General features: G+C 35.1%; 1 long non-coding RNA gene and 1 pseudogene across 1 annotated transcript; one reads left to right on the forward strand and one right to left on the reverse strand.

Annotated features, from left to right (window-relative positions):
• The first annotated feature begins 86,143 nt into the window (after positions 1-86,143).
• On the forward strand, positions 86,144-216,883 carry LOC137205036 (uncharacterized). The gene is made up of 3 exons (XR_010933967.1): positions 86,144-86,275; positions 185,945-186,075; positions 216,754-216,883. It is a non-coding gene; the product is annotated as an uncharacterized lncRNA (long non-coding RNA).
• Positions 177,431-177,898, reverse strand: LOC137205035 (small ribosomal subunit protein uS19 pseudogene; annotated as a pseudogene).
• Positions 216,884-288,358: the final 71,475 nt, after the last annotated feature.

Consider the following 288,358-nt stretch of genomic DNA (forward strand, 5'->3'; position numbering starts at 1 on the left):
CATGTAAAAAAAAAAAAAAACCACACCACCAGACACGGACCTGCCCACCAGAAGGACAAGATCCAGCCTCATCACCGGAACACACGCACTAGTTCCCTCCATCAGGAAGCCTACACAACCCATGGAACCAACCTTATCTACTGGGGGAAGACACCAAAAACAATGGGAACTACGAACCTGTGGCCTGCAAAACGGAGACCCCAAACACAGTAAGTTAAGCAAAATGAGAAGACAGAGAAACACACAGAAGATGAAGGAGCAAGGTAAAAACCCACCACACCTAACAAATGAAGAGAAAATAGGCTGTCTACCTGAAAAAGAATTCAGAATAATGACAGTAAAGATGATCTAAAATCTTGGAAATAGAATGGAGAAAATACAAGAAACTTTTAACAAGGAGCTAGAAGAAATAAAGAGCAAAAAACCAACGAAGAACAACACAATAAATGAAATTTAAAGTTCTCTAGAAGGAATCAATAGCAGAATAACTAAGGCAGAAGAATGTATAAGTGACCTGGAAGATAAAATAGTGGAAATAACTACTGCAGAGCAGAATAAAGAAAAAAGAATGAAAAGAATTGAGGACAGTCTCAGAGACCTCTGGGACAACATCAAACACACCAACATTCGAATTATAGGGGTTCCAGAAAAGAAGAGAAAAAGAAAGGGACTGAGAAAATATTTGAAGAGATTATAGTTGAAAACTTCCCGAATATAGGAAAGGAAGGAGTTAATCAAGTCCGGGAACCATAGAGAGTCCCATACAGGAAAAAACCAAGGAGAAACACGCCAAGACACATATTAATCACACTATGAAAAATTAAATACAAAGAAAAAAATATTAAAAGCAGCAAGGGAAAACCAACAAATAACATACAAGGAAATACCCATAAGGTCAACAGCTGATCTTTCAGCAGAAACTCTGCAAGCCAGAAGGGAGTAGCAGGACATATTTAAAGTGATGAAAGGGAAACACCTACAACCAAGAATACTCTACCCAGCAACGGTCTCATTCAGATTTAATGGATAAATTAAAACCTTTACAGACAAGCAAAAGCTAAGAGAATTCAGCACCACCAAACTAGCTTTAAAACAAATGCTAAAGAAACTTCTCTAGGCAGGAAACACAAGAGAAGGAAAAGACCTACATTAACAAACCCAAAACAATTAAGAAAATGGTAATAGGAACACACATATTGATAATTACCTTAAATGTAAATGGATTAAATGCTCCAACCAAAAGACATAGACTGGCTGAATGGATACAAAAACAAGACCCATACATATGCTATCTACAAGAGACCCACTTTAGACCTAGGGACACATAGAGACTGAAAGTGAGGGGATGGAAAAAGATATTCCATGCAAATGGAAATCAAAAGAAAGCTGGAGCAACAATTCTCATATCAGACAAAATAGACTTGAAAACAAAGACTGTTACAAGAGACAAAGAAGGACACTACATAATGATCAAGGGATCAACCCAAGAAGAAGATATAACAATTGTAAATATTTATGCACCCAATATAGGAGCACCTCAATATATAAGGCAAATAATAACAGCCATAAAAGGTGAAATCGACAATAATACATACATAATAGGGGACTTTAACACCCCACTTTCACCAATGGACAGATCATCCAAAATGGAAATAAATAAGGAAACACAAGCAATAAATGACACATTAAACAAGATGGACTTAATTGATATTTATAGGACATTCCATCCAAAAACAATAGAATACACATTCTTCTCAAGTGCTCATGGAACATTCTCCAGGATAGATCATATCTTGAGTCACAAATCAAGCCTTGGTAAATTTAGGAAACTGGAAATTGTATCAAGTATCTTTTCTGACCACAACACTATGATACTAGATATCAGTTACAGGAAAAAATCTGTAAAAAATACAAACACATGGAGGCTAACCAATACACTACTTAATAACCAAGAGATCACTGAGGAAATCAAAGAGGAAATAAAAAAAATACCTAGAAAAAAATGACAATGAAAACACGACAACCCAAAACCTATGGGATGCCGCAAAAGCAGTTCTAAGAGGGAAGTTTATAGCAATACAATCCTACCTTAAGAAACAAGAAACATCGCAAATAAACAACCTAACCTTGCACCTAAAGCAATTAGAGAAAGAAGAACAAAAAAAACCCCAAAATTAGAAGAAGGAAAGAAATCATAAAGATCAGATCAGAAATAAATGAAAAAGAAATGAAAACAATAGCAAAGTCAATAAAACTAAAAGCTGGTTCTTTGAGAAAGGAAACAAAATTGATAAGCCATTAGCCAGACTCATCAGGAAAAAAAGGGAGAAGATTCAAATCAATAGAATTAGAAATGAAAAAGGAGAAGTAACAACTGACACTGCAGAAATACAAAGGATCATGAAAGATTACTACAAGTCAATAAAATGGACAACCTGGAAGAAATGGACAACTTCTTGGAAAAGCATAACCTTCCGAGACTGAACCAGGAAGAAACAGAAAATATGAACAGACCAATCACAAGCACTGAAATTGAAACTGTGATAAAAAATCTTCCAACAAACAAAAGACCAGGACCAGATGGCTTCACAGACGAATTCTATCAAACATTTAGAGAAGAGCTAACACCTATCCTTCTCAAACTCCTCCAAGATATAGCAGAGGGAGGAACACTCCCAAACTCATTCTACAAGGCCAACATCACCCTGCTATCAAAACCAGACAAAGATGTCACAAAGAAAGAAAACTACAGGCCACTAACACTGATGAACATAGATGCAAAAATCGTCAACAAAATACTAGCAAACACAATCCAACAGCACATTAAAAGGATCATATACCACGATCAAGTGGGGTTTATCCCAGGAATGCAAGGATTCTTCAATATACACAAATCAATCAATGTGATACACCATATTAACAAATTGAAGAGTAAAAACCATATGATCATTTCAATAGATGCATAAAAAGCTTTCAACAAAATTCAACACCCATTTATGATAAAAACCCTCCAGAAAGTTGGCATAGAGGGAACTTACCTCAACATAATAAAGGCCACATATGACAAACCCACAGCCAACATCGTCCTCAATGGTGAAAAACTGAAACCATTTCCACTAAGATCAGGAACAAGACAAGGTTGCCCGCTCTCACCACTATTATTCAACATTGTATTGGAAGTTTTAGCCACATCAATCAGAGAAGAAAAAGAAATAAAAGGAATCCAAATCAGAAAAGAAGAAGTTAAGCTGTCCCTGTTTGCAGATGACATGATACTATACATAGAGAATCCTAAAGATGCTACCAGAAAACTACTAGAGTTAATCAATGAATTTGGTAAAGCAGCAGGATACAAAATTAATGGACACAAATCTCTTGCATTCCTATACACTAATGATGAAATATCTGAAAGTTAATTTAAGGAAACACTCCTATTTACCGTTGCAAAAAAAAGAATAAAATACCTAGGAATAAACCTACCTAAGGAGACAAAAGACCTGTATGCAGAAAACTATAAGACGCTGATGAAAGAAATTAAAGATGATACAAATAGGTGGAGAGATATACCATGTTCTTGGATTGGAAGAATCAACACTGTGAAAATGACTCTACTACCCAAAGCCATCTGCAGATTCAATGCAATCCCTATCAACTACCACTGACATGTTTTCACAGAAGTAGAACAAAAAGTTTCACAATTTGTATGCAAACAAAAAGACCCCAAATAGCCAAAGCAATCTTGAGAAAGGAAAATGGAGCTGGAGGAATCAGGCTCCCTGACTTCAGACTATACTACAAAGCTACAGTAATCAAGGCAGTATGGTACTGGCACAAAAACAGAAATATAGATCAATGGAACAGTATAGAAAGCCCAGAGATAAACCCACGCACACATGGTCACCTTATCTTTGATAAAGGAGGCAAGAACATACAGTGGAGAAAAGACACCCTCTTCAATAAGTGGTGCTTGGAAAACTGGACAGCTACATGTAAAAAAATGAAATTAGAACACTCCCTAACACCACACACAAAAATAAACTCAAAATGGATTAAATACCTAAATGTAAGCCTAGACACTATCAAAGTCTTAGAGGAAAACATAGGCAGAACACTCTATGACAAAAATCACAGCAAGATCCTTTTTGACCCACCTCCTAGAGAAATGGAAATAAAAACAAAAATAAACAACTGGGCCCTAATGAAACTTAAAAGCTTTTGCATAGCAAAGGAAACCATAAGCAAGATGAAAAGACAGCCCTCAGAATGGGAGAAAGTATTTGCAAATGAAGCAACTGACAAAGGAGTAATCTCCAAAATTTACAAGCAGCTCGTGCAGCTCAATGTCAAAAAAACAAAGAACCCAATCTAAAAATGGGCAGAAGACCTAAATAGACATTTCTCTAAAGAAGATATACAGATTGCCAACAAACACCTGAAAGAATGCTCAACAGCATTAATCATTAGAGAAATGCAAATCAAAACTACAATGAGATATCATCTCACACCAGTCAGAATGGCCATAATCAAAAAATCTACAAACAGTAAATGCTGGAGAGGGTGTGGAGAAAAGGGAACCTTCTTGCACTGTTGGTGGGAATGTAAATTGATACAGCCACTATGGAGAACAGTATGGAGGTTCCTTAAAAAACTAAAAATAGAACTACCATATGACCCAGCAATCCCACTACTGGGCATATACCCTGAGAAAACCATAATTCAGAAAGAGTCATGTACCTCAATGTTCATTGCAACTGTATTTACAATAGCCAGGACATGGAAGCAACCTAAGTGTCCATAATCAGATGAATGGATAAAGAAGATGTGGCACATATATACAATGGAATATTACTCAGCCATAAAAAGGAACAAAATTGAGTTATTTGTAGTGAGGAGGATAGACCTAGAGTCTGTCATACAGAGTGAAGTAAGTCAGAAAGAGAAAAACAGATACCGTATGCTAACACATATGTATGGAATCTAAAGAAAAAAAAAAAGAAGTCATGAAGAACCTATGGGCAGGATGGGAATAAAGACGCAGACTTACTAGAGAATGGACTTGAGGACACGGGGATGGGGCAGGGTAAACTGGGACAAAGTGAGAGAGTGGCATGGACATATATACACTACCAAATGTAAAACTGATAGTGGGAAGCAGCCGCGTAGCACAGGGAGATCAGATTGCTGCTTTTTGAACACGTAGAGGGGTGGGATTGGGAGGATGAGAGGGAGGGAGACACAAGATGGAAGAGATATGGGGATATATGTATATGTATAGCTGATTCACTTTGCTATAAAGCAGAAACTAACACATCATTGTAAAGCAATTATACTCCAATAAAGATGTTTATAAAAAAGTAATAATGAATATTCTGTGCATAAACTGAGCCTGACCTGTCTGCCTACGTCAGAAACCAGGAAATGCTACACACCATGCCAAAAATCCAAAGTTAACCTATTCCAGTAAAGAAATATCACATTGGGGAAATTAAAGTTGGTGTTTGTCTTTGTTGTTTGTGAAGAGAAGGAGAAGGGTGAAGGAAGGACCATAAGGACGACTTCTATGAGTCCATCATTTAAGATGTCACCCTTAGAATGAAAAGTTTCAGAAAATTTGGTCTACTCTGTCCAATAATAGCATTTCAGAGTTTTAGTTTAGAATAATTTAGTTAATAGTCTATTGGTTTCAACTGACACTGACTTGGGATAGCTCAAATATAAGGAAATTTGATAAAAGTATCCTGAGGCAATCAGAGACAATAAAAGGGTATTTTTGGTGAATAAGAAATTGGAACTGGAAAGCTAACAGGGACCAAAGAGTATTTTCTACTAACCTTATCTGATTCTGCTTTACATTTCTGATCTATGTTTTCTTCATATAATTTTTTTAATATGTCCATGCAAATTTATATCATTACACCCATACCACTGTGAAGTCTGAAACCAATCCCAAAATCTTTTGGGTTGCCCATTTGGGAGAAGATGTATATCTCTGTATCAGTCATTTATAACCAAGAGCGTATTGTCGCATCATACAAACATTGGCAGGAGACTAATTTCCATGGTGGAAGAGTCTTTTCTCATTGAAAAAAGTCATAAAATTGATAAACTTATCTTCCTATATGCATAAAAAGATATTATGTGCTCAAATCTAATATTAGAGCACAGATAGCTCTATTATGATCAGGGTGGTAATGACCGCTCTGCAGTAGATTTATTGCAAGCAAATCAAGATGAGAATGTGTGTACCTTTTCACTCTCATGTCCAGAACAACAAACACAACAAAAATCCCACATTTGAATAGAACTTCACAAATTTAAGTACCCACACACACATTTTCTTATTTTTCATGTCTAAAATTATTACCTTAAGTACTCATACATTGATGTGATTCATTTTACTTACTTTTCCACTCATATGAAAATAACTTACTTTCTGGAATACTATAATGAATAAAAAAACTGTAAAAGTCACTAGCACAAAATAGTTAAAATTAACCATTTGCAAAGAAGGCTATCTTCCTAGGCAAATAAAAACAAAGCAGAGACTGTCCAAAATATAATTAAGGAAAATAAAATATTGTCTAAGGAAAGTATGATTATTTCAAAAAGAGCAACGGTGTAGAGAGTTTTATTTTATTTTGCGGTACGCGGGCCTCTCACTGTTGTGGCCTCTCCCGTTGCGGAGCACAGGCTCCGGACGCGCAGGCTCAGCGGCCATGGCTCACGGGCCCAGTCGCTCTGCAGCATGTGGGATCTTCCCAGACCGGGGCACGAACCCGTGTCCCCTGCATCGGCAGGTGGACTCTCAACCACTGCGCCACCAGGGAAGCCCGAGAGTTTTATTAATATAGCTAAGAAAAGACTAAAACATGTGATCTTCATGAATATACATAAATGAAGTCTAGATTTGAATTGTGATATTTTCTCCAAGGTTCTACTGCCTTCTGATTCCATTTCTGGTCACTCTCTCTTGATCAACCCTTTCTTCTATATATTAAAAGAAAACATAGGAAATCAAATAAGAAGGTAAGTTACTTTCCCATTATCATATGCCAATGGCAAATATGCATCAAGGGAGGGGACTCTAGCCTGTGTTTTCTAATTCTTTTCAGGAACAAAGAATGTGAGGTGAGACTTATAAAGGAGAAAGGCTATACAATATCACATAATTTAAGGAAAAACGTGTGTGTGTGTGTGTGTGTGTGTGTGTCTAAAATGAAAGAAGCAATATGTTTTCCCTTTAGAGACAGTTAGAATCATAGATTGAATGGGTGACAGGTCACAAAAGAGTAGAAAAATTTCCCTTCAACCCCTGCCAGCACTTCACTTCCACATGTTCTTCCCCACCTACACTGACCAACCCAAATTGTCGAACCAACACCTTCTAACCCACAGCCCCAAACTTGCTGCCCTATATCTTATCTCTCAGTTAACAAAACCTATATTTCCCCTTACTTTCAGCTAATTTGAACAGTGAACAATTCTCACAACAAAACTGAACATTAATTGCTCTTCCTCAGTCTATTTCCTCAAATCTTTAAGCTTCCTGTTCCCCATGAAATGTTCATTTTAAAGCTATTCTCACATGTGTTATCTTTTAATAAGAATTGAGCTAATGAGATTTAAATGTGCTGTTGTGCCTTCCTCAGTTTTGGTGTCATGCCTGCGTCAGGATTAAACATGTAATTCTACTTTGAAAAGGAAGAATGATGTATCAGAGACTCACTGTCATTTCTTTCCTTTTGGGGCTCCCAAGCGTACACTGCCATATGAATCCTGCTTCCATCTTGCATTCTGCTTATGTCAAGGTGAAGCTTGGGCTTTAGTAATAATGGTCCTCAGTTAAGAGCCTTCTACTTTTTTCCCTTCACTTTCTAGGGTGCTTTTGAATGCACAGGTAAGAAAGTGGTGTTGTCAAATTAAGACATACATGTACATGTGTATTATGCTGCTAATGGCACAGATATTTGAATATTTGGGTAATTTTTAATAGGAAATTTAGAATTACAAGGACCACTTAGTATTTTGCAATGAGCAAATTTGTTAATTTGAGAGGCACCTTAAAACAAAGGGAAGAAGCCCTCATGAAGAGATTGTCTTTTATGTCTTTAAGAAATCACCTAAGAAAGAGGCTATTTTAATTTAAACCAAATGTAACAAATCTTTGTTGTGTGTGTGGGCACATACATGAGTGTGTATAAAAATAGATTCCCTGCATCTAATCTCCCTCTTCTCTTTGAAGAAGATAATTAGCTTTTTACAATGAAAATGTTTTATTTGTCTGAAGCTAATTCCTCTTAATTCTCCTTTACCTATTTATTTTTACTTCCTTTCCCACTCCTTTCTCCGCCCTCTTAAAATTTTTGCAGACTAATCTGTGAAAATATTCTTCTTTCATTTGTGTGGAATCTAGGAATATGTAGTCCAGGTAGAGAGTAAAGTTAAAAAATAAAGAAAAATTATTAAGCTGTATTTCTTTTTCTTTAAAATCTTGGTTGAAGAAAATTAAACATACAACTCTGATTAGAGAAAAAACTAAGAGATTTTAGAGCCTTTAAAGTTTAGTTTAGCAAACATAAACATATGAATTTTGTTATGAAAATAGTTTAATAGTTCTGATAAATAAGTTAATATTTGTTTAAAGTCTATATCATCTTCCAGTTTTATTATATAAAATTAATCCTCATACAATATTTATCTGAAACTAATCTTAATATCACATAATTTGATACATTTAAATTTCTACCATGGTTGTCTGAGTCAAATAAGTTATCATTATTTCTGCAACCATTAAAAATTCCAAATATATAAAATTGTTTTTAACTAAATTGAATTTTAATAATAAATGCTTCAAAGTGTTTAATCTCATTTCTTATGATGTCATAAATTATAAAGGTTTAATGTGTAGTGTAAATTATAATTTTCATATTCTTAGTCAAATTTAATAACTTACACTAACATTAAATTGTATTTATTAGTAAATAATATTGGGATAATTGGATAAATTCAAAGTAGGAAAAAAAGACAACATATTATTCACTAAATTGAGTTTAGATTTTTCCTTATTCGTATGCATTGCAGAAGAACTAAAATGCATCAGCATATATACATACATTTATATATCAGTAAATGTAACACAGAGTAACCTTTCTTGAAGAAAAACAGTTAAGACATTTGAATTTTCTACTGTCTAGTTTATCTGGGTGGGCAGGAACAAAAGCTGGTTGTTTTGATTAATGATGATACTACAATAAATATTTGAGATTATACTAAGCATAGCAATTATAGATACAAGAATATATACAAAATAATGAATATTATCTGCCATTTTCTTAAGGCAGAAATCATCATATTTTATTAAGATAGAGTACTGAATAGAAAATATGCATTGGTTTATTTTATATATCGATAATGTTAATTATGTTTTAAAACTAACATTAATGTTTAATTTTCTTATTTATACAAATAATTATATATCTGTATATGTCTTATCGTACACATATATAATGTTACATATAGACTGTGAATGTAAATATAAATGTGAATAATAAAAATGAATGAAAATAATGAAATATGTTAAACATTCTGATAACTCTGACTCTATGTTAATAGATTTATTCGTAAGGGAAAACTGTATAGTTCCATTCCTGCAAAATATTACTAGATAAATACAAAAAAGTAAAATTGAACTTTTTAAAATAAAATGACCAAGTTATTCTCTGCCCAGAAAAAAAGGGTTTTATTTTCGTCACAAAAATATTCTAACTCTCAATGCTTCTAGCACATTCTTGAACTAAATAATGTTTTTCAATGTCCTCATTTTGAGGAGTACTATTTAAATTACTAAAATCATTGCCCCTTATGGCTGTCCCTATTTTTTCCTTTGAAAAATATGGCTTATCTGTGTCTTACATTCCCTGTCAAGTGTTTTTTATTTGTTTGTTCACATTTTTTTTTGTCTTTCCCAAATTCAGGCACCAAATGAAGAATAACAAATATCTGTAGGTTTCCTGGAATGACCAACAGGTACCAAAATGATTGCCTCCTTTTCCTTATGAAAGAAAGATTATAAAATCAATCAGGTATGTTTGGCATTTCAATTTTTATAGTGCACTGTGTATAAGTAAGATATATTAATATAAATAAGTTTTAATGACTGCATACTCCTTAGTTCAAAAAGAATTAATGTTCAAGCACAAAGACTGATAGAATACTTGTCTACCAGCTGATTTATGTTTCTAAATTGTATGCACTAGTCACTCAGGGACAATCAGTAACCCCTGTGGTATGTCTCATGGTATAAATCAAAAGGTCCTAGACAACTGCCAATGTCCTCACCATGTATCATGTGTCCTCACTACCAGGTAATCATTGACTACCTGTTTATAAACTAATTGCGTGCTATCCCTCAAGAGAGGTTTCCATTCTCTTTCATTCTAATAATGCTGGCTAACATAATTCATTACCTAGAACACTTTCATTTTATCCCCAAAGCATAGATAAATTATCTACAATCTTAAATCAGCATTCATAAGACTACTTCACTCAAAATTTCTGAGGATGTTTCTGGCATATGTTCCATCTGCTAAACTTATAAGCCTAGTAAAAGTATGATAAGATCCAAAGGTCTATTTAAATATTGAAAGGTGGATTTTAAATGTTCACCTTCTTCAAATGACAATAAAAATGTTCTTACCATTGTCTATTTTCTGGATGCCTTATTTTCATCGTATTGTCTTTATATTTCCAACTTGGGGTATACTAAATTACTTATTCAGTAACCAAAGTCCTCATTTTACAAGGTCAATAATCGAAGTGCTTTGTAAGACACTATCCATCATCCAGAAACACCACATCCTCATTGTCTTTAGTCATCAATGAAAATAGAAGAATAACTGATATATTTAAAATAAAGCTTGAAAATTACCTAAAGAATTATGACTGCCACGATATAGGGACATACCCTTAACTTTAATGCCTTTCAGATCTTCAGCAAAAGAAATCAGAGGCTATGACATATGAACCAATCACAACTCACCCTGTGAGACTAGACTTACACCTCCCATAACTGATTATATAATTTTTTACAGGTATAAATGGTACATTAGTCTGCTCAGGCTGCCATAACAAAATGTCACACAATGAGTAGTTTAAGCAGCAGAAATTTATTTCTCAACATTTTAGAGGCTGGGAAGTATAAGAACAAAGGTGCTGGTTGATTTGATTTCTGGTGATGGACCTCTCCCTGGCTTGCAAACAGGCACTTTCTCACTGTATCCTCACATAGCAGGGAGAGAGACAGAGAGAGAGCTCTCTGTTGTCTTCCCTTACAAGGATACTAACCCTATTGGCCCCATCCTGTGATCTCATTTAAGTTTAATTACCTCTTTATAGCCCTTAGCTCCAAATACAGTCACATTGAGGGTTAGGGTTTTTGTTTAAAAAAATAAAATCTATAAATTTTGGAGGGACACAATTTAATCCATAGCAAATGGTCAAATACTTAGAGGTTTAAGGCAGTACACTCACCTTTATAACTAATAGGTCCAAGTGGCTTCTTTCAGGGATAAACCACAGGAATCCCTACACAACCTTTAATCTGGAGACCTGGTTTTACTGAAAATGATACCAACATAAAATTGCTCTTGAATTTTGTTGAAAGGACCTTATCAGGTACTATTAACTACAAATACAGCAATTAAATTACAACGGTTGGATGCCTGGGCCTGCATTTGCCCACTGAAAATAAATGATCTCATTCCCATGACCTGGAGGTCTTTACAACTCAGCATAATTGGGATCTCTCAAGATACTCCAGAGAAAATGGCATCATGATGGAGACAGGTTTCCCAAGAAACTTGCATCTAGCAGGAGACTTCCATATGTAAGCAACTTCTATCCAAAAATTTCATGGACAAAGACCCCCAAATGTCAGGAGTCAATGACTGCCATCCCTTTCTTTGTCTCTTTCTATAATTTATTTTCAGAGCCAACTTTTTTCCTCTGTTAGTATAAGATTCTAGACTGCTAATTATCAAAAATGGAAATGAAGATTTTTTTCCTTTAATTCCATGCATTAGTTTTTAAGAGATAATCTTTGATATAACAATACCTGACTAGTAACGATAAAAAGAGAAAAGAAAACTTTGAGACCTTGCCCCATGCCACTTTCTGAGTCATCCATTTCAGGCAATTCAGATGGAGCTTGACATTTGTTTCCCTGATTAGGACTATGGAAGATTGGTGCATGGGAAAGGATCCATTTATGATTTTACATTTCATATTCCTTAGCATCACAGTCCCATGCTACATCCTTTCCGGTCTTAAATGTCTCTATACAGCTGATAACTTGGATCAATGATTGAAGTCCCCAAAGAGAACAAAAAGTCACATGAAAAACTAACGACTGTTCTCATTACTCAAGCATCTCCTGTGATCACAGAACTTGCTTGTTCCATAGATTCAGAAACCACAGAGAGTAGTTAAGTATCTAGTTTCTGAGATCTGGCTTAAGCATATTGACCATGAGACCCATGCTGGACAAAAGATCACCATGAAATACCTTGAAGGCCTAAACTAAGTATTTCACTGTAACATTTACGAGACTTTGGCTGTTTCTGCCTGCCCCACTTGATAAACCCAAACTGTCCAAGCAATGTTGCTAAACCACATGACTCCAATCATGCTGCCCATATATCCTGTTCCAAAATCAATGCAAACTAAGCTGTCTCCCGAAAAAGGCTATCTCTTGGCCTTTAAATAAATACACTTAAAATAGGTAAAATTCTATTTTTAAATTATTTTGTGCTTTTTATTGCCAAATTACACACTTCAAGGCTAACAAGGCTTTTTGTTGTTGTTGTTTACTTAAAACTTACAAAAGCAACAGTTAGAGTAACAGTGTGCCTGCACTTGCTTCAGTAAATGAAACAAGATCTAATGGAAAGGTAGGGGATCCAAAGGTGTTTGGGCAAGATTTTTATAATTCTCATGGTCAAGATCTGAGACTATGAGTATCATTTCATCTATTACCATAAATTATTCTCTGTGCATACTAATATGATGGATCTACTATCTTATTTGCCTCATTTAGCATGTTTCTACTGATTACATCATACATGCAAGCATTGATCTAAGCTCTTGGGATTCAACAGTCAACAAAATAGGTAAAAGTCATTGCCTTCCTGAAAATTACAATCTACTAGGATAACATACAAGTAACACGAAAAATATGGGCAACAACATAGATCCAGATGCCCATGGGAATCCTAGTATATGATTATTTTCATTGAGTTCCATCCAATTTAACATATTTTACAAGATTTTATTTCAATTTTATATGTTCTTTATTCCTTAATGTTTTTGGAAATAATTTTAGATTCAGAGGAGGTGGCAAAGTTAGCTTGTAAAGGGGCTGTGTACACTTTACCAGTTTTCTCTAATGGCTACAACTTACATAACTATAGTATAATAACAATATGAAGAATATCATTCTGGTACAATGTATGTGCATAGTTCTATGTCATTTAATCACATGGGTAGATCAGTGTAACCACCTCTGCAATGAACACAGGAAGATTCCTTCACCACAAAGATCTCTCTCTGCTACCCCTTTATATTCATATGTACCCCCCAGGATAATCTATATTCATAAGTCCTCCCTTCCTCAGGAATCACAAATCTGTTTTCCATTATTATAATTTCATAATTCAAGAATGCTATATAAATAGAAACATGCAGTTTTGACTTTTTGAAATTGGCTTTTTTCACTCAGCATAATGTCCTTGAGAGCCATGCAAACTGTTGTGTGTATCAACAGTTCATTACTTTTTTATTGTTATTTGGTGGTATGAATGTATCACGGTTTGTTTAACCACTCACTTACTGAGGCATAGTTTAATTGTTTCCAAGTTTTGGTTATTAGAATAAAGCTGATATGAAAATTCATGTAGACACTTTTCAGTGGACATAAGTTTTCAATTCTCTAGGATAAATACAATTGCTGAGTCTTATGGTAGTTTCATTTTTATTTTTATAAGAAAGTGCCAGACTGTTTTCCAGAGTGGCTGTACCATTTTACATTTCTACCAGGCTTATTCAGAGATTCAGTTTCTGTGTGTACTACTGTTATTGTTATTAAATTTTAGCTCTTCTATTCAGTGTGTACTGCTATCACATCACAGCCTTAATTTGGATTTTTCTGATGTCTAATTATGGTGATACCTTTTCATGTGCTTATTTGCCAATCTTAGATGCTAATCAGTGAAATGGCAATGTCTCTTCAAGTCTTCCTCATTCACTAGTTGGATTTTTTTTTACAGTTGACTTCTGAGAATTCTTGATATGTATTCTTTGTCAAATATGTGGTTTGCAATAATTTCTCCCAGTCTGTAGCTTGTCTTTTTATTCTATTAACTGGAAATTTCACAGAGGAAAAGTTTAAAATTTTGATAACATCCAATTTATCAATTTTTCTTTTTATGGTTTATGTGTTTAGTGTCAAGTTTAAAAATTCTTCACTCAGTTCTAGGTCCCAAAGATTTGTGCCTATGTTATCTAAAAGTTTATAATTTTTCTATGTTGATCTTGTGTACTCTGACCTTGCTGAACTCATTTATTAATTTTAGGAGATTTTTTTATGAGTAAATTTCTTAGGGTTTTCTACATAGACCATCACGTCATGTACAAATAGCAACAGTTTTATTTCTTCCCTTCTGATCTGCGTGCCTTTTATTTTCTTTTCTTACCTTATTATCTTGGCTAAAACTTCCCGGATAGAACAGAAAAGATGAGAATGGCATCCATACCTTGCTCACAAACTTAGGAGAAAAGTGTTCAGTTTATCACTATTCAGTCCTACATGATTAGGTGTAGAGGTATTTTTTAAGCTTTTCTTAAAAATCAAGTTGAGGAAGTCCCGTCTATTTCTAGTTTTCTGATAGATTTTTTTTTTATTAATGAGTGCTATTAAATTTTGTCAAATACTTACTCTGCATCAATTGATTTGATCGTGTAGTTTTTCTTTTTTAGACTGTTAATGTGTAGATTACCTTGATTGATTTTCAAATATTGAGCCATCCTTGAATCTCTGAAATACACATATTGTATTTTTTACAAATTGAAGGTTTGCGGCAACCCTGCGTTCAACAAGTCTGTTGGTGCCATTTTTCCAACAGCATTTGCTCGCTTCCTGTCTTTGTATCACATTTTGGTAAGTCTCAAAATATTTCAAATTTTTTCATTGTTATTATATTTGTTACTGTGATCTGTGATCAGCGATCTTTGCTGTAACTTTTTTTGTTTGTTTTTTGATGTAACTTTGATGTAATTGTTTTGGGGCGCCATGAACTGCTGCCATATAAGATGGTGAACTTAATCAATGCTCTCTCTTCTTCTACGTAGGCCACCCTCTTCCCTGAGACACAACAATATTGAAATTAACCCAATTAATAACCTATAATGGCCTCTAAATGTTCAAGAGAAAGAAAGAGTTACATGTCTCTGTCTTTAAATCAAAAACTATAAATGATTAGCTTAGGGAGGAAGACAAGTCAAAAGCTGAGACAGGCTGAAACAGTTAGCCACGTTGTGATTGCAAAGGAAAACTTCTTGAGGGAAATTAACAGTGCTACTCCAGTAAACACATGAATGATAAGAAAGCAAAACAGCGTTATTAGTGATATGGAGAAGGTTTTGGTGTTCTGGATAGAAGACCAAACCAGCCACAACATTCCCTTAAGCCAAAGCCTAATCCAGAGCAAGGCCCTAACTGTCTTCAATTCCATGAAGGCTGAGAGAGGTGAGGAAGCTGCAGGAGAAAATGTGAAGCTCACAGAGTTTGTTTCATGAGGTTTAAGGAAAGAAGCCATCTCTACAACACAAGAGTGCAAGGTGAAGCAGCAAGAGCTGATACAGAAGTTGCAGTAAGTTATCCAGAAGATCTAGCTAAAATAATTAATGAAGGTGGCTACACTAAACAACAAGTTTTCTTTATTTTTTTCCACAAAGCAGAGCAGAAACTGTATTTGTTGATCAAGGAATGGGGAAGGGAGAGCTCATACTCTAAAGACTACCTGTCCTCAGGGGGAAACAGGAAACTTTTACAGGGTACGAGGTGGGTGGGTGTGCCATCAAAATTTGGGGTAAGGGGCAGCAATTTCCAGAAACAGATAGAACATGTGTAGTCTATTGGGCTCCTTTGCACAAGGCATTAATTGTGCCTAGCAAAGTGCAACCCCCACCCCACCAACTTTGGGCAGAAATCTTAGCACGGTAATGAGGCAAAGACAACTTTTGGAGACTTTTGGTTCTCATCACAATAGAATTTCAGTGTAGACAAAACAGCCTTCTATTGGAAGATGCCATCTATAGCTAGAGAAGAGAAGTCAATATCTGGCTTCAAAGTACATGCTAACTTTCTTGTTAGGGCCTAATGCAGCTGGTGCCTTTAAGCTGAAGCCAGTGCTCACTTACCCTTGTGAAAAATCTTAGAATTATACTAAGTCTACTCTGCCTTTGTTCTAGAAATGTAACAACAAAGCCCACATGACAGCACATCTGTTAACAATATGGTTTACTGAATATTTTAAGCCCACTGTTAAGATCTACTACTGTGGAGAAAAAAGGATTTCTTTCAAAATTTTACTGCTCATTGACAATGCACCTGGTGACCCAAGAGCTAGCTCTATGGCAGCTACAGCCTTACAAACTGTATTTCTTAAATAATAAGTCTTCCTTGCTCCTTTTAAAATGTTCTTCCATAGCTCTCATCAACTTCTAACACAGTAAAAATTACGTTGATAACATAATTTATCATGAATTTGATTCTGAAAGAGCTCTTTAAAAGAAAGATCACAAAATTAAAAGATATATTTATTGACCAATTGGTTGTATTATATTGAAGAATCTATAAAATAGTTCTATTAAAAACTTATTGGAAGAACCAAGACGGGGACCGGGTGAGGCACATGGCAAATATAAATATGGTGCTCAGGTTACAGGTGATACTTGAGCAAAGATTTGAAGGTGAAGATGTGAGTTATGTAGATATCTGGGAAAAGAGTGTTCCAGGTAGAGGAAGTGGTGATTGCAGAGCCCCTATGGCCTGATGTGTTTGAAGAGCAGCAGAGGGTTAGTGTGGATGGAACTGGAAAAGAAACAGTAGGGGGGATTAGAAAAAAATGAGATTAGATAGGTAATGCAGTCATGGTGGTAGATCAAATTTTGTAGGGCCCAATGGGCCATTTTAAGGACTTTGTTTTTTTCACTTTGGAGGATTTTGAACAGAGTTGTGTAATGATCTGACTTATGTTTTAATTGAGACATTCTGTTTCTGTTTTTAAAATAGATTGTAGAACTGTCAGAGCAGGCAGATAGCTAGATATGAGCAGAGAAGTAGGGTGGGCACAGGCCATGTGGCAGGAAACCATACATCTTGTGAACAATGGGGGTCTGTGGGCAGACAAAGAGAAGGAGGAAATGCTGGACTGACAGGAAACCACACATTTTGGGGTGACAAGGGTCCTAGAGGCAGATAAAGAAAGGTGGGGAAAGGTGGGACTCTCCAGCATCCAAATGTAAACTTTTGCTCATTATGCCCTCATTACAATAAAATTAGCCTTGCAGATAAGAAGTACCCATCATGCACCAATGCCATGACACTTCCAATCAAGACCAAATAAGGGATAATCAACAAGGACTCAATATATAGCACAGGGAACTATACTCAATATTTTGTAATAACCTGCAAGGGAAAAGAATGTGAAAAAGTATACATATGTATATGAGTATGAATATATATATGAATATATTTATAAATCAATTGTGCTGTATACCTGAAACTAACACAATATTGTAAATCAACTATACTTCTAAGATTTTTACTACTTAAATAAGGACAAAAATCCTTCCTCTTCTCAGGAAGGTGGAGCTGGAATGAAAATCAGGAACTATGACCCCAAATTCCTTCCTCCTCAATGAATATTCCACTCATTCATTTTCACACCCAATATAACCAGCTTGCCAAAGAAACTCAGAGCAGCTACTCACCTGAGTCTGCCCGCTCTCCCCTTGAGAGCACACTATGGCTTAACAAATCCTCGCTTTGCTCTCGCTACCTCCATGTCTTGTCTCTGAATTTTTTCTCAGCAATATAAGAACCTACTCTCTGGTAACAGAATGACAAATTAGCAGTTGATTACTCTAATCCAGGCAAGAGGATGACGGAGGTGAAATTTGAAAATTATAGGCTCCAGTGGACACAAGCCAGAGCCTAGAACAAATGCTTTCTTCAGAAACTAGGTCTGGGTCACAAGTCTTGTTTAGACTCTCAATCCTTAATGGTGAATTCCTCTCAGAGATTCTCATCTTTCCTGTTCTCTTATGAAATTCAGCCTCAGTTGAATCCCCCCTTCCCCAGCCCATTAGATTATATTTAATGTGTACATTTCAAGAGTAATTGTCAAATTCAAATCCTTTATATCTTACTCTAGCAAACCCCAAATTCTTTGTTATAGTAGTAGTATCAGTTTAGCAGTTTGGATACAGGAATAATGAGGATTAAAATAAAAGAGCTTAATGTTCAATATTGCTATAACAGGTACCTTTCCTATCATAGCTTCAACTCTTTCCTCTTGCCTTTCCATCCCATTATTTATCTTCCTATGTCACAAAAGATACTCATACCATGTCATGAAAGATGCACTTCTGTTTGACCATAAGGACTTATTAATATTATAAATTATTTTACATAAGTGACAATAGCCTTTATTTTATGAGAACCATAAGAACACAGTTTTTGAAAGGCACATGGTTATAGCACAGGCATTTAAAATTTTTATAACCAGCTACTGAAGTTCTGTCTCAATGGGGTATAAAAATGATAATATTTGCATTTATACAAACCACTGTCCTACAATTGGACCATATATAATCCACATTCACATAAAATCATCCTGAGTGGATTAAATAATTTTCTGACCAGTCCAATTTAACTTTGTAATTTTTTACCTGATCCAAAGCATTCCTCTTCTCTGTTGTTGGTAAAATGTGTGCCTTGGGAGAGATAAAATGGGGGGAAAATGGAGGTCTGATTTTCTACTCCTCCTCTATTTCTTCCTTGGCATTGCCCTATAGAATGGGGATATGGAAGTCAGATAGGGGAGACAAGGGTCCAGTTGGGCAAGTTACCACACCAGTGCTGGGACAAGATCCTTGCATGGCTTTGGCTTGGTTCTGTTTCATTACCATGGTCTTCATCAATGTGGGAAGGAATGAGTATGTGTTTGGGATACTACTCCACTCCACAGCCATCCTATCTTTTAATAAGATCTCTCTCATAGAGAGTGGCTATGTCTCCCATTGGTCCTATATCTCCACTTCTCTTTCCTGGTGAGGCATAACCTCACTTGAACCAGTGGCCCCTTAAACAGTTCCATTTTCTTCTTCTTCCTCTTATGATCCTCTATTCCACTAGATTCTTTTCTATTTGGACCCCACATTATAGTCTCTTTTCACCTTGCTGGTTATGTGTCACTCCAACATTCATGGCTCTGGAGAGTCTGCAGTTCAATCAGGTAGCCTCCCCTTTTGTAGGCATTCTGCATCATAAGTTTTATCCTCTTGGAGACTTCCCATTTGTCCCTTCCCCCACATTATTAAATTTGTTTTAGACAAAGAAAATAGTTCTTACTATAAATACTTCATTTCCTTCAAAATAAGTGGTTTTCTCCTTCTGTTATCTCCTTCTTTCCACTCCTCATTCTTCTTATAAAGGCAGAAGTAGAAGGGGTTGCTACGGTGTCTGGGATTTGCAGGGATGGTTCTGACATCTCATAGTAAGTCTTGGGAGGAGGTTTCCAGGAACATCTGTTATCTCTATTTAAAATTAGTGTGCATTTAACATGGTAACAAGTAAAGTCCACTTGGTTTGGTAAATTTATATGCAAGTATTACTTTTTAATTTTGTATGGATCTATATGAAATTATGGCTATTTGCATTTGTCTCTAAAAACAATTAAAACTTTTTAAAGGGAGATTAATTAAAATAATTAAATTTACTAACATTTCAGCTAACTTGAAGACAGTTTCTATAAAAAATTGGAAACATAAAACTTAGAGTATGGAAGTTGAATGTATATTTTAGGTTCAACATCATTTGACAAGAAAAAGTTCAATATCCAGAAGTCTTCCTGTTTGTGTAAGATTGGCATGTATCAGGCAATGTCAAGCAGTAAAGTAATGAGCAGGTTTCAAAAAATGTATAAATAATGCAGGTTCACTCTCACTGCACAGGGTTTTTTGGTTACCTGTATCATTTTGCAATTAGGAAAAATGTGATTCTGGAATAAAATAAAGCTCAATGAAAACAAAGTGTTCAAATTGCAGTTAGTATTTTGAAAATTTGCTCTACATTTAATCAATACAGTCAAATAATCACCAATAGTATGTATAAAGCACTGGGGTAAAAGTAATTGGGCTTTGGCATTAGATCTAAGTTTTATCCTAACTCTTGTCAATTACTAACTGGCCTTTAAAGAGTTAAAGTCATTCCCATGGCCCATTCTTCTAACTGTAACAGTGAGACAATAATGTTTGCCTTGCAGAAAGATTGTAAGAATTGCAGATAAAATAAGTAAGGAATATGGTACGGAATATCAATTTCCCGCAAATGTTAGTACTGTTATCATTAGCAGGTTAGACTAAAAACAGAGAAGTATTCAGTGGGAGATATGGAGGGTACCTCTTATTAGTAACTAGCAATGAAGGTATAGCCAGAGAGGCTATACTCAATATTAATTGAGTATAATTACTCAATATTATTGAGTAATTATACTTCCCTCAATAATAATATTAATTAATATTAATCTTACTGATCTGGTTTAACCAAGGTGTACTCTTGTAACTAAGCAGGACCCTATGGGGCCTTCCCAGGACAGACTCCCACTCCCCATGTCCTCCATCTGCCTCTTGCTTATAGAGAAACTTTAGCCTCCTAGGCCTTCCCTGAGTTCAAAGAACAAACTTAATCAGAGAAGTGAGAAAAAATGCAGAAGCAAAGGACAACAGTCAAGCAAGACAAAATAATAATAGTTTAGCCATTAAACAAAGTCAAGGGCCTTTAGTTCCTTCTCAAGGGCTGTAGAGAATATTCTGAGATGTATCATTTGAGCTGTTTTGCAGATACTGAAACCCCCACCAGGTGGAAGAAGTTATCAAAAACTGTATGCTGCCCATAAGCACAGAGATTCCAGACTGGTTGGAACCAGAGGTTGATGATGTTGACTCCCAATTACCTCACCACCAACCAATCAGAAGAATGTCCACAAGCTGATCACACACCCCACAACCTCTACCCCATCTTTAAAAACCCTTTCCTGAAAGCCATCGGGGAGTTCAGGCCTTTTGAGCATTAGCTGCTCCGTACTCCTTGCTTAGCACCCTTAGCAGCAATAAATGCTGCAGTTTCCTTCACCCCAACCTGGTGTCAGTAGATTGGCTTTACTGAGTGAGGGCGAGGAACCCAAGTTCTGTTTGGTAACACTACTATTAGTGTAAATTACCATCCTCGCCTAAAAAGTACAGCATGTTCTCATTACTTCCCAAAGTATATTTCTACTATCAAGTTAGCAGCATTTCCATTTTTGCAGACTACTACTCTTTAACAGTTTTTTAAACACATTTTCGAGGCAGCTTGAATGACAGGGACTTAAAAATGGTAGTGACTAACGCATCATCTAAGAACACAGCTGTTGGTTTCACCCCCAAGTTACTCTGCAAATGGTTGAACTGTCATTCCTTCCCAGACAAAGGTTAAATTTAGGGCATCTCCTTGAGTGAAATAAGGAAGAATACTGATGCTATTCAAGAATTTTATCAACTACTAGTCTCTCACCCTTTTGGTGGGTTTAAATGAAACAAACGCATCATAGAGTGAAATTATTTGGACAGATGTCAGAATAAACCTAAAGAAAAAACACAGCCCACTGTGAAGGACTTCTCAGTTACCAAAGGAGTGCACAGGAGGTGTGCAGACAAATCCTATTAGTGGGTAATGGGATTTATTCGCGTGTCCAGACACCAGTTTGAAAATGTGATTCTGCTCAAGACATAAGCAGAAGAGTTCTTAAATGGGACAAAATTTTGTCTTCAGGAAAAATGGAATATATTTCACTAAAGTCAATCTGATTCCTTCTTTAATAAATCGCTTGAAGGAAAGAGAAAGTCTTTGCTGATACAGGAAATGCTGAAGCCTCTTGAGCTTAGTCCTTTGAAATAAGGTCTACAGTAAGCAGTAGGCAAGAGAACAACAGTTAGGGAGATGCAGGCTCAGAAACACTAGGGATTTCTGGCTAAGTGGCATCACTTATTCTTCCTAAGTAAGGCCTAGAATATGAATAGTAGAGGACTTTAAAGTATTGCATATTTTGTACTACATAGTGCAATATTTACAAGATACATCAAAATCTACTCATCACCCCAAATAAAGCCACATGACTGTTAATCTATTTTTCTCATTGCTCATATGTTTTAGATAAATAATTGTTTATCTAAAAAAAATACAATAGCTAGAATTACGCTGTCTTAGAACAGGGACTGGAAAACTTTTTCTTTGAAAAACCATATAGTAAACATCTTCAGCCTTGTCGGCCAAAAGATCTCTATCACTACTACTCCACTCTGCTAATGCAGCACAAAAGTAGCCATAAACAATCCAGGAATGAATGGCCATGGCTGGATTTGGCCAGAAGGTTGTAGTTTGCTAATCCTTGATGCTAGTCATTCAGCATCTTTATCAATATAGTTCTAACATCTATTCCAGTTCCTGGCATGTGATATGGATTAATAAAAATAAATTATTAAAAAGCAATTCATTTATGTTTCTGGTAGTTTATCCTCTCTGTAATCTTATGATTATTACCTCTCCTTTAATATGATTCCAGTTAGTTCTGAGACCTGAACTTTCCAAAAAATTTAATCTCAAAATATGTAATAGACACAGCATCATTTCTGTGGTATCACTGCCCCCCCACAATATAACATGAATCTAATCATGAAGGAATGTTAGAATAACTCAAATTGTGGGACCTTCTACAAAAATGTTAAGGTGAAGAAAGACAAAGGCAGGCTGAACTAATGTTCCAAAATAGAAGAGACTAAAGCAACATGACAAACAAACGTGATGAGTAGTCCTGGAATAGATCCTGGATGAGGGAAAAAAAAAAAGAAAAGCTATATATGGCATTTATTGGACAAATTAAAAAAATGGAATATACACTGTGGATTAAATAATAGCATTAAATCAATGTTAAAGTTCATTAATGGGGTTATGAAAAAGAATGACCTTGTTCTTAGGTAATACACCTTGAAGTATTTAGTGATGGGGGTTGGGATAAGGATGTTTCCGTTTCACTCTCAGTGGTTCAGACAAAACAGTATACATACATATAAACTGAAAAAGAGAATAATAAAGCAAATGGGGGCAAATAAAGCTAAAGGATATGTCAAAGTTCCTTGTAAAAAGTTATTTTCAAAATACTATTGCCTAACCCTTCCTGCTCTCCAGATTTTGACACACTGAAATAGCAAACATCAAGATATTTTCACAGATGATTTTTAGCTCTACCTAATACCTTTGTTTTGAGCAGATGAATGGATAAAAATAATAGACACTTGGTAAAGCAATGAATGATTCAACATTTGCAGAGACTTCTAAAAATAACACGTTGGTAAGTTTTTCTTCTAGGAAAATCATTGTAAGGAAATTCTAATAACTAAAACTATCCTGATTTTAAGCCTTGAAAAATCCAGCCAAGGAAATTCTAAGTAATTATCAAAATACCCAATCAGTAGGAAATACTTAAAATACTTCCTTTAGCTCTTTTTAATTGGATTATGTTTTGCCTGTAAACCAGATTAACAAGAACAAGAACACAGTGTTTGAGCTGAATGCTGAGTAAGGGCACAACAAAATAATTTGGTGAACTCAGAATACAAGTTTCCAAAATGAGACTGAAGGGAAGTTTTCAGATAGATGGGGCCTGAAAGAATGAAGCAAACAATGAGAAGTTTGAATTTCTGAGGGTCCAGGTAGAAGTTGGTTAGAAAGGCAAATGTTTTTCTGGATGGATACCCTGCTGGGTTAAAAGAATATCCCTTCTTGGGACTTCCTTGGTGATCCAGTGGCAAGGAATCCGCCTTACAATGCGGGGTGCCGCGGGGCAGCTAAGCTCTCCTGTCACAATTACTGAGCCCACGGGCTCTGGAGCCTGCGCGCCACAGCTAGAGAGAAGCCCCTGCACCAGGACGAAGAGCCCGCATGCCTCAATGAAGATCCTGAGTGCCGCAACTAGGACACAACGCAGACAAAAATACATAAATAAATAATAAATGAATCTTCAAAAAAAAAAAAAGAATATCCCTTCTCTGGTCACTTTTAGAAGTTTTTTGTGTTCATTCTACATGGCTTTGTCTTTTGACAGGTTTAATTTTCATGTTTTCTGTTTATCATCTTTAATTATTATAAATGTATAACCTCTAAAGCTCTACATGCTGATTTATACTAAGATCTTCCAACTTAGAATACTGAATAGTTATGGAAAATCTTGAATTATTTTAAACTACTTTAAAAAACTCTATTGAAAGATAATTAAGTTTAAAAAAAGTTATAGATATTTAACTTGATGAGTTTGAAGTACACACCTGTGAAATCATCACCACAACCAAGGCCATTAATTTATCCATCACTTCTACAAATTTCCTCATGACCTCTTTAATTATTAATTTATTTTATATCATTTTGTGTGTGTGGTAAGCACACTTACAAGCTCTACCTTGTTAGCAAATTTTTAGGTATACAGTACAGTATTGTTACATACAGACCCTATGTTGTACATTAGATTTCCAGAGCTTGTTCATCCTGCATTACTGAAACTTTGTACCCTTTGAACTGACTTCTGTTTGTAAGTTTAAACGTAAGTCCAGACCAATCACAGAAACCATGGGTTCCAAGTCTAACTATTTATAAAACAGGGGAAACAGAATGAACCTCGAAGAACATCACTAGGTTTAAATGAAAAATATCCATGGGTTATATAAAAGAACTTAACTTGTAAAAACATACTCATTGTTATTATTTCTACTTTTTGAATCATGGGATGACCTGAGACTTACAGTTCATTATATAATGTCATTTCAGCAAGCCTGAAAACAGATCAACTTCTCTAGTTATATTTTTTAAGGAGCCAGTACATTCTATTGCTATGAACATACCTGAAAACAGCAAAGTTATACGATTAGCTATATAGATAAAGCAATTCCAAAGTGCCTAGTAAAACAATTCCTTGAAAATTAAAGTATCCTCAAATTGTGATTTTCCAGAAATTGTGTTGATATATTTACTGCTTTGAGGCAATATCAACTATTTTGATCTGAAATTGGCCAACTGACCTCCATAAATTGCCATTTATCTTACTCCAGACCTTGCAACATTTCTTCCTCTACAAACTCCTTTCAAATTATAGATATTGTTGTCACAGTGGAAGGTCATTTTAAATCTGTTTGTTGGTTCAAATAATGCTTAAAATCAGTAGCATTTCCTGTGTATCTCCACACTCTGCTTGATTCAGAGGGTAAAGTGGTCGCATTCTACAAAATATAGAATTTTTGCTCCTGAAAGTCATCTTTATCAAAAGAAATAGCACTAGGACCTTATTTATTTTTGTTTTGAGGCTTTACTTTGATTGATTTATATCATCCCAATACCTGTTTCTGACTGATGTTTCTTGAATATGAAATATATTGATATAATTATGGAACCATTTGGTGTAAAGGATTTTTTTAAAGATCTTTTTGAATCCTTTTAGTAGCCTTTTTCTTTTTTAACAAAAGCAAGTAGTCTGTGAAAACCAGAAAAAGTCATCTGTTAAATGTCAATTACAAGTATATTTTTATACACACAAGCACATACACACACACACACACACGCACACACACCCCCTTACATGTAACTGTTTGTAGGGAGTCATATTTTCAGTGATTCCTGCTCTCTATTCCAATTCCAAAGGCATTTTGATCCTGGCTGTTTGAAACATGCTATTTACAGCACTTGGGCTCTAACCCACAATTTGTCATTTTCACCAGTAACAGCAAGTATAGAATTACAATGGTTATTCCCCCTTAATAAATTGCACCAAATTATTTGTTTTAAATTATATATTCTTTTCTCCAGGATCAGAAATACACATAGATATGAAGTGATATTTCATCATTATATAATTGCTTCTATACATTGTACTGAGGAATTCGTGTGTGTGTGTATATATATATATATATATGTATGTATATGTATATTCTATACATTTGTACTGAAGAATCCATATATATCTTTATATATATATAAAATACCTTTTTTGATTACTTAATCACAGCTACTTTTCATCTCAAAAAATCTGAAAAGAGTTTAACAGATATATTAATTTGCCTTGGACTTTGTTTTAAATTCTTGCATTTTTTTTAATTTTAATTTTTTAATTTTTGGCTGCGTTGGGTCTTTGTTGCTGCATGTGGGTTTTCTCTAGTTGTGGCGAGTGGGGGCTACTCTTTGTTGTGGTGCACGGGCTTCTCATTGCGGTGGCTTCTCTTTTTCAGGAGCACGGGTCCTAGGTACACAGGCTTCAGCAGTTGCAGCATGTAGGCTCTAGGGCACGCAAGCTTCAGTAGTTGTGGCTCATGGGCTCAGTAGTTGTGGCGCATGGTCTTAGTTGCTCTACAGCATGTGGGATCCTCCCGGACAAGGGATCGAACCCATGTCCCCTGCATTGGCAGGAAGATTCTTAACCACTGTACCACCAGGGAAGTCCAAATTCTTGTATTTTTAATGAAACTATTCGTCATCTGATTTTATAATTAATTTGTTTCAAAGTGTAACATTTCATTTTTTATAACAAACATAAACATTTATACAGGCATATTTTTGCACACAAAAAATTATGAGACAGTATTATCTAGGTTTAGTAATATTATAATTCCTCTTTTTATATGCAATTTTGTGGCTTTTCTGTTTCATTCATCAACATTTGTAGCTTTTTCAACAGGTTTCCAAGTCGGTAAATAAGATTTTCCAATATCACTGGTAGTTTTCAGTTTGATGGGTATGTCATAGGCTTGGTCAGGCTCCTGCTGCCAGTTTCGTTTGTTGATTTTTTGTTTTGGTTTTGTTTTTCTCTTGACCATGGCAAGTTTTATCCTTTCTATTATACTAATGTAGAGTGAAAACTGGAGAGGAAAGGACATTTTGCAGGTCTGAAGCCAATTTGCAAAGATTTGACTTGCAATGTACACCTAGGCACTGGGCAGGTACCCAGTAATAATTAGTAGTATAATATCACAATATACAAAGTACATTTTCATAAGTATAAAGGTCTACTCTTTCAATCAAATCTCTCTATGTATGCATATCCTTTTCCATTGTGCTAATCGTGTTACCAAACTGAACTTAGGTCCAATTGCCCAACATGCAGCAAAGCTACTGACATGGGGTTGTGGTGAAGGAAAGTATAGTGTTTATTGCAGGGCTCCAGGCAAAGAGCACAGGCAGCTCGTACTCAGAAGACCCACACTCCCAGATTGCTTTCAGTGAAGGGTTTTAAAGACCGTGGGAGGGAGAGGGTCACAGGGTGTGTGATTAGCTAGTACACAATTCCCTGATTCTTTGATGGTGAAGTAACAGGGTGATGTTTCGGGAATCTCAGTCATCAACCTCCTGGTTCCAACTGGTCTGGAGTCTACATGCCTGCCCTCAGGGTCAGTAGTTTCCGTCTGGTGGGAGTCTGGCTTCTGTAAAAACAACTTAGGTATGTGTGTCAGACTTTGTTATCCATGTCCTTCAGGGAGAAACTAATGGTCCTGTGACTTTGTTATATGGCTGATCTATTGTTTAAATTGTTACCAGTTCTCCTGCCAGACTGCTATTCTCTGTCTCTGCATGTTCTTACTCATCTGATTATTAACCCTTGAGCTAGAATTTTTGAAACTCAGGGAAGGTTCAGGAGACTGAAGTTTTTCTTTAAACAAGAGGTGAGGAACAAAAAGTGGTCTGTTATTGAGAAAAGCCTGTCAGGGGATTGCTTGGTTTCAACCCCTCATTTTCTTTGTTACTCCTCAATCCTGAGGGAAACAGGGGATGTAGAAGAAAATGAATAAAGTTTTGGATAGAGAAGTTAATCATAAACTCAGCAAGGGAACTTGGTCTCATTAGTTTTGGTGATTTGGGGTGATTTATTTATCTATATTTCTATATATCTATGAATCTATATCTATATTTATCTATCTATATATTTAACCAGATGAGAGCATTTAATTCCCCCCCTTGCTAACTAGGCAGCTGGAGTGAACCAGGAGTATATCTGTGCATGTACGCCTTTGGGGGTGGGTTGATGGATTTCTAAATCAATCACTCATCTAGTACCTGGGGAATTGATACAGATAATCAAAAGCAAACACTTTGGTGTCAGGGCTATCAGCAAAAAGTCTAATAAGGGTGTATATATAAAATTCATGTAAGTTCCTGTGAGATAATGGAAAAAAATATATATATCTATATATATATCTGCCCCCCCGTTCCTGGCACAGAACTTCTTAAATCCTTTGTAATTTCCTAAGTGATAAGAGCACTAGAAACATCTTTTGTTTTAATATTTGATCATTGACCCCAGTTCCTGATACAGGACTCCTAAAACCCTTATAATTTCCTGGTTAATAGGAGTGTCTTTTGTTCTAATGAGACAATTCTGGGTGGGTTCCTGGATGGCTCCTAGATGAGGGCTGACCCCTGGAAAGACCAAGCCATAATTAGAAGCTTGGGATTTTCAACCCTACCCTTCATTCTCTTGAGAATGAAGAGAAGGGCTAAAAAATGGAGTTAATAATCAATTATGCCCATGTGATGAAGCCTCCAGAGAATTCCAAATTTTCAGAGTTTGGAGAGTTTCCCTCCTTCTATTCCTCACCCTGTGTATCTCTTCATCTTGCTGTTTGTCTGTATCCTTCATCATATCCTTTAATAAACTGGTAAACATAAGTAAGTGCTTCCTTGAGTTCTGTAAGTCGCTCTAGTAAATTAATTGAACCAAAGGAAGGGGTCATTGGAACCTCTGATATGTAGCTGATTGTTCAGAAGCACAGGTGATACTCTGTCTGGGCTTGCAATGGGTCTCTGAAGTGGGGGTTAGAGGGCAGTTTTGTGATACTGAGCATTTAACCTGTGGGATATGACATCATCTCTAGGTAGTGTCAGAATTGAATTAAATTGTAGGACACCCAGCTGGTGTCACAGAGAATTGCTTGTTGGGGGAAAACCTTCACACATTTGGTGACAAGAAGTGTCAGAAGTGAAGTGAAATAAAGGAGACTCACAAGAAAAACAACACAGGAAAGACCTGGGTTTTTCTACACAGAAGGAGGAAAACTGAGTTTTTCCTTTATCATTCCCTATAGTGCCATAAACATAGCATAAAATGGGGCTTTGCCTATAAACTAAATTATTATAAGTTATATCTTAATTCTAAAATGATTAATTTTATGATCTTAGGTATTATACTGATAATGACCACATTAGGAATATATAAATGATAGTACAATTTGGAAAAAGGAGGAAATGTAAATATTTGCTGTACATTTAGTAGCTTGGTGTTTTCTTGTTCCTTATGAGATTAATTGCAATCACAATAAACATGTGTTTGGTTTATAAAAAAGGTCATTCCTTTTCAAGGATTTTTTTTTTTAATTTTAGGGAAAGTTGAATATATTTCAAAACAAGATATGTTAATAGTGTTAATGGTCTATAAATCATGTTCAATTGATTGTCTTCATCCTCTAAATTTAACTTTCAAATCCTCTTATCATTTGATGCCACATGTAGAAAGTTGTGTTTAACTGATTTTCTGAATCTTTTAAAAGATCTCTGTTTCTTTACATTGCTATTGGATACATTAACTGAAGCTGAAAATATTAAGAGGAAACTTAACTTGCTTAATTTTAAAATATGGCTAAAAATAAATCAGAAGAAAAACATGTAGCTTCTGTTGATCGTTTAAGCTTCTGGCAGTATGACGCATACTTAGGATTAGCATAACAATATTAGCTAAGGGCAATGGAACAGAGGAGTTTTCCTTTTCAAGTCCTTTATTTGAATTTAAATCAGATCCCCAGTGAGTTATCTCTCAGTATTACCAGTAAACTATTTCTGGACACAGAACACAAAATGAGAAGTGAGTCCTTTTTCTTTGCTAACTGTCTCACTAAAACCAGCACAGATAGTGGTGTGCTGGATTGAAATAATGACAGTTACAAACTTTAAGTAACAATAAATAGTATAGATGCTATTTACAGTTTATTTTCATTTTATAAATTTATTTATTTTATTTTTGGCTGTGTTGGGTCTTCGTTGCTGTGCGCGGGCTTTTCTCTGCTTGCAGTGAGCAGGGGCTACTCTTTGTCACCGTGCGCGGGCTTCTCATTGTGGTGGCTTCTCTTGTTGAGAAGCATGGGCTGTAGGCGCGCGGGCTTCAGTAGTTGTGCCACGTGGGCTCTAGAGCGCAGGCCCAGTAGCTGTGGCACACGGGCTTAGTTGCTCCGCGGCATGTAAGATCTTCCCGGACCAGGGCTCAAACCTGTGTCCTCTGCATTGGCAGGCAGATTCTTAACCACTGTGCACCAGGGAAGCCCTACAGTTTATTTTCTATCAGAAGAATTTAAGGTTATTTAATTGCTTAAACATGTGTATTGAATGCCAATCAAAAATCACCTGCAGTGACAGGTTTCAGGGTAATTGCAGTCAGAGACACAAAGTGCCTGCCCATAAGGAGTTCTTAGTCCAGTAAGTGAGGTAACATTTACCTGCCCACATGGAAATTCTACATGTTCTGTTAAAACACAATCACACCTTGAATTTTTGGCTGTAAGAATACAATTAGAACAAGATAGCATTTGATTACTATTAATCCAATAATTCATTAAAAGAGAACTAGTTAAGGCTCATGAGCTAATAATAGAATCTGCTAAAGAGAAAGAAGGAGAAAATCTGAGGTGTGGGTCTTTTCTGATCCTGCAGGGGAATGGTATTTGGAGGGAGGTCAACCTATAGGGGAAACTAGACCAGATCATCAAAGAAAGAAAACTGAAAACAAAACAAATCAAACAAAAACTTTGTCTATTGAATAATTTCCAGAGAATAGGCCTTGAGAACATGCCCTAGGGTATTCCCAAGAATATGGAAATATCTACCTCACCATTTATTTTTATCTAATTCTACATGTGACCTTGAGTGATCTGTGTTCTTTGTGATTGGCTCCATTTTCTGAAACATGGAGATATTATTCATTCAATAAACACTAATTACTTTATTTGTGTCAAGCAGATTTTTTTTTCTAGATTTGGAAAAGAAAGATAAAAGACATGATCCCTGTTTTCCAGTATCTTAAAGTTTTGTGGACAGTTAACATTCCTCTGCTGGCCTACTTCTCATGAATGACTTGCAGACACATTTATAGACTACTTTATGAAACAAACAAGCAAATAAACAAAACTATGTTACCAGGCAGCAACAGATCTACACCCAAGAAATCAGGTAATACCGAAGGGTAAAAATAGATTACAATCATTTTTCTAAATTAACCATTAAATCTAAGGATACAGATTATTAGTTTTAATTGTACTTTATCAGGGATTTATGTTTAAAAATTAACATTGTTAACAGCTGTGAAGAACATTACAGTAGACATTTTAACTGAGTTACTGAAATATTATTAGAATTTATGAATAAACTATAATCCTCATCTATCCAAAAAAAGAGTGTTCAGTTGAGTATATAAAAGCAATGTTTGCCCTGGCACTCTAGGAGAGGTTACTGCAGAGAGGTTACTACTGTGAAACTCTGTTGCTTTGATTATGTGTTAAACTACTACTTACTTGGAATGTTTACACCATTTATTGTGAGAACTCTCACTTCAAGAAACAATTGAGTGTAAGAAACTATGCCTAGCTCCCTAACGTCAGTGACTGGCCAAAAAAACTCATCCCCTACTCTCCATACCTCACCAAAAACAAATGCATGAAAACTAAAGTTTTGACAAACATACAATTTCAAATCCTTGGAGTTGAATATAAACGTGTATTTGAAAATGTCTATTTCATTTGTGGGAGAAATGTTTAAGTAGTATTAGGTTTTCTTCATCTGCAACAACTTCACATATACACAAACACAAGAATATAAACTAAACACTCATAATCATATGTATGTAATGAGTACACATATATATGTACATAATATAATATTCATTATACACAACCATTATATATAATTTAAACATATCCATATGCATATAGAAAAAGATATGTGGTACATAATTAATATGTAACAAAGCCTGCTGTTTACTTTCCATGAGTTAGCTCATTTAATGCTTATAATGAAAGTATGAGTCATTAAGTCAGTCATTAAGTCAATAAGTATATTATTCTTATTCTTTGGATGATACTGATAATGGAAATGAGGGACAGATAAATTAAGTCAGTTGCCCATAAGAACATAGTTTAAAAAAGGAAGCATCGGGCTTCCCTGGTGGCACAGTGGTTGAGAGTTCGCCTGCCGATGCAGGGGACACGGGTTCGTGCCCTGGTCCGGGAAGATCCCACATGCCGCGGAGCGGCTGGGCTTGTGAGCCATGGCCGCTGAGCCTGCGCGTCCGGAGCCTGTGCTCCGCAGCGGGAGAGGCCACAACAGTGAGAGGCCCGCGTACCGCAAAAAAAAAAAAAAAAAAGGAAGCATCAAGATTCTTTGCTGTTAGAGATTACACTTTTAGCCTATATTTATACTAAAGTGTTTTCCCTGTCTACCTTCTTTTATTTATGCATGTACCAGTATAAAATACATATATAATGGGTGATGAAGGTAGGAGATTTTGATAAGGAGAATTTATAAGATATAGTTTATCTCTATATTATACATAGAGGTATATGATACCCACATTATCAATAATAAAGTGATGAGTATTGTAACTGAGGATTACAAATCACTTTATAAATGTATGAGTCTTCAAAAACTCTTCCTTTTCCATGAATACAATGAGATAGTGATTCAATTATCTTCTTCTTTAACTCTGTTTAGTGAATGACAGTCACTCCTTCATTGTTGAACCATGTTCCTTTCTTGCCATTAACTGGAGTGTACTGTAGGGTTGTTCCTCCTCTAATTCATTCAGTCTCTCTGTCCTTCACTAGCTCAGACCTTGAACTTCTCTTATTCTATACTTACTGATTTCAAATGCTTATCACTTTCCTTCAGTCTCTTCTCTGTCAATATGATCTTCATGACCTTTTGATTCACTGGTCTGTAGATAACAGCGACATTTATTTGTCATCACTAACAAGCCAAAATGTCTAAAAGAAAATTTATTGTGCCTCATGATGGAACTGTCTTCTTAGGCAATAGCTTTATTTTTATCATTAGTACTATAATCTTTGTCCTCAAATTTCTAAATCTTGGGGTTAATTTTCCTTCTTTTTTCCATCCTTCATAACACTCTACCATTCCTCTTCATTTTCTCAGCCATTCTTCTTATGTCACACTGAAAATTCATCGCCTTCTACCTTGTCTTCCTGGCTTCCAATAATTTTGTTTCTTGTAGCTTATTGCTGATCTTGCACTTTCTTAATGGATTGATATCCCCAAAAGCTTTTCACATAATATCAATTCCTTTTTATAGGAAATTTACTATGGGGCTCTATTATTCCCCAGGGGAACAACAATTGATTTTTCATGTAATACTTAAGGCATTCCATAGTGCCACTTTAATTTTATTAACTCTCTTAAGTCAAGTCCTCTAAATGAGACAAGCCACCTTCAGAACCGTGCTAATTCTCACTTCTTTGTTTTTTCCCTTATAAGAAATGCTCCCATGTCTAATTCACGCTGTATTCCATAGTTTCTTCAACACACAGTAAAGACTCACCTTGATTTATGCTACTCTATGACCACCTTTCTCTGCTTTCAATTCCTTCAGCATTTGTAAATAAAGTTGGGTAACTTTATACATTTCTTCAACATATAGCTTTGGAATTAAACTCCAAATGTTTCCTTGTGTCATACAGGACTTGAATATATACAAAGATTCTAATTTTCTTTAGGACTATAACTGTTTTTTCTATGTGTCTTGGGAATTTCTCTCTTCAGAATTTACAAGAGATCTAGATTACGAAAGGTATTTAAAAATTCACTATAATTATTGCTGCTAATAACCTTCCATTTACATTTTGATTCAGTGAGGACTGTTTCCCCTTAAACTGACATTACTATTTTGTATTTCCTCTGCTTTTTTGTTTGTTTGATTTGTTTTTAATTAGTTGCTGATTTATAACTAGAACAAAGGGAAAAGAAGGGAAAGCCTATAAAACTCAACTCCAAATCTATTAGGTACTTGTTGGTATTTCTAATGGAAATATTCTGAGAACGTAAGTGCCTTGTTAAAATAGGGAATAAATATGCTTGTAGAATTATATTGAAATAAAATTAGTTATAATAGTTCCTTATAAATGTTCAATGCCAGCTAGATTTTTCATGGGAGCTGTTAGATTAAAATAAAGATATGGATATTTTGTGTATTTATTTCCTCAAGTTTTTCCTTATAGCATTTATGTCTTCTTCATACAGCAAGTACATGCCTATTTGCTTTCCAAGACTGAGAAGATTGTAATAAATAAGCATCTGGTTAGTTGTCGTTTACTGATATGGAAGAAAGAAAGAGAGTTATTATTCTCCCCATTTATCATGCCTGCTGGTTTTTAACCTCCCTTCTGTCTTCTCCCTGGTATTTCTCCTTCCTTCCCAGGTACTTTGGAAAAAGAATATATAGCTATTGTTTCCTAGTATACCTCCAGCTCCCTTGAACTACTATCACTAGTAAAAAGAAATTACACAAATCTGACTTAACGATGGTCATTTGTTTTAGAGATACTTTTTCAGGAACAAAAGAAAAATGAAGATATATATACATACATATCTATATCTATATCTGGAGTTATATATAAAAGTCAAACTATATCAGTTTATATCCTGGTTTTGTCTCTTAAAATTGTGCAATTTAACTCATCCGTGTCTCAGTTTATTCCTCTATCAAATAGGTACCATAATAGGACTTAGCATATAGTGTTCTTGGAGCATTAGATAATATGATCCATGTAAAGAATTTAAGATAGTGATGGGCATATGTAAGTATGGTTAATGTTGTGATGCCACTGTTTTAATTGTTATTAATTTGTTAAGGGATTGATATACAATGAACAACCAAAATTGATATCATTTCCCCAACTCTTTCTAAATCACTTATGAGATTTCTTTCAAGTTATGAGGTTGAGAAAATTTTAAATGAGTAATTGCAGTTACCTTAGTCCTACCAGGAAAGCAGAACAGAGCTGCTGCAGTCACAAGGTAAACACATCTCTCAAATCTACTCCCCTATTTCTTTGTTATATTATCTGTAAACCTTATTCCTAATTGCACATCCTCTCAGTCTCATATAAGAGTGTGCAACTAAAGTGATGCACACACAGCATGAATTCATACACAGATGTTCCAGCTATGTTGATGGTAGCAAACATATGTTGCCTATTCCATGTGGGATGTTCAGGCCCGCTTTGCTTTGCACCGAGGGAGTAATTGGGTTCAGTGGGAAGCATGACTTACTGAGATGCTGTACTTTTTCAGGTGAGAATGCAAATAAGCTTTAAATAAAAAGAAATCACTGTATCTGATGGCAGAAAAGTTAGAGGGAGGAGAATGCCCAGGAATCATAGTCAGGTAGGATGACAAGAGACAATTAGAAATAAACAAATAAAGGCAAAAGGAAGGGGTAAGAACACCGAAGCCTGACTAAAGAAAATACTTACATGACTTCAGAATTAATCCTGGCATCTTTGGCAAGTATTATGAAATGGTGGCCCACTGATTTATTAGAAAATTAGAGTATGGCATTCAGATCAGTGATCTGGCTATGAACAGTTTTCTGATCACTGGTCCAAATACAGGAATTTGCAAAAGTCAAAAATTAAGTAAGTATATGAGGAAAGAAGATTTTAACAAGGGTACTGTTAAGCCAGAGCTATGAGTAGATAGATAACTACTGATATCCAGTGTCATCCTTAAAAGCAGCTGAATACTAACAAGGGGAATCCCTACCAGGACCCAGCCCTCCCATAATTATGCAATACCTTGCCCATTACTTAATCAGAGGTATCTCTAAGATATTGGATTCCTGAATATAGATTTAGCATATTAACTCTGAAATTTATTTGGTAGGTGTTTCTAAAAGGAGTGACCCAATTTATACTGTAGAAGAAAATTATGTAAATTCTTTGAAGCTATGGCTAATCACCACACCTGTGCATCATTCCTGGATGAGTGTTAGTTAAGGGTATTTATAAAGCAAAACATATCACCATTGAATCTGAAAGAAAGTTGCTGGTTTCAGTATTTTCCTAAAGAGGGCCTTTAAAATTTTCCTTCATGTTCTATTTGACTGATAGGAAGCAAATACAAGAGTTTTGAAAAGTTAATACATTATTGTTGGAAGTCCATGATATGCAAGTGTGAATATGCAAATGAGGAGTTTACTCTAGCTTAGATTAAGGTAACAATGGCATTTTGCATTAAATTGAATATACTACCATATGTCTCAACTGCCATTGGCAGTATATGTATAAAGAATGCTATAAAACAAGCCCATTGCCTGTTCTTTTTTTTTCCACATCTTTATAGGAGTATAAATGCATTACAATGTTATGTTAGTTTCTTCTGTACAACAGAGTGAATCAGCTATATGTATACATATATCCCCATATTCCCTCCCTCTTGAGTCTCCCTCCCACCCTCCCTATCCCACTCCTCTAGGTGGTCACAAAGCACCGAGCTGATCTCCCTGTGCTATGCAGCAGCATCCCACTAGCTATCTATTTTACATTTGGTAGTGTATATATGTCAATGCCACTCTCTCACTTCATCCCAGCTTCCCCTTCCCCACCCCCGTGCCCTCAAGTCCATTCTCTAGTAAGTCTGCATCTTTATTACCATCTTGCCTCTAGGTTCTTCATGACCTTTTTTTTTTTTTTTTTAGATTCCACATATATGTGTTAGCATACGGTATTTGTTTTTCTCTTTCTGTCTTACTTCACTCTGTATGACAGATTCTAGGTCCATGCACCTCATTATAAATAACTCAGTTAAGTCCCTTTTTATGGCTGAGTAATATTCAATTGTATATACGTGCCACATCTTCTTTATCCATTCATCTGTTGATAAATATTAGGTTGCTTCCATGTCCTGGCTATTGTAAATAGTACTGCAATGAACATTGCGGTACATGACTCTTTTTGAATTATGGTTTTCTCAGTAGTGGGATTGCTGGGTCATATGTAGCTCTATTTTTAGTTTTTTAAGGAACCCCATACTGTTCTCCATAGCGGCTGTATAGCCTAAAAGCTAAGAAGAGTTTTTACATTTTTTAAATGGTTGAAAAAAGATCAAAAGAACATAGTTTGTGACTAAGGAAAATTATAGGAAATTCACATTTCTGCTCACAAATAAAATTTTATTTGAACATAGCCACGCTCATTCCTTCAAGTATCATCAGTGGCTGCTTTCCCACTACAATGACAGAGTTGATTGGTTTCCACAAAAACCTTATGGCCTATTCAGAAAAAGCTTACTAACCCCTATTATAATGCAAACTAGGACAGCACATTGCTCCTTCCTTAGCAGGCTTAATGGTCCAAGACTTGATTCTGATAGACACTAAGGGTGAGAGGATTATAGACTAGAGCAGCCAGGTGATTGGATTGATAGAAAAACCACAAACTTATGTGTGAAGTGCCATGGCACCCACCGTTCAGGATCTTTGCTTCCTATCTATGTTTATGTCAGAACAGCCAGACATGTCTATGATTCACTGTGAGCCCTCTAAGGCTTCTTTTGATTTCATTTTTTCTCATTTTTAACTTCATGAAAATTAAGAGTTAAAAGGTAAATCTATGTATTTTCTAACAGAATATTTGTATTTATTTAAGGATAGGAAAATAAGAGTGTGTCAACCCCTCTGATGAGCAGAGGTCATCCATCATACTCCTGTTACAACGATAGTACATTAGTGCCAGGGTAAAGATATAGGGCAAGACTACATCATCCCCCAGGTGCCTTCAGTCACTTACCCTTGACCTGTGGAAAAGCTGCTTTGAAGAAAAGGTAAAAGTTCATGAAGAAAGGTTATATTTATGTGCTGCAGTTACCCAATTAGTGGGGCACAGTGCTGAGCTTAAGAAACAATTATAAGAAATAAACAGACTTACCTACCCATAAGTCCCTTCTAAAAAAGGAATGATGGAGTAATTGATCACAAGAGTCACAAGAAAGGGAAGTGTCAAAAGATTATAACATGTTTACAGCAGCAACTTTAAGAGAACTCAGGGAATGGGAGATGTAATCTTTTGGATATGGGGTTAAGATTAAGTTAAGGCTGGCTTCATGAGATGTATTTTTTTGGTTTTTTTGGTTTGAATGTTTTTAATCCCAAAACATGAGTTGTTTCCAACTTTTTTATGTTGTTCATTCATAAAGATCTGAAATACAAGAGGAGGAAGCAAATTTATGCCCAGCATATGTTCCTGAGCAGTGGTGTGCTGATAATGGCATCTAGTGGCAGTCATTTGGGCCTGATATGGTTCCTCTCGTAATTTGTTCAATGGCAAGTCCTCACACAGATTATTTTCTAAAAACCTAAGCGCCTCTTAGAAAGTGACAGTACTGTCTGATCCAGCAAGCATTCACTAACAGTCACTTGAGTTCTTTTGGTGCTATTGAATAAAATACTTCATTTTTTTTCATTCTACCCATTGGTCAGTTACAAGTATTTTAAAGGCCTTGTCAGAATTTAGAGTCTTTCTTTAACTTTCCTTGATGTGCAGTAGAGGATAAATGATTCTGCTTTCAACTAGCCAGCATTTTGCTTGATTTTGTCATATTGACAGCAAAGGGCTTACTCTGAAGCAAACATAAAATGAACACTGTCTTGTTAAATATACCTAAAATTTAAAAGAAGAGCTCAAAAGAATTCTTTTGAATGAGTACTGTCTACTGTTATGCTAACTATATCATTATATTTACCTCTATCCAAAGCTTAGTGACGCATTGTATAGTACTAGGCAATAGAAATAAAAATGGGAAAAAAAAATTAAAAGGTGTTTGCTTATAAATTAAAATCCCTAAGAAGATGAAAACATCTACCCTGTCAAATTAGCAAGTATGTGTTCATCTTCTTTGTAGCTAATACTTAGGCCTAAGAATTATAACTTCCTAAAACGTAAATAAAAGTAAACATGCGTTATGATCATAGTCAGCAATGCTATGTGATATATTTGAAAGTTGCTAAAAGAATAGATCCTGAAAGTTCTTATCACAAGAAAAAAAATTGTGCAACTATATGAGGTGATGGATTAACTAAACCTACTGTGGTAATCATTTCATAATATAAGTCAAGTCATTACGCCACACACCTTAAATTTTTACAGTGCAATATGCCAATTATATCTCAATAAAATTGGAGGAAGAAAAGCAAACACTCAACATATGAAAATCAGTAAAGGAAATTTCTTACATAGGGACTGGGAAATTTTATTGAAAAACATATAAATATATTTCTTTCTTATATTTTAACATGATATTTGATACATTTATGTAACATGTATGCAAGTTTATCAAGAATAATGATATAGTGAACTCCCAGGAGCTCACTGCCAAGTCCAACAAAAACATCACCAAGTAACTGCCTTCTACCTGAATATTTTCATTCAGGTTAACAACAATACCCATTAACAACAATACCCATAACCATACTGAAAATAAAAGTTTGAAAAGGACGATTTACTGAATTTCCCATCATAAAATATGAGGGAATGGCCTTTTAAACTTCTCAAAATTACTGATAATTTAAATATCAGGGATTATGTTATACAATAAAATAAAATATAATTCAAAAAGCTGTAATCTGAGTGGCTGCAGAATGAAAATATAAATCCTGAAAGTAAGGTTAGTAGGTTACACTCTGGGTAAGGTTGATAACATTAATTATAGAATAATTTGATTAATGTTGAGTTTGCAGTGTTCTTAGTTTGCATAAACTTTGTAGTTTGTTAGAGATAGTGCAAAGTTGATTTTCAAAGAGTAATCTGTTATTTAAGATCACATTCTCAGTAATTTTTATTTGGCTTTATTAACTCTTTATTTGCCTTATATATATCAGTGCTACTGCAGAGGGCAGAGATATCTATAAAGAATTTCAAGTCAGTTTTGTTAAAATATTTTCAGAGAAATCATTCAATAACTTCTTCTGTAGGATTAAAAATTTAATGGTTTACTTTTGAGGCTGCATATTTTTACACATATTTTTATGCAGAAAGTAATAAATTTATATTATTAGTCAAATAATAATAATGTGCTGTCCTTGCCATATGGAGATTATTATATTACTGACCTGCTGAAAGAAGGGTGATAGATTTGGGCTGAGTTTGATATTCTAGTAAACACTCCTAGTTGAGATGTGTGGTACATGGATTTCATAAGGATGAACCATAAGGTAGTTAGGAGATGACTCTAAACATTGAGTCAGACTTTTGCCAGATAAACATGTTACTCTCAAATTAGGGTCTACATGTTATGGCAAAAATCTCTCCTGCTCCAAGGAATATTTGAAGATTTAATAAGGGGACTTTGTCATTGAGATAGTCTCAAGAGTTACTGAATATAATGACATTGGAGCTGACAATCATGTTACTAACTCATTTCTTTACATTGAATTATTCTCAATATACTATTTAAATTTCTTTAGGAGTATGTTTTTATTCCAATAGCAAGCACAGAGTATTACTTTATTATCTACCATCTGAGATAGTTTAATACTATACAAAACTGCATATGGTATACCTGATTAGTAGTCAATTTCAGGTTTCCTAAAAATTGTACAGACATAATAAAAATATTGGGGCAAACAATTCAAGATTGAAAATATTGTATTCCTAAATTAATGATTATCTTTTCTATATAGATTAAATCAACCAAAACAAAACAAACAAAAGAAATTCTTACCATTTCTACTTATCTGTGGAATTTTTCTTTTCAAAGTTCCTTTTTGAAGTAATTACTTCTTTTTTCCAGCTATCCATTGTACATCACCCCTTGGATCTCCCTTTGAAGGTCCCTGGCCATTATACAATGAATTTGTCCACATTTTAAATCACTGCCTGTACGCTTCAAACATGCTCCATTTTTTCTCCTCTATCCAGCTACCAAAACTAGAAACCCAGAAGTCAACCCAGGTCCCTGCATCTCTACATCCCTCACATCCAGTTGTTCAGCAATTCTAGCCATTTCCACATACTAATATCCCTCAAACATAGCCTTCCTCTCCTCTCCCACTAAATATGTCTTACTTCCAGACCTTGTTTTTCTTATTCCTCTTTAATTTTCCATCAATTCATTCTGCACACTCTTGACTTCCTGATTTTTCTAAAACATCTTTTTACATTAGTTACATTATATAGCTCCTTCAATCACTCCCTGTAGTCTTAGGTAAAATCCACTTTTTAGCAGGACATACAAGAACTGTGCCTACCTTCCCAGCCTCCCTGTCACTCCTCTACACTGTATACATTTTCATTATTTTTTTTCATTCTGTGCTCTGCTTTCTACTGCCACAATGGTCATCTCATTGTTTACTGATGAACTTCTAATTAATTCTGCTAGAGATTCAGCTTTATCATCACCTCCCCCAAAACTGCTTCCCTGGTTCTCAATCATACTAGCTGTACTTCTCCATGGCATTGATCACAGTCAGTTATAACCGTCTGTGTACCATCCCCACTGCCCCACAGTTGACTGAGCATCTTGAAGACTGGTACTGTGACTTTAGCATCTATCCCAATGACCAGTATAATTTTCACTTAATGAATATTTAAGGAATCATTAAATGAATGAACCCTATTTATCTGTCAATAACTACACTATGACTCTAGCAGCTATCTCATTTAGTTCCAGAATTCTATGGAAGATCCCCAAAGCTAGCTTTATTCATCAAAGCATAAAAAATAGTGTGGTATATTTAGATTTCAATAGTGTATTGAGTTCATGAGATAAAATCACTTCAGAAAAATTTATTTGGAATAGTGATTCATATACAAACAAGGATTTCTTTATGTCACTATTTAGCTACAGTTGGAGAGAACTGAATTACATTTACTATGTCAAAGGGACTTACATTAACAGCATTACTGCTTCAAAACATTGGATAGTAGTTCTAAAGACCACTGAAATTTTCTTTGTATTATTTAAACATTTAACTTAGTGCTTTGATGGTCAGGTTTTTTAGCAAGTTAAACACCAAGAGATAAGAGAGAATGTGCACCCCAAGTGCTGCTAGAAATAAGGGCAAAACAAAAAAACAACAACAACAAATAGAAATAAGAAAACTTCTAAAAAGTATTTGAGTTGCTAAGGTAAACCGTCCACCAACATGAACTCCAGTCAATTAAATGGCATCTTTACAGTATACCAAAAAATACTTGTAAAAAGCTATTATGCTTTAATATGAAAGCATATTGTAGCAATATGTTTACTTCTATTTTTACTCAAGCTAATTTAACTGTAGTCTATATTTGTGAAAACATAGAAAAACATGGTTAGAATTCTGGTTCTATCACATACGAGTTGTATTAACTTCTATAAGCTACCTGTGTCTCATTTGTAAAATATAGAAAGTAATAATATATAAAGAAAAGTTGTGAAAATTAAATGAGATAATCTATGTGAACTAAGCACAGTGTATAGTATATAGTAAGCATTTATGTTAACTGTTTACTATAAACATAAGTAAGACCTATATGATAGGCAATATATAAATCTATGACTTAAAATTAGAAACAAAAAAAAGAAAATGTATTTTTAGTTGACATATATTAGTTTGAGTACATAGTGAAATCAAATAAATCCGCTTATTCAATAGTTTAAAATAATCCACATTATTGTGTTTTATTCTTTCCAATATTTTGTTTGGCATTATGTAGCCCTTTCCCTCCAACACTTTCTAAAATATCAGAGGGCTTAGTCTTGGAAAATTATTCAAAGTAAAATCTTAAGAGTTTTTTTTCATTGTGGTTTTCAATGACATTTATTTGCATATTTAATAAGGAAATTAACTGCATGACTTTCAAATATAATATGAATAATTAGCATTTCTTAGGAAAAAATATATTTGTTTTCTTTCAAAGTTTTATCATTTGTATTGACCATTTATAATAGCTATGTTATATAAGTATAAAAATGCCACAGAGAAGTCTTTTTAACTCTTTTCTTATATCAAAGTCATTATAATGAAAGATAAAAGAATAAAAATATTCCACATAAATCAGTCCACAAAATCTTTAAATCCAAATTTAGCCATTCCCAAAGAGAAATTGTTTAAGTATTACTTTTAAAAGAAAAACTAATTAAATAGGTTCATATTAAGTTTGAAATGTACAACTCTTGTATGCTTTCCATTTCAAGTCTTGACAATTATTTCACTGTTGCTTCTAAATCAGGAAATAGATGCCAGTAAGCTGAACTATTGTTATGCTTACAGCTGCAGCTGCACCATCTCAAAAATAGTTGTGAAAAAAAAAACAAAAAAAAAACCACTGTAGAATTATTTGGAAAAGGTATGGAAGTCATCTTAAATTTCTAAGAAATCTCAGTCAAACCACTTGTAAAGGTACATTTTCCTTTAGATGACAATAATGTAGTTGGGTTATCATGGGTACATGGGCATGTTATAGCTAGTTAATTTTTGTTGTTACTTTTAATCTTTTCTTATCATTAGAGATAGTAAAATAATCACTTATGCCTTTTATTTGTTTGCTTGTTTGTTTCTGACTTTAAGTTTAAAATGCATGTGTGTGTGTGTATGTGTATTTTATAAAAACCATTGTTGTTACAGAACAATTCATATCTTAATGGGTAATAAAGAAAACACCAATGCTTAAGCATGTTAGAATAAGGGAAGAAAAAGATTTGCATATATACTTAAGGTTATGAGTCAGTCAATCAAATAAGAAATTTTCATCAGATTTTTACTAGATATAAGGCATTTGCTAGGCACTTTGTGGGACTGACAAAAGTATAGAGCTCATACTTCCTTCAAGGAGCCCCAATATTTTCACAATATGGAGACAGTAAAAGAATAAAGATGATAGTAAAATGAGAAGTTAACATACTTATTTTCTAAATAATCTAGTCTAAATAATTCTGGCTGATTCAAATCCAGTATTTTATGTGAAATACTGGCAATTGGAGGTCCTGAGATTGTTTATGTAAATATAAAAATGCATTTAAGATATCTTAAATATCTTAACTATAGTAAAGGTCTCTTTCTCTCTCTCTTATTTTAGTTTGTACCTCTTAATCTCCCTCAACTATTTCTCTCATCCTCCACTCCCATCCCCTCTGACAACAACCAGTTTGTTTTCTGTTATCTATGACTCTGTTTTGTTATGTTTGTTTTATTTTTTAGATTCCACATATAAGTGATATCATACGGTATTTTTCTTCATCTGTCTGACTTATTTCACTTAGCATAATACCCTCTAGGTCCATCCATGTTGTTGCAAATGGAAAAATTTCATTCATTTTTATGACTGAGTAATATTTCACTATATATATAAACCATATCTTCTTCATTCATTATTATACTAAGGTATCATATATCGCAGAATTAAGAAGTGACAAGTTAAGTACTTCAGAAAAGAAGGCCTACAAAGTGAATGTGCGAGTACATTACAAGTGAGTAGAAAATTTGTAATTAATGTTTTATGAAGAGGAATCATAAATAAGTGAAAAGTTAAGATTGGGTTAAATATTGAAAGTTTTGATTTCCTTTTTCAAGAAAAGAATTTAGGGACCAAGAGATGAAAGTTCTAATCTAAGCACTGTCACTACTTTCTCATCTATGATCTTCTTTTCTTATATGTAAAATGAAGGGATTTATGTAAAGTTCCTTTTGTCATTAATATTCTGATCCTTTCATTGACACGTTGTGGAGAACAGCACATCCTTTAACTTGTCCTAAACCAGGTGGCTTCATTAATTTTACCATAGCTCTTAATGTGGTCAACAGATTTTTTTCATCCATCAGAAACATTGTTCATTTGTGAACCTCACAAAAAATTACCTGTAGGTGAGGCACTGTGGATAGAAGGCATCACACCTAAATAGAAATCTGTAAACTGTCCCTTCCCTATGAGATACTGGGAGATATTTTCCCTAACTGCCCTCCACACAAATCTCCTGCTTATATGTTTCTTTGTTAACTCCTAATTAGTTGAGGCTGAGGCTTCATTTGAGTGAAATAGGAGCTGAATTTTCACTGCCTCAGTAAAGTAGTTGAGTATAATTTTCTTAAGTTTAAATGGGTTTCCAGTTATATTTTAATATAACCTGTAAGTTAAAAGGCTAAGTGATTTTTGTAAAATGATTTTCATAATAATTATTATTTGGTTATTACTTGTGCACTAGAATCTTGACTGAAATGGGTGGATGCCTCAGTTTACAGATCTATGTATACTTAGAAAAGAAGTTCAGCTTAGGATTTTATGTCAAAACCAAAATACCCTCATTCAGAAATAAGAACATTGTGCATGTGCCTGCTTCTAGCCTTACTGTTATTTGGAGAGCATTCAATTACCATGCTCAAACTTTCAGTAAATAAATTCATATCAATGGACTTCTCTACAATGCTGGACGCCTGCTTTACTTTTCACACACACACACACACACACACACACACACGTTTTTGTTCACATGACTCTGTAGCTTTCACTATAAACTGAGCACATTTTCTTGTATTGCCAGCTTCTCAATTATTACTGGCATTCTGTACCCTTGACGATAGACAAAGCAACGTAAACTTCTTTTCACATGAAGAATCACATGACATTATACTTAAAAACATCATCCCATTATGGATCACTGAAATACTAGCAGTGTAGTATCTTTTGTAGTCTATTAGTAAGAGCAGTACCGTTATAACATTTCATAGCCAATGCTATGGTGGCCACGCCGGTATTTCAGGTTTAATAAAAAAGATTATTCAACATTAAGAAAACAAACAGCCCGTTTAAAAAATGAGCTGCGGATTTTAAAAGACACTTCACTAAAGAAGATATACACGTGATAAATAAACAAATGATCCACAACATATGTCATCAGGGAAATGCAAATTAAAACAGCAATGAGATATAACTGCACTCCTATTAGAATGGCCGAAATCTAGAACACTGACATCACCAAATTCTGGTGAGGCTGTGGAGCAATAGGAATTCTCATACACTGCTGGTGGGAATGCAAAATGTTGCAGACACTTTGGAAGACAATTTGACATTTCTTATAAAACCAAACATACTCTTAACCATATGAGGAAGCAATTGTGCTACTTGGTATTTACCCAAAGGAGTTGAAGACTTATGTCTACACAAAAACCTGCACATGGATGTTTATAGCTGCTTTACTCATAAGTGCCAAACCTTGGAAGCAACCAAGATGCCCTGAAGTAGGTAAATGGATAAATAAGCTGTGGTACATGCAGACAATGGAATATTATTCAGTGATAAAAAGAAATGAGCTATCAAATCCATGAAAACACATAGAGGAAACTTCAATGCATATTACTAAGTTAAAGAAGTCAATCCGAAAATGTTATATACTGTATGATTCCAACTATATGACATGGAAAAGGCAAAACTATGGAGATAGTAAAAAAAAAAAAAACCAGTGGTTGCATGAGGTTGATGGTAGAGGGATGAATAGGCAGAGCACAGAGGATTTTCAGAGCAGTGAAAACACTCTATGTGATATCATAATGATAGCTATGTCATTATACCTTTGTTCAAACCCATAGAAAGTACAACACCAATACCGAAATGTACTGTAAACTACGGACTTTGGGTGATTATGATGTGTCAGTGTAGGTTCATCCTTGGTGAAAGTGTACCATTGTGTTAAGTGACATTGACAATGGGAGAGGCTATGCAATATGGAGTACATGGGAAAGCTCTACACTTCCTTTTTAATTTTTTTGTAAACCTAAAACTGTTCTAAAAATATAAAGTTTATCATTTTCACTTTTTATAAACTGTGTGAATCATTCGTTACTCTACTCTTTTTTTATTCTATATCTAAGTTTTTATATGTTTAGTAGCATTTTTGTCAATCTCCAGTTCCATGATACTTTTATCTCAGAGAAAGAACTAAAACATGTAACATAGCACTTATTCACCACATAGTATATACCAGTTTTTTATTTGTTTACCAATTATACATACACATAAAGGGAAGAAAACATTGAGATTTAGATTTAGAAAGTGTTAAAGTAAGTATTCAAATAGTTCTGTACATTGTAAATCCAAAGTTCCTTCCCATTTGGCCATACTCGTGCCCTTTCAACTGTTTGTAATGCAGTTGGCTTTAATGAGAATGGTGCTGTGTTTAAAGAATAATTAATACTTTTTTTGCAATTGCAATTTTGCTTGCAATTTTTTGCTAAATTTCACTGTAGGGCTCACCAAAGACACTTCTCTATCTTGAGAGAAACTTCTGTAATGACTACCTAGTGCTTTCTAGACCACAATGGAGTGACAAAAGTAGTTTGTCTACATCTAGGCAGAGCAGTTTGTCAATGATAAAGAGAAGCCTTGACTGCCACTTTCTCTTCTCTCACCCCCACTCCATTCTTCTCCATGATAGACAAAGACTTGAAAGTTCACCTTCTACCCCCAGGAAGGGTTAGCCTTGATTCCGGCCTTTCCCTAACTGTATTCCTCAGATTTATTCTTAAGCATAAAGCAGCTTTGAAAAATAAAAATGCTACAGGATGAATCATATTCGGAAAACATTGCCCTAGTGAAGATAAACAAATTTCTTTACAGCAGGACTGGTCGATGCCTACATACGCTGATATGCATTATGATTATCCAAAAGGAGGAAATAGTAGTTTTTCTCAGGTTATTTGATTATGGAAATTTGACTTATCTGAATACCTGATTTGGCAAATCCAGTTTGAGAAACACAGCCACAGCTAGTTATCAACTATTTATACTTTAGCATAAAGGAAGGATGGGAGAATAGGATTTGATAAGAGTAAATTTAACTTAATGTCAATGAGATTCCAAATAGAAATGCTAGTTTTGGCTACAAATTTACTTAGAGCTCATTCTGCAGCAGGTCACTAGCACAGATGTGGCTGATGGTCAAAGTAGTAGAAGGAAAGAGAGATTCTCTGGTTTTGCGTGTGTGCTGACAGTATAAGTGCAGTTGTTAATTTTCACCACAAGATTGTAAGAACAGCTACATAAATACTTTAGCCAACATAACCTGCAATGCAAGAGCACAGTAATAGGTGTCTTTAGTGCAACAGACAGCAAACAATCAGGTAATAGAATAATCTTACCTAAATGTGTTAATAAGCAACTGAAAACAAAAACAAAAACAGATTCAGTTGAGTAATTTCTTATTGAACCAGTTTTTTTTTAATGTCAAAGTCACTTACAAAATCACTCCCTCTTAGTAAGCTAGGAAATTAGGAAGTTAGTAAGCAGCTTGAGGAGAATTATCCCATTAGCACATATATACTTATTTTCTGTGTCAGTAAAGAGATGTAATAATGCTGGAGTTTATTTCCACGTGCATATGCTCTCTGTCCCCAATTAAGTTGTGAACTTAAGGTGATGCCTACTTGTCTATTATTTTTGAACTTTTTCATTGCTACATTGCTTTTTACAGTTTGAGCATTCAATGCATTTGGTCAACTTGATGTTCAGGCAAATAAGACAATCAGTCTTTTAAAGCCGTATTTAATCAGCAGGATCTTTCTAGATTGAAGGAGTTCAGGTGTCTTCTTAAGTACCTATTTTGATATCTGGATTAACTTAAATTGTAGAGTGAATCAAGAGATTACTTCACGAGACTCACTCATTGCCTTTCCCACTGACATCACATTTTCTAAATAAACGCTCCAATATGAAAAATCTAGGAGTGATAAAGTGTCTGCTCACACACAGAACCAGAGATCTTACCACTGACAGAGTGAGCTGTTGAAACCTTTCTTTACACTGCTGATTTTCTGTTCAAAAGTCATATAATACTTAGATGTGATTTTCTTTGTAACACCATAGTAGATTTCAGAATTATCTCAAAATAAGGAAAACCCAATAAAATGTCTGTTTCTCTTTGACCTGATTCTTCAGTCACATAGCTACAGGAACAGGTAATTATCACTCAGTTACAGAAGAAAAATTCTAATTTTGTTTTTTACCCTGCAAAAGGTGTACATTAATTTTATTTAATGAAGATCTAAGACACTTTTCTGAGTCTGTAAAGTCTAAAAATACCTAGTCAAACGCCGGGCCCTCGGAGCCTTTGTGGGTGAGTTGCACTCTCTTTACCTCAGTCAGGCAGTTGTTGCTTTTCCTTCTCTTCTTTATTAACAGTACTAATGGACTTTGAAAGATCTGCATTTCATCGGCAGTATTATTCTGCCTCATTTTCTTAATGCTATCCTATGGGTTTTGCCAACTTCCTTTTTTATCTACTCCTTCAGCCTAAATTAAATTCAAACAAGCATACATCCTTCTCTATGAATATTATAAAATCTAGAAACTAAACTCTTCTGTGAACATAGTAAATAATACTTTTGAAGGTAATATTTAAGTGCATTTTAAAGCAAAGTCATTGCACTTTGTAATGGAACTAGATAATTAAACAAAATAAATTGCTAAAGATAACATTAAGAAGTTAGCCTCAGGAAAACTTGGAAAAGCAAGACAACTGAACTAAGGTTTTCTTTTCCTCCTCATTATTTCAGGTGAAGTGCTTAGGTATGCCATTCCTCGTCTCATAAAGACTGTTTTGTCAGGTTTCTGACTAGTTGTCCCTGCTTGTTAGGTTGCTTAGCAAGCAAGATCCTCAGGCATAGAAAACAGAGAGGGCTGTAGAACAGATATCATGACCTATTTCTACCCAATATCCTTCTCATCTCACCTACTATTCAAGTATCCTGAGAATTCTGAGAAAAAGTGAAAAGCGGGCCTCAAGGCTGCTGTTACTTCTCTGAACTACAGATTTTCCTCTCAGGAAACCTAACTGCATAACTAAAGTCCACTTGGTAGGTACATGGAACTAGAGCTAGTTCCCAAACAAGAGGCTGTTTTCCTTCATGTGGCTCCCTTAGGGCATGGACACACTTGAGTTTGTTTTCCCTTTGTCCCAGATGGGAAAGAGGGCCTGAGTAACCAAGGCAACCGACTTTGACTCAAGGTATGAAAAATAAAAAAGAAGTTGGTTGTTCCCACTGGACTGCCTTTTTAGATAGCTGGCAAATAACCTTGGCTTTTGGCATTTCCCTCACCTTCTGTGAGGCCAGGACTTAATCAAAGGCACCTTCACATTCTAACCTGACTTTCTCTGCTTCTTCTCTCTATCCCTCACTTGTAAACAAACAAAAGACTGCAGTCCATATTGGCCTTTCTTTACACTATATCTCAAAAATTTATTAAAAATAAGCCATAAAAATAACTTACACCTTTGCCACCTATTCTTCCAAAACCTAGTGTTTTGGCTCCCCTTTTCTAACTGCGTAAGAAAGACGGGGTAGGTGTGTTAAGGAAAGGAATACCTAGGGCTACCTCATAACTACCAGAATCCAGGCAACTGGAAATAAGGAATATAGATATTTCAGGATCAACATAATATTCTTTGCTATAATTCACTGTCTTTCATCTAATTATTTCCCCTTTACTTTTAAGATAAGGTAGCCAGTTTTGTGCTTTCATGTTCGGTACCTACAGAGAGAGATTACAGTTTCAGTAAAAAGAGGTAAGAATTCTGAGCTATGACTAAATTATCTATCAAACTGATGGACTAGTTTGCTCTTCACAGAACCACAAGCTAGGATAGATATGAAGCCATATACAAAGATAAAACTAGGAGGCAGAAAATTTGGTGGCTTCTGAACATTATCTCTTTGATCCATCTTGGTCTCTTTTTGCTCCTGGCAGCCCTTGCAACCATCTCTACTCTTGGGCCAGGGTGAGGCAACCCCTCCCAGAATTCCTGATGGCATTGTTCTCTTCACTGTTATATTTCAAACCTTATATCAGATCTAATTTTCTTCGTATTTTGGAGACCTCCTTGGATAAAGAGGCACTTGAAACCACTTCTCAGAGAGTCCTTCAGTGTATAGCTTATATTTTCTCCAACTCTTTTTTTTCCCCCCAAACTTCCAATCTGGGGGAACCTTTTTCTATTATGAGGAAGAGGAAGAAAATGATGAATACCATTCTAAATATGTTTTTTTTTGTCCTATATCTAGGTTAATACTGTTAAGCTTTCCAGTAAGAGAATGCAGATTTTGATGGTTGAGATTCCTGTTTCTGCCAAGATAGTTACTTCTCCCTTAAAGGAAAAGTTTCGGTGTAAGCAGGGAATATGGTGAGATGGTGATAACTTAATAAACTACTGATATATTACAATTGCTTTTGTTGGTTGGTACTGGTTGATTATGTGATAAAAGTGTTAAGGCAGTAAAGAGCAGTAAAGGGCAGTGGTTAGAAGCACAGAGAAGACTCTTGACTATCAGAAAGTTCATTATCTTAATATTCAGGATTGGGGTGAGCACTGACATATATAAATTACTCAGCACAGCATGTGACACATAGAGGGAGCGTCTACTAACAATTATTAATAGTGACACAGAAATGATCAGTTTCAAAATAAAGCATGACTTCTGTTGCTGTTTGTACTTCAGTAAAAGTGTACCTTGTCTATCAGAATAATGCAAACAATTAACACATGCTGTATTAATGTCTCTTCTAAAACTTTCTCTGTGAGAGGGATTGACTCAGCTAATTGAATACTGATAATCTCATCACAGGAGATCCTCATTTAATACTTCTGTGGAGAAATGTTTCTATGAACCATTCATGGGGAAAAATAATATGTATTTGTTTTTTGAGCATGGGAGAGAAAGTGCATACAGATTTCTCTCCATATTTTCAATGTTCTCTGACCTCCCTCTGTGCTCCTGCTGAGTAAAATCTTATGCATTTTTCTAGCCAAGAGAGGACTGAGTGAGGGCAAATCTTACTAGATCCTTTCCTTAAATCTCAAGATTCTAGATTTGGAGAGGAGCAGGATGTGGGAATGAGGAAGAAGACAGAGAGAATGAGTCATCTAGCTAATGTGTTCCAGATGGTGCAAAGGAATTAGTGGATTGTATTCAGTTCACATCATCTTGGAGAGGTAGAGGAAAAAAAGTCTACCTATTCTTATCACAAGGACTTAAGATATTGTCTATTCTGACTCCCCATTTATTACCTGTGGGATCGTAGGAACGTTTCATATTCACTCATGCTTTGGTTTCCTTATATTTAAAAGAATAGCATCCCATCTTAGGGTTTGTTGTGAGACTTATAAGAGTTACTAAATGACAAGTATTTGGAACAGTGCTTGACACACAGTAAACCCTCAATACATGTAAGCTAGCATTATTCTTATCATTGGACATGCATGTGATATCAATTTTCAATAACTGTCAATGCAATCCTACCATGAAAAAATTTAGATTTATATATTTTATATCACATATTACCTTAGATATTAGGTTTCCTTAGTTTTTTGCATCCAAATTATTAATATTTTTAATTATTATTTTTAAGGCAGGAGGGGAGCTTTGATAGATATCTATTACCTTCTAAAATACATACAAAACCCCAAAACAGCCATTAGAGGTTTTATGAATAAAATTATTGAAGGTATCTTTGTAAGGTTCTATTAATATTTTAATATATTAATATATTTAAAAATTGTCCCTCAGTAATATAACAACTCACCTACCTGGCATTCAGTAATTTTCCAAACATATATTATAGATATACAGACAAAGTACATGGAGTATGAACAAGAAAACTTTTGAAGAGTCATAACTCATGTCACACAATATATGAAAAAAGGCTCAAGCAGTAAATATACTCAGGTTCTTATTCGCAGCTATGGAATCTTGTTTTCCATGAACTCCTAACAGCTTTTTCTGGGTTGCCAGTAGAATAGAAGCAAAGTAAAATTAAATTAAATTTTTAAACTGTAAAATAACATAAAACTTGATTGAATTAAACTAAATTGAAATACAGACTAACAGTTTCAGGGAGAGCAGTAAAATATGCCAGCCAGGCATCAGAGGAAAATACAAAAAATATCCACAAAATCAAAACATAAGAACTACAAATACAGCACAGTGTAAGGTCATTTAACATAACGGCAAACAGCCTTACATAACTCAATATGCCCTGGGGGCATTACTGTATTAGATCACAAGACAATAATTTAAATTCTGACTGAATCATCAATGACAGTTTAAATGGTTTTCAATGTGCTCTCTTTATACATACAGGAAGGTATAATAAATTTCAAAAGTATATGACAAAAATGCCTATGATTTTTAAGTGCCTTTGTTTTAAGAGTTAGAAAAAAATCATAAAACAAATTATTCAAAATGACTCATTCACAGAAGGTTTGCATTTTGTTTCAGAGACTGCCACAAGCTAGTGAAGTTCTGTGCCTTCACAGGTTCTCACAGACAAACTGACTTGGGGAAGCAAAGAAGAGAAGGGAAGACTGAACAAGGCAATTCTTACAGTGAACCAGGAGCCTCAGCAACATGTCCTCTGTCCTACCCTAGAATTGTGTAATAAGTTAATCTTTGAAAATTAAACACATTGTATTCTCCATGTTCTATTTTTTACAACATTTTATAATTAATGGTACAGTTGGTATAATATAATACATTTCTTACTGCCACTTATTTTAAATAAATGTACTAACATTGTATTTTTTTAATTTGTATTTTTTTTCTTTTGCTTGTTCACTGTGGAATATCCCAATTTTATTAAGGGAAGACTGTTCTCTTAAGAGCTGTCATCCCACAGAAGCCATAGCAGCTTAGTCAAGAAGAGACCAGAACTATTGGTTCTATATTCTGCTCCATTAAGCAAGGCAAGACTGTAAAATCATAATGAGACACTCAGCTGTATAATTTATTCAGTGAAAAGAATATTATGGTTATATTTATCCATTTCAACCACATTACAATATAATTATCATCCCCTTCCAATGTTTACTTTACAAAACTGTCTTTCGTAAAATATATGTTAGTAATATTTCTCATTCATGCCTCCCTCGATATAGTAGTAGGTTGTTTAAAAACTTAAGCAGAAATATAAAATGTTCCTCATTTTATAAATTTATTTTGTATTTAATTGAAACCAGATGCTAAAGACAATATCTCAGTAATGCAAAATGACACGAAACAGTTTATTATTTGTAAATATATGTATAACATGTTTAAGAAACTACAAAAACAGAACAAAACTTACCTACAGATATTTATTTGATTGCTAAGATAGTGAGTAGAACTTTGATTTCTTTTTTCCCCTTTAAATGCTATTTCTTAAATTGCCTGAAAATACTGCCTCACGAAAGCGCTCTGGCTAATACTGTAATTTAGAAGAGCATTGAAATGTGCCCTCAGCTAGGAAAGTCACAGGTTCTTGGTTCTCCTGTTACTTGTGCAATAGGGAGTTTATAATGGAAATGACAACAGACCATTAACTATAGCACTGCTTGAGGGCACTGATATAAATATCATTACAGAATAAAAACCTCTGCAAGAATTTAATGTAGTAGGATTAGCAAATAAACTATTAGAGCTGAAGATTAAATTGTGATAGACCAAATAAAGTAAATTTCCTGCTATATTCTTAATTTCATTTGTTTCCCAGAGTGGCAATGAGTCTTTCTTATTTGGAAAATGCCTCACAAGTGAACCTTATGGCTAGAGAATGCAGCCAGGAGGTGTAGGAAGAAACCTAAGGTTACTGTTGGCAAAGGATGGGAAAGGAGAATTGGGGTCAATGTGTTTCAACTAGGCTCACAATCCTTAAATGGGTTAGAGAAGCTGGAATATCAGAGCCATTAATTGTTGTGCATATCCACAAACGTAGGCAATATATAATGAATATTCTAATCTTTTGTACTTCAGGACCTTGTCAGACCTCATAGCAAATACTTCAGGCTTTGAAATCTCCTGTGATAGTCATAAAGAGCTCAAAATGACAAAGATTTGAATAGACATTTACAAGTAATACCTACTTGATGCATAAGAATATAGTTATATAAGTCTATGTGAATATGCTCATATATTCCCTCCAAGGAAATATATTTCTTATCTATTTTTGGCTTCCCCTATACATTGATTTTGTTTCTATGGATGTCATGACCCATGTAAGCAATGATATTTTTATCTTACTATTTGCAGATAAAAATTAAAATTGCATCCATGCTTACACTCATCTTTATATGTGTTCATTGCATTAGAGACTTTATTAGCTTTTGTTTATATTCATACTATTGTTTCATGTGCTAAATTTCTACCTACGTCTAAATTATGCTATAATTCAGTTATCTCTGTGAACACATTAATTTTAGAGATATAAATTATGTTAATTTATACATATATTTATTCTTTTTGTCATTCATTTTATTCAGATATTCCAAGTTCTGCACACACTATGGCTTTGAAAGAAAGTCCCAGGTCAGCTCTGCTTTTTTCAGACAACACAGACTATGAATCAGGAAGAAAGAATGGCACTAGCCTACTAGAACTTCTGCAGGAAAATTACCTGCTTCTCAGGATCATCCCCTTTCAGAGCAGAAGGTAAAAGCAGTGGAAGGTTCTTGCACAGCAACACCATACTGAGATCTGAACTGATGAATGAAATAAAATATATACACCCAGAGCACTACTTGGTTTTACATCTTTTTTCTTTTTCTCAAAAAGATATGAAAGGAAATAAAAATTCAGAGGCTAAAGCCTCTCACCAAAAGCCTAGAATAGTGACAAAGAACTGCAATAGGAAAGCTCAGAAGGAAAGATGGATATCATTGTTTAAAAAAAAAAAAGAAAAAATAAGAAAAAAATGGTTTATGATGGTAAGGGATTGCTGGACCAATGAGAACTGATCAACAAACAAAATCGAACAAAATTCATGCAGGAATAATCTTGGTGCCTAATGTCAGGCTGGTGGTGGGGATAAGAAACCAGTGATGGATTCAAGACTGATAATAAGGTGTCACACTAAGGCTCCACCTTGTGAAGAATACCAGGAAGTTAGTTTGTGAGCAGTGCAGCAGGAACAAGAGAAGTTCTAGCTCCCAACCAGCAGCAAGAAGCATGGCTTCCACAAAAAAACATTTGGGAGTAGTATGTGTTTTGATTTTATGTTGGGACAATGCTTTTGAGGAAATTTAATCCCTTTCCTTGTGATTTAAAGAGCATATTTCGGCTAAAATAAATATCTTAGATCATCAAGGACTCATTTATATGTTAACTTAATAATATAATCTCAATATGCCCATTATTGTCTTACAAAAATTTTGAGCATTTACATTTTTATTAAATTAAAAAAAATGATATAGTGCTTGTTATGTGCCAAGCATTGTTCTAAGGACTTTACAAAAATGTTAACGCATTTAATTCTTGTAGCAGTGATATGAGGTTGATACTATTAATATCCTCATTTTACTGATGAATAGCCTGAGGCCCAGGTCCCCACTAATAAGATGTAGAGCTGAAATAAAACCCAGGCAACTTGATTCTGTATACCTAATAAGTCATTTGTGATGGCTTCTGTCAAAAAGCACTTGAGTATACATTTATGAGATGGCCTTTATATTTCTGGAATACTTAGGAGTGGGGTTAGGCATTTTGCAGAGTGGTATAAGGCCAGAACTAGGAGAATTTGGAATATGTGCAATTGTTTTTTAACTTTAGCATCTCAAGTATTCAGTGATGTAAGAAATTAAATCTACTGTATGCTCTGAAAGCATACTCCCTATCTAGTTATATACGGTCAGTTAGATGGTAAAAAATATATAATAACAATAATAATAGCAATTAAAGCACTTAATTGTAGATGAAGGTGCTGCAGCAGTCCCTAAGTTTTCATGAAGTAAGTCTGAAAGTAATATCTGTTTTTTTATTACACTGTACTATTTTATTATGCTTATTTATAAACTATCATATATTTTCTGGCATAGATATACGTGTGGAAACGTATATACAGGTGTACAGATAGGACAACTGCATGAAGTATGTCTCTATGTGTAGGAAGAGGGGTTCTGTTTCTCTCATTGCTTTGCTATGCTTTTATTTTTTGTAGTTTAATATTTCATAATGTCATGCAATTATTATAAATGTATACTGGAATATTTCATTTCTATTTTTAGTGTTTTGAATTCTATGTTCTGATATAGAGCCAAGCTTATTTAGACATCTTGCGAAAAATTTAGGTAGCACAAACCACCTTTTAAAGAAAATCATTGTAATTAAAATTATCTACAAACAAAAGAGTTTATAGTCAAGATCTTGGAAGGAGGAACAGTCACATATTTGGAGACTATACATTGAGGTATTATGCAGAATAGGCTAGGCCATGAAACTGTAACAAATTAGTCCCTAAATATCATTAGTTTAATCTTATAAACGTTTATTGCTCATTCAAGCAAGATAGAGGTCCAGTGGCCTTCCTTCATCTTATAGCTATACGCTCTGGAACACCTGACCTCTGATATTGCTGTGACCTGGTAATAGAGTGGTAGAGAGAGCACATCATTTCTTAATGTTCTCACACTGGAAGTGAAAAACATTGTTCATGCTCTAAGTCCACTGACTAGAACTAGTCACAAGACATCAACTTAATTTCAAAGGAATATGGGAAATATAGGGAAGCACATGGAAATACTGAAAGATTGAGGAATTATTGTTCTCTCTCTGCTACAAAATAATATTGAAAGGCATGAGAGTCAATATGTAAGAACTAGTAGAAAACTAAAAAAGAACTTTAAAAAAATTGAAATATAGTCGATTTACATCATATTAGTTTCACATGTACAACACAGCAACTCAATAACTTTATAGATTGTACTCCATTTAAAGTCACCACAAAATAATGGCTATATTTCCATGTGCTGTGCAATACATCCATGTAGCCTATCCATTTTATACATAGTAGTCTGTATCTCTCAATCCCCTACCCCCACCCCACCTCTCCTCCTCACTCTCTCCCCACTGGTAACCACCAGTCTGTTCTCTATACCTGTGTGTCTGTTTCTGTTTTACTGTATTCATTAATTTATTTTACTTTTTAGATTCCACATATAAGTGATGACATACAGTATTTGTCTTTTTCGGTTTGATTTGTTTCTCTAAGCATAATACCTTCTAGGCCCATCCATGTTGCTGCAAATGGCAGAATTTCATTCTTTTTTTTACAGTTGAATAATATTCCATTGCACAGGTATATGCCATATCTTCTTTATCCATTCATCATCATTGTTGGACACTTAGGTTGCTTTTATATCTTGACTATCATACGAACATTGGAGTGCATCTATCTTTTCTGAGTAATTTTTTCATTTTCTTGGGATATATACCCAGGAATGAAATTGCTGGATGTCATGGTAATTCTATTTTCAGCCTTTTGAGTATCCTACATACTGTTTCCATTCTGGCTGAACCAATTTACAATCCCATCAACAGTTACTAAGGTTCCCTTTTCTCCACATCCTTACCAGCATTTATTATTTGTAGACTTTTTGATGATAGCCATTCTGATAGGTGTGAGGTGATATCTCATTGCAATTTTATTTACACTTCTCTGATGATTAGAAATGTTGAGCATCTTTTCATGTGACTATTGGCCACCTATATATGTTCTTTGAAAAAATGTCTTTTCAGGTCTTCTGCCTATTTTTAATCAGGTTGCTTGTTTTTTTTGATATTAAGTTGTATGAGCTGTTCATATATTTTGGATATTAACCCTTATCAGTCATAACATTTGCAAATATTTTCTCCCATTTAGTAGGGTTTTTTTGTTGTTGTTGTTGATGGTTTCCTTTGCTGTGCAGAAGCTTTTACATTGAATTAGGCCCCATTTGTTTATTTTTGCTTTTATTTCTTTTGTCTTAGGAGACAGATTCAAAAAGATATTATTACAATTTATGTCAAAGAGTGTTCTGCCTATGTTTTCTTCTAGGGGTTTTAAGGTTTCAGGTCTTACATTTAGGTCTTTCACCATCTGAAGTTTATTTTTGTTTATAGTGTGAGAAAATGTTCTAGTTTCATTCTTTTACATGTAGCTGTCCAATTTTTCCAGCACCACTTATTGAAAATACTATCTTTTCTCCATTGTATATTCTTGCCTCCTTTCTTGTAGATTAATTGACCATAAATGCCTGGGTTTATTTCCGGGCTACTTTGTCTCTATTCTGGTCCACTGATACACATGTCTCTTTTTCTGCCAGTATCATGCTGTTTTGATTACTGTAGTTTTGTAGTATAGTCTAGAGTCACGGAGTGTTATACCTAGAGCTGTGTTCTTTTTTTTTTTCAAGATTGCTCTGGTGAGAAAATATTTCATTATTTTTAAAGACATAGTACCTTATAATGATGCTACTTGCTTAAATATTTACAAAATGAAAGTTCATGAAGACCAATGGGCTAATTTATGTGTCAACCATATTTTGGCAAAAATCAGATAAGTGAAATTCATGAGGGCGGGCAACTAGACAAATAGGCATACTAAAAGGAGCAGATATAAAGCAGGGTACTGAAAATATTAGAATGTGAGCAGAGAGTAATTTACTCAAGCAATGATTAAAATTATTGTTGAGTCAGCTGCTCAGCTACCAAATTAGAAATTTCCTTTAATTTAGAAATTATTATTGATAGAGAAATGTGAAAAGCTGAAACTAGGTTTGCTATGACATATCAAACGTAGCAAGGCAAGAGGGAAAACATATAGTACTACTATAATCAAGGCCCCACTGCTCTCCTTGAAGTAACTCTATTTTGATAAAAAGAAAAAATAATTAAATGAAAATAAATGATCTCTCTCTTTTTTAACTTTCAAAAGTAGGTCAATCTCAACCAATAAACTAATGCACTAAGTCCAAGATGATTGAGAAGCCACCTCTGGACTATTATTAGGAGTACTGATTTTTACCATAAAATAGATGTGAACACTGAAGTCAGGAAGGATTCAGTATGATGACACAGCTAGGCATACATCTTAAGTCTATCAATTAGATATGTATACATGGACATAATGCTTAAATACACTGACCCTCATTAGAACACTATGGAGATTCCTCAAAAGTTAATAATAGAACTACAATATGATCTAGCAATTCCATTCCTGGGTACTTATCTGAGGAAAACAAAATTGCTAATTAGAAAAGATATACACACCCCAATGTTCATTGCAGCATTATTTGCAATAGCCAAGATATGGATGCAACAGCCAAGATATGGAAGCAACATAAGTGCCCATCAATAGATGAATGGATGAGAAAGATGTGGTATATATGTACAATGGAATATTACTCAGCCATAAAAAGAATAAAATCTTGTCATTTGCAACAACATGGATTGGCCTAGAGGGTATTATGCTAAGTGAAATGAGCCTGACAGAGAAAGGCAAATACTGCATATTTTTCTTCATATGTAAAATGTAAAAAACAAACAAAAAATGAACAAATATAACAAAATAGAAGCAGATTCATAGATACAGAGAATAAGCAACTAGTTGCCAGAGGTCACGGGGCGGGGGGATTAATGAAATAGGTGAAGGGGATTAAGAAGTACAAACTTCCAGTTATAAAGTAAATAAGTCACAGAGATGTAATTTATAGCACAGATAATATAGTCAATAATATTATAATAGATTTGTATGGTATGTAATCTATAAAAATATCAAATCCCTATGCTGTATACCTGAAACTGTACTTTCGGTTATACTTCAATTTAAAAAAAAAATGATTTACATAAACTCTCTGATGTGCTACTAGTTCCTTTTGATTTTGGTGCCCAACATATTATGGTTTTATTCTTGTTGCTATTCTGTCTTTTCAGTGGAATATTAACAGAAGAAGAGAAAATTATGTACATTTAATCAGTCAAGGCTCTTTCTCTAAACAAAGTAAATATAAATATATATAAATATAAATATATATGCATATGTATTTTCACACAATCAGAAAGTCAACTGAAGATGCAAATTGTCATCAGTGAAATATATATAATAACTATTATATTTAACTTTCTAATATTTTCTGGAAACTCTATTCAAAATACCTCACTTAATCTCTACAACCCTTAAAACTAGTTACTATTTTATTTTCACATCCAGATAAGGAAACTGAAGTCATGTGTATTTGAAGTCAAGTAAATTTAAATAATTAACCAGGATCATACAATTTGTCAATAACTGAGCTATATCTGGACATGCATTTATCTGATTTTAAATTCAATGCCTTCAGTTACACTATCTTAGGATTTAATAATGTATAAGAATGCAAGAATGAAAGCACAGATCTTTTTCGAGTGAATAATTTTGTTTCAGACTAAAATGGTCATACACATATATGAAAACTTAATTTGTGGGGGAACAAAGATAAGCCTTCTCAGAATTACTCTATCAAGTGTAAATATTGTGTTATGGTGACATATTATTCTTGAATATGCATAATAAGGCTATGTGTCTCTCAGTCCAGTACTGAAAATATTCCGATAATAAAACTCAGTGATTCCAAAGTTTTCCTGTATCTTTTCAAGATGTCACAGTGTCCTGATTATCCAAAACCAGACAAAAATAGAATGCCTAAAATAATCTTTGTGAACAAAATGTTTTTCTTTACTTTCAGTTATTGAACTTTGTTGGTAGTGGAGAAAGTTAAGTATTAAGAAAGTAAGGTCAGTAGCCAGTGCTGCCCTATGCATTTACACATCATTGGACTTTCACGTAATAAATGTTTTCTTTTCCAATCCACTAGTGTAATGCTGTGGAAACAAGCTATAAGTACAAAGAAGAAAAATATTTTTGTTAAATTAAAGTTATTCAGATTTTTAGATTCAATTCTGTATAGATTGAAAATTTAGGTGAAACGTTGCTAACAAAAGTTCACTAAGATCAACTTACTCTTTCCTGTTTGATCAAACTCTTTCCTAAAGCAGTTGGAGAAGAGAAACGTTTTTAATAAAAACAATGTAAGCTAATACCTGCAAGCTGCTGAAATTGTGTGATTTCATCATAAACTCACTATAGAATGATTCAAGAAATAGTTATTTATTCAAAGATAAAATTTGCCCTAAAAAGTAATAACAAACTAAAGTTTCAGCTGCAAATATGTAAAAGTACTGGTAGAAATCATGAAGAACAATTCTAATAAGCAGACTTACAGCAATGCATTTAATCTCTCTAGCACATCTCTCTCATTCTGAATTCCATTCCTTTCCCTTTACCTGCATTAACTGCTACTCAACTCTACTGAAACCAAACCCTTCCTTCAAGTCCAAGTCAAAATTCTACTGCCTTCTCTGAATAAGTCAGTCTGATAAATGTTCTCCCCTCTTTCAAGCACCTTTGGTATTTATTGTCTTTATTACTTAGGATATTTTATATTTTCTGCCTTAGGTAGTTGTTGTTTATGTATGTCTTACAGCTCCAGTTAGGGTACATGCTCCTGGAAGACAAGGTCTGCCTGCCCATTGGTGCAATGCTCACTACCAACCCCACACATCCACAAAGAACCATGTGCATTATTAATCAGAAAGCCGGGCAAATAATAAGCACTTAGTAATTTTTCTTCGAAGAACATAATTTAATTATACATTAAAAAATAAACGTTATACTTTTTGACAGATGTGGTAAACGTGTGTAGGAAACAAGGGAGATGCAGTAGGTTTTGGAGAGGTTCTTTTAAGTAAAAATTTTATCTTCTAGAATAATTAGCAATTAAAAAAGTCCCTTTGATTCCTATTCTAATGTTGTGTGTGTGTGTGTGTGTGTGTGTGTGTGTGTGTGTGCATGTGGTTGTGTGTGTGGTATCTGGCGTTTGAGTTCTTAAAACAGAAAATATGGATACAACAATTTAGTATATTCAAGGAATTTCTGCTAGATATAGAATGAATAGTGTCAGATCTAGAACATTTTGGACATACAGCAATGCACCCTTGTGGGAAGGAACAGACACCTTGAAGAATAAATGAAGTGAGCTTAGCAGAACCCCACTAACATCCTTTCACTTAGAGGTATGTGGACAGAAGGCACTGGTGCATCAAATCAAGAGGAACAAATCAAAACAAAATCAAAAGGAACATCTAGATTCATAAGCAACCCTAGCAAGAGACTCAGATACAAGAGATTACACTCCTTAGGGAATCTAAACCTGCAATTGCTCCTGGTTTATAATCTTCAGAGACAACCATAGGTACTGCTAAAGATGTTTTTTAATGCTGACTACCATGTCCATAAACAGTGGAAACAACAATCTACCAAAGCAAGCAAACCATGCCAAACACAGTGGGGGGAAAACCAAGGACAGAAGAAGACACTTTCTATTCAAATTAAATTGAGCTTCAGCCACCTTACCTTTCTCTTCAAGTTACTGGATATATGAAGCAGATACGTGTGCTACAGAAAACCTAAAATTCTTCCTCCTCATTTTTCTGGATCTGAAAGATACAAACAAATTTAATTTCAAATATGAACACCAGGAAATTAAAATAAAATAAGTAATAAGGAAAAAGAGCTCATGAGCTATATAAAAAATACAATATTTTAACAGAAGGAAACCACTCTGAAAGACAATTGTAAGCGTTATAATAAGAAACAACTTTTAGAAAATGTCTTATTTAAGTTCTCAACACAATTTAATAAAATTTATGCAAGACTAATAATTTTCTAATTAGGAAATAGAAAAGATAGCATATGACTATATGACTGCTTAAACAGAAACCACAGATGAGATTATATCATCAGATTTGACATTTAGTAAAATGAAATTTAAAAAAAATAGCAATATTAAGAAATTATCTCAGAAGTCAGAGGGGAAAAGAAAGCAATACTGATTACGATGACCCAACCCAGAAGGAGGGAATGATGCTGACAGGTTATACAACAGTGCATTGATAATAACTTTTAAAATCTTCCTGTGCTAAAGACTTGAATTTGCACATAGGGAGAGTTCACAGAGGATCAAGCGACATTAATTAAAAGATACCAGAACTTAGGCATACATTTCTGAAAGTGTTGAACTCTTATTTAAATAACTCCAAAAATAATCTCTATAAAAAACATTTTGTAAAAAAGAAATAATATCTACAAAAGGGGAAAATATCTGGCCAACTTAAAACTCTCTGAAATAAGAATGCCAAAAGACAATGAAGATTGTGATAAAAGCTCCCTAGACAAAGCCAATCTATTTTTGATGTAGACAAGCAAAAAAATAAATAAAAATAAAATTTCAAAGTTGTTCTTAGGTAAACAATGTCTCATAAAATACGCTATCCAGATGTATTTCCTAGGAAAAGATCAGCACTCAAAGACACACTCCAAATAACAGAGATAAATTAAATCCTAGAATCCTAGAAATGGGACTCTGTATACTAAAAGAACCAGTAATATTCCAGGTAACCAATAAAACACAGAGAGAAATAGATGGAATTACTTTAACATGATAATAAAACTTTATCAAAATATCCAAATAATTATTATAGAAATTTATTTTTTGAAATAATAATATTAATATGGGTGATATCAAGTTATAATTCTGTTTATATAAGCCAAATCTCAACAGAGCATAATAGAGCACAAAACTGTTGCATCTTTAGCAAACACAGAATATAAATAGACCTAAAATATAACACTAAATCAAGATACAGACTGTAAAATCAGATTATTGAAAGATACTTAAGATGTGAAAAATGCTTAAAATAAATTAAGGACAAAATCAATTTCTAGAATGGTAGGAGCACATAATTACCAAATACATGCACACACATGTTTAAATACTTATAAAAATGTTAGTACCCATTTACTTTGACTGGTAGGAATACTATTGTTTAATATTTTCTTTTTTATACTTTTGCATATTTCACAATTTTCAAAATAAATACATATTCCTTTTATAGTAAGTTTTGTTTGTTTGTTTGTTTTGTTTTGTTTTGTTTCTTTGCGGTATGCGGGCCTCTCACTGTTGTGGCCTCTCCCGTTGCGGAGCACAGGCTCTGGACGCGCAGGCTCAGCGGCCATGGCTCACCGGCCCAGCCGCTCCACGGCATGTGGGATCTTCCCAGACCAGGGCATGAACCCGTGTCCCCTGCATCGGGATCTTCCGGGGCACGAACCCATGTCCCCTGCATCGGCAGGCGTACTCTCAACCACTGCGCCACCAGGGAAGCCCATATAATCAGAAGTTTTAATAAAAACAAGTTATTCATTTTTTAAGGAACCTCCATACTGTTCTCCATAGTGGCTGTATCAATTTACATTCCCACCAACAGTGTAGGAGGGTTCCCTTTTCTCCACACCCTCTCCAGCATTTATTGTTTCTAGATTTTCTGATGATGACCATTCTGACCGGTGTGAGGTGATACCTCATTGTAGTTTTGATTTGCATTTCTCTAATGATTAGTGATGTTGAGCATCCTTTCATGTGTTTGTTGGCAATCTGTATATATTCTTTGGAGAAATGTCTATTTAGGTCTTCTGCCCATTTTTGGACTGGGTTGTTTGTTTTTTAGATATTGAGCTGCATGAGCTGCTTGCATATTTTAGAGATTAATCCTTTGTCGGTTGCTTCATTTGCAAATATTTTCTCCCATTCTGAAGGTTCCTTTAAAAACTAAAAACAGAACTACCATATGACCCAGCAATCCCACTACTGGGCATATACCCTAAGAAAACCATAACTCAAAAAAAGCCATGTACCACAATGTTCATTGCAGCCCTATTTACAACAGCCAGGACATGGAAGCAACCTAAGTGTCTATCGACAGATGAATGGATAAAGAAGATGTGGCACATATATACAATGGAATATTACTCAGCCATAAAAAGAAATGAAATTGAGTTATTTGTAGTGAGGTGGATGGACCTAGAATCTGTCATACAGAGTGAAGTAAGTCAGAAAGAGAAAAACAAATACCATATGCTAACACATATATATGCAATCTAAAAAAAAAATGGTTCTGAAGAACCTAGGGGCAGGACAGGAATAAAGACGCAGATGCAGAGAATGGACTTGAGGACACGGGGAGGTGGAAGGGTAAGCTGGGACGAAGTGAGAGAGTGGCATTGACATATATACACTACCAAATGTAAAATAGATAGCTAGTGGGAAGCAGCCGCATAGCACAGGGAGATCAGCTCTCGGTGCTTTGTGACCACCTAGAGGGGTGAGATAGGGAGGGTGGGAGGGAGACGTAAGAGGAAGGGGATATGGGGAGATAAGTATATGGATAGCTGATTCACTTTGTTATAAAGCAGAAACTAACACAACAATGTGAAGTAATTATACTCCAATAAAGACATTAAAAAAAAAAAGGAATGAAATTCTGGCACATGCTACACCATGGATGAACCCTGAAAACATTATGCTAAGTAAAATAAGTCAAAAAGGCAAACATTGTAGAATTGCACTACTATTAGATACATAGAATAGTCACAGATATAAAGTAGAATAGTGGTTACCAGAGGCTGGGAAGGGAGGGTGTGGCGAGTTATTGTTTAATGGTTACACAGTTTCAGTTTTGGATGATGGAAAAGTTCTGGAAATGAATAGGGGTGATGGTTGCACAATGATGTGAATGTACTTAATGCCAATGAATTGTAGATTTAAAATGTTTAATTTTACAAAATGCATACTTTACCACAATACAATAACAATAAAAAGTTATTACAGTAATATAGATAAAATCATATTACTTTAAAATATTTCATAATTTTTTTTCAGTCTCCTTAATGGGTAGAAATCAGATTATTACTCTTAGTCTAATGGACACACATTTTCTATAAATGGATCTGTAAGTGGTTGTTTCAGCTGGGCCCAAGTGGTTACTGGCCCAGTGGAGCCTGGTACCAGACACTAAAGTTTATTTACATTGGTGAATACAGTAGTAGGTTTTAGTTGTGTTTTTCTGTTCGCTTGCTTTGTTAAGCTAAAAGAGCAAGAAATTAAGCACAAGAAACAAATAATAACATCCAAAGAAATGGTGAATGGGGGATACCATGCTGGCTCCTAGGAGAATGGGGTGGAGGTAGGATCCTATGCTTGTTTTGAGGCTTGTTAGATTCAGCATAAACAGTGCAACCTGTTTACAGCTAGAAAGAAGACAAAATACACCACGGCATTAAAGAGAAAGACTACACCTTTGCTAATTCTTCCCCTGGTTCTGGGGCAGCTTTGGCACCCAAAGGCTTTGGGACCACAGGAGAAGATCACTGTGACAAGTGCAAAAGCAGGAGTGTATGACAGAACCACACTGACTCCATTTTCTTATCTACATCTTAGGCCAGCCTTCTTATCCCCTCCCCTTTTCACTTATCCCCTCTCCTTTTCACATGACTGAGCTTTAGCTTAACTCACAAGGAATGTGTCCAAGCCAGATAAGCTCCTTATCAACCTTTACCCTTCCCATCACCTGATATGAAATCTAGAAGAATGCCTTTTCCTGATGCAGATGGTCAATGGTCAAGAGACCTCCAGGGAGAGGAAAATACCCCAGTTTCTATCAGTGTGGATGTGTTAATAAATGTTAATAAATAGGAGCTCAAGACACATCCCTAATACATAGTTATTGCAGATATGCTGCTGACCTGCCTGACCTGCCCAGCTGTGCAGTTAGTTACTTAGGGAAACTCAGTCTGAGCATTCACATGTTATTTCATCTTGATTTTTTGTAAGCGTAACTGGATAGAAAGGGCCTGTGCATAGTCATATAGGCTCTTATTAAAATTAAATGAAATGTTTTCTAAGAAATGCAATAAGCTCCTAAGACTATATCTATAGAAATCTGAGAAACATTTATAAGAAATGGAGGAGATAGGAAATATCTGAAGGATGTCAAAATAACAAAAAGGTGTTATATCTATGGCCAAAAACCCAATGGCTGCTTAGAAGAGTGATTTTTTATTGATTATGTTTACTCCTTATATCCTATACCAAAAAAATCTTTTAGGAGCACTTGAAATGGGCACTTGACATCAAATGAGGCCACCATGCTTATAAAAATGAAACTATAGAAACACAAAGAAATTCTGTGAGAGAAGATACTTAGTTTTGAGCAATTATAGATACCTTTAACTTCTGATGTTATGGTGTGCAACTTTTGGGTACTTTTCCTTTCATGGGTAAACCCAGAGACAATATTTAAAATAGGACAATTTTAGTTATCTTTTAATTTGACTGACTCATTTTATACTTCTTTATCCACTGACTATCTAAAAGAAAATCAAAACTATTGGGAAGTTTCTTACTTGGAAAGAATAGATGCATTGTAATTTATAAAAGGAAGTTTTCTTCCTCCATGACAATCACATCCCATTGTTCCTAACATTTATAATCATGTGTGCTTCTGTACAAAACTCTTGAAAAATACTGCTTTGCTTGTGTTATTTAAAGCTGCCAATTTGCCCAAGCTTATTAAAATCAAGGCTAAATCTTTGCAGTGAGCAAAGTCTTAAAGTTTTAGTTGCATTGTCATAGGCCTAAGAATAAATTAAAATGTAAAACTTGAACTTGGGAGACATTTAAATGATCAAACTAAAGAATTAATACAGGATAAACCTAATCTTAGCAGCACAGGAATGAGGCTTTACTAGCAAGTCTCTTTCAAGAATCAATAAATGTTAGTGAACAACATTAAATGTGCTTAACAGCCCAACCATTAATACACTTAACCTGGTTTTCTCGAAAGAGGAGATTTGGCCACCTTGGATAGAAGCAGCCTGATGCATTAAAATGTAAATTAAATGTCTCTTTCCAAGACATTCTTTTTAAACTACATAATCCATTAGTATCAAACCTGCTTTTTCAAAATTAGAACAAATCACTTATTTTGCATAAGGTACAATTTCAGTATAAAAATATTAGTACCAAAATGTCTGGATAGGCCATCCAGACTTAAGCAATCTCTTTGCAATAATATCCCTTGGTAAAAAGAAACTTTATTCATAATTAGTTATTTTTACAGACAGCCTTATTGTATAGAGACAGAACTAAAGATAACTCTTTTCTGATTTTTCCTTTAATTTATAACAGACACAATATTGAATGAAGGTGGTCTAAATGACTCAAAATGCACTGCATACTTAAAAATGTTTTAAGGGAATCTAGTGTTTTCATATGTTCATTTAGATTTTGAAAACTTTATTCTATATATGCTTTGACTTTATATTGTAACTATTATGACAAAATTTTGTGTAATTTAAAAAATATGTTTGTTATTGTATATTATTAATATTTTATGCATTTTGGTCTCTTTTTTCATTAGAGTATAATCTCCTTGAGGTCAGAATATCTATTTGCCCCACCCCATAACACAAACAAAAAGTCAACCATAGGCAACAAGGTTTATTCCAGGCAATTGTACTGGTTCATCAACTCTCCTTGACTAGCTAAGGCTGCTTTGTTCTGTTTACCTGGTTCTAATGATCCTTGTTATCTATATTCAGTTTAATCTTTACTTTTGGCCACCTTTCTGTGATGCCATCACTACTTTGCTCATTGGACTTCAATTGCACACTGAGCTCTTGGTTCTATTAACACATCCCACCCCATTTACATCTTTTACAGTCTACATGGTGAAGTTTTCTCTCTCAGGCTCCGAACGTGATCATAACCCAACCCAAGTTAGTCCTTGGCTCAGCCCCCAGGAGAGAGGGGATCAAATATAGTTGTCCACAATGAGTACTCTAATAACTGTTGTTCACTTATTGATCTTTGATCTTAAAGAAACATTTTTAAATAGTGGCAAAATTAAGAGAAAGACACACAGTATTTTACATACACAGCTATTCTAGAAATTGGCTGAAACATAACCTGTATACTTCACCATGGGTTAGATAAGTCATACAGGTTTTTTCTTATCCTGAAGCCTAGTCACGCACTTTATTATTATCCCCATTACAGAAATAGAGAAAACAAGTCAATTAGTTAAGGGCTGTACATTATACTGATTGAATTACAGAGTGAACATTAAGGGACTCTAACAGAAATAAAGTAATTTACCAAGGCTATATTATGTAAACCTAATTATTATTTTAAATTAATAATTCAACAAATAACTATTCAACATCTCTTATGTGTTAAAATACTGTTCCAGCAATGAAATAAACAGAAAAATCTGAGCTATCATGAAGCTTATATTCTAGTAATGGGAGATTATGAAACAAAATTTAAGCAAAATAGAAAACAATATATTAGCTGTTGATTTCATAAGTGCAGTAGAGAAAAGTAAAGAAGACAGACAACGTTGTTGATGAGAACACTTCGCTGAGAGAGAGAGAGTCAAGCAACGACTTATAGCATATGATGGAGCCAGCAGTGGAGATACGTGGAGAGGTTTCATTCCAGACACAGGAAACAACACATGCAAAGGCCTATGAGAAACACATGTCTGCTGTGTTTAAGGGGTGGAAAGGTGGCCACTGAGACCGGTATAGAGCAAGTCACTGGGAAAGTAATAGGAGATAAAGTCAGAGAATCACGGGTGCCAGATTATACTGATTTGTATATGCAATTTAAAGGAATGTATTTTTTACTCTTAGTGAGCCAGGACTGAGCAGAAGAGTGAAATGGTGTAATTTACATTCTTTTTTTAAGATTTTTTTGATGTGGACCAATTTTAAAATCTTTATTGAATTTGTTACAACATTGCTTCTGTTTTATGTTTTGATATTTTGACTGCAAGGCATGTGGGATCTTAGCTCCCCAACCAGGGATCAAACCCACACCCCCTTCATTGGAAGGTGAAGTCTTAACCACTGGACCACCAGGGAAGTCCCTACATTTTCATAAGATCACTTTAGCTGCTGTGTTTAGAAGAGCCTAAAGAGTGTGGGACAAGGGCTGAAGAAGAAATATCAGTTTATAAGTTGTTTCACAAATCCTGGTTTGGAAATGATAGTAGCTTATGCAATAGTCTTGGTAGTAGTAGCAGTGTAAGGAGGTAAGATTTTGTATATATTTAGACAATGGAACAGATAAGATGTGTGTACATATTTGTGAAGGAAAGAAGTCAAGAATGATTTTAAGATTTTTGGACCAAGTAACTAAATAGATGGGAAAACTGCAGAGGAAAAGGTTTGGGGGTGATTATGAGCTCACTATTGAATGTTAGGTTTGAGATGGCTGTTAGACATCTGAGTAGAGACACCTAATAGGTAATTGATATGGACGTTGGGAATTCAAAGGAGGGACTGATATAGATAATACACTTGGGAACTGTCAGCATATAGATAATATCTGAAGTTATATTACTGGATGGAATCACTTCAGGAGTGAGGGTCGGTTAAAATAAAGAATAGGTTTTCTCACTGAGCCTCATTAAGAAAAGATTGAAATGTTGAGAAATTTGGTTCAGATGTGGAAACTAATGATGCTAAATACATGCCAAGAGTGTATGAAAATATTTCTTACTTACCTACAGCTTTATGGGGACAGCAGAAAGTCCTCCCAAGCTGGTTCAAAATGGCTTGAGAGAGCAAGGAAGTGTGACTGGCTTGGAGTGTTTATCGTGGTTGGGGGCTCAGAGTGAGGTTTCATGTGTAGTTTAAAACTCCTGACGTCACCAAAGAAGGGAGCACCGAGGCCTTCCTATAAGTTTTTCAGATGTGAGGCTGATGGAAAAAAGGGAGGGATGAGACTGAAAAGATGTCAGCAGTCAAATATCCAGAAATGGACTCAGACTTCTTATTTTAGGTAACTAGAGGTTACTTTTGAGTTAGGAAGTATCTCAAGAGAAGTAGAAAAAAAGATGCTTTGAACAAGATTGAGTTATCAGCTGGGCAAAATACTGGTAATAAGTCAAGTAATACAAGTCTTTGAATAACTACTGGATTATGGAGGTCTTTATGTCCTTAGAAAAAATAGCTTCAGAAGAGTGTGGGAAGAAAGTCTTAGAGTTATCTCAAGTAAGCATGAAAAAGGAGAAATTGGAGGCTGAGAAATTAGGCATTTATCTATCCAAATTTTATCAGGAAGGAAAGAGGAAGGAGAAAAATGGGAAGAGGAGGTGGAGATTAAGTGGAGTTAAGAGAAGCTTGTACTTTTAAGTGTTGATGCCTAATATCACCACTTCAGTCACCTTCACATGAACCTCAGATTGCCCCAGCCAAATAAGCATCAATAATTAGAAGCACTTATTTAGAACTTCTGACTCAATATTGCAAACTTAACACACAGTTTTAGCTACTTCATCTCCCTGAATTGCATTTAAATAAAATAAAGCTATTACAGTTCTGAGAATTAGAGGGCAACAATTGATTTTTCATTATCATATGGTATTTTATTAAAGAATGAGAAAGAGTGCAGGAAGATACAGACCAGAACATGCTTAGCAGAGTACAGAATGACAGCAAGTTTAGTGGATACTGAGAATAATAATAAGTTCAGGATAAATTAATCAAAAGATGAATTCATAAAAGTGAGAATCTCCTACACATTTGACCCTGCCAAATTACAACATGGCAAGTTGTTTTATTGGTCCTCATCTTCCCCTGTCCAAGGATATGTCTACTCTCTAGTCTAAAAAATCAGTAAATCTAAGAAGGAGTAGGGCATCTGATATGGCTTCCAAAATGAAGCTCTTTTTATTTCTACATTAGTATGGATCCCAGAATGTCCATCTGCTTCTCATAATTATACCTGAAAGCGAGTCTCGCTAGTCAGAAAGACCTTCCCACATACTCAATTCACCCAAGTAAATCTTCTAATACTGAAAAGAGACGTGTTGTGGAAACATAATGCCACACACACTAGCTACCCATCATAATTCTAGTCCTAAATTCACCATTTGCATAAGAATCATCAGGCATTTGAGGAAAATTAATAGTGTAAAGAATCCAGTTGAAGAAAGAGAACTTACCCTAAAGGAAGCAAATTATAATTAATGTATTTAGAGTTATTCATAATGAAAAAGAGGGATTTAAGAACAAGAAAGAGTTCTGGAAAAATAAAAAATAATTCCCCCCAAAATTGAAAAAAAGCTTAAAAGATAAATTTAAATATAAATAATGGAAGAAAAATCCTAAAATATAAAATAGAAGAAAAGTTATGAATTGAAGTTAAACATGTTTTCAGAGTTAAGGGCTCAATAAGATAAATGAAAACACTTCCATTCTGACATGTGACTTGTGCAATTTCAAAATATTTGAGAAAATTAGAAGCTACAAAAACTTTGAGAGGGAAGAAAATCAGCTTATTGTATAAAGGTATAAAAATCAGACTATCCTCAAACATTTTATCAGTCACACTAGATGTCAGAGAAAAATGGAGCAATGATTTCACTATTCATAGGAAAATAGATTTTATCCAAACTATAAAATTATCAAACATAAAGTAAAGGCATCTTCAATTGTTCAAATGTTCAAGAATTAGATTTTATTTTTTTATTTTTGTGTAAGGTGGAGTAAGAAAACAAAAATAAAAAGGGAGAAGACTGCCTTAAATGATAAAGCCAATTTTCCATAACTAACTTGATAATTATATGAATATGAGATAAAATATTGAAGTGCTGAGAGCCTCAACTTTAGTGTTCCACTGCCTGCCGCACCACTTACTAGTTCTGTGGTCTGTGTCAAGTCATTTTACCTTTCTGTGCCTCAGTTTTATCATTTGTAAAATGGGAAATAATTGGACCAACCTCATAGGGTTGTTGCAATGATTAAATAAGTTAATATGTGTGAAATACTAAGAAGAGTGTTTTGGATATAGTAAGTATTATGTTACCCATAACTATTATTGTCATTGCTATTATCTCAGTAATAAAGAGAACACAAAATATCAGGCTATAGATTGGCCATCAAAAATTTAGGCAAATGAAAGTATATTATTAAGTGTGTAAAGGAATTTATAGGGAATGGATAAAAGGAGAAAGAATCAAAACTGAAAGTGTGGTGAAAAACTCATAAGATTTAATCACATGATGAAATAGACATTATATTTTTGATATATGTGTAATCTTTCTGTAATACAGAGAATATGTGAATGAGTGGAAAAAGGAGGACTGGGCTAACTTGTGTGCCTGACTGATTGGAAACTACAGGTTGAATAAAGAACTTGTGTCAAGATATGTGCTAAAAAGGTCAAGTCTAGGAAACTTCGCAGTTCCTCACAAGTAAGATGTTTCCAATGGACACGTTGCTGGTGCAAGCAGGATGTGGATCAGGTGATGAGCTTCCTTCCTGGTTACAGCAGGTTCTGGCTTCAACGTACTCTATCTGCTAACACAGCAACTCTTCAGGAGAAAGCAGTTGCTGATATAATAGGATTCATCCTGTTCTGAGGAGTTCGAGTTGTTTCAAACTGAGGCACCTGGCTGTGAGCTTCACACTATAGGAGTTGCCTCAGTCAGTTAACCAAAAGTTTATGGACCTAGCTCTTCCCAGTCTCCATAGAAGCAACATGGCAAAGACTGGGAAAATTTCTCACAGTTAGAAGTTCAAGGCAGAGAATCAAAAATTTTTAATCATAACATATGGAACACTGTTAGTTTTTTATTACTTAGACATTTCACAGAAAATTTATATTTTTCAGGAATAAATACAAATTTTATTAAGATTGAAAATATAAAAGTGATGGTATAGAAGAAAGAATTAGGCAGGTTAAAAGACAAAAGAGAGAGAGAGAGTCCTTATTTCAACCAACTGGAATGAACACTTCTCTTAAGAATCAGCATTGCTTTGGTGTTTACTCAGGCAGAGAAAGCCAACTACACAGCAGGGACGAAAACCCAGATTACTTGACCATCTTCACCTTATGAAACTCCAGGGGAAGAGGAAAGGAATTAACAATGATGTTAGAACATTAAGCATGTTTACAGAATTTGTTGCCACTCTAGCAATAATCCATACACAGATATGCACAAAAAACCCACTGTAAGCCAACAAACTGAATTAATATTATCAGTTGACTCATCAAGAAACCACCCACACTCAAGTATATTTATAACCTGCACTATTTATTTATCTATTTCTGTTCAAAAGAATTTTGAGGAATCAAATACTCAAGATGGTCTTGAGGTAAAATTGCTAGTTAACGAGCTGTGCTGAATAGTTTCTTCAGCCACAGTTATAAACTACTTCAGACATGCTGGCTGTTTCAAATGAGCCACGCAATGGTGAAATGAAGATAGAAAAAGACACTTTTGAACAAGATTTGGGGGACTCTGTTAATGTGCTAAATGACATTATGCACGGTTTCCTGATGAGACCATTTCAACATTTCCTAATTTCTACCACAATTTAACAGTTACAGCAGACCTAGTTTCCCTGAAATTTGTTGTGAGGTTAGTAATGAATTAATTCTACCTGCACTAGATAGAGGATTAAAGAACTCATTTTGACTTGAAATAGCTGCAACTCCTATTATGTCTCACCATCAACATTTTTGTCTGCCCAAGAAATCTTGGTGAATTATTTTCACCCCTCTCAGGGGATTAAAGTTAAAGAATAAAATTAACAATATCTCAATACACCAAATATTTGTACCTATGTCCTTAGATGATTTTTAAACCATGTTTCACTAGTGAATATTTGACATTCTATTTAACATTTTTGAATAAAGTGTAATATCTACAAGTTTTACTAATATTTTAATTTATTCCCACACCATTTGCACTAGAGTAGTTGTAGATAATGGTGTACTAGAAAATATTCCATAATGTTAATAATTCCAGATAAAACTAAATATTAGTATCTCAGTAATACAGTATATGATTAATACCTTGAAAAAAATTATCTTTTAATAGAAACTACTGAAATACATGCTTTGATCCTTTATATTCTCTCCTTCAGATAATTTTTAAAAATTATAGAAATGTAACATGAAGTTTACACACTGGAAGTTGTCATTTGTTGCAAATTCATGATTTGCAAACCATTTCATAAAGTCCTCTTATATGTGTGTTTCAGTCTGCACAGTTATTCTACATATCATTTTTTAAAAGTAGATCACAGCAAACTTAAATTCTGTTACTGTGAACTTAAACAAGTGCTTCTCAAACATTGTGACAAATCCCTAACAATATGAGGAGGTGAAACAGTTGTGTTTGCAGCCCCTTGTTAATGAAACTGATTTTAAAGTATTTAAGGAAATCCTATAGCATTAAATGTGCTATTAATACTGATTCATTAGTTACATTTAGTATATGTTTTGTTTTATATCTTATTGATTTTATAGTTAGGAGTCTCATTGATACCTTCGTGGTTGGCACAATACTCAATGATTGATGACCTACCTCAATAGTTTATGTATTTTCATGTCTACAGTTTAAACTATTTTTTCCTGATCCATGAGACAGATAAAAATAAAATTTTAAATAATTACATTTTTAAAGGAAATAAAACAAAAATGGTGTCTGTAGCAAAAATAAATTTCAATATTTTTGCATTATCTTTTGGGTGGCCATATGATTTATTATTCATTACTGTTATCATTCATATTAATTCTGAGTGAAAGAAATAACTAATAACAATTAAACCTGGAAAACAAGCTTAAATTGGGACTTTCCAGGGCAAAGGGGACTAATGATCATCCTAGGTATCAGGGAACTCCTTGTGGCAAGAAGTAGAACACAGCATAGTTATCTATTGGCAAACAAAGTATTTTCTTCATTAAGAACTAGATACGGAGCTTCTTTATGAAATTCTATGATTTTGATGTGATTGAAAGTTCAAACCAAAATGAAATTTAAATGAAAAACAGTAGCTTTAAGATAAAAACACTGTTCTTCAAAATATTGGCCTTGTTGGCTCCACAAGGTTGGAAGGAACCAGAAGGAACCACAATTACCAAACCAATTGTGGTATAGTACATTTATACTATGCAATACTAAACATCAATAAAAAGGAATAAACTCTTGACATATGTGACAACACAGATAAATTTCAAAAGAACTATACTAAGTGTAGAAGCCAGAGTATATAATCTATCTCTCCCTCTCTCTCTATATATATTTTCCAGAACTTTATATATATATATGTATATATACATGTATATATATAAATAAAATAAACTTTATAATAACACAAGTGGATTAGTGGTTGCTTGGGCATAAAAGTGGGGTGGACGTTTGGGGGAGGGTCAAAAAGACGATGCAGATACTTTTGTGGTGATAGATAAAGCATTATCATGATTATAAGGATGACTTCATGGGTCATATGCTTATAAAATCATATCCTTTACAATAGTTATTGTTGTATATCAATTATAATAAAGCCATAAAAGAGTAAAAAAGATTAAATACAAATTCTTGAAACACATTTACAAATAACACTAATAAAAAATAAAAGGTGTGAAGATGTCACTAATCAAGGAGTGTTCAAATTAACTCATATATACAGACAAATGTCATTGAATTAAGCATACATATTCTGGAGAAATAGCAAAGAATAGCATAAAACCAAACATATTATTTGGAGATATAAGCCCCAAATTAGCTGAGGTCTAAGAATATTACTTAGGTCAAGAAGAAACTTTCTTTTTCTTTCTCCTTTTTTTTTTTTTAAATAAATGATTTTTTTTTGAGCAGTTTAAAATTTACAGAAAAATTGAGGGGAAGGTACAGAAATTTCCCATGTATCCCCTGTACCCACACATACATAGCCTTCTCTGTATTAACATCTCCCACTGGAGTAACACATATATTACAACTGATGAACCTACATCAACAGATCTTAAATACCCAAAGTCCACAGTTTACATTCCATTTCACTCTTGGTGCTGTACATTATATGAGTTTGGACAAATGTATGACATGTATCCATTATTATGGTATCATACAGATATTTTTACTGCCCTATAAATCCTCTCTGCTTTGTCTATTCATCCTTTTCTCTGCCTCCAGCCCCTGGAAACCACTGATCTATTTATTGTCTCCATAGTTGTACCATTCCACAATGTTACATAAACAATTGTTTATCTATTCACTCACTGAAGAACCTCTTGGTTGCTTCCAAGTTTTGGCAATTATAAATGAAGCTACTATAAACATCCATGTGCAGGTTTTTTGTATGGACATGTTTCCAACTCCTTTGGGTAAATACCAAGGAGTGTGATTGCTGGATCATATGGTAAAAGTATGTTTAGTTTTGTAAGAAACTGTCAAACAGTCTTCTAAAGTGGCTGCAACATTTTGAATTTCCACCAGTCATGAGTGAGTTCTGGTTGCTGCACATCCTTGTCAGCATTTGGTATTGTCAGTGTTCTGGATTTTGACCATTCTAATAGGTGTGTAATGGTATCATAGTGTTGCTTTAATTTGCATTTCCTTGTTGACATATGACATGGAACATCTTTTAATATGCTTATTTGCCATCTGTATAGCTTCTTTGTTGAGGAGTCTGTTAAGATCTTTGGCCAAGTTTTTAATCATGTTGTTTCCTTACCATTGAGTTTTTAGAGAGTTTTTAAATTTTAATGAAGTGCAGCTTATCAAGTATCTGTTTCCTGGATTGTGTCTTTGCTGTTGTATATAAAAAGGCATAGGCATATTCATGGTAATGTTGGTTTACTCATGTTTTCTGCCAAGAATTTTATAGTTTTGCATTTTACATTTAAGTCTATTGTCCATTTTGAGTTGATTTCTATGAAGGCTATAAAGTCTGTGTCTAGATCGTTTTTTTTTTGCATGTGAAGGCTCAGTTATTCCAGCACTATTTATTGAGTGGACTATCTTTTTGGTTGTATTGCCTTTGCTCCTTTGGCAAAGATCTGTTGATTATATTTATGTGGGTCCATTTCACAGCTCTCTATTTTGTTCCGTTATCTATGTGTCCATTTTTTTCACTAACACCTCAGTTTCTTGATTATTGTGGTTTTATAGTAAATTTTGAAGTAGGGTAGTGTCAGTCTTCTTTCTTTGTTCTCCTTCAATATCATGTGAGTATTCTGGGCTTTTGGCCTCTCCATATAAATTTTAGGATCAGCTTGTTGATATCCACAAAAAACTTTTTGTGATTTTAACTGGAATTACACTGAATCTACAGTTCAAACTGAAAGGGACAGGTATCTTGGCAATAATGAGTTGTTCTATCCATAAACATGGAATATCTCTCTATTTATTCAGTTTGATTTTGTTCATCAGAGTTAGTAGTTTTCCACATATAAATCTTGCACATACTTTGTTAGATTTATACATACTGTTTCATTTTGGGGAGTGCCAATGTAAATGTGTTGTGTTTTAAATTTCAGATTCCACTTATTTATTGCTGGAATACAGGAAAGCAAATGATTATTGTATATTAACTGTGTATCCTACAACCTTGCTATAATTGCTTATTAGTTCCAGGAATTTGTTTGCTTATTCTTTCAGAATTTTACATAGACCATTATGTCATTGGCAAACAAAGACAGTTTTATTTATTCCTTCCTAATCTGTGTATCTTCTTTCCTCATTTTATTGCATTAGCTAGAATTTCCAGTATGATGTTGAAAAGGAGTGATAGGAGGGGATATCCTTGTCTTGTACTAGATCTCAGTGGGAAAATTTTGAGTTTTTTGCTATTAAATATAATGTTAGCTGTGGACTTTTTGTATATATTATCTATCAAGCTAAGGAAGTTCCCCTCTGTTCTTTGTTTACTGAGGGTTTTGTTATTAATAGGTGTTGGAATTTGGTAAATTCTTTTTCTGTTTCTATTGATAGGATAATATAATTTTAAACATTTTCCCTTTTTCTTATTTTTTTATATTTTGTTGACCATAAAGGAAAAAAATTGCTCATTTGCAAACAATAAAAAAATGCAAGAAAGTGTAAGGGAAAAACAAATCTCAAAGTCATACAAACTCCAGATAGTAACTATCTGTTTTCTACGGCCATACACATATACAAACATATTGTAGTTATCTATTTTTTCATGTAGACCATAGGTATATTTTCAGCAAATAAAATTAATCTGAAATTATTTTAATAGCTGTATGTTGCTTTTAGTATTGCATCAATTTCATTTTCTTGTGTGTTCTATTTGCACATACTAAGATACTGCCCTCAATTTAAAATATGCTTTCATGAACATTCCTGTACCTACATCTTTTTATGTTTCATTTGTACACACGTTTTCAACAAATGAATGTATACTCTCCCTTAATTAATGCCCACTATCTCTTTGCCTGAGCAACTGCAACAACCTAACCACTCTCTGCTTTTACTCCTGGCTCTACCCCTGTCTTACTGCTGGCCATCATGACTCAGACACCATACTGCAGTCAGAGTGATCTTTTAAATGCACAAATCAGATAATATCACTTACGGGTTAAACCCCTTCAAAATGCTCTCAGTTTAACTAGAATAAAATGCAAACATCTTTCCATGACCTAAAATGCCCGACATGATCTGATTTCAGCTTACTTCACTAATTTTATTTTTTTCCACTCTCCTCTTCCTTATTGTTTATCTATCTATCTATCTATCTACTTATCTATCTATCTATCTATTTTCTTGCAGGAGCAGAGACATTTTTTTCCCCCTTCTTTCAAGAACAGAAAGAATGGCAGATCATTTCACTTGCAGGACTGTACATGCTTTTTCTTGTGTTTAGTGAACTTCATGTCTTTTCATGGTATGCCCATTACTGTCCTTTAGGTTTCAGATCAAATATCCATCCCACTCCCTTCCCTAGACACTGTTACAGCTCTACACATCATTATTTTTTATCTTTATCAAAGTACTTATCAACACTTGAACTTATCTTGCCTTATCTCACAACCTAACCCCCACTGTCCTGTAAGCTCCTTAATGTCAAGGATTCAGTCTGTCTTTACTCCTGTGTCCCCAGCACTTAGAGAAGTGCTTAACACATAGTAGGTTCCCAGGGAATATTGGTCAGTTTTCTAATAAACATTGATAAATCTGTAATTCTTTTCTTCTGAAGTTTTTTTTTTTAATGGATATCATATTTATATAACAGTTCCCTACCAGCCAGTCTAGTCTGGATACAGACACTTCATCAGTCAGCTTAACAGAGTGTATAAAGAATAGTAAACCAGGTCTTAGAGAACTAGAAAGACAAAAAGGAGTCATTAAGGTATAACAGAAGGAAGCGGCTGGGGGACAAAGAAATAAGGTTGGAATTGATAACATTTAAAATCTTGGAAGAAAAGTTTTGTGAATTTGGAACTTAGACTTCTGAAGAAGGGGTGATGCTAAGTTGGGGCTACCTAAGAGATGACACAGTATATGGAAACCCTGAAAACTGAAATCAGGTGCTGCTACAGAAATTAGCTCACTGTTGCTGCAAGAAGTTGTGAGATGGAGACAGGAGTAGGAAACAGACAGAAGTAGCATGTTCTTCCTCCTGCAGCCTTACTCTACTTACTTCTATTGGAAAAAGAAACCTAATAGGAGCCAGCCATTGAAAGAGAAATGTGGTTTGCAAAGTTCCAGCCCCAGCCTCACAAAGCAGAGTACAGAAGGATCAGTTTGAACCTGAGATCAATTGTTTAATAATCAGAATACTCCCTAGTCGCAGAATATTTAACTTACACTTTACTTAATTTTCTTAAATTAAAAATTTTTAAACATTATTTTAAATACTTAATATATTTAAAATTTATTTTATTAAAAGTTTTGAAAGTATGTTCTAATTTAAAAAATCCCCGCAGTTAGCCATTGGTCCCATTACTACTCACTGAATAGTTGTGTCTCTCTCCCTATATAAAATCACATCTTTATCACACACTAAATTCTAGTGATGGCAGATAGATAGAAAGATAGATGATAGATAGATGATAGACAGATAGATAGATAATTTGGTTAACATTTTTACTTCCTTGCTCTAGTTTTTAATTTCCAGAAATATTTTGTTCTTTTAGTACTTCTGTCTCAATGAATGACACTGCTGCAGTCAGAAAGCTGGAGGGAATCTTTGTCTTCACCCTCTGTGCTTTCCCTTCTTGTCTTTCTGGTTTCCCTGAATTCTCATTCCATTTTAAATTTGTTCTCTCACTGCAGCCAGGGGAATTTTTACAAAACACAAATATAGTCATGTTTCCCTCTAATTTAAAATATTAAAATGGTCTCCCTTTGCTCTTAAGAATACATCATTAACAGGTCTTTGCAGGAACAATATCATCTGATATGTACTCACTATCACAGTTTTACCTTGTAATGTACTTCCTGTTGCTCACTATATTTTAACTCCACAGGATTTTTCCCCTAATACTGCTATGTTTCTGCCCCAACCAGGGTCTTTACCATAAGTTCCCTCTGCTTTGAAGAGGCTACCCAGTCCCATTGTTTGCACTTAGGAGACTCTTCAATTTATTTCAGATTTTAAGTCTGTTTCTTAGGGTGATTTCTATGAACTTCCTGACTAGGTTACACCCTTCTATTATATAATTATTTTTACAGTACCTATGACGAATCTGTATCTTCAACTCAACAGTAAGCTCTGTAAAGGCAATGTTTGGGCTCACACATTTTATCCATGGAGTACCTGCCATACACTGATTACTCAATAAATATGTCCTCAATGAATTAATAGAGACAATACCATCTATTATTAGGTACACATATCCAATTATCTGTCTGCTTCATTTTCCTTCCAAGAAACATTTATAATGCACATTTTTAAGTTCTATCTATTTTATTTCATATATTATTAGACATTTTATATTTTATGTTGCCATATGAAACTATTCCCATTTTATTTTCACATGAGATGAATTTTTCAATTCCAACAATGTTTTAATTGAATTTCTTGGGAGATATATATATATTTTTAACATCTTTATTGGAGTATAATTGCTTTACAATAGTGTGTTAGTTTCTGCTTTATAACAAAGTGATTCAGTTATACATATACATATGTTCCCATATCTCTTCCCTCTTGCGTCTTTGGGAAATATATATTTTTTTGGGGGGAGAGATATTTTTAAAAAATATAATCACTTCTACAAATACTAATGATAATCTCTCTCTTTCAAAGATCTATTTCTCATTAGTTTTTCTTAATTATTGTCTAGAACATCCAGAAAAAAAGATATGTAATGATAAGAATAATTGTGGCATTCTTACAAAAAGCTTTAAAAATACTTTTTGGGTAAAAAAAGAGAGACAGTATGCTACACTAATTAGTAGTAGAAAAAATAGAACTTTTACATTTCTATTTTACACTTACCTTGTCAAAAACACTGTCCCCGCCCAGTATGTTTCCATTCCACTTCCAAGACAATGTTATATCTTTTTTTCCCTTGGATTCCTGTATCCATATACGAAGTTTTCTATCCTCTGTTTGGGTAATATATGTAGTTTGATGTATTGCCGTTTACCATATGTTGCCAAAGGTTTCAAAAAAGCCCAGAGGACGCTGGACAAGGCTGCTCAGATGTGAGTACTTGCTTCATTCCTTACTAGTTTTGTGCACTAGGAAAGTCATTTAATTTTGCTGAGACTCATTGTCTTATCTGTAAAATAGTATGAGAACAAAATGAGCTAGTATACATAAAACATCAAATTATCTGGAAGATTTTCAGGGCCATTATTTAGGATTCTACAGTTAAACAATCATAAACACAGAATCATAGAATGTTGGATATAAAATTATGTGACACAAAGAAGTCATCATTTTTATCATTTAAAATTGAAAATATATCTATAAAGTATATTACTTTTTACTCTTAATTAATCAGTGGTGCCTTAATATATTTTAAATGATTATAAACCAAAAATCCATATCAAAGCATATATTTTGGTGCAACTTCTATTTTATCAAAGGCCAACTGTAGGTCAAAAAGCATTGCAAATGGTTCTGATTACTTTTAGCAGCAAAAGGACAGGAGTAAGACAAAATTTATCAACAAGTGAGAATTCTGAGAATGAGTTTGAAAGATGTGTCCTTTTAATTTCAATAACAGATTAGCCACTAAAGGGAAAAGATGAAAAAATGAAGACGTTAACATTTGAGAGCTGCCATCTTAGAAGTATCTCATCCTAAGGGAAAATCTGTCAATATGTGGGGTACCACTAATCAAGATGACTAGAGTATACTGACAAGTAATCATTTAACAGGAAAAAGTTAACACCTAATCACTGTATGTCATCCCTCAGGAACACTTCTGATTAGAATTCAGTCCTATGCACATTTACGCTAGGTTGGGATGCCAAGAATGATGACCATCAGTGTTCTAGTCCCTCAAAAAGCAAAATGGCATAATCACTGTAAAAGTAATAAATTGCCTGTTAAATCTCCCATGTGTTTGTCATTGGGAATAGTTCGTGAGTCTGACTGATTCAAATAAATATATAATTGATTTTAAAACTATAGGAACCAAGTAAAATCTCTTATTTTATAATAGATATTTGGAGTGTACCTAAGATAAATCATTGGGTCTATAAAATATTAAATCAACATTAAAGTTTATGTATATTTGTTTATGAGGAAATGTATTTATAATCAAGTTTACATAAGCCATACACTATATTAGAATACATCTTGCTATTCCTAATATCAATAAGCAAATTTTCCCAAAAAAGGAGCATCCTCTTGTGAGAGTCTCAGAAGTCAGTTTATGAGAATTGAAGGTTTCAATACTACTGACGAGGGTTTTGGTGAGTTCTGACTAGCATGAAATGTTAGTGAGAGATGTTATATGAACAGAACTTAGAAAAAGGAGAGGGATTAGACCACTTAAAATATATACACATATATATTCTATCCTCCTCACTCTCCCAAAAGGATACTATCTATCTACAAGGGTGGTTTGATACATGACAGAAAAAGATAATTAGTTAAAAAAATCTAAAGTCATAAGAGACATTTTAAATGCTGGAAAATGATAGATACAGCAGCTAAAACAGTTGAAATTTTGGAAGTTTTGAACAACATAATTTATAAACTGTTCTAACAGATATATAAGCAACACTGCTCTGCTCCCAAAAAGCCATTAGGAATATACTTTTTTTTTGCTTAATTTTTTTTAAAAAAACTATATATTTATGGTGTATAGCATGATGTTTGATATCCATATACATAATGAAATGATTACTACAGTCAAGCCAATTACGTAACCATCTCTTCACATAGTTACCTTTTTTTTTTCCCCAGGTTAGGATGTGCCAAGTCCCTTTAGTTCCCCAAGACAGGCAAGGTAGAAGCCAGTTCCTTGAGTAGCAACTTGAAAAGCTGAGGTGCTAGATGTGTGCTTCCACTCCTTTTTTTCCTCAGGAAGAACCTTGGAGCTGGAGTTTAGCACCCACTTGCTCTGCACAACGCTGGAGAGAGGAGCTGAGGCCAATGCCTGCATTCCACTTCAGGCCACACGCTCTTTTGCACGACTGCTTTGTTTTCTGTCACCCTCGGGGGACAAGAGAACGTGGGGCCCCCTTCAGTTCTCAGAGACAGGTGGGCTACCTGGAGGTTTGGCTCCGTCTCTGCAGCAGGGGCGGAGGTCTGAGGCACAAAGTGGCCGCCCTCCATTTCAAACTCCCTGGAGGCTGGCTGCCTGTCCCAGACTCTCAGACACAAGCCATTTAGAAGCCAAACCCTCGGGAAACAGCTGGAAAGTTGGACACTGGATGTGCAGTCTATCCCTTTCCAGGGAGAAGCTGGGAGCTGGATTTTAGCGCTAGAGTGAGGCAGGAAGAGGCACCTCAGGAGAGCCTGCAAAGCCACTCAAAACTTCCCAATACTCTCAGTAGACCCAGAAGGAGTAGCAAATGCCAGACTCGGATAGTTCCCAGACACACATGAATTAAAAGCCAGACACTCAGGCAGCAGCCGAAAATCCCCCGGCACTGAAGTATGAGGCAATTCCTTCCCCGCAAAAGCTGGCGCCGGGGTTTTATTTCCAGGAAGTCGGGCGGGGCAGAGGGAGGAACCACCGGAAGTGCCTTCGTGCCTCACCGCTTCCTCAGACCGCAGCTCCCACCGGCTACCATAGAGGCAACGTTACCACAGAACGGCCGTGAAGGGCGATATTACCGAGTTTACTTAGGTCTCGCCAGCCAGAACAGGGCCAGGCTCCCAGAGGACGCTGTCAGCAGAAAAGGTAAGCAAGTTAGAAACCAGACCCTCGGGCAGCAGAGAGTCTTCAGAAGTATCTGGAAGTTAGATGTGCGGTCTGGCCCTTTGCAGGGAGGAGCTGAGAGTTGGGCATCACGGCCTGCCCTCGGCGCTAGGCCACGGGGACCAGCCCCTGGAAATGCTTTTGTGCAGGTTTAAAAAGTGCCTTTTTGTTCTTTGTGGTCCTAGGGGGCTAGTGAATACTCCGCCCTCTCAGCTCCCAGAAGTAGGTGATTTAGGGTTCAGTCCCCTCAGGTGGAAACAGTGGAAGTTGGGGTATTAGATGTGTGGTCCAGACTTTTCACTCCTCAGGGAAGAACTGGAGTTGGGGGCTTCTGTCTAGATTATGTGGCCCTGTGCCAGGGGCGTGGTTGCGCGGTTTATGACCAGAGTGTGTCTCCGCTTTTCCTGCCTGTTTCAGTGTGGATATTTTCTCAGTTGGTAGGTGTGTAGGGAACTCTCAATAGTTTCTGGGTTTTTCTCAGAAGGAATTGATGCATGTATATTTGTGTATTCCGTGCATCCGTTTTTAGGAGGAGGGAGATTTAGGAGCCTACTATTCTGCCTTCTTGTGGCTATTACTCCCCAGATTCTTTTCAAAGACACAACGTTTGCCAAAAATTATTGCGTTTAGGTTGCAAAGAAAGTTTCATCAAATTACGAAATATCAACTCCACCTAAAGAAACGTTCCTTGACTACAATATAACATTAGTAATTCAGTAATTAACATTTGTTCTTGAACCTGTAGGTCTGGAACAAAAATAAATTTATTAATAGTGAATGAGTAAAATGCTTTATTAACTACTATAAAATAATTATGATTGAATAGTAGCATGATGTGTGAAGTTTAATGACGCTAAATAAGAACTTGAAGGGAAATCTATATTCTTTTTTGTTTTTTTTTTTAAGAACAGATTTATTTATTTATTTTTGCTGTGTTGGGTCTTTGTTTCTGTGCGAGGGCTTTCTCCAGTGTGCCAAGCGGGGGCCACTCTTCATCGCGGTGCACGGGCCTCTCACTATCGCGGCCTCTCTTGTTGAGGAGCACAGGCTCCAGATGCACAGGCTCAGTAGTTGTGGCTCACGGGCCTAGTTGCTCCGCGGCATGTGGGATCCTCCCAGACCAGGGCTCGAACCCGTGTCCCCTGCATTAGCAGGCAGATTCTCAACCACTGTGCCACCAGGGAAGCCCGGAAATCTATATTCTTGAGTTTTATAATATAGGAAATAGTAAATGTTAATGAGCATATTCCTAAACATGCTGGAAAAATATTATCATCAATGCAAAGGAACTGTACCAAAAAAACTGGTGAAAATAAAAAAAAAAGAAATTAAACAAAATTAAACTACCCATAGAGATGATCAACAAAATGAAAAGCTATTAAAAATAATAGGAAGATTTGGTGTAAGAAAATATAAATGAGTAATTAACTGATTTATAATTAAATATAAAAGCAATATAGGGACTCACAGAAGAGACTTCAAAAGCTTGGGTTATTCTAAAATTTGAAATCTTGTAATTCAAATTATTAAAAGAGAAGTTTTAATTACAGTTAAGGAACTGAAAAAATAATTGGCTTATATGGAAAAGCCAAAACAATCTTTAGACAAAGACAATAAGATCCTTAGAAAACTTAATTAAAGGCATAAACTGTTCACAGAAAAGGGAATACAGTTAAAGTTAAAAATAAAAATTGAACTATCATATGATTCAGCAATCCTGCTTCTTGGTATATATCTGAAGGAAATGAAATCTGTATTTCAAAGAGATATCTGCACTTCCTGTTCATTGCAACATTATTCACAATATGCAACATATGGAAACAACCTAAGTGTTCACTGACAGATGAACGGGTAAGAAAATGTGTTATACACACTAACACACATGGTGGGATATTATTCAGCAATAAAAAATAAAGAAATCCTGCCATTTGTGACAACATGGATGAATCTGGAAGGCATTATGCTAAGTGAAATAAGTCAGACAGAGAAAGACAAATACTGTATGACCTCACTTATATGTGAAGTCTAAAAAGTTGAACTCATAGAATCAGAGAGTAGAATGGTGGTTGTTAGGGGATGTGAGGAATGGAAACATGTTGGTTAAAGTGTACAAACTTTCAGTTGTAAGGTGAATGAGTTCTGGCGATCTAATGCTCATGGTAACTATGGATAATGATACAGTATTGTATACCCGAAATTTGCTACAAGTCTTAAGGGTTCTCATTACCCACAAAAAGTAACTGTGAGGTGATGATGTGTTAACTTGATTGTGGTAATCCCTTTACAGTGTATATGTATATCACATCATAATGTTGTACACCTTAAATATATATGATTTTATTTGTTAATTATACCTCGATATAGCTGGGGAAAACCCCCCCAGCTGATGCACACACAGAAGTTTGAGAACCACTGCCAGAGCGTTTTTAATTGACATTTATTTAAAATCACACTTTTCACTTTTTGAATTTTTTTTATTAATTACTTCATGATTAACAAATAAAAATGCTTATTATTCAAAAACTGAAACTAAAAACATTTGTTTAAATCAAAAAAATTAAAATCAGTACGTAAGATAATTTTTGCATATGCAACTAAGCAAAATATATACATATAGTGATAGAAATAAATGATGATGATGGTAACTGTACTTTGAATGAACGCTCTTATACACTTGGGCAGAAACTTGAGTTGAAACAAGCATGAAAATAAATTTAGCAAAATATATTAAGGGTTATAAGAAAATTTAGTAAGATCTGTGCCAGTAATTCTCTTTCTATTGAACACACAAACACACACACACAGAAACTCTTACAATGATTTGTCTACAAAGGAGCTTAACAGGACATTGCTTATGATAATAATAAAATAGAAATAGTCTGGTATCCCCAAGTGGAAGACTTAAATAAATTATGGCGTGTGAATATTATAGTGGACATTTGTGAGGGACTACCTATCACTCATTATTTCTTCTCCCCCTTCTAACAGGACCTGGATTTTCCCCATTTTATAGCATCTATATGGTTTTTGTGATATAGGACCTGGTTGGCCTGATTTAAAAATATATCTAACTGGACAGAAATTAGTGAGGTGAGAGGCCTTAGACCAATCAGTTATAAGCCAATCAGTTCCCATCATTCTCCCTGGATATAGTGATTGGTTTGGGGTAAATGTGTCAGATATTGTGTTCAGCTGCATATAACTGAGAACCCAAATAATAGTGATACAAATATCAGTTTATTTGTATCATGCAAGGCAGGCCGGGACTGGTTCAATGTGGCTCCACAATCCATTACAATAGTAAGTTCCTTCTTTCTTTTCTCAGCCATCCTTAGCAGACAGTGTGTTTCCTACTTCTCTCTTCCTAGTCCCAAATTGGCAGCTCCATATCTAGCGACATGCCCACCTTCCATTCAGGAAAAAGGGAAAGGGTAAAGGGCAAAATGTACATTCCAGTGAGTTTTTCACACTTACGAGAACTTCCTTTGGAGCCATCCAGCTATTATTAGCAACTTATAAGTCATAGGCATGGAAAATCTTGGAAATGCTGTATTTAGTTTTTTGAGGTACTTTTAGTAAACAAGAGGAGGCGACTATGTGAGGTAAGCAGTTAGTGGTTTCTGACAAAGGTAGGTGTCTAAGTTGGTCCTGATAGAACGATGTCCTTGACTTTTTCACATGGTTCAGGAAGAAAGATTCACTTTAAGTATTTAAAGATACTTTAAATGTTATTTTTGTACGAATCACATAATGTTTGATTACATTCCATCATCAATGCTCAATCATATTCTTAATTAACTCTTTTCGCTAATAGAGAGTAAGATAATAAATTGAATATTCTGTGAAAATAATTTGTGTTCTTATAGAGATAAGCTACATAAAACTGTCTCTTAAATAGCAACTCATGCAAATTACTTTTCTTTCCGTAAAAGTTTGCCATTAAAATATATATATAATTTATTGTAGGAAGTTAAATATGCCTTGAGTATATCCTCTCTCTTGGGTTGATGTGCAGTGACGGAAAGAGTAAGGAATTTGTTACAGGAGCTTTAGATTTGAGTCTAGACCCCATATTTACTAATTATGGCTCCTAAGCAACTCTCTGAAAATCAGTTCCTTCATCTATAAAATTGAAGTAATTATGAGTATACTCAGAGGACTCTTGTGGGGATTAAAGAGAAAATATTTGAGAAGCGTTTAAAAAATCGTCCAGTTCTGCACACATGTTCTTAAACATTACCCTTTTATTCTTTTTTTAATTTTCCCCTTTATCCACTTATAAAGCACAATGTTGACTTACTCAGCCCAATTAATGTAATATCATGTAACCTCAGTTTCATTCAGAGCTCTACCGTAATGAAATTTTATTTCACTTATACTTTAGAAACACTCTGATGTCATTTCCTGGGCAGAAACAAGGGGAAAACTAGCCCTAGGCATGGGTCTAACAGACTGGGCTTTCACCAAGCATATGGGCAACCAGTGCTTCAGTGGAGAGATCAAACCACAGTGGATGGCCTTTCTCGGGATGACTTCCTCAGACACTTAAGTTTCTTGAAACAGCTGTTTCAATCCAGGCACAGCATGTCTCCCACTCTACTCTCTTCAAATTGTGGATTCTTTGCAGTGTCCCCATTGGATTGTTTTTTTCTTTACAAATTGGCCTATAGATTAGACATGACAATTAGTACTAGTGTACAGACTCAGGGGAAAAAAAGAAATTAGTCTGGAACTAAAAGAAAACATGCTGTGCACTAGTAAAACATATGATATAACTTAAGTCAGAAGATTATAAATGATGGAACTAGAAGGGACCTTTGAGACTGTATAGCCCATTGTCTTTATTTTACAGATGAGGAATATGATACATTTTTTTAGGATACTTATGGTCACCATCTCTAAAATTGCTAAATATGTGGGGCATGGGGGAAAGCAAAGAGAATTTTGCAGACTCATTCTGTATACGGCTGTATTTTGAATGTATCTGTGCATAAAGCATAGTCTTATACATTTATTCAAAACCCAGAAATCGTTTAAATCTTTATAATACTCAAATTTAAAAAATACATTTTTTCCTTTTATGAAGCTTTAACTCCAATACAGTTTTTATTAGTATTATAAGTACAGACTCTTGCTGGCCAAATCTTATATTTAATGCAAATCTCTTACATCAAAGTGAAAAGCACTCTATTAATATATTCATTAGTCATCTCTTCATCATTCATTCATTCATGTAATCATCCAGTGAATATTTACAGTATGTCTCTTACTCTTCTGGTATTGTGTTAGACATAGAAGATATAGAAACAGAGAAATGGTTCTTAAACTCTAAAGGAGGGAGTATAGTTGTTAAGAAAACCAGCTCTCAAGCTGCCTTCTCTTAAGTTTGAATTTTCTTCATTACCATCTAGCTAAGTTCTTACTTTACTTCTGTGACACTTAGTTTCCTCATCTGTAAAATGCTCATAATAACTATGCACTTCATGGGGTTTATGACAATTAAATGAGGCAATCCATGCATAGTTTTAGCATACTCCCTGGCAGTTACTAATCACTGAATATATATTAGTTATACATGACATTAGAAAACTCCTTATCTAGTGAGAGATGTAGAAAATTACACCGCTACTCACATTATGATAAAATAGGGTCTGAGAAAGATACACACTTCCATATGCCCATGAAAAAGTGTCCCTGTTCCTATGTGACCACAAAGATATGACACCAAATCTTTGGTTGGGGGATATGACCACTGTTCTCTAAGTTAATGCTTGAGTTGCTTTTTATAGATTTTTTTCATAGTTACTTAATGGTGATTTAGAAGAAACATAATATATGGAGTGAATATTCCAAGTAGAGGAATGCATTTGGATTTTAGAACGATTCCTTTAGTAATGATATGGAAGACAGCTTGAACTTATCCTGAAGGCAGGTGTTATGAAGGTGTACTTTTGGTATGCTGCAGCTGAAAAATTATGGTGAAATAACATAAGAAAGAAGACATATTTGAGGAACATTTAGAAGATGGAATTAGCTACACATAGTTGTTGATTGAATGTGAAAAGTGAGGGGGAGGAAGGAATTGTATAAAGATCTTGGAGTTCCTCACCTTTTAAAAAGTGGCTATAAAGTGAAGATATTTACTGCAATAAGAAATCAGAAAGAAGACTGGACTTGATGAAATGATGAGGCCATGAGTCTCATTTCAACCTTGCTACTTATACCTGTAGAATCCATATTTTTTTAATGATGAAACTTTGAAGTAACTTTGCATTAATTGATTGCATAATTGAGCTATAAAATCATTTGTGTGTTGTGAGGTGAAAAAGTAATAACCAGGATTTATTTCTGGACCATTTTATTTCAGAAATATCCTATTTGATTAGAAGATATGGACTGATTATCTAGATTAGAGTGAAACCTAGAATGTTAGGGGAGAAGGAAGTGACTCTGGCAGTAACTCTATTTCAAAGATTCTTGGTTGTGAGAAATAGAGAATAGAAAGAGGAAGAGGAAGAGAAAAGGAAAAGCCAAGTGAGAAAGCAGATGGCAAGAAGGTGGTGCAGTGCATGATATGAATCCCTCCATGAGAGCATCACTGTATTCTCTACAAGTCTATAGAGTATCAAATATCCTGACTTGAGGGATTACTTCTTTTAATTTAATTTGGTTGGTTTGTAAAGCTTCTATGTCATTTTAAAGGTTTTATTTCTATATGAAACAAATATGACTGTTATATATTTCCATATGACTGTTAAATGGCCAACATTAATTCTAGGATTCAGATATCAACCTAATGTAGTTTCTTTGTAAGAAATCTTTCTCTTTCCCATCTTTTCACCTATTTTAATATTTTACCCTTTGGCTTTGTCTTTTAATAATTTCAGTATGTTGAGTCTAGATGTAGATTGCATTTTATTTAACCTGCTAAAGATTCTTTGGGATTTTTTTTTTAATATGGGTATGATGTCTTTTGTTCAATTTGGAAAATTTTCAGTCATTGTCTCTTAAATACTTTCTCTGCCTAAATTTATCTTGCCCATTTCTAGGGCTCTGTTAAGTGTTTGATCTAATTGTGTATTCTTTTTTGTTTTTTTTACCATCTCTTTCAAAATGTCTATCTTTATAACTCTGTGCTTATTCTGGATAGGTTCTTCTGATCTTACAGTTTACTGTTTCTCTATTTGACTAGTCTACTGTTTTATCTATCCATTTAATTCACCTTTATGGTATTTTTCATTTCTGTGACTTTAATTTGGTTGGTTTATAAAGCTTCTATGTCATTTTTAAGGTTTTTTTATTTGTTTCTATTTAAAATTTTCAAACATGTATACACTTTCTTAAACAGTTGGTTGGAATGGTAATCTACCGTGGCCGTTAAAATTCTTTCTGGGTATTCCAAAAAATGAAGTCTTTGAATGCTCTTTATTTGGGCCATTTCTTAGGGTTGTATTTGCAACGAGCAACCATGAGGGATCAGGGAACTTCTCTCTCTAGACAAAAATCAGGCATTCTTTTGTTTACTATAAAAGTGGCAAATCTAGCAAGTTTTCCATTAACAGAACCCACTGTGTGTACAGTTATCCACCATAGGCACTGTGCTACCCTAGTGGAACTTGTGGGACATGGGGAAGCAGTGTGAAGTTTATGCTGACTACATTCAAGCTACTGCTTTGGTCCTAAATAATAAAATAGTTTGCCTCTGACCCAGGAGGCTAGTGTCTTTTTCCACTATCTACAGTATGGTAATAGGCTGGCTTTTTATTTTGTCTGTATATGTCCAACACCCAATGAGACAAATAGAATACACAATACACATCTGAATAACCATGAAACAAAGTGCATGCTAAATATGTAATTTATGCTCTATTGAACAAAAGAGCTTGACAGAGAAAAACTGTCTTAAGGCAGATATATAACAAAGTTATATAATTAAATATATTTTATTTAAAAGTAATTCTGTTGGTTTATAACAATTACTTTCCCCCAAACTGTGGAATTGTTCTACAAAATTTAAATCTTCTGAAGTGAATATTGTTTTCTTTTCTATTTTTGTGTGAAAATTTAGTTTGTCTTAGAGCTAGTATAGAGTTAACGCCAATGAAATGATTATGAATACTTTATCTAGACAGGTTAGATGAAAATATTTTGCTATCTCATATAAAAGTAAATAAAAGCTGTACTTTTCTCTGCATACTTTCTAGAGAAGGTGGTTTATTTGGAAGCAAAGTAAGTTGCATCTGATTACCTATTGGAACACAATAAAATAACATCATTTTAAAGAACCCAATGCATAGTATTTTAATATAAGTTATTCAAAAATTCACATTTCTGTAGTGCATGGGTCCTGACAATGAATAAATTGAGTTAAATGAAAAAGCCCAAAGTCCTCTTTTAATTTATACTATTTTAAAATATAATTTTAATATCAATTTTATAATAATTTAAATCAAAGGATAAACATCAGGTACATAGAATTTGGAAAAAAAATTTTTTTAGTCAATTTATGGTCACTGCTTTTTATAGAAACTGATCAACTTTAATTTTCTCATTATAAATTCCTTTGTTTCAAGCATAGGTCTTAGCAAACAATTATTAAGTATTTTATTTTTGAAACAAAATAATTCTGTTTTCATGGGTAGTTCAGAACAAGCAGCTTCACATTATGCCTTGATACTATATAAGAGAATATGCCTATAAAATAACTTTACCAATCTGATTGGCACTGAATTTTTTTATCCTTTGATATACTTTACCTGGTGCTTTACAAGGTCTAGAAGCCTCAAAGCTTGGGTTTGAATTGTGCCAAAGATAAAGTAGAAAGTATCGAGTTTGATCTGAAATCCACAAAATCGAAAGTTTGCCTGGCCACAAATCCAACATTTACTGTCTAACTGTGGATTGCAGTGGGAACTAAAGTATTGCTTTTATTCCTTTCATCCAGCGTTTTGAAGGATATTTGAGGACTTGATTTATAGCTTTGAGGAATTGAGACTAGGTGTTAACAAGCAAAGAAGAATTTAAACATGCAATCACATATATATCTTGCCAGTCTGACCAAGAAATTGGAAATATATTCTAATATCCATTGACACTTCTTTTCAATTTTTTCATCCTTTTTTCTGCCTGTAGTCAGCTAATATTGACTCTTTTCCCCCACAACTATATATATTCCTCCTGTATATAGCTGGCAAAAAGCAAAGACATTGTCCTGGGAAAGGAAGTATGCAAGATAAAGGCAGAACCAAGGCGCCAAACTGTAGCCTTATGAGATCCAATCAGAAATCAGCCTGAATCACATGGATACATCCATGTGATGCCAGATACCTGTCAGTGCCCTAAATTGATAGCATGAGTATAATCGGGTGAGGAATATGTATTCAAATTGCCAGAAGTTGAATCTCAGTACATAGCTAAGTGCCTGTGTCTGATTTTTTGAGTATCAGTTTTTCAAATTTCCCCACAGCTGCAGTGAATATAAGAAAGTCCCTTACTTTCCTCTATTTTCCAACAAAATATTTGCATCGAGTTGCTTGCAATGTGAATTAATGCTATGTATTCAGTATGAAAAGCAGTGTGATGTTCATTTTTTTAAACATCTTTATCGGAGTATAATTGCTTTACAATGGTGTGTTAGTTTCTGCTTTATAACAAAGTGAATCAGCTATACATATACATATATCCCCATATCGCATTTTTAAATTTCGTACTCCGGGTCACTTCACCTCCCTTCTTACTAAATTACATTTGGTCACACTTTAACCACACGAGATGATGCAGCATTGTTCTATCTGGAAGAGGGGCAAGTAGGTGGAAAGGTGCAGAAGTGTAGTGCAAAAAGATTAAAATTTTGTTTACAACTATCCAGTAAAAAAAAAAAATAAAGCTATGGTCCACAGGCCAAAATATAAGGTTAATGAGACTGATTTTTGAAACCCTGTGTGTGTGTATGTGTGTGTGTGTGTGTGTGTGTATACGTATATTTGCACTGAGGATTAGTTCATTCCTTTTAATTCATTCAAATGTAGTCATTAAAATATTTCATATACTACTTTTGCTGTAATCATATTATTTATGAGATTTATATATTAAAAAATTAGATTTATTACATTATCATTACTTTGTACAATGCAAGATGTACATAATGTTATATTTTACAAGATCCTAAAGAGATAAGTGAAAACATTCTGCAAGATCTTAAAGAGATAAGAGATAAATGGAAGTTAAAATAGACTAGTAGCTTATATTGAATCCTTAAATAGCATTGATTCAGTAAGTAATTACTCAGTGCCTGCTATAGGTAAGGCACTCCTTAGTACCCTGCAATGTAAGTATTGTAATCCTCTTTACATATAAGAAAACTAAGTCTAGGGAGAAGACTATTAGGGTACACTAGTAGTAAGTAGAAATCTAGGATTTTTGTCCAGACATACCTGCCTTGAACGTTCATGCCCTTTACTAGATATTTCACACCTTCGCTGCCATAACCAATTTTCTACTTTTTAGAAGCTTAAAGATTGATGTAAAAGACAGAGATTTAAAGAGCTAAGTATAATAAAATTAGAATGAAATAAGGACTAAACAAGGTGTAATACACTTGTTGCACTAGTGAGAAAATGATTAGAAATATTAATGAGACCAGATAAGGTTTGCTAGAGGAGGAACTTATCTAAACAAAATTCTCTAACAAAAATTAGGATATATACAATTACATATGGTATATAAACAATTATAATTTTTAAGTGTAGACACATAACTAACCACATGAAAAGTCTGTTTACTGTAGTCACTAGGAACACAATCTATAGGCTACATCTGCTTTGACTCAAAATCCAACTTTTGGTACTTTCCTACTCCATGGTATTACAAAGCCAGTTTCCCCATCTATAAAGTAATGCTTTACAGTACCTACTTCATAGTATTTTTATGAGACTTAAATGTAATGTACCACGTAAAGCTAACACAGTGCCTTAAAATACTAAAGAATCCCATAAATGGTTACATACTTATCACTTGTGATATGTATATGGTGTGAAGTTTATAGGAAGAGATTGGGAGAAGAGAGGAAAAGGATATTCTGACTCAGGAAATTGTGTTGCAAGTGCATGGAGTTATGAATGAAACAGTTGCTCAGGGATAATGGTTGGTATGGCCAGAATGCTAAGTGCAAGGTCAAGTGAAGGGGCGGAAGATGATATTGAAATTCATTTTAGCTTTTTTGGAGAATGCATGTCTTTTGTGAATAGCTTTATTATATTGTTACTCTTATAAAGTTTTGGTATACATTTAATGCCAAATCTCCAACAAGGCATGAGTTGCCCTGATTAGAGTGCATACTAGGTATTTTATGCCAGGAATTGTGGAAGTGACCATGAAGGAGCTCTGAGCCAGAGTCGGAAGGAGACTTCCAAGGTAAATCTCTTTGGGGTGGCAGTGATCGTTTACTTAGAAGACACCGAGAATAAAATAAAAGTAAAACTCTCAAGAGTGAATAAAAGGGCAGGATAGATACCAAATATGGATATATTGATTAAAATTATTTCTTTTCATGCAAGAGAAATACATTCCAAGTAACTCAGACCAGAAGGGAATCAATAGAAAGGATTTAGCAGGACTCACAGAAATTAACACAAAATCTAGAAAACCCAGCTGGGTAAAGATCAGTAGTCATAGCCACCCAAGATCTAGGTTAAAAACGCAGTAACAACTAATTTCCAGCTTTATCCCAGTACAATTGCTAGCTTAGCTTTCTCTGCTCAAGATTTAAATTCCAGGGAGAAGGAACAATCAATCTGTGTAGAATGGGTCATTTCTAACATCATGTTCAAGCATAGAACCTAGATTAACATTCCACCCTGATTGTGGTCAAAGAATGTCTGGTAGTTTCCTAAAAGGCAATTGGGCTTTGTTGTCAAAAGAAAAGAAAATAGATGCCAAGCATCTCCCACAAATTGCTCTTCGATACAGAATCAAGAGTTTAGAATCAGGTGAGTAGGGAGCCAGAGTGGAAGAAGGTTTAGAAAATGTGAGGGAAGGTGAGCCACTATAAGCAGTTGATTTTGTGAACGGTTATTGTTTTTCCTTAAAGATACATAATTAGAGTGGAAAGCATGCTTGTATTCCTTATTGGTGAGCTCATGATGCATAGAGGTTTCACCTCAATTATCTTTGCATCTGAGAACTTAGACCTGTTTGTTTGAATTGTAGCAGGATCTTAAAACTTGGATGAAAGGATGGATTAGTAAATTAATAGCTATTGTATGTTTTTTATTCTACATTTTATATCAAGTTTTTAGGATAGATTCCTAGAAGTAAATATTTATAAACACTTTAGAACTCTGGACAAAATCAGGAGCTATTCCAGAATAAAAAGCTTATTAAAGGACTTCTGGTTTCTAGTTGTATATATAGAAGTCACCACCCCACCCTAGCAAGTAAAAAGGGGAAAAGACTTAAAAGTCAACAAATCTTGGAAACATAAGAGAAGGAAGGATGCAGGACAAGCCAATGACCCCAAGACTGGAGAGTCAGGCAAATACAAGGAGTTGTGTTTACCAGAGCAGAGACTCAGGAGCAGAAATACCCCATAACTAGGTAACTAGTACTGGTGTAGGAGAACCTGAACTATAATTGATGAATTGTAGGAGGCTCACTGAAGACAACTCAGAGTTAAAAACTCCAGTCATAGAAACACCCCCCTCACAATTTGTGAGCCCTACCAGTTCCAGGGACATGGGGACTTCTCTGGCTTCTGGCAGGGGGATCCTAAAAGGGAACCGTTTTTCCCTTTGGTTTTCTTAATAAAGTCTGCCCTCGAGGGAAGCTAGTTAATCAGAACACAACCTGCTGGGGTATTATCAGAGTCTAACTAAGTAGGAGGAAGGGAAATACCAACTCCAGCCCAAACTAGCCATCTTGTCCAACATAAGGGGGATAAAAAAAAATACTAAGGTGAAGAAAGATGTGAAGTTCACAGTCCAGAGGCACAGGCTCACTGAAAGACTGAGACCTAATCATGGGACTATAGAAAACTTCACCTTCCCCCACATCTCACCACATTACTAAAGGACTCTTTACAGCAGTTCTTTACCTAGAGCAAAGAATGTCTGGTAGTACAAATTACAAGGCATAGCAAAAGGCAGAACAACACAATTTGAAGAGATAAAGCAGGCATCAGAACCAGACATGGCAGGGATGTTGCAATTATCAGACTGGGAAATTAAAACAACTATGATTAATATTTTAGGGGCTCTAATGGATAATGTAGAAAGCATGCAAAAACAGATGGACAGTGCAAGCAGAGAGATGGAGTCCTAAGAAAGAATAAAAAAAAATCTTAGAGATCAAAAATACTATAACAGAAATGAAGAATGTCTTTGATGGGCTTATTATTAGTAGACTGTACATGGCTGAAGCAAAAATCTCTGAGCTAGAGGGTGTCAATAGAATCCTCAAAATCTGAAAGGCAAATAGAACAAAGACTGAAAAAACAGAATATCCCAGAACTGTGAGACAACTACAGAAGTTGTAGTATATGGGTAATGGGAAAATAAGAAAAAGTAGAAAGAGAAAAATGAATGGAATACATATTTGAAGCAATAATGTCTGAGAATGCTTATAATTTGGGAAATTCCCAAATCTATATAGATACCAGACACCAAGTAGGATAAAAACAAAAGCAAACAAACAAAAAACCCACATGCTACACCTAGACATATCGTTTTCAAAATATAGACATTGAAAGATAAAGTCCTGAAAGAAACCAGAAGGAGAAAACACCTTAGCTATGGAGGAACAAAGGTAAAAATTATATCTGACTTCTCCTCAGACACCATGTAATAAAGAAGAGAATAGAGTGATATATTTAAAGTGTTGAGAGAAAAAAAACCCTGTAATTCTGTACCCTGTGAAATTATCCTTCAAAAGTGAAGGAGAATTAAAGAGTCTCAGACAAACAAAAATTGAAGGAATTTGTTGCCAGTAGACCTGCCTTAAAAAATGTCAAAAGGAGTTCCTTAAAGAGAAGGAGTAGAATATAGGTCAGAAACCCAGATCTTCATAAAGTAAGGAAAGCATTGGAAAAGAAATAAGTGAAGGTAAAATAAAAACTTAATGATTTTTTATTCTTAATTGATCTAACAGATAACTGTTCAAACTAAAGATACCAAAATGTTTTTTATTATGTATGTATGTGTATGTCTTATGTGTATACATGCTTATCTATGCTTACATATGTGTATATGACATGAATGACAGCAGTGATACAAGGGAAGGGAGGGAGGAATCGAGTATTTTGTTATAAGATGCAATACTCACAAAGTGGTACAATGTTATTTGAAAATGGACTTGGGTTAGGTCTAAATGTATATTGTAAATTCTGGAGCTCACAATAAAAAAAAGAAGTATAACTGATATACTAAGAAAGAAGAGAAACTGAATCATAAATGATGCTCAGTTAAAACCACAAAAGGGCGGGGCTTCCCTGGTGGCGCAGTGGTTGAGAATCTGCCTGCTAATGCAGGGGACACAGGTTCGAGCCCTGGTCTGGGAAGATCCCACATGCCGCGGAGCAACTAGGCCTGTCAGCCACAACTACTGAGCCTGCGCGTCTGGAGCCTGTGCTCTGCAACAAGAGAGGCCGTGATAGTGAGAGGCCCGCGCACCGCGATGAAGAGTGGCCCCCGCTTGCCACAGCTAGAGAAAGCCCTCTCACAGAAACGAAGACCCAGCACAGCAAAAATAAATTAATTAATTAATAAACTCCTACCCCCAACATCTAAAAAAAAAAAAACCCACAAAAGGCAGAAAAGTGGAAAAAATAGGAACAAAGAATAAGGACAGCAAATAGAAAACAGTAACAAATATAATAAATATTAATACAACTATGTCAGTAATTGCTGTGAATGTAATTTGTTCAAGTGTACCAATTAAAAGACAGAGATTGTCAGAGTGGATCAAAAACTGTATGTATCTAAGAAACCCAGTTTAAATACAAAGACACATCTAAATTAAGTAAATGGATGTCCTGAAAACATGGAAGAAACTTAAATGCATATTTACTTAGTGAAAGAAGCCAATTTGAAGAGGCTACATACTGTATGATTCCAACTTTGTGACGTTCTGGAAAAGGCGAAACTGAGATAGTAAAAAGATTAGTGGTTGCCAAGGGTTGGGGATTGGGGAAAGAGAGAAGAGCAAACAGATTTTTTAGGGCAGTGAAAATACTCTGAACCCTACTATTCCAGGAAAATTGCAAGGCCTTAACTGTTTTGTGGTTGACATTGTTATTGAGCATTTTAATTCCTTGATTCTCTGTGATAGTGATCAGAAAGTTACCTAAATTGCTTTGATTCATAGGTAATTAAATGACGCTCTACCTCATTTTGTGCTGTAAAAGATTACACAATTTATCTTGTCTAATAAGACAGAAAAATAGTAGTAATATGCTATTACAGTTTCTTTTTTTTGTGCACAAATTAGTGCTAGAAATACACTTGAAAGAAAAATATTTAAATGTGTAATATCCACTTTTAAAGCAATTTTGTTGGATGTCAATTCATCATGCTTTTTCCCGTGTTGCTCTATGGGTACTAGTTGTGTGAATGGCCATATACATGAATGGATATATACACTGTTTATAGCAAGTGAAATGGTTAGTTTGAGCTACTGTTTTTCACTTGAGAAATAAAGTATCTAGAGATTTTACCCATTTCAGCAATCATTAAATTTTCTACCTTAGTAATATTTTTGTCTTCAGCACTGAGAAAGTAAAATTTTGACAACCTTTGTATAAAACTAACTGAAGGGCCCATTGCTTTAATCTACTCTACTGTTGTCCTTCAAAAATTGTGTTTTATAAAATTGCCCATCATAGTTGAGTAAAAATATATTTTAGGTGGATGTAGAATCTTGTGTCCAAACTCTGATACTTAAAATGTATATATCCTAAATATGGAAACTTTTCGAGTATTTTTTTTTCACAGTTACTAGCATAAAACCACTAATGGAAGAATCTTCCTACAGTTGTAGTTATTGATATCCAATATAGGATGATGTCATGCTGTGTAGGTACAGTTGTTTATAAAGTAAGTAAAAAATGCTGACACATGGCCAGCATTTAGGCAAGATTTTTAAGTGAGCGTGGGTGGTCACTTCTAAATTGAGGTGAATGAGTGAATTTTTTCATGTTGTTAAAGAGGACAAACCTTATATTAACAAACATATACCAATTAGAGATCCAGCAGTCATCCAGACTATGGAATGACTCCAGGACTGGGAGCTTCCTGTGGAGAACAAGATAGAAGGAGCCTGATCCCTGTCACTAGGAAGTACCATATATAGCTTGTAGACTAATTTCTTTCGGTTAGGAAAACATTTTGATTTTAATGTGATGGAATTTTTTTGCTGTTGCTGTTGTTACTCTCAACTAAATCCTAATTTCAATAATTCAGTTTGCCATCAGGAAATGCTCTTGGTGAATGGATATGGGGGAAAGAAAGGATATAAATAGTATGATTCTGACTATGTGAGAAGTGTATAATAATAAGAAAAAAGAGGACCTACTATATAGCACAGGGAACTCTGCTCAATACTCTGTAATAAACTAAATTGGAAAAGAATTTGAAAAAGAATAGATACATGTATCTGTATAACTGAATCACTTTGCTGTACACCTGAAACTAACACAACATTGTTAATAACTATACTCCAATGTAAAAGAAAAAAATGTACTCCTTTATTTTCACTAAAAAAAAAAATCAGCTTCACTAACACAACATTGTTAATAACTATACTCCAATATAAAAGAAAAAGAAAAATAAAGTTACTTATTTATTTTCACTAAAAAAAAAAATTAGTCAGCTTCACTAACACGACATTGTTAATAACTATACTCCAATATAAAAGAAAAAGAAAAATAAAGTTACTTCTTTATTTTCACTAAAAAAAAAAATCAGTCAGCTTCAATAACACGACATTGTTAATAACTATACTCCAATATAAAAGAAAAAGAAAAATAAAGTTACTTCTTTATTTTCACTAAAAAAAAAAAAAAAAATCAGTCAGCTTCTCCTTCTATCCAAGAACTACTGCTTGAGGCCCAGAGGTCAAATCAAGGTCTTTAATTTGGAGGAGAAATGGCATGTTTGCAATCATCTTGGAAACCTAGACTAGTGTTTCCTTTTTCATCTGACCACAGCCTACCTGCCTGCTTACTCTGGGATCTTTAAATTATCATCTGTGGGGTAGAAGTTGAGCAACTGCAATTTGAAGTTTTTCCAGGTATTCGTGATGTGCACTATTGCTGGAAAACCACTGGCCAAGTGACAACAGTGCATCACAAAAAGAGCAACCTATTCTGTTCTTTTGTGACTAATTTCCATTAGGATTATTTCAACAAGACTTTTAGGGCTTTTTCTAATTTCCCCCAGACTGTATTGGTAAATGGTTCCCAGTCTGAGATCCTCTTTCTATTTAATCCCTGGAATCTATCCACATTTCTGGGGAGGTGAACTCTTGTTGGTAACTATAAACCTTTCTCTTTATCTTAACCATGTCCCTTGACAACACATAAAAAAAAAAAACTTCCCTTGAATAAATGTCATAACTTATACACAGTCTAATATAGGACTATATCTATAAAAAAATTGTTCTTTCTCCTTTTTGGATAACATGTTTCTCCTAAAAAAATTGAGATTACAACAGGAAAGATGCATGTCCAACCATGGCAAAAGATGTCTGTAAAATGATGTATTCTTACTTAGATAATAATAGATTTATGTGTGTATACATATATATTTTTATTTGAATCAGATATAATTCTCTCACATTATTATATATTGCAACAGAGGCTTTTACCTTAAATTAAAACTCATAAATCTTGACCATGTTGCATTCCTATTTTATCTTTATTGATACAAAAATATTGAATTTCCATACAATACTCTTCAAGAGAGGAAGCCCTTTACTTTCCTTTAGAATCTCTAAGGCTTTGAAATGTTTGCTCTCACTTGACCAATCCCATTACTAAAAGGGCAAAATGATTCATGAGAGTTATCAATTATAGACTGCAGTGCTATCTATGAATATCAACCACTGTTTCCACTCTCAGATCCAAGTAGTAAAAGAGAAGAATATGAAAAAGCCTCCACTCAGTCATGTCTGGCGTCATTCCTAGACTGTTCCCAGAGAAAGCTTCCTTTTGCTCTTGCCAAACCAGAACATTTTTATTAGAAAATCCTCTCCTACTCCAAGAATCTATAAGCAATACACTGAAGATTTCAGAGGGATGCTAGTAGAGAATTTATAAAATTATCTATAGTAATTCAGTTCAAAATCTTACCTTAGGCATTCCTTTCAAAATTTGACTTTTGTGCTTCAAATCCATAAGCTCTCCCTATGCTGTTTCCACACTGTAATATTAGGCTTCCTTCATTTATGCTCCCACTTTCCAGTTGTCACCCAGACTCTAACTCTTCCATCCATTCATGATGCAGAACACCAAACCATTCTCCAAACTTCCACATCCTCAATTGAATAACATCACCTGTCCATTATTTCATAAGATCTTCTAATATGATTATTTCTTTTGTAAACAAATTTTTTAAATGCCCTCTTAGAAGACAACTTGTGCTGAATATACACTTCAAATTAGTTTTATTTTGTAAAATTTTCCCTTGCTAAAAATCTGGATCAGTGACTTTCATCCGTGGACGTCAGAGTTATTACCAGGTGCAACAAAATCTATATGCATACCACAGTATCTGTAAGGAATGGTTTTCCAAATGTGTGTTAATAAAATGCATGTCATTAAAAATCATTATCAGCAGCTATTAGGGGTGTCTTTACATAAACCAGTAAAGTACAAATATCACATGAGAGTTATCTTCAGAATTTCACCTAAAATTTTTTGGGGAGACATTACTTGGAGAAGGCACACCAGAAATTCCAAATCGTCACTTCATTCTCAAAAGGAGCTAGCATAGCCCTATTCCCCAATACCCCTGCCTCCAGTTCTATGTGGTTCATTTTTAGTTGAAACTAGAACTAAACCTCTTCTTCAAAAAGCATCAGAGATAAATAATAATATGAAAGGACTTCAGTGATTTTCCTCACTATATTTTTCCCTTTACAGACCTTATCAAGCAGATCAAGTCTGAATATTTTCACACTCTCCCTTCTAGTTACACCATACAAGTCTCCTATTATTGATTCCTACTTTGACTCAAAATCATAAAATTCGTGAGGATGCAGAAAATCTATCCTGTCAGAAGATCTCAATTATTATTGTGGTAACGGGGCAGATACCATTTTTGTTTGTTTGTTTAGGCGCTTAAATATTATCATTGTTACTGAGAACTGAGGTGAACTGGTTTAGTGATTTATGGAAAAGCTACTTAACAAGGTTTTCCCTCCCAAATCCTGCACTGTGCCGAGGTTCAATTATGTTACCCAATGCAAAAAGGACTTCCCATTTTGATGCCTACTTAACCCTTCTTTCTGAAGCTTAAAATAGCCTGCTTTGAGAACTGAAGCGGAAAATATGAGTAGTTTGTACGTTGGCATCAGTAACATTCTTGAGTTTATTTGATGTCACAGGTAATTTGGGGGTCATGTGATGGGAATCATATAATAGATTGCCTTCAGAAATTTGTTACTATAGCTCTGGCTCCCAAATTTTTACATTAACATCTATCCAATGCTAACAGAATCAAGGCCATTTGAAAAGTCCCACCATCCTTAAAAGGCAAAATTTATATAGAGAAATAGATTCACGAAGATAGATCTTTTCTGTTGCTTTAGTAACTTCTGTTTCTTTTCACCATATATGTTTTAATATTGAGAACAAAAAAGAATTTTACAGTTGTAGAAGGAAAATTTCATCCATTGATAGACTTGTAGAAGGTTTGTTCTAAAAATATTTAATTCAGCACAGACCTTTTTTTAGGTAAAATATATGTCAACAAAATAGAACAACTTCTGATACTCACATACCAATAACTGGATTTTTTTTTTGCTAAATGGTTATTTGCTGTCATGAGTAAAACCACATTACATATTGTAAATGCAAAAATTAGAGACTGTGGTGTGTCATGATATGTAGCAATTACGATACTTCCTAAAATTTGGGTACTCCTGTTCCTGAAGTTATGCTACCTTTACAGCCAGTATGAAGTACCAGCATATTGTCATAGAAGAACTATGATGAACATTGTCAAGTGTTTGTAATTATTATTTTTTCAATCATTTATATCTCAGGGTCTAACTGTATTTAACAGAAAATATCAACTGAACTAAAAGTACCCTTTCCCAAGGGTGCTTCTGGCATTCTAGTCATATTGTGTTTCTCAATTTGTGTGCAGATTACACAGTTATTTTTACTTTGTGAATGATCCCTGAACTGCATAAACATGATTTATGTTATTTCTGTATGCATATTATATATTTCCATAGAAAAATTACCTCAAAATATTAATAAATAAATAAATAAAAGTACACTTTTCCATGTTTTATATCCTCACATGATTTCTGTGATTGAGATCCAATTTCTCACTTGGAATGAACGAAGGAAGAAAGTTAATATTATTAAGGTTATGTCAGCAAACAACTAAATGACTTTGGTTAATTTTTACAGCAGTTAATTTAGTGAAAACAAACAACTAGCTAATTGCTTCATCAAATTAATAAATCACTTGAAGCAATCAATTCTGTAACCTTAAATTTATCTTTAATCCCAGTAAGGAAGGACTAAACCACGAAACGTACAGTCCAGTCTTAATTAGTATTTTTTGGTTGAGAATTCCAAAGTATTGTTTTACAAATAGAGTTCATTTTTCTGAAATATCTTACACATTATTATAAGCAATTTAAGGAAATAATTTCAAAGCAATTTAAAGTGTTGTCCAAATATTTTAAATATTAAATGTAGAAAGAACATAGACTTTGTAACCAGTGATCTAAAGTATGTCAGTTTTTATATTTTCTTTATACTTGACTTTTTTAATAGCTATATTGCATTCCATCAATTTTATTCATTCATTTTAGTAAACATTTTCCTTTTTCTGTGATTTTCAAGTTGTCTACTAAGTAGCCCCTGTAAGATTTTTTTCAATATTATGCACTTCTATAAGCAGCATTTTATATTTTAGGATGTTTGTTTTATTGGATATATTTCCAAAATATTGACCTGAGGGCATTCTATACCTTTTACTCAATATGTACTTCATAAACTTTGCTATATTTGTCTGATTGTTCTCCAGAATAACTGAACAGATTTACAACCACTAACAAGTGTTAATATGTGCATGCTTCTGCATAGCGTGGCAAACCAGTTAACCAAAACAGTTAATGATTTTTATTAGATTAATGGATGTAAAGTCAATCATTAAAATTGTTCTAAATTGCATTATTGTTCATGACTTTAATTAGAGATTTTTTTTAATGTATCTATCTTTCCTTAACAATAAACTTTGTTTTTGTCCTTTGTAATAATTTAACAGTAATTTATCTGTAACAATATAATTATATCAATTCTTATTGATTTGTAGGATAGTTGTGTCAGTTTTCCCATTATTTTGACATTTGTTTGATTTTATTTAATTACACCAAGGTGTAATAATTTATAAGGCTCTATTAATTATGACTTAATTTTCTTTATTCCTTTAATATTCCTAAATTTTGTCCCACCCTCGTTGTGTTGTTGATACTTCTGATCTTTCATTATCAGAATAGCATTAATGTATATCAAATAGTACAATACTTTTCAAATTAAAATTCTGGAATTTTTTAAATGCCTTATTTAGTACCTGTTCCACATAACTCCATCTTTAAAATAGTGAGATACATGTTTTCCTTCTAATCCCCCATAACAAGTATTGTGGACTATACCCCAGGATCCCCTTGGTTCATTATTTTAGTATATTTCCATAAATAACATAGTCTGTAACCTGGTGGCATAATTCCTTTGAAAGTGCCCATCTGTGCCAGGTCACTTTATTTATTTATTAACTCCTCACAAGAATATGAAGTGAAGTGTTCTTCATAGTCCAAGTTACTTCTCTGTCAGAGTCACTCAAGCTGTTTCAATGAGGACTGGTGAGTCAAAATCTTTTGAGAAGTTGAGAACTGGGCCAGAATCTGCCTTTTGTTTTGTTTTTGTTTTTAGTGACTCCTTACTGATTTTCTTTTTCTGCACATCAAAAGCTGGGGATTGCTCTTTTATAACACAGTCATCACCACTCTCAATCTAAATATGAGAAAAATAAATGTTAACAGAAGTTAAATGTCTTGCTTAAAGCCACATGACCTGGAAGCATGGAATAAAGATTACAGATCTGATAACCTTTCTCCAAGGCTGTCTACCTTGTAACAGCAACTCACAACCCCTGAGGAGGAGACGATTCTAAAAGCTTGCAGCTTTTTATTCCATTTGAGCTAAAATTAACTAGTTTGTATTGATTCAAACGCTTATTAGAGAGTGAAAACTTGGAATTTTATGTAGATCTGGATGGCACTGAGGCAAAAAAGAAGACAATTCTAACAAATAATCATGAAACATATACTTTTAGAGTTGTAAACATAATCATCAGATAAGCTTTGAGACAAGCTCTATAGTTTATTCCATCATTAGCATAATGTTATGCCCATTACTATTTGCTTTGGTGGACATCTGGCAGAAAAATAATAAAGTGCACACACAGACATAGATACGGGCACATACACACCCAGCTTCAGAATTACTACTCCAACTTAATTCTTTTTAAATACATCTTTTCACATGTTTGATATGCTTATAATAATGTGACTCTCTGGAAATTTAGAATTACAATATGTTTAGAGAAAGAATGATTGCAGATTGTTACAGGAAGAATTATAAGGTCTATCAAATGAAATGTAGAAACTTTGATTCTAATAAATAATTAGTATGAGGTAGGGAATTCTGTGACTCATGGCCAATGGCCAACACAAATAAAGAAATGCTCTATTTGCATAGATTAATCTGTAATTAGAGTTTCTTTATTACTTTGAGAGAAAAACAACACAAAAACTCAGAATCATCTAATTTTGAGCAAGTAATAGGGATATAAAACAGATTTGAACAAAAATTTGATTCATTTAATTTTAAAATAAAGAATAAGGAACATATAAGTTTTGAATGAAAAATACATATTTAAAAAATTTAATGGTATATTAGAATCAAGAGAAATAGGAATGGAAGAAAATAAGAAATATGGTATAGGGTGAAGAAACAGAAGGGAAGTAAAAAAATTAAAAGAAAGGCAGGAAAGGGAAATAGGGTAACAATAAAACCTTGTATTGTGCAAAATGAAGTGGTAACAGGAGATAGGCCAGGGGTCCTGTCTACGAGGTAGAAGTGGGATAGAAGGTGAAGCCTAGTGGGGTTTACAGTGGTCAGACCAAGTGTGGAGATGGCCAGCTTCATGAGAACACCTGTGGGATGTCTCTAGCTCTGTAGACCGGAGCCCCCTTAATACTGGCAGTGGTAAATTAGGTAGTGAGTGAGGGAAAAAGTCAAGGAGATTCCATTTATTTTTCCTGGCCAGAAAATGCTTCTAGTAGAGCTGTTTTAAAGATTGGTGCCTCACTTCTGACCCAGAGGAGTCATACGAGTCATACGAGTAGAGACACAGAAAGAAGAAAAAAGAATTACAGAGAAAGGAACATGAAAGAAGAAAAGTTGGGGGAAATCATGCAAATTGAACATTAAGTTCTCATGAAGAAAGCTTCGCTTGTCATTTAAAGGTGGTGACCTCTGAAGGTTATCACTAGTTATTACCTTACAAAATGGTATCTGATTCTGTTCACTGCTATTTTTTATTCTTAAATTATAAAAGTATTCCTTTGTTATAGAACTGAGAAAGCAGTGAACCAAGAGGTAAATTACTCTATAGTTTGTAGTGACCTTGACTGTCGCTTTATTATCTCCAAAATCATATGGAATCAGAGAGTATATATAAAATCATATCTTGCTTGTAGGTATACAAGCGATACCTTGTATTGTGATTGAATAAAATAAATCATGTGACCAGAGGACTTCACATAGAACATCTACAACTGTAAAATAATAATTTATTAATTTTCATCTCTATGCCTAATGCTTATTTTCCTGTGATTAAGAAGGAAACAAAAGTATAGAGAGAGCTCAGTTCTGCACTTAGACACACTTGAGTTGGGAATTTTGCTCCTTACTTACTCCCTTGAGCAAGCTGCTTAACCTCTTTAAACTGCTGTGTCCTCATCTGTAAAGTGAGGATATTTATAATACAGATCTCAAGAGGTTGGAGGGTAGATTTAATAAGATAATGTATTGCACATACTAAGCGTTCACTAAATGTTAGCTATTATTATTAAGAAGGTCAAAAGAGCTTACAGAGCTTAAGCTCTGCTTTATCAGAATCTCTCTCTGGAATGGAATCATTACCATACCATTTCTCTCTGAACATGATGACCTCTACATATTATCAGCCCCATAGAAATCAACTGCTCTGTAACTAGCACATAGCACTGACAAAAGTACCAAAAATGTTTTTTTATTGAGGCCTAATTTTGGGAAAAATGGAATAAAACATTGAATTCAGCATACATTTGAGAGTAAAGGTCCCTGAAGCAACCAAGCATTTATAATTGAGAACTTTTGCTCTTCAACTTGATGGCATTCCTGAAAATGTTTTGGACAGAAATGGCAGAATCCATCATTCCCCCTTGTTGCATTACTTTACCTGAGATTACAAAATTATCTTCTCAGGTACTTGACTTACTGAACTGGATGTTGGAGAATGTTTCTAAACTTCATTAGCAGGCCAATATCACATAGCTATTTACAATAAAAACAATAAGGATTGATTTCTTGAATGATATAGAAATAAATCATTTCAGTACCTTTTTAACAGCTTTATTGGGTATGATTGATACACAATAAACTGCACTTATAAAATACAATTTCATAAGTTTTCATATATGTATAAATCCCAATGCCATTATCACAAGCAATATAAATTATATTTCCAACACCCCTAAAAGTGTCTTTTTATAATACCTCTCTCCCACCCCTTTGTGCCCTCCCCTATCCCAGGCAACCACTGATCACTTTCTGTCACTTTATGACACTTTTTGTCATAGTTTACTTTTTCAGGGATTTTATATAAATGGAATCATACAGTACGCACGTTATTTTTTGCTTTGTTCATTAAGTATTATCCATGCTGTTGTGTGTATTAATATTTGTTCTTCTCTGTTGCTGAATAGTGTATTCCACTGTATAGGTATAACACAATTTTTATGTTTATACATTGATCTGTTGATGATGAACATTTAAGTTGTTTCAAATTTTTGGCTATGAAAATTAAGGCTACTATGACTACTGTGGACAAGTCTTTGTATGGACATATGCTTTCATTTCTTTTAGATAAACCTCTAGGAGTAGAATAGTAGGGTCAAGTGGTAGGCTTTTGTTTAACTTTTTTAGAAACTCTCAGACTGTTTTTCAAAGTACGTGTACAATTGAACATTCCTGCTAATAACATATTGAGAATTCCAGTTCCTTTGTATCTGCACCAACATTCCAAATGGTCAGACTCTTAAATTGTAGACACTCTAATATATGTGTAATAGTTCACCTTGTGTTTTTTAACAGACTATTTTTTAGAGTACTTTTGGATTCACAGGAAAATTGATCAGAAAATATAGACAGTTCCCTCCCTCCCCCCCACAACCTCCCCCATTATGAATGTTCCCCAACAAAGTAATACATTCACCATAATTAATGGATTTTTGACATATAATCACCCAAAGTTCATAATTTGTGTTACAGTTCGCTCGTGCTGTTGTATATTCTATGAATTTAGACAAACATAATGAACGTAATGCTATGCATTTATCATTATGGTTTATCATGCAAAATATTTTTACTGCCCTAAAACTCCTCGATACTCTGCCTATTCATCCCTCTCCCCAAATCCCAATCCCTGGAAGTCACTGATCTTTTTACTCTCCCTATGGTGTTAGAGACATATAGACACATCTTTTCCAGGATATCATATAGTTAGAATCCCCCAATATGTAGCCTCTTCAGATTGGCTTGGTTTCCTCCGTGTCTTTTCATGGCTTGGTGGCTCATTGTTTTCTAACACTGAATAATATTCCATTATCTGGATGTACCACAGTTTGTCTATTCATTCACTTATTACAGGGTATCTTGGCTCCTTCCAAGTTTTGGCAATTATGAATAAACCTGCTTATTGTGGTTTTAATTTCTTTTACTCAAATGATAAATTATTCCAAATACTAATTATGTATTCGTCATGTGTATATTTTTTCTTGATATGTTTGTTTAAATTTTGCCCTTTTTAAATCAGCTTTATTGAAGCATAATATAACATAAAATTCTGCTATTTTAACTCTGTTGTTCAGTGAAATAGAGTAGTGCATTGATCATCCGTAGAGAGTTCCAGCACATTTTTATCATTCCCCACAGTTTCCTCATACCCAGTGGCAGTCGATTGCTATTCTCATTCCCAGTCCCAGAATCTGTTCCCATCCCCAGTTCTGCTTAATGCCAAATGGTTTTGCTTTGATTAGAAATTTCATATAAATTGATTCATAAATTCCTCTGGCTTCTTTCACTTAGCATAATATTTTTGAGGTTATCTTTAATTTGATAATTTATATTAATTTAGGAGCAACAGAAAAATAATATCCCGTCAGGTAGTTTGAACAGATGCTACCATATCCATTGTTTCACTAAAATCTTAGTATATATGACTTTGAAAATGAATACAGACATACATGAGGAAAGAGGCCTGATTCCTGTAAGTTGTAAGGACCTCAGTATAAACTGTGAACAAGTCATGAAGCTAATAGAGCAGTAAAAATATATTAAATTTTAACCATTTATTGATAATACTAAGAAGCACAAAAATAAAGGTTTCTTTTAAAATAAAAATTTAAGAAAATACTAGAAATATTGTTCAAAAGGAAACTGCAGATTAGTAAAAGGAAAAATAATCACCGACATTCTGAAATCAGTGTTTACAATGCTATTATTTGGGATATATTTTATTTTTAACTATACCTTATCTACAATCTATACTGTTAAAGAAAAGTGATACATTGATCAAAACATACTGCTGTGAGCAACAAAATGTGCTCTGAATTTTTGCTTCCTGGACAAGAGGCCGCATTAGTGAAAAAATTCATAGAGTGGCTTCTTCATGTATTTAAAAGGCAAAGTTCACTGTGATCATGCTAGTATGTATGTACCATAGATAAGGTGGAGCAAATGTGTACATTCATGTGTGACTGGTTAAGACAAAGTCCATTGTCATCAGGGAAGAGTCTTCAGTTAGGTCCAGCGAGTCTGGCATATCAATGTTATTTAAGGCTTATGGTCATTTATCAGCATAAGATGTGAGTCACTCCAAGTTCACAGGTGTTATTCCACTTTAGCTGGTTAGAACCAGTTTTAGTGACTTAGCTGATTTTGATACCTCTTTAGGCAAGTGCTGCTGCATGTGGAAAGTCCTTTGACAGTCTTCCTATATTGATAAATGGAAGATGGATGCAAAAACATAACGCAAATTATCAGCTTTACAGTTGTATCACTATCTTGGTGTTGGGTGCCTATCTCACACAATTCCATTGTCCTTATTAAAGTTGCTTCAATCTTCTTTTGATATAGAATAATCTAATGTGTAAATGTACAGGATGTTAAGTGCGCATCAACATTTTAAACTGATAAAATTGACAAGAGCAATAATTAGGAACAAAGATAGAAACAGCATAACTAATATTTGCAGAGCAAATCTCTCAACCAGATAATCCATGATACTAAATCTCATGGTTCTACTTGTCCCACCTTGGCCATTTTCCCTTCTTGCCCCTAATGTTAACGTCTAGCATAACCATACTATATTCTTCAAAATAAAATATTAATATTGGTACATTATTAACTAAACTGCACACTTTATTTGGATTTCACAAAGTTTTCTACTAATGTATTTTTTATGGTCCCAATTCTGAACCAAGATACCACATTTCTTTTAGTTATCATGCTTCCTTATTCTCTTCCAATTTGTGACAGTTCCTGAGTCTCTGTTTTTCATGGCTTTGACACTTTTGAAGGGTACTAATTGGGTTGTAGAATCACCCTCAGTTGGAATTTGTCTGATGTTTTCACATGCTTAAACTGGAGTTACGAATTTGCAGGAAAATTTTCACAAAGGCAAAGTGCTCTTCTCCTTACTTCATACCACAGGATACACAACATTAACATCACTTACTGCCAATATTGCCTTTAATCGTTTGGTAAAGGTAGTGTCTGCCAAGCTTCTTCCTCTAAAGTTTCTATTGTCCCTTACCATACACACCTTAAAGTTTACCCTATTAATCTTGTCTACAGCAACAATTGCTGTGCTACGCTAATGGTATTTTCTATTTCCTTTATTCCCTGTACACTTATTATTTGGAATTCTTCTGTAAGACAGACGTGTCCCTTCATCCTCATTTGTTTATTTAAATATTATTTATATCAGTATGGACTCGTGGATACTTTGGGTTATAATCTAATACATCATTTATTGTGTTGCCCATATTATTCCAACTTTGACCATTGGGAGCTCTTTCAGGATGACTCCTTGATTCCTTTATCCTTTATACATTCCTCTATATTTTGTTTTATTATTGTTTGTGAGTGTGTGTGTGTGTGTGTGTGTGTGTAAACCCTTCCTTACTTTTATGGAACTATAAGTGTTTGACCTGATTTTGACTTGTCATGAAGCATTTATTCCAGTGCAGCTAAAGGTATTAGTTACCAAGCATATGCCACATTGTTCTGCTAGTAAATAAACTAAAGCAATTTTTTGTAACATCTTTATTGGCACATAATTGCTTTATAATGTTGTGTTAGTTTCTCCTGTATAACAAAGTGAATCAGCTGTATGTATACATATATCCACATATCCCCTCCCTCTTGCACCTCCCTTCTACCCTCCCTATCCCACCCCTCTAGGTGGTCACAAAGCACCAAGCTGATCTCCCCGTGCGATGCCGCTGCTTCCCACTATATGTCTATTTTACATTTGATGGTGTATATATGTCAGTGCGACTCTCTCACTTCATTCCAGCTTACCCTTCCCCCTCCCTGTATCCTCAAGTCCATTCTCTATGTCTCCATCTTTATTCCTGTCCTGCCCCTAGGTTCATTAGAACCTTTTTTTTTTTTTAGCATCCATATTAATATGTTAGCATACGGTATTTGTTTGTCTCTTTCTGACTTACTTCACTCTGTATGACAGATTCTAGGTCCATCCACCTCAGTACAAATAACACAATTTCGTTTCTTTTTATGGCTGAGTAATATTCCATTGTGTATATGTGCCACATCTTCTTTATCCATTCATCTATCAGTGGACACTTAGGTTGCTTCCATGTCCTGGCTACTGTAAATAGTGCTGCAGTGAACATAGTGGTACATGACTCTTTTTGAATTATGGTTTTCTCAGGGTATATGCCCAGTACTGGGATTGCTGGGTCGTATGGTAGTTCTATTTTTAGTTTTTTAAGGAACCTCCATACTGTTCTCCATAGTGGCTGTGTCAATTTACATTCCCACCAACAGTGCAAGAGGGTTCCTTTTTCTCCACACCTCTCCAGCATTTATTGTTTGTAGATTTTTTGTTAATGGCCATTCTGACCGATGTGAGGTGATACCTCACTGTAGTTTTGATTTGCATTTCTCTAATGCTTAGTGATGTTGAGCGTCCTTTCTTGTGTTTGTTGGCAATCTGTATATGTTCTTTGGAGAAATGTCTATTTAGGTCTTCTGCCCATTTTTGGATTGGGTTGGGTTTTTTTTGATGTTGAGCTGCATGAGCTGCTTGTATATTTTGGAGATTAATCCTTTGTCAGTTGCTTCGTTTGCAAGTATTTTCTCCCATTCTGAGGGTTGTCTTTTCATCTTGTTTATGGTTTCCTTTGCTGTGCAAAAGCCTTTAAGTTTCATTAGGTCCCATTTGTTTATTTTTGTTTTTATTTCCATTTCTCTAGGAGGTGGGTCAAAAAGGATCTTGCTGTGATTTATGTCATAGAGTGTTCTGCCTATGTTTTCCTCTAAGAGTTTGATAGTGTCTGGCCTTATATTTAGGTCTTCAATCCATTTTGAGTTTATTTTTGTGTATGGTGTCAAGGAGTGTTCTAATTTCATTCTTTTACATGTAGCTGTGCAGTTTTCCCAGCACCACTTATTGAAGAGGTTGTCTTTTCTCCATTGTATATTGTTGCCTCCTTTATCAAAGATAAGGTGACCATATGTGCGTGGGTTTCTCTCTGGTCTTTCTATCCTGTTCCATTGATCTATATTTCTGTTTTTGTGCCAGTACCATACTGTCTTGATTACTGTAGCTTTGTAGTATCCTCTGAAGTCAGGCAGCTTGATTTCTCCAGCTCCGTTTTCCTTTCTCAAGATTGCTTTGGGGCTTCCCTGTTGGCACAGTGGTTAAGAATCCGCCTGCCATTGCAGGGGACATGGGTTCACACCCTGGTCCAGGAAGATCCCACATTCCGCAGAGCAACTAAGCCCATGTGCCACAAGTACTGAGCCTGTGCTCTAGAGCCCATGTGCCACAACTACTGAAGCCCATGCACCTAGAGCCCACGCTCTGCCACAAGGGAAGCCACTGCAATGAGAAGCCCGCACACCAGAATGAAGAGTAGCCCCCACTCACTGCAACTAGAGAGAGCCTGTGCACAGCAACAAAGACCCAATGCAGCTAAAATAAATAAATTAAAAAAAATAATCCTTAAGAAAGTCATAGTTTAAAAAAAAAAAGAAAAGAAAAGATTGCTTTGGCTATTTGAGGTCTTTTCTGTTTCCAGAATATGTGAAATTTTGTTCTGGTACTGTAAAAAATGCCATTGGTAGCTTAATAGGGATTGCACTGAATCTGCAGATGGCTTTGGGTAGTATAGTCATTTTCACAATTTTGATTCTTCCAATCCAAGAATATGGTATATGTCTCCATCTGTTTTGTATCGTCTTTAATTTCTTTCATCAGCATCTTATAGTTTTCTGCATACAGGTCTTTCATCTCCTTAGGTAGGTTTATTCCTAGGTATTGTATTCTTTTTGTTACAGTGATAAATGGGAGTGTTTCCTTAATTTCTTTGTCAGATTTTTCGTTGTTAGTGTTTAGGAGTGCAAGAGATTTCTGTGCATTAATTTTGTATCCTGCTAATCAGATTCATTGATGAGCTCTAGCAGTTTTTTGGTTGCATCTTTAGGATTCTCTATGTATAGTATCATGTCATCTGCAAACAGTGACAGTTTTACGTCTTCTTTTCTGATTTGGATTCCTTTTATTTCTTTTTCTTCTTTGATTGCCATGGCTAAAACTTCCTGAACTATGTTGAATAATAGTGGTGAGAGTGGGCAGTCTTGTCTTGTTCCTGATCATAGAGGAAATGTTTTCAGTTTTTCACCATTGAGAATGATGTTGGTTGTGGGTTTGTCATATATGGCCTTTATTATGTTGAGGTAAGTTCCCTCTATGCCTACTTTCTGGAGAGTTTTTATCATAAATGGGTGTTGAATTTTGTGGAAAGCTTTTTCTGCATCTATTGAGGTGATCATTTGGTTTTTCTCTTTCAATTTGTTAATATGGTGTATCACATTGACTGATTTGTGAATATTGAAGAAATCTTGCATTCCTGGGATAAACCCCACTTGATCATGGTGTTATGATCCTTTTAATGTGCTGTTGGATTCTGTTTGCTAGTATTTTGTTGAGGATTTTTGCATCTATGTTCTTCAGTGATATTGGCATGTAGTTTTCTTTTTTTGTGATATCTTTGTCTGGTTTTGATATCAGGGTGATGGTGGCCTTATAGAATGCGTTTGGGAGTGTTCCTCCCTCTGCTGTATTTTGGAAGAGTATGAGAAGGACAGATATTAGCTCTTCTCTAAATGTTTGATAGAATTCACCCGTGAAGCCATCTGGTCCGGCACTTTTGTTTGTTGGAAGATTTTTAATCACAGTTTCAATTTCAGTGCTTGTGATTGGTCTGTTTATATTTTCTATTTCTTTCTGTTTCAGTCTTGGAAGGTTCTACTTTTCTAGGAATTTATCCATCTCTTCCAAGTTGTCCATTTTATTGGCATATAGTTGCTTGTAGTAATCTCTCATGATCCTTTGTATTTATGCAGTGTCAGTTGTTACTTTTCCGTTTTCATTTCTAATTCTGTTGATTTGAGTCTTCTCCCTTTTTTTCTTGATGAGTCTGGCTAATGTTTCATCAATTTTGTTTATCTTCTCTAAGAGCCAGCTTTTAGTTTTATTGATCTCTGCTATGGTTTCTGTCATTTCTTTTTCATTTATTTCTGATCTGATCTTTATGATTTCTTTCCTTCTGCTAACTTTGGGGTTTTTTTTGTTCTTCTTTCTCTAATTGCTTTAGGTGTAAGCTTAGGTTGTTTATTTGAGATTTTTCTTGTTTCTTGATGTAGGATTGTATTGCTATAAACTTCCCTCTTATAACTGCTTTTTATGTATCCCATAGGTTTTGGGACATCATGTTTTCATTGTCATTTGTTTCTAGGTAGTTTTTGATTTCCCCTTTGATTTCTTCAGTGATCTCTTGGTTATTTAGTAGCGTATTGTTTAGCCTTCATGTGTTTGTATTTTTTACAGTTTTTTTCCTGTAATTGGTAGCTACTCTCATAGCGTTGTGGTTGGAAAGGATACTTGATATGATTTCAGTTTTCTTAAATTTACCGAGACGTGATTTGTGACCCAAGATATGATCTATCCTGGAGATTCCATGAGCACCTGAGAAGAAAGTGTATTCTGTTGTTTTTGGATGGAATGTCCTATAAATATCAACTAAATACACATGATCTAATGTGTAATTTAAAGTTTGTATTTCTTCTTTTCTTTTTTTTTGCGGTACGCGGGCCTCTAACTGTTGTGGCCTCTCCCGTTGCGGAGCACAGGCTCCAGACGCGCAGGCTCAGCAGCCATGGCTCACAGGCCTAGCCTCTCTGCCGCATGTGGGATCTCCGCGGACCGGGGCACGAACCCGTGTCCCCTGCCTCGGCAGGTTTTAATTTCTCTGTCGAATCTGAATGAGATCCTTGCTAGGTAGATCCTTGCTTGGTTGTAGGTTTTCCCTGTCATCACTGTAAATATGTCCTGCCGCTCCCTTCTGGCTTGCAGAGTTTCTGCTGAAAGATCAGCTGTTAACATTATGGGGATTTCCTCGTATATTATTTGTTGCTTTTCCCTTGCTGCTTTTAATATATTTTCTTTGTATTTAATTTTTGATAGTTTGATTATATGTCTTGGCCTGTTTCTCCTTGGATTTATCCTGTATGGGAGTCTCTGCTCTTCCTGGGCTTGATTGACTGTTTTCTTTTCCATGTTAGGGAAGTTTTCAACTATAATCTCTTCAAATATTTTCTCAGTCCCTTTCTTTTTCTCTTCTTCTTCTGGGACCCCTATAATTCACATGTTGGTGCGTTTAATGTTGTCCCAGACATCTCTGAGACTGTCCTCAATTCTTTTCATTCTTTTTCCTTTATTGTGCTCTGCAGCAGTTATTTCCACTATTTTATCTTCCAGATCTTTTATCCATTCTTTTGCCTCAGTTATTCTGCTATTGATTCCTTGTAGAGTATTTTAAGTTTTATTTATTGTGTTGTTCATCATTGTTTGGTTGCTCTTTAGTTCTTCTTGGTTATTGTGAAACGCTTCTTGTATTTTCTCCATTGTATTTCTGAGATTTTGGATCATCTTTACTGTCATTACTCTGAATTCTTTTTCAGCTAGACTGCCTATTTACTCTTCATTTGTTTGGTCTGGTGGGTTTTTAACCTTGCTTCTTCATCTGCTGCATATTTCTCTGTCTTCTCATTTTGCTTAACTTCTTGTGTTTGGAGTCTTGTTTTCGCAGGCTGTAGGTTCATAGTTCCCTTTGTTTTTGGTGTCTGCCCCCATTGGGTGAGATTGGTTTAGTTGCTTGTGTAGGCTTGCTGGTAGAGGGGACTGCTGCGTATGTTCTGGTCGGTGGGGTTGCATCTTGTCCTTCTGGTGAGCAGGGCTGCATCTGGTGGTTTGTTTTGGGTTGTCTGTGAACTTAGCAGTGGGGCTGTGTTCCTGTCTTGCTAATTGTTTGTCATGGGGCGTCCAGCACTGGAGCTTGCTGGCTGTTATGTGGAGCTGGGTTTTAGTGTTGAGATGGAGATCTCTGTGAGAGCTGTCACTGTTTGATATTACATGGGGCCGGGAGGTCTTTGGTGGCCCAGTGCCCTGAATTCGGCTCTCCCACCTTGGAGGCTCAGGCCCGACACCCAGCTGGAGCACCAAGACCCTGCCAGCAACATGGCTTGGAAGAAATGGAAGAAAAAACAGAGGAAAAAAAAGCTAGCAGATAGAATCCCAAACCAAATGGTAAAAGCAAAGCTAAATGGAGAAGATCACACAAAGAAACATACACACACACACTCATAAAAAGAAAACAAACAAACAACAACAAAAAAAAGCTGAAGAAAACCAAAATGAACGGAGAGAACCTTAGGACAAATGGTAAAAGCAAACCTAAATGGACAAAATTACACAAAGAAACATATACATATACACTCACAAAAAGAGAAAAAAGGAATTAATTAATTAAATTTTTTTAAAAAATAAGAAGAGAGCAACCAAACCAATAGACAAATCCACCGGTGATAACAAGCACTAAAAACTAAACTAAGATAGAACCAGAAATAAATCAGACTCAAAAGCAAACCCCAAGTCTACAGTTGCTCCCAAAGTTCACCACCTCAATTTTGGGAACATTCATTGTCTATTCAGGTATTCCACAGATGCAGGGTTTATCAAGTCGATTGTGGGGATTTATCTGCTGCTCCTGAGGCTGCACTGAGAAATTTCCCTTTCTCTTCTTTGTTCGCAGCTCCTGCAGTTCAGCTTTGGTTTTGGCCCTGTCTCTGAGTGTAGGCTGCCCTCAGCCATCTTCCCACCCAGACAGGAGGAGGTTAAAGCAGCAGCTGATTAGGGCTGTCTTGCTCACTCAGGCCTGGGAGAGGGAGGGGTATGGTAGTCATAACTGGAATGTGGGGCAAGCCTGTGACGGCAGAGGCCAGCGTGACGTTGCAACAGCCTGAGGTATGCCATGTGTTCTCCCAGGGAAGTTGTCCCTGGATCACGGGACCCTGGCAGTGGCATGTTGCACAGGCTCCGGGGGGCGGTGGGGCGGTGGGTAGTGACCTACGCTTGCACACAGGATTCTCGGTGGCAGTGGCGGCAGTGTTAGCGGTTCATGCCCATCTCTGGGGTCCGAGCTGATAGCCGCGGCTCGTGCTCGTCTCTGGAGCTCACTTAGGTGGTGTTCTGCCTTCTCTGGGCACATGGAACAGGAATCCCCTCTCCTCACGCACCCCGAAACAGTGGTCTCTTGCCTCTTCGGTGGGTCCAGACTTTTTCCCGGATTCCCTCCCGGCTAACTGTGGTGCACTAGCCCGCTTCAGTCTGTCTTCATGCAGCCAACCCCAGTCCCCTCCCTGGGATCCGACCTCCGAAGCCCGAGCCTCAGCTCCCAGCCCCCGCCCGCCCCGGCAGGTGAGCAGTCAAATGTCTCAGGTTGGTGAGTGCTGGACGGTACCAATCTTCTGTGCGGGAATCTCTCTGTTTTGCCCTTTGCACCCCTGTTGCTGCGCTCTCCTCCATGGCTCCAAAGCCTCCTCCCCACCCACCCCCCCATCCCCGCCAGTGAAGGTGCTCCCTCGTGTGTGGTAACTTTTCCTCCTTCACAGCTCCCTCCCAGAGGTGCGGGTCCTATCCCTATTCTTTTGTCTCTGTTTTTTTATTTCTTTAGGCCTACCCAGGTACATGGGGAGTTTCTTGCTTTTTGGGAGGTCTGAGGTCTTCTGCCAGCGTTCAGTAGGTGTTCTTCAGGAGTTGTTCCACATGTAGATGTATTTCTGATGTATTTGTGGGGTGGAAGGTGATCTCCATATCTTACTCACCGCCATCTTGAAGGTCTCTCCTAAAGCAATTTTATTGTCTAGCAACATAGCAGCCAGCCAATTAAGGTTCTTTTGCTGAGCTTGTATTGCAGCAGCACTTCTATTTGCAATGATTGTTATGGTAATAAAAATATTTTGTATGCCACATTAGAGTTGGAAAACATTATCTGTGATTCCTCTTGGGATCTCTGTACTTTTATGGGCACATCAGTATTAAATGATTATCAGGCCATTTTAGATATTACTAGTAAGTAGAGTTTTAAGTTTCAAAATAGGGTACAATACCATTTCTCAGTGGCAAACTCCCTCCTTTTTCTAATGTGCACATTGTGTGGCAATTATACCCCTGTATAAATACACAAAATCAGAAGGACCTTAATAGTAATAAAGTTTTTATATCTTATAAGGATACTTCTCAGGTATCTGGAATCTATACAGTAAAGGTATTTATTGAGTTATATGAAGGAAAATGTAGTTAGTCTAATCAGCGAAATAATATGTTTCTTAATAAATTACTTTAGGTTAAACAGTATTAACAATTACTTCCTCATATCATACCATCAGCGAGATTATGAACTACAGAAAATATGTCATTCTCTAGAGCTGAGGTACTTATATGTACAAGGATCCTTATAATACCATTTTTATCCATTTAAAATTTTTAACTATAATAGTTTTCATTTTTCCTAAAAACTGGTTGCTGAATAATATCTGTATGGAATCTATACTTTTGGAGGTAATATTAATTGTGGTTCAATCAGAAACAAATTAATAGTCATAGATGAACCTTACCATAAATGCTGCTCCTGTCATTTTAGTATACCCTAGGACTTCCTCAGTTTGCTGTGGGAAAAGGGGTGTATTTAACAGTTAGTTAAATTTTTTATTCAGTTATAGTCTTATTGAATCTAAAACAATGTGCATTCTGGATAAAGAGTTTATCCTAGAATTCCCATGATTAGAAAAATAATAATGTAAATTAACAAATGAATTAAAATACATATAAGAAGCTCTATTTATAGGTATTGATCTTGACCTGCTGTTCCCAACTAAAGCCACTTTATATTGTCTAATGGTACTAAAATTTTGCTAAGAATTTTTTCCTACTAGTCTGATAACAGTACTGCTCTGCACAGACACATGCATACACATGCACACACACAGTGACATATTATTTATATTAAGGTTTATATTCTGAGATTTATTGCAAAGGATTGCCTTATGTGATTGTGGGGCTGGATAAGCAGATCAGAAATCAATACAGCAGGTAGTCAGGAGGAAAGATAATGAACAATACAGCACTCCACTAGCGCTGACCAAAGATATTATCCACAAGTGGAAGTTCTTTTTTCTTGGGAAAGCTACAGCCCTGCTTTCAAGGTCTTCCAACTGATGAAGGCAGGCCCACCAGATTATCTAGAATAATTCCCCTAATGAAAAATAATTTCATTAGAAACTGATTAGAGACTTTAATTGAATCTGAAAAAACCCCTTTTCAGCAATACCCAATTAATATGTATTTGAATAAATAGGCACTCTAGCCTAGCCAAGTGAACACATTTAAAAAGCCATCATGGCCATTAACTTAATTGATAGTTCACCTCTTCTTATCTTATATTTTTTTAACTTTAATTCTAGCATTAGCAAGAAAGAAAAAATAGATAACTTGAATATTTAAAACACTAAATTTTCCCCCCAAATGATTGAATTTTTGTTTTAAAATTATATGAGCATATATTACTCTCTTCATACCATTTAGCATTGGAATTAGAGTTATAATTACTGGATATTTAGAAATGTGGAATTTTCTCAAAGGGATATTATTAGTTTTGAGCATGAAGACCCCATGTTCAATACAGAGCAGACAGATAAAGTATTAACATATGACAAAGGAAAGTTATAAAGAGTGATACAGAGACAGTATCAACGGAGTCAGGAAGAGAAAAATGTTAGTCATTGAAGTCCAAAATAAATAACGTAAAAAACTTGGAAATCTATATGGCATATACAGTAGGATTTAGAAGGCCTTCCTTATTAAAATTAATTTCAAGGTATTATACTTTATTCATGATTTATTTTCTGTAAGCTTACTACAAATGTCTAAGAATCTTAGATAGGATCAGAAATGCAAACTTTGAGAAAGGCAAACTGAACATATATCTATGATTTACCACTAAACCTAAATCTAAGTGTGATTTAGACTTTTTAAAATCAGTACTTTTAATTACAAATAAGTTTACATGCCTCCTAAAGTGTGATTGAGAGAGCAGTTTAACAGATAATGGTTTTTTTAATAGAGTAAGAAAAAATTTATACTTGCTTGAAAACAATGTCTGGAACAAATCATGGATAGTGATACAAGCAAATAGTTTGGTAATTTTCCCTTTAGCTATGTGAAGGCTACTTTCCAAGGCAACTTCCAACCAAGGATCTCTAGTTCTTTCATTTTTCTGTAAGAACATTAGCTGACGTTCTTCTGGTTCTCTAGCTAAAGTAACATCTGTTCCAACTCTCTGATCAAAGGTTAGCCTATGAAGGTAAGTAGGGGAAAGGCTCAATTAGAGACCACATTTCCATCATTTCTTGAAATTTCCTTTTAAATTTTGTAACCCTAAGTTATCTGTATCATGAATACCTGAAGGGCTTGTTAAAAATCCAATTTCCCAGGCTGCAACCCAGAAACTACAAAATCAGAATCTCCATGGTTGGATGCAGGAAATCAGCATGATAGAAGAAGCACACTGGATATTCTCCTGTGCCCTTAATTTTGAAAACAACTGCCTTTAGGTAAAATTATTCCATAACATAGAACTTCAGATGTTTAAACTTTTACAAAATACGTCTTTCTCCAGAATTCATTTCTGACTAGGAAATTTTTTCTTCAGGAAAATAATGAGGCAAGATTCATTTATAAGTCCACATCAACTAGTTTAGGTCATTCGAATTAATCACCCTGGGAAAGCCTCTCCCGTCAATTGAACAACTTATTTAAGGAGCTTTGTCTGATATAATCCTCTTTACTTCATTTTGTCCCCTGTTGATACCGTCTTGCAGGGAATTGCCAACATGCTGAGACCTTGAGGGATCTAAACTGAGATTACAAAAGCAAACCCCGAATGCATGCTCTTTAGAAGGTAGACTCCTATAGGCTATAATACCAAATGTTTAGAAGTGAGTCAAATAAGAGCGACACCACCTTGCAACTATTTCCCTTTTTGAGATGTTCTTAATTCTGAGCCTCAGGAAAAGATTCTTATGAACAGATTGCAAGTGTTCAGAAACTTGCTAGAGATCATAGCACAAAGCCAGGCTACGTCCACATTCTGCAGCCAAAATTCCAAGTCTGATTATAACCTAGGGATGAAATGATAATCAAATAGTATCTTCTCCCACCCTGACCTCCATCAGATAATTGTTTCACTTTACTTTTGCTAAGGATCTTTTGAGCAGCATCTAGATTCTATTTCTATAACTGCAGGGCAAGATAAATGTCCTAGCTCTTTTGCTGTTATGTATGGAGTTTAAGACTTGAACTAGAAACATTCGTTTTCTTGCAGTTTGAAAACTAAAGCCAACTAATAGCTGATAAATAAAGACTTTGTAATACAGCAGGCTGAGGAGTGTATTCTGTAAACTATCAAAAATGAGATGTAACTGAATTTTAAAATTCACCATTGCTCATTGCCTGCTTGTGAAGGAAACATGGTAAGCTCCATTGGAAACTATGTCAGTAACCAGACCTTTCTTCTCATTCTGTTACTGAGCTCAAATCTTAGTTAGGCTCTTATCCCTGCAAAATTTACATAGTCCCATCAAAACCACTCAGCCCATAGTACCTGGAGTAGTTCAGGCAGTCTCATGTCTAATTAGGAAAAATGTGCAGCAACCAAAACAAAACAAACGTGGAGGCCTTGATTCCTGCCAGTTTATAAATGAGAGTCCTCTCACCACCATGTCGTATGCAAGGCTTTCAATGTTTCACTCTGTTGAGTAGCCTTCAGAGAGCTCACAGACTCCAACTACTGTTGTTAAGCAGATTCAATATTCAATTAAATTTGGTGCTCTTTAAGACACTATGAAAGGCATAGCAGGCATAAAAATAATAAAAATATGTCCTCAAGAAACTTACTCTTAAAATTGTGTGAAGGGAGACAAAGTAATTATGAAGATAATATAATACCATATGTTAAGTGTCTCAAAAGAAGGGGAAAAGTATCATTGAGGTTCAAAGGCAGGTTATGAATCCCAAGTCTTCCGAAGTGATCCTGGCCCCCTCAAGGTAACCAGGAAACTACTGACTTGTAAAATAGTAAATACATGGGTGTTTAAATTTAAAGTAAAGAGGACTTTAACATATTGATTTGAACATATTGATACCAAGCAATAGCACATCAATTTTGAGACTATTCCATCTGTTTGAACTTGGGGAAACACTTAGCCTCTTAAAATATGGGGGCAGCAGAATTTAAGAGGATGTGAATTGGCATGACCCACAGTACTATACCAAGTTACCTAAGGTAATAACTGCATGACCTTGCGCTAATTACTTTTCTTTGGACCCTCATTTTCCAAATCATTTAAAGGGTAGCACAAGGTATTGAGAGAGATGACTGAGTAAAGGCATAGTGATTTCTTAAGGCTTGTTTCAAATTCTCAACACACAAGTGCGTGCACATACACAGTCTTTAGAAAGCTTAGTTTGCTATCCTAAGTATTTGGTGGGCATCACTGTTCTGAATTTGTCATTAGGGAAAGCTGTTAATCTCAGAGCAAAGAAATATTGGAAAATGTCTCAGCAAGAGATAAGAACAAGAATACATTTTTCACCCTAGACTGGGTTACAAATTCAAATGCCTATCATATACTTGTAAGTAATGTACAAGAGTAAGATAGGCCACAACAAATAGGTTTATTCACATTTTTGTTGAAATCTGCAGTCTATGGGTCTGTCTTTTGTTTTTCCTCTTTTGACAGAGACGTAGGTACAGATACTATTTCTAAACTATAAGAAAAGCATCAGAATGAGGACAGTAAATACCAAGTGACACTCCACTGCAATGTCATGAGGGTGAAAAACAATGATGGAAACTGTTGATTTGGACAGTTTATGTCCCTTCTAAACAATAGCAGCCGCTATTCAGATCTTGACAGCTCTTGTCACGTGGAAATTCAGATCTGGTGTTAGTAGATTTTTCAAGAGAAATTGGAGATCTGGAATTTTTTTTAAATAAAATCTATTAGTTTAAATGTTGAGTAGAAACAAAACAGAACAAAAAATACCCATTCACATTCATTCTGCTGAACAAACATGTCTGTGAAATTGCCCATATAACCTCTGCCCTAATGTTCTATTTGATGTAACCATAATGTGTGTGTTAATCTCTTGTCTATGTTAAAACCAAAGGCAAAGGACAGTGGGTACGCTCTGAGACTTTTCTTACAGCTTAACTCCTGCCATTGTTTGCTCTCAGCATCCCAGGTAAAAATCAGAGGAGCAGTGTTTTCATACATTTGGCATCATTTCTGAAAAATTGGACATCATCTATAATTCAGCCTGATAATTCTAAACCCTAGCTCACTTTAAACCTACCCAAACTTTTTTTTTATTTAATTAGTTGCAAGTAGGTCCAAGGCATCATTGTTATTTTAAAGCTTTCTAGAAAATTCTAATATATAGACAGAGCTACCAATAACTGCCCTAGTTTGGACTTATCTTTTTACACACAAGGAAATTGAAGACATGAGGAAATAATATAGCTACAATAGCTATTATATAGTACTAATTCCACATGATCCCTGACGTATGCTATGTGCTAATTTTAGTGTATGGCTGCTGAAGGGGTTCCTGTTAGTCTAGATCTTAGTTTCCAGACATCATGGATTTGTTTTCTACTTTAGGCCTTCTAGCTTGGCGCAAATTATATAACAGACCAAAACAAAGCAACTCTTGGAGTCAAGGACTTTATCTTCTGTTATCTTAGCACCAAAGTTTCAGCTAGTAAGTTCCATTTGAAACTACAACCAATAGGCTTATTCTGTCAAATGAAACACTAACATGCTGTATTACCGCAAAATACGTTTTCTCCTGGGTGACACCTATAGTGGTCCCATTGAATCATGTTCTTTTGTACTTAAAGTGCTTCACCTTTTTTTTTAATGTGGCAGGTAGTTGAAACTGTTAGTTTTCTTTTAAGCAGACTCATAAGAGGGGAAGAAAAAACATGATCTGAACAAAACGAAATACATAATATCAGGATATAATCCTCAAGAAACACAGATTTGCATAGGGACTTAGACTAGGGCCTCACACTGAATAACCGTTGTAATTACACATATTATTATCTCTAGGATTGTTTTCTCATACATAGGGAGTGTTTTAGAATAAGTTAATAGATATATTTTATTATTTAATAATGTTTTTTATGAGTTTGGAGCAGAGGTCAGCAAACCTTTTTTGTAAAGGGCCAGATAGGTAAATATTTTAGGTTTTGCAGGTCAGATGGTTTCTGTTGTAATGATTCAACTCCGCCATTGTGGGAAAGCAATCATAGACAAAATGTAAATAAATGGGCATGGCTGTATCCCAGTGAAACTTTTATTATAAAATCAGATTTCAGTCTGCAGGCTGGATTGGGCCAATGGACCATAATTTGCCAACCTCCGTTGTAGAGGATAGTTAATAAATGATTCCTGATTTCTGAATATTGTTCTAATTATAAAAAGCTATACATCTCTAACAGCTGCAGAGATCCTCATGTAATTCAAAATGAAAATAAAACTAAGCAATATACACAATTAGTGAAGTAAAATGATTAAATCTGTTTAAAATATTTTGATGAGTTGCTAGGCTAGTGATAGAGAAACTAAAATTCTATAAGTTGCCCAAAGTTTCTTTTCCTTGATAACTTATGTACTCTCTGTTTTCAAAAAGAAGGTCTAACCTATCATTTTTATTCTGTTGATTGAAATTAGCTAAACAACAACAAAAAAGTCATAGACATATTATACTACAGTGGGTGCTTACTAAAATCATCTTATTTCTCATGGTCCCTACTACAGATATTAATTTGATCAATTTCTAATAAGATTTCACCGAGACTGGGGTTTACACTTAATCAATTTCTCAATTTTATGATGAGACATTAATCCATATGTAAATTCTACCATTTCTACCTTTTCTGGATAATAAAATGCCATAGCATGTACACCTGTCTACATAGTCCAGATGCAACAGCTGCTGGTAAACATTGCTTAGGACTTTGTTACTCAAACTGTGATTCATTGTCCAACAATGTTTATGCCATCTGGGATCTTTTCAGAAAATCAGAATACCAAATCAGAATCAAATGTGTATTAAAGTTCAAAAATACTGATTAGGACACATACACTGAGCTACTCAATGGAAATCTGAGATGACTTTATGATCTTATAATGTTTATTTTAATTAGGAATTTACCCTAAGGGTGCCCTAGTAGGGACTCAGGCTTTGGCTAAGACTTTGAAATGAATATAACCTAATAGAGACTATGTTCTTTAGCTAAATAAATCAAATATATAATTGAAATTTTAACTTTTTTACTGATAGCTATTATATCATATTAAGGGAATCATTATGCTCATGCAGTTATTCTTATTTTGTGGTACATTTACCCAAGAGTGGTGGTGGTTGTTTTTTAGGCTAACGATTAAAATGTGTGTTATACAGGTGTAAGCTTACCAATGAGAGGATTGTTGACCATAGAATGAGAGCACTGGAATCGGGGATGGTGGCTACGTTTATAGGACACTAGAGAACCCACTGTATCCACCTTAACAGTCAATTCAACAACGCTTCCCTTCTAGAGGGTGAAGGAGAGTTAACTCTCCTTTTCGGAACCCTGATATCACTTTAGGATATTACTCCTCAGAGTAGACTACTTTGGTCCTGACCCAGGTTCCCTTTGAGTTACACCTTGACATTAGGAAACACATGTTTTTACTTTACACCAGGGTCTCCAGAGTAGGTGGTCATGCACTTCCCAGTAGGTGTGCAGGGTGATCCATAGGGAGCAGGATGACAGTATTATAATTTTATTTCTAATTATTCTATTTCAATATGCTTACTTCATTTCTCTTTCTATACTATTAATACAGAATTATGCATTAATAACTAAATCAATATTAAATAAATATTCGTGTATTAGAGATGTAGATTCATTTTTTTTAACTTAGAGGAGTAAATTCAAAATGTTTGATATTTTATTATTTCATTTGTAAATCTATGTTTTAGGAGAGCATAATTTTCTTATTTAATGTATGGAGAACCATAGGCATTATATTGTACAAGAAACTGGATTCATAACTTTTACAATAAAATATCAAAAAGGCCATTATTTCTAAAAGCAAGTGATATTGGTTGCAGCCAAGACAACATATAGATCTTAAGTAAATAAAGTATAGTCATTTTTCCACACATAGAAGACATATTTCAACTCATTTTGGCTTCTGTTATTCTCACTAGATGATTATATTTTTTATTGTATAATAACTCAACATAGTAATCTTCAATTTATTTTTCCTATGTCTCTATCCTAGCTGTCAGTTTCAGATATAAATTGAGTAGCTTTTAAAAAAAGTTTCATCCGCTAAACTGAAGTCAGTCATTGCCTTAAATCTTTACCTTCTGAATATTTAGCAGGATTCCATATCGTTAATGTTCGAATATAATGGAAATAAACACAAATGCTTTTAAGTGAAACAAAAAAGTGGAACTTTGTGCTTTAAAGTATATGACACTCCTGAAACATAATTCTGATCAGTTTAAACTGACTGCATCCTCATTGGTCTGTGTATAAGCATTAAAGGTAATTTTTTTCACACTTATTTATTATATTGAGATTGCTATAAAAGGATGAGGTTTATCAGTGGTTCTGTTTGATATTTCTACATCAGTCCCAGAGACACGTGCTTAACTCTACTTTCAAAACAGCAAGAGTATATTCCTCCCCATAATCCTATTCATAAAGACATCTGTAGTTTAAGAGAACATTAATTAGAGTTTTGAAATTTAAAAAGTCTATTAGGAGATAGTTTGACTAGGGTTAAACTAAATATAAATGACCTTTGACTGACTAATGCTACTTAAAGTTTAGTCAAAGATCCCCCTGAAATCCTAAAGACCAGGGTCATACTGGCTGTTAGCATGATTTTGAAAATTTTCATTATATTACAACAGAGTCATGATAAGCATATTAGTTTGAATTATTTTGGCTTCAATTTTCATATTTTCTTTATATCCCTTGTTGCATTTTAGACTCTTTGTTACCAATTTATCCATTATTATGAATTATAATCATGTAATAGAAGTTAGCACTGTGTTTAGATACCTCTATATGTATATATATTCATAAATATAGTTTTATAAAAATAAAACACTATAGATTTTAATGGATTTTTATAAGATAATTCTTAATTATTTCTAAAGTAACAACCTGGGAATTCGAAAATCTGAGTTTGAATCCACCACTAATTGAATGGTATAACTTTTGGTATAAATGTCAGTTAACTTTCTGGACTGTTTCATCATGTATAAAATAGAGACCAAACCAACTTTATAGATTTGTAGTAATTTCTGAATTATAAAGTAAATCATTTGAAATCTATAAAACTCTAATAAAATGTGGCTTGTTACTTGTAATTTCACAAAATAGAGCAGCGTTCAGGAATTAAGTCATTTGGGCTCAATGCCAACTTAATTTCTTGTATATGTGTGTATGTATGTAATGTATATAATTAAATTTTATACTTTTAAATTTTGAACTAAATTTTATCAATATTTTAATTTTTTCCAATGTAGGCTACAAATTCTAACAAGGTTTTTGTCAATGTCTCACTGTATCAAAGTGACACTCTTATTATATGTCTCCTATGAGTTAACAAAATTATTGTTCAATATGTAAGCATTCAGAGACTTCAAAAAAGTCTACTAAAAGTATATTTTTCTTTAATTCTTTATAATTTCCATTCATCAGTGCTTAACATGAATAATCTCTGCCTGAAAAAAAGAAAACTAGCAAGTAAAAATTCAGAAAACCTTAAAAATAACAGTTTTATAACATTAATGAAAGAATTGTTCCTGAAAAATGTCATTTCAAATATATTTTCTTACAGTTATATAGACAATACCTTTGCTCTCAATTGAAGATTTAACGAGGAAGTAATTCTTAGTAAAGCAGAAAAAAAAAATTTCCGAAAGAAAAAAATCTCTTAACATACTAATGATGTTCCATATTTGCTACACCATTTGCCTCTTTTCGTAGCCTTTAAATTTTAGTAAATCAATGAATAAGATGAGAAAATAAAAAGTAATAAAAGTGAGATTACATGTTTATTTGTTTAATAATGTAATAAATAATGTGGAATTTTCTTATTAAACTGAACTTGAAAACATCTGTAATTTGCCACCAGCCATTTATCATTGACGCGTACAGCAGCAGTATCCCTTCTTCAAAATGCTGTGTGATATGCATGATTCTTCAATATTGTTAATTGTAGAAATAATAATTATGATAATAATGATGTTTACTAGTGATAAAACCAACAGAATCCCCAAACAGTAGACTTACTTGAGCAGCTGCTGGTTTAACATTAGGTTAGAGGAGTAAATCTGTTTTTTATTTTAAATAGTTTAAAAATGTCCCAGCTATACTCAATTGGTAATGATTGCTAGGAAATAAACAGGTAGATTTATTGAAACTTGAAAAGTTATGATAGTTTTTGACCAAAACAGTGCCATTTTTAAATAATTATAAAAGTATAAGGTAAAAAGATGTAAATTGATGGTGTTCCGGATAATAACTATAAAACTATATGAACAATTTCTCATTTTTAACTATTGTCAGAATAACCAGTTTAATACATTCATTTAAATAACTTGCTAGGGCTTCCCTGGTGGCGCAGTGGTTGAGAGTCCGCCTGCCGATGCAGGGGACACGGGTTCGTGCTCCGGTCTGCGAAGATCCCACATGCCGCGGAGCGGCTGGACCCGTGAGCCATGGCCGCTGGGCTTGCGCGTCCGGAGCCTGTGCTTCTCAACAGGAGAGGCCACAACAGTGAGAGGGCCACGTACCGCAAAGATAAATAAATAAATAAAAATAACTTGATGATTTTCACCAAAATATAGTCTTGCTTGATGGTTTATTAGCTGTTTATCTGAAGTGTCTACAAATAGCCATTAAAATGGTAGATGTTAAATGTGTTGTCATAGGCCTTTTACACATGTAGAGAGACAGGAAATGTAACTTAAATAAAAAACAAAGCTACACTTTGTATGAATTCCATGACAAATTGTGAACATAGATCTGTTTGTAATATAGATTATTTATAATACATTTTAAATAGTATTAGATTTAGTGCATACTTTTGCTCTTGTAATATCGTGTGTGTGCGTGCATGCACGAGTGAATGCATGTGTAAACAAGTCTTGAACTTTCAGAACTTTCAGGTTCTGGCAGAAACGATGGAGAACATTCTGATTCAGGTTTTCTTAAATTTGGAAATTTCCAGCAAGTACTACTTTTTGGCTTTGCAGAGACACTAGTAAGATATTAAATGGAATTTGTGAGAAGTCCTGGAGATTCATCAGTTGAGCACTTCTTTTACCTACACTAAACAAAGTTGTTTGAAGTTGTTCATGCTGAATTTGATTCATTCATTTTCAATTTCAAATTATCTTTATATTTTCTAAAGCTTATTATCTCTGCACAGAAATCTATTTAATGATTCAGACAGCTAAATTAGAGTTAAAAATCTAAGAAAATAAGTTCTAATAAACTAAAGCTTTAAACTATATTATGGGAAGCTCTTAGAGTTTGTGTTCCCAACATGTCTAACTTACCGCAGTGGATTGGGTTGTAGTTATATGAACACAATTACTGTACCATGGCATGGTTTGTTTGGTGAGCTCAACCATCTTATCTGATTTGAATTACTCCACAGTCAGCCTAATCAATTCAGCTGTGATCAGTGGTTAATTATGGCTGGAAAAAAATCAACTATGAAGCAGTCAATTTAGAGACTGCCTAAAAATACAGACATACTGTGGGGAAAATAGATTCTAATGATAACAGAAAAATGGAATAAAACAGCTGAAAATAAGTTGAGATAAAGTAGAAAGTATTTTAGCACTTGAAATCCTCTAAATATTTTTTGGGGGTAAGGAGCAGTTTCTCGAGATGATATGAACCTTTCTGTAATCCAACTGTCACCTTCTTTCTTTGTGAATTTTTTTGTAGAAATAGAGGAATAAATCATAATTTATACAGTCATTTTCTCTAGAAATATCCTCTTTTTACACCACTTGTTCATTCTTCATTCAGAGAGTAATGAAAAGCTTAATCCTCTGCTAAGTTTGCTGTGGAAAATCCCATTGCATCTCAAAGCAGTAATCTTTCTAGTCAGAAGATAACATTTTTAAAGGTTGAATTGGACTCCTGTGTTTTTCTTAACTAGACACCTGAGAATTAAAAACACAACTGTCAAGATATCTCCTAGCTGGCATTACAGGAAACTTAATCCATTTACTCACTAGTGCAATGTTCTGCTAGCAGGAAGCCAGAATATACTAATAAAATGTTTCAATTCTTTATTTAAATGCCTATATTCCTTCCCCCCCAAAATAATCTCCAGTACAGTTTTAGGGTTTTTGAAATTAATGAGAAAGCTATTTTCTTAGACACTATGTAAATAAACAAACATTGCAAGTTATTGTAGTTACAAACAAAACAAAATAAAAAACAAACACCTTAGAACATGGTAAATGTGTATAAATTATTTTTTAAAAAAGAATATTTCAAGTAGATCCCACATGATTAACTGAATTTACTTAGAATCTAGGGACATACCAAACAACCAAAAAACCCCTAAAACCAAACAACAGATAAGTGACCAAATTTCAAAGAACTGAAGTAAAAAAAAGTTTATAAAGCATCAGACTAAGATTGGTATTGTCATTACAGAACCTCCCTCCACTTTAAAAGCAGATAATATATATAAAGACTAATTAAAGGATGGTCATTAATTTTATAGAGAAGACAGCCTATTCCAATAAAGTACATGGAACTCTGAAGACTTAGCCAAACTTTCAAGATAAGTGTTTTTTTCCTTCTCATCAAAGCTAGCATCAGTGACTTTAGAATGAAAATCTATTCCATATGTATATAGGTCTATGTATACACTTGTTTGAACACACATATTAATATACATATTCATATGCATATATCTGGGTTAAAACTCTTGTACTAGTGCAGTGACCTGTTGTCATCAGTCTTCTCAAGTACTATTCAGAAATCTGCTTTGGTTTCTCAGAAATCAATGAAGAAATGAGAAATGCCTCTTAAATAGCAGGAGCTGACATAATGTTCTTTATTAAGCAGCACCTGACATAACTAGATAAAAAAGAACGATGAACTGATCTTGCGGTAAGAGCTATATCAACGGAAAAATATTTACTGTTCCTATTAAAAATGAATTAACCCAAACAGACAGCCTTTTAATTGAAATCTTTATCACGTTTCCTTCCTATTTAAATGCAAATGTAAAATCCTTTTATAAACTAATAGAAATCAGAAACTAAAAAGTGAATTACAACTTACATGATTCAGTAATCTAAAATAAGTTCAGGTCCAATATAACACGAAATACTGAAAGTATTAAAGTGACTTTTACAGAATTCAATATAATTTGGCTATTATTTTAAAAAATTCTCAAATGCTAATTTCTAGCATTGAGTTTTAATTTTTATGCCAGTTGATATTTCAAATACATATTTTTTGTTACTAACTTTCTTGGAATAGTAGAAAATCATATTTTTGTCTTTGATGAATTACTATTTTACATCACTAATGTACTACATTATAACACCTTTTTTCCTACATGAAGTATTAATAAATGCTTATATTTGAACACAACATTGCTTATTTAAACTTAAGCAGAACAATGTGTATGTACATTATGTACTGTGACCACTAGATATAACTTAAGCCACAGTCTAAAGGAGAAAGAAAATTTGAAAATTCCTTCGTGGCTCCTATTGCAAGGAAAGAGCCCAGGGTTTGCATGGAATTGACAAATTGGGAGTTATATTCTGAAGTAGCTGTAGTACCTGGCAGTGCATGAAAACCTTCATGTAATTTATTTAATCTTTACGGACTTGAATCTCTTAGTTATTCTAATAGTTTTTAAAAATATAATATTTTAAGGACCTACAAGAGCTGAAACTCTCATATGTATATGTTTCTTATGAACTCTCATGAAAGTGTATCTTTCTTACCTAGGGTAACTTGGCTCTGTAGGGGGCAAGCTGTCAGCTTCCTAACCTCAGGTCAGCCTGCAGAATTTGATGCAGTATACAGTGCTCAGATAGTTGATTTAGTGTTTAACTGAATACGCATGGTATATTATACATCTCTTTTAATCTTTTGTCCACTGTTTAGCCTACAAATATCTGAAGCAAATGCTCTTACCAGTGAGAGAGAGAATATTTACAGTGCTGGATAAGCATGGATATGTTATTTATTAGAAAAGTATCATCTTAGTTATTCTCCTGTCTTTACTCCTGACACTCACTTAACAGTACCTAACGTGAAATATACTTTGAGACACTAAGAAGACATCTTTGTTTTTTCAAAATTATCCTCCCTTTACTGAGAAAGTGGGCACTGATAGACCTAAATCATTACTGATTGTAAGATCTTGAGTCTTACAATTAAAAAAGATATGTGCTTTTTACACATTAGTTGGAAAAAACTTAGCATACAAATGTGTATATGTTTTGGTTGCCCAATATTTAAAAACTTCTTGAATTCATTTTATGTCTTTTTTATCAATCTTGGTGGAAGGCTTTATCAGACTTCTTTGCAGCCAGTGTATAGGTGTGTAACCCATGCTTGGCCCATCAGTCACTCTCATTTTGAATTGAGGCTAATGACACAAGAACCAGGGCCTGGGCTGCATTGTGATACCAAGCACATCTTAAAACAGCAGGGTTAGTGAGGACAGCTAGTATCAGCACCAGCTATGCTGGAGGAAGACCTGGAGATGCTAGTGTCCAGTGGCCATTATAGCAGTGTCCTCTCTGGGAAAGATCTGGGGTGTGATTGGACAGCAGTTCCAAACACATAACCTTCTTAGGTGCCTGCCCATTTACCTGAGTCTGAGATTCTGGGTTTCTAGCAATTTAATGATATCACCATTATTTCTTTAAATAAACTTGCTTTCTGATAGGAAAATTTAAAGCAAATTCCCCACATTACAATGTCAATTATAGATATTTCAGTATGTATCTATACCAGATAAGAGCTATTTTTAAAACTAAAACCACAATAACAACATAAAACCAGCAAATTAAACATTTCTTTAATATATATTTAATAACTAGGTCACGTTTAGTCTTCCCACTATATATATTTTTTTAAGTTGGCTGGTGAGAATAAACATCCAAGCAAAGAAGGTACACATGATCCATATTTTGTATTTTGTTGGTACTGTCTTCTAAATTTCTTTTGATAGCTAACAATGCTCCTGCTATCCCCACCCTTACAGCATTGATTTATTGAAGGAATTGGTCATGTGTCTAGTGAAATTTTGCTGATTTTATCTCATTGGCGTTATCATGTTTTATTGCTCCACTGTCTCCAAGCTTCCAAGGTTGCTCTGAGAAATTCATTCTTTATATACTGTACTCCATCCCATTCCAAGGACATTATAGAATTTCCGCTTTTCTTCTTTATAATAACACACGTTGGCTTGGGTCTGTTTTCATCTACTTTGCTGGCACTCTGTTGGATCTTTTAATTTGGAACCTGAAAGTTTTTCTTGAATACTTTATTAATAATTTTCTCTTTTTTCTCACTTCCATTTTTTCGGAATTTCATGAATTTGTATGTTGGAATTTAATTTCTTAAAACTTCTATCTTATTTTCCATATCTTTGCCTTTCTGATGTATTTTCAGAAAAGTAGCCTCAGCTCTTCTTTAACTTTTCATGAGTTTTTCTTTCAGGCTAACATTTTTTTTTTAATTTCCAGAATCTCTTCCTTTATGTTTTCTTTTTTATAGCTTCCTGATCTTTATATATATATATTTTATATATATATATATAATATATATATATACACACACACACATATACACATATATATATACATATATATATAATACCTTCTCTTTTCTTTCTGAGAATATTAATGATTTTATTTTCCTAATTCTTAGTTTCTGATTTCTCCAGTTTGATTTAATATATCTCCATCCTGGTATTTATCATGTTAGAAGGTTTCTATATACACTTGTTTATCTCTGATATTCTTCTAAATCTTTGAAAGAGCTAATTATAAGCTCTTTGCTGTCATGACACTCATCTTTGGGCTTTACTGTAAGGTGATCTGGTTGGGCAATCTAATATTAATATAGGCATATTTATTTCTTTCCTGTTAGGCGTTTCAGATTCTCCAGAGAAGGCTCTACCTGACTACCCTAAGGGTAATCTTTGAAGGAAGAAGGCTTGTACCTCTCCTGTCTTTGCGTATAAATATTCACTTATTTGACTTTTATTAAGTATAGAATTCTTTGCCCTCAACTCTCCCTATTATTCTTCCCCTTTCAAGAAAAGGCCCTTTGCTTTTACAAACTCTTAAGAATAAGTCGCTAGTATTCTTTGGAGATTAGGAAGAGTCATTGTTGTAGGTTTGATGTTGGGGAAGGAGGCTCTAAGATCGGATTTGTGTGTAGGATGTTTTTAAAGGCCGCTCCACAGGTTCAATACCTGAAAACAAAAAGTGAAGAAATTATATTCTTACAGGGGGAAACATCAAGCTGCGATGTAGTCCCCAAAACACTTGGCTGACCCTACCGAGAACTCTGGAATGAGAACAGCTCTTCAAAGTTGTCCCTACTTGAGCTTAAATACTTAGGCCTTTATCTGGTCTGAACCTCTCTCGTGTTGGTTAGTCTTTAGATGTTGGCCACCCCAAGTAGGGATGAGACCTTGGATTAGATGGCCTTCTGTAAACTGAGGTAATCCTCGAGGGAATTTACACTGAAATCTGTCTGAGGCAGCTGTCACAGCAGTGGGGTCACAGGTCATTCATAAGGGAGCATCTGGGCTGTGCCTTAGAGTGTCCAGCAGCACAGGCATTCACAGAGCTGGATGGGTGGACAGAGAGGGATTCTTACTGCTTCAACATTCTTTCATAAAATTCTCTTGTTTTTCTCTCTGCCTTTTTCCCCATTTTAGGAAGCATCCAGTGTGGCCAATCTCTGCATCTTTTTGTGGTTCTGTTGTGTAAATTGTATTACTCAACTTTCCCCACTGCCAGCGTAGGATTCAGCTCTCTTTGATATGCTGTCAGTCACATGCATCTTTCATCATTCCAGATTCCAAAAACTTAGTTGCTATTTTATCTTTCACTGTTTTCTTTATCCTTGTAGGTTTATGACTCTTTGAAAATCCTTTTCTCTCCTTTTAGTCCAAAGCAAAAATTAATGGGTATGTTCAACCCATCATCTTTATCCATATATCCCTGGCCTCACTGTTAATATGTGAAATTTTATGCTTCCCTCTACCTCACTTTTTGCTTATTTTTTCCAAAAGTTTACTATGCATTTCTATTGCTTTATACAATTCTCTTTCCCTGTACATAGAATTAAAAGGGAATCATTTTTTCAAATGTTATCTCAAAGTTTTATCTGATTTTTCTAAGTATTTATCGAATAGTCTCTATATCTTCAATAAGTATTTTTCTACATGTTAAAAAGAAAAAAAAAAAAAGAAGATGCTTTTACCCTCTCCACACAGCACATTTGTTTTTAAGGTGTTTTAGGGCAGTCATTAGAGCTGAGATAGAGGGATACTCTTTTTTCCTAATTGAGGCCCTTCTATTAATATATTATTATTTTCCTATGATGATGGCATCTGAACAGAAACCAGTCTAGGTAGGTAGATAGGACTTCTTCATGAAAAAATTCTGTGTATAGTGTAAAACTTTTAGTTTCACAAGTACATTTAAAGAAGGAAGTAGTGTGGACTTCCTCCAACCCCTGTCCCTGTGTAAAATCATAATATATATAAGAGGTATCAGTGTAAAATAAATGACATTGGCATTTTTGCTCAGAATTTTGCCTTCATGATACTTGAGGCTTGAGATAAATAGCTTTCAATTGCCCTTAGTCTTAAAATTTAGTTTGAAATTATATCTGAAGCCATTAATAAATAGGGATCTATAATATATATTCATGTAGTAAGTAGACACATGCCCTACACTAAGTTTTGCCCTTTAAATCATTTCTTATTGGGCTTGCCATTTCCTTCCTACATCTTGGTTTTGAAAAAAATAATATAGAAGAACAAACATTTGGAAAAGGAATAAAGATTAGTAATTCAGTTACCATAACACTAATGTTGTTGCTGAGTACTATGAAGAGGAACATTCATCACTTGTCCCAAAATAGCAATGTCAGGATCTATCTAAGTAATCCAAGACCATAGAAACAACCTAGTGTGGTTCTTGGGTTCACAAGCTCAGGTCAGTCTTGCGAATGTATGCTCATAGCACAAGTGCTTATGTAAAAGGAGTGAACTGTACCCAGGGATGGGAAAGAGACTTGCTCATTATAATACTAAACACACAGGGTGAGTCATACATCACACAGGGTGATATAAGCTGACATATAGAAGGATATACTGATATGTAAGTAAGCTAAAGCTGACAATTTTTTTCCTTCCTGGAAAATGCTGAGTAAGGCTTTTATTTGATCTTCCTTTAATGCAAGCATCAGCTGTTCAGTATAGAGGGAGCTGATAGAAGGAAAAAAAATCAAACTCCATCCCCCCCAATACTTGTCTTTAAAAGGTTCCTTTCTAGTAAATGGCAGTCTATTAAGGTTCTTCCTAGACTTAATCAAAGTGCTATACAGAAAGATCGGCCTCTGTGTGAACAGCTCTCTACTCTCTCCGTGAGAGCACAGGTCTCTAATTTTGTAGCTGGCCTAGTCCTGCGAAGCCCACACTCTGCACGGTGTGTGGCTTCTCACTCCCTGTGGTTCTTAGTGGCAACAGGAAGTTGAGGGAGAGGCTGCAGTGCCAGGCCTGCAGGCAGGGATGCTGTCAAAATTGCCTTACTCTCTTCTCTGCAAATAAGGGGCTAAATCCATTTGACACACACTGGGGTAAACAGGCAGTGACATATCTGTAGACAAATTGTCATAAAGGAGATTATTCACAAAACAAACTGTTTTTGATTTGAATTCATAGATTGGGGGAAAAAAGTCTGCCAGCACTAACAGCTGCTCCCTTTTCAAGGGAAACAAGCATTTAATGAAAAAGTTAATTTAAAAATAATGTTCTACTGTTGCTAAAATTCCTTAGGGGAAATGTTTAACACTGCTCAAAACTAAAAGAAAAGATACTTGTTTCAAGTTCATGTAGAAATATCTTAGTTTCCCTAGGGAATGTAGTAGGTCTCTGGTTAAGTTTTTTGAATCATTTGAACTTTCTTAGTGTTGACAGAATTTTTTTTTTTTTTTTTTTTGCGGTACGTGGGCCTCTCACTGTTGTGGCCTCTCCCGTTGCGGAGCACAGACTCCGGACGCGCAGGCTCAGCGGCCATAGCTTACGGGCCCAGACGCTCCGCGACATGTGGGATCTTCCCGGGCCGGGGCACGAACCCGTGTCCCCTGCATCGGTAGGCAGACTCTCAACCACTGCTGCACCAGGGAAGCCCTTTTTTTTCTTAATTTATTTTATTTGTTTATTTTTGGCTGCATTGGGTCTTTGTTGCTGTGCGTGGGCTTTCTCTAGTTTCGGCGAGCAGGGGCTACTCTGTTGTTTCGGTGGCTTCTCTTGTTGTGGAGCACGGGCACTAGGCGCGCGGGATCCAGTAGTTGTGGCATGTGGGCTCAGTAGTTATGGCTCTTGGGCTCTAGAGCACAGGCTCAGTAGTTGTGGCTCACGGGCCTAGTTGCTCTGGGGCATGTGAGATCTTCCCGGGCCAGGGGTTGAACCTGTGTCTCCTGCATTGGCAGGCGGATTCTTAACCACTGCGCCACCAGGGAAACCCCTAGAATAAGATTTGAGCTTAAAAAAAATCCTGTCATCTTTGTGAGAATTTTATTTTGTTAATTGAGATACAAACTTGTATCCCTTGAGAGTGTTTTAAAATGACCTGGAAGGCACAACTAAAACTGCTCACAAGGAGAATTTACATGGATTCCACTACCATCTTTAGAGATGACCAGGTCAGCTTTTACCAAGACAATAACCCATTCTTCTTACTTCAGGTGGCAACATCACCTTTTACAGCCTCCACCAGTCTTTAGTAAATCAATTTTTATCAGTATCATTGATTACAGACAACCTTCAGTGCCCTGTTACCTAATTCCAGATCCTGCTTCCTAACTCTACTACTCTTATGCAGCTTCTTAATTCTCAAATGCCTCCCTGGATTTTCTCGAGGGAAATTATATTTCCTATGTTTTATTTCTTTTGCTTTGGCTGAAGTGGTCACCTAGCTTATCTGAGGAATCAGTTTGAACTTGTTACCTATTCATGAACCAGAGTTAGAGTAAATTGCAAGCATTATGCGTGTAGGCTGATTGTTTTACATTATAAACATTTTTTAGTAGAAAACAAACACATTTTTAATTAGTCTGACCTGGCAGCACTATTCTAATCAATGGGCTGTCACCCAGCCTAACCTGATCTACCAACTTGTTGAACTAATGTTGCCTCAGGGTGCTACTCTCCTTTTCTTTCTCATTATATTAATTTATTAAAAAATATTTCTGAGCTGTGAACATTCTTTAGGTCTGATCAGATAAACCAAATGTGGCAAATATAGTTTATATTTTGTGACTTAGGTCTCATCTTTTAGCATTGCTATTTAAAACTCATCTCTTAATTTCTCTCATCCCATTTCCCTCTATAATGGCATTATGACTGAATACTTTATCTATAATCATTGCTTTGTATAATTTATATAGTATTTGTTGTCTTGAATTATTTAATACTTTAAAACATTGAGGGTATATATCTCATATAATGTTTTCCCCCTAAAGAAAGAATCTTACATGCTATTTAAAAGCATTCCAAATGTTACTTTCCTTCTGCATTTCTTTTTATTATCTTCAATATTTGATCTCAAGTGCATTGCCTAATGTTTTATTCCCTGACAAATAATTAAGATCATAATGTTTGTCAAAATATGTCAGAACCAGAGGGAGGCTTGTAAAAATTTTGAAGTTCTTGTTCTTTATTGTAGACAGTGATTGCATTATTTCAAAAAAGAAGGCAAAAGTGGTCTCACTGTACTTCTGGTCTCTCCTATTTAAACTCGTATTTATTTCTCCACTACCAGACAGTAATCCTTTCCCTCAAATATTCCAGTATTTTAAAGTCATTTTTATCTTCTTCTCTATTAGAAATTTCTTTCAGGAGAAGAACTGGTACAGTCATTTACTACATGTATAATAACTTAGAGGTTAATTGATGAAAAAGCAGCCCAGTGATAGGAATTTCTTTCCTTTCACTGTACTGTGTCCGGACCAATGTCCCAACGTGCCCTAGAAGCTGCTTCCACCAGGGTATTTCGTTTCCCACCCTATCTCTGCCCACTGGGTGGTCCTAACTGCCATTTCTCAGATTAATAGAAGGGGAGTAAAAAGGAATCGCAGAGCTTCTCAGCAAATAGCCCGTCTTTAGCTTCTGGTTCTCCAAATGGGATTCAGTGCCAGCATAATAACTGACCCTGTGTTTGAAGAGGACATGGAAATGAATAAAACAAGATTCTTGAAATGTGCATCGTTTAAGGAGAGAATCAGATGTGGAAGCACAAAAGATAATGAGGTCAACATGATAATGAAGTTCTGTACAAAGTGCTTCACTTGCAAAAATGTAGAATTAAACAATCTTTTGGAGGTGATAGTGTGGGGAAGGCTTCACCAAAGAGATGACATTTAAAGATAGTAGTATTGGATATGAAGACGTCCATGTGCTGCTTGAGCAAAGATGTGGGTATAGAAAGCATAGTTTGTTCAAGAATAGGGTGGAAAAATGCTTATAGGAAGCATTAATATGTCTCAGAGAGTGAGCTAAAGCTAAGCTAAGCTTTCTGCACAAGCCACACATGAAAGTTCTAGAATTAAATTTTGCAGAGTTTTAATTTTATCATAATGTAGACTACAGAGAGGTGATCTTGCGTTATCCAACTGGAATCAGGAAGAATTTGGAGAAGCCATTTAGGATAATGTTTAAACACTTGGGCTTTGAAATCAAACAGAGCTGGATTAGAGAAATAGCTCTATCATTCACCAGTTGTTTAGGGTAATGGATTTAAACTCTAAGCTTCAATAACTTATCTGCAAATAAGGATAATAATATTACGTACCTCATAGGGTCCTGTAGTAGTCAGTGAGATAACATGTTAGAATCTGATAATATTCTGTTTGAACATGGGAAGTGTTCAATAAATAACTATTATTCTTTATCTCCATAGATAAAATGCAGAACAAGGTCATTTCATTGTATAGCTCGATTCATTTTGTAGTAGGCTAAGTTTTTACTTAAGTTAGTTTTGTCTGCTGGTGTCAAAGGAACAGCGGGTTAGCCAGGGGTGTAGGTCAGAACAGAAGGTGCATACACCTGCCCAGCCACTAAATGAATCTGTCTTTGTGGGACAAGTGTTGGCAAGCAGACTCAGTAGTAAGAAGTCAAGAAGTAAGGTGAAATCTGTATATCTCAAGCTCAGTTCTCTCTCTCTCCCTCCCTCCCTCCCTCCCTCCCTCCCCCTTCCTCTCCCTCCTCCACTTCCTATCTCATGTGCCCTTTCACACTTCACTTGCTTTCACTCCAAACCTGTTATATCAGATTAAATAGCTTCTAAATTAAACTCATTTTCTAACCCCTACCACACTTCTACTGTAACACCCAAATAACTCTGCTCAAATTAGAGAATTTAAATCAACAATATATATTGACCATTAAATCCTGTGGATTAAACTTTCAAGTTCTTACTCCCCTCCTCCTCCAGCTCCACTCTAGTTGTTGAGCCACCAATGCTCTTGTTTAAGTAATTTCAACGTGCTTCTAACTCTACTAGTTTATTTCTAGTGCTTTAATCTTTTTGTTTCTAGTGTTTTAAATCTTATTCTTATCACACTCTGGTATTTTTGTTTCCTGAACAGTTTCTACCACTAGTACACTCATGGAGGGCAAGGCATTTTTTATCTATATATTTGCAGTGTATTTCCTAAGCCAAATTGAAGAGAAGGGGATTGACTTGCGTCAAATGTATATAGTGAGGTGACAATACTGATAGTATAGCTATAGACATGTCAGGGAGTTCTAGAAAAGGTAATGGGTAGGTGCTCCAGTGGGACCAGGGACAGAAAGGCTGACATGGAAATGAGGTTAGAAGAAAGTTATGTGATGAACCAAGGAGACTAGGCAATTAACAGAGTGCTCTCCCAAGGTATACTGAAGACCTGGGCTGCCTAGATTCAAATTCCAGCTCTTCTGAGTGTTTAGTTCTGTGATCTTGGAAAATTATTTAATTACTCTGTGCTTCAGTTTCTTAAACTGTCCCAGCAATAGAGGATTATAATAATAGTTATAGAAGATGATATATAAAAATGGCTTAGAGCAGTATTACAGAAATGTTATTCTTATTATTGGGAAAGGTTGATAGCAAGGCATCATGTAGAGATCTAGTATTAAAGAATTGGAGTAATGTTATCAAAACTGTGGCTTAGCAAAAGGAACAAAGAAAAGACTCAATCATGAGAACTAAGTTTCTAAGGTCAGTGGTTTTGGAGAAGCACAAGAAAAAAAGCCCAGGTGCTAACACTGGATCTAATTTGGGACAGGACCAAAACTACAAACAGGGACCTGTAAAGGGAAAATTGTCAAATGGTCCCTGAAATGAGGAGTAGAATGGTGAAGTGACAGGATACTAGAAAGGCACTTAAAGATGGTTTGGAAATATAGTCAGACTTTAAGAACATATATGGGGAAAAATGATTATCTGAGCTTCAGACAAACAACTGATAAGTGAATGTTTACAAAGAATTTCATTTAAAAATTGTCTATTTTTATCTCATTTAGAATGATAAAATTATCTACTTTCTGTTTTTAACATTCAGAAACAAAATGAATTCCAGTAGACTTGACATATACAGATGATAATTTAAATTGCTAAAGAGTGCTAAAAATTTAAATTATACATTCATGATAGTCAATGTTCCACACCACTCCACACCACTCACAGCATCTACGTGAGGTCAAACTGGCCATAGAAGCCTTCAGTTTTCTGTTTCTTTATGACACCAGTCTGGATCTTCTTTTGCCCTTTCACCTTCTTTCTCAGTTAGAGGCTATCACACCATACCAGAATATTTTCTATTTCTTTCTAATTATGGCCATCAAAATAAAGTATTACAACATAAAGTTATGTGCAAGGAGCCAGCTGAGTGTTAAAACTGTTCATTTGCCCAAAACCCTGTCAGAGAGTTCTCAAAGGCAGTGTGACCTCCCTCCAAAGGGCACAAAGGATGAAGGGAGCATCTATTCATGCTTTATGCTATTGCCTCCCAAATTCACAGTGGCTTGGAGGAGCAGAGTAAAAGAGGGAAAATGAGAGCAGCCACACCTAGTTAGAGTGGCTATACCCTTTTTCTTACTGCTCAGAGCAGTACAGAGGTCACAATAATCCAAAAGAGAGCTTCATGGAAGGGGTGTCAGTTCCCTAAGTCAGAGCTAAGAAAACAGTTCTAGTTTACTACAAGAGGAAGTAATAGGGGGACAAGTAGTAGGAAAGTTACTATCCGATTAGCCCTTCACATTTGTCTCAGATCTGACCTTATTTAATATTGTCAGCAAAGTGGAATTTATAATTCATCTATAACTCAAAATAACTGATTCAATAAAATATATTGAATAATGCAAAAAAGCCTGTTTATATTGTTTTTCAAAATTAAAACTTATCTAAAACATTTTTTTTTACATTTTTGTTTTATACTGTAGGAGGTTTTTATTCTATAAGTGAATAATGGTTTAAAGTGTCAAATCTAAAATTAGCCTAACTTCTTCCTGAGTATTGAGAAGAGGTGAGTCAATGGAGTAGTTTATGAGTTAATAGAGCCTATGCTTTAGAATTAATGAAAGAAAAGAAACTACTCACTGGTCCATATAAAGCAGAATTGTTCTAGTATCAGCAATAAAGCAGCGACATAAATATAAAAAGACCAAAATAAGCTTTTTAATGCACACTGCTCACTCTCTGTTGTATAATTTTTTTCATTGCTTCTGTATCTTTATAATTGGACTAATCTTTTTTGACATTAATAAGGATGCATTTAAATTCTAAGTCTGGCATCTTGACACTTTCAGAGGACACTTAGGATGAAAGCCACATAAGTAGCTAAATTAATTAATGTATATCAATTTTTCTTGATATCCTTCATTTCCCACCCCATCTCCTTGATGGTTGGTTATAGCATTTAAATGTTGATGTTTCTCCATAGTTCATATCCAAAGACATTAATGAACTCAAATTGCTTTTCACATTCTCATTTTTAAGGATTTATGGTAGGATGAAGTAGTAACACATGGTAACTTCCACCAGCCTGTAGTACCAGCTGGTGGTGCTTGGTTGTTAAATAATCACCCAGCTTTGCTTTTTTCATCTGGAGAAAGGAGGATTAGTAATACATTTAACATAAGAATTTAAAAAATAATAATGATAAGCATAATGTCCTTGATAATATCTATAGAGGAGTGAGGTTAATCATCACTGAAAATTTTTCATATTCTCTGCGGATTGGTTAAACTGATGAACAGCCAAGAACAAATTTGCACAACAGTTTAGCAGGTGGACTAAGAAAACATACTAGTGGGAGGAGATGAGGTCATTAGAATACAAGTTAAGAGTGACTATGGGCAGTGTACTAGAACACACCACTTGAATTATATGCCATGGGTATTTTTATAACCTCTGCTGTATTACTAACTTAAATAATACAAGTTTATTTTTTGTTGTTACTGAATATTGGCTTGCTTTTCTTGTTCGTATTTTTCCAGAAGTTATATTAATTCAAATAATAGTTACTTGAATAAAACTTTATAAAGCATTTCCAAAAGTACCCACACAAACTAATATGAACAATATCATCAATATTCAGTTTTACAGATACGGCAGCCAACGCATAGGAAAGTATTTCAGTAGCAATTAAAAAGTCAATCAAAAAGCAGAGTCAGGATAGAATACAGTCTTCTGAAACAAACCCCTCATTCTGATGACACTCTGCTAAAAGGAATGGAGTTAGAGACACAGATCAGTCATTTATTAATTACAAAATATCTATGATTTTTGTAATTTCTCCTGAATGCAATGGTCCTTATTTATGCTTCTTATATATCTTTTGTATAAATGATTTCATTAATTAACATGTGTTTGTCAGTTCATAATTAACAGACTACTTTTTGTTTTTTCCCTAGTCATAACAGTATACATTGGGTATGGCCACCTGATGGGTAGAACTGTACTCTACACCACTCACTACAAGCCAGTGGTTCAGTTGGAACGAAGATAAAAACTTCACAATTTATTTAAAACAGGCAATGTAATTTCCGTTAAAAATCAGTCCTGTAAAGGTATTTCTACCCCAATTCTTAGCTCTTACCCTATAAACAAATTAAACAATAAAATAATTCAACAACAAAAAGTCATTTTCAGTGAAAGGAGGAATAGTCAAAAACCAAAAAGTGTAAAGAGTAATTGTAAAATGCAGTAATATTAATCAAATCAAGGGAAGAACTTGAAAAGTAGAAACATGTCATAGTAGGAACATGACCCTGAAGGTTACTGAGCAAAACAGGAAAAAGAAAGAAGCACTGGAAGCAAATATATTACTATGTAAGATTTATCTAAACACAAAAATATTTGACATATCAATATTTGTAAATGAGATTCAGTTGTTTTGAAAGAGTGAATGCTCTCATATTTGATCAAAAATAAAAGCTCCATCCCCTGCCATATGCTATATAATTACTTGAAAATTAAAGAAAAAAAAACTATTTGGTAAATGTAAATCAAAAGAAATCAATAGTGATATTAGTATTAAGAGGTCAAATTTAATACAAAAAGTATAAACTGAAGCAAAGAACTTTACAATGATAAACTGCAAAAATCTACAATGGAAACATATTAAGAAATTTTCTGTATGGATCAGAATTCAGAAATCAGACATTTCCGTGAATACAAAAAGGAATAAACAAAATAATTGTAGGAAACAAACTCAGTCTATTACTGTTTACATAGGCATAAACAAGTGAAAATATTGAGAATATTAATAACACTTAGAATACTGTAAACTAATAGAGAAGGAGACATAAAATTCTCTTTATTTTACTTTGGATCTTTTCACACACACATACACACATAAACACACACGCACACACCTTCAGATATATTTTATGCGTTGAATATAAACAATGTGCTTTCATTTCTCATGCCCATGAAACATGAAAACAGACCCTGATAAGGTCTGTTTATACTTCAAGAAACCCTATAAAAAACAGAAATAGTACATACTGTATTTTCTGGTCATAATGCAATGAAATCACAAGTGAGTATACATGAACCCTAATGTGAACTATGGTCTTTGGATGATAATGATTTGTCAGTGTAGGGTTCATCAATTATAACAAATCATACCAGCCTGGTGGGGAATATTGATAAGAAAGGAGACTGTGCATGTGGCGGGCGGGGAGAGGAGAGGGGCTATTTGGAAAATCTCTGTACCTTCCTCTCAATTTCACTGTGCTCCTAAAACTGCTCTAAAAAATAAAGGGTGTTAAAAATTAGTAATATCAATCACCTTGAATTTACAAAAAATCCAAACAAAAACATCCAAAGCTCTCTTTTTAAAAATTCCTGTTGGCAGAGTGAAAACCAATGCCTAATTTGCATACTGTCTCGAAAGAAGTATAATAAAAACATAACCTATCAGTTCCTAGGCACACAGTTAAAGAAGTTCTCAGATGAAGATATATGCCCTAAACACTTTCATTTTCTAAATAATAAATATTTAAAATAACAGACTTAAGCATTCAACGAAAAATGATAGAAAAATATGGCTGAGATAAATATAAGGAAAGGTGGAAAAAGTATTAATAAAGATGGAAGAGGAAATAAATGAGTAATTTAAAAAATTAATAAATACAAAATAATAAAATAGTAAATCTATAACAATCTATAACCTTTTTTCTTAATCAAGAAAAAAGGTGAGTGTAGAAAGCACATAATTAAAAATAGAAATGCCTAAATAATCAGGATAAAGGGACATGTCAGAAATAATTATAAGATGATAATTTGTTAAATACTGTTCAAATAAATTTGGAAACCCTGGATGAAGTAAATAATATTTTGCAAAAATATACCCTGTCCTTAATGTCCAGTATAGCATCAAAAATTACTGGTTCTTCAAAAGTAAACCAGTATAACCATGAAAGAACTGAATGTGGGAGGAGATATTTGCAATGCAGACTAATATTAAGATTTTATAAAGAATTCACAAATCTACATGGAAAAGGCTGAAAATCTAATAGAAATATAGGCAAAAGATTTGACTATTACCTTTGTAAAGAGCATATCCTTCTGGATAGTGAACATATTGTTTAACATCATTAGTCATCAGGGAAATGCCTAGTTAAACCACAATAAATTACAAATATGTACCAGATGACTATTTGTTGGTGAGGAGGCAGTGTTGATGAGGAGGTAGGGCAACAAGAACTCTCATACACTCCTACTAGAAGTGTAAATGGGTACAACCACTTGCAAACACTGTCAATATCTATTAAAGCTGAAAATAAGCAAATCCTGTGAACCAGTAATTCCTCCCCTATGTATACACACAACAGAAATAGATAAGTATGCACTCCCAAAGATATATACAAGAATATTTATAGCCACTTTAATTTAAGACAAGCAAAAATTGGAAACAACTTAAATGTCAATAAACAGGAAAATATATAAATATATTGTGGCCAGTTCATAAAATAAGTAAGAGTGGTGAACTCATGCTTCTACACATGGTGATAAAAAGAAAAAATAATTCGTGCTACTAGCAAAATCTTGGATCAATCCTAAAAAGTATGGATTTTAAAAAAAGCCAGACGCTGTAATTTCAATTACACAAAGTTCAAAAACATACCAAAACCCTTTATGGTAGTAGAAATCAGAATAGTGGTTACCTTTGGGGGCATAAATGAATGGCAGAAGGCAAAGAGAGACTTCTGAAGTGTTGCTAACGTTCCATATGTTCATCTGTGTTATGGTCATATTAATGTGTTTAACTTATAAAAATACTTTGAGCTGTAACTGAGATTTTCTTTACTTCAATGTTTTTTCCAGAAAAAAAAAATTTAAAGAACACTTTTAAAACTTTAAGAAAAAATGAATAACCCAACAGAAGGATAGTTACAATTTATGATTAGGTAATTTGCAAAAGCAGGTAAGCAAATGTTTCTTTCCGGAGAAATAATATATAATTAAAATTATAATAAGATAGCATTTGTCCAGTTTCTGAAGATAAAAAATAATATGTCAAGGTTTTATGAGGCTGTGGTGGAATGACATTCTAATATGTGCCTATTGACTATGTAAAAGAGCACAATATTTCTAAGGAAAAATGTGGCAATATATTTAAACCAAACAAAGTAAAACGTAAAATGTCTATATTCATGAGCTAATTATTTAATCCTTAGCTTTTCATGCAAAGATCAAATAATTCAAAGAAAGATGTTAGCACAAGAACTATGTAAGAGAAAAATCAAATGATAAACTATAAAAATAAGTTACGATATAAAATATCTGTGCTTTTCAAACATTAAAACATGTTGAAAATAATATTTAATAACACTGGAAATAATGAAAAATATTATTAATTGACAAAATAAGTTTATAAGATGGCATGTATGATATGAACCTTATTTCCGGGGGAAACGTTATATGCATATCAGCACACCCCATATCAAGAAAGACATATCAAAATTATAATTATCTTTCGTTAATTTTCTATATTATGTATTAATTAGTAGTGTATTAAGCAGAAAATAATTTTATCTAAAATACATATTTGTGCAACTAGATCTAAGTGTAAAAACACACAAAGTCCTGAAAACTTGGGTCCCTGGCACCCTGTGATTTTGTTTAGGGAATGGAGAGGATGTATTTGAGCATTCACTGATCTTACTTTTTATGGTATTGTTGTTCTGTGTTTCTAGTGCTTAACTGGAATGCTTGGCACATGGAATATTGTCTAAGTTTCAATCCCCACTCACCCGGTATACTGGGTGTTCTTCTGCTGGACACACCAGCGCAGCCATTTTCAGTAGTCTTATTATTTCTTTATGTCCATGCAGGTCTACTGCATGATTTTCTGTTGCGATTCTGAACAGACACCACTATCATTAACCCAGAACTGCTATCAGTCATAATTTATTACAACCTTGAACTCACTTCCAAATATAGGTTAAACATTTTTCAGCTTTCTGTGAATGATATCTCAGAGTAAAACCTATGAGACAACCTTGGGTGCATTCCTTTATTAGTGACAGTTTCTTATCTCAGTCAAAAGAGCATTCAGATTATTTAGGAAGTCAGTTCTATTTTAATAAACAACGTTTATTGGCCCCTCTAGACCTTGAAATCATGTATGATGACTGTGTCATAGAGTCTAACTTCTATAAATATTCCTTGTCATATTAAAAGTAAGGAATGGAAATTAACATTTATTAATCACCAAGCTCATGTCAAGCACAATGCTGGACACTTCTTATTGTGTAAAAATATTTCATTCTTATAATGACTCTTGAGAGGCAGGAAAGATCATTTTTTACTGAAGACAGAAAAGTAAAGCTCAGAAAAACTAGAGGATTTCAAAATGATTAAAAAAAAATAGTATGTGGCAGAACTGGTATACGTTTGTGCCTAAGTCCAAAGATCAAATGGGCTATACTGGATAAACCTACATGTGCTAAGAACCTAAAACTTCCATCGGGAGGCAGCACAGCATAATAATCAGGACCTTCTGCTCAGGATTCAGACCACCTTAGTCTGAATGCTGGTTTCAACACAATGGCTATATGACTTAGGTAAGGAAAATTATTTAACATCTCTTAGCACTACTGTCTGGGTATAAAAGTAGTTTATACTCTGTCAGGTTATTATAAGGATTAAATTAATTTATCTAATTATCACAATTAATGAAAATAATTTAGTAGTGCATGATACATGGTAAACATTTAATCATTGTTAGCTATAACTCTGATTTTCTTTCTTATTATTACTATTAGCCAATTCATTTTTTACGATAAGCAGTACCCTGATTTATTTAAAAAAGAAGGTGGAATCACCTTATGACTTGCTCTAAACACAAGAAATTCAATAAATATACTAACTGAAATAATTTTCTGTCATTAAGTACAAATGTTATAAACTACTGCTGAAAGGTTTTCCTCAAGTTCGTTGCTGTACTTATTTATGCTTTTGAGAGGGATGAAGTAGTAGAGTTCTATTAATTTAATTTTTTAGAAATAAAAAAATATTTAGAACAAATTTACACATGAAATAAAACATCTGTTGATTAGTGACTTAGTGAAGATTTTCAACATCCTTCAGCACTGAAATTTTCACCATGGCTTTTTTAAGAATTTAGTATTTCAACCTAATAGGACTCAAATTTTTTTTTAATTTCCCTCAAAAAGTTTATTTAATGTTTCACAATTTCTTACCATGTATTAAATGAAGGAAATTGGCTAAACACATGATGCTTCTTTGTGAAACATTTGTTGATAATTTAAAAGTTAATTATTTCAAACTTATTTCTTCCCAAATGCACATGGCTGCTATAAAAGAAGACTGACATAACTTCTCATATATAAGATTTCTTTTCCTTTCTTCTTTGTCACGGGGTTTACACTTTTTGAGGTACTTTCTAAAAACCCATTTGAGACTTTCTATCCGAATGAACACATCTGAGTGGAAAAACAGCAATAAAAACAATAGAAAATTATAGCGAGTTCAAAGTTGAGAGACCGGCTCACTTTTTGTCCTTACCTTTGCCTAACAGGAACTTAGTAAAAAATCATTTAGTGTTTCTGTGCCATTTACAAAAGGTAAATAAAGATTTCTAACATTATATTTCCTCAAAATTTAAATGAAGATTTATGGCATTATGCCCATTGTAGGGTTCAAAGTCCTTTGAGACACATAGAAACAAATATAAGAATTATTCATTTGTTCATCTAATAGATATGTATCAGAACCTACCATGAACCAGGACATTTCTCAGCTCTGGGACAGCAAAGAGCATATTCTCCATTCTTGCAGCATTGTGTACTGAGTGAAGAGGATGAATAGTCAATAAATTACAAATCAACAAAGTAATTTCAGACTGTGGTTAGTTTTATTAAGAAACTAATATTGAATGATACTGAAGAAGGGAAATAGCTTTATATTGCCTCATGGTCAGGGTTACTTGGATTGAAATCTGAGATCTAAGAAACAAGTCTGCTACTTGAAGATCCAGGTTAGAACAGGGGTCCCCAACTCCCAGACCATGGACCTGTAGCGGTCCATGGTCTGTTAGGAACCGGGCCGCACAGCAGGAGGTGAGTGACAGGCGAGTGAGTGAAGCTTCATCAATATTTACAGCTGCTCCCCATCCCATCGCTCCCATTACCTCCTGAGCTCCACCTCATGTCAGCATTATGGAGAGTTGTATAATTATTTCATTATATATTACAATGAAATAATAATAGAAATAAAGTGCACAATAAATATAATGCACTTGAATCATCCCCAAACCACCCCCACACCCTAGTCCATGGAAAAATTGTCTTCCACGAAACTGGTCCCTGGTGCCAAAAAGGTTGGGGACCGCTGGGTTAGAGTATTCAAGACATTAAGGAAGAGCCTCTGTGTAGAAAAGGAAGAAAAGATGTGTGTAGTGTCTGAGGGACAGAAAAAAGAGGGTATGGTCAAAACATAGATACCTGGACAAAATAACTGGAGATGAGGTCTTGCAAAGATCTGTAGAGTTTTCATTTTAGAATTTTCAGCAGTGTACACTAGGTATCATTTTCCTTTAAAAAAAAAAATCACTCTAGCTTCACTTTGAGAATGGATTATATTGAAGAAAAAGGGAAAAAGGGAATTCTGTTTTTGTGGTTGTGCAGGTAAGAAAGGATAGTGACTTAACCCATGGAGGTTACAAAGGTGATGGAGATAAGCAAGAATGAGCTATAGTTTGGATGTAACCCATGGTGAATTGAGTATCAAAGTGTGAGTGATATAGAGAATGCCTACCTTTTGGTTCTGAGTAACTGGGTAGTTGATGTTGTCAGCCACTGAGGTAGGGCGGAAGAGTTTGGTGGAACTAGTGTTCTCACTTTTCACATCGTCACTTTCACATCATCATCACTTTTTATCATCACTTTCCTCATTTCATATTAATTTTCAGCCTATGTAGAATAATGTTTTGAGCAGACTGATATATGTTCTTAGTTCCCAATACTAAGAATTATCTGGGTAGAGGAAGTTCCCTAAGGAAACTTCTGATAGGAAACTGTTGGCGGGTTCTCTTTAAGACACGACAATCAGTGAAAACAATTTAGAGAAATTTCAAGATTTACAGAAACTTGTGTTGGTGGACTATAAGAATATGCATTAATAACTGAACTCTAAGGAGAATAATAATAATAAAATCAATAACAATACATTGAATAAGTAAAAAAATTAATCTTTTACCCCTTATTATTTGCGTAACTTCACTTAAGCCATGGTCCTTGCTCTGGTTACTTATTACTGTATTACTAATTATCTTAAAATTTAGCAACTTAAAATGACAGCAATCATTAATTTTGCTTGCGAATCTGCAGTTTTTGCAGATCTAGACACGAATGGCTTTTCTGCTTGATGTAGCATCACTAGGATGGGTGGAGTGAAGTTGGAGGATTCACTTCCAAGGTGGCTCACTCAGATGGCTGGCAAATTGGTATTGGCTGTCAGCTGGTAGCTCAGTGAGGGTGTAATCTGGGTGCCTCAGATGAGCCTCTCCATGGGTCTGCATGTGCTTCCTCACAAACTGGCAAGTGATTTCAATCAGCAGGTGTTCGAAGAGGCCCAGATGGAAGCAGCGAGGCTTTCAACTTAGGCTTAGAAATCTCAAAACATTCCTGCAATATTCTATTGGCCAAACAATTCACTGAGGCCAGCTCAGATTCAGGGTAAGGGAATTAAACACCACCTTTCAGAAGTAGTAGAAAAGAATGTGTAGTCATCTTTACCACAGACCATCTTAATAAATCCACAGTGGTACTAATAAGTAAATAAATGAATACATTAAAAAAATATATTATGCTGTTCTGACTTCCTTATGTTAATTGCTATTAAGGGCATTTCCAGTGAACTTTTTCTGGGTGCTAATGAGTATGCTTATGGTCCAATGAAGATTTGAAAAAAGGGAATCCATACCTGTGGATTAACCATAAACTCAATTGCACGTGATTATGACAAACCAAGTTTTCAAGTAGAATTTCCATTATGGTCATTCAATGCTAGAAACAAATTGAAATGCCAAATAATGTTCAGTTGAGTTGTGTCCTCAGATAACACTTTTCTAATTGCAGTTCTTGCTTTAGAGAACAGCAATTAGAAAATTACATATGCCAAGAAAAGAGGCTCAGAAAAGTCCTGGAGATTCTGGCTCACCACGGTTAATGAAGTCATACAATCTGTCTTTACTTAGTAGGGTTTTTAAGCAGAGAACAGCTGAAAAGTAAGGCCCATTTAAAATGAAATTACAGAAAGGCAGAAAAGACTTTGATAAATATATTTGAAAGAGTAGTATTTTTTCACCTGTTCATGTGGCGAACATCTGTGGATTTTTGGGCAATTCGTGTTTCCACTCTAAAAGAATCTCCTAGTTCAAAGTCTCATCCTCCCTTGTATCTATTTCTTTGAAGTGTTCCCTTGGATCCCTTAAACTATGGGTAGCCAAATGATTTTGGCATGTGGGATATAGATTCAATACAAACTGAGTCTCAGGATTCAATGTTTTGTCTTGTAGTCTGTCACTACCTGCTTATACTTTTAACCAGGTTGTTTGACCACTTAGCCTTGCAGTTAAGCAGAAGTCCTACTTTCACAGGCAAAACAATAGTATAACATTGAGACTCTTTACTCATATATTTTCACATGAAAAGAAATAGAAAAAAAGATGGTGAGATTGTTAACTGATGGTGATAATAGATAATAGACAATAGAGAAGGTATGCATGCTGATAGAGGAAGGTCCTCAGATATGCTTAAATGAAAGTGATTACACTACATAAATTTGGATATTGTCAGTAGTGAAATGCAGCTTGCTCTTTGAAATTTAATTCTGTGTTTCCCCCTCAAATTAATAAAGTTATTCCTCGGAATTTATGCTAAATGAATATTTAAAATTTTTCTCTTTTTTGGAAAGGCTACAATGTATTTAGAAATGTAGAAATTTAAAATAAGAAAAGGATGATCAAAACTCAGATAATGAGGGCTTCCCTGGTGGCGCAGTGGTTGGGGGTCCGCCTGCCGATGCAGGGGACACGGGTTCGTGCCCCGGTCCGGGAAGATCCCACATGCCGCGGAGCGGCTGGGCCCGTGAGCCATGGCCGCTGAGCCTGTGCGTCCGGAGACTGTGCTCCGCAATGGGAGAGGCCACAGCGGTGAGAGGCCCGCGTACCGCAAAAAACAAACAAACAAAAAAACTCAGATAATGAAGTAATCCTTCTAAACATTCAACCAAGTATTGAACTGATCTTACTTCTATGAATAAAAGCCATCGTATTGTTTCATCATTTATTGTGCAGAACATTTTAACCCAGGAATAGAAAGTGTAATTGTTAAGGTAATTTTATTATTTGTGTTTGATATATTAATGTATTTTGATCTATAGCACCAGAATGTTGATAGATGACCATCTTTTTAGTTTTTAAGAGAAAAGATAAAAGCTTTACATATTTCACCTTTAAGACAGGAAAATATGTCTGTTTAGCATAATTTAATATTTATTATATTGTATTCTCATAGGCAATTAATTTTTAAATACAGAAATATTTACCTACCTTGCTTCACCTTAGCAAGGATTTAAAAGAGATAATTTACACTGTATCATGACCATTTATTCTTTTTATTCTTTTAAACTGTCCAAAGAAACATATTTATTTATAAGCTGAAACTGTATGGTGATTAAATTGATTATATATATATTTTAGTTATGTTCCCCTTGAAAATTATAATGATAATTATCATAACAATGATTATTAACATGTATTGATCAATTAGTATGTGCAAGGTGATGTTCTAAGAATCTTTTATTAACTCATTCAAAACACACAAAATCCACAAAATATACATGCTACCATACCAAATTTAATTTGGGGAAGTAAAGTACAGAAAGCTTAAGATACTGCCCCAAGATGATACAGCTTGTAAATATTGGAGTCAGGATTTGAACCATGCATTCTTAACCCACTTTCTAAAATTTAAATCTACTTGACGAGCTTAGTTCCTGGTTAAAATCTTCTGTGTCATTTTTTAGGCTTGCCAGTAGGTGATTACAAAGACATTACCTGCCAGGTCTCATGGGGTAAAGCTACCCCCCCCACCTCATCCTTCCAACAGACACACACACACACACCCTAGCCTTGGTGTATAGCCAGAACACTGCAGTTGCTCTCAAGGGAGTTGCAACCAAAGACTCAAGCTCCCCTGGCCACTCATGCTCCTGAGGATATCTCATTCCTAGCCTAGACATCTCATTTCTATCTCTTTCTGTCTAGGCTTTGGGCAGTTGTCCTCTTCAGGCACTTCTACCGAAGCCTCGTTATAGAAGAAAGGAAAGGAAGGGGAAACCTTTAAGACACTTTTTCCCATCTGACTCAGTATCCAGTACTTTTCCACTCCTAGCCCTCTTCCTCATCCTCACACCAGGCTCAGGGTCTGTCAAACTGCTGGAGCCTTTTGTTCAGCATTCCATCAAAAGTGAGGTGATCCTCACGTCTGTGCTGATCTACCTAACCCTCACCTGGTGCACGCTTCCATGGGGGAAAATGGAACAGGGGAGTCAGCACTTTCTCCAGTTGAGACTATTGCTTATGTCATGGCAATGTAAGTGATTAAAGGCTTAACTCTTTCATTTTGTGCTTGTTTTTTTTAATGAGCTCCTCTGATACCTGGCAGCTCATCTGAGCTCCTGACACTACTTGCTATACTTACTGTTGTGATATAATTAGATCTGGATTCAGAAAGTTCATTTTAACTGTGATATGGTGAAATGATTGGAACAGAATGAGACTAGGAGTCTTTGCAGAAATCTAAGTGAAACCTGATGCTGTTGTACATTAAATTAGTGCAGTGTGATGGAGAAAGGTAGACATATTAGAGACATATTTATTAGGTAGAATCAACAGGGCTTGGTGATTGATTGGAGATAGCAGAATGAGGATGAGGGAGAGATTAGGGATACATTATGCCAAAATTCATGTTGAAGTCCTAATCCCTAATACCTCAGAATGTAAGTGTATTTGGAGATACGGTCTTTAATTAGTTAATAAAGTTAAAACAAGGCCTTTAGTTTGGGCCCTGAACCAGTATGACTGGCATCATTAATAATAAGAAGAAATTTGAACACAGGTACAGAGGCAAGATCATATGAAGACTTAGGAAGAAGATAGTCATTTACAAACCCAGAAAAGAGACCTCAGACAAAACCACCCTTGCCAACACCTTGATCTTTGATTTATGTCTTCCAGAATTGTGAGAAAACAAATCTTCTGGTAAGCCACCCAATATGTAGTACTTTATTTTGGCAACCCTAACAAATAATACAGGGTGATGTCCAATTTTTTGACTTAGGAAACTTGATGTTCGGTAGTTGTGCTCCCTGATATATGAAGTTTGGGAGGAAGAGTGATCTGGGGAATGGGAAGCAGACTGATAGGTTCAGTTGAGTTGGAGGTCTCATTGTGCCTTCAAATTGAGAAGCCATGCATATAACTCAGTCAACGGATCTGGGACTCAGAGAGATGTCTGTACTAGAAGTAGCGGTCTATGAGTCATGAAGCAATATGTAAAATATCATTGAAACCTTATGCAAAAGGTGAAATCAGTCACAATATCTATATACTTGGATGTAGTTGTGTAGACTTGTCCTGTGTTTCTATTTCTGTACAGTGCTATTAAGAACCTACAAAGGAGTACAGATAAAGCTAATGTCAGTGCTAAAAGAAAGTGCTTCATGAATGCAGAAAATAGAAGAGAGAATAAAGATAAAATGCTTAGAACAGAAGGCGAGGGTCAGTGGAGGAGATCTACAAGGGCCATAATGAGTTAATCCTTATTTAAGCCTACAAAGGAATGCAGGGAGCCTTAAAGACCAAAGGAAACATTTAGGGAAGAGACCATTGAGAATCACTTAGAGTCCATTTGCTGACAGTTTACAGAACTTTTACAATTCCATTTTTGACGTATCATTTGTGATTAGCATGGCAGGAGAATAATATGGATAGAACAGTAGGAGAATATACTAGAGAAGCTGGTATGTCATCAAAATGTGCCTTCAGGGGCAAAAATGTGGGTAGTGCTCTGTGGCAGCAGCAATATGCAGGCTGGCCAAGGGGTTGTAGAAGCCAGGAAAAACAGGATTTACACTTACAAAAGAAGCCATCCTAAGGCACAGGGCTTGCAGTGACAGGGACTAAAAGAGAGAAAAGGGATTTTTAACCTTCCCTCCTCTTGGTTCAACATATGAAAAGACACATATGAAAAGGCAAATTCAGATGCTTGATTCATCCTCCTTACAATTTCACAGTAGGTAAAATGACCTTTTGAGTTTAATCTAGGTGCTTGCTTTTCCTCTTTGGTTTGAGAAAACCAGGAGTTTTCCTTTAATAACTCTGAGCTCAAATTCATGAATTCTTTTCCAACATACTTGACCCAAATTCAATGTTGTCTAAAGTTTTGAATTATTTTTGCTAATTATGATGATGGCAGATGTTTAGGTGCAAATATACTTTTGCAGTTGACACAGCTAAAGATTCAACTTCAAGAATCAAAACATGAAAATCATCAAAATTTCTCTAAGTTCTTTCCTAAAGTCTGTGGAAAACATCTTGCATTTCTGTTTACTTTTTTGAACATATAAAATGACTGTTGTGAACCGTGATGTAGAAAAACACACTCAGCAATGGTAAAGCCTATTCAAAACTAGCCTCTCCAAAAGTCTACAACTTTTCAAGTTGTTGGAGTGCTACTAAAAATATCAAACTGCAAAGATGCACTTTTAGAAATTATAAGTAATTTGTGCATCAAACAATATGTACAATAGTACTGTACAGTAAATTGGACCAGCTGCCTATTCCTACCATTACAGCTGGTTGCAAAGTATATAATTTATATTTTTGCAGTAGAAAGTGGGAAGGCTTTTGTTTTTTTTTGCGGTACGCGGGCCTCTCACTGTTGTGGCCTCTCCTGTTGCGGAGCACAGGCTCCGGACACCCAGGCTCAGCGGCCATGGCTCACGGGCCTAGCCGCTCCGCGGCATGTGGGATCTTCCCTGACCGGGGCACGAACCCGTGTTCCCTGCATCGGCAGGCGGACTCTCAACCACTGCACCACCAGGGAAGCCCCGGGAAGGCTTTTTAAAACTATGTTCATGCATTTATAAAGAGCCTTTTCCTGTTTTATCTTTTTAACCATTGTAAGCTCAAAAGAGGTGGTATTTTGGCATTATGTTTAAGGTTAATCCCTATCTATTATAGTTAAAAGATCTATCAGAGCACTTTGCCTATGACCTCTTATTCCATCCATATGAGTAGATGATTTAGACACATATTTACCTTCATGATATTCTTAAAATATGAGTTTTATTTTTAAAAAGGCATTGGCAATAACTAATAAAGGTATACTTGATAACAAATAATTGGCTCTTAAAATTTAGTAAATGGCATATATTGATCTAAAAAGTTAAAAAGAATGTTTCTATCAGTAAACTGAACAAGCTTCTGAATGGCACTGTTGCAATTTCTTTTGCTATTTCTTAGCTCTTTACATTTGTTATTTGATAACAAACATACAATGTAAGGTATGTTTATATATTAATCACTGGTTTCCAGTGTGTATAATGGAATGGCACGAAATCTGAGGAAAAGGTTAGATGTAGAACAACTGTTTAGAAAAAGAGACTTAATTTTGAGGTTTAGAATATCTGTCCCATTTCCGAACTTTTCTTTAAAAAGTTTGAAAATAATTCAATATTTGACTTGGGTTATAGGATTCACTTTTTTAAATAAATAGTGTCATGGGAAAACACAAAATGTAGATTAATATCTAGTGATAATGTTAATGGCTTATGAAATTTTACTGATGATTTTAGATTTTTTTTTTTTTTTTTTGCGGCACACAGGCCTCTCACTGCTGTGGCCTCTCCCGTCGCGGAGCACAGGCTCCGGACGCGCAGGCTCAGCGGCCATGGATCACGGGCCCATCCGCTCCGCGGCATGTGGGATCCTCCTGGACCGGAGCACAAACCCGTGTCCCCCGCATCGGCAGGCGGACTCTCAACCACTGAGCCACCAGGAAAGCCCTAGATAATTTTAATGGTAAATTTACATGATCAAGTTACATAAATTTTAAGCTTTGGGGTGTAAATATTCATATTATCCAACTTTATTCAAATATTATTATGCATTTAGAATATGAACAGATTAATCTTAAATAATTTTTTTTTGCATCCTTCAATTCATAAAGATTCAAGTGATGTGACTTATGAGTAAATTATATAAATGAAAAAATATTGTGACCTGACTGACTTTAGTGTACCTCCTAATATTTTTTTTTTTGAAGTTTTAAATTTTATTTATTTATTTATTTTTAACATCTTTATTGGGGTATAATTGCTTTACAATGGTGTGTTAGTTTCTGCCTTATAACAAAGTGAATCAGTCATACATAAACATATGTTCCCATATCTCTTCCCTCTTGCATTGCCCTCCCTACCACCCTCCCTATCCCACCCCTCCAGGCGGTCACAAAGCACCGAGCCAATATCCCTGTGCCATGCGGCTGCTTCCCACTAGCTATCTACCTTACTACGTTTGTTAGTGTGTATATGCCCATGACTCTCTCTCGCCCTGTCACAGCTCACCCTTCCCCCTCCCCATAACCTCAAGTCCGTTCTCTAGGAGGTCTGTGTCTTTATTCCTGCTTTACCCCTAGGTTCTTCATGACATTTTTTTTCTTAAATTCCATGTATATGTGTTAGCATACGGTATTTGTCTTTCTCTTTCTGACTTACTTCACTCTGTATGACAGACTCTAGGTCTATCCACCTCATTACAAATAGCTCAATTTCGTTTCTTTTTATGGCTGAGTAATATTCCATTGTATATATGTGCCACATCTTCTTTATCCATTCATCCAATGATGGGCACTTAGGTTGTTTCCATCTCCGGGCTATTGTAAATAGAGCTGCAATGAACATTTTGGTACATGACTCTTTTTGAATTTTGGTTTTCTCAGGGTATATGCCCAGTACTGGGATTGCTGGGTCATATGGTAGTTCTATTTGTAGTTTTTTAAGGAACCTCCATACTGTTCTCCATAGTGGCTGAACCAATTCACATTCCCACCAGCAGTGCAAGAGTGTTCCCTTTTCTCCACACCCTCTCCAGCATTTATTGTTTCTAGAGTTTTTGATGATGGCCATTCTGACTGGTGTGAGATGATATCTCATTGTAGTTTTGATTTGCATTTCTCTAATGATTAATGATGTTGAGCATTCTTTCATGTGTTTGTTGGCAGTCTGTATATCTTCTTTGGAGAAATGTCTATTTAGGTCTTCTGCCCATTTTTGGATTGGGTTGTTTGTTTTCTTGTTATTGAGCTGCATGAGCTGCTTGTAAATTTTGGAGATTAATCCTTTGTCATTTGCTTCATTTGCAAATATTTTCTCCCATTCTGAGGGTTGTCTTTTGGTCTTGTTTATGGTTTCCTTTGCTGTGCAAAAGCTTTGAAGTTTCATTAGGTCCCATTTGTTTATTTTTGTTTTTATTTCCATTACTCTAGGAGGTGGGTCAGAAAGGATCTTGCTGTGATTTATGTCATAGAGTGTTCTGCCTATGTTTTCCTCTAAGAGTTTGATAGTTTCTGGCCTTACATTTAGGTCTTTAATCCGTTTTGAGCTTATTTTTGTGTATGGTGTTAGGGAGTGATCTAATCTCATACTTTTAAATGTACCTGTCCAGTTTTCCCAGCACCACTTATTGAAGAGGCTGTCCTTTCTCCACTGTACATTACTGCCACCTTTACCAAAGATAAGGTGTCCATATGTGCATGGGTTTATCTCTGGGCTTTCTATCCTGTTCCATTGATCTATCTTTCTGTTTTTGTGCCAGTACCATACCGTCTTGATAACTGTAGCTTTGTAGTATAGTCTGAAGTCAGGGAGCCTGATTCCTCCAGTTCCTTCTTTCGTTCTCAAGATTGCTTTGGCTATTCGGGGTCTTTTGTATTTCCATACAAATTGCAAAATTTTTTGTTCTAGTTCTGTGAAAAATGCCAGTGGTAGTTTGATAGGGATTGCATTGAATCTATAGATTGCTTTGGGTAGTAGAGTCATTTTCACAATGTTGATTCTTCCAATCCAAAAACATGGTATATCTCTCCATCTATTTGTATCATCTTTAATTTCTTTCATCAGTGTCTTATAATTTTCTGCATACAGGTCTTTTGTCTCCTTTGGTAGGTTTATTCCTAGGTATTTGATTCTTTTTGTTGCAATGGTAAATGGGAGTGTTTTCTTGATTTCACTTTCAGATTTTTCATCATTAGTATATAGAAATGCCAGAGATTTCTGTGCATTAATTTTGTATCCTGCCACTTTACCAAATTCATTGATTAGCTCTAGTAGTTTTCTGGTAGCATCTTTAGGGTTCTCTATGTATAGGATCATGTCATCTGCAAACAGTGACAGCTTTACTTCTTCTTTTCCGATTTGGATTCCTTTTATTTCCTTTTCTTCTCTGATTGCTGTGGCTAAAACTTCCAAAACTATGTTGAATAAGAGTGGTGAGAGTGGGCAACCTTGTCTTGTTCCTGATCTTAGTGGAAATGCTTTCAGTTTTTCACCATTGAGGATGATGTTTGCTGGGGGCTTGTCATATATGGCCTTTATTATGTTGCGGAAAGTTCCCTCTATGCCTACTTTCTGGAGGGTTTTGATCATAAATGGGTGTTGAATTTTGTCAAAAGCTTTCTCTGCATCTATTGAGATGATCATATGGTTTTTCTCCTTCAATTTGTTAATATGGTTTATCACATTGATAGATTTGCGTATATTGAAGAATCCTTGCATTCCTGGAATAAACCCCACTTGATCATGGTGTATGATGCTTTTAATGTGCTGTTGGATTCTGTTTGCTAGTATTTTGTTGAGGATTTTTGCATCTATGTTCATCAGTGATATTGGCCTGTAGAGTTCTTTCTTTGTGACATCCTTGTCTGGTTTTGGTATCAAGGTGATGGTGGCCTTGTAGAATGAGTTTGGGAGTGTTCCTCCGTCTCCTATATTTTGGAAGAGTTTGAGAAGGATAGGTGTTAGCTCTTCTCTAAATGTTTGATAGAATTCTCCTGTGAAGCCATCTGGTCCTGGGCTTTTGTTTGTTGGAAGATTTTTAATCACAGTTTCAATTTCAGTGCTTGTGATTGGTCTGTTCATATTTTCTATTTCTTCCTGATTCAGTCTTGGCAGGTTGTGCATTTCTAAGAAGTTGTCCATTTCTTCCAGATTGTCCATTTTATTGGCATAGAGTTGCTTGTAGTAATCTCTCATGATCTCTTTTATTTCTGCAGTGTCAGTTGTTAACTCTCCTTTTTCATTTCTAATTCTATTGATTTGAGTCTTCTCCCTTTTTTTCCTGATGAGTCTGGCTAGTGGTTTATCTATTTTGTTTATCTTCTCAAAGAACCAGCTTTTAGTTTTATTGATCTTTGCTATTGTTTCCTTCATTTTTTTTTCATTTATTTCTGATCTGATTTTTATGATTTCTTTCCTTCTGCTAGCTTTGGGGATTTTTGTACCTCCTAATATTAATATTTATCTCCTGAAAGTAGAATGCAAATGTGTAACTGAACATCTAATAAAATTCTGTGAGGAGTATTTCCAAGTTGTTTTTTCTTTTTTTTTTTTTTTTTTGGTTATTTTACTCTCTGATCTGTCTTTATTATGGTTCTGTTTTGATTAATGAGTGGTGACAAGAAATATACTCTCAGCATTTTGCCCATATTTCCAGGGTAAAATGAGCTGACACCTAATGGAAGACCGTCTCCTGTGCACCCCAGCCCAAGTTGGGGGCTCTTGAGTGTACATGATGGAGGAGAGATTTCAGGCCTCCTGAAGAATGGAGGAAAATAATTTTCTTGTCTTTGGGCAAGATAAAAGGAAAGGGATTGCCTCTTCAGAAAAGCTACCTCTTCAAGAGCTTTCCTTAGTTCTTAACATGCCACCAGTTGACTGTAGTCTGGGAGGAGCAACTTGGGTTGCCAATAACCTAATTTAGCAGATTAAAAAAGAGGAAAAGACAAAGGCTAAGTTTCTTTGAAGTGAGCCCTTAGAAAATATTATTAACCCAGTTTTGAACAACTGTCTTTACATACTTATATATAATTATGAAACTTCCATATTTATATCATTTTATTCAACTAGGTTCTATGCATTATGGAGTAGAATATTCCACATTTGAAAAGAAAATAAATCTAATCATTAAATGGGATATCAGAAGTATAATTGTGGCTGCCTGAAATAAAGCTCATGGTCTCATTAAAACTTCTAGAAATGTAGTGATTTTAGTTACAAAAATAAAATGTTGAATTTTTTTCCATGTTTTATCCCTTTAACTTCCTATTCTTTTAGTCTGCCTTCGTTTCTCTAAAGATAGGGTACCCTCAAAGAGGTTATCCTTGTTGAGTCTTGTCTATAATGTGGGGTTAATATTAACTCTCCATCTTGATGATTGGGAATATTGGAGATGATAGCGCTAATGAGCCTAACACAGACCTGTTTATTATATTGTGCATGCTACTTTTAAAATCCCTCTGATGGTTTTTTCACACTCTGTTGCTCTGTGTAAGTAAATGAAAGATGATTGACTTTTTAAAGAATAAAGTGTAATATGATTCCTTTCACTAGAAAAGTAGGTAGGTAAAGGATGTTTTTTGTTGTTAGCTTGAATAAAGATAACCTATGTTGTGGGTTATAACCTAAAGATTATGAAATTAGAATCAAGCAGATTTGGTTCAAATCCCATCTCTGCTCTCCTAGGTATTAGTGACCTGGGTTATAATTTATTTAACTTCCCTGAGAGTCACTATCGTCTCTATAAAAGTTGGAATTAAATCTTCACTTTAGGATTGCTGTGAGGATTATAAATATCACAGGGCCTATCAGAGTAAACACATTCATCATATATGTAGTTGGCTTTGTGTGTGTGTGTGTTGGGGGGGCGTTAATTATCCTCATTTAAATTATTTTTTTTTACTTTTGCCTTACTTCAGTAAAAGCTTTAACTTCCTTGCCATACTGGTTTCTGTTGACCTGAAATAAATAGACTGCCTGATATTTCCCCAGCAAAAATGGTTCGTTTGGGGTCAACAGAGAATTGCAATTTGAGGTCTGCAGCCAAGGTGAGCTATACGTGCAAGTGTCTGAACAGCATGAGAAGGAAAAACAAAACAAAGCAGTTTTATAGAAGGGAAGAGGCAGTTGGGAGGGCTGTAGAAAACATAGACTCCATGGTTTTTCAATGGCTGAATCCTTGCTAAGAAAGAAGAGGGGTTTTTCTTTTTCCTTTTGGGTTTTGCTGTTGTCTCAGGGCATAAGAGGTCCCCAATCTGGTCTCCCACCTATATTTAATTGATGTTCTTGTTTATTAATTTTTTACATTTCAAATCCCTTTTAATCAAGATATTTATGATCAAGAGTCAGGCTTTCTCGTTTCAACAGTTTTTTGTCCCTCAATGCCAGAAAGGACCTTTCCTGGGTGTAGGGTCTCACGTTGAAAGGAAAGTGCACAGATAGGAAACCTGTTGAAGTCACATTTGAGTAACAAAGAGAGGTAGGGGGTAGAACTCTCAGGTACTTTTTATGTAGAGTCCATATGTTACCAAGATTGTAATCATTGGAGATCATCTGAAGTGTTACATCATCATCAAATGTTTGGTGACAGACTTCCAACAGGCCTGGTTCAGGTATCTTGGAAACATCTGTTTCATCAGATGTGGTCTGCTTCAATTCTGGGAAATCTGTACTTTCAGGTCACCAGATGATGTGCAGGTCCAGTCAGGGTTCAGTGCTTACTTTAGGTGTGTCATGTTTGAGGGCCTCTAAAATTGTGCCAATTGAGTCTTAATAATGCCATTACTATGCTTGACTAAACCAAAAGACTAAGGGTGACAAGCATAGTGAAAGTGATATAAAACTGGCCAAACAGCACAGACTTGTCAAAGTACCTGGACAGTAAAATGGATTCCTCAATCACTGTGAAGTTTGAGAGGACTTCCCCAGGTAGGGATAATCTTTTCCAAAAAGACTTTAACCACAGAAGAGGCAGTAGCTTGTCCACAAGGGAAGTCTTCAGTCTAGTATGAAACATCCAAATCATGAATAAACTTATTTATATCCATTAGATGGAGGAAGTTGTATGAAATCAATTTCCCAGACCTCGAATGGTCAATTAAGAAGTTTAAAATGTCTGGGAGCAATACAAATAGGCTTCTCTGGGTTGTATTTTGGACAAGTGAGACAAGTCAGATAGGCATCTTTTATGGCCTTGTAAGTATTTCCCCATCAATATTGATTCATGAAAACTATCATTTTGTCTGTAGGCCAATGGTTTAACACATGTATAGTGATGAGGGGTGGGAATTTTAGAGTCTCCAGTAGGACTGGGTTGTTAGTTGATCCAAGCCAAAACTTTCTCTTTTTATCAAACCTGCAGTTGTTGAACTTACAATCTCTTTCTTCCTTTTCTGGGGCTTATTGATGGGTTTCTCTAGCCAACTTTTCTAAGGTATTATTTGGGGAAAGATTCCTTGGACCATGACAGAGGTTTGGCTGCTCTTGGTCCCTTTCAGGGCAGCACTCCTTGTGAAAATATCAGCAAGGTGATTTCCCTTAACTGCAGAGTATCAATTTTAGAATGCCCCAGAATCTTACTTATAGCTAAAGTGACAGGTAAAAGTAATGCGTCTAATAATTCCTGAACATAGAAGCCATTTTAATTTTATTTCAGATGGAAGTAAGGAAGCCACACTGCTTCTAGAACATTCCAAAATCACAAGCTACTCCAAGAGCATATCTACTATCAATATTAATATTGGCAATTTTGTCCTTGGGTAAAATACAAACCAGTGTAAGAGCATATAATTCAGCCTGTTGAGCTGAAATAGCCATAGGTATAGATGCTGCCTCAACAACATCAAAAAGAGTAGCAATAGCATACCCAGTACAATATTTGCCATTGTCATCTTTTATATAAGAACCATCAGTGAACCATGAGAAGTCAGTGTTACCCGAAGGAGTATCCTGCAGATCATCACAGGGAGTCAGGAGGTAATCTATCGGCATTAAGCAGTTGTGAGGGGCTTTGTCAGTGATAGAGGGGAGAAAAGTGGGGTTAAGGTTATTACGGTGTAAGAGTTATGTGAGGAGCAGTTAACAAAAGGATTTCACTAGAGGTGAAGCAGCTGGCTGGGTAATGTTGAGTGTGATGAGAATTCAGGAGAGCTTTTATTGTATGAGGTACAAATGGTTAAAGGGGATCCCACAAAGATTTTCTCAGTGGTTTAACTAAAGGACAGTGACAGTAATGGCTCTAAAGCAAGGGGGGTATCTCCATCCCACAGGGTCCATTTGCTGATTACAATATCTCAAGGGCATTTCCTTCCTGTTCAGTACAAAAGGAAAAAGAGAAATCTGATTATTGGGTTGCTCAAGGGAGGTAGATTTATTAAACTCTACCTTAAAAGCCTTAAAGTTTATGTCATCTGGCTCTTCCTATACTATGGGTCAGGCTTGTTATTCTTTAGTAAAACGTACAGAGGGTGATCTGTAAGAGAGAAATATGGAATCCAATTTTAGCAATAACCAACTAGATGGAGAAAACCTCACAGTTGATGCTTACTTCAGGGTTTTGGGAAACTTAGGACATCATGAGGTCTACGTGGATCTAGTTCTAACGATTGTCCTCATATCAGATGCCCTAAATATCAAACCTGGGTTTGGGCAAACTGCAAATTTTCTTTGATGACCTTATGTCCCTTTGAGGCTAAAAGTTTAAGCAATGGCTGTGGTCTTCCTGTGAGGAGCCTGAGAAGGAGAACAAAGAAGCAAATAACCTACATATTGCAACAAAGTAGAACCTCTAGGGAACTTTATATCACCCATATCAGCCTTCAGGATTTGTGAGAAATAAGGACTTTCAGTAAAACTTCGAGGCATTACTATCTAGGTGAATTGTTTTTCTTCCCAAGTGAAGCCCAAAAGGTATTAGGTAGCTTCATCAACTGGAATACTAAGGAATGCACTGCTTAAATCAGTCATAATAAAGAATTGACATCTGGTGGGAATAGATGTTGGTAGTGAATGAAGGTTAGCAACAACAGGGTGTTGAGGGGTAACAATGTTGTTTATTGACCCTGAACTAACCTCCACCCTTGGCTCTTAGGTTTTCATACTGGTAAAATGGAATTGTTATGTGGGCTAGCAGTACAAGGCATAATGAAGCCTAGAAGTTTGTAATCTTCTATTATGGGCTTTATACACTGAAGGGCTTCTTTACTTATAGGGTGTTGACTGATTCTGGAGAGAGGTTTTGAGGCCTCTATTTGAATCCTGATGGGAGGTGTGCTGTGAATTTTGCCAATATCAGTTGGATATTTTGCCTATAAAGAGGGTGGTAGCAATTCAAAAGGGACAAGTGATCAGTGTTTCCAAGAGTCAGTTCTAGTATCATTAGAGACAGAACAAATAAGAAGGTCAAAAGGTCATTTAGTTCAGTTTGATGATTGCTGTTAAATTCCAGAGTTTTTCTCTCCTGTTGGGGAAAAAAAATCTGGCATCATGCTTCTCTAAGAAGTATTAGCCTAATAAATGAGTAGGGGCAGAGGAACTAAGAAGGAAATGGTGTGTTTCTCTCAAAGGGCCTAAGTAAAATAGAATGGGTTCAGACACAGGGACCTGTTGAGGTTCATTAGAGATCCCCGCTATTTGAACTGCTTTAGTACTCTGAAGTAGGGGCTTCTTTATAGTATTGGTGTTGAGCACCAAAAATGTGGCTCCAGTGTCAATTAGGACTGGAAGAGATTCATCCCCAATCTGGAAAAATGTTTGTCCAAACCAATCTAGAGGTAGGAGAGGGAAAAGTCTCTGTAGTTCTTCAGAGTCCTGTCGTTGAAAATTGGGAGGACATTAGAAAGGCTGGTTAGAGGGCTGAAGGTGCCTAAAGCACTTAAATTTATAACAATCTCTTTCCCAATATCCTGGCTCTTTGTAATAATAGCAGAAGCTAGGAGTGTTTTGGTTTTGTTTAGCAGCCTTCATTTGTTGGTGTTGAAGATTAAGAATTTTGGCAGTCTTCTTGTGAAGTGACTCATCTAGAGTGTGAGAGAGCTGGTTTGTTGGATTAAGTAAATCTGGAGTAGACATAGTTTCCCATTCCATCCTGGCCCTTTTTGCTAGAATGGATAGGTCCAAGTTCAACCCATTAATAAACATAGAGTTAAAAGCTACCCAGGTGGAATCAACATCAAAGGAAGACCAGAATTTTCTTTAAAAATAATCTAAAGTCAGTTGTAATAGTCATGATTGGATTCCTCAGATTTTTATGTGCAAGTCTAAATTTTGTTCCAATCGACAGCCCTAGGAATTGCCTAGTGAAGTCACCTAGCAAATGCCCAAGTCTGATCATATAATAAGTTAGTGGACTGGTCTACCAGTTTTAATCCTAGAGACCTTTCAAGATTTTCCCAATTAATGGTTTTCACCCAGTGCTGGGCCTGACTTTAACTGGCAAGCATATGAACTAGCTGATGAAATTCAGAGAAGCCAGGTTGATAAGTTTAAATTTCTCAGGAAATATGTAAGGATCTTCAGTTACTCTGGGAAAATCTTGGACCAATGGTTCACAATTCAGCTTTAGTCCAGGGAATATTAAAAAAAAAAAAAATAGGGGTTTAGCCTCTGGATCCTCAAAATGTTTAATTTTAAAGGGATGGGTTTTATTAAGTTCATAGGAAAAGGGAGTGGGAAGAGTTTCAGAGAAAAAGAAAAGTTTGGAGAGAGAATCAGTATGGGGGAATCAAGGGTCTGGAGGAGGCATAGGTGGTATAGAAGGGTCAGAAGTAGAGGGTACCAGAGGCAGAGTCTGGTGAGGAGACAAGGGAAAGAGACAAGATGGAGCTGGAGGGGGAGCATGTGTCCAAGAAGCAAAGGAAGGAGAGTCTGAGGTTTCAAGAGCATTTTTATCTTCTAAGTGTTTGTTTGCCTCAGTTAATCTTAAAGTCTTACTTTGCAGAGAGGCAATTTTAGACTTCTGATACCATTGGGAAGCCTCAAAATAACAATTGAAGAAAGCATTCTACTCAGTTCTGGAAATTTTTGAGCCATTGTAGTCCAATTCAGTTATAAGGAAATTAACTATGGGATTTCAAAAGTTCCCCATAATGGTCACTGATATTCTGAATTGCCTTTGGTCGGGTTGGTCCATTTTATTAAAAATGTGTTTGAGGAAAGATCGCGGTTTTTAAATATTAAATTGGCTAGAATCCCTATAGTGGGTGCACCCTCAAAATATTTAGTTACCTGGGATCTCGTTTCTCAGAAGTTTCTCTCTAGAGTAAAAGAATAATTTTTAACAGGTCAAACATCTTACAGCTTAAACAGCTCAATTCAAACAGCTTTCAAGCTAGTACCAGCCAATTCTAAGGTTAACAGTTTGGTCTTGGAGGAGCCAAACCAAAGGCTTTTTTTCAGTCAGTGTCCAGAGAATAGCCTATTCCTTTGGAATAGGCTGATGGCTTAACGGTCACTATTTCAGTAAAGCAGCTTCTGTTCCCTAAGGAATGTGCTGAGGGTTTCTCAGCCAGTTTTAGCTGAAATAGTCTTATCTCAAAATCAGACCCATATGCAGAACAAGGCCTTAACCAGAAAAATTAAACTTTAAAATAAATCCCAAATAAAGTCAGGAGAGCTTCAACTGCAAAGAGGGTGTGAGCTTGGATCCTGGAAAAAGACACATCTTCAAATTCTAGGGTCAGTAAGGAAAGCAGTGAGTGACAGTTATGGGTTTGATACCCATTTGCTTACCTGCTCTTGAGCCTTCAGGGGTCTTCTGTGGTCCCCCATATGGGTCACCAAAATTTTGACCTGAAATAAGTAGACTGCCTTTTATTTCTCCAGTAAGATGGGTTTATTTGGAATCAGCAGAGAATTGCAGTTCACGGTTTGTATCCATGGTGAGTCATGTGCAAGTCCCTGCACATCAAGGAAAAGAGAACACTTTTATAGAGGAAAAAGAGGAAGTTGGGAGGGATATAGTAAACAGAGTCCATGGCTTTTCATTGGCTGAGTCTGTAATGGGAAAGAAGAGGAGTCTTTCTTCTTACTTTGGGCAGTTCTATCTTCTCAGTCATGAGAGCTCCCCCTTTTTGTCTCCCAACCCTATTTAATTGAGGTTTCACTTTATTAATTTTTTATATTTCTGCAAACCATCTCTTTGAAATTTGTCAATTTGTTCTAATTGCTACAACATACTCTTTTTCCTCTTGTTTAGACATAGACTTTTTTTTTTTTTTTTTTGCTGTACGCGGGCCTCTCACTTTTGTGGCCTCTCCCGTTGCGGAGCACAGGCTCCGGACACGCAGGCTCAGTGGCTATGGCTCATGGGCCCAGCCGCTTCGCGGCATGTGGGATCTTCCCGCACCGGGGCACGAACCCGTGTCCCCTGCATCGGCAGGCGGACTCTCAACCACTGCGCCACCAGGGAGGCCCTAGATATAGACTTTTTAAGTATTTCTATCCTGAACTCTTCCCCACCCAACCTGGTTCCACGTGTTCTTCTTTGTTGATCACATAGCCAGTTGGTGGGGCACAGTCAGGTAAAGGAATCTAAACTAAGGGTAAAATAAGGGAAGCAGAGCTCTCTGTGTGCCCCTATACAGGCAAAGTTGTCTCCTCTTATTGTTCCTTTTCAATATCATCCTGGAAATTCTAGCTAATGTAATTAGACATAAATAAATAATTAGATTGATTGATCGATAAATAAATAAATAAATAAATAAATGGTATACAGAATGGGAAGAAAGAACTGAAGTTGTCTTTGTTCACAGATGACGTGACTGTTAATGTAGAAAATATAAAAGAATCAACCAAAAAATCTAATATGTGATCAATAGCAAGGTTTTAGGATACAGAGTTAATATACAAAAGTTAATAGCTTTCTTATATACAAGCAATGAACAAATGGAATTTGAAATTAAAAATGCAATACCATTTATAAAAGCAACCAAAAAAAATGAAATACTTAGGTATAAAACTAACAAAATATGTACAAGATCTACATGAGCAAAATGACAAAACTCTGCTGAATAATATGAAAGAAGAACTGAATAAATGAGGAGATATTCCATGTTCATGGTTAAAAAGACTCAATGTTGTCAAGATGTCAGTTATTTCCAAATTAACCCGTGGATTCAGTGCAATTCCAAAATCCCAGAAACTTATTTTGTGGATAAAGGCACATTGATTCTAAAGTTTATATAGAGAGAAATAACCCAGCATAGCAAGCACAATATTGAAAGAGAAGAACAAAGTTGGAGGACTGACACTACCTGACTTAAAGACTTACCATAAAGCTGTAGTAATAAAGACAATATTATATTAGCAAAAGAATTAAATAGATCAACTAGATCAATGGATCAGAATAGAGAGCCCAGAAATAGTACCCCATAAATGTAAGCAGTTGATCTTTGACAAAGGAGCAAAGGCAACACAATGAAGCAAAGATAGTCTTCTCAAAAAATGGTGTTGGAACAACTGTATATTCACATGCAAAAGAATGAATCTAGACATAGACCTCATACCCGTCAGAAAAACTAACTAAAAATGAATCACACACCTAAAGGTAAAACAGAAAACTGTAAAGTTAGAAGATATCACAGAACAAAGTCTGGTGTTGGGTGTGGTAATGACTTTTTAGATACAACACTGAAGGTACAGTACATGTGAGAAATAATTGATAAGCTGGACCTCATGAAAATTTAAAACTTCTCTGTGAATGTCATTTTCAAGAGAATAAGAAGACAAACCACACACTGAAAAAAAATGTGAAAATGACACATCTTTAAAGGACTGCTCTGCAAAATAGACAAAGAACTTTTAAAACAGCCATGAGAAAACAATCTGATTTTAAAATGAGCCAAAGACCTGGGCAGATACCTCAACAAAGAAGATATACACATGGCAAGTAACCATATGAAAAGATTCTTCACATCATATGTCATCAGGAAAAAACAAATTAAAACAACAATGAGATTACGCTACGTATTTTTTCAGAATGGTCAAAATCCAGAAAACTTACAACACCAAATGCTGATGAGGTTGTAGATCAACAGGAACTCTCATTCCTTGCTGGTGGGAATGCAAAATGGTTAAGCCACTTTGGAAGACAGTTTGGCAGTTTCTTACAAAACTAAATACGGTTTTACCATACAATCCATCATTCATGCTTTTTGGTATTTACCCAAATGGGTTGAAAACATATGCATGCATAAAAACCTAAAACACATAAAAACACATGTGTGCTTTTAGCAGCTTTGTTCAAAATTGCCAAAACGTGGAAGTAACCAAAATGTTCTTCAGCAGGTGAATGGGTAAATAAACTGTGGAATCCCCAGAAAATGGAATATTATGCAGTGCTAAAAAGAAATGAGCTGTTAAGTCATGAAAAGACATGGGGAAAACAAATTAATATCAATAATTGAAAGAAGCCGATCCGAAAAGTCTACATAATATATGTTTCCAACTATATGACATGATGGAAAAGGCAAAACTATGGAGATAGTATAAAGGTCAGTGGGTAGGCAGGGTTTTGGGGTGGGGGAAGTGATAAATAGGTGGAGCACAGAGGATTCTTAATGCAGTGAAAATACTCTGTATGATAAATACATGTCATTGTATATTTGTCTAACCTCATAAAATATCCAACACCAAGAGTAAACCATTATGTAAATTATGGACTTTTGGTGAGTATGATGTGTTGATGTAGATACATCAGTTGTAACAAATGTGCCGCTCTTTTGGGGATATTGATAATGGGTCACTCTATGCACATGTGGGACAGGATATATTGGAAATTTCTGTATCTTCCTCTCAGTATTGCAGTGAACCTTACACTGCTTTTTTTTAAAAATATGGTTTTAATTAAAAAGTAACAGTTGGGTACACTTGTGTAGATTTATTTCTGGACTCTTTATTCTGTTCCACTGATCTGTGTATCTGTCCCTTCACCAGTACCACACAGTCTTCATTACTGTAGCTATAAATTGACTTGAAATCAGGTAGACTGATTCCTCCTACTTTACTTTTCTTTTTTAAAATTGTTTCAGCTCTTCGAGTTCCTTTGCCTTTCCATATAAAATTTAGGATAATATTGTCTATATCTATAAAAACTATTTCTGGAATGTTGTTAGGAATTGCATTACACCTGTATATCCCACTGTATATATGTACTGAATCTTCTTTATCCATTCATCTATCGGTGGACATTTAGGTTGCTTCCATGTTCTGGCTATGTGAGAGTGCTGCAGTGAACATTGGAGTGCATGTGCCTTTTTGAATTATGGTTTTCTTAGGGTATATGCCCAGTAGTGGGATTGCTGGGTCATATGATAGTTCTATTTTTAATTTTTTTTTTCCTACCTTTATTGGCCAGCAGGCTACTTGAGGGGGATGAAGCAGGAGGAGAGGGTGGCCCCAGTGCCGGGCCGGCTGTGCTTCATGGGCTTGTAAGTGATGGAGAACTCACCTAGGTAGTGGCTGGTCATCTCAGGCTTGATTTCCACCTGGCTGAAGGTCTTGCCATGGTAGCCGCTCACCATGCTGCCCACCATCTCAGTCAGGATGATCATGTCGCGCAGGTGCGTCTTCACCAACTCAGGTTTCTCCATGGGTGGCACCTCCTTCCTGGCCTTGTGCAGCCACTTCAGCAGCGAGTGCTGCTTCCTCTGGAGGCCGCGGTTTAGCCGCTGCCGCTGCCTCACACTGTACGGCTGCATCAGCTGCTCACGGGACATGTCCGGCAGCTGGTTGAGGTTCATGCAGTGGTAGGTGAGCTTGAGGAAGGTCCACTTCTTCTTCTGCTCCACTTCCGCCATCTTGTTGGCTCTTCAGAAAGCTAGTTTTAGTTTTTTGAGGAGCCTCCATACTGTTCTCCATAGTGGCTGTATCAATTTACATATTACTCAGCCATAAAAAGTAACAAAATAGGGTCATTTATAGAGACGTGGATGGACCTAGAGTCTGTCATACAGAGTGAAGTAAGTCAGAAAGAGAAAAACAAATATCAAATATTAATGCATATATGTGGAATCTAGAAAAACAGTACAGATGAACCTACTTGCAGGGCAAGAATAGACACAGATGTAGAGAATGGATGTGTGGACACGGAAGAGGGAAGCGGGGATGAATTGGGAGACTGGGATTGACATATATAGGCTACCATGTGTGAAACAGAGAGCTAGTGGGAACCTGCTGTATAGCAGAGGGAGCTCAGCTCGGTGTTCTGCGATGACCTAGATGGATGGGATGGGGGGCGGATGGGAGGGAGGTCCAAGAGGGAGGGGATATAGGTATACATATAGCTGATTCACTTCATTGTACATCAGAAACTAACACAACATTGTAAAGCAATTATACCCCAATTAAAAAAAAATGAACGACACCTCTGGAAAAATAAAAAACAACCCTGTGTATCAATTTTAGATGAACTTCAAAAATTAGTCTCCAAATCAATCAGTATCTATTATTATGACCTTTAGAACAGTGTTAAAATCTTACTTGACTTTTTATTAAGGTAATGTGTGTCTGTTTCATTAAATTATAAACTAATTCAGGAGAGGTGATCTTTCAATATCCATGCATATGTTTCTAAGGTCTAGCTTGTTGGTGTGCAAGAGAAGATATTCAGTAAATCTTTACTTTAAAAATTGCATTAGAATTATTAACTTTAGCAAGTTACATTACACTCTCAACATTTATTTTCCAATGCATTACTCAGTATTCAAAATAAAGCCATCCTTTTAAGTCTTGATTCATTCCTCTTTCCTCCATGATGATACCCTTTCATGTATTACTTTTGGTAGTTTAGAAAATACTTCCATTTGTCTGATAGTTAATTTCATGAGCACATCAAAACTTATTTTAAATTTTGTCTTTTTATATGTAGGCTTTGAGAGAAATTGTTGGTTAATATCTAGGAATTTATGTATACAAATTTATGTTAACAGATCAGTTATTTACAAGGGACAACTGGAGATTAGATCAATTGGATTTTTTTCTCTCTGTTGTCTGTGTAAAGCCTAAGATTACAATGCACTCTTCAACATTCATTTTTCTCCTTACCTTTTTCAAGTCAATTCTACTTTTGTAAAGCTATGTTAGCCATTTATGTTTTTTTGTTGTTTTCCACCAGTTCTAAAACAACCCATGGACCATACAAAAATAATGGTGCTCTATTATATTTTTTATTGTGGGTTACATATTACCATAGGCAACTTTTCTTGCTACTAATAATATTCCTCTCCTCTATTTTCATATATTGTGCATTCTTCTAGATCTTATGTAAATTCTTTACTGATCAAACATACCTGATAAAGTCTCTTCTGTTTATGCATAATATTCAATCCAGTGAATCATTTAAAGGGGAATTAAGTCTGCAATTTCTCGACAGTGCTTTTATTGCCATTTAACTGTTACTTAAATATTGCCTTTTTTTTTTTTTTACTTCTATTCGTATACTTTGCTTTTCCTCCCAGCTGTAGATTCCTGGAAATCTACAGTATGTAGTATATTATAAATACATAATTATTATTTGATTTGAATAATACGTATACTCCAAGAGCACAATAAATGGTCACTTGCAACCCCAAGGCTGTGCCTTAAAAGCCTTTAGCAGTATCTTTCTTTTATTCTTATCTTGAGAATATTGACCAAATATTTGTTCAGGGTATTTTTATTGCAGTGAATATTCACATGGTCAGATAATATGATGGTTAAGGGTTTAACTCTCTGGTCAGCTGGTTTCCATTCAAATTTTTGCTACATTTTTCTTATTACTCCTGTGACTGTCAGTTAATTGTTTAACCTTTCTAATATATATTCATAATAAAGATAGTAAAATTATTTTATTGTAATAAAATTGTATAGTACATGTTGTGATTAAAATAAGTATCAAATTTCAGTAAATATCATGTATTTTTGAGAAATGTATGTTTACTTCATTGCTATGAGGATGAAATGAAGACACTGTTATGAGAATGAAGTGAGGCTATGTATGCAAAGCACTTGGTATGTGCTTGTAGTATAGTAAGTATATGATAAATGTTACTTTTTTAATAATTTTATTTTATTTATTTATTTTTGGCTGCATTGGGTCTTTGTTTCTGTGCACAGACTTTCTCTAGTTGCGGTGAGCTGGGGCTACTCTTTGTTGTGGTGCATAGGCTTCTCATTGCGGTGGCTTCTTTTGTTGCAGAGAACAGGCTCTAAGCACGCAGGCTCAGTAGTTATGGCACATGGGCTTAGTTGCTCCGCGGCATATGGGATCTTCCCAGACCAGGGCTCGAACCCATGTCCCCTGCATTGGCAGGCAGATTCTTAACCACTGTGCCACTAGGGACGTCCTAGATGCTACTTTTTACTAGTAGTATATCTTTAAAGTGAATGCTTTTTTTCTATTCACAAGTTACATTGTACAAAAGACTGCAATTATTTGGGAGAATGTTACCATTTACTTCAGATTATTATGTTTACTATGTGACTATTTTAGAAGAACAGGGTTATAGCACCTGAAACTTTTGAAGGCAGATGATGAAAACCTCAATTTTGAGGTTTTTTTCCTCTAAAAATGCATGTTTTGTATTCTTATAAAGAATATTTAATATACTTTCAATAATGTGTGATATTAATATTTCAACTGTTGAATTTGTCCATTTTTTCCCCAACAACATTCTGCCTACATTTCTAGAGCACATGTTCAATTTTAATAAATCCTGATTCTTTGGAAGATTGTTACATTCATTATAACCCTTCTATACTAATTTTTATCACTAATGCTGCCTCTATGCTCTGGTAAAAAATAATCTGATTCTCTTTGATGAAATTTCAGTAAAGATTTTGTGCTTCTGTACAGTGAATCTCACTGGTTTCCATTTATCTCCTGGGCATAATTTTAGTTAGAGGGCGAGCCTTAGGGAAAGAGCTTTGAAAGATCCGTTAAAGAAAAATTGTCTTTCTGCCTTGGCTACTGTCAGATCATCTTTGGTCTAATTCTAATGAAATTGATACTCATTTATTTCTGAAGGTTGTGTGAGAATTTACATCATGGCTGTTCTAGCTTAATCTTCTTGTTTGCCATCCCTCCAGGTTTGTAGGAGTCCCAAGTGATTTCAGAAAATTGAAATAGTGAAATAATACCAATTGAAAAAATGATTGCTACTTATAGAGTAGTAATCTGTGGAGTTCAAACTCATTAATCTAAATCACCTCCCTTTGAGAGAACAGAAAGCATGTATGACAAACCACCTGAGAGGTCAGATTGAAAAAAAAAGAATGAAAGAATGAAAAAGAAAAACAGTAAGGTAGTATTAAAGAACTCCAAGGTTACATAATAAATCAATGGGGAGTTAGAAAATTTATTAAACTTCTAGTTTGCTTCACAGGGGATAGTGATACTTCTCAAAGCCACATACAGTTATTTTGGTTTACAATGCCCTAACTAATCCAGAGTTTAAAATCTCAGAAATTAGACACAGTAATACTTATATACAGAAAAAAATTCTAGTAAGAACAAATTTTAAAGCCTTTTCCCCATTGCACTATAAACTCTTCAGTTACGGCTGAAATAATTCATTCCAAGAATATAATCGGGCTCTGTGTGATTTTAGCCCTTTTATTCTTTGTTCATATGTTGTTTGAAGTTTTAGAGAGATAGGTATTGAGAATGGATGTCATTTGTTACTGTAGCAGCTGTGACCATTTGGATGGAAGGAAAGGCATTTGTCAAAACTTACGTATTTCTAACTTGGCAGGTGATTCCTTAATGATAGCAATGGAGCCTCATAGCATACTGGGAAAATGACGATAATATCATTGTCTACAATGTTTTATATAAACATCCCATAAAAATACAGGAACATATATGTGGAGATGCTTGTGGAATCTAAAAAAAAAATTTACTGTCAGATTTCTTGGCCATAGAACTAAGAGCATAAAGAAGGTTCTTGGGAATTAAGTAACCTGATTAAGGAAACGTAACTACTTTGCTGGGGAAATTCATCGTCTGATACAAATGTAATGTAAGGTTAATATCCGGTGCACAGATTTCCATGAAAGAACAAACTACTCTAAATAAAAGAGGGATGAGGAATTTTAAGTGTCTTAAAGGGTGAGATAACATTTACTAGGAAATGGCTCAGAAATGTCCTTATTACTGGCAAGTTCAAGACAAGACTTAAAAAAACCAACAATGTCCAAAGTGAGTTTTTTGTTTCTTACGTTTTTGTTTGTTTTTTTTAGGATTGTTTACTGTATTGTATGTCTAATGTAAAACTTCTCCAAAGATAATAGAAAAAATTTAGTTAAATCCTCTTAACCATTTATGGTTTCTTTAAAAATTAGAAAAGGCTTTGAATTTTGTGTCCAGTGGGGCACACTGTAATGTAAGACCCAAAGAATGAAGGAGATATAGAGGAGATACATTTTTATATTAGAATGTTTCAAGAAATATAAAGGCACTTTAAAGGAGACACTTTATGCTGTAATATCCTTTTACTAGTAAAGCTATTATGTTTCTGATTTAATTTTAATTATAGAATGACTACATTTGAAATATTCTCAATTTTGCTGCCTGAACCCCAGCTGCCTTTTTAAATTTCCACTTATAAATCAAATGTAACAATGGTAGAGTTGAAAATATTCTAAGAAATAAAATATTTTAACTTTTTTAAACCATTCTGATGCCAGGTTATAATTACAGAAGTTAAAAAAAAAGTTTTATGTGGCAGGGCTAAAGTGCATTAATATCTTCATGAGGTTAATTAAAGGAGATTGCTAAAAAATGGAAGGTTTTTTTTTTGTTTGTTTTTTTTGCGGTACGCGGAGCACAGGCCCCGGACGCGCAGGCTCAGCGGCCATGGTTCACGGGCTCAGCCGCTCCGCGGCATGTGGGATCCTCCCGGACCGGGGCACGAACCCGTGTCGCCTGCATCGGCAGGTGAACTCTCAACCACTGCTACACCAGGGGAGCCCAAAACTTGAAGTATTTAGTGAATGAAAATGACTGTTCTTGTGTGGGGGGGAAAAGGGGTGTATATAAAATCTATGTATGTATCATAGCATTGGTCCCCAACCTTTTTGGCACCAGGGACTGGTTTCGTGGAAGACAATTTTTCCACAGATGGGGGGTGGGGGCGGGGGATGGCTCAGGTGGTAATGTGAGCGATGGGGAGCAGCAAATGAAGCTTCGCTCGCTTGCCTGCCGCTTACGTCCTGCTGTGCCGCCCAGTCCCCAACAGGCCCCAGACCGATACTGGTCCGTGGCCCAGGAGTTGGGGACCCCTGTATTATAGGTATTATTTATTTTTGTATTTATTTATTTAAATTAATTGTCACATCCCACATTCTGTCTAATTAACTTAAGTGGAAGTTAATATGACAAATATTTATATTGTTGGTGATTGGAAACTAAAGTTGTTTGTTTTTCAAGTATTTATTTACTTAAAGTAATACGTAGCAATGACTACTGAAGTTAAATGTTGTCCTCTGAAAAGCAATATTGTAAATATTGGCTTTGTGTTTCTTAGATCTAGACAATTTTAGAGAAAACTATGAAGGATGGAGAAGTTAAAATATATGTATGTATAATCTTAGTATTTTCCGTATTTCATTGTTAAGGAAGAGAGAGAAATGGGAAGCACATTTAAGATTGGAAGAGCAAATCCTTCTGACAGGTGCATGGATTTCATGGAGTGTACAGGGTGTTCAAACTCTTTTGCTCTGTTGGTGGCTGCCAGATAGCTGTGCTTTTTTGGTTTCTTTATAGAATTAAACAGTATCACTCAGCTGGATAATACTTAACTGGTAGGATAGTGCTTTTTATGGCACATTGTTTTTTTCTTCCCTTTACAGCTTTCTTAATTGTAAATTTGTTTGCATACAAGTAGTTGAGAAAGATTTTTTAAAATATTGAACTCTAGAAATCAAAAACTCAGTATTTCCAATTTCAACTTGACCATAGACTCCTGACTTTTTGTCTCAGGACACTGTTTTTCTGCTCTTTTTTTTGTTTTTTTTGATGTCACAATAACACCTGTTATAGATAATGTAGCTAAGGTATGAAGACGTGAAGGGTCATATTAGTCATAATTTTAGCAAATAAAGTAGTCTCAAATATTTTTTGTGTTAATGCCAGCCTTCTTGATCTGTAGCTGGAAGATAATACATGCTGACCCAAAAAAGAAGGACTCTAGCCCCTTCTTCCACTTTAACCATAGATGCTCCACTTGGATTGGTTTTTATATCAAGTTTCTCAGTAAGCTTTTAGATGATAAAATGTCTTGTAAATTAAAAACAAATGTTGAAAATCAAAGTACTAAGGCAAAAGGCTATTATGTCCTATAATGTTTAAAGGTCCAGCCTCAAGAACCAGACTTCTTAGGTCCTAATCTTGGTTCAGTCACTAAAATGAGATAATAACAGTACTAACTAGTTCATAGAGTTGCTTTGAGAATTAAATGCATTAATACCATGTAGAACACTTAGAATAATGCCCAGTACATTAATAAATTGATAAAACTTGATAACATTTATATTTTATTGTCATTATTGCTATATTTTTATCATTATGCTCTTCAGCCATTAACATATCTCTTCTTATATTACTTTGGAGTAGATGTCTAATTCCTTTCATTAAATTGTGGGCTGCATGAAGAGTGAAGGTAGTATTTAGAGCTGTTCACAGTTATTCTGGTTGTCCTTTGAGGTAGCTGGAAAGACTGAACATCGCTGCGCATATAAATAGTTAGGAACTACCATGTAACTTCTTTGGTCAAGGAAATATGAATGGAACTATGTATATCATTTTCGGGTAGAAGCTTTAATAACCAATTCACAATGTCCTGAGTCCCCTCTCTGTGTCTTGATGATTATGGAACCAAGTGTTAAAATGAAGTCTTCATTAGCCTTAGTAGCTGTAATGAACAGAAACCTTATCACTGTCCTGTATTTAACTTGCAGCCAAAGCAATAAGTACCTTTGTATTGCTTTAAACTCCTGAGAACTTGGAGTTAGTTTATTATCATAGCATAAATTAACCTATTGTGACTTATACAGGAGCAAAGTACTGGTATTCCTTCCCTTTTTCCCTCATCTCACTCAACAGAACAGTATCTTGTCAAATAAATGAAAGAAAATAACTTTATCGAAATAGATTTTCATCCTTGTGAAAACATGTGAATTCCACACTCTACTAACTTCAATCAAAGGATTATTTGCACTTTGTGTTTGACATTTTAATATCAGTTGACTGTTGCCTAATCCTGCTTCTTTCATTTCATCTCATCATGAATCTACCTCATAGAGCTACTTTCAATGGGAAATTTATAGAGAATTTCAGTGTTTCTCTATAAAACCACATTTTGACATTTATTTTCCTGGAAATGACAATGAAAGAAAACAATTATTTAACTGATATTATGAAAATATTCTGTTTTCTTGGTATAAGTTACAGAAAGTTGGAAACATTTTGTCCAAAAAAGATGTAGTTTCACCTTTTAAAAGTACTAAATTGGGCTTCTCTGGTGGCGCAGTGGTTGGGAGTCAGCCTGCTGATGCAGGGGACACGAGTTCGTGCCCCGGTCCGGGAAGATCTCACATGCCGCAGAGCGGCTGCGCCCGTGAGCCATGGCCGCTGAGCCTGCGCATCCGGAGCCTGGGCTCCGCAATGGGAGAAGCCACAACAGTGAGAGGCCCGCGTACCGCAAAAAAAAAAAAAAAAAAAAAAGTACTAAATTAAGATTTCAGAAAATATTAGGGGTTAGGGAATTCAATAGAAATGATGGGGGAGGGGGTATTGAAAGCTCTGAGAAAGAAGAAAGACTTTGAGAAAAGACATTGGTTTCCAGAAAATTTATTGATACAGCTTTCTAAAACCTTACAGGTTTTCTGCCTGTCTGCACACACAGGAGATGAATACATGCCGCTTGCTTGAAAGTATGTTGGAGAGAAGGTTGCAGAGGAAACAGAACACCTATTATGAAGTGCATATTTTTTTCTGAAGGTATTTGAAGGGTAGGTAATATATCTTCTGTGCTATCAGCTAATATTTTAATGGACTTTGTATTTTCAAGTTCTCCCTTAGATTATGATCTCCCTGAATACAAAGTATGCATTTTGTCACTGGATAGCCAGTGACTGGTTGTATTAGTCTGCTCTTGCATTCTGATTTGGGCAAGCATATTCCTAGCAGTTGGTCTGCACAAGAACAAAAGAGAACAAAAGAGACCTGGCTAGAGAGTAGACTGAAGAGGCTCTAAGCTACTTATGTACTCCTGGTGTATATTGAACTTGTGTACATAGACCTAGGAGACTCAAAAGGGTCCAATAAAAAGTAAAAACCAAGACAGAGCTGTAAATAACCTGAACATTGAATGTTCTTCCCCACCCACATGCACAATATGTAAGTCTTGCTGGCTCCAGGCATTTAAACACAATCCCTGTCCAATCACTGAGTGACTACTAATATGGACATAAAGGTCAATTCCTGAGAAGCTATGCTTACAAATTAGAGCAAGAATAACAGCAAAAAAGCCAAAATGAAGTAAAACAAAACAAAAATAAACTAAAACCAAACAAACAAAAAATAACTGAGCACAGTTTTCAATGGTCTCATACTGTAGTAGAAAAAGATATTATAGATTTAGATCAGGCAAGTTATAAAACACAGAAACAAACAGTTTTTTGAAGATTAGAAGTAAAAACAACAACCTTTAAAAAAACCTCAAAATCCAGAGTTGCTACAAAAATTACCTGAAATTTCCAGTTTTCATTTTAAAAATTATAAGACTTATAAAGAAAATGGAATTTGTGACCTATATTCAGGTTAAAAACAGTCAATAACAACTATTTTTTAATATCCCCAGATGTAGGATTTAGCATACTCCAAAGGACCTATGATAAATATGAATAAAGAAGTAAATGAAATTGTATTTAACAAATTTAAAGAAAGTATGACAATAATGAATCAACTAAGAGAGGTTCTCAATAAAGATATGTAAATTATTAAAAAGAACTAAATGATAATTCTGGAATTGAAGAGTTGCAATAATTTAAATAAATATTTCACTGAAGAATCTCAATAGCAGATTGAAAATGGCAGAAAAAGAAGTAGAAATGACATCATCTAATAAACAGAGAGAACAAAGGTTGAAGAAAAAAGAAAAGAGCCTCAGAGACATACAGGAAAAGATCAGGTACACCAATATAAGTATAATTGGAGTTCTCAAAGACGATGAGAAGGAGAAAGGGACTGAAATAGTATTTGAAAAAATAATGACTGAAAACTTATAAATTCGATGAAAAATATTAATCTACAGATCCAAGAATCTAAACCAATTCCAAACAGAATGACCACAAAGAGATCAACACCAAGAGACATCATAGACTTGAAAACCAAAGACAAAGAAAATATCTTGAGAGGAGTAATAGAAAAACAAATCATCATGTATAAGGAGTATCTATGTGGTTAATGACTACCGTCTCATCAGAAACATTGTCAGAATGTAATGAAATAATGTACAGTATTCAAGGGGCTGAGAAAAAATTCATCCAAGAATTCTGTATCTAGCAAAATTATACTTCAAAAATGAAGCTGAAATAAAAATATCTGAGGTAAACAAAGAATGAAAGAACTTGGTGCTAGAAAATTTTTTCCAAAAAAATTCTAAAAGAAGTCCTTTAGGCTAAAAGGAAATGCCACTAGATGCTAACTCAAATTCACAGGAAGAATTCTGTTTACCTTCTGTTTCTTCTGAAGAACGATTCACTGACCTACTCTAAAAATGGTTGATGTGGGCTTTTCTATCCTCTTCTCACTGATTAACTTACATCCATCAGTCTATCCTGTATCACTGTCTCAGTGACTAGCTCAGGGATATACAGAAAACTTAATCAGGGCCAATGAGTTCAGAGAGAACACTGTTTCTAAGAAAGAAACACTTTCTCTTTGTTCTATAAAAGCTAGAAAAGACTATCTCTCTGACCGTCTCTCTTTTTATGAGAATGTGAGACTTACAGCTGCCACTACAATTTATAAACCTGAACGATTCTAGGGGAGGGCACCATATGGAAAATTAGGGATAAAACACCATGAAAGCAAAGAGGAGTTATGGGGCAAAATCAAGTCCTTGGTAATATAATTTCAACCACTATGTCAAGCCTCACTTACTTTTGCATTTTTTTTTAATACACTTTATCTCCAGAGTAGTTTTATGTTCACAACAAAACTGATCAGAAAGTACAGAGAGTTCCTGTATATCTCCTACGCACACACAACCTCTTCCACTAACATCCCACACACCAGAGTGGTACATTTGTCACAACTGATAATGAATCTACATTGACTCATCATTATTACTCAAAATTTATATTAAAGTTCACTTGGTATTGTACGTTTTGTGAGTTTGGACAAATGTGTAATGGCATATATCCACCATTATAGTATCATGTAGAATAGTACGGCTGTCCTAAAAATCCTCTGTGTGTTGCCTATTCATTCCTCCCTCTCTGGCAATCACTGATCTTTTTTACTGTCTCTGTAGTTTTGCCTTTTCCAGAATGTCATATAATTGAAATCATACCGTATGCAGCCTTTTCATATTGGCTTCTTAAACCTAGTAATATGCATTTAAGTTTCCCTCATGTCTTTTCATGGCTTGACAGCTCATTTCATTTTAGCAATGAATGGCATTTTATTGTCTGCATATTCTACTGTGTATCTATCCATTCACCTACCGAAGGACATCATGGTTGCTTCCAAGTTTGGGGAATTATGAGTAAAGCTGCTGCAAACATCTGTGTGCAGGGTTTTGTGTAGCCATTCATTTTCAATTTACTTAAGTAAATACCAAGGAGCACAATTGCTGGATCATATGCTTTAAGAGTATGTTTTGTTTTATAAGAAACTGCCTAACTGTCTTCCAAAGTGGCTGTACCATTTTGCAGTCCCACCAACAATGAATTACAGTACCTGTTACTCCACAACCTCACCAGCATTTGGTGTTATGAGTGTTTTTGGATTTTGGCCATTCTAATAGGCCTGTAGTGGTATCTTACTGTTTTTTTAATTCTCTGATGGCACATGATATGGAACATCTTTTTATATGGTTACTCGGCATGTGTATATCTTCTTTGTTAAAGTGTCTGTTTACTTCCTTTGTCCATTTTGAAATTGGGTTTTTATTTTCTTATTGTTGAGTTTTAAGACTTCTTTGTTTATTTTGGGTAACAGTTCTTTATTAAATACATATTTGCAGGTAGTTTCTCCCAGTCTGTGCCTTGTCTTCTCATTCTCTTGACCTCTGCACTTTTTAATTATGTGATCAAATATATCCCCCTCAATTTATGATTATGATATTTAAAAAGTCCAACTAATAGAATATTTTTCAAAAAAAATAATTGCATGGTGGCATAACCATACAGAAAAGAATTATTTCAAATTACTGTGAAACAATGCATTTTGACTATATATCTCTAGTGAGATATAGGCTAAGTATATAAACGAGAGAGATGACTCTAAAGCCACATTCAGTAGGATTGTTAGTTGCAGTAATATAAGTATTTTTATTTTGAATCTAATTTTTGTATATGTAAAGAAATTAGTCAACATGTTAATATTATTAGGACTAAAATTTTAATGTAGGAAAAAAGAGATACAAACATAAAATCAGCCAGGTCAAGTAAAACTCTGTAATCTTGAATTTGAATTATAAGTATGTACTTATAGTTCATATTTTTTTTTCAGAAAAATAAGTATTCCCTAGTTCTAAACACTAAAAAGAGCAAGAATCATTAGCAGCCCAGTGACAATGAACATCCATTTGTGGTTGCTAAATACGATTTACCACTAGAGGAACCAGGACTCCATGGAGAAATGACTTATTCTAGGTCTAGAGTAAGATATGGATGTACAAGATGATTCTACAACATCTTTTCCAAGGAATTTGTCAAAGACTAATGTGGTCATGTGAAAAGGGCACATGAGTCAATCTGAAGAAGCTCTCATTGCCATATGAGAAGACAATCTGAGTATCAAAAAGAGACTATAATTTCTTACAACAAAAACTAATTCATGAACTCATAGTAATGTTCTAAAAATTTTTTAAATTGATTAGTCACCATTGAAGGTTGTTGGGACAACAGTCATTTTCTTTGAAAATTAAAAGTAAATGGAAATAATAATCTTTATATGAATTAAAAAGGCAAGGCATTTTTTTCAGAAGCCAGTCCACATATAGTTAAGAATAGTTCAGAAAGATTAAGGGTCTTCAAGCTTTACTGAAGATTGCCCAGTCAGCATAAGGTGGATATTTAAGCCTTGAAAAAAAATTTCAAAATGTGGTCTACATTAAAATTCAGTGGTGAAAGGAGATGGGTGTCTAATGTATTTAATAGAAAATAGATTTTACTGAATCTAAGAACATTAATGCTTATTTATTTTTCATTCCTGATATTGGTTATTATACCTTCTCTTGATTTCTTTTCAGTCTTGCCAAGGATTTGATGTCATTTTATTAGTCTTTTCAAAGAACCAGTGTTTCCTTTGTTCCACTCAATTTGTCTGTTATTTCATTAATGTCTGTGCTCATTTTTTATTAGTTTTTCATTCTTCTTTTTTAAATTTAATTTAATGTTCCTTTTGTAACTTTTGATATGAGTGCATGGATAATTTATTTTTATTTTTTCAATATTTTTCTAATGTGTACTTTGAAGTCTATGTATCCCCTTCAAAGCATGGCTTTAGCTGCATCCCACAAATTTTGATATGTAGTTTTTCAATTATAATTAAGTTCAGAACATTGACAAATATTATCTAATCTTGTTAAATAGTTCTCTGACTTACTGATTATTTAAAGAGATACAATTTTTAAAAACTAAGTATTTTTAATTACCTTTTTTGATTTATAGTTTAATTCTATTGTGGTCAAAAATTCTATTCTTTATGATTTTCATCCTTAAAAATTGTTAAAATTCACATCATAGACCAACATATTGTCTGTTTTGGTAAGTGTTCCATGTGTACTTGAAAAGAATAAATGTTAGTTTTTAGGTGTCATATTTCACATATGTCAGTTAGCTAAATTTGTTTGTCATATTTGCTCTGTTCTAGACACTTTTTGTTGCTGTTGGTTTGTTACTGTCATTCACTGAGAGAGGGGTGTGAGACTTTCTCACTGCATGATTGTGAATGTTTTATTTCTCCTTTTACTTCAGTCAAGCTTTTATCTCTTTTGAGGGATTACTATTAAATGCACTTGAACTGAGTATGTATTCTGATGTTCCTGGTTGGAGAGTTCTACAAATGTCAATCAGTTCAAACTCGTTTAAGTCTTCTATATCCTTACTGATTTTCTGTCTCCTTGTTTTATCATATAATGAGTAATGAGTAGTGAAATCTCTGATTACAAAAGGTGCATTTTCTCTTTTCCCTCAATTTAGCAGTTTTTGCTTCATGCATTTTTTTAAAAAATATATTTATTTATTTTATTTTTGGTTGCATTGGGTCTTCATTGCTATGCGCGGGCCTTCTCTAGTTGCGTTGAGCAGGGGCTACTCTTCGTTGTGGTGCACGGGCCTCCCATTGCGGTGCACGGGCCTCCCATTGCAGTGGTGGCTTCTTTGTTGCAGAGCATGGACACTAGGCCCGTGGGCTTCAGTAATTGTGGCACGCGGGCTCAGTGGCTTGTGGGCTCTAGAGCACAGGCTCAGTAGCTGGGCTCTAGAGCACAGGCTCAGTAGCTGTGGTGCACGGGCTTAGCTGCTCCGCGGCATGTGGCATCTTCCCGGACCAGGGTTTGAACCTGTGTCCCCTGCATCGGCAGGTGGACTCTCAACCACTGTGCTACCAGGGAAGTCCATACTTCATGCATTTTGAAATTTAGGATCATTATGGCCTCCAGATGAACTAGCCCCTTTTATCATATGAAAGGATCGTTTTTATTCTTGGTAAAATTCTTTTGTCTGAAATCTACTTTGTCTGAAATTAATACAGCTAATCAGCTTTCTTTTAGCTAGTGTTGTCTTGGTATATCTTCTTTTATCCTTTTACTTAGAGCCTATTTGTGTTTTTATATTTAAAGTGTGTTTTCTGTAGGTAGTAAATAGTTGGGTCTTGCACTTTTCTCCATTCTCTCTCTGACTTTTAATTGGGTGTGTTTAAAGAAGATGTGGTACATATATACAATGGAATATTACTCAGCCATAAAAAGGAACGAAATGGGGTCATTTGTAGAGACGTGGCTGGACCTAGAGACTGTCATACAGAGTGAAGTAAGTCAGAAAGAGAAAAACAAATATCATATATTAACGCATATATGTGGAATCTAGAAAAATGGTACAGATGAACCAGTTTGCAAGGCAGAAATAGACACAGATGTAATTGGAAGTGTTTAAGTCATTTCTTTTCCATGTGATTACTGATATGGTCAGATTTAAGTCTATTATCTTGCTATTAGTTTTCTGTCTCATATATTCTTTGCTCTCTTTTACCACTTTTTGTGCTTTCTTTTGAATTAAGTATTTTCTACAATTTTTACTACCCCCTCCTTTATGACTTATTAGTTACAAATTTCGTTTTGTTATTTTAGTGGTCTTAGGGTTTAGAGTAGTTATGTTTAAATTATCACAGTCTACTTTCAATTGATATTATAACATTTCACATATAGAATAAGAATCGCCTGGCCTTTATGTTATTATTTCCATACACTATGCATTTAATATTATAAACCCACACTACATTGATGTTATTTTTAAAGAGACAATTATATTTTCAAAGAGATTTATATAATAATAAAGCATTTCTTACATATTTGTCCATGTCATTACCATTTCTAATACTCTTTGTTCCTTTTTGTAGATTCATACCTTCATTTAGTATCACTTTTTTCTACCTGAAGGATTTACTTTAATATCTTTTGTACTGTGGGCTGCAGGAGATTAAATATTTTACATTTCATATGTCTAAAAAAGTCCTAATTTGCCTTCATTTTTTAAAAATATTTCACACTTTGTATAGAATTCTGGGTTGACATTTTTTCAATAGTTTAAGTGTTGTTCCACTATATCCTTCTTTTGCATTTTGTTTCCCAATGGAAAAGCTGCTGTCAATCTTATCTGTATTCTTCTTCCTATAAATATCTTTTTCACTGGTGTCTTTAGGATATTTTCCTGCATTCCTGGTTTTGAGCAATTTGATTACGATGTTCCTTGGCACTGTTTCCTTTATGCTTCTTTTGCTTGAGGTTTCTTTTATTCTTGGACCTTTGCTTCATAGTTTTTATGAAATTTGAATAATTTTCCAGTTTTGTTTTTTAAAAGTAGGCCACTTAAAGTCGTACTACAGGTCAATGATGCTCTTTACATTTTTTAAGTTCTTTTCTCCTCTCTGTGTTTTGTTTTGGATTGTGCATTGCTATGACAGATTCAATTCAAATTTAATAATATCTTCTTCTGTAATGTCTAATCTGCCATTAATTCTATCTACTGTAGTTTTTTTATCACAGCCAGTTTAGATTTCATACTGGAATTTTGATTTGAGTATACCTTCCATTTCTGTAATTATCTTTTTGAACATAGCCCGCATATAGTTACAGCTCTTTCAGTATCTTTGACTGCTAATTCTAAAACCTGTGTCACTTATGAATCACTTTCTATTAACTTGCTTTTCTTTTCTTCATTTTCTTGCTTCTTTTCATGCCTGATAATTTTTCACTGGAAGCTAGATATTGTGAATCTTACCTTGTTATATGCCTGATATTTTGTATTCCTGTGAATCCTCTTGAGCCTTATTCTAGAATGCAGTTAAGTAAACTTGGATATGGTTTGATGCTTTGAGTTCTTGCTTTTAATATCAGTTGGACAGCACCATAGCAGTGCTTATTTTAGGGCTAATTTTTCTCTAAATTTTTTTCTATGTCTGAATTCTCCACTTAATGCCACATGAATTATGAGGTCTCCAGTCAGACTGGTGGAAACCAGCTCTATTCCTGACCCTGTGTGAGTGCCAGCTAGGCACTTTTACTTATAAATCCTTGTGAGTGTGTCCTTTTGTTTGTCTTTGGGTAGTTCAACCAGCATGTCCTAATCAGTAATAATACTCTAAATGATCCTCTGTAGATCTCCATTTTTTTTTTTTCTCTGAATATCTTCCTCCTTTCCAGTAGTCTGCTCTATAAATTCTATCTGCCTTGGTTTTTCCAAGTTCTCCGCTCTATTTTCTGGGCACAAGGAGTTGCCAGAGAACCCACTCCTTGTAGTCTGGAAACCCTTTCAAGTCTGTAACCTGGAGAGTTATAGGGTTCACCTAAATATTTTCTTGCCTTTAGAGGCAATTTTCCTTCATTGCCTGAAGTCTAGTTTCTTGAAAACTATTGATTTAGGTGTATTTTCCAGAGTTTGGCTGGAACAGGAAAAATTACAAGGAGGGAAAAATTTGGTTCTTGCTATTCCATCTTGGTCAGAAGTGAAAGACCTTACTCGTTTAATTCTTAATTTTCTTAATGTATTTTTTAGTTCTGGCAGTTTTACTTAATTCTCTTTTACACTCTTCTGAAATTCTCAACTCATCCCTAATTTATTCAACAAATTAATCATAATTATGTATACATTTGTATCCCGTAACTTCAGTATAGATCTCCCATGGGTCTGTTTACATTTTTTTTCCTCTTAGTTTCCAGTGACCCCTTGTATTGTTCATAGCTGGGCTATGTTTTAGTGAATGGTATATATTATACATGAAAAATTGAAGATATAATTGTAATGATATTATCTTCCTCCAGAGGCAGTTTAGCTTTGCTTCTAACAGACCATAGACTAGATCTCTTTAATACAACCAAAAGTTGGACTTGTATTAAGGTGGGTGTCAATCCTTTATTCCTAGGTGTAGCCCTTTGGGGCCTCAACTAGGCATCTTTTTAAACCAGGGTCCCTCCTCTAAGACATATGTTAAATTTTTTTTCACATCAACAGGGTAAATCTTCATAAACTTTGTGCAGCTTTTCAGCTATGTTTGAATGAGTACATGCTTTGAAAGAAAGAGCAACACCAATATTGAGCTCTCCTTTCCTGATTTCCCTTCTGCCTGGGATTAAGTTCTCACTGCCTTGGTAGCTTTTGGATGACTTCAAACAGATTCTTTTCTGTCAAGTTTTCAAGTGGTTTTCAGCTCAAAGGCTGATCTGAAACAAACTAGTCTACCGAAAGTGGAAGCAGAAACTCCACAATAATGTATTTTAAAATAACTGTAAAGGAGAAAATATAGATACTGACTTAATGCCTTCTTGGTTAAGATATTTTAAATCTAATAGGTATCTGTTAGCAAAGAGTTAAAATATATAAGGAAATCATAAACAATTTTTCTCCATTTATTTATTAAAATATTCATTGAGTTCTTACTACTAACCAGAATAATTACACAACATTAAGCATTTAAAAAATATAAAGGCAAGTTTATACTTTTAAAAATGGCTTTTTATCCTCAGAAGGGAGTTTGAAATAGGTAAAGCAAGAATTTTATAGATTTTAAATTTGTGACAATTGTTTTACAGAGTTACAGGATTCTTAATTATAAATAGAAGCAGTAAAGGAAATGTTCAACAAAATACAACTGATTTATTTACTCAAATAATATGCGATACAATTTTTAAAAATTTATTGAATGCTTACTTTTGCAAGTTACTCTGCTAAGCACTTGTGAGGGGGAACATTAATAGAGTCTCCACCAATATATATATATTTTTTAAATACTATTTTTAAGATATTAGCCTATGTTTCTGTTTTGTATGTTTTTTTTTTTTAAGAAGATGTTGGGGGTAGGAGTTTATTAATTAATTAATTTATTTTTGCTATGCTGGGTCTTTGTTTCTGTGCGAGGGCTTTCTCTAGTTGTGGCAAGTGGGGTCCGCTCTTCATTGCGGTGCACGGGCCTCTCACTATCGCGGCCTCTCTTGTTGCGGAGCACAGGCTCCAGACGCGCAGGCTCAGTAGTTGTGGCTCACAGGCCTAGTTGCTCCGCGGCATGTGGGATCCTCCCAGACCAGGGCTCGAACCCGGGTCCCCTGCATTAGCAGGCAGATTCTCAACCACTGCGCCACCAGGGACGCCCCACCACCAATATTTATTTATTTATTTATTTATTTTAAAAGACACCAATTGTACTTGAACATTTGTTAACTTTTTTTTTAATTAATTTATGTATTTTTGGCTGTGTTGGGTCTTTGTTTCTGTGCGAGGGCTTTCTCTAGTTGTGGCAAGTGGGGGCCACTCTTCATCGCAGTGCATGGGCCTCTCACTATCGCGGCTTCTCTTGTCACGGAGCACAGGCTCCAGATGCGCAGGCTCAGTAGTTGTGGCTCATGGGTCTAGTTCCTCTGCGGCATGTGGGATCTTCCCAGACCAGGGGTCAAACCTGTGTTCCCTACATTAGCAGGCAGATTCTCAACCACTGTGCCACCAGGGAAGCCCTCCACCGATATTTATTATTAATCTGGATAGAATCATTTTCACCCTTGCATGTATGTCACAGGAATATATTTTACCCTTGTTACTGAAAAATTCAATTGTAGAGAGACAGATGTGGTAGAGTCTTTTGATACCATGAGCATGTAAAAAATGGTTTTTTATAATGTTTAATATGGAAAAATGGTGATAAAAACCTGGTCTCTCAATGACTTATCATCACCAACATAATATATTCAAATTATGTTGTGTGTGCCTTTGCTTATCTGAACAAGTCCAGCTGTTCATCACTCATCATTGGGCTACTTACTCTTCAACATGAAATATTTGCTTATGCTTATTTTTCAGCATGGTAAAGTCTTTTCTACCTTATTTAAAATGGAAAACTCACACACAAACTTCAAAGTTTAGTTATTACTACATATCTGAAGCATTCTGTGGAAGCTTTATCTAGGCTTAAATCCTTACTTTCGTAACAATACTTTTTGTGTATAGTCTGTTCTTGTGTGTGTGTGCGCGCGTGTGTTTGTTTTGAGAGATGTATTGGAAAGTTTCATATGAAAAACTCAAATAACTCAAACCTATTTCTGAAAAAGTATGATGGGTAATTTTTAACAAGTTGACACAACCGTAAGTCCATATATTAAGTCAAGTCCATAATTCATTCTGATTACAAATTTTAAAATTATGCACACTTGATAAATTTTTAATTTGGGCTTGATTCACTCTATTTTAAAGCTTTTATATAAAGTAAGTCTTTATTAATATTTTACATAATAATCGTTCAATTTGCACTATTCAGATTTGCATACAATCCAAATACAGTGCACTATTGTTATGGCACTTGTTTTATTATATTGTATCCATCTAACCAGTAGAATGTGTAATCCTCAAAGATGGAAAGATATTTTTTCATCTAAATATCAGCAAAGCTGAAAATTGCATAAGTGTTCAGTAATTGTTGAATGAGTTAAAAGACAAGAATAGGCAGACCCACTAACCAATATAATTGTTTGAAGTTGAACTATCTTCTCCCTAAAAGGAAAAAAATAAAAGAATGAAGGGAAAGAATGAAGCAAGGAGGAAGGAAGGAATGAAGGAAGGAAGGAAGGGAAGGAAAGGAAATGAAGGAAACTTATAATCCAGGAATGCATAGCAAAACAAAAAGTATGTGTGCTTGTATGCATGTGTGTGTGGTTTGTATGTTTGCCATTGTGTGGATTTTCACACTGACAAACAGAAAATATTAATATTGGCTGATTATTGATCAAAGTCACTCAGTGATTTTTTAGTTCTATTTCCTTTTAATGTAATTTTGTATTTATTAATAATCAGTATGGTTTCATTCACCTCAAGCACTGTAAACTATCCCATTTGATTTTACATATTAAAAGTGTTTTTAAAGAAGTTATGATGCAAACTCTACTACAGCTCGTCCATTTATTATTAAAATTCTGGATTTTAACAATTTACTTGAAAATGAAGATTACAGCAAAACAGTATACCTACTAGAATTATTCTATAATCTCCATTAAAAATACCTTAACAATTGAGGATATAGAAATGGGTTTAGAAAGAATTATAAAAACAATGTATTCTCTTTAAGTTTCATTTTTACATTTATCTGCTAAAAGCAAAAAAATAAATTTTACTATTTTGACACTTTGCATAAATGTGACTGCTTAGATACTGTGCATGATTTCTTTCTTATATTTTGTTATCTATGTTATCAGATCAAATATATAAAACATTTTAAAATGCTGTGGGTGCTCTTAGTTCAATAAAATTATTATCTGAAATGGTGAACATGTTTATTAGTTACCCTGGGGCCACATTTCAGTAGAAAATCTCATAAAATAATAGGTAAAAGTCATCCCAAGAAGAAGAACTAATTTTTTTTTCTTTCTGGATTATCATTTGAAATAGCTACTTGAGATATGCATGTATGTATCTATTGATTTATGCACACACACATTTGTTTTCTGAAACTTACTTGTATGTACTTATTGAATACATATACCTGCTTCTTTTTTATTAGGATTGCTGATTAAATAATTTTGCTGGCAGAATCATAAACCTCACAGGGCAACATTCTTACCCCTAAATTTTGTGACAGATACCAGACCTGTATACTAATAACAGCATTGCTGTTTTCTTGGAAAATCTAGGGAACTAAAGATGATAGTAAATTTCCCCATAAGTGACTCTGCCTTCCCATGGTATAAACTTGGGATGTTTTTCTTTTACTTGGGTGAAAAATTTATGTCAGCTTTAGGATGGGAGGGAAGATCTACATGGTAGATTTTTCTTTTTTCCAAGTGACAAAATGCAAGTCTTCAAATTAAAATAAAGCACATATGTTGATATTAAAAAGGCTTTATAATTAACCTCATGCTATGAGGAGAAATTTGCTTATGTAAATTAAAGATACAGAGAAATTTATGGAATTAGAACTGGTCTTGGTTGGAAGTTGGCAAAAAGACACTTGACAGTGGAGTTTTGCCCAGAATTTTGTTATACGTTTTCCAGCTAATAGAAAAAGAGAGAATGAAGACAAAAAGAAAAAGGGAAAAGGAATTTGATATTGGGACATTTATAATTCAGCTATTTTTAACCTTCTTTCTTTTCTTCTTTCCATGCTCTCTTACCCATGGACAAATGCCATATGCCATTAAAGCAACTGGCTTTTCAAACTGGACACTATCCAAAACCCAGTGTGTAAAGATGAAAAATAAATAAATACTGGCGCCAAGATATTACGCATCTTATCTTTGGAGAGTTTTAATTCAGAGGTACCATATGCGATGGCTGTCTATGGTTAGCATGGTCATAATCATTATTAGGCACATTGAACCTCCAACACTAATTCCAGTGTCATGAATTCAGTCTAAAAGCAACTCTTCTGCAGTCAGGTTCTGGCAAAACTTCAAAGCTAACATTCAAAGTCGGAAAGCTTAAAACCGTGCAAGCTTATTTAGATTCCTTAAATGGTCTGGTTTATGAGATTTCTGGGCATTTGAAGCTTTGTAAGCCATTGCAGAGTGAAAAAAGTTAATCTGTGCAGCTACGTTTTCAATAACGTGACATTAGATTCATTTCAAAGGCTTTTCTTCTTGGGTACCAAACCACACTCAGGATTTCTCCAGGGTGTAGAATACAGACTCTTCCTTATTTATTTATTTATTTTTAATGAAGGGATTGCTTCTCATGCTGAGAATTGTATAGTCAGACTCTAAAGATATCTGTGTTTTTTGATATATCAAAAGAGCAAAAACAGGCTGTTGTCTAAATATATATATATATATATATATATCTGAACTAAGAGGGAAACTGCATTTTTTAGGCAGGAAGCTACTAAAAATATAGGTGAACTTTTCAATAAAACTGACATTTGTGACTGTAAGGGCTACATCAACATGACATTTGAAACACAAGATTCTGAATGCACATTCTCTCTGGCTCTCTGTCTTTGCTCTCTCATTTCAATATTTTTAGAAAGCATCTATTCTCTTAGTAAGATGTATGAAATGAATATTTTTATATCATTGACTAAGCTTCTTTCTATGTAGTTCTTTCAAAACACATTTTTAAATTATAGGCAACTTAAGAGTTTAATAGCAAAAAACAAAATAGGACCCTGAGTAGCCAAGAAATGGTAAATAAATGTTTAAGGAAACAAAAATTTTATTTCTGTTTTGTTATTTTTATATAAGAAGTTTTCCCATTAACAAGTTTTATTAAAGTGTTTTACTCTGAGTATTTTTCTCCATAAGATAAGGAGAATTTCCCGTCAAAATGTATAATTAATACTTACTCAAATCTGTATATTGACCTGATGTGCTCAAAGCTATAGTCCCTGCATTTGGGAATATTTTTTACTTGGAATATTGGCATTGGGAATTTCAAAAATGGTTATAAGTAGCCACATAGCCTGCCTGGATTGTTTTATTTTGTTTTTTCTTTGTCTTTTTAATGACAAACTATATCTCAACAACTTGATTACAAGTGTCTGGATCACAGCGATTTAATCTTAAAACATATTTTCATCTCTCTGGGTACCTTTCACAGTTTCTCCACAAAGTAGATTAGTTTAAACCAGTTTTGGATGAACAGATATATGAAATAATGAATTATTGAATTTTGATAATTATTTGGAGTTTCACATTTTTGACTCCAAACCCAAATTGAAAATTAAGTTAATCATGCATTTATTTTAAAAATCAGATATTTTTTTCTGAAGCAAATTATGTTCTCTCTATATTATTTTTTTCTAGATTTTCAGTCATATCATTAAATCGTATATACATATATATTCAACAGTTAAATTAGCCAAATTGAAAATAACATATCCAAAAAGTTCATTAACTAAGAAAATTTTGCAAATCCATTATGATATAGTATGTAGTCATTAAAACAGTAGTCATTATTTTTAATGTCCTTTGTCACCTCATCTTCATCTCTGCCCCTTCCACCATCTCAAGAGAGAAACCACAAGTTCATGTCCCATAATCCCTTCCCAGAACTGTTCCAGTTTAGATTCTGAAGGCAAAGAGGAGAGTCCTTGTTTTCTAGAGGCAGTTGTACACAAGAATCCTGTAGCTTTGGATGTCCCACTTGAGGATCACCCACTTCAGTGCTGAGGCACCTAGGGTTTCTGGCAGCAATCAGGTGCCTCTAGAATGTTTCTTCAGAAACACTCTCTTTGATATTAAGATATGGTTGCAATCATTGGTGGCAGTTTTTTTGCAATGTTTTCACTTCCATATTGACTGAGTATGGCCTTTCTAGTCTTCTCTCACTGAGCAGTACTTAAGCCTGTAATTTCCTATATTATATCTCTTTGTACTCCAGTTTCCTAGAGTGTCTCCTGTTTTCCTGACTGCACCTTGAATGTTTCATCTAGTTACCTCATACATTTATATCTATTGATATGGCAAGATGTTCACCATATATTATAAAGTGGAAAAGTTAAACAAGATATAAAATAGTACGCATAAAATGGTACTGTTGTCTTCTTCCCTTTATTTGTATTTTTAATTGTAAGCATTGACGATATCCAAAAATTTATGGATGTCATGGATTACACTGTTCACAGTGCTATTTTTTCTTTTTTTTCTAAGTTTTGAACAATTAACATGGAGTACATGTCCAATAAAAATGAAGAACGAACAGTCAAATGTACTAATACATAGTTTAGTATAAATATACGTATGATTATTTTAATTTGTAGAAATGAACTGGAATATGTGCTAAAGTACAATATTCAACCTCCATTAGCCTGGGAGTAATAAATGCCCACTGAGGCAAATCCTTGTGGTACTGTCAATTTACTTTGTGCTTCCTGGACATAAATCCTTTCTCTGGCAGATGACTGATAGATTAAAAAATACAATTCAAGTGAGGTGATCCACAAACACATGGATATATTTTAAAATGCTAATACAAAACAAATGTTACCCACAAATGACTGTCCTGAACTACAGATTTTCTTAGAAATACTCAAAATGTTTTGAGTTTTGTTGTTGTTTTACCTTACAAACTTGAAAACAAGTATCTTATGATTAATTTGTTATAGAATATAAACAAGATCATATATAAAGGCTTTGTTTCTTTGGGCTTTTTCCTTGTTTATAAATTGTTAAAAATAAATTTTGTTTTTTCTATTAATTTACTTGGTAGATTAGATAATAATTTCATATTCTTTGGGTCTCTTTTTAAATATATAAGACCCTAAACCAAGAATGTGTAAGGATTTATAGGGTTTAGACTGGTGCCAGATTAAAAACAAAAAAAAAATCCTTCATTATATAGTTAAAAACTAAGTTAAACTTCTATTTTGATTATAATCTGATAGATATCTCTGAAAATATTTGTAAAAGTTAATTTCTTACAGAATCAAATTAAATCAGGGTGCAAGTATAGTATATATCTTTTTTGGTAAAACATCATAAAATATCTTGACTAAATCATTTGCAATGAAAACAGATATTTTACATTTAATGCCTACAATTTTTTTTCCCATTTTCAGGAAGCGTTTTCATAAGTTTTATTGTATACCCACTTCACAGACTAATTTCACAAGTTTTCGCAAAATGCTGGGCAAACTTAGCAAAATGAAATGAGCACTATTTGTGTTCTAAAGCAAACGAATTCCCACTGTATTCTTGAAGAGTAAAAAAGGCTATTGTAAGTGAGGTGCTATTTCCAAATACCTAGGAGATAAGACAGGAAAGACAGACTCTTTGTTGTGACAGAAGAGACCTGACATTTTAGCAAGAAAGTACTTTAAATATCAAAGGTGAGTGTAGGAGTTAGCTGAAAAGCAACATAAACGTGTTTAATGCCAGAAACATAGTTGAAATACTTGGGTAGTTCTTCCTGTTTAGGAGAAACAGAGCTGAATTGGAAACCTGACATGGTCCATTAGTAGAAACAGATCTGGGAGCTAAGTTAATTGTGTCTATGTTTGTATACATTGATATTTTGATGATACAACTGAATAAATGCTAAAATGAAAATTAATATAGAATTAAAATATAAGAACTAAAGTTAGTTAAATCAGTAAAAATAAATTATGAGTATAACCTCAAATAGGTATGACTTGCCCAATGAAAAGAAAAATAATCTTTAGATGTCAAGTATCATCATTTTAACCAACTTTATTGTAATAATACAATGTACTTAAAACATAGATATTAAAACAACTCAAAGATAATCATGCCAACGTATTTTAAGAAAGCTGTTATTGGTATAAATGAAATAGTAAGCAGATTTATTTAATAATGTCATTGGAACTGCCTACTGATGATTTAGCACTATTCTCTGACACACCATACATTCCATACTCTCATCCTGATGCCTTCACCATGCACCAGTAAATTCATAGGTGTAGGCAGCATCAAATGAATGCTCTATTAGGTTAACATCACTAAAGCCAAGTGATTTTATTTTACATAGTGAAAACTAGAACACTGCTCACACAACTGCTGACATGTAAACAGTTTACATAAGTTACTAACTTGAAATGTCTATTCAGATAAGCAAGGGCAGTATCTCCATGTTTCAACTGTTTGACACAATGATGGATTATTTATTTACTGAACAGTACTGGTGGCCAGAAAATCTGATTTCCATGCATGAAATCCATGAAACCTCAGCCACTGAACAGTTTCTTTTACATGTGGCAAAGGTCATCTATCAAGGGATTTTCTCAGGTTTTGTGTGATTGGTCATGCCTCATTTCCTTCAAGAAAATATGATTTCCCTAAAGTCTGTGCATTTTAAAAGACTCAAAAAAGGCCCAGAAAGTTATTTCCTCTCTGTTTGTGATAAGCACAGAATATAGAGGCTAACCTACAGGGAACGACAAGCAACTGTTTTAGCTAGAAACCATATTTAATCCTATCATTAGGAAAGCCTTAGCATTCACCAGGTATAAAAGGGCTGCAAAATTAGACACTTAACCTTGTCATTTAACCTTGCAGAGTTTAATCTGCATTCAAAGTTTAATAAAAATATCACATAGATCTATCCTTATTTAGAAAGGATTTGTTTCAGATAATATATTTCAAATTTAGAGTCATTTGGTGAAGGACTGTGTGAAGATTTGGCTACGTTTAAAAAAAGTCACCATTTCCAATTTTTGACCTGAAAAATCAATGAGAAAGAACAGTAAGAAGTTACATTTTTATGAAAAGTTTTAAGAACAATAAATATGAAACATAGTGAAAATCAAGAGCAATTTAAAGAGCACTGTTTGCCTGAAAAGAGATTATGACATGTAATTCTTGGAGATTAAAGAGAAAAAACCCTAGTATCCTAACTTAACTATGTTTATGAAATATTCTTTGAGTCACAGTTAAGAAATATCTTAGAGTATCCATCAGATCGTACCATACTTGGATTTCTTTTCTATTTTTACCTCTCATGTAGTAAAACATTCATTTGTCTGCCCAAGACTGACAAATTTGGAGAACAATGAATAGGAGGTTGGGAAAATCATACCATGCATATGTAGCATGCTTTAGCTTTCTCATGAGACGAGTGCGTGTGTGTGTGTGTGTGTGTGTGTGTATGTATGCATGCATGTCTACTATTTAATTATGTTTAACTTGTACTGAGATCTTCTTAGGAGTAAAGAGTGTAACCATCAGGGACAACCATCACAGTTAAAGTGGTATTTAGAGAAAATGGTACAAAAAATAACATTTCCTGAGGGAGTTGCAAAAGAAAGGTAGAGACTTTCACAAGCAGATAAAAGTAGTATTTTAAACACTGACATTTTGATATGAACAAAATGGGTTAATATTTCTTCTTGCTTTTTCTTTACAACCAATATATGTAGGATTTGGGGGAAATCACCCCTAATTTGTTATTTTAGTTATGGATCTCCCTTGATCATGAGCAACTTTGATATACCAAAGTTATTAAATAATATAAATGAAATATATTTACACACACATACACTTATATGCATATACTATCTTTGGTTAAGTTAGTATATATGTATATTTATGTGTGTGTATGTATTTGTGTGTATGTGCACACATCATTGAGACAAGTATCAACTCAACTTCAATAGAAACACAATTTCTCAATGACTAATTTTGAGTAATTGACCTGTGTTGACAGAATAACTATTCAACTGACTCAACATTAGACACGTATTTCCTAACTTGGTCATACTATTAAAATCAATGATAAGAATATTAGGAATTATTATTTTTTCCAATAATTTTTGTATAATTAATTGTATAAAATATTTCTGACATCTTTTCTAAATATTTAAGAAAGGTCATTTCTGAGTCTTTTTATAGTACCTTCAGTTTTAATATTGAGCTTCTGTCAAAGTGTATTAGTTTCAAAGAGAAGAGAATATTGGAGAATTTGCTACAAATAATTAGGATATTTCTTTAAACTATTTTAATATAGTCTTTTCAACTATAGATTCTTAATGTTTCTTGAATTAGATTAATTTTGACAGCAAATTATTTTTCTACCCAATGCCATGAGTATTTTAAATTATAAACAAGTGTTTTACCATTACCAGTATGAAGTAAAATGTGTTTTACATAGCTATGGGTGATATTCCTCAACTATTAAATATCTCTTTCTTTTGAAATTATAGAGGGATATGTACACATGGATTTTCTATTTCATATTTATGTGCTATGCTTGAGGCATGTATTTTCTTATAATAAATCACATTAATGTTTAAGCTCTATAGATTTTTAAATAGATATTTTGACATTTAAATGACATGATTTCATGAGTAGTACTTTAAGGGTTACAGAGATGTTCATATAAAGAACTAGTTGACATTTATTTTCTGATAGAATTCTTACTAAAAGTAAATTGACATTCCTTTTGGTGCTTTATTTACTTGATATATTATGTACAAAAGAATATTCCTTATGCAACCAGTCCTTTCTTATGAATTTTAAAAATAACAAATAATCATTACTTGTTATAAATTTCTGACAGTTTAAGGGTTAAAAAAATCGGTTCCTTTAAAACTAATATCCAAATTACTGTTTAAAAGAAACCTGTTTCATTACTACCCAGTACCACAAAATGCTTTTTTATTGTTTGAAATAGGCTGATTATATTTAATGTATTTTACTGATTTATTTTTTAAATTCTGTAATCCATATATTCATGTGAAATAAAATGTAATTTCTTATGGCAAAGTAATGTCAGTTACTAGACTTGACAAGTGTACACAAATGAGAGCATTTATTAGGAATTTCCTGAGTATTTAAGAACAAAACTAGCAATCTTTCCCTTTATTATTAATAAGTATCAAGAGGTCCACAAATGGGGCTGCTCACATGGACTCCAATGTGAAGACCTGACAGTGTGTCTAATGTCTGTACACTGCAGCTCCTGGTGCCTCATGCTCCATGTTCTCTAAATGCCTGAGGTGATGGAGAGTCAGTGGATTACAGAGACACTAAACTCCAGGAGAACATTTGCTGCTTTGATGCTACAAATTTCAAATGAAGATGCAGTAAAAAAGTGGCTGATGCATTTCCTAGGACAAAATAGAGAAAAGAAGTAATAAGAGTTCCAAAATACCCTAGTATTCAAAAATTTTCCTCTGATGCAAATACAAAGTCCAGCTCACAAGAGACTAGTGAAATTCAACTTTCATAATAATTTCTGCCTTATTGAAAAAAAAACAGAGGTCCCTTCAGACAAGAAATGCAAAGTTGCTATTAAATAAATGTAAAATATGCTAATATAGTGGTTGGAAAGTCAAGTGCATATGAAGCCCGACACTAGGGATTGCTTTGGTTTCTAATGTTACAGTTTGTGACAAAGATCAGAATTATTTGACACAGTAATTTGTTCCCCTTTTTGTTCAAGTTCAACAAAACAGTCTGTTCCATTACCCAGCACTCACCCCCACCTTCATTTTTCTTTCTTTTCCTCATCTCTTTATTGAGTGTATTTTTCATTCGCATGAGTTCAGTGACAATTAGAACCCTTTTGTTAAACTGTGTGTTTATTTTCAGATTTATTTTATCTTTCCTTAATTTAAGTAATAATGTGATGACTTTTTCTTTCCTTCATTTAATTTATTTAATTTTTGGTCATGAGAGCAATGGACCAAAATTTGGGGTTTCAATGAATAAACCTAAAAATGCAGCATTCAAAGACATAGTAATAGTACATGTCTATTAGATTATCAGATATTTCTGTGTTACCCTGAGATAATATAATGTTCATATTTAAGCATAATAAATTCTACATGCTATAATGATTAATATGCAAAATAATGGAAATCATGCTACTTCATAATTATTCAAATCCAATATTAAGTGCTTGAAACATTTAAAATAATATAAATGAATAAACGAAGAAATTGGTTTTGGTAAAAAGGCTTGGATAATAGTCACCTGCTTATTAATTTGGAGGACAAATTATAGGAGACTATGGATGAATAAAATGACTGCTTATTTCATAATGTAGAGGACATTTGGTATTTTAAACTTGGAATCTTAAGTAGGTTACTACACTAAGCAGCAGTTCTGGCTGTACGCGTTTCTATTTGAAGGAGCAAAGAAACATGAAGCTGCATTCTGAGAACTGGGAATAAACTCAGTGAAAATATTTTTAGATTTCAAGATACCAAGTGGTGGTCACACAACCCTGACATCCCACAAAGTCCTGAAGGGTCACAGATTAATCACTTACCTCAATCTCTCACAAGAACCCTAAGTCATTCTCAAAATCTCTTGAGATTTAACTCCTTTGGCTTTGGTGAATATTCAACCACTACCCCACTTCTTCTGTCAGTTTCTTCCTAATAGATTTTTTTCACTCCAGTCAAGTTGAGCCCATTATTTTTTCTCACTAGAAATACCTTTGCTCTTATGTTTCTTTTAAAATATATACAGTGTTTTCAAGTTTCTTGCAAGTATTTTTTTCTTCCAGTGCAGAAGTTAGGCTCTAAGAGAACAGAGGTATTGTCAACACTCCTCACCACTGAAGCCCCAAGACCACAATAGTGCTTGGGACATTTAGATGGTTAATAAGTGTTGTTTAATTGATAATAATATATGAAAGATTATAATCAATCAACAAAAATCATAATGATAGCCTTGATAATACAGCAATTTAGTGAATATATATTGCATGCTAGGTTTCTCATTTATTCTTTAATACTCGTAATGACTCTCAGAGATAGAAAACACTATCCTCTTTTCACATGTGAAACTAAAGCCCTAAGATTATTTTGACAATAATGTTTGAAAGTATCATTTACATGGTCACCTAGAATCTCTCCTCTTATACTCTTTTTTTTTTTTTTTTTTTGCGGTACATGGGCCTCTCACTGTTGTGGCCTCTCCCGTTGCGGAGCACAGCCTCCGGACGCGCAGGCTCAGCGGCCATGGCTCACGGGCCCAGCCGCTCCATGGCATGTGGGATCTTCCTGGACCGGTGCACAAACCCGTGTCCCCTGCATCGGCAGGTGGACTCTCAACCACTGCGCCACCAGGGAAGCCCCAGAAAATTGATCCTTAAGATTGTAGTTGTCTAGAATAACTCTTGGCACCAAAATCTATATTAGGGTTCTTTAAGGGAACTGAAGCAATCCCATATATATAATCCATTATATATCTATATTATCTATCTATCTCGCTCTCTAGCGAGAAAGAGTTTAGTTGGGAATTTGCTCACACTATTGTGGAGGTTAGCAAATCGAAATTCTGTAAGTAAGTTGGCAGGCTGGAGACCAAGTGGAGAGTTCAGGTTTCATCTTGACACCTTGACTCCCAAGTCAATCTGGAGGCAGAATTTCCTCTTCCTCCAAGGATCTCTGTCTTTTTCTTCTTAAGACCTTTAACTGATTGGATGAGGCCCACCACATTATGGAGTGTAATCTGCTTTTCTCAAAGTCTATTAATCTAAATGTCAAATGTTAATCTTATCTAATACACCTTTACAGTGACATTTAGCCTGGTGTTTGACCAAATATCTGAGTACTGTGGCCTAAGGTGACACATAAGTTTAACCATCACTAGGCAGAAAAACTCAGTTGCTCTGGACTTCCAGAAAAACATAGAATGCTTTCAGAATTAACTGCCTGGAGTAATGGGAGGCTGGGGCACTGGCCACTCCCTGCCCCCCCCACACACATATTGGTTGAAGTTTACCCTTAGGGGCACTAGGCCCCTTATTCTTCCTGGCTAGAACTAAATGAGTTTCTATGGCTTTGGAGATGCTCCTGGATAAATTTACAAAGACTCAGTTGATTCTGAGCTTGCAGGTAACTGACCTGTAAGTAGCTGAGCTGAAATTGGGATGCATCTTTGAGAGTTTCCAAATCCATATCTCTAGCCCTGCCAACTCTACTTCTGCATCTATAATCTTAATAGTCTAATAATCATCTCAGACATAACATACCATGATTAGCAACACGGTTTTTTTTATCTTTCCCACCTGCTGGTCTTCCAGTGTTTTTCTTATTAGTGAGTAGTACCAATGCTTATCACTTTGCACAGCCTGTACAAAGGAAATCATCCTAATTCTATTCTTTGCTTGTACCAATGTGTTCTCTTGGCTTTACCTTCAATATGTATCCCGAACCTGGGTGTTTTTCCCCACTTCCACTGCTGTCATTCTACTCCAAGTCTTGTCAGTTCTTGCTAACAAACCAAAATAGGCTGCAGAGTGAGCATTTAAAAATGTAAATCATATCTTATCATTCTTATGTTCAAAAGAAGCCAATGTCTTTTCCATCACAATCATTATAAAACCCAAACTCAACATAATTTGGCTCTTCCCTATCCTAGAACTCCCTCTTCTACCTCTTACCATTTCCTCATTTGTACTCCAGTCATATTTCATTCTAGTGACTGCTTAAATGTGATTTTCTCAAGCAAGCATCCCCAAAAGCCTCTTAGGTAAAATTGTCCATTCTTTTTTGCCTCTTATCACACTCTATGCCTTAGTTTGTTTTACTGGTTTCTTAGATTTATCAGTGCCTGGCATTAAATTATACATTTATTTATGTTTGTTTTCTCTCCCTCATTAAAATATAAGCTTCATGAGGGCAATTTTTTGTCCTGCTTATGTCTTTATTTTCTATGCCTAAAAAATGAGACCGACACACAATTGCACTAAATTAATAGTTGCTGAGTGAAAGAATTGTTGTTGAATTTAGATATGTGCAATAGTGGCTAAGAGGAAAATTTAAATATTACAGCCTATTTATGTATGACATATATGTATTACAAAGGGATTCATTTAAAAAAACATCCTGGATACTTTTGCGAAAAATGTAAGCAAAGTAATTGGAGTATGTACTTACCTTAATAGGCAACTTACAAAGAAATACACATGATGTTAAATTTACTAATAATGTTATTCTTAATTTATGTTATTCTTTACTCAGATTTTTCACCTCAACAATTACATAAGGATAAGAGCTAATACAATACTATGCAAACATGTAATATGTATTTTTGTTGGTGTCTGTTTTGTAATTAAAAAAATGGAAGACCTCCTGGCATATATATTTTTTCTCATTTTAAGGTTAAAAAATGTATACAATTCCCCTATTGTTTTAACAGTTTTTTCCTTAGGAGAATTACTCTTCATTCTCCATATGACTTATTTGTATCCAAGGGTTTGGCATCTTAGACTCTATGAAATTTTGCCTCAATAAGTATATGCTTAATATGTCTACTTAAATGACGACAGCTAACACTGAAATTTGAGGCAGATTGTGTGCTAGACTTACTATTTTAAAGCATTCTGAAAATACTCATACTGAGAATAAAACAAACTAAAAACAGAAAGCATTTCTCTGGCCTCAACAATATTAAATTACCATTTGAATCCATAGCTTATTATTGGACACTCTCAAAGGGAAAATAATAACATTTTGAATGTTTACTTGTAGTGCAAAAGAAAAAAATGGATGGCCTTATATTTAACCTTGACATTAAGGTATTGAGTCATTATTGTTATGTTGATAATTGGTTCATGATTTTTACTTAATATTTGTTGAATGAATGAATGAATAAATGAGTTGGGAAGAAAAGATCTTCTGCCTATGAGCAATCTGAATATCATCCCTGACCCAATTTGACTTTCGGTAAAGTAACTTGAGGAGCTAGACAAGTATTCTAAAACTTGTTTCAGATGGCAAGTTTCAGACCTTCCCTTAAAAATTTTATAAAATCATCAAAAGCCATTATGGTGTTGACTTAATGGTCCATTTTTTTTCTCTATTTTTTACACAAAGGTTTATTTTTTTTCTTTACCTTTAATTATATAGATTTAGACAGTTTTGTATGAATTTCTCTTCTACATCCAGTACATGGTAATATCTTCTCATTAAAATTTTTGAAAAGATAATTTTTTTCAAAAAGTCAGTTTTTCTTTCATATTGTTTTTGTTTCTTCCTCACTGTCCTCTAATTCATCAACGTTTTTCTTACACTTAGGTATCTGAATAAGATATCAATGAGATCAGATGTTGCAAAGAATCATGTTTTCAAATGCTATGTCTCATTTCTGACACATACCAAGTCTGATTTCTGTTATCAATCCAATTCTTTTAGCCTAACTTGGTTTCAGGTTCCATTTGACCATTAAGTGTTTCAATATTATGTTCTGTTATTTTCCTCCAGGCACAATCATTTTCTCAAATTGAATTTCTTTCTACTTTTTTTCAGACCAGGGAGTGAAACTGATAGTTTTGAACACCCTTAGATGCTATCTTTGGCTTCACAGTGTAGCATCATCACCATCCTACATCTGTACAACACCATCCTGCACAAATCTGCCACTCCATATGTTGCATCGTGCAAGGAGATTACAATGGGCTTGAATTTGGATTTCAGTCAGAGATTCCCTGGAGACATTCCACAAGAAAAAATATTGCTCAAGCCAACGTTTAAATCCTTGCCTAGAGCTACCCCCTCCTCCAAAGAGAAATATAATGAGAATGAAAGCACAGACCCACAAATTCAATTACCACATTTTTTTCTTCTTTGGAGGAGTTTATCCTGTCCTCCTTGTTGTGATTCCTTTCTGTTGGTACTGTCATTTGCCAGATGGGCTTTATTTTTAAATTTAAATACTTTATTTTGTGGCAGTGTTACCCATTGCATCATATTCAATGCCAGCTCTTATTCCTTCAAAATCAAATGCTTGGCACATCCTCAAATTGTTTAAGGATCAGGCACTAGGAACTTAACATAGAGAAAGGGGAAAAACTATACATTTCTATCACTCTAATACTGAGAGTAACAAGCACAGAATGAGTATTAAAGGGAATCTTTCAACATAGCTACGAGTTTCTTTCAGTCACAACCAGTGGATAAATACTGCTCACAACATGCCAACAAATAGTAAAATCTAGGAGAATGTGAGCAGAGAGCAAAGATACCTCAAAAAACAAAACTGATCTATTCCAGTTCCCATACTTCTTCCTTACCAATATACACACAAGGGGCAGAAACTCGGGGGTGAGATCATCGCAATTTAGAAAGTCATTTACTAATGGCCAAAAAAGTGTTTTTGAAAATACAAGCAAAAAATCTATTGTGTTGAAATACTTTTTTGAGTATATTTATATATTAATATATATTAAAAATGAGTAGAATTTATTGCTTGGTATATATATTTTTTCAACAATGTTCTTTAAATTGTTTGGCAGACCAGTTAAAGACTAAAACTATGTATAAAGGTACCTTCTGATAACCATGACCAGTTCATTTATGTGTGCAAATTACTACTTGAGTCTTGACTGGAATCCATGTGTGAGGAAACCGGTTTCTCATTATATGCTTCTAGCACTGAAAATCATTTCTTTTTCCAATCTGTTCAGGCCAGTGGTCAATAATATAAAGCACACCTCAATTCTGTCTCTCATCTTTATTTAAGGTACAGTCATCTGGCAATTTCAACATTTCAGAACATATTTTACAAGGAAAACAGAATCATTGGCCTCTATGCAGTAACAAGATCACTGTAAATCCATACACTAATGTGTGTGTACTCCTTAGCAATTACTTTCATCTTAGCCTTCACTCACTCCTCTCCAAAACTCTCTCTGCCTAGAGATACATTTTTTCCTTTCAAAACTCAACTTAAATGTTTCTCTGTCTCACAGAGGCAAAATTATTTGCTTCCTCCTCTGCTTTGCCATTTCATTTCTATTACACTGCTTCTCTTCCTTACGTATTTCTCTTTAATTATGCTAAAGTATAAGAATTAATGAGCAGAGGCAAAATGGATTTATCTTTATATTTGCCAACAAAATTATTTACTTCATAGTAAAAACTCAATAATAACTAGTTAGTGCAAAAAAAATGAATTTAAAAATGTCACTGAGTTTTCACTTTGAGATCATTGACCCCCTCCTTTCAGTTGTACTATAAGGATTTTACAAACAGACCAGAGATAATATAAGTGAAACATTAGAGAAGAGACAGGGACTGGAGAATTATAAATCAAAGACACAATGATTATGATAATGATAATAATAAATAGGCAGTAATCATGAATGTGAGACAGAAGAATTACCAAAAAAAACTTAGTAAAAAATAAGTTATAGGTTATTATGATAGAATACGATCACTGAAGTTAAAAATTACTATCCAGAGTCATCAAGAATATTAATATAGAAAAATGAGCAACAAAGGAAAAAAATGATAGACATTAAACCATTTGATTTTATCACTGCTGTATATAACAATAGGGTGAAGCACTGAAAAAGTCATCATTCCTTAAACACTGGTGTTGGAATTTTTGAGAGAGAAATCTGATGTAATAAATGTGATATTAGAAAACTAAATTTGTCTTTAAAATGTATAAATCATTTGGAAGAAAGCATTGTATTTTTGCCAAAGACTAGTTCTCTAAGTAGGTAGGTCTTTTTAAATGAAATGACAGTAAAAGAAATATTGTCCCTGGAATTATCGTGCACTGACTCAAGAATAGTTAACGTCCTCGTTTAAGTGTTTCCATGACACTTTGTTATGCTGCTCTGTCCATCTTTGTAGGCACCAGCTCAGGGAGCTCTTTAGATAATATTCAAAGAATGAGAAACAGAAGTCTGACGGATATGTTGACTAATGGTGCATCTTGAAACAACCTGCTGACCACTGAGGAGTTCGTTAAGAATGAAAAAGCAGACTGCTACTATAAACCCAGAAAGCCTTCTCAGGATTGGTAGAACAAGATAGCAAATGATACTCTTTGGTCTCCACTTATATCATTCTTCAAGTTTTTCAAAACCAGGAGAAATACTGAAGAGATGAAGATGGTATTGCAATACAACCTGGAGAATATTGACACATCATCTCCTCCCTTTACACATATTTGTTCCAGAAGAGAAGCCCACATGTAACATACACTCTGCCATGGAACCAAGAAGGTCTACAACTGAAAGAGCACAGTAGAACTTCTTAGCTAAAAATAAATGTTTTGTGAGATTTTAATAATATTTTATAATTTAATGGTATATTGATCCTTAATAGTTTCTCTGGTTCAAAGATCATTCTTATAATAACAAAATGAAAAGAAAAAACTCCTTTTACCATTTGCCCTCATAACCCCTGGTTGCCATTTTTCTCAACCCTCTAATTATTTTATAGTTAATAAAGAAGAAAGAGTTCTAAAACTTTTGCTTGCGGCTCAAGGTTTGAACTCACACTGCTGATTTTATCACTTAATCTGAAAAGGGGAAAGCTTAATTATGCTCTACAAGCAGTTCTAAAATTATTTAATTGGTGACTGACCAAAATCTTTTTCTTTGAGGAAATGAAAGAAAATTGACTAGAATTTTGACTAGCAAGAGAAGGTTAGTGTATATAAAATACATATATTTTAAAATGAAAAGAACCAATAAACATTGATATAAATTATAAATCTACAAAGGAATGAGATATTGCTCTGTCTTTTAAAATTAATAATTTAACTATAATTAAGCTATATTAGAATCACATATGCTTTGCTCTTGAAAATAACTTTTGCAAAGAGGAAGGCATTCAGATTTGTTCCTAAATTAATAATGGGATGAACATCTTTATATACCAGTTAACGCATTATAAATAAAACAGTAAGGTCACAGTCTACAGTAAATTAACACAAATTTGTAGAAAACCTTGACCTCCCACACATAACATAGCTACATCTTTAATTAATTAATGCAATTTTCTACAACTAAATATTAATAATGCAGTTTTCTCAAACAGTGTTTCCTCAGTTTTACACAGCAACATACCCTACAATAAAACCATAAAAGAAAGCCTCAGGATGGCATAGAAAGCCCTTTGCTCTTTTGAGTAAAGTGATAGAGAAATGCAACTTCATGGTGTTGATCAGATATAGGATGAGAGGAGTTAAGTGTAGCTGACATTCAGTTTTCTCCAGGCTTTTCCCTTATCTTTATATATAAATTAAGCACTTTAAATTCTCAAAGACTTCTGTGTCAACAATTCATTTACTTAAAGTTTCTTATCAAGTATATTCATAACATATTGTCCTTGGGGGGTCAACCAAAAAGTTAACCTAGGTTAAATCTGAGTATTTTTAAATGATACTGATTTCACTTCACTGAGTTAAGATATAAGAATCATATGAGTCACATCAGGGGATTTAATGCAACATGTATTTTAAAAATTACTTCAGTATTTATGATTTTTCCCTAGATATGGTTCTTCTTCTTGCGGAGAATGGGAAGGTAAAGAAAGTAGTAGTTTGTACAGGCCTACTTACCCTCACCACTTCTCTGTGACCTGCACACCTCCCACCCCACTTCTGGACAGTGTCAGTTATTCCTTTATTAATGAAACCCTCTACATTACCTCTTGGAACATTGTGTGTGTGTGTGTGTGTGTGTTAAGATAGCTTGTATTATAAAATCTGCATACGCCAACCCTCAGGAAGCCTAAGAGCACCTTGAATACAAGGCTCAGCTTATTAACATTTCTATTCTCACAACTAATATGGTTAAAGGCATAATGGATAGTAGGAACCCTAGTCGTTTGTTTTTTTTTAGATGAATGACTAACATTTTGAATCAATCAAACAACATGATTAATATCTCATCTTTCCCAGGTAACACAAACAGTGATTTTAAAATTCCAATTACTTGGAGTGACTCTTTAACCATAGAATTAAAGATGAGTTTCATGTATCACAGCAGAATATTGGAAAAAGTTTTTTCATCAAGTATTAGATTCAGTTTCTCCTAAATCAAATTACCTAGATATCAATCCCTTACTACTTATCTACAGTCTACACATTTTCCTAGTAATCAAACAATAAGAGATAGTTGATTATTAGCTAAAGTATAGGATAGAGGAGTAGAGTAGAAGTAGACATTATTCAATTTGATACCATATATATATACTCCAACAACATGCAAAGGAATCCCATGTTGATACTAAGAAGGAAATTTTTACAAAGGTAAATTATGTAATATTTAAAAATTCTCTGCTAACATAGAATGAATCTAAAACCTCTACAAAATGGTCAATAAATATTACACATCTCATCTTTTATTCTAAATTAAACATGAGTAAAGTTATTATAATAGGAGCTATTTAAAATAAAGCAGAAATTAGGTTAAATTCTGTACTTATAGTTTAGAATATGTAACTGGGCTTATTTAAAAAAAAGTGAGAGGGAGAGAAAGAATAAATGTCTTAACTCCCATCATCATGTGGCATGAGCAGGATGGTTATAAACCTCTCTGTTGTCTCCATTTCAGATATGAACAACATCTGTTGGTGTATATGATGAGTAGCTGCTGGATGGCTGTGACCTGCTGAGACAGGCCAATGGAATCTTAGTTGTAGTGACTTGGCTCTCTGGCTTCCCACTAAATGTGCAGATTTGTGGTCATCTTCTGGTAAGTGTAACATTTCAAACCTTTTTGTAGAAAATACATCCCTAGATCAGTCTTTCAGGGATACTCTGATCAAGTTTGTGTCAGCTGAAAAGAGGAGTTCTTAAGGGATTGAGAGAAGTCTACACAGTTTCTTCTCATTTTATCTGTAGGAAGAGAAATGATTATCTTTCCGTATGAAATATATGATATACTCTAAAAACTTCACTTTAAACCATCACTAATGTGAAGTTCCTCATTTTGAAATGAGAGGATCATTAAAAAATACAGTAAATTTCAAAAAAACATCTTAATTGTAGATGATTCATTACCTTCAGTTATCTAACAGGCTGGATATTGATGTCTCAGTGTGAAAAAGAGAAATATCAGATACAGATGGATGCTGTCACACACCCTTAGATAAATGCATGGGCCACAAGAAATGCACCTCTCAGCAGCAGAACTAAGGATTGGGTGTTGTTTGAGAAATATGCAAAGATGTTTTTGTTAGTCTGCTTTTGTCTACCCACCCACACTCCTTCTCTCCTCCTTTCCCACTCATGCACACTTCGTAAAACTATGATCCTACATAGTTAAGGATTAACAATGTTAAGGTCACTCTTCCTTGTTAAAGTCAATGCTCCTGAACAATATTTAACCCAATTTGAATAAGGTTAATTTAATTAAAAGTTAGCTATTAGATGTGATTTTGTAAGCACAGTTGTATTTTTTTAAAGAAGTAAAGTCTTTTTAGCTGTGGTAAAAAGTAGATGTTGCAATACACATGTAACTTCAAATTATATTACAAAACCTGAAGTTCCCTAAACTTCAGGGTATCACTTCTTTTAATACCTGAACAACACAAAGCCTCCTTTCTACCTATCTGCAGGAAATCCATGCTTCCTTCCTTCCCTGCTTCCTTCTTTCCTTCCTTCCTTCGACATATCTCATTTACTGTTGCTAAAAATCCCCAAAGAATTCTTGTTAACTCAGATGGGTTGCTATATCTCTTTGGGTCAGCTGTTACAATTTCACATCTACTTTTCCTTGCCACTGCAGCTCTCACTGGTTGACTTTTCTCCAAATAGAACAAAGTAGAACTAACACACTTTCCTGAAATCTTAAAGAAAATGAAAACTTTATAATGTAGTGAAGGAATAGGAATGAAAGATAATACAACTTGAGAGTTCACCAGTATGACCCATATTTGCCATGTCTCTGACTCCATGGCTTGTCATGATTGCCAAGGATCTTTTTACTACTCACAGTGCCCTGTACACAGGGCCTTATTCTCAGGCCCACTTTATTCTTTTTTTTTCCGTACACGGGCCTCTCACTGCTGTGGCCTCCCGTTGTGGAGTACAGGCTCCGGACGCACAGGCTCAGCGGCCATGGCTCATGAGCCTAGCCACTCCGCGGCATGCGGGATCTTCCCGGACTGGGGCACAAACCCGTGTCCCCTGCATCGACAGGCGGACTCTCAACCACTGCGCCACCAGGGAAGCCCAGGCCCAATTTATTCTTATTCAAGGTCCACTGTTGCAGCCAGAGGAGTACTAAAAAATTACTTGCATTAATCTTTATAATGTATTGAACTATATCCCCAACACAGATACAGATTTAATTTTTTAAGTTCCTGCAGTTGGATTAAGTCACAGGTAAACTTCTGAGAGTTGTGCACGTACATTATGTTTGCATGCCCTCCCTATCCCCCACCCCTACCTGTCAGCCCAGAACTAGGACAAAGGTCAAATTTCCAAATACAAACTCTAAGTTTACAAAGACTTATGACCTCCACATGGTAATTCTGCTGTCAACTAATTTAGATCCTGCTCTATTAACAGAAGTATCATAGTTCTTTCCTCGCATGGTTCAAATCTCCCTCCTACACACAGAAAACAATTTTTAAATGTACATAAAAATGAAAAACAATGCATTGCCCATGTATACTCAACATTTTATTGCCTACATTGTTTTAAGGCATAAAAATACATACCCACATGCACACACACATATATGCTGTATACTGAATGCTGTGATTCCCTTAACTTTTCCCATAATTTATAATTAAAATGATCATTGTACTTAGAGAAAAGGCAAGATGTTCACATCCCTTTCTTTGGTAGATGGAAATTCATTTGTTTGAATTTGTTCTTGAGTGTCTAATTATGTTGTTTTGGGGACTCTGGGGACTTTATAATTACTTCTTCAACTGAAAATTGATCAAGGTTGAACATCAAAGGAACTAGAGAAAACTTTTTCAATACATGTGATTTCAGAAACTTCAAAAGTATACTCTAGTAGGTGCTATTTCTAGTTAAAATTTAGTGTCCATTTCTTAGTCTTTGGTACTAGACTACATGAACAGTAATCGACCTAAAATTTGTAGGCTTCTATTAGGAATATCAGCTGATAAATATTTTGTGTAAATGTAAGTGGAATCCTGAGGCTGGATATAATTTATTTATTAGTTCTACAAGTTTAGTATTTACTTACGTTTTCTTTTCTATTGAATTTTATTTTTGGTTTGTTTTCCTCTGTGGTTTTTGTTTGTTTGTTTTGCTTACTCTAAGACTAGACTGCTACTTGTGTGGATTGGTATTTAGAGAAATGATACATAAACTTTTATGTACAATTAATTGAAATTTTTCAATTCAAAAAATTGAATTTTTAATCAAATAACATTTCAATGCAACTTGTTTGCATTCTGTATTATAACTGAGCATTAATTTATTTTTTCTTCCTCTGAGTTGACCTGTGGGACATGACTATATCACACTGTCTCCATGGTTTGGAGAGGGTTCCTATCTCACTGTGTCTAAAGATTAAACTGTGAATGTTATTTATCAAAATCAAATGTTTTTTTCATGCATGTATAAAACTATCATCATTAGTAATTATGCATTCATGCCCAAGAACAAACAGAAATATGACTCATAGGATTATATTCAAACTGTGGAAACAAAAAAATAATAATTGAATTAGTTAGTCAAATGTGCCATCATAAGCAAGGAACAAGTTGATCATTCAGCAGTGCATTTGCAAGTTGATTTTTTTCCTACTTTTCTGCAATTATATGTCAGATTTGGGTAAAAACCATAATATATCATATTTTTAGCCATACATATCTATGGAAATGTCATGTAGTCATAAATGAGCATTTCTCTTCTTATTTCTATAAATGTAACATGTAAATTTTGTCAAGACAATGCTATTTCGGAAGCATGAACAACAGGGCTTTCACTTTGCTTTGCAAATAGTATCTAACCTGAATTGCTTTAAAATCTTTTAGTTTGTGGGTTAAAAATTTAGACTGTCACTAATGCTCTGCTAGAAATAGTCACAGAATGTTTGCTCACTAATTTGTTCAAATAGGTCAGCTGTGACTTGCTACATGACACTTAGGAACCCTACGCAGAAGTGCTGTGTCTGACCAGGTTATTCAAGAAATGATATTGTAATCACCCCTGATACTACATGTACAAAAATAGCCTTAGGCTGTTCTCCTAACGCATCCTGTTAACACTTGTATATTGGTATTACAAGAGATATTGGCACTCTTTTGAAAGAAAAAAGAAAAAAAAGATCCACAGAATTTTACCCATTAAAATCCCATTATGGAAATTACACAAGTTTTTTGTACCCAGGGCTGGCACCAGGCAAAATCCTGAAGTTGACTCATGTTCTGAGTCCTGTGCAAGGTTTTGCTCTTAATATCTATGGAACCAATTACATGCAAGGTACAAAATGATAAGGCTTAAGGTGGTACCTCTCCTAATATTCCCAGTATATTTATAAAAGACTCAAAAAAACAAAATCATTGTGACTTTTTGTATATCTCAGTGAATGGTGTCACTACCCACTCAGTTACCTGAGACAACAAATGGACATTCTTAATGTGTCTCCTCCTTAACCATGATATGCAATTGTTTATCAAGTCTTGTTGGCTCTCTCCTGAGGATGCCTTACACTCTTCATTCTCTTCTTTACACTTACTGCTAGTGCTTTAGTTCCAGTGCTCATAGTATCCCATGGGACTGTTGTAATACCCACCTCTGCCCTATCTTTACCTTTAGTCTTTTTCTATTCCAATCTATCATCTACCATTCCTCAAGAGTTGTCTCTCTAAAGTACAAATATGACTTTATCTTTCCATTTTATTTCAGTCAATAGCTTCTTAAACTTAAACAAAATTTCTTTGGTTATCAGCTCTAAGTTTTCCTCTACATAGTCCATTCAGCTCAACAAAAAAAACTAGGATTATCCAGATATAATGTGCTCTTTTATATTTCACTGCCCGTTGTTTGCTTGTTTTTTTTTTTTTTTTTATGTTATTTACTCTGCTTGAATTTCCTGTCCCTCCTTTCCTTCTTATCAGTCTGAATTGAAGCAATTCAAATATAAGATCCTCTGTGGACCCTGCATGATGCAGTACTTATTAGTCTTTGGATCACCTGCAATTGTGTCCCACACATTGAGTGAATGAAGAATGGATGGATTGAAACAAACAGAAGCATTTGAACAGTGCATAGGTAGTGGAAACCTTTGTAAACCTCATCTTGGCACTGGCCAAGTGCTGCAACATTACAATGAGTGGTGTTGCAATTAATGGCGGTACATTAAAAAAATTTTTTTGCACAGGCCACAAGTAAACATGCTTCTAAATGGTTGAAAAATGTGCTTTACCTGTGTTTCTATTGAAGATGTTTGTGTGTGTGTTGCATGGGATGACTGAGCAGTTAAGTGAATTGTGAGTTTACTTGTTTTCAAGTTGGGTGGGCTCTGAATGCTGGTACTTTCTGGTACTCATTGTTCCCTTCCCCTTCTCCTGTCAGACAAAAGTATGGCAATGGGAAAGCCTGACACAAATTAAGGAGGGAGAGACTTGTGAATAAGTGATCCATAAAATCATTAGGATGGCATAGGGATTGAATGAGAGATAGATGTATCTGTTAAATCTCCACTATCCCAAATCACAAGTACAAACACTTCAATATTTATCGAGTAATTTAACCTAGTTTCTTTTTGTTGTTGTTCATTCAGTTCCATGATTCAGTTTCCTTCATTCTGATAAAGTGATTACTTCTTATATTAATCTAGTTCGACAATTAAGATGCGTGAACACATTCCATATATTTTCCTTCCACAGTGTTTTGTTTTATACTAAAACAGATGTCATTTAGGTGCCTTTGAAACAAGGAAGCACTAAAATTAATGGTAATTTTCTCTACTGCTATGAGACAGATTCAGTTATTCCTCCACTCCTGTGCACTTTATTCTCACATGCATTTGGATACTTACCCTATAATATCAAATATGATTGGGTGCATATATGCCCTTCTCTTTCTTCCGAGTTACATCATCTATCTCCCTACCCTGAACTCTGTCAAGCATAAGTAGAGAAACAGTGCCTTACATTAATAGAGAAAATTTCTATTGTGCAAGACTTGGGAAGATGAAATGTAAAGGGAGAAAAATTGGGGAAGAGGAGGCACTTAGAAAAAGCACTATTTCATATTACCCGCAGTGCTTTCATTGTGATCTTCCTCTACCTCTGCTTCTGCTAATGTCTTTTCAATACATTCTTAATAACTATCATTATCTTTAAAACTGTTGAAAAAGCACTACTTTGGAGAGAGTTTTCCAAGGTAGCCACTATTTCACTTGCCCTCTCCCCCTGTCCTCGTGTTCCTCTTTGGACAAGCACATATTGCTAAGTAAGCATTCGCTTATTAAGTGACCCTCTTATTGATGAAGGTTACTGCCAGTATAATTGAATGGAGAACCATTCAATTGTTTGCCTAAATCCCAGTGGTCTTAAACACAGTTATCTCCATCTAAATGAGAGTAGCTAAATTTGCTTGAGGAAATATAATCAGGCAGAAAGGGTGTACTTTAAATTTGTAAATAAAATTCCCAGCAATACTGCTACATTATTACATAAGTTCACTTTCTACTTTCTAAGAAAAACTATTTCACAAATTCTTTACTTTTTTCAAACTTCCCATATTAACTTGTTCTTTCACCCAAACACCTATGCTGACATGCTCAACTCATGTCATTGCATCATTCTTCATTGATTAAAAAAAAAAGTAATTGATCAAATGTTCTCATTTTCCTAAATTTACAGCCAAAATCCTGTAGGAGCTGTACCTGTATTTTCGATCAATCTACCATTTCAATAAAAGAAATTTCTCTTCTTGCATCAGAGTTTACTCTGCTCAATATTATGTAACAACCTAATTGGGAAAAGAATTTGAAAAAAAATAGAGACATGTTTATATATAACTGAATCACTTTGTTGTACACCTGAAAGTAACACAACATTGTTAATCAACTATACTCCAATATAAAATAAAAAGTTAAAAACATTTACTCCTTTGATTTGTGCTCTGTATTTCGTACTCTATAATCTTCTCTGTAATGTTTTCTTCTACATTATCAATTTCTCCTATTCCATTGAAACACTTCCACTGTACCTGATAGAAAACAACAAAATCCTTAAACCCATAAAGGTCTTAAAAACTAACACTGTGATTCTCTGCTACCCTCTTTGAAAAAAGTGAAAAAGTTAAAGCCCATATCTTAATTTTCTCCTTTCTCATTCACTTTTTCATCTGTTCTTTTCCTGTCTTTACTCCAGTAAAAGTGTGACATTTGTTTTCTTACCAATGTAAGCTCTATAAAGACAGGATTTATAAGTATCTTGTTTACAATATCCTTTTCAAGGTGTAGAAGAGTGCCAGGCATCTTGCAGTATTTGTCAATCTAATACATGAATGAGTGCGTGCACTGAGACTGTTTCAACCAAAATTAAATAATCTATCTCTTTATACTATGTTAAAACAATATATGATATGACCTAATACATGGTCATGAGGAACACTTGGATAATCCTGAAAAGTATGAGGAAGATCTTTTAAAAAAATATGAATTTTACTTCATGGAGATTACCAATAACATTTCAGATTTTCATTGAAATATTTTTTTCTTTTTTTATTGAGGTATAGTTGATTTATAATATTATGTTAGTTTCAGGTGTACAACATAGTGATTCAAAATTTTAAGCCATTCATGAAAGAAATTGAAGACACCACAAAAAATGGAAAAAAAATATTGTGCTCTTGGATTGGAAGAGTATTGTTAAAAATGTCCATTCTCTCCAAAGCAATCTCCACATTCAGTGCCATCCCTATTAAAATACCAAAGGTGTTTTTCAAAAAACTAGAAAAAATAATCCTAAAATATGTATGGAACCATAGAAGACTCTGAATGACCAAAGAAATTTTGAGAAAGAAAAATAAAGCTGGAAGGATCATGCTCCCTGATTTCAAACTATACTACACAGTTATATTAATCAAAACACTATAGTATTAGCACAAAAACAGACACATCGATTAATAAAATGAAATAGCCCAGAAATAAACCCATACACACTCATATGGTCAAGTAATGTATGAACAATAGGCAAGAATACCATAATGGGGAAAAGACATTAATTTCAATAAATTCAATAAATGGTGTTGGGAAAATTGGACAACTACAGACAAAAGAATGAAACTGGACTACTTTCTTACACCATACACAAAACAGAAAAAAAAAAACTCAAAATGGATTAAAGACTGAAATCTAAAACCTGAAACCATAAAACTCCTGGTAGAAAACATAAGCAGTATGTTCTTTGGCATTGGTCTTAGCAATATTTTATTGGATATGTCTCCTCAGGCAAGGCAGCAAGGATCAAAAATAAATAAATGGGACCACATCAAACTAAAAAGTTTTTGTACAGTGAGGGGAAACCATCAACAAAATGAAAAGGCAACCTACTGAATGGGAGAAGATATTTGCAAACAATATATTTGATGATAGATGATATCCAAGTTATATAAATAACTCATGCAATTCAATATCAAAAACACAAACAACCCAAATTTTAAAGTGGGAAGACTTGAATAGGCATTTTTTCAAGAAGACAGACTGATGGCCAACAGTCTCATAAAAAGATGCTCAACATCACTGATCATTAGGGGAATGCAAATCAAAGCCACAATGAGGGGACTTCACTGGTGGCACAGTGGTTAAGAATCCTCCTGCCAGTGCAGGGAACACAGGTTCGATCCCTGATCTGGGATGATCCCACATGCCATGGAGCAACTAAGGCCATGCACCACAACTACTGAGCCTGCACTCTAGAGCCTGTAAGCTACAACTACTGAGGCTGCATGCCACAACTACTGAAGCCTGCAACCCTAGAGCCCATGCTCTGCAACAAGAGAAGCCACCGCAATGAGAAGCCTGCGCACCACAACAAAGAGTAGCCCCTGCTTGCTGCAACTAGAGAAAGCCCGTGCGCAGCAACAGAGACCCAACGCAGCCAAAAATAAATAAATAAAATTAAATAAATAAATTAAAGTAAAACACAATGAGGTATCACCTCACATCTATCAGAATGGTTATTATCAAAAAAAAAAAAAAAAACTCAGCAAGTTATCAGTGAGGATGTGGAGAAAATAAAACCCTCATGAACTGTTGGTGGGAATGTAAATTGGTGTAGCATCTATGGAAAAAAGTCTGGAGTTTCCTGAGAAAACTAAAAATAGAACTACTATAACATCTAACAATTTCACTTCTTGGTATTTATATGAAGAAAACAAAAACACTAATTTGAAAGGATACATGTACCTCTATGTTCCTTGCAACACTATTTACATTACCCAAGGCATTGAAGCAACTGAAATATCCATCAACAGATGAGTGGATAAAGATGTGGTATATGTATATGTGTGTGTATATATATAGATAGATATAAATATATGAGGAAATATTAGCCATAAATGCCATCATTTGTGGCAACATGGGTGGACATAAAGGGTATCATGCTAAGTGAAGTGTCAGACAGAGAAAAACAAAAACCACATTTCATTTATATGTGGAATCTAAAACTCAAAATAAATAAACAAAACAGAAGCAGGCTCATAGTTACAGAGAACAAACTGGGAGTTGCCAGAGGGGAGAGGGATGTGGAGATGAATAATAAAGATGAAGAGTATTAAGAGTTACAAACTGTATAATGTATACACAGAGAGTATAGTCAGTAATATTGTAAGGAGTATATATGGTGACAGATAGTGACTAAACTTATTGTGGTGATCATTTCATAATGTATAAAAATATTGAATCACTATGTTGTACACCTGATTCTAACATAATATTGTATGTTAATTATAATTCAAAAAAATTAATGAAAATAAAGCTGAAATTGTTTCTGTATATTCAAACAAAAGGTACTTTTGTTTACCTTTCAGGCTAATCTTCATTTTTGTCCTTTTATCCATCGAGTTCTTAACTTTTTCTTAATAATTTGAATTACGTCTGTAAATGTAGTATATCACAATTTGTTATATCTGTTCTAATATTTTCAAGTTTGTAATTTACATTTAATCACATTTGCTGGAATACAGGTAATTTTACATTTAAGATACACCATCTATTTTAAAATTTATTTCTAAAATTACTACTGTTTAAAAGTACTCACATTTAAAAATGATTAAATTCATTTCTATTGTATTTCTTATTTCTTATTATTTCTTATTTCTATTTATTTGTTTATTTTTTTATATTAAATTTTTGGTCAACTGTAATTTCAACTGAGCTATTTAAGCATTAGGAACTTAACATTTTCATCAAACTAATGTTGGAAACATGAAATTATCATTCCTTGACCCTTAGGATTTTTAGGGGATTGATTAGCTTATTCAGAAGTGACTTTCTAATTCAGAATTGGCTCAGCTTGTAAAATACAAGGAGCACAATAAAATAAAAGGCATTTTTAGCAGGCAATGAAAGGAGATAGATAACATTTTTGAGAGAGGGGCCAACTTATATAGTCTAGCACAGCATAAGAGTCCTACCTTAGGATCTGCTTCCATAATTCTTCACAATTTTAGGGTTTATTCTTTCCTTTTATTTTTGAATTCATGGATTTTCTCAAAACTCTGACCCAGTAGCTCCAAGATCATGTTTAGTTGAATGGAAGCAAAGTGAGCAGAGGACAAAGGGATAGCATAGGGAAAGTAGAAGCTCTTTGTGTGCCTATGTATTTGAAAATGACCCAACATCAGAGTTTTTATAGCTTAGTAGTTAACATATTGTTCAGATTTATCTATAGTTGATGTATTAATGGTCTTTTAATGGCAGTTCATATGGTTACTTAATAATGAATCCACTGTTATGGTGACAGAGAAAGTAAGCTTCAGAACAATTTGGAAGTAGCACACTATCAGTCATTAAAAAATGAGATGAAATATAGTGAATTTGAATAAGTGGGCCAGAGAATGTGACTAGTTCATCCCCTACTTATTTCAGAGTCAGTAGACAGAGGAATCTATATTTTCTTCGCTGTAGTAAGAGAGTCTTACATTTCCTATCACTGCCAGGATGTGAATTCCAGCAGTAGAATCTTTCTCTTAGTAGGCCAATCATGTCTTATTTTGCCATTTTCCTCATTGCATACACCTGCTATGGAAATTTAATATACTAAACAACATGCCTCCTTTTTCCTGTTGCTTCCAAGTGGATTTCATACATTTGCATTTAATTCAGAAGGCTGTCAAATTATATGCAACGATTTAGATTCAGCATAGTTTAATCACATCTAAAGTCAATTAAAGGAAAATTTTAAACATCCATTTCCTTAGTTTGACCTAATTTCTTATTAAGTCACTGCTTTCTCTTGTATTTCATTGTTACAGAATATTCTATATAACGTTAACATTTTTTATTTAAAAGGATGGAACATTCTTTAGAAATATGTTAATATGGTAACAATAGGGATGCAGTTACAAGTTTGCAATCATTCTCATTCTTTCTTTAGACTGCACTGTTTGTAACAACCCCTTTGACCTCACAAGGCTCAGCATTTTTCCTTCAAGTACACTTCTTTTCCCCTCTCATTTCCAGAATGCTAAATTGAGATGATTAACATCTGCCTAGAACAGATGCCCCTGAAGTTCTGCTACAAACATAAAATTTCCCTCAAAGCCAATAGTATAGGTATAATAACAAAAGGCAGTTTTTTAAACATATGGAATGTATTGTTTTCTGGTTTTCCCTCCTGACATGATACCATTTATTTTTTTAAGAAATTCTTTCACGTGATTATTTCCGAGTTAGAGTCCATTCGTGAAATTGTTTTTAATTCTATAGTTTTCAAAACTAAGAGTTGTTCAAGACAGTTTAATTTTCATTAAATCCATTGGTAGTTTACCCATATTTTCAAACAGTATTGAGTAATTGCTTTTTTTGTGCCATGGACATAAAAATAGTAGTTTAGAGGAAAAAATGTATGAGTGAAAATTCATAAAAGATATTCAACTTGAGTAGAAACAAAACAAAGTCACTTTCAAAAATGAGATATACCTGTTCCTAGTAAATTGCCAAATATTTAAGAGAAAGAAAGCGGAAAAAACCCTCTTCCCTCCTTTGCACATTGGCTCTGTGCTGAGGCCAGGCCATTTTCACCTCTGCCTTGGCTTCTTGCTTTCATTGTGTCTAGAGATCACCCAGAGGTTGAAAGTGTACCATCTTCTCAGATTTTTTTCTGAGTGAGCACCAAGGCATGTATATGTCTCTAAACTCCTCAGTATACAGGGACACTTTTAAATGCCTTAATTTCCCAAAGAAACTCCCTGCCCAGCTTTTCCTCCTAGGCTCTCAGTGCTCTTTGTATGCCTCAAGGATGTAATCTTTTGACTCAGGCTGCAGTGGGTTGTTCATTTATCTTCCAGTGTTATTGTGAAATGCAGTTCATTCATCTTGAGTAGGTTCCTAGTTAGGCGAAACGAAGACAAGCACTTTGCATTGTCCTTCAGGTAGCTCCCAGACAGGTTAGAAATGGAAAACACAATCGTTTGTAAATAAGGTCTGTTCTGTTCCCCTCAGAATAACTATAGCATCAGGGGGTGAGTGGGAAAAGGGCAAATAAAAACATCACAGAGTTTTCCCACTCTTTAAGTTGCTTTTCTTTGATTCAACATTTGCTTGGTTGCTGCAAACCTTTGACTATTTTTCAGAGTTCTTAGAAAGTTGATTCTGTCAGTTTTTGCTTGATTTTTTTAAAGGTCTCCGAGAGACATGTGGTTTGAAGCTGCGTGCTTCATTTTCACTCATATTACTCCCTACTTCTTTATATTTTACTATATTTTCAATTGCGTGTTAAACATTGTAGATGATCCATTGTGTTGAGCTTTGTTCTAACGGGATTATATTAGTGGAAAATTCTCTTGATCCTGTCTGTTTTGGGGGGTTTTTTGTTGTTTTTTCTGATGAGTCTATTTTGATTTTGTCTTTAGTTTGGGGTCATATACCCTAAAACATGGTGATTCCTAAGATGTTGCCTTTCTGGAGTCTCACCCAAATGTCTGAGATGCTTAGTGAGTGCTTTTACTCCTACAGCCTCTGGAATCTCTGCTCAGCTGTTTGTTCCCAGGCAGTCCCTCCTTGTAAGCCTTTACAGAGTCCTGCTGTACACATTCAGGGCTCTGTCTTTGGTCAAGGACTTAGAGAGATTCCCCACATAGGCTTCTGGGTTATTTCCACCCACCTACTGTGAGTTTACCTATGTCCAGTGTCGTTCCCTGGAAATTCCAGCAGTTAACAGTCATCCAAAACATATCTCTTCCTCTTCAGCCCAGAAGAGACTGCTCTCCGTTTGGGCACTGTCTCCCTGCATGGTAATCTGGAAAGTGCTTGCAAGTAGAAACCTGTGATAATTGTGGGGCTCACCTAGCGTATTGCCCTTCTCTCCAGGATCCCACCTATTTCTGTTATTCAATGCCTGGCAACAGTTGCTTTATGGATTTTGTCTATTTTTATAGTCAGACACACATTATTCTGTCTTGACTGGAAGTGAATGTCAAAGAGTCTCATTTTTAAAATATGTGTGTCTTCCAATGCAGTAATCTTGTAGGAAATTATATGTAGGAAATATCTAGAAATTTTCATGATGTTACGTGCTCAGATTCATTCACTACAGTTAATGTTTTAAAATAATTTTAAACAACCTATATTATATATATAATATTTAACTTACATATATTATATATCTAATATATATTTTATTATATATGTAAATGGCCTTTATTCCTCTGATTATTTGCTTCTATATTGTTATTTTCACTATAAATCATTAATAGTGTGGAAAATATCCACATTATATTAGATTAAAAGATAGATCAAAAATTGGATATGCAGTATGAGCCAGTGTTATTAAAATGTATGTATTGGTGTGTATGTGTGTGTATTTACATGAATAAAATTTGTTCACGTGTACCACCTTTTTGTCATAACAAAATATAATCAGGTGAGTTATTTAAACATTTTAAATTCTTCCCTGTTACTTACTATAAAATTAACTGTTTAAATATTTAAACTTCTTTCCTTCTCATTTCAATCAAAGCCTCATTTTGTTTTTTCTTTGCTTCTCACTGCTTGCCTTTAAAGCAAACTGCATCTCTTCAACCAAATTGGTCAGTTTTACTAGGATATTCAGTGTTTTGCATGGGTATTTTTGTCACTCATGACTGAATTATTCTCTAAAACTAGGTCTACAGATATCCTGCCTATTCTTTAACTACTGTTTCAAAGCCATCAATTTCATAAAATCCATAAATGTATTTTTCCCTTGCCTGCTAACCTTTTGAAGTATTTTTGGTATTTTGTTTGTGGCATTTACCACATTCTACCTTGTACTGTAGCTGTTTGTATATCTGATATGTTTTATTTCATTACTAGTTTGTAAGCTTTATGAGAAAGGAAACAATGTCTTATTTTTTCCCCAAGGTCCTTACAATAGTGGGCCACTGAATAAATACTGAATATGTTTTATATCTATTTATTTTACATTCTGAACTATCATATCTATGGTCTCTTGACCCCTCCCCTTGTTTATCTCCCTTGCTAATTGTTACTTACCTTTCGACACTCAAGTCAATTATTTTCTTCTTCAAGCAGTATTCTCTAAACACCTAGTAGTCTAATTTTGAATCAAACATCTATCAAACTCTCCAGGAATCTTTGATGAATATTTTTTTTTTTTTTTTTTAGATTGTAATCTACTTCAGTGAAGGGGCTAAGTCTTATTTGATGTAATTGCGTAGTACAGTCCCTGACACACAGTAGACACAATTATTTATGGAAGGCAGAAAGTAATGAGAAAAGAAAACTTGCTGAGTTTTTTACACTAAAAATTTATTCTTAAAAAATTCATGAAAAATAAGAATCATTTCCCAATTGTGTGAAGTTAGAAAAATATAAAGAAAACATAAACAAGAACTAATCCATTACTTTCTCCAACTTTCAGAATACTATAAACTTTAGATGTATACTGTTAATCAGAATGGAGAAGGCAGGATTATGGATTTTGATTAAAAATAACATTTATTTATGCAAAAATTATGATATACATATCAATATAATACACTAACATGAATTTTTTAACTTACATGGGTCATTTAGTTTATTTATCTTTTTTTGACCTTTAGCTACATTTCTGCTCTTTGTAACATAAATATGGTACTTTTAAGATTTAACATTTTATAATATTGAAAATATTCATCAGATGATCATGATTCCTACAATTATCAGTACAGTAGATTCTAACGTGTTTTCTATGAGTGGTGTAATAGCATTTACTATTCGATGGTGTCTATTTTCATACTTAAAAGATAGCTATGTTGGGCTTCCCTGGTGGCGCAGTGGTTGAGAGTCCACCTGCCAATGCAGGGACACGGGTTCGTGCCCTGGTCCGGGAAGATCCCACATGCCATGGAGCGGCTAGGCCTGTGAGCCATGGCCGCTAAGCCTGCGCGTCCGGAGCCTGTGCTCCGCAACGGGAGAGGCCACAACAGTGAGAGGCCCGCGTACCGAAAAAAAAAAAAAAAAAAAGATAGCTATGTCAATCTGAGTTATTTTTAGAAAGAAAAAAATTACAATAAAAAGTAGGTTAAATTTTTTAAAGTTGATTTACATCTCTAAAACATCTATCTACCTATCTAGCTATCTAACGTTTAATTGCCTGGACTACAGCACTAAAGGAGTATCATTTATCATTGAGAACAGAAAGAACCTGAAAAGAAGTTAAAATGATGTCCCTCACAGGTCTGCCACCATGTTTCCCTACTGTTATCCTCCATATATTTCTTAGCAGCTGAAATGGCATTACACATGCAACTCATCACTGACTTAATTATCCTTCTGCTCTTATCTAGCCAGGCCAGGAGTAGAATAAGAAAATAAATGACAGTCTTTGTTGTTAATGTCATTTAAGCAAATTTCCTAGATGACAGTTGCTCCTGAAGGAAAGAAATCATATTGAATTATTGGTGGTGGAGAGTGAAGAGTACTATTTTCTACTGTCACATGAAGGCTCTGAGGAAAACTTCTCAGGTTTGAGCCTCACTTCTGTGCATGCAAATAATTGCATCCCTTTTAGGGCTGTGATGCTCAGTAGCATGCGTATTTCTTTCATATCTCTTTTAACATGATGGTGGTAAATCAACGTAACAGACATTTCTTTTTAAACTTCACCAGTTAAGAAACACCTTTCACCTAACATCCGAAGGTGGAGAGAAAGGGATATAATGAGTGAAGGAAATAAAGGTGAGAGTTGCTCTGAAGAGAAAATGAGCAAGGAAGAAAGTCCATTTTCCTTTTTCAGGTGTATCCTCATCAAATGCAATGACCATTTTTCTGTTTTCACCTATGAATGAGAAGGAGAGATTAAGCCTCGATTTGGCTAGTATGTATTCCTTTTTATCAATTAAGAGAAAAAGAAAGAAAATAAATCAGTGAATTTTTTACCCCCAGGAAAGGTGGGAAATTCCTTTGTATTTCTACCACTGACTAATTTTAAGGGTGAAAGTGTAGTAGCTTTTTAAGACCTGGGTCTGTGGATACATAACTGCAGTTCACTAATTTGTTTTTTTTTAAAACCTTAAGCCTTTATGTTTATTTCCGTATTTTAAAAAGTCAGAAATCATAGGAAATCAATAAATCAATGAGAAATTATTTTATTTGGAAATAATAATTATTGTTCTCTTATAAATAGGATTTGCAGACCTAATACAGACCTTCACTTTGTAGGATAATACAGAACAACAGTAATGACCATACACAGCTGAAACTGCAAAGCCATCTTAATAATCAGTGGTAAAAATGAAAATTCTTCTGTGATCGTTAAAAACTTTTGTCAGAATGTTAAAATTTGTTTCGTTGGCAGTTATAAATATATAGAGAAATGAAAAAATAGTGAAACTAATATTTAATAAAAACTATACTTAAAACATTAGAAATGTTAAAAATTAAAGTGTTTTATTTCTCTGTAAAAAACCATCAACAGTTTCTTGAACAATACTTACCATCTTCATCTCATCATATAACTTATAATATGGAGTGAGAATCTTTGCCTTGGCACATTATTGTACTCCTTTCTGAGTTTGAGTCAGCTCCCAACGTTTTATCATTTGCACTTTCAATGTCATGAAATATCTTTGAGAATTTCTTTAATGCAAAGTATTTTTGCCAGTGCCACTTCCTCTGGAATATTTTCTTCCTTTTTTTACAACTATTTCCTCATTTATGAACACCCAGTTTAAAAAAAATACAGCAGATTAAGTAGAAGGCAATATTGTTTTGATATTTAAAGAATGAACAGATATCATTAGAAGAAATTATTTAAAGCTTCCTTAGTGTCAAGAGGATAATAGAAAACATTATATCTGAGAAATTGAAACATATATCCAGTTGCTATGGAAACAGAAATAATAGAAAAGTCTATGTATAAAACAAAAATTTTAAATAAAACAAATGTGACATAAAACATTTTATGCAAGCCAGTGAAGAGCAAAATTGACACAGGAAAATCAAGTCAGTAATTTTGATGAAAAATCCTGAAGTAAATCTCTCGAAGAATGAAAACGAAATAGAGGAAAGAATGAAAATTATCTGATATAATGATTGGAATGAGAATAAAAAATGAAGAACAGAAATGAAGACAACTTTCTAGAGCTGAGAAGGTTTTAAATATATAGATTGAAAGTTTACCATATTTTGGAAAAAAGCAACACAAATAGTAAACTCAACAACATCAGAAAAAAATTAGAAACAAGAAAATGAACATAAATTATGAAAATATATTTTTCCTCTCATTTAGAGAAAAAGTCAAATAAAACAATAAAGGCATAATAAAACAAAATATCATATCATTTGCAGTGATAGTAAAATCAACCTGGCCTCAGGTACTGTGCAACATTAAATGCCATAATAAGTAACATTTTTAAATGTTTTTTAATGCACAATTTTTGACAACTATATTGACTTTCACATTTGAAGGCCAAGAAAGAGAATCTCACTTATAAAACAGATATGATTATAAATTATCTAATCTTTTTTAATTGCTTGAATGCATTATCTAGTGACTCAACAGGTTAAAGTCACAAATTCAGAATTGATTATCTGTGATATGAATATTGAGAAAGTCAATTCCAAAAGTCATTGTCAATTGTATTACAATTTGAATGGGTCATTTAGCTATTTGGGCATCATTAGAGTCTAACAATACTATAGTGGTATATTTAAATTACTCACAGGAGTGCTTGGGCTTTGTTACTCTTATATTTATGCCTTAACATGTGCTATATGACATTGAACAAAAGTATAAAATAATGGTGACAATATGTAATTTCATTGTGACATAAATAATGCAACTGCATAAACAAAAATGGGCGATAGGATAAGTGGTCTCCTTTCCTATTTCCCTGTTGTTATAGCTAAAAGCTGATGCCCCAATATGACTTGGACTTAATTGACTATCCAGTACTGTGGACTAGGGCTGGCCCAGTGTGTATGTGCTCATCTTCTCCTTTTGTTCCAGTCCTTCAATATCGCCTCACAATGTCTCTTAAATATGTCCTCTTTGATCAGTCTCTGCTACCACCACACTAATCTGAGGTCTCTTTCTTGGACTTGGATAGCCAACCACCCATTACATCCATCAGTTCTGGCATAAAAGATCCCCATTTCCATTCCATTCAACCTCAGTCTTCATACTGATATAGAGCCTTCCTTTAAAAATGAAAATTTGATGGTCTCTATCTGCTCTACTTCTCCTTCCTCTTTTCTGGCAAACTGTAGGCTCCATGAAATAGATAAAATACATTGTATTAGTTTTCTACTGATGTGTGAGAAATTACCACAATCATAGTGGCTTATAAAAATGCAAATGTATTATTTCACAATTTCCACTGGTCAGGAATCCAGCTCAGCATGGTTCAGTTCTCCCCAGGTTTAAAATCAAGGTGACAGCTGAATATGCCTTCATCTGGAAACTCAACTAAGGCCACTTCCAAGCTCTCTCAGCTTGTGGGTAGAATTTATTACTGTATGATAGCATGACTGAAGTCCCTGTTTTCTCACTGGCTGTTGGTCAGGAACAGCTTTCATCTCCTAGATGCCACTTTCAGATCCTTGAGATGTGTCTCCTTCTATTGGCCCTCACACTTCTACTCTCCCTCATGTTGATTGAACTCACATGCCCCCTCTCCTCAGGAAAGGTCCAGTCCCTTTTAGAGCCCCTCTGTTAGGAAAGGCTCACCTAGGATAATCTCCCTTTTTAAAAGCAAACTGAACCATATAACATAATCTAACCATGGGGGTGATACCCATCATATTTACAGGTACCACCATATTCACAATAAAGGAGACGATCCAGGATATATGCACTGGGGGACAGGGATCTTGGTAGGCCATTTTGCCTACCACATACATAATATTTCTCACCATTTTATTCCCATCAGTCAGCACAGTGCCTGTCCTACAAAAGATTCTGAATACAAATAATTTACCTCAGATCTCTTCACTGAGTTCCAACTTATATACCCATCTGCCAACATCACTTCTCCATGTAAGTGCCTTGCAGCCATGTATAATTGTTGTGGCCAAAGCAGAATGCTTAATTATGTCCCTCACTCCTCAAGTCTTACCTAGGCCAGGAAATTGTATTACCATTCAAACTGCTTCTCAAGTAAAAACTTGGGCATCATTTCTGGTTCCTCCCTTCCATTTCATCTCATATCAATTCATTCACAAATCCTGTAAACTTTACTTCTAAAATACTGCTAAACCTGATACTTCATTGTTTTTCCCTTATCTTCCCTAGTCCAACTCCCATTACTGTCTGGTATAACTGCCACGGTGATTTCATTGATTCCATGCTCTACCTCCACACCTCCTTTCCGTCTGTTGTCTAGAGAGGTCTTTTTAAATGAGGATGCAATCATTTCTTTCCAATCTCATCCTCTAGTTCTCTTGTCCTGTCTTCTCATGATCCAGCCTGTATGGCTTTCACTCTTTCCCTCAGACATGGGGTGCATTCCAGCTTTAACACCTTTTTTCTCCCTTATACCTCTTTGTATGTTTGCCTCCTTTTTACTGAAATTCTAGTTCAAGTGTTACTTTTGCAGTGAAATTATTCACACCTTTATCATTCTCTATTAAATTACCCATTTTGTTTTCTTTTTATCACCCATTGCTTTCTGAAGTTCTCTTGGTTATATATGTGTTTAGTATTGGTTTTCTGATTTTAGTTATAACAGTGACTGATATATGATAGGTATGCAGTAAAAATATGTTGAATAAATTGATGCCGCCATGATAGGATTTAAATAGATTTTAAAGGGCCTTCTGCTTATCATTCTTGATAGGCTTGAACTTTCTAACATTAGACTAACACATACCTTAACAATGGAAGAAGGAGAGAACAGTACCCTGGAGACTGCAGTGAAAATGTACTAACTAGTGTAGCATGCAGCCTGGCTGCATGGTTTCAATAGAATGGACTAATTCCTGAAACAACCTACTCACTTACTAAAAACAACAGTGTATAAAATTTCATGGTCAATTTTGTGACTCATAACAACAGTAATTCCTGGAAAGTTCTCCAATATCTAGAGCATTCTGGATAAAGCAAACTGTGCCATATAACATAACCATAACATGCCATCCTGATATAAGAGAGATGATGTACTTTGGATGCAGAGGTTTTGGGAAAGTGCGTAGCAACTTTTAAAGCCAACCACTTTATGCACATTGTTTCATATATAAAGTACTATTATTTTTCCTCATTTTGCTGTGGAGAAAGTCGAGTCAGAGAAGGAGTAGAAGACTTGCCCAAGGTCCTACAACTAGTAATTAGGGGAGCTGGTATTTGAACCCAGGAAATGGAACTTCAGAGCCAGAGCACTCTTAATCATCACACTACACTGTGTATGGAAAGAGTAGGAAGTAAACGTTTTTCTTTTTTCCCTAGAGTAGGTCCCATGAGTATAATCTTAATAGGGAGACGCAATTAAATCAGAATTTCCTAAAATGTGTTCCATAAAACACTAATAACTCTAGACAGTCTGTGAGGTAAAAATATTCTAAAGTAATATCATTTTAAGAAAAACCATATAATTATAATGCCTTTCTTAGGAAATCCTGGTTCGTGTCAGCCTTATGAGAGCTCATCTGGCACTGAGGCGCTCCAAAATACTGAAACAGAACATCCCCACGTTATTTTTACAATAGAACAAATCCTCCCCACTGTTTTTTTTTTTAACCTTATATTTATTGATATCCCAAAAGATAAAACACACTTTTGGGAGCCTTTTCTAAGGTGAATTCTTAGGACAATCCAAACATTTGGCAGAACTGGCAGCAGAATATCAAAAAAGAGAATGGGGGGTGGTTGTGTTGCACCTCCAAATATTAAAGGTTATCAGCATTAGCTGACTGAAAATGCTTAGTCCACCCTTCACTGATAGGCTTTTAATGTACAAAGAAACAGATCGACTTGTGGTGTGTTCGTATGAAGTAAGTGAGCCACACTTAGGAATACAGATCTCTGTGTGGGTGTGCGTGTGGGCTGTGAGGAGGGAGAAGCAGGGCAGCTGAGAGGAAAAGAGAAGCTTAGTTAGTTACTTACATATTCAAAAGTCAAGAGGATTGGTGCTTAATTTTTTTTTCTTGGATCCATTACTCCTCTAATCCTTGACTTTGTTACCTTTAGTTTTGCTGATTAAAAGTTATTATGTGGGTGGGTTAGTCAGCACTGTGGTGTTACTGAACAAGTAGACAGTAGCTACAGTCCTTTTTTGCAACAGGACAATTAAAAATGTAATCAGCTTTGAAAAGTTGAAGGTAAAAAAGAAATACCATGAATAGACATGGATCTAAATAACTGCCTGGCTAGCAGACGGTCACTGCACATCTTTTTAAAATTTGGAGAAGAGTCAGATTAGGAAAGGGATAATTTTTCTGATTGATCATTGCATACAAAAAGGCTTGACTTACGCATTTTGAAACAGAACACAATGTAAAAGCTGAAAAATAAACCATAAAATACAATGCTGAAAATTTCCATATCACAGCTGCCCAGAGTGCATAACAAGGAGGATATTAGTAATGTCCAGATGCACATAAGTCTACAGGGATGCCTCTTGCCAGCAGCAAAATGAAAGGAATGACAATGTCAATCACATCCAAGAGATGATGTTAATGTTTTTCAAACAGTTCTTTCACACTCAGAAATAGTGCTCATTAATAATGGATAGTACTTTATGAAGGAGAAGGAATGTTGCCTACAAAACTGATGGAATTCATTGTTCATTGCTCATCACCTCTCAACAATGAACTGCATTTCTGCAGGATGATTTTTCTTTTGTCTTCAAAACTATGCCAAAGTAGGTTTCAAACCTTTTAAGCTAATTGATCTCTTTCTTTTCTGAACATTTCACATGTAGCACTAAGGCACTGCCCGTTCTCACACTTCCCTGTTCATCCCTACCTGTCCCTATTTCAAGTCACCTCCTTTTTAAATCATAGTTTTTGACTAGTACAGTTGAAATGTGCAAGAAAGTTCTCAAGCTTTCAAAACTGCCTTGAAATCCTGATGGTAAAATTAAGATTGAGGGTTTTTCATTTTTGTTTTTTTTTTTTTAAATTTTACTGTTTCCCTTCCTCTGCTTAGCTGTTCAAGCAGCTGTCAGTAGGGCCTGTGGATTTGCTGAGATTTGGAGGTTTCCAGATTGTATAATCAAATGTAAAAACTGAAAAATCACTGAATTCAGAAAGGTTACCGATTCCATGGAGATTAATTTCCTAATATGCCACTTTCTTCAGGGAAGCACCTAATTATCTCTCTTTGACTAAGAAGCCATTTGGAGTGAATTTTGTATAATGACCTCCATTTTTAACATTTTTTAAGTAAATGCTTTTTTGAAATAGCTTTGAATATGAGACCAACTGCCTATTCTGTTCACATTAAAAGCTACCTTTTAGCAATATATTGGAAAACTCATGCATAGAAATACAAGATACAAATTAGAGCTATAGAAAAATTATATTTATACTAAACTCCACTCTAATGATAATGCCTTTTGTGTAAAACAGTGAATGCCAGATGAAAATGACAATTTATGTTGATATATAGCAATAAAAAGATAAATTCTATCTTTGGACATAGGTCAAATTTGAGTTTTTCCCATCTCTATAATTTAATTACAGGAGTGATTTCCTGTCAGTTGAGATTCATTTGTCTCAGTTATGTCTTATGAAGTAATGAAAAGAAGTGCAGGAATATTTAGTTATTCCATATCCAAAGAATAAAGAACACATGTGGTAGGAAAAATAACTACCAACCTCCCTCCCCTGCCAAAGTTGTCAAAATACAAATTCCCACCACCTGTGACTGTGGTATGTTATATAACAAAGGGAAATTAAGGATGCACATGGAATAAAGCTTGCTAATCAGTGGCCCTTAACATAAAAAGATTATCCTGGGTTATCTGGTCCAGTGCAATCACAAGGATCTTAAAAGTGGACAAGGGAAGCAGTAAAGAAAGTCATGACTTGTGAGAAGAACTCTACATGCCATTGCTGGCTGTGAAGATGAAGGAAGGGGACCAAGAGCCAAGGAATGCAGGGGCCTGTAGAAGCTGGAATAGGCAAGGGAAGGGATTCTCCCCTAGAGCCTCCAGAAGGGAGCTCATTTCTGTTGTTACCTTGATTTTAGCACAGTGAGAGCTGTTTTGTACTTCCAATACACAGAACTGTAAAGTAATATGTGTTGTTTGAAGTCACTAAATTTGTACTAATCTGTTACAGCAGTCATATAAAACTAATATCTGGATTTTAGGGGCATGGTCATGTTGTCTTTGTCCTTTTAAATGAAACAAATTACAAACCATATAAAGAAGTCTTCTCTAGATTTCCATTCAAAATTTCTGACCTCAGCAAATTTGAACTGAAGAAAGGAAGAGGTAAAGAGGAAAGGAAAGTACTTCACTGTTAACTATATGACCTGGTCTCCAGCTTTCTGGTTCTGGCGGGTGTTTAAAATTTATTCATAGCTATTTCCATGTGTTCTTTGATGTCTCCCCTGCTAAGTACTTCTGAGCAGTACTCCTCGTATCTATCAAGATTCTTCCAAAGGAAAAGAACTAGTAGGTGATACATGGATATATCCATGGATTATCGCAAGGGATTGGCTTATTCAGTGTGGGGGCTGGCTAAAGTCTGAAGTTTACAGGGCAGGCAATCAAGAAGGAGGGATTACAAGCTGATGGAAACCCCATGAACATGGGCCAATGCCTGTTGCTCACTAATGCACCTCTCTTTTTCTTTATCAGGGAAAGCTTTTGTCCTCTTTTATAGGGGTAACAAATGATTGAGTCAGACCTACCCAAGATGAACTATTAAAGTTAATTGATTAGGAATGGTAATTACATCTGCAAAAAAAAAAAATCCCTTCAGAGCAACAACTGAAGATGCTTTGTGTTTGATTAAACAACTGGGAGAAGTGTATGTATGTGTGTGTGTGCACTGTTACTTTCTTTCATTCCTCAAACCACTGCAACAGAGTACCTTTTTTTTTTTTTTTTTTTTTCCGATACGCGGGCCTCTCACTGTTGTGGCCTCTCCCATTGAGAAGCACAGGCTCCGGACGCGCAGGCTCAGCGGCCATGGCTCACGGGCCCAGCTGCTCCGCGGCATGTGGGATCTTCCCCGACCAGGGCACGAACCCGTGTCCCCTGCATCGGCAGGCGGACTCTCAACCACTGCGCCACCAGGGAAGCCCCAAACAGTATCTTTTGAACTGTTCTTTGTCCCGCATCCAGACACATACTAGAAAGGGAATTCTTAGGAGCATAGTTTAGCCTAGAGAAATTAACACACCGCAAAGTCATTATCAACCCTCAATTCAGGCTGTGTCTCTCGTAACTATCGTGCATCTATCAATCTCCCTTCAACTTCTGTTCCTAGGAGAATATACAGCTTCTTACTACCAAGTATATTTTGCTTCTTCCAGAGTACCAGTGGTAGCAGGAATATCATGAATCTGAAGGATAGCAAGTGGTCAGAAATGGTGAGGAGTATATGGTGCATCGTTCTCATTAATAAACAAAAACAGAAAATGTTTAACATTTCGCTTTGAGTGGGATATTATATCTTACCTCTTTAAATTTATCCCCTGCCATGCTTATTGCTCACTGACTGTCTTGCTGCCAAACTGAAAGCACCTGGTGCGGAGGCCTTTGCCCATTCTGTTCCCCTGAAGAATTTCACAGGACTTCCTCCATCAATTCAAACAGATCTGATCTATGATCACATTCATGTTGGTCACTCTTTATGCCTTCATATTACTTCATTTTTATTCCTAGAACTAATCACAACATTAAATTTCATTATATGTTGGCTTACTTCATTATTTTCTGCTCTCCCTCTGCAATTGAAGCTCCTTGAAAGCAGGAGCTGTCCCTCTTCAGTTCAACATTGTATGTCTAGCAATCAGAATAGTACTTAGCACTGTCGGTAGAATCTGTTTCATTCTGAGGTTTAGCCTAAATGAATGAGTGATCAAAAGTTCTCAAACATTAGTGGAAGAATTCCTAGGCATTTATTATCTTAATATGGAATAGATAACAAAATTTTTCAATGAATAAATATTTCACTAATGCTCATAAGACAACCAAAGGCAGTTTTTTTAATATTAAAAAGATAAGGTTCACAGTTAATTATGTTTTGAAAAGTTTTTTGAGTATAGAATGATTATTTACTTATTGTTGGAAATTTTCAGTATGCTAAATAGTAACTTTGAGGTGGACAAATTTAGAGAGACCCAAGCTGGATAATAGTTCCATCACTTCCCAGCTATATGACTGTGAACCAAATTAGCCTCAGTTTTATTGTCTTTCAGTGGGGATAATATTGGATGTGCAGCTTTTAATGAGGATTACATGAAGTCCATATACAGTAAATCCTCAATGAATGCTATCTTCCTATTTATTTCTTATCAGTGGTAATATAGATAGATTTTCCCGTAGAAGTTACATATAATCTTACTTAGTAATCAGTATTTAGCACTAACTATAAAATATGGATAACAGCATCCTCTCATTGCATTAAACTTTTAATTTTAAATTACATGTCTAATTTTATTTTTTATTAAAAATAAAAATTATTAATTTTATTTTTTATTTTTTGCGTGGCACAACCACAAGAATGGCTAAATTAAAAGAAATGTCTGAAAAAAAAAGTCACTGCCAAATGACAAGAATATGAAGCTAACTAGATATTCACCCAGAGACCGTATGTCCCATCTTGCTGTGATACTCTAGGGTGACACTTGTTGTTATGGTGTAAGTAATAGCATCTTCTCATTCTAAAAAGTATATTGGTTTGGCTTATGAATTTTATTTCTAACCTGGTTGAAATAAACAATATGAAGAATGGGAAGAGAGACTTAACTACAGATATTTTAGGGATTAAAAAAAAGACTAAAAGGATATCATGAACAATTGCGTACCTGGGTATTAGAGAACTTAGATGAAATAGATATATTCATTTAAAAGCAATGTATTAAAATTGACAACTATATATATAAAACTTCATAAATGTAAAATCTATAACTATATATAATGTATATTAAATATATATAATATATAATATATATAGTATATGTATAAAATTTGAATAGTCCTAAAAATCATTAGAGAACTTGAATGTGTTAAACATCTTCTGACAAAGAAAACACCTGACAGAGATGGTAACATCCAAGAATAAATAATCCAATTTTAATATACTCCTCACAAAGAGAGAAAAGAAATAATCTCTCAATCTTCATGAAGTAAACATGAAGTAATTTTAATAATAACATTAGATAAGGATAATACTAAAGAACAAAAAAGGAGAAACTAGAATAAAGCACTCTTACTCAAGAATATAGGTACAAAATCCTAAACAAAATATTGGCAAAGCAAATATAAATATTTCTCTTCATAAAAAATCCAAAGGGTGATCTAATAGACATATATAACACATAGCACCCCCAAAATGGAAAAATACACAGTTGTTCAAGAGCAAATTGCTTATCTCCAGTCTAATAAGTCTTTCCTCTTAGATAAAATCCACACATTAAACTCTTCACTAGAGCAATCTGATTGGATAAGCCCATAGGCCCCCCAATTCAAAATTTCCAAAGCTGCATTTATCAAATGATATTTAATAAATCTTTCTCACATCCTCTTTTTCCTACATTAACCAGTTCACCAAGCAAGAACTCTTGAAGTCATCATAAACTGCTTCTATCCCTGAACCAGAAGGCTTCCAATTGGTTACTGAGTCCTGTCAGTTCTATTGTTGACATGGCTCTAAGAGCAGCCCCCTCCTTTCTATCTCCAGTGATAATACCTTAGTAGGACCCTTGTTATTACCATGTAGACCACTGCAGCCGCCTTTGATGTCATCATCCTCTTATCCATTTTACCCAGTCTTAAAACTCCTGCAGATTTATCTCTTTAATATGTGAATCTGATCATTACTGTCTACTTAAAACCTTTTTCTGTTTTTCTATCCCCTTCAGTATAAAAATCTAATGTCAACATAATATATAGTGGGTTTCTGGCCCCTGACTTCTAGATATATTACCATATTCCTATACACTATGCTCTATTAATAATACTAAATTACTTGCAGTACCTAAAAAAACATTGTTTCTTTGCTTTTGCAAATGCTTCTTCTTTCACTTGTAATATTCTTTTTTCCTTCTTAAGTAGTTGATCCGTATTTTCTTCAAAGGATCTAATCATAGGAATCATCTACTTTGAGATTTTTCCCAACTATTTTTTACCTTTCTCATGAAACCTCCCCTTCCCCTTTTCTGTTCCTACTGTACTTATCACACTGTAGTTTAATTTTCTTTTTATTCATTTTTTCCTATCTAAACTGAAAGCTCCTTGAAAGAAGGCATCATAGCTTGATCTCTGTGTTCACTCAATGCAGCATATGCACTCAATGAACATTTGTTGAGTGACAAATGAATATAAAGAAGAATATGAAAGCATATGTACTAGTATACATGTGTATACTCAAAATTTTGAAAGTGATTCTTTCTGTTTTGACTTAATATGAGATAATTTGTCCTTGTAATACTCTTCTTAGTTTGTATTTTGAGAAATAATGTGCACATATGCAGTTCTTAAGGTGGACAAATCATTAATATGAAAATTCACTGTTGAATGAGTTAAAAAGGTGTGTTTGGACTTCTTGTGTTCCTTTTTGGATTGCTAAAAACATTTTAATATTAATTTGAACACTTGAAAGGAAAAGAAACAGTAATCAATAGAGACTACACCACTCTTTGGCATGTGGTATGCATTTGCTGAAGCAGAAGCCTGCCATATGCCATACGTGATGTGCCACCCAACTTTGCCATCATGTCAGCGAATGCATTGTATCTCGCAGCCAAGCCACATGGGTGTGACATGCCTTCCACTCCAGCATTTCTACAAACATTTTCCCACTTAATTCTGTCACACATGGTATCCATAATCTGTTAGGAGGAGTTCTGCCCATTTTGTCACCTTTAACATCTGAAAGCGCTTATGATGGTGCCAAATTGATTGTTCTTCTGATTTGAATCAGATGTGAGTCATTCTGGGTGAAATTTCTAAAAGGATTTCCAGTAGTCACTTTTCCATAAAAGTTGAAACAAGAATGGGTAACGACACATACAAGAAATCACTTGTAGTGTAGTTAATTGCATATGAGAATATTTTTTTACTCACACATTCATGCATTGACCAAATATTTATTGAACTTTCATGATGTGTCAAGCACTGTGCTATATGCTGAGGAAGAAAAAAAAAAGAGTACGAAACCAAGATTCTCTTCCTCAAGAAGGCTGGGGAAGCATGAAAAAAAATACAATAAAAAGAAGGGTTTTTTTATTCAATTCATATTATCTTGTTATTTAAAAATGATTTTTAAAAAATTTTTGTCCACTCAAATTTTCTTCTTGCCATTTCAAGAAAAGAAAAATGCAGCCTTATGAGTACAGCTATTTTTTTCAAGACAGAATGCCATGCTGCAATTTAGAATTGTAGAGAAGAATCAGGACAATTCTGTGTGTAAACAAAGCAAACAATAACTATGCACCCCTTTTTATGCATATGTTTTCAGTAAAAGTTGTCTTGGGGCTTTGGCAAACAAGACTGCATGAAAAACCTCTACTCACAGGACTTCGTGTATTTAATTTGGAAGAAAAGAGATAATACTTTTAACCTTTTATAAGAAAATATGTTTTCGTGGTCATATTAAAAAAAAGTGCTGTCCTCAAAACAAATATCAAATAAATACTTAAGACATTTGCATTTTTGAAAGAATATCACAATTAGTGAGGAAATGAGTATAGACTGCAATAATGAAATAGGTAATTTTCAAAGCTAATTTTTAAATCCAAGATGGGTTTGTGAATAACCATTGTTTATGAATGGAAAAGACTAATTTTCACAGACGTTGACATTTGCATGCCAATCAGAATTGAATTTCTGAACATAAGAACTTTGCTTACTATTCCATGTGTTTTTCTGTAGACATTCAATTTAGAATGTGTGCCAGTTATTAAGCTCTGTTAGCATGTTTTATCATAATGAGAATTGGACTGGATAAAATTGAAGGTAGATTTTTGGTTTGAATATGTATTTTTCCTATCATAGAAATATTAATAAACATGATTATTTACCTTTCTATCTATCATCCAGAAGTATAATGCAATAAAAATATCTGTCAGTCTACATATTGCCCATTAGTAGGTTCCTGATGGTGTTAGTTAACACCACATTAAAACCATAGCATATAGGCAAAAATTAGAAAGGATGAATTAATTGCTGAATTAAAGTGAGAAAGCTATTGAATTCAACAAGACATAGGGAAATAATAAAAGAAATGTTAGGATTTGAAGAACATTGTTAATATTTTATATAAAAAACAAATTGAGAATTAATGAATTAACATTTGCTGAGTTCTTACAAGTCCTCAGAGGTATTATTAACATCTTACATTTAGTCTCAATTTCTTTCACACACTCTCAGAAATAATTTCACTAGTTAAGGAAGGGAAAAAATAATAGCAATATCAGTTTTGGGGAGAGAATATTATTTATATCCTAGTTTTAATTAATGTAAAACAACTCAGACTGGAAAAAATAAATTTATAGCATACATGTTTAAAAAACAATTGCCCTAATGCCATTTTGATAAAAAACAAACACAAAATGTTCTCTAGACTCTCACAATTCTAGAAAACTTATTGTTTAGATATTTATATTAAGATAACTTTTTTACCAAAATATATAATTTCTACCATTCCTTGGTACCTCAAGGTCAATATTATGCATAACACCATCAGCATGCTAATTGAATCAATAATAATGCAGGAGCAACAGTAAGATTCAGGCAGCTATAGACACAGAAAATACTTCAATCTACTTAATAAAGATGGAAGCATTAACTGGATGATAAAGCAACTTGTAATGGCCATGGCTGTGGGACTGGCTAAATCAGACCTCTGTCACAGACCCTCAGCAGTGGCCACACTGAGTTTTCATTGCTGTTAAAATGAGCAAGGCAAACATTTATGAACTCATTCTTGTTGATTACTGTCTTTCTTCAGAAATATCACTTGTATTTTAAATATCACTTGTATTTTATGTATCAGTTTATTCAGGCACCACCAAAAATATTTTGGTGGTGCCTGAATAAACTGATGTAGAAGAAAGAACACTGGCTTGAGAATTGTGAGACTTGGATCCTTGACATTAAATATATCTAGTATCTTGGAAAAATCAGCTTCTTGGTATATTAATTTTCTATTCTGCAACATGAGGAAACTTAATAGATGACTTCTAAGGTGCTTTATGTCTCTAACATTTATGATTACATCAATGATTGGAAAGTGCTTTGTGGTAGTATTAATAGTTTTATAAATATGTATAATAGCATTAGATTCATGCCTGTAGACAGTGCTGGAATCTAAGCATTGAGAGCCTCATCCTTAGTATTCACTGTGCTGACCTTCATATTTTCTTTCCTCCCTTTTTCTGTTCTTCCCTTTTCCATCCTCTCTTCCTTCCAGTTCTGTAGATTAGAACAACATGTAGGAATTTTATTTTTTGTTTTGGGGTGTGTGTGTTTATGTACATGTGTCAGGGGACTGACCGCAGAAATTTGCAACAACCTCCCCTGTGATGATGATGGAAAATTTCAATCCCATAATAAATTCCTTCTGAGTTTTCTTTATCTCACACATTCTCAATTTTATGTTTCCTAGTCTTATCCAAAGCACACCTAGGCACACATGAAATATTTTTTTCTAGTCTGTCCTAAATTTTAGATCAGATACTTCCTGCAGGCTGGGTATAGAATTTATCTGATATTATACAGAAAAGGAAAAATTCTAGTGATACTAGGGAACTTAAAATGATTAGCACTGTAATCATTTTTTCCTGCCTTACCAGAAGTAAAGTTTTTAAAACTTTGAAGAAGTACCTACTTTTGGACAACTGTTCAATAATTTCAAGTTCCTGTATGGGGTATGAAACAAAACATAACATCTCTTAGACCTTAGCTGAATTACTTGGGTATTTACTCATCTACATTTTTTTTTTTTTTTTTGCTGTACACGGGCCTCTCACTGTTGTGGCCTCTCCCGTTGCGGAGCACAGGCTCCGGATGCGCAGGCTCAGGCCCATGGCTCACGGGCCCAGCCACTCCGCGGCATGTGGGATCCTCCCGGACCGGGGCACGAACTCGTGTCCCCTGCATTGGCAGGCAGACTCTCAACCACTGTACCACCAGGGAAGCCCCAACTCATCTACATTTTTAATATTTTAGCCAACAGATTGAATTTCTTTCTTAAAGCTGGAAATCTCTTTTCTGTATAGTATAGTTCAGTTTTGAAAACAGAAAATAACGAAATGCTATCCTAATGTGTTTTCATATCTTCTCCCCTCCTTTTCCCTACAATGAAACCAGGCCCATCTTTTTTAAGGTAAATATTTATAGATTATCAAGAATAGTCATTTTCCATACGACCTCACCCACCTGAATTCATAGTGAAAAATATCAAAAAGCCAAGAGTTTGTCATTGAGATGTATCAGATGGGTTTGGAGCTGTAGGGCAATAAAAGACATCCAGAAATCTTCAGTTGACTCCATTCACATACTTAAACTCAAATCAGGGCCCAGCTATGCTATCACGCTGCCTATTTACTATCTATAAATTTCTATTCATTGTAAAATGTTTTGATGTGAAATTGACTATCAGCCAGAATGCTTTCTGGGGGGAGTTGATGAGTCAGCAATGAATACTACTGTGGTCTTTATTTACAGGCAGACATCAAAGATATTGTGGGTTCGGTTCCAGCACCACAATAAAGTGAATATAAACAATAAAGCTAGTCTCACGAACTTCTTGGTTCCCCAGTGCATATAAAAGTTAGTTTTACAATATGCTGTAACATATTAAGTATGCAGTAGCATTAAATCTAAAAAATGTACATGCCTTAATTTAAGGTAACTATTATCTAAGCCTTTAGCAAGTCATAACCTTTTTTCTGATGGAGACTCTTGCCTTAATGTCGATGGCTGCTGATTGATCAGGGTGGTGGTTGCTGAAGGTTGGGTTGACTGTGGGAATTTCTTAAATAAGACAACAATGAAGTTTGACATGTTGATTGAGTCTTCCTTTCATAAATGATTTATCTGTGGCACACAGTGCTGTTTGATAGCGTAGTAGAATTTCTTTCAAGATTGGAGTCAATCCTCTCAAAACCTGCTACTGCTTATCAACTAAGTTTATGTAATATTCTAAATCTCCCTTTGTTGTCATTTCAACAACCTTCAAAGAATCTTCACCAGGAGTAGATTCCATCTCAAGAAACCACTTTCTTTGCTCTTCCACAAGTAGCAACTCTTCATCCATTATCAACAAGTAACAGTTGATTTGGTCACACCTTCAGGTTCTATGTCTAATTCTAGTTCTCTTGTTGTATTTCCACCACATCTGCAGTTACTTTCTTTACTGAAGTCTTGAACCCCCTCAAAGTCACCCATGGGGGTTGGAGTCAACATCTTCCAAGTTCCTGAGAATGTTGATATTTTTACCTTTTCCCATGAATCATGAATGTTCTTTATAGCATCTAGAGTGGTGAATACTTTCCAGAAGATTTTCAATTTGCTTTTTCCAGATCCATCAGGGGAAGCATCTGTAGCAGGTATGACCTTATGAAACATATTTCTTAAATAATAAAACCTGAAAGTTGAAATGACTCCTTGATCCATGGACTGCAGAATGAATGTTGTGTTAGCAAGCATGAAAACAACATTCATCTCGTTGTACATCACCATCAGAGCTCTTGGGTGACCAGGTGCATTGTCAATGAGCAGAAATATTTTGAAAGGAATTTTATTTCTGAGCAGTAGTTCTCAGCAATGGGCTTAAAATATTCAGTAAACTGGAGAGAGGAGAAGATGGCGGAAGAGTAGGACGCGTAGATCACCTTCCTTCCCACAGATACATCAGAAATACATCTACACGTGGAACTGCTCCTATAGAACACCCACTGAACGCTGGCAGAACACAGCAGACCTCCCAAAAGGCAAGAAACTCCCCACGTACCTGGGTAGGGCAAAAGAAAAAAGAAAAAAACAGAGACAAAAGAATAGGGACAGGACCTGCACCAGTGGGAGGGAGCTGTGAAGGAGGAAAGGTTTCCACACACTAGAAGCCCCTTCGCGGGTGGAGACTGCGGGTGGCTGAGGGGGAAAGCTTCGGAGCCGTGGAGGAGAGCACAGCAACAGGGGTGCATAAGGCAAAGCGGAGAGATTCCCACACAGAGGATCGGTGCTGACCTGCACTCACCAGCCCGAGAGGCTTGTTTTCTACCCCGCTGGGACGGGCGGGGGCTGGGAACTGAGGCTGGGGCTTCAGAGCTTACATCCCAGGGAGAGAGGACTGGTGTTGGCGACGTGAGCACAGCCTGAAGGGGTTAGTGCTCCACGACTAGCCGGGAGGGAGTCCAGGAAAAGTCTGGAGCTGCCGAAGAGACAAGAGACTTTTTCTTCCCTCTTTGTTTCCTGGTGCGCGAGGAGAGGGGCTTAAAAGCTCCAGTTAAAGGAGCTCCAGAGACAGGCATGAGCCGCGGCTATCAGTGTGGACCCCAGAGACGGGCATGAGATGCTAAGGCTGCTGCTGCCACCACCAAGAGACCTGTGTGCAAACACAGGTCACTATCCCCACCTCCCCTCCCGGGAGACTGTGCAGCCCGCCACTGCCAGGGTCCCGGGATCCAGGGACAACTTACCCGGGATAACGCACCCTGTGCCTCAGGTTGGTGCAATGTCACGCCAGCCTCTGCAGTCGCAGGCTCGCCCCGCACTCCGTGCCCCTTCCTCCCCCTGGCCTGAGTGAGCCAGAGTGCGTGAATCAGCGGCACCATTAACCCCGTTCTGTCTGAGCAAAGAACAGACACTCTCAGGCAACCTACACGCAGAGGCGGGGCCAAATCCAAAGCTGAACCTCAGGAGCTGTGCGAACAAAGAACAGAAAGGGAAATTTCTCCCAGCAGCCTCAGAAGCAGCGGATTAAAGCTCCACAATCAACTTGATGTACCCTGCATCTGTGTAATACCTGAATAGACAACGAATCATCCCAAACTGAGGAGGTGGACTTTGGGAGCAAGATAGTTTATTTTTTCCCCTTTTCCTCTTTTTGTGAGTGTGTATGTGTATGTTTCTGTGTGAGATTTGTCTGTATAGCTTTGCTTTCACCATTTGTCCTAGGGTTCTGTCCGTCTGTTTTTTGTTTTTGTTCTTTTTTGTACTTTTAAAAATTTTTTTCTTAATAATTATTTTTATTATTTTAATTATTTTATTTTATCTTACTTTATTTTATCCTCTTTCTTTCTTTCTATTTTTTCTCCCTTTTATTCTGAGCTGTGTGGAGGACAGTCTGTTGGTGCTCCAGCCAGGAGTCAGTGCTGTGCCTCTGAGGTGGCAGAGCAAACTTCAGGACACTGGTCCACAAGAGACCTCCCAGCTCCACGTAATATCAAAAGGCGAAAATCTCCCAGAGATCTCCATCTCAACACCAACACCCAGCTTCACTCAAGGACCAGCAAGCTACAGTGCTGGACACCCTATGCCAAACAACTAGCAGCACAGGAACAAAGCCCCATCCATTAGCAGAGAGGCTGCCTAAAATAATAATAAGGCCACAGACACCCCAAAACACACCACCAGATGTGGACCTGCCCACCAGAAAGACAGATTCCAGGCTCATCCACCAGAACACAGGCACTAGTCCCCTCCACCAGGAAACCTACACAACCCACTGAACCAACCTTAGCCACTGGGGACCGACACCAAAAACAAAGTGAACTACGAACCTGCAGCCTGCGAAAAGGAGACCCCAAACACAGTAAGATAAGCAAAATGAAAAGACAGAAAAACACACAGGAGATGACGGAGCAAGGTAAAAACCCACCAGACCTAACAAATGAAGAGGAAATAGGCAGTCTACCTGAAAAAGAATTCAGAATAATGGTAGTAAAGATGATTCAAAATCTTGAAAATAGAATAGAAAAAATGCAAGAAACTTTTAAAAAGGACCTAAAAGAACTAAAGAGGAAACGAGCAATGATGAACAACACAATAAATGAAATTAATAATACTCTAGAAGAGATCAATAGCAGAATAACTGAGGGAGAAGAACGGATAAGTGACCTGGAAGATAAAATAGTAGAAATAACTACTGCAGAGCAAAATAAAGAAAAAAAAAAGAAAATAACTGAGGACAGGGCTTCCCTGGTGGCCCAGTGGTTGAGGGTCCACCTGCCGATGCAGGGGACATGGGTTCGTGCCCCGGTCTGGGATGATCCCACATGCCACGGAGTGACTGGGCCTCTGGGCCATGGCCGCTGAGCCTGCATGTCCGGAGCCTGTACTCCACAATGGGAGAGGCCACGGTGGTGAGAGGCCGTCATAGCGCAAAAAAAAAATAAATAAATAGAACTGGGGAAAGTCTCAGAGACCTCTGGGACAACATTAAACACACCATTTGAATTATAGGGGTCCCAGAAGAAGAAGAGGAAAAGAAAGGGACTGAGAAAATATTTGAAGAGATTATCGTTGAAAACTTCCCTAATATCAGAATGGAAATTGTTAGTCAAGTCCAGGAAGCACAAAGATTCCCATACAGGATAGATCCAAGGAGAAACACACCAAGACACATACTAATCAAACTGTCAAAAATTAAATACAAAGAAAACATATTAAAAGCAGCAAGGGAAAAACAACAAATAACACACAAGGGAAACCCCATAAGGTTAACAGCTGATCTTTCAGCAGAAACTGTGCAAGCCACAATGGAGTGGCAGGACATATTTAAAGTGATGAAGAAGAAAAACCTACAACCAAGATTACTCTACCCAGCAAGGATCTCATTCAGATTTGATGGAGAAATTCAAACCTTTACAGACAAGAAAAGCTGAGAGAGTTCAGCACCACCAAACCAGCTTTACAACAAATGCTAAAGGAATTTCTCTAGGCAAGAAACACAAGAAAAGGAAAAGACCTACAATAACAAACCCAAGACAATTAAGAAAATGATAATAGGAACGTACATATCGATAATTACCTTAAATGTAAATGGACTAAATGCTCCCACCAAAAGACACAGACTGGCTGAATGGATACAAAAACAAGACCCGTATATATGCTGTCTACAAGAGACCCACTTCAGACCTAGGGACACATACAGACTGACAGTGAGGGGATGAAAAAAGATATGCCATGCAAATGGAAATCAGAAGAAAGCTGGAGTAGCAATTCTCATATCAGACAAAATAGACTTTAAAGTAAAGACTATTACAAGACACAAAGAAGGACACTACATAATGATCAAGGGATCGATCCAAGAAGAAGATATAACAATTGTAAATATTTAGGCACCCAACATAGGAGCACCTCAACACATAAGGCAAATATTAACAGCCATAAAAGGTGAAATCGACAGTAACACAATCATAGTAGGGAACTTTAACACCACACTTACACCCATGGACAGATCATCCAAAATGAAAATAAATAAGGAAACACAAGCTTTAAATGATACATTAAACAAGATGGACTTAATTGATATTTATAGGACATTCCATCCAAAAACAACAGAATACACATTTTTCTCAAGTGCTCATGGAACATTCTCCAGGACACATCATATCTTGGGTCACAACTCTAGCATTGGTAAATTTAAGAAAATTGAAATCGTATCAAGTATCTTTTCTGACCACAATGCTATGAGACTAGATATCAATTACAGGAAAATATCTGTAAAAAATACAAACACATGGAGGATAAACAATACACCACTTAATAACTAAGTGATCACTGAAGAAATCAAAGAGGAAATCAAAAAATACCTACAAACAAATGACAATGGACACGATGACCCAAAACCTATGGGATGCAGCAAAAGCAATTTTAAGAGGGAAGTTTATAGCAATAGAAGCCTACCTTAAGAAACAGGAAACATCTCAAATAAACAACCTAACCTTGCACCTAAAGCAATTAGAGAAAGAAGAACAAACAAACCCCAAATTACCAGAAGGAAATAAATCATAAAGATCAGATGAGAAATAAATGAAAGAGAAATGAAGGTAACAATAGCAAAGATCAATAAAACTAGAAGCTGGTTCTTTCAGAAGATAAACAAAGGTGATAAACCATTACCCAGACTCATCAAGAAAAAAAAGGGAGAAGACTCAAATCAATAGAATTAGAAGTGAAAAAGGAGAGGTAGCAGCTGACACTGCAGAAATACAAAGGATCATGAGAGATTACTACAAGCAACTCTATGCCAATAAAATGGCCAACCTGGAAGAAATGGACAAATTCTTAGAAATGCACGACCTGCTGAGACTGAACCAGGAAGAAATAGAAAATATGAACAGACAAATCACAAGCAGTGAAATTGAAACTGTGATAAAAAGACTTCCAACAAACAAAAGCCCAGGACCAGATAGCTTCACAGGCGAATTCTATCAAACACTTAGAGAAGAGCTAACACCTATCCTTCTCAAACTCCCCCAAAATATAGCAGAGGTAGGAACACTCCCAAACTCAATCTACGAGGCCACCATCACCCTGATACCAAAACCAGCCAAAGATGTCACAAAGAAACAAAACTACAGGCCAATATCACTGATGAACATAGATGTAAATATCCTCAACAAAATACTAGCAAACAGAACCCAACAGCACATTAAAAGGATCATACACCATGATCAAGTGGGGTTTATTCCAGGAATGCAAGAATTCTTCAATATATGCAAATCAAACAACATGATACAGCATATTAACAAATTGAAGGAGAAAAGCCATATGATCATCTCAATAGATACAGACAAAGCTTTTCACAAAATTCAACACCCATTTATGATTAAAAAAAACCTTGCAGGGCTTCCCTGGTGGCGCAGTGGTTGGGAGTCTGCCTGCCAATGCAGGGGACACGGGTTCGAGCCCTGGTCTGGGAAGATCCCACATGCCGCCGAGCAACTGTGCCCGTGAGCCACAACTACTGAGCCTGCGCGTCTGGAGCTTGTGCTCCACGACAAGAGAGGCCGCGACAGTGAGAGGCCTGCGCACTGCGATGAAGAGTGGGCCCCCGCTTGACACAACTAGAGAAAGCCCACGCACAGAAACGAAGACCCAACACAGTCTAAATAAATAAATAAATAAATATAAAAAAAAAAGAAAAGAAAAAAAGAAAAAAAAAAAAAACCTTGCAGAAAGTAGGCATAGAGGGAACTTTCGTCAACGTAATAAAAGCCATATATGACAAACCCACAGGCAACATCGTCCTCAATGGTGAAAAACTGAAACCATTCCCACTAAGATCAGGAACAAGACAAGTTTGCCCACTCTCACCATTTTTTTTTTTTTTTTTTAACATCTTTATTGGGGTATAATCGCTTTACAATGGTGTGTTAGTTTATGCTTTATAACAAAGTGAATCAGTTATACATGTACATATGTTCCCATATCTCTTCCCTCTTGCATTGCCCTCCCTACCACCCTCCCTATCCCACCCCTCCAGGCGGTCACAAATCACCTAGCTGATCTCCCTGTGCTATGCGGCTGCTTCCCACTAGCTATCTACCTTACGTTTGGTAGTGTATATATGTCCGTGCCTCTCTCTAGCTTTGTCACAGCTCACCCTTCTCCCTCCCCATATCCTCAAGTCCGTTCTCTAGTAGGTCTGTGTCTTTATTCCTTTCTTACCTCTAGGTTCTTCATGACATTTTTTTTTGTTAAATTCCATATATATGTGTTAGCATACGGTATTTGTCTTTCTCTTTCTGACTTCCTTCACTCTGTATGACAGACTCTAGGTCTGTCCTCTCATTACAAATAGCTCAATTTCGTTTCTTTTTATGGCTGAGTAATATTCCATTGTATATATATGCCACATCTTCTTTATCCATTCATCCGATGATGGGCACTTAGGTTGTTTCCATCTCCGGGCTATTGTAAATAGAGCTGCAATGAACATTTTGGTACATGACTCTTTTTGAATTGTGGTTTTCTCAGGGTATATGCCCAGTAGTGGTATTGCTGGGTCATATGGTAGTTCTATTTGTAGTTTTTTAAGGAACTCCATACAGTTCTCCATAGTGGCTGTACCAATTCACATTCCCACCAGCACTGCAATAGTGTTCACTTTTCTCCACACCCTCCCCAGCATTTATCGTTTCTAGATTTTTTGATGATGGCCATTCTGACCAGTGTGAGATATCTCATTGTAGTTTTGATTTGTATTTCTTTAATGATTAATGATGTTGAGCATTCTTTCATGTGTTTGTTGGGAGTCCGTATATCTTCTTTGGAGAAATATCTATTTAGGTCTTCTGCTCATTTTTGGATTGGGTTGTTTGTTTTTTTTGTTATGGAGCTGCATGAGCTGCTTGTAAATTTTGGAAATTAATCCTTTGTCAGTTGCTTCATTTGCAAATGTTTTCTCCCATTCTGAGGGTTGTCTTTTGGTCTTCTTTATGTTTACCTTTGCTGTGCAAAAGCTTTGAAGTTTCATTAGGTCCCATTTGTTTATTTTTGTTTTTATTTCCATTTCTCTAAGAGGTGGGTCAAAAAGGATCATGCTGTGATTTATGTCATAGAGTGTTCTGCCTATGTTTTCCTCTAAGAATTTGATAGTTTCTGGCCTTACATTTAGATGTTTAATCCATTTTGAGTTTATTCTTTCGTATGGTGTTAGGGAGTGATCTAATCTCATACTTTTACATGTACCTGTCCAGTTTTCCCAGCACCACTTTTTGAAGAGGCTGTCCTTTCTCCACTGTACATTACTGCCACCTTTATCAAAGATAAGGTGACAATATGTGCGTGGGTTTATCTCTGGGCTTTCTATCCTGTTCCATTGAGCTATATTTCTGTTTTTGTGCCAGTACCATACTGTCTTGATTACTATAGCTTTGTAGTATAGTCTGAAATCCAGGAGCCTGATTCCTCCAGCTCCGTTTTTCTTTCTCAAGATTGCTTTGGCTATTTGGGGTGTTTTATGTTTCCATGCAAATTGTGAAATTTTTTTGTTCTAGTTCAGTGAAAAATGCCAGTGGTAGTTTGATAGGGATTGCATTGAATCTGTAGATTGCTTTGGGTAGTAGAGTCATTTTCATAATGTTGATTCTTCCAATCCAAAAACATGGTATATCTCTCCATCTATTTGTATCATCTTTAATTTCTTTCATCAGTGTCTTATAATTTTCTGCATACAGGTCTTTTGTCTCCTTTGGTAGGTTTATTCCTAGATATTTTATTCTTTTTGCTGCAATGGTAAATGGGAGTGTTTTCTTGATTTCACTTTTGGATTTTTCATCATTAGTGTATAGGAATGCCAGAGATTTCTGTGCATTAATTTTGTATCCTGCAACTTTACCAAATTCATTGATTAGCTCTAGTAGTTTTCTGGTAGCATCTTTAGGATTCTCTAGGTAGAGTATCATGTCATCTGCAAACAGTGACAGCTTTACTTCTTTTCCGATTTGGATTCCTTTTATTTCCTTTTCTTCTCTGATTGCTGTGGCTAAAACTTCCCAAACTATGTTGAATAAGAGCGGTAAGAGTGGACCACCTTGTCTTGTTCCTGATCTTAGTGGAAATGCTTTCAGTTTTTCACCACTGAGGATGATGTTGGCTGTGGGTTTGTCATATATGGCCTTTATTATGTTGCGGAAAGTTCCCTCTATGCCTACTTTCTGCAGCGTTTTTCTGCAGGGTTTTTATCATAAATGGGTGTTGAATTTTGTCAAAAGCTTTCTCTGCATCTATTGAGATTGTCATGTGGTTTTTCTCCTTCAATTTGTTAATATGGTTTATCACATTGATTGCGTATATTGAAGAATCCTTGCATTCCTGGAATAAACCCCACTTGATCATGGTGTATGATCCTTTTAATGTGCTGTTGGATTCTGTTAGCTAGTATTTTGTTGAGGATTTTTGCATCTATGTTCATCAGTGATATTGGCCTGTAGTTTTCTTTCTTTGTGACATCCTTGTCTGGTTTTGGTATCAAGGTGATGGTGGCCTCGTATAATGAATTTTGGAGTGTTCCTACCTCTGCTGTATCTTGAAAGAGTTTGAGAAGGATAGGTGTTAGCTCTTCTCTAAGTGTTTGATAGAATTCGCCTGTGAAGCCATCTGGTCCTAGGCTTTTGTTTGTTGGAAGATTTTTAATCACAGTTTCAATTTCACTGCTTGTGATTGGTCTGTTCATATTTTCTTTTTCTTCTTGATTCTGTCTTGGCAGGTTGTGCATTTCTAAGAATTTGTCCATTTCTTCCAGGTTGGCCATTTTATTGGCGTAGAGTTGCTTGTAGTAATCTCTCATGATCCTTTGTATTTCTGCAGTGTCAGTTGCTACCTCTCCTTTTTCACTTCTAATTCTATTGATTTGAGTCTTCTCCCTTTTTTTCTTGATGAGTCTGGCTAATGGTTTATCTATTTTGTTTATCTTCTCAAAGAACCAGCTTTCAGTTTTATTGATCTTTGCTATCATTTCCTTCATTTCTTTTTCATTTATTTCTGATCTGATCTTTATGATTTCTTTCCTTCTGCTAACTTTGGGGTTTTTTTGTTCTTTCTCTAATTGCTTTAGGTGCAAGATTAGGTTGTTTATTCGAGATGTTTCCTGTTTCTTAAGGTGGGCTTGTATTGCTATAAACTTCCCTCTTAAAATTGCTTTTGCTGCATCCCATAGGTTTTGGTTCGTCGTGTCTCCATTGTCATTTGTTTCTAGGTATTTCTTTTATTTCATCTTTGATTTCTTCAGTGATCACTTCATTATTAAGTATTGTATTGTTTAGCCTCCATGTGTTTGTATTTTTTACAGATATTTTCCTGTAATTGATATCTAGTCTCATAGTGTTGTGGTTGGAAAAGATACTTGATATAATTTCAATTTTCTTAAATTTACCAATGCTAGAGTTGTGACCCAAGATATGATGTGTCCTGGAGAATGTTCCATGAGCACTTGAGAAAAATGTGTATTCTGTTGTTTTTGGATGGAATGTCCTATAAATATCAATTAAGTCCATCTTGTTTAATGTATCATTTAAAGCTTGTGTTTCCTTATTTATTTTCATTTTGGATGATCTGTCCATGGGTGAAAGTGTGGTGTTAAAGTCCCCTACTATGATTGTGTTACTGTCGATTTCACCTTTTATGGCTGTTAGTATTTGCCTTATGTGTTGAGGTGCTCCTATGTTGGGTGCCTAAATATTTACAATTGTTATATCTTCTTCTTGGATCGATCCCTTGATCATTATGTAGTGTCCTTCTTTGTGTCTTGTAATAGTCTTTACTTTAAAATCTATTTTGTCTGATATGAGAATTGCTACTCCAGCTTTCTTCTGATTTCCATTTGCATGGAATATCTTTTTCCATCCCCTCACTGTCAGTCTGTATGTGTCCCTAGGTCTGAAGTGGGTCTCTTGTAGACAGCATATATACGGGTCTTGTTTTTGTATCCATTCAGCCAGTCTGTGTCTTTTGGTGGGAGCATTTAGTCCATTTACATTTAAGGTAATTATCGATACGTATGTTCCTATTCCCATTTTCTAAATTATTTTGGGTTCGTTATTTTAGGTCTTTTCCTTTTCTTGTGTTTCTTGCCTAGAGAAGTTCCTTTAGCATTTGTTGTAAAGCTGGTTTGGTGGTGCTGAGCGCTCTCAGCTTTTGCTCGTCTGTAAAGGTTTTAATTTCTCCATCAAATCTGAATGATATCCTTGCTGGGTAGAGTAATCTTGGTTGCAGGTTTTTCTCCTTCATCACTTTAAATATGTCTTGCCACTCCGTTGTGGCTTGCACAGTTTCTGCTGAAAGATCAGCTGTTAACCTTATGGGGATTCCCTTGTGTGTTATTTGTCGTTTTTCTCTTGCTGCTTTTAATATGCTTTTTTTGTATTTAATTTTTGACAGTTTGATTAATATGTGTCTTGGAGTATTTCTCCTTGCATTTATCCTGTATGGGACTCTCTGTGCTTCCTGGACTTGATTAACTATTTCCTTTCCCATATTAGGGAAATTTTCAATTATACTCTCTTCAAATATTTTCCCAGTCCCTTTATTTTTCTCTTCTTCTTCTGGAACCCCTATAATTCGAATGTTGGTGCGTTTATTGTTGTCCCAGATGTCTCTGAGACTGTCCTCAGATCTTTTCTTTCTTTTTTCTTTATTCTGATTTGCAATAGTTATTTCCACTATTTTATTTCCAGGTCACTTATCCGTTCTTCTCCCTCAGTTATTCTGCTATTGATCCCTTCTAGAGTATTATTAATTTCATTTATTGTGTTGTTCATCATTGCTCGTTTCCTCTTTAGTTCTTCTAGGTCCTTTTTAAAAGTTTCTTGCATTTTGTCTATTCTATTTCCAAGATTTTGGATCATCTTTACTATCATTATTCTGATTTCTTTTTCAGGTAGACTGCCTATTTCCTCTTCATTTGTTAGGTCTGGTGGGTTTTTATCTTGCTCCTTCGTCTGTGGTGTGTTTTTCTGTCTTCTCATTTTGCTTATCTTACTGTGTTTGGGTTCTCCTTTTTGCAGATTCCTAGTTCCCATTGTTTTTGGTGTCTGTCCCCAGTGGCTAAGTTTGTTTCAGTGGGTTGTGTAGGCTTTCTGGTGGAGGGGACTAGTGCCTGTATTCTGGTGGATGAGGCTGGATCTTGTCTCTCTGTTGGGCAGGTCCACGTCTGGTGGTGCGTTTGGGGGTGTCTGTGGGCTTATGATTTTAGGCAGCCTCTCTGCTAATGGGTGTGGTTGTGTTCCTGTGTTGCTAGTTGTTTGGCATAGGATGTCTAGCAATGTAGCTTGCTGGTCGTTGAGTGAAGTTGGGTGCTGGCGTTGAGATGGAGATCTCTGCGAGATTTTCGCCGTTTGATACTATGTGGAGCTGGGAGGTCTCTTGTTGACCAGTGTCCTGAAGTTTGCTCTGCCACCTCAGAGGCACAGCACTGACTCCTGGCTGCAGCACCAAGAGCCTTTCACCCACATGTCTCAGAATAAAAGACAGAAAAAGTAGAGAGAAAGACTTAGTAGAAGTAGAAAGAAAGAAAGAAAGAAAGAAAGGAAGGAAGGAAGGAAGAAAAGAAGGAGGGAGGGATGGTGGGAAGACGGAAGAAAGAAGGAAGGAGGGAAGGAAGGAAAAAAGAAAGAAAGAAAGAAGATAAAGTAAAATAAAATAGAGTAAAATATAATAATGTTATTAATTTAAAAAATATTTATTAAAAAAAATATTTTTTTAAAAAAAGGACAGATAGAACCCCAGGACAAATGGTGGAAGCAAAGCTATACAGACAAAATCTCACACAGAAGCATACACAGACACTCTCAAAAAGAGGAAAAGGGGAAAAAATCATAAATCTTGCTTTCAAATTCTACCTCCTTAATTTGGGATGATTCGTTGTCTATTCATGTATTCTACAGATGCAGGGTACATCAAGTTGATTGTGGAGCTTTAATCCGCTGCTTCTGAGGCTGCTGGGAGAGATTTCCCTTTCTCTTCTTTGTTCTCACAGCTCCCAGGGGCTCAGCTTAGGATTTGGCCCCGCCTCTGTGTGTAGGTCGCCAGAGGGTGTCTTTTTTTTGCTCAGACAGGACGGGGTTAAAGGAGCCACTGATTCGGGGGCTCTGGCTCACTCAGGCCGAGGGGCGGGAGGGGCACATAGTGCGGGGCGAGCCTGTGGCGGCAGAGGCCAGCGTGACGTTGCACCAGCCTGAGGCTCACCGTGCGTTCTCCCGGGGAAGTTGTCACTGGATCCCGGGAACCCGGCAGTGGCCGGCTGCACAGGCTCCCCGGAAGGGGGTGTGGATAGTGACCTGTGCTTGCACACAGGCTTCCTGGCCGTGGCAGCAGCAGCCTTAGTGTCTCCTGCCCATCTCTGGGGTCCGCGCTTTTAGACGTGGCTCACACCGATCTCTGGAGCTCCTTTAAGCAGCGCTCTTAATCCCCTCTCCTCGCGCACCAGGAAACAAAGAGGGAAGAAAAAGTCTCTTGCCTCTTCCACAGCTCCAGACCTTTTTCTGGACTCCCTCCCAGATAGCCGTGGTGCACTAACCCCTTCAGGCTGTGTTCACGCTGCCAACCCCAGTCCTCTCCCTGCGCTCCGAGCAAAGCCCGAGCCTCAGCTTGCAGCCCCGCCTGCCCCGGCGGGTGAGCAGACAAGCCTCTCAGGCTGGTGAGTGCTGGTCGGCACTGATCCTCTGTGCGGGAATCTCCCCGCTTTGCCCTGCGCACCCCTGTGGCTGTGCTCTCCTCCACGGCTCCGAAGCTTTCCTCCTCCACCACCCACAGTCTTCCCCGTGAAGGGGCTTCCTAGTGTGTGGAAACCTTTCCTCCTTCACAGCTCCCTCCCGCTGGTGCAGGTCCCATCCCTATTTTTTTGTCTCTGTTTTTTTCTTTTGCCCTACCCAGGTATATGGGGAGTTTCTTTCCTTTGGGGAGGTCTGAGGTCTTCTGCCAGCGTTCAGTAGGTGTTCTGTAGGAGTTGTTCCACGTGTAGATGTATTTCTGGTGTATCTGTGGGGACGAAGGTGATCTCTGCATCTTACTCTTCCACCATCTTCCCCTCCAGGCTCTCACCACTCTTATTCAAAATAATTTTGGAAGTTTTAGCCATAGCAATCAGAGAAGAAAAAGAAATAAAAGGAATCCAAATCGGAAAAGAAGAAGTAAAGCTGTCACTGTTTGCAGATGACATGATACTCTACTTAGAGAATCCTAAAGATGCTACCAGAAAACTACTAGAGCTAATCAATGAATTTGGTAAAGTAGCAGGATACAAAATTAATGCACAGAAATCTCTGGCATTCTAATACACTAGTGATGAAAAATCTAAAAGTGAAATTAAGAAAACGTTCCCATTTACCATTGCAAGAAAAACAATAAAATATCTAGGAATAAACCCACCTAAGGAGACAAAAGACCTGTATGCAGAAAATTATACGACACTGATTAAAAAAATTAAAGTTGATACAAATAGATGGAGAGATATACCATGTTCTTGGATTGGAAGAATCAACATTGTGAAAATGACTCTACTACCCAAAGCAATCTACAGATTCAATGCAATCCCTATCAAACTACCACTGGCATTTTTCACAGAACTGGAACAAAAAATTTCACAGTTTGTATGAAAACACAAAAGATCCTAAATAACCAAAGCAATCTTGAGAACAAAAAATGCAGCTGGAGGAATCAGGCTGCCTCACATCAGACTATACTAGAAAGCTACAGTAATCAAGACAGTATGGTACTGGCACAAAAACAGAAATATAGATCAATGGAACAGGATAGAAAACCCAGAGATAAACCCACGCACATATGGTCACCTTATCTTTGATAAAGGAGGCAAGAATATACAATGGAGAAAAGACAGCCTCTTCAATAAGTGGTGCTGGGCAAACTGCACAGGTACATGTAAAAGTATGAAATTAGAACAATCCCTAACACCATACCCAAAAATAAACTCAAAATGGATTAAAGACCTTAATGTAAGGCCAGACACTATGAAACTCTTGCAGGAAAACATAGGCAGAACACTGACATAAATCACAGCAAGATCCTTTTTTGACCCACCTCCTAGAGAAATGGAAATAAAAACAAAAATAAACAAATGGGACCTAATGAAACTTCAAAGCTTTTGCACAGCAAAGGAAACCATAAACAAGACCAAAAGACAACCCTCAGAATGGGAGAAAATATTTGCAAATGAAGCAACTGACAAAGGATTAATTTCCAAAATTTACAAGCAGCTCATGCAACTCCATAACAAAAAAGCAAACAGCCCAGTCCAAAAATGGGCAGAAGACCTAAATAGACATTTCTCCAAAGAAGATATACAGATTGCCAACAAACACATGAAAGAATGCTCAACATCATTAATCATTAGAGAAATACAGATCAAGAGTACAATGAGATATCATCTCACACCAGTCAGAATGGCCATCATCAAAAAATCTAGAAACAATAAATGCTGGAGAGGGTGTGTAGAAAAGGGAACACTCTTGCACCTTGGTGGGAATGTGAATTGGTACAGCCACTATGGAGAACAGTATGGAGTTTCCTTGAAAAACTAAAAATAGAACTACCATACAACCCAGCAATCCCACTACTGGGCATATACCCTGAGAAAACCATAATTCAAAAAGTGTCATGTACCAAAATGTTCATTGCAGATCTGTTTACAATAGCCAGGACATGGAAGCAACCTAGGTGCCCATCAACAGATGAATGGATAAAGAAGATGCGACACATATATATAGTGGGATATTACTCACCCATAAAAAGAAACGAAATTGAGTTATTTGTAGTGAGGTGGATAGACCTAGAGTCTGTCATACAGAGTGAAGTTAGTCAGAAAGATAAAAACAAATACCGTATGCTAACACATATATATGGAATCTAAGAAAAAAAAAAAAGGTCATGAAGATCCTGGGGTAAGACGGGAATAAAGACTCAGACCTACTAGAGAATGGACTTGAGGATATGGGGAGGGGCAAGGGTAAGCTGTGACAGTGAGAGAGTGCCATGGACATATATACACTACCAAACGTAAAATAGATAGCTAGTGGGAAGTAGCCGCGTAGCACATGGAGATTAGCTGGGTGCTTTGTGACCACCTAGAGGGGTGGGATAGGGAGGGTGGGAGGGAGGGAGATGCAAGAGGGAAGAGATATGGGAGCATATGTATTATGTACAACTGATTCACTTTGTTATAAAGCAGAAACTAACACATCATTGTAAAGCAATTATACTCCAATAAAGATATTAAAAAAAAATATTCAGTAAACCATGCTGTAATCCCAAGCTGTCATGCAGGCTTTGATGTTCCATTTATAGAGCACAAGCAGTGTATATTTACTATAATTCTTAATGGATTTTCACAATGGTAAATTAGTGTTGGCTTCAATTTAAAGTCACCAGCTGCATTATTAACCCCTAACAAGAGAGACAGCCTGTCCTTTGAAATTTTAAAGCCAGGCATTGACTTCTCCTCTCTGGCTATAAAAGTCCTAGCCAGACTTTTGTTTACATTGAAAATCTGTCATTTTGTGTAGCCGCCTTCATGAATTATTTTAGCTAGATCTTCTGGATAACTTGCTGCAAACTTCTATGTTAGCACTTGCTGCTTCAGCTTGTACTTTTATGTTACAGAGACAGCTTCTTTTCTTATAGCACGTGAACCAACCTCTGCTACCTTGAAATTTTCTTCTGCAGATTCCTCACCTCTATCAGCCTTCATAAAATTGAAGAGAGTTAGGGCCTTGCTCTGGATTAGGCTTTGGATTAAGGGAATATTGTGGCTGGTTTGATTTTCTATCTAGACCCCTAAAACTTTATTCATATCAGCAGTGTTTGTTTTGCTTCCTTATCGTTCAGGTGTTCACAGGAGTAGCACTTTCGATTGCCTTCAAGAACTTTTCTTTTGCATTTACAGCCTGGCTAATTGTTTGGCACAAGAAGCCTAGCTCTCAGCATATTTATTCTTTTGAGATGTCTTCCTCACTAAGCTAATGATTTCTAGTTTTTGAATTAAAGTGAGAGATTTGCAACTCTTCCTTTCACTTGAACACTTAGAGGCCACTGAAGGATTATTAAATGGCCTGATTTCAATATTGTTGTGTCTCAGGAAATAGAGAGGCCTGAGGAGAGGGAGAGAGAAGGGGGAATGGCCAATTGGTGCAGCAGTCAGAGCACACACATTTATCGATTAAGTTCATTGCCTTATATGGGTGAAGTTTGTGGTGCCCCAAACAATTACAATACTAATACCAAACATCACTGATGATGCATTACCATAAAAAATATAGTAATGAAAATTTTGAAATATTACAAAAATTATTAAAATATGACAGAGACATGAAGTGAGCAAATGCTGTTTAAAAAAGTGGCACCAATAAAGTTGTTCGATGCAGGGTTGCCGCAAACCTTCAATTTATAAAAAACAATTATCTATGAAGCACAGTAAAGCAAAGTGCAATAAGACAAGTTATGCCCGTATACTCTTTTGTCAAATAACATCAAAGAAATGAATGGGTTAACATTACCCAATGCCTTTTGTCCCCTAAATTTTGATCTGTCCTTTAAAGTTTTTTAGACTCTAGGTTCTCATCGCTTGTAAAGGGATACTATGCTAGTAGTGGTTTGTTTATTCTCTAAGTGAGACTGCAAACTAAAGTATGAATAAGAAAACGGTATATATAATCATAATATTTTCAAGTTATATTTTCCATTTATTTTGATTTTCTAATCTTCTAGAAAGATATTGTGCTCTCTCTTTAGATAAATAGACAACTGTAACTACTTAAATGCTTTTAAAAATAATTGTGTATAGAAACTCCAAGATGAGATTTTTTTTTTTTTGCGGTACGTGGGCCTCTCACTGCTGTGGCCTCTCCCGTTGCGGAGCGCAGGCTCAGCGGCCATGGCTCACGGGCCCAGCCGCTCTGCGGCATGTGGGATCTTCCCAGACCAGGGCACGAACCTGTGTCCCCTGCATCAGCAGGCGGACTCTCAACCACTGTGCCACCAGGGAAGCCCCCAAGATGAGATTTAATGAGTGAGAAAGTCATTGGGGTTTTGGATTGAAAGACAGAAGTTTATTTTTAATTAGCAAAAAACTATGAATTTGAAAACACAAATGAGTTTATTTACGTCCCCTTGCTTTTATCCTTAATTGAAAATTAGATACATAGAATTGAATTTATCACAATCTTTGGTTCATGACAATCACTGTGGATATATCAGTAACCTTTTTTTAATGATCAATTTTGTTATTTCATTCACATATTTCATAATATATTAAATCATTAGGAACATACTATCCAATCTCAAAAGTAGTTACTCTCTATTACTTATAGCTGAATTCTATAAACCTTCCCTAATTCATCCCTAAGTATTCCCTTCAGAAGTAACTACTACTACTGTCATTTCCTCATTTTTTTTCACATATATAATTAATGCATAAACAATTTATGGTTATTTTTTACTTGTTTTCAATCTATATAAAAAGACATGGCACATATTTTCTACTAGGAATTTCTCTTCCAACACAAATATCATGTTAATAAGATTAATCACTGTTGAACATGCCTGCTGTTCATTTATTTTTACTTTCATATATTATTGAATCAGTATACTTTATTTTTTATCCATTTTTAGTTAATGAGAATTTCAGTATTTCTAGTAGTGCAAAGATCACTGCTATAAAAAATCTTCCTCATGGTTTTTTGTTATACATGACCTAAAGTTGTTGCTTCATGAGTTTCAACTTTATAAAATATTGCCGAATTGTTTTAGAAAAAATGGTTGAAAACGCTCACTGGTAATGTTTTAGTAATACAGATTGTGTAGAGACTCTCAAACCCTTGATATGGTCATTCCTTTTAAGTTGCACCACTCCAGTTTTCTAAACTGGTATCTCATTTACCAGTTTTGTCTTGCTTTTCTTTGGTTAATAATAAGGTTGAACATCTCTTAATAAGCTGTGAGTCATGAATACTGTATAACATACATTCGTGATTTATGACCTTCTATTGGTTCACTGGTCTTTTTTAAAATTAATGTGTAGAATCTATTAAAATTACACATTTTTATTGCTGATACAAGTTCTTTGTGAATATGTGTTACAAATATCTTCTCTTTTGTAGCATATCTTTCACTTTCTTTAGATGTCTTTTGATGAACTGATTGTAAATTTAATGCTATGTTTATTATTATCCTCTTTGATTATTTTTGTACTTATTTAAATATCTTTCCCAAAGTCAGAAAGATACACAGTATATTTTTTCTAAATGTTTTCATATTCAAATTCTTAATTCAGTTAGAGTTTGTTTTTGTGTATGAGACAAGTTAGAGATGTTTTTTCTAACCCCATTTATTGAATAATTTCTTAGTTCATTCCACCTGTATCATTTACCTAGGTTTTAAGTAAATGTGAGTCTGTATCTAGGCTCTCATTCGGCTCCCTGATCAATTTAGTCTCTCCCTTCACTAGCACCACTCCATCTTAGTTATAATATTTTATAATAACTTGTAAGTACTTCCGTATTCTTTTTGTTGTTGTTGTTAGTGGCTCTTCATGACGCTTTACTTCTCCATATATGATTTAGATTATCCTTTTTTAATTTAGGGAAACTATTTTCATTTCTTTAAAGACTTTGTTTCCATTTATTTTTCTGGACAATTTATTTTATCTGAATGTTGTGTTTCTACTTTTGTCTTCCATACCTCTTAAATTTTGCATTTTTCTTCCTTTATCTCTACCGTTTCCTTCTGAGAGAGTTTCTTAATATGATCAACTAAACAACTTGATCGTCAGCTAAATTTCATCTGCTGTCCCCATTAATCTTTTTATTATATTTTTACAACTAATATTTCCACCTGGCTATTTTAATAGTTTCTCATTCTTATTTGAAATTTGAATTTGCTAATATAACATTTCTTATTTCTTTAGATATTTGGTCTGACTGTTCTAATATTTCTGCTTCAGAAGATGTATAATGCCCAGTCATTTTTCTTTTGAAGAGGACAGTTCTCTTTAAGTGTTTAGGTTTTTTTAGTCTAAGGGTGCTTATTTTCCTGAGTCTATCACCTACTCTTGTAATACTTTTTAAGGGATTGAAGGCTAGAACTTGGTTCAAGTGTGTTCAAAGAGGCCGTAGAGATAAGCCCATAAGTGGAGAGCTCCAGCTCCATCAAACCATTGTTAATTGCCTATATTTGTTATCATTTCCGTCACCTTAACACCCTGGAGAAGAGCAGCGTTGGGAGAAGGCAATGTTTTTAGAATATCAATAGAAAAAATAGAAAAAGTCATAGAAAACCAATCACTTCTTACCTATGTCTTTCAGCACCTCACTAAAAAGCTTTTGTGGTGCCCTGATACCACCCATTGACCTCAGCAGAAGGGCAGCTAATGACTGATCCAACGTGGTGGTGATGGGAGGGAACGTGAAATATATACAGAAATAACAACTAATATTTATCTGTTTTATCATTCCCTCACTACCACAGCTAGCCTAAACAGTCTGTCCCGCTACAACCACCCATAAACCACACAACAACCACACAACACAACAATGGTTTTTTCAAAACCATCTTCTGTCTCACTGGGTTTCCTAGCTTTTGATATTGTTGCTATATTGTGGATACCTTTGTCTCCTCTCTCCTTTCTCCAGGGTAGGTTTTGACAGAAGACACCAGAAAAAGAGATTAATTCTAGTTATGTCAGGAATCACAGTGTCCTCCTTTCCTCTTTGCTTAGGTGTGTATATTTGTAAGTTTTCTTTACTTCAGAAAATAATGAGATGAACTAGTTTAAGTATTTTTAAGTACACATTTTGGTCCCCTCTTTCTATTTGCATTAAACAAAACAAAACGAAACGAAACAAAACAAAATACTTTTCTAGAACAGAGTTTGACTATCTTATCACAAAAACTGTTCCTTCCTTAAGAAATGTGTCACTGTTTTTACTGTGACAGTGAGAGAAAAGAAATTGACAGTGTATGCATATGTTTTCTATGAAATCACTCTGTACACTAGAAAGCACTTGAATTTTTCAACAGCTATGATATCCTAAATTTACAACCAATGATTTTTTTCCCTAAAATCCACCAAAGCTAAGTTAACCAATCCATAATCATTCTTCTACACTTTTATGCTCCAATTATATTACTAATGGAATCACACACACATAAAAAAAAACCCACACACAAAACCCAAAACACAAAAAAATCTGTGATGGCAGGTCAATCCTTCTAATTTGCCTGTTCTAGGTTCAGAGAATTCTCTTGAGTTTTTTATCCCTGGTGAATTTCTTACCAAATTACTTTCAATTATTGTTGAAGTCATCACCGATTCATTTATTGCCTATTAAAAAAACAAATACGTTATAGATGTCAGGTTTAATAGTGCTCTGTGACAAAAGTTATCATAATGTTTCCCTTCAGCCATTTTTTTACATGAAACAATATTACTTTCTCCATTCCTCCCTCCCTCTTTCTCTCTCCCTCTTTCTGTTTCTCTCTCTCTCTCTCTCTCACACACACACACACACACACACACACACTCACACACATACACTGCAATCTAAAGTTTTAATTATTTTCTGAAAGATAGTTGAGATGAACTTTTTGTGATCCTCTGAAATAAGCTCTTCTGGTAAAGTTTTCTGCCAGGGGCACGTTGGTGAGAGTTATCTGGCTAGCACTTGGCAGCTATTCTTCTGTTCTCATGAACTAAATAAGTTAGTTGCATAATTCTGGGTGGAAACTGACTTTGGCTTCATCAGCAACAATGTCTATAGAAGCGGTAGAGAAATAACATGCAACTGCCTGAATATCAAAAGAGTGAACATTTTCATCAGTCGTAAATGATTGTCCTGTACATGCTATTAAGTAGTGGAAACAAGTAAATGCCAAGCATTTTATTTTTTAATCAATGGTCAAATTTAAATTATATACTATTAAATTTAAATATATGTACATATATATGTATATATATCCATATCTATCTTTCTATTTACAAAAATGAATCATGTATTTGAAATGGTGAGGGTAGTAGGTTCATCAGATAGGGTAAAGTGTGCATAACTGAGAAACATTAATCACCATTCACCACAACTAATAATCATAAATGCATCCATTGGCAATTCAGAAAATATGATTAGCTTCAGAATACCTCATATTGACTTCACTAAATTTTAGTTTCACTAAAAATGTCTGCTTAACAAGATAGCTAAACATTGCTTTCTTCATATTTAGGTATATGTGTATTTTAATACAAAACTGTTGTATATTTCAGTACAAAAATTGTTTTCAGCCCTTAAAAAGTTGGATACAAAGGGACTTAGTTGATAGTTTATAGTTTCTAATTATTAGTTTTTTTCCTTCCCTTCCCCCTACCCCAGACAGCTGAAGTTGACACCTTAGTTTAAGTCTACTACCCATACCAATGTATGAGAGGTGAAACATATTTTCCTACCACAACATATATAATATTTTGAAGTGATTCAACCACATTTGTGAGAAAGTTTACTTATCTTTAAATCTAGTTCTTTTCTGAGTTGACTTAGAGTCTCTTTCTGTTGAGTGATATTCCTTATACATTTTATGAGTTCAATTAGTATATCAGAAGTTCACAGTATAGTTTTTAAACTTAAGGTTTAAGATTAAACTTTTAAGAGAATACTTTATTAATTGGCAAAATATTTTTAAAAGGAAATTTAACATTTAGAGAATAACAATTATATTTCAGCTTTCACTTATGTTGGGTAGAAAACTATTGTTTTTCACCTGCAAACATCTGTATTCCCCCCTTCCCACTGTACCTCTCCTCTTCTGCTTGTTTAGGTAATGGTCATCAGGAACTACCCATAATTTATTCTCTAACCAGTTCAAGTAAGGTTGACCCCACCCACATCGTTGGATGTGGCTCAGAGCTCAGGGTACACCAAATAGAGCATTTCATTTCCTGGATACAGTGACTCATTCAGGAATGCGCATGTGACACATGCAAGGCCAATAAAGGCAGGGAAGTGCAATCCTGGGACTTTTTTTTTTTTTTTTGTGGTACGCGGGCCTCTCACTCTTGTGGCCTCTCCCGTTGTGGAGCACAGGCTCTGGACGCGCAGGCTCAGCGGCCATAGCTCATGGGCCTAGCCACTCCCCGGCATGTGGGATCTTCCCGGACCAGGGCACGAACCTGTGTCCCCTGCTTCGGCAGGCGTACTCTCAACCACTGCGCCACCAGGGAAGCCCCTGGGACTTACTCTTAAACAGTTGGGCAAAAGGGAATTTTAGCCTCTGACAATGGCAGTCTAGCTTACTTTGCACCAAAGTGCAAACTTTGAACTACCTGAGAACAGCTGAAGTAGCTGGAAGGCTAATATAAAGTGTCTGTATGAAAGGATTGGGTATTGAAACTCTGAAGGTAAGTCTGACATTTGACATCACATTCTTCTCAGATATTTGCTAAGTAGGAGCAGAGGATGGGAAGAAGAGTATCTGATCACAAAGAGGTAGTAGAGAGGCAGAGATGTAGAACAAAGCTCTCATCAATTTCATAAGGCTGGGGGCTCAAAGTAGAAGTTGTTTTGATAAATACCTTGGATTTTCATTTGGGAAAATAAAGGTCTAAAACCTAAGAGTAAGGTCATAGCAGAGAAGAATAGTTCTCACAAGGACTAAACAAACTTAAATTCACCTCCTAATGGGTTAAGGCGCAGTGGTTCTTAAGCAGGGGCATCACCACAGCCACACCTCAGGGGACATTTGGCCATGTACAGAAACAATTTGGATTGCCAAAACATGCGAGAATGCTACTGGTATCTAGTGAGTAGAGGCAAGGGAAGCAGCTAAGCATACTACAATGCACAGGACAGCTTTGCAAAACAAAGAATTATCCTGGTCCAAAATATGAATAGTGCTGAGGTTTAGAAACCCTTGTTTAAGGAGATTTACACTAACCTGACAGCTGGAAAGAAAACCTTAAGGAATCTGTTCCTTCAAATTATCTCTACAATTTTTATATTAAATTTTCTCAATCAAAAATCCAATAAAAATAACTTGTAATCAAAAAAAGTAAGAAATATCTAAAAACCAAGAGAAAAAACAAGTAATTAAATAGAAATTTAGAAATTGGAGTATTCAGACCCCTAGAAGCTATATAAAATAGTCAAATGGATTCTAGAAATAAAAATGAATACAACTCTTAAATTACAGATTGAAACAGAAAAAAAAAATATATCAGGAAGGGTATAGAAGATTTGAACAGCACAATTACCTACTTTTAGAACTTAATTAGCATATAGGTTGACCACTTCACAAAACAACTGCAGCATACACATTTGTTTCAATTGTTTCTGGTGCATTTATAAAAAGTAACCATATGCTGCTCCACAAAGCAAGTAAACCTCAGCAAGTTTTTAGGGATTGGTAACAACGTGCATAGTACTGATCACAGTACTATGGAATTAAGCTAAAAAACGATAACAAAAGGTAAACAGAAAGCACTAATATATTTGAAAATTAAGGAGTACTCCTATAAAGAACTAATATTACATAAGAAAATGCTTATTAAATGTTTTACTCAATGCTTGGCATATAATGTTAGATTTTGAAATTAGTTATTATTATAGAATACAACCCTGTACTTCGTACTCTAAAGTTAAATAAAATAACATATTCCTTAGGTCTACATCAATATTGCCTTATTCTCTATACTTTTCAGCTCTGGTTTCCATTAGCTGGATTCATTCTCAGGAAGTTTTCTGCTTGTGTAACATAACTGTTACCTTGAACCACACTTTTCCTCCTAATCTCTGAGCAACCCAAGTTAATACAGCAATTCTATTCTTTAACAATTTAATTTGCTTTTCAAATAAACTTTTTTTTAATAAATTGAAGTATAACTTAGAGAAAAGTGTGCAAGCTTAGCTATACCTCTCTATGTGCAGATCAACGTATAGTGAGTAGACTATTTAATCACCACCCTGGTCGAGAAATAGAACATAGCCAGCATCTAGAAGCTCTTTTTAGCTCCAGTGGGTCAAAGGAGAGATCAAGGTGGATATTAGAAGATACTGAACATACTACAAATCAAAAATTTGTAGGAAACAGCTAAACGACATGATTAGAGGACAAACAATTTTGGACATAGCCTGGACACTCATCCAGTGGGATATTATCCAAAATTTTGAGCAGGTTAATTGCATGGTATATAAAGAAGATTAAATGGGCAGTTGTACAGTGTGACCCATGGAGTCAAGAAACTGCAGTCAATAAATTCAAATATAAGATTATCATAGTAACATAGAAGTGAGGCTTTTATATACAGATAGATAATCACAGTGAGAATTAGAAATGGGGTGGCGGGGGGAGATATAAAGTAGGGAATCATTGACTGTAATGTGTCAGTTATTTGGCTGATGATGAAGGAGAGGAGTGAAAGGGTAGCATTATGACTTGTTCCTGAGTGGCAGTGACATTTAAGGGAACTAAGGAGGCAGAAAAATGAGTTTAGTTAGATGGGTGTTACTTACTTTAGTCTCAACTTCTTCATTATGATAATTTATTTCTGCCATTAAAACAAAAACAGAAGCAGATTTGTGTCTGCTAATAGGGAATCTTATGGGAATCTGAAAAAAATATACTTTAAAAAAGTGGTTTGGTTTTTCTGCACAAAGAAGAAAATCTACAGTATACACTGGCTGATTATGTTTAGATCATCCACTTTCAACCCAATTAGAACGTAAAGTGTATAGTCTACATAAATATCAGAAATGCTTAACCAAATTTGAAACCAGTTATAACAGTTGATAGAGGTAATTCTTAAACTGGAATCACATTCAACATTTACTACATGTATTTCCCTTGGTACTTGTAAACTGGAATGCAAACCTGAGAAAAAGTGAGTGGCAATTTTCAGAGAGGCATACGGGCCACAGGAATTGTTGGAGGAGAAGTCTTCTAATTTGAATCTCCCTTTAGCTAGTATTTGAGACAAGTGAGTGATAGTGTCATTTCTCTAGATATTAATGCCCAGGGAACTTGTCACTGTACTTGGTAAAGCATCAGAAGATTACATTAGGAGACAACTTGGGGAGGACAGTTTTAACCCTGTTATGTGTATGCTGTTTCTGAACAGAATCAAGGATCAGGTTTTGCTACTCTTGAAAATAAGGGTTGGGAATTCAGTCCAGTGGTTAGGACTGGCAGTCCAGTGGTTAGGACTCAGCGCTTTCACTGCCAAGGGTGTGGGTTCAGTGCCTGGTCAGGTAACTAAGATCCCACAAGCCACAAGCCTTGGCCAAAAAACCCAGAAAACAACAAAAAAAAAGAAGGGTCAGTTGTCCCAATGATGGAATGTGCTTCCTTTTCTGACCACTTAAGATCATTTTCTTCTACTTCACATGAGGCTTCTGTTTGGCACTAACATTGATTTCATTATTTGGATACTACTCTTTTTTTATTTTCTTAATCAGTTGTTACACCTTTCTAAATCTATTTTTATAATTCTGCAGTCTCCTCTTTCAGCATCAAGTGTGTGCAAAGATCTTAGGTGTGTGAATAATGTGGCTTGGGTACATAGGATAGAGGAGTTGATGGCTGAAATTTGCAATCCTGCAACTCTGATACTTTTTCTCCAAAATAGGAAAATGTTTTATTTTAATTAAATTTAGCTAAGCTAACAAAGAATTTAAATGTATTGATAAAAATGATTTTAAATTAACAATTTATGAAAATGTCCCTAAATTGCTTCGAGTGACTAGAGTTTTTATTTCCATTAAATTATATAAAGCGAATCTTCTAGAAATTTATAATAACATAATATATAATTGGTATAAATGTATTATCTTTATTTAGAGATAATGGGAGAGATTATAGATCTTGGTCTGTGTTATCACAAAGTTCAAACTAATAAAATTTTAGTTCATGAGTTCTTACTATGTAATTTTTTTAAAGATAAAATTTGAATTTTGAGTAACTTCATTTTAAACAGCAACCAGTGGGTGATTCTGTACCCCAGTTCTATCAAAGTAGTTTAATGCATGCAGCCTTGTAGAAGACACTCTCAATATCAGTGACGTCACCACTTGTGAAGGTTTGTTGCTGCTACTGAATCAGTCAGAAGGCAAGAACTCTATCAAGCAAGTCCCTAGGGGCTGTGTCACAGGTTTTCACAGCTGCAACCTTCTCTGTCCATGTTGCAAACGTGTCCGACACTAACTATGGCTGTTATAAGCTTAGCATTCATTTCCCCTGATATATTGACACTAGAGTGAAACATGGCGGCCTGGGACAAAGAGATTTGGTGTTCTCACCGTGAATCATCCCACACGGGTTACTGATAAGCACTGCAAGAAATCATGGATAGCTGGCAAGGTCCTCTGCCCTAATTTGTTTTTTAACTTTTCGTTCAGGCAGTGTAACTTGGTCACATCCCTGCAAGCAAGACCTCAGACATTATGTGAGGGGGATTTACAGCCAAGTAAGACAGCCATTTCAGACTATAGAGAAATCCCTTTAGTTGCACAGTATCTGCACTTTTCCTCTTAGTTTGGGGAAGTAGATTTCATATGCTATTTTTTTTTTTTTAAGGGACACAGATTTTTTTTTTTTTTTCTCTCCATGTGACTAATTGAGGGAATTTACTGCTGGATGTGAAGAAGCAACTAGCATTCATTATTATCTCTAGTCACAGTTTCATGGAAAATCAATGTGTAAAAAAAACTCTCTTTAATATTCTTTACTGTTATTCTTTTAAACAAAGTTTTCCTTTCCCTGTTAAAAGGTAAAAAGAATTCAGCAGATTGACTCCAGGTGAGAATATACATTCTGACAAAGGGCTGGAAGTATGATGGAGAAAGAATGTATCATGTCAAACACCTTCAGCCATACTGTTGACAAACCAAATCTTGTTAAGTACTGGACATCTGCTTTCCTACCACACTGCCTGTCCTGTTTAAGCTATAGCATTAAAATTTGGCAGATCAACTTTTAACACTGACAGAAATGTTGTTGCCTACCTACTACTGCTTGGAGAGTAAACAGTCCAACTGAACTATTAAGAAACTTTGACACCCATAAACAATTTATAAAAACTTCCATTTGGCACAATGAAAACAACTCAACTGAAAAGATTTTGAGCAGGAACATATTGGAAAGAAAACCTATTTCCTATAAAAGGATAACAAAGGAGCCCTTTAAAAAGCATGTGATTTACTGGTTGGAGGAAATCAAAAAATCCTACCCCTTCTTTTCCATTGAATTTTTGTCAACAGTAGAGAATGTCTAGATTACTTTTAAAAATAATTCATTTTTCTGCTCTACTGATGTAGTTCATATCACTATACATGGTAGAAATTTTATAGAATATTCTGCTTTGATTTCTAGAACAGTAATTCTATTTTGAAACATTAATTAGATTTAATCTAAAGCTGAAATAGAGTTGTTTAAAGAGAAGCTAAGAACAAGGCCTACCTAGTAGAGTAAATGCAGTGATATATAAAAGTAATTAAAACTTCACTGAAAGTTTCTTCATATTCAAATGTATGTTTTGAAATCATTCAGAGTAGAATCTAGGATGATATATGTATTTATTCTCATGTGTTTCTCATTCCCTTGTGGAAAAGACTTTTCTGCATTGAAACTGGACTTCAGTTTTAGGCTAGAAGAATGAGTCTAAATATAGTGCAAAAAACTGTTTATTATAACTTCAGTGAATGCTTCATTCACATACCTCTCAAAAACTTGTCAGCAATGTGACCAATAAGTATTCAGTTCTCAACTTGTAGCTCAGCAATTCTGGGTGGCATCAGGAGACATGCTGATGGCAGTTGCAGTTGCTGCCCTCAGCCTGTGACATACCCAGGAGTCGTGAACTCTGACTACCTTTAGTATTGTTTTTTGTACTGATGCAGTAGATCCAAACCATGTCAGTTTGAGATGTTGTTGGCAACATGTTTTTACATTCCCAGGAGTGAGGGGCATTGTGTTCTCTCTCATATACAGAACAAACAACAATATTAAAGTAGAAAACAAAGTATTGGGTTGGCCAAAAAGTGCCTTTGGTTTTTAAGTAAAAATATAAGACATATTTTTTCATTTTCACCAAGAACTTTATTGAACAACATATTCACCCTTTTGTTCCACTACCTTCTGCCATTTTTCAAGCAACTTCATAATTCCATCTTCCCAAAAACTTTTTATCTTTTTGAGCAAAGAACTGTTCCAGGTGCCCGTTACAGTCTTCCAGGGAATTTAAATTTTTCCCATTAAGAGAATTTTGTAAAGACCTAAATAAATGGAAATCTGAAGGTGCAATGTCAGGTGAATATGGCAGATAAAGCAGAACCTACCAGCCAAGCTGTAACAGTTTTTGCCTGATCATCAAAGAAACATGCAGTCTTGCAGTTTCCTGATGGAAGATTATGCGTTTTCTGTTGACTATTTCTGGACCCTTTTCATGGAGTGCTGCTTTCAGTTGATCTAATTGGTAGCAGTACTTGTTGGAATTAATCGTTTGGATTTCCGGAAGGAGCCCATAATAGAGGACTCCCTTCCAATCCCACCATATACACAACATCACCTTCTTTGGATGCCGACTGGCCTTTGGTGTGGTTAGTGGTGGTTCATTTCACTTGTCCTACAATCTCTTCCATTCCACATTATTGTACAGTATCCACTTTTCATTGCCCATCACAATTTATTTTAAAAATAGAACGTTTTCATTACGTTTAAGTAGAGAATCGCATGCGGAAATATGGTCAAGAAGGTTTTTTTTACTTAATTTACGTGGAACCCAAACATAAAAATGATGAACATAACCAAGCTGGTGCAAATGATTTTCAGCACTTGATTTGGGTATTTTGAGTATGTCGGCTCTCTTCCGCATGGTGTAGTGTTGATTGTTCTCAACTAATGTCTCAATTTGATCGCTATCAACTTCAACTGGTTTACCCGACCCGTAGAGCATTGTCGAGTGAGAAATCTACAGCAGGAAACTTCGCAAACTACTTTTGACACGTTCGATCAGTCACAGCACCTTCTCCATACGCTGCACAAATCTTTTTTTGCGTTTCGGTTGAGTTTTTAACTTTCTTGAAATAATAAAGAATAATATACTGAAAATGTTGCTTTTTTTCTTCCATCTTCAGTACTAAAATGGCTACGCAAAAAATGCACCAATTTTGATAAGTCTTTATTAAACTGCACGCTGATATGACAACTGTCACATACAATCTAACAAAATTGTTTTGAATGAAGTTAAAGACAACTAAGTGCTACTAGAGCCATCTTCCAGAAAAAAACTGAACGAACCTTTTAGCCAACCCAATAGAATAGAAATCAATATTTTTGTTAACTCTATTGAGCCAAACCAATTTTTTTCTCTCTAGTAAAGTAAGAATAATGAATATGCCATTGTTTTGGGGAGGTTATTGCAGATACTCATTTTGAATACCATGCCTTTGAAGTTTATTCATTATAATGGTGAATATCCTATTAAAATGTTTAAACTTATTTATGTTTTTGTTAAAATGAATAATAAGACATGTATAAATAATATAAGCAGGGACTTCCCTGGTGGTGCAGTGGTTGAGAGTCCGCCTGCCGATGCAGGGGACGCGGGATCGTGCCCCGGTCCGGGAAGATCCCACGTGCCGCGGAGCGGCTGGGCCCGTGAGCCATGGCCGCCGAGCCTGCATGCCCGGAGCCTGTGCTCCTCAATGGGAGAGGCCACAGCAGTGGGAGGCCCGTGTGCCACAAAAAAAAAAAAAAAATAATAATAATAATAATATAAGCAAGTTCTAGAGACAGCAATAAAAAGCTAGATCACATTAAGAAAAATGACACAAATTTCTTTACGGTAGAATACATACATGTTCTCACTTTCTACCCTTTTTTTTTTTTTTCCAGTGTACTAAACAGTAGTGTAGTAATCTAAAGGTGCTCTGCTGTCTCCTAAAGAGTGAATCCATTTATTTCCTTATTCAGTAGCTTGGAGTATAACCAAATGCTTCAGATAAAACACAACCCTTACAATTATCTGAATTTTAACTGGCTACTGTGTTTCAATTTTCAATTTTCCATCCTTTCTCCCTGCCAGTTTTGAAGAGAGTGTTCATATGCCTCACAATATGCTGAGCCCAAGATGATCAGCCAAGTCTTGGCTTCTTTGAGAGCTTAAACCGTTTAAACTACGTGCTCTTTCCAGCTGGCAGGTCAGGAGCACTGAGCAGACACTGCAGGTTTCTGCTTAGTTAAGTTTACACAAATGCGCCTCTGCTTATTCTTAGTGAGAAAGGGGAAAGAGTATCTGCCCTCTGAACAATTCTATCCATCTTCCTTTTCTTAGCTCACTGTGTCTAATCTGTTTGGCATTGCAGGCTTTTTCTTCTCTTTTTTTAATTCCTAAGTTTTGACTGGCAGATATTATTAAAAACAAACAAACCGTACGATGTTAATGTTTTTCACTCCTGAAAGCATATGTTTACTTTTCGTGAAACCTGCAAAAATTTCACTCATTTTCCCATATTACATTAATAGACATGTTTGGCAAAATAGTAGTCCCTAGATTTCGTCTTCAGATGTTAGCTTTTATATCGAGATTAAGATTACAAAAAGCAGTATAGACTTTCATTGATCTCATTTCATTCTTCAAGTCTAAACTCTAATTCAGACATTTCCTACTTAACAATTTAACTCTTGTTCAAATACTGACAGCTTTTCTTAGGGTTACAAAGTGACTCAGAGCACCTAAACAAAGTTTGAGTGTCTGTTTATTCTGGACATTTTCTTTAGGTCATTACTAAAACCTTAATACTACAATAAATGGATTTAGGGTAGCACTTAAATCACACATATAGCTTGTGAATGAAAAAAATTCAGAATGAGTGAAATCAGCTTAAATATATTAGAATTAAGATGCAATCATTGCATTGCTACATGTTCTTGATTTTTATATGTATCTGCAGCTGAAATTACTGGTTTGCAATTGTGTTGGTTTGATTAGTTATTTAACTTTCCTATGGTAGAACTCTGTAAATTGTTGAACTCAAAGAACCATGCAATAGTGACATTTATTATGTAATTATTAAACTTAGTTGTAGTCCAAATAATAATAACTATTGATTTTGGTCTTATATGTAAAAAAAGCCCATACCAATGCACTTTATTTTAAATTGATTATTTTGAATTTTAAATCCCTCCTTCAACTGGCATTTTATTTATTTTTAATTTTTATCTGACATATATTTTATATTTGTTTTTCTAAACTTTAAGGGAAAATCAAATCTTTTCCTTAACTTCTTATATACTTTGTCCATCTGACTTATATAGTTTGCCCTGAATATCTTGTCTTCTTAATTAATTAGGGATTTCAGACCCAGGTGTTCTTAAATGTCTTTGGACAAGAAAATGCTCCACATCTGTGAAATTACACTATAATTGAAGTTTCATTTAGTGGTATGGCAAAATATTACGGGTGGTGGGGGAAGAAACACTGGAAAGTTATTGCTGAGATGGAAAACTAGGTTCACAGGAATATGAGTCACAGTTCTTGAAAACCTTCTATTTAAAGCCACATATAATAAAGATAAGGATGTTAACATTAAATGTGTTTGTCTTTTAAAGTATGAGAAAATTATCAAAATCTATTTTTGCCTAAACTAATCTATCAAGCTTAAAATTGCTGCTTGATATCCACTGTTCCTCTTTGTTTCTGCTAAACCCTGAAATCATAATGTAGAAAATATTTTATTTTTGACATCTCCAACAGGAAGCCCACACCTGAGAATCTGAAATATGAGACTCAGGTGTTAGAAATTCAGCCCCAAAGATTTTGTAAAAAAGTGACTTTGAGCAAAAATTTTAGAGCTAAGAATAACTAACCAACCCAGTTAATCATTCAGACTCTGAGAAGGAAACATATGGCACACTCAGAAGGGATGATTCAAGAGATTAATATTGGGATTTCTTTTTTACAAAGCTGTTGGTATGGTTAAGAAAAAACAGCAAGGCATGGTGAAGCACCCTATTGGTTTAGCAGAAAGCTATTAACCACATCTATGTGTGATACCAGAACTCTGATAACACGTACAGTTATAGGAAAGGGCTGCCTGATGCTTAGAGAGGTCTCCACAATGGTCAACTCACAGCCAGGCAGTGAGGGATCTAGCCTTATAATACCTTAGCTTGACTTTTTTTATTAACCACTAACACACTGCTAGTAGTTCCCATTGGCCAAACCAACTGGAAACCAGGGAGCAAGGGATTCTAGTTGATGTAGTTCATAAAGATCAGCTTTCTTGGGCACAGAGCAAAGTAGAAGAGTGGAGAGCAGATCTGGAGGAGTAAGAAAAGAATATCCAGTACAACTAACAAACTGAAACGTACACAGTATTGGAGTCATTGGCTAAATGATACATTTCCATGTAAAGGGATAGTATACTTAAGAATAAAAAGCATCGCATATCATAAGAAATCATCCATCTCCACAGAGAATGAAAAGTGACTCATTCCCATTTTACCAAATCATCAGAAAAGGTTATTTTTCATTATATGTTAATCAGTGGGTTTCAAATTAGTTTTACAGAAAAGAGCTGGTGCCTTTTTAAATAGAAATGTCTGATAACTAGAAAACTCTAATAACTGTTAGTAGCAGTCAAATGTTTACTGTAATATAGAATAGTATCATTGTTCTGATAGCCTATACATATAATCCAATCAAATTGTAATTGGTTATTAAAGAGTAGATAGTTTGAGAGTATAGAATCTATATTGTGTAGACCCAGAAATAAAGGGAACTGAGAGGGGAAGCCATTTGGTTGCCAACTGTTCAACCTCAACAGTTATAGTATCAGACATCTCAATTTCATTTAAAAACTTACTCTGCCACGTCCCTATTTCTGTCAGTAATGCTGCCATCTTTTTTTTTAAGACTTTTAGACCACCGATCAATGCACCATGTTTTTCTCCTTCCCCATTGTTTTTTTTTTTTTTTTGGTCTGGACCATGTGCATGTGCATTATTTTTAAGAAATCATGCTTTTAACAGACATTCTTACAGAGAACACACACACACAAATAGAACCACACATGGGTACACATATGTGCACATGTGGGTACACAGGTGCTTTGAAGAGGAAAATGAATACTATGATGTTTGTGGAACCTAAATTTAATTTCAAACAGAATAAAAGATTCAGTGAATACTGCAGACAAAATTGTATAGTGACTGAAGCCAATACGGCCAAAAATTACAGAGCAGAAAGCAGCACTCCTTAGCATAGATAGGAAATAGAAATACAGTTAAGGATGAAAATGAAATTAGATTTTACGTGTTAAATCTGGGAAGAGCGATAGTTATTACTCAAAGAATAACTGACGCTGTGTGCTGGTGATTAAAATAAGCTTCCTTATGTTATCTCTTCACATAAATGGTTAGTGCCTCTCGAATTTACCAGGGGTATTCTAATCCAGAACCTGAACATCTTGATGATATATAATAAGTTTTCTCAACAAAAAATAAGGAACCCAGCATATAACTTAAGATGTACTGGTCTTTGGATTCTGCTCTTATAGGGTTTAATTCAGACAGAAAGTTTATCTTGGCTTTTCTGGGGTGTGTGTGTGTTTGTGTCTGTGCACGTGTGTGTTAGGAAAGGACCACGACATGCATTTCACCAAAGGAAAACTGAATATCATTTAACTGATTTTCTTGTAATGTGATCCTTTAAGTCATTAGGTACTTTTAAAGTTCTTTCTTGTGTTTGTAGAATAAAACAGGAAGCAAGAGACCCAGCGGGGCTTTTTGAGTCATTCCCACACTTAAGCCTTTTGGTTGCATTTTGTGTTCTTTCATGCGTACAGGTCACCAGAAAAAAATGACTGTTTCCTACCTAAAAATATTCTGTAAAAATCAGCGTATGTTTGTGCTGAATGATAAATCAGGAAAATTGCCTAAACCATGTTTCTGTTTCTTTTTGATTATCACTCAGGTTTTGTATTGATATAGATTTTCTGTGATTTGCTTAGCCTCCTGATTTCAGCCAATTCGCTAAACAATCTGTAATAGAGATTGAGAAGGGCTAAAGATGCAAAGTTCATTTCAAAGAATTATCAACTAATCTTTCACTTATCTATAAACCCTTTTTGAAATAGCAGAGGGTATAATGGGCTCAGTAATAGAATACTTGCATTCCTATTTTTGCCAAGTGCAAAATACATTTTGTCAGATCCAAATACATGGACCAATTTATTGCATCTTTTTTCAAGATATGTCTTTAAAGTTTTTTTTCCTGATTATTTGTTTTTTCATGAGAGGAATTGAGCTACTGTCAAGAATATTTTTAACAAAGCCATCAGAGTGGTAGCAATGACAATAACAATAAGAACAGCAAGCATATTTAAGTGCCTACCAGTTGGCCAACACAGGGCTAAGCATCTTAGATGGAATTTCTCATTAATTCTTACAGCATCTTCTTTTGACCAGATTTTTTAGTTTTGTCATATGTAAATGGTGCACATTCTGGTCAAAAGAAGATGCTGTAAGAATTATTGTTGTTGTCATTGCTACCAGTGTTGTATGGAGAAATTATTTTTGTATCAGTCTCACATACGAACAACAAAAATACTCTGGACCTTGGAGTCAGGTACTAATTGGAGGGGATCCTTACTGAATAGTCTTGCACAGGAGCCTAAAAAGTGAGAGAAAGTTAAATTGGCAGGCTTGAGTGTTTGCAAAGTAAATTTATCAATAGATATTACAGAGCCTCTATAAACAAACCCAGGAAAGATATGTTAACTTCCTCTTCTGTATTAAATGTTAATAAAGAAAATTTATCCCATAATTTAGACTTTTAGTATTTCCTTCCTGTAAAGCTAAAAGTGAGGATCCCTCTGTAGGTCTAGCAACATGTGTTTAATGTTTATTCTCTTTTACAGTGATACTCTTTAAGAAAAGTAAATAATTATATTTTATTCAAACCTGGGTAAATACTGTCAAGTTATTAGCATACCATAAACGATATAAAAATAGACATCTTTAATGTATTCATAGAAGAAGGATCGCCCTCTTCTTTTTTTTTAGTAATTTATTTATAATTGGTCTTTGTCAGAAAGTATTAGATTTCTACAGTGTTTTATTAAAATAATTAGACAACATACAAAACATGAAATATAATGAATTTACTATATTATGCACTAATTTGTAAAAAATGAGATATTTACTTATTAGTGTTCCAAAAGCAAAAAATGTTTTTGGAAATTTCATATATATATGAAATTTCTTCCCTTAGCTTTTTCTAGGGACTGATTACAATGTCATATGTATTATAAAGGTTCAATTTGAAGAAATTTACATAGGTTTTGTTGTTTGTGTGCTATGCATAACTATTATGATGAAAGAATAAAACAATTGTGCTTGAAAACTAAAGGAGGAATATCAACAGAGGGGATATTATAGCTCTCACCTTGTTGGTCGATAGCCCCACATATAACTGTAAAACTCTCTTTTTATTTAGCTCTTTGTGATTAAGGAGCTAAACTCTGTGTGATTGCTGTAGGTCACATCTCTCTTTATAAAAAAGAGAATTTAGCAACCATCAATAGTTTACATCTCTTACTGACTGATCTTCAAGTGAATGAACATATTTGCAAAGAATACCTTAAGGACAGAACTTGGAAAAGTCTTGTGTTTGCACACTTGGTGTACCAGTAGTTCAGGCAACTTAACTGTCCTCTATAAAACATAGAAAATATATATTTGATAAAGGATATTATTTTACAAAACATATCTATTCTAAATTTATATTCTGCATTTCAGAATACCTAAATTTTTAAATTTTCTCTCAGCCAATAATAAAATTCCTCTCTCTTTCTAAATTGTAGATTACATGATTGCGATATAGAATAAGAAAACTGTTCCATATTGGTATACTCCATATTGCTTAATGGAAACATTTTATAGCATATGACAGAGGAATATGTGAGGGTTTTTTTTAACATTTATTAAGCATCTATTCCACATTGCTTATGTATGTCAAGACACTAGCGTTCTGGTCCTGGTTCTTCAATTATCTTACTGTGCAACCTTGATTTCTGAGCCTCTATCTTATATAATACATAAGATAATTGAACCAGGTGAAGAACAGATATTTACAAATGGATGTTTTGTGACTTTAGTAGGAATGGATGTATATGACTATAATTTCATTTTAAATCTATGAGTATTATCATTGCTAAGACCCAGTACAGCAATTGAACTTTTGATGTCTTAAAAAGATCTTATTATAAGAAGGGTTAACCTATAAAATAGCAAGATAGCTTTCTAGTGAAGTTCAGAGAAATATAAGCTGATTTTAGGCAATATACTTTGAGTCCTCTTCTTCCCTAGAGAAGGACCAGCATAGGAGACCAAACAGATCTATGGTGAACTCTAGTTAAATATAAGGTTTTATATATTTTTAGTGTTTAAAAAGGAAATAGCAGTGTCCACAAAGAGGGTTAAGTGAACACTGACCTTAAGACTAGTTGTATGTGTTTGAACTTTTCAAAGAAAAAGCCCCTGTATAATTATCTCCTAGATCTTCAGAAATTCTAGTCATGGGAGTAATGCTTGAATCTGCTAGATACTATCAATGATTTGGCATAAGGATGTCCTTATTCCAGTCTATTTTTTGGCTTTCTAATTGGTTTAATCCCATAGCTATAGGTCAGAGGTATGAAGAATTTGTCTTCACTAAGGTTTTTCAACTTGTAACAAATGCCCTAGTTAACAATTCCACTGACTTACCTCATAAATAGGGTTATACCTTTAGCTATGCTCTCGCACTCCAATCATTATCATCTCAACCAGAATGCAGTAGGATGTATTAGATTTTTTTATAATCATAACAATATTATGTATTTTTTCTCTGTCTCCTTCACTAACAATATTGAAATTTAAATTTTCCTATTTCTACCATCACTTCATTTGATCATCCCCTGTTTCCAAGTGGTAACCACAGTGCTTGTTGATTTTCCAAATAAGGCCTTTATGATATTAAAATGGATGCTGTGATTTGCAGTTCAGAACTCCCTTCAGAACTGAAAGACACAGTCCTTGCTGCTGGAAGTGCTTCCAGCTGGTAGCCCTCATAGGAAATTGTCCTCAGCTGAAGAGAATGATTTCACTCTTGGTCTTGCCCCTTCAAACTCCTATCACCTGTGGATGCATGAGTATATAGGCTTTTAACCATAAAGCAGAATGCTTCTGAGGTGTTCTCCCCAGTTTCGTATTCCACATGGGCTCAGCAGATGCTTTTAAGACTAAATTGCAGCCCAACTTTTCCTCTTGTTCATTTATCCTTTCTTCACTTCCTCGGGTGCTGATTCTGCACACTAATCTCCATTACAGAGTCTGCTTCCCAGGGATCCAACCTGAAAAGGTATCAAAATTATTTATCATCTTTGGACATTTTTTGGTTTTATACATATGGTCTTAGACATCCGTATTCCTGTAAACAAGAAAGATAATGAATTTACTTGCTAGAAATAATTGGAAATAAAATACAGTATGCTCCGTCTGCCATAGATTTTAGAGTACAGAAATCAGGCATATTATTTTTCCAGTAAAGCATGGTTAATTTTCATTGTTTAGCATTCATTCCTTTACAGTATAGTTGTTTGTACCTTTTACTAATTTAAATTGGATAATAACTCCCTTTGAGCGTGGGTACCAATATGACAGTGGATGAATTATTTGCCTAGGTTTTTCTGTGAGCCACAGAAAAAAGAATTAAATTAACAAAAACCAGACTCTTGATTTCAAGTATTTTTTCTTTATTCATTTAAAATTATTTTAAAGGATTTAATCTCATATTTCAAAGGTGTTTTCCATCTTTCCCTCTCTCTATCGTACTCAGTTGTTCCCATATCTTTAACTTTTATTGTTAAATTATCCTGACTATTCTTATGTCTTGCCACCTGTGGAAAACAAATATAAAGATAGTAGAAAAATGTAATAAAGTGTAAGCTGGTTTCAGCAGAATCAGATATTAAACTCCCTCCAAGTAAGTATAGTTTGTGGAATAAGGAAAGAATGTTAACCCAAGGTTAGCATACTACACGTGAGATCCATTAAAATTCAGAATAATAGGAAAGACAATCAAAATGAGAACTGAGATAGAAAAACACTAATTGGCTAATTAAATCTGCTTCCTGGTTTTTAGTAGATGTGCCATTATATCTGTTAGGTCTTGCACACGAAGTCCAAAAATTCTTTGCATGACTAAGTTGAAGGTTCTACATTAATCACCAGCTATATGTTTATCTTTTATTGGTTTTTCTTAATTTAAACACAAATGGAAAAGTAGTTATCTTACAGTGTTGTGGGACAAGGCAGCATGCTTATCTAGCCTAATTTGTTTAAAAATTGTTAAGGTAAATGTTGTAGTATATTCACATATGAACTATCCAATAAACAGATGCACATATTCGGTTCGACTGAGCAGAAAAAAGAGTAAACTATAAGTTTTAAATTTTTAAAAAAGATAAACTCACAAGAATTATTTTAAGAAAACTTCCAGGTAACAAACAATTTCATTTGATGAATTCCAACAGAGCATAGTACCCCAAACCCGATGTGTGCAGTTTGCAGCAGCTTCTGCACTTGCCACTAGTCTAAGGCAACATGTGCTGACACTAGAACTGGGTAGGTAGAACAATGCCTCAGGAAGATACTTACCTCACGAAATAGGCAGAAAACCTTAAACAGAAGCCCAGCAACAGCACATTCCTCTCAGTAGTATATTCCACCCCTTTACAGTAATCAAAAGTGCAGATTGATAGAGAATATAATCATAGGGCTATCAGATTTAACAAATAAAAATATAGGACACCCAGCTCAGTTTAGATTTCAAATAAACAATGGATAATTTCTTAGTATAAGTGTGTACCAAATATTGCATCCTGTATTTTACTGGCATCTCTATATAACAA

Source organism: Pseudorca crassidens, chromosome 13, assembly GCF_039906515.1.
Source record: "Pseudorca crassidens isolate mPseCra1 chromosome 13, mPseCra1.hap1, whole genome shotgun sequence".
Classification (NCBI taxonomy): Eukaryota; Metazoa; Chordata; class Mammalia; order Artiodactyla; family Delphinidae; genus Pseudorca; species Pseudorca crassidens.